Source organism: Patiria miniata, unplaced genomic scaffold (genome assembly GCF_015706575.1).
Source record: "Patiria miniata isolate m_02_andy unplaced genomic scaffold, ASM1570657v1 HiC_scaffold_20, whole genome shotgun sequence".
In the NCBI taxonomy this organism is placed as follows: domain Eukaryota; kingdom Metazoa; phylum Echinodermata; class Asteroidea; order Valvatida; family Asterinidae; genus Patiria; species Patiria miniata.
Genome location: NW_024037059.1, coordinates 32,245,884 through 32,534,241, shown reverse-complemented (window position 1 = coordinate 32,534,241; position 288,358 = coordinate 32,245,884). Strand labels below are relative to the sequence as shown.

Genomic DNA, 288,358 nt, shown 5'->3' with positions numbered 1-288,358 from the left:
TCTTGCTCAACCCCGCTCCAAAATTCTACTGCCAGAGCCAGAGACACTTCACCTGACGTGTTGGCTATTGTCGAGCAGTCTCTCCGAACAGCAGGACTTTCGGCAAACGCTGCCACCATTGCTGCCCAAAGTCGTAGGGCCTCAACACGACAGTCATATAATAGCCGACTACGACATTATTATAAATGGTGCAGAGACAAGTCTATTGATCCATCCACAGCATCTGTAGGACAAATCAGTGATTTCCTCATGGAACGGTTTACACAAGGCCTCTCCGTTTCCACAGTTCGAGGCTACCGTTCCGCAATAGCGGCAGTTCATACAGGTTTTTCTGACGGATCAACAGTTTCAAACAGCATCCTCTTAAAACATCTACACCGGGGTATGTTTGTAAGTCGCCCACCGCAACAACGACTAGTCCCTTCTTGGGACTTGGGGTCAGTTCTGTCGGCATTGACAAAGCCGCCATATGAGCCCCTTGCTAATGCCTCTCTGCTAAACTTGACATTAAAAACAATTTTCCTGATAGCAGCGGCTACAGCCAGGAGACGCAGTGAGTTGCATGCCCTTACCATAGAACAGGGTCATGTACGATGGGAACCACATGGAGTTCGACTGATTCCTCATAAAATGTTCCTGGCCAAGAATCAGTCATCAACTTTCCAACCATCGGATATTTTTATTCCGGAGATAAAAACTATCTCTTCAGTCAGAGATGACAAACTCTGGTGTCCGGTTCGGGCCCTCAAGTGGTATTGCTCCCGAACCAAGCCCCTTAGGGGTGAGACCAACCAGTTGTTCATTACGACAACTCAGCCTTATTCAGGGGCATCACGGGACACGATCTCCCGATGGATAGTTAGGACAATCAACTCTTCTGTACCAGATTGGCCTACACGTTCAGAGAACACTGCCCATGCTCATGACACAAGAGCATTAACAACACCATGGGCATTTTTGAAAGGCGTTCCTCTGCCAAACATTCTACAGGCAGCTGCTTGGAAAACGCCATCAACTTTCGTCTCGTGCTACCTGAAGGACGTTCTATGTTCAGAAGGTCAAGCGGGACGAGTAGCCCTCTCGGCTGCCATGGCATCTCATCCCAACCGTCAGGACAGGTTGACTGCCTCCAACACCTAGTCGACTAGAACTCCGTATACCTGTAGTAGGTGAGTCCTTTTCCACATACTTTGGTAATGTCTACCTATCAATTTTGGTGAGAACACGAGGGGACATACCAATCTAATTCAGGTAGTGCTTAGAACAGTAGTACCTATGGCAGCCTCGCCCTAGCCCTCCTCCTATAGACGGTGCTAATCTATGCAAATGTAAGGTTTAACAGGTAAGAGAGTCCCAGAAGTGGACTCCCCCAAATCAAAGGTGATTTGTGAGTCCACGAGGGGACGATACTTACCTGTTAAACCTCCCACCCTCCTTCCCCACTTGGGGCTCAGCTGGCAGGGATTACTAAGTGCTCGCGATAGAGATAAAGAGGACGAGGGTACCAGACTGATACAGGTACTGAGGGCCTGGGCGCTGAGGGCGCTATTTACTGTGGTATAAAACGCTAGCGATTGGGAGCCTTAGGCTAGAGAAATATGCAAATGTAAGGTTTAACAGGTAAGTATCGTCCCCTCGTGGACTCACAAATCACCTTTGATTTGGGGGACTCGACGGTGCTGTATCAATGATCATGTCCCTGACATTTTTCCATCATTGCAGTGCTGGCCACAGTGCCAGGCCACTGAAAAACAGTAAAACTTGATCCTGTCTACGACGCTTGTGACCAGGGGAAGTACGAGCTCTTCAAGTTTAGATGGAATAACACCGTTTTTATTTCTCAGTGGCCGCATGGCAGCAAAGCGCAGCCAGCGCTGTTAATCTTTCTTTAAATCACAAGACTTTTACAACATGTGTGTGCTTTTTTGACAAGACTGAACTTAAAAGCTTATCTAGATCACAGGATGTTGGCCAGTGCCTCACATTCCTGGGCAGAACACATAGGGATTATGAATAAACATTCATTGCTAAAGAGGTTATAAAACAAAGTAACTAGTGTTGAAAAGCTAAAGTCTAATAAATAATAATGAGGTACATAGTCAGGCCTCCTGCCTGGAGGTAATTACTTTCCAGAAACTTGGAATGAGTGGCTGACCCAACCAGGGCCAAAGGACATTTTCTCACAGTGGTCCTTAAATGAACAAAAATATAACATGTACATAAAACAATGAAGATGATAATAATTTCAATACTTGGAAAATAGGTGAACATAAAAACAATCCAAAACTTGTGGAAAAGAATCCCACACATTTACTATTGGGATATAAAATATTAAGAAACTTTCTGTAGAAATAGGAAAAACCAAAGGTGCCAAAAAAGATAACATTGAAATATGTTTCAAATATTTCACCGGTTACATAGGAAAATGATGTTTTTCAAGAACAACGGGTATAAATAGAGTGCATAATCTCAAAGGTCATCAGGGGCCAGATAAAAAATACCTCCACATCTGAAAATGTTCTACATGGCATGAAGAACCAACATGCGTGGTTTCATGCTTTTTAGTTACAAGTGCTAAGTGCACAATATAATCTGATATACATAATTAACAACCCCACTCAAATTGTATCACAAGCTTCTCCGTATGGAGAAAACATATTTGTCTACATTCGTACGAACGGCGTTATTTTCCCTGCGTTAACTGTATATAAGGTTTTAAAAAAAAAATAATGCTGGGGGTAATAATTATGACGCTACCCGCATGCACCGGCCCACATTTTTGTTCTTTGTTAATTTGCTACGAGCTTTTAGTGAGGTACCTTAGTGACAAAATCGTGACACGGTGGACAAAAGCACCATTTTTTCACCAAAGCATCTCCATGGTGTACCTTTTCGAAAAAAAGACGGACTCAAATCTTTGGATGATGGGAAGGGCATGTATGACGTCATTATGACGTCATCAGCTAATTATTACATGAAATATATATAAATTGATAATATCTTCTGAACTACAAACATCACAACAACAAAAGTCGCATCAAATGAAAGGGAACAACAAGACCTTTCATTTGAGTGGTATGTCAGGGGCGTGGAATGTAGTAAAGGGTGGTTTTGGGGGCCAAAAAAAACCAACACTTTTTTGGTCAAAAAACCTGATTTTTGGCTAAAATCATGTATTTTATGTGTTATTGTGAGATTTTGTTTTTAAGTCAGAGAAAAAGATTCAAATTCTATGCCAAAAGAGTTTTTGCAATTGATTATTATTTTTTGTAATAGATTATTAGTATCTTAAATGCTTAAACTTGTTCCTTGGATAGGTGGAAAAACCGCTGTTACCGTAAGGAAAGTTATCACCATTTTAAGGTATGGGCCAAAATGGGACTTGTACTACCTTGATAAGGTCCAAAAAATAGTTCTGCTTCCCATTACATGGCATTTGAAAACAGGGTTGGTAGGTAGGGATTTTTTTGTTTGTGTACAATCATATATGGAGGCGTCTGCATGTAGTCAAGGGTGAAAGGGAGAAATTGATTGTTTTGGGTTCTTTTTTTTCTCATTTTCCCCATAAAACAAATTAGGGTATGGGCTGTCAGAATAGGGTAGGTAGGGAAACCGGAAGCAGAACAGTTTACTATCATTTTTTGTTGGCCTTATACATAGTTTAGTTACCAGCAAATAGATGGTATGTATTACTTTTATCAATGCATGTCCAGTTTTAGGAGACTTTTGAATAAAGACCTCCAACAAATCATACATAGGCCTACGTTCTTTTTAAATATCGAAAGTAAAAAAGCTTAAACTGTTGTGCAACAGCCCACAAATAAAAGCTTACCACTTTGTATTCATTATGTTCAAATTGACTATCTGATTGTTGAAAATTAGTAAATTAGCATTAGTAAAGAGACTCCTTTTTGCATCTCAAAGTGCCTGAAAATGTAAAGTTGTCGTGGAATCGCCCATAAACAATCAGAATAAGTCAGGAGTAAGCCCAATCCATTTGGGGTCAAATCGGTTAGGATGATCTGGGGTGAAATGGAGAAATGAGCAGCCCTATCTCCACTGAAGTACTCCATTGCATAGCACAGCGTCTCAACATTATCATCTTCCAATACAATTCTAAGGACCAGTTCTACGAGGAACTCAACACCACCATCAGAGGTATCCCTGTCGTAGAACAACTGTACCTCCTTGGCGAATTCAACGCCCGAGTGGGATCTGACCACAACTCCTGGCCCAGCTGCATCGCTCACGTTGGCGTTACCAAGCTAACTGAGAATGGGCAGAGGCTGCAGAGGCACCTCAGATCCCGTCACTGGCTTCAGCTTCATCTCGTCATCACAGGAAGACCCTCACGAAACTGCGTTCTCATCACACGCAGCGCTGACTGTAATACAGACCACTCCCAAATAAACAGATCCACCGCTCAAAGCAAAAAAAGACGCCCATACTTCAAACATTGCCAGGACGTCAATCCCAGATCTGTGCAACACGAGGAATTTCCCTTCTCGGTATCGTTAAGAAGGCCTTCGCCCTTGTAGTGCTGAACAGATCGCAGCTGCTAGCTGAGCGCACAAACCCTGGGAGGCAGTGCGGTTTCAGAGCTGAAAGATTAAAGATCGACATTATCTTCTCCATTGTCTTCGACTAACGGCAGCTCCAGGAGAAGTGCCGAGAGCAGCGACTACCGATGTACTGACCGCCGACCTAGCCGATGAAGCCCTTTGACCTTCGTCAGTAGAAAAGGCCTCTTCAGGCTACTGCAGAAGATTAGATGTCTCCAAGTCATCAAAACATTCAATTCCATTACTTTATCAGCATCGGACATATGATGTGCACAAAAGTTGAGCACCGCCGAACACTGGATGTGATCTGTCCGGATCATCTCTAGCAACATGTCTGCAACGAGGTTAACACAAACTCGAGTGCAAATACCTTACCAGTTCGTTGATGTGTCAAAAATACGGAGACAAGTGGAGAAACCAACTCTCCCAAATGAAGGCATATAACGTTTCCGGAATCATCTGCCATGGTTCGATACACCTTATGGGTATACCAGCAGAATGACTGGCAACGTGAGAAGTTCCAAGTGGTCAATGTGCCAGGACCAGCTATCAATGGGCTCCCTACTATACGAGCCGCACGTACCCTACGAGCCGCACCCTACACTTGGTCAAAATCTACACTGGCACACTGCCCCCAAAGCCTCAGGCCCCCACAGGAACCAAAGCGCTGACCACTACCACTCCGGTGAGAGACATACAAGACCTGAAGGACAGGCTCCCAACGCAGTTTGATACTTTTGACGACTTAGATACGCGCTCTCCTACACCTCAAGCCAGATACTCAGTCCCACATAAATCCGCCACAATAGGTGCAGCTTTCATATCAAACCGAAACCGCAGGCCGAGCTGAAAAAGACTGAGAAAGGCTGAGTCACATAATAGCAGCTAAACACATAATATTTTCTAAAGATCCCCACTCTTGAGGAGCTCAAGCCAGCATTGCACTGGAAAGGTTCTCCTCCAAGCTAGACGTCAAAAGCAGGGTATTGGTCTGCTCATCTAGGGCAGTCTGAAAAACTGACAACATACAATTTGGTTGTTAACAGCTTTTGTCGCCCATTCATCGGCTTATCAGTAAGCCAAGATAATAGTCCCCAAAAATATTGATGGCAAAATAAGCTAGATGCCTTGATGCGTTGGAACAATCAACGCGACGACATTGCAGTATTCGGTCTCCCTTGAAGAGCATTACGAGCGGCCGAATGTCTCATCGCCCTGATGGAAACTGCTGGTTCCTTAGCCATAGTCAACAATGTCTCACACCCAAAATTGCGCAGACAAAGTTGCTCCCTTCAGCGATCTTCTTCGAAAAGATGTACCATTTCTCTGGGAAGAGGACCATCAAGCTTCTTTTACAACCCTTAAACACTCCATCTCAACTCAGTCCTGGCTACGATTCTCCGACACACACTGTATAGAAACCATCCTCAAAGTAGATGCATCTGAAAGAGGATTGGGCAACACCCAGGAAGGTAAACACATCGCATTTTCCTCAAAGAGCCTATAGATCCTCTTCCCAGAGCATATTCTCGAATATCGAGAGGGAAGCTGTAGCACTGCTGCAACTTCATTCGGCTCCAACTTCATTGTTGTCACTGACCATTAAAACCATTGGTTACGATCTGGCGCAAAATCCTAGCCAGAGCACCACACCACCTGCAGCGTCTTATGCTATAAGGATACAACTTCGACGATATCTACAAACCTGGTGCTATGATGGTGATCGCAGATGCACCCGGCAGATTGCCCAACCCCTCCAAGCTCGACAACGAGACACGTGATGAATCTGTAACTTAGATACACTGGGATGGGCACCCGACTGTAACTTATGTGACATTTTTTTGTCCGCCTATCTTTGGAATAAGTTTAAACATTTAAGATACCAATAATCAATTACGAAAACTCTCTTGGCATAGTATTTGAACCATTCTCTCTGACTTAAGAACCAAAACTCACAATACCACTTACGGTTTGCATGTTAAAACAAGGTGCCAAAATGATTACCCCAAATCCATGATTTGAGCACCAAATTTTTCATTTTTTTTAACCAAAAAAGGGCTTTTTGGAAAAAAAATCCACCCTGTACTACATTCCATCCCACTGACATACCACTCAAATAAAAGATCTTGTTGTTCCCTTTAATTTGATACCACATTTGTTGTTGTGATGCTTGTTGTTCTGAACATATTATCAATTTATATGTTTTTCATGTAATAATTAGCTGATGACGTCATAATGACGTCATACATGCCCTTCCCATCATCCAATTTTTTGCGTCCGTCCTTTTTTCGAAAAGGTATACCATGGAGATGCTTTGGTGAAAAAATGGTGCTTTTGTCCACCGTGTCACGATCCTTGGCATTTTTGTCACTATTAGGTACCTCACTATTTGGGGGCGAGTTGGCTGCGCCTCGCCTCGCCTCGCCTCCCCTACATATTTTGTTGTAACAGTAACTCCCATTATGGTTACTCCCATCCTAAAAAAGGACCGAGACCCGGCTCTGGGTGCTCGGTGTATGTGTCTGTCAACGTGCCTCCGGTTTGTTTGGGCTCGCCTAGCTCATGGAGGAATAAGAACTATTCCTCCATGGCGAGCTCTAGGCCCACGAAGCTTGTACATTGTATCAGAATTAAAGTCGTATTCGTTCTGAAAACCTATCGTGTCGATCTCCCTTGATGTGGCCGCCATGCCGTGCCGCACCGCGCTGCACGCGCACAGTCGTAGCGTGCATGGTGGTGGAAGGTCCGGACCGACACCCAGCTACGCGACATGAGGACGTGACATAGCTTATGAGGACGCGACGTGACATACCGTTGTATAGCTTTAGGTATGTATTTGTATAATTATGTTGTTTTAGTACCCCCCCCCCCAGCGTTACTGTCATTTTATTCACCAATGTATTTCTGACATTAACCATGTGTCGTCTATTGTTATGTCATGAAATGATCAAATTGTCACAAAATACCTCACTGGATTGTTGTGCTGACATTTTCAAGAAAAAAAATGTATTTTTCCAACGCAAGTCGGCCAAATTGGTTTTTTTTTTAACTGCTCCTAATGTTTCATAATTAGTTATTCTGCGTTTTCTTTGCAATTGATTACTCACCTGTGAAGGGGTACAAGCCTGCTAGACTGATTCTCTGACCTCACAACTCCCCACAGTCTATAAATTGCTAAATTGCTCTATTGCTCGTTTTCATTTTAAGTGGGGTCAGGCTACAAGTTAAGACTACAAGAACAGGATTGGTTTTCTTGGTTTTTCCTGCATCTACAAGCTCAAAGCGGGAAACAAGTCATTTTAACAATATTTGCTATAACATACTAATCCTCCAAATCCATTTATTTCTGAAAATTGCAGCAAAAGCAAATGTTGTACATTCCCTTTAAAGATATCTATTTTGGTTCTGATTCTGAAGACCTTGATCTCATTTTTAATAAGCAGACTTGATATTATGCAAAACCACGAGATTTGGTCAGTGACAACAAAGTCCCGTTGTTAGGTTCATGTTTGTCAGGTCTGCTGCATTATTGTAATTGCCGATTTGCCAGATAACATAAAACAAACTATAAAAAAAAACTCTTAGAGCTTAGATCAGTTTTGGATTTCACAGACAATGCTTTTGTAGGTTTAGAAAGCGAGCAATATTGTTGGAGGCCGGCCTTAGTGCCTTTGTGATTTGAAAAGAGCCTGAAAACATGACGTATGGTCCAAGAGCTCAGTGAGGTTTAATTAGAAAATCACGCACAAAAGGTTTGATGGTAGCAGCGAGTAGGTGGGGGTGTCCAATCTTCAAAACCAGGGGCGGCGGAACCTGGGGGGGGGGGCATTTGCCCCCCAGATTTTCCCAAGTGCCCCTTTTGCGGCCATAAATGTGCCCCCTCGAACAGTAAAGTGCCCCCTCAAGATACAACAAATAAATGTGCCCCCTCAAACAGTAAAGTGCCCCCTAAAGATACAACAAAAATGCCCTTAAAGTATCTTACTATTTCTTAGTAGTAACCATATATCCCAATAATGGTATAGATATTTTTGATATAAACGAGGAATATGAAAACCAAAGTCCCAAAACCCATACAATTTGGCCTGAAAATGGGCACATAATGCATATTTAGCATATAATCATTGGTTTTATGTGTTTAATTAGAATGTTGAGCACAACGATCATTCCAACACCAAACGATAGTGTATGAGTCAGCGTTTGCAGAATTTCAACTTAATGTAAGACCAAAAGTTAGACTGACCCTGAACATACATCCCTGATACCACCCTCACAACAGGTGTTCCACATTACACCCAAGGTCTTCACGTCACTCTTTTCCAAGCAATACACCCACAGCATACCAAGACTGTGATTTAACCCTTGTACAGGGGAAAGTGACCTCATAAGGGTACTCCCCCAGACTGACCATTGCGTCAGTCCATGGTCAGTCTACCTTTACTCAGAAATGATGTCATATGAGTTATGTTTTCCTTATATGACATCATCTCCTATTTTCACTCCAAGTGGTCCCTCTGAAACTGTATAAAATGTCCACATTTTCCCACTTTCATTGAGTTCTTCTTCTTCTCCCTGGGAAACCAGAGGCATAGCCATAAGCTGATTCAGCCATATGCTCTGGCCAGTCTTCATCTACACAACTCTTCAGAACCTCTGTCTTCTGTCTCCAACTTCCGTATTCTAGTACCCAGCCATACCCATAAGCTGATGCAGCCGTATGGTCTGAGGTTATAGTTCTGTACATACACAATACCGGTAGAATATTGAGTTCTTGAAAATAAACCAGTTTTCTTAATACAAAATATCTTGCAAAATCTAAGAACGGCTTTATTTACCGTTAATTACGATTGTATGTTACTCGCTGCCACCATCAAACCTTTTGTGCGTGATATTCTAATTAAACCTCACTGGGCTCTCGGACTAGTATGCTTCAGCGTCTCTTCTGCCAATGATGCTCGTCTCGGCGAAATGTTAAAAAAAAAAAGTAACGACACCCAAAACCAGAACAAGTCCAACAACATTGAACAAAATTCTTTGGTCAATGAAATTTGTGATAAGCTTGACCAGCTCAAAAACCAAATAAATTGCCTTGAGAGTAAATTAAGTTTAGTCGAGTAACGAGCAATCACAAATTACTGGCAACGCCCAAACCGCACTTCGACAGCACCCAAACATTTTCAGTGGCGTTTGTAATCGTGCAAAATATTAAAATGGTCATAAAAAGGCCGTTACTCTAAAAATGAAATGAAACAAACAAACAAACAAACCATCAACCAGTATATTAAACTAGGGATCTGCGTAGATGGCTTTGAAATTTGAAAACTATAGGTGAGTGGATTAAGCCAAACATGTCACTCAGTGGTCGGGCGGTCTGTCGGGCCGTCTGTCTGTCTGTTCCCGAAAATTGACCAAAATATTTAACCAAAAATTGACCAAATGCCATGCCGTCGTCAGTAAATAATATACCGTTGGAAATGTATACAAAAATACAATTTTCTTGAAAAGGACTTGACACCAGGTGTCATAATTTTCTAGGATGCTTTAGGCTGGCATTTACCAACTTCCAAGTAAGGTATTTCATAAAAACTTAGTAGTTTTATTTTTCGATGTTTGCAAATGTTGTATATTCCCTTTAAAAAAATGCTTGATAAAACACCCTTCCACAATAGAAACAATTCAATTTTTCACATGTTTGGTTATTTATTTGAAGTCGTTTGACGCTAGAATGGTTTCTTTTGCAATTTGTTCTAGGTTTTCACTTAAATTGACCGGACTTTTCAAACTTGTCAGGAATTTCTTATTTTTTTCTTAATTTTTTGTTTTTTGCTGCGGGTAGCAAAATTCCAACCAATCATTAGCCTTTAGTGAAGGCGCGCGAGTGGCTACTACCCAAGACACGTGACGCGCGCGCCCCGGATGCTGGCACCATGGCACACACAAAACCGCGAGTTCTCCACGAGATCGTGATGGCGTATTGTTCTTTCGTTCTCTTATTTTATTTATAAAAGTATTTCCAGAAATAATTTGAGCGTATGAACTAATTTTTTTTTATTTGAACTTATTTTCTCTTACTTTCCATTACTCACCCTTCTTTCACAAATGGACGCAACTAGGGAAAATCCACGTTGTGATTTGTTAGCCTTTCAACACTCTACTTTATTTGCATAAAAAATATGAATAATTCAACAGAAACGCAAATTCAAGTTAGAAAAGACATTGTGGCTTTGCCACTCATGCGCGCTGAATTGGTCTTCGCTCCAGTCGCCAGTATCAGGTTCGTTAGTAAAACGTCATACATGCGCGTGCATTACTGATTACTAGGGCCCATTGGATAAACGCTCAAGCGGTGTTAGCTTCCGGTTCCAGTGCAACTTAATGGCCAGTGGGCGTGGTTACACTGAGCTGACGTCACACTAACAAACCGGACGGACCCTGCGTAACGAGGTCACAGATCAAAATTACCCAGAATCCCTGGGGATTTTATGTTCAAATGACGTTATCAAAATTACCACACTTGTGCAAATAATTGCGACCCAACACAACAAAATGAGGCATAAGTCGTCAGAGCTACTGTTGCGTTACAGTCTTCTAAACTAGTCCGCCTAACTAGGACTCTACGAATTGCCTTTTTAACATTTGGACATATGTTTTTTTAAAAAAGGCGATTCGTATAAAGTCCTAGTTACTCGGACTACTTCTAATTCTAAACAGGATCTCGCACAGTAAATACATGTAGGCCAATAAATAAAAACTGACATCCCTTTGCTCATAATCACGACTGCATTTTATTATAATATCAGGCCGGTTCATGCATGAAAATCAAAAGCTCAATTTACCATTTTTATATCACATAAGTGAAGAAAAGTACTTAAGACTATTTTTGTAGGATCAGGTCACATATACAATTCGTCCGTTATGTTTCCATATTCCTTTTGTCCTCGTGCTGTTTAGGCGGACAAAGAAAATGCAACAGCTTTGTTTGATACTGTAATAGGTCCAAATAAAAGCGCAAAAGAATCCTATACGAAACGTTTTAAGTGATGTCATTAAACCTCGTGCATTAACTATCAGGGGCGTTTATAATATGTTGCGTCGCATCTTTGATTGTTCCTGTAGGAACATACATGTACATTATGAGTACATCCATAGCATTTCAATAAGCCATTTGCGTGTTAAACTTGAATAAAATCTGGAACACTGACTTAATACAATGCTTTGCATGTTTTAACCAAGCATTCTCCCGACCAAAGAGACTGTTACTATATCACGTGATTCGGGGCAAGCCTTATGCTAGCACCCCCCAGCTCCGGCATGGTCTGGTGTCTTTGTGCCATTCTCACCCATTGTGAACGATGTATTGGTGCTGAGCGTCTCTTACGTAACTATGCAAGAGCTTGCCCCGAATCATGTGATTAGCAAAAGTGTCTTTGGTCTGGAGAATTCATAGTTAAAATGTGCCAAGCATTCTGAGCAAGTCATTGTACCAGACGTTTTTCAAATGTAAATCCCAAAGGGTAGGGGGGCCTATAGGTTACTCGCAAATGGCTTATTCAGTTGGAAAAGTTGTTGTATAAATTTATAATCTACACAGGTCCACGCCTGCCGTCTGTGCGTGAGCACTGGTGCACATGTAATGAGAAAAATTTACATTTTGGCATGCAGCCCTGTTCAGAAAATTTACATTTTGCGTGGACAGTATGTCTGATTTTGAGTCGAAATGACCGCAAAGCATTGGTGAAACGAAACAGCTCTGACAGACATGGTAGGATTTTTGTAATGCATTGATATACCCGAAAAATTTACAGGCGATTTTTTTTCCAAACGAGATCGGACATTATAAAAGAGGGCGCTCTTTCTGCGTTATGAATTATTCATGATGTCCAGGGCTTTAGAGAATAAGTTATATAACAAGGAATAACAGTGTTTCAATCACCGACGATTGGCAGCTCATTCGTGGACTGGTTGGAAGTAGTCCTGACTTCTTCTCGGGTGATCCGAGTTCGAATCTCAGTTGGCGTTTTTCACTTCTTCTCATTTTTACCTTTTAAAATAATAACTAAAGCGCACCGCTGTTCCAGAGGCTCACAGCGCGACATGAGATTTATGCGCATGCGGCAGTTTTTCCAGGCTGCGCTGTAAAATGAATATTCATGAGCTCGTTCATAAAAACAAGTCACTGAGAACGGCCGTAATACAAAAAAAATGCTCATAAATGCACGAAATATGTATTGAAGCCAACAGATTTGTCCCAAAGTAGGTAAACAACAGACTGTATAACCTCAGCATCTACATTGAATATTTTAAATGCAATGTAGTTATTTTCGCGAAATACACAAAAACGAAGGCCTCTTTCACTGAATGAAAGCCAGCAAGAAGCGGGAAAAAGTGTCCAAAAGAAAGCATTTTTTCTGCAATCAAGTAAGTTCAGCTAGCATTAAGCCTGCCATGAAAACATCAATTAGACTTTAAATTTTGTATTAACGTAGCCTTGGTCAAGGCGCTAGTTGCTATTCATCCGGCTGTAGCGCGGTAAACGATATCTTCGCTAGCGCTATGCATGCAGTCATATGTCTATATGCATGCAGTGCATCAAAAATACACTTTGTGTGTCTCTGCACACAGCACCAATGCACAAAAACTGTGGTTCCTGTCACGTCCGCAAAAGGCGGAATAGCTGCAAATAATTTGATGACGTCCGGATTTACCAAGGTGTGATTGGACACTCCACATATTAGCCCCGCCTACATTATCTGTATTCGCATACGAGGTCGTGCACTGGAATCTAGCGCAAAGTAAAGAAAAACATAAGATGTTGCCGACGATTGAACCAAGGCTCTCGATCGTCCCCAACTGATTTGCATAAAAAAAATAGTGGCCGCATGAGGTCGCTGTTCGCGCTGTATTTTTACATGCATGTGCATAGCGCGGGAGGATATATGCCGACGATTGACCGCATACGGGACGAATAACGACGAGAGCATTGACCAAGGCTAGTATTAACGGTGATTTCAAAAGAGCAAACCCCTAAACTCGCCTGCAAATGGGGGGATTCCCTGGTGGATTTACTGAACCTGGAGTGTGGTTTTCCCACTCAACTGCACAATATAACACGGAACTCGGGGTTTGCAATTCAAACAACCATGCCGACGCGTGATTGGCCCGTGCTATGGAGGTTCAAAAGTGGACATCTGCTTTTCTGCTAACAGAATAGCAGGAAAGCAGATGGAACGTTTTGTTCATATGCATTTTTCTATTTTTCTGCTTTTTTGCTACCAGAAAAGCAGATTGAACATATTGCTTCAACGCATTTTTCTACTTTGCGGCTTTTCTGCTACCAGAAAAGCAGATTGAACATTTTGTCACGGTGGTTCAAAAGTGGACATCTGCTTTTCTGTTATCAAAATAGTAGAAAAGCAGATCTGACGTTTTTGTAAAATGCATTTTTCTACTTTTCTGCTTTTCTGCTATCAGAAAAGCAGATCGAACGTTTTTGGACAAATCATCTGTTCTGCTTTTCAGCTTCCGAGAAAGCAGATCCAACATTTCTGTCACAGCAGTCTAAAAGTGGCTAACAGCGCTGCCCCAAGCTGCATATACCCGCCAAAAAATGGACTTTTCCGATTAACTCTGCCCTCAGTCGTGACGTAAACATCTGAGTGACGAATCCGGTCCCACTGCATGCTCTTAATAAAAGCCAAGTATCAGCTGCGTCCATGCAATAGGCTTTGAAGTGCCGTTATTACGCGCATGCGCTGCGCTGTTAGGCTTTGACACCGTGACCTATTGCATACATCCGTCTGGCTAGCTTACTTCGCGGGCCAGCAAAGGGCGATAAACTTTCCAGATTTAGGCTGATTTTCTCTAATCGCAGGTGGGGCTATGTGGGAATTTTGGTTTATCTGAAACTTGGGGCGGGAGCGCTGGCAACGATCTGGTGTTAAATTTCCTTTTCTGTTATTTAAATTAAAATATTTTCTTAAAGAGTTTTGACTTCTGAACAAAAAAAGAATAACTTAAAGGACGATTAGAACCTTGCAACTGATAGGTAGATTTCCCGGTTAATGAAGAAACGGAGTGATGCGGGATTCGGACCTGCAACCTTCAAAATACCTTATCATTTGTGTCAATTATTAAGGCTTTGTTAAAGAGTCCTTTTGCCTACAACTTAGCGTTTTGTCCAATTTTGCCCATGTTTGGACAAGCACGTTTTTAAGGGGCAGTGTTTTTGCAGCTTTCAATCAAAATTGTGCAATGGTTTTTCCGACAAAAACACTTTTCGTATTAAACCCAGAGATATCCACTAATTTCTTTCCAGTCCTTTGGGGCCCGACAATAATTCAGTTCTTGCAGGGCGTACGTGTACCTTTGTGCGTATTATAAGCCGCGCGAAAACAATCAAGAGTAAAACCCTTTGGCTTTTCACAGGGTTTCAGATGCCCAGTAATAACAAACGGTTTGGGGGTTGGGGGTTGGGTGGGTATCCCGAAAGAAAAAAATGAATTTCTTACTTGTTAGCATTTGATAAGTTGTGAGCAAGATCACATTGAACACTAGGAGGCAACCTCTCATGAAAATTATTTTTGCCCCCCCCCCCCAGAAAAGAAATCGAACTTTTTAACGAATATTTTAACATTATTTTAGTTCTGAAAATCTGCATTAAAACATCCATGGCACTCCCCCCCCCCCAACAGAACTTGGCTACGACACTGCATACACAGAAGGCAAGATCCCCTAGTGAAGCCCAAACCCCAAATTTGACGCTTATTGAACTATACAGACGAATATAAAAAGGGCACAAGCGTCAAAGCAGTGGCACTGACAAGTTGGCGGCACCTCAGGGTGCAGACCAGTAAATCGGTCCAAAATTGCCTACGCCGGCCAAATCATGATTTGCATGCCCTCAAAATCTTCAGTATTTGAGCATGCTGTGGGCCATGAACTTGAGGGTTTGTGGAAAATATGGGTGGAAGCCGTGCATAGGACTGGCGCTCTATTTTGCAATGGAGTGTAGGCATCGTTTTTCAAAATGGCGATGGGCTTCAGGACTATTTTCAGGGGTGATCATCTTCAAATGAAAATTTCTCCTAAAAGTCATCAGTTGACCCCCAAAAATTGAAAAGAAAATGAAAGATGATGAAATAAGCTTTAATTTGATGGGTGTCTCGAACACCTTGGAGAGTTGTGAGTATTTTTCCCGAATTTCTGAAGAGGGAGCATTTACCATTGGGGTCTATGGAGGTTTATTTACTGGTCTGCTACCCTCAAAACCTTTTGTGTCCACACGCCGTGGATTGGATGGCCGGATCCGCCACTTAGTCTGGTTCCCAGACCAAAAGATTCCGACTATTCCTGATGAATCTTGGGTCCGGTAGCCTCCGGTAATACAATGTATTACAATTTACGTCACGTGACTAAAACGGGAGGATTCCTCCTTTTTCTGAAAATTTCCGAAGTTTGTCGTTTCGTCGACAATCGGATAGCGTCTGAGTATTTCCGAGTATATAATATAGGTTTAATTAATTGCTAATTGCTTATTAATTTTATTATGCCCCGCGGCGAAGCCGAAGGGGCATACTGTTTCCGCCTTGTCCTTCCGGACAAATCTTGTCAGCGCGATAACTTGAGAAATACTTAACATATGAACTTCAAATTTGGTTTGTGGATTGTCCTTGGTAATCCTAAGAAGCCTTTTGCATTTGGGGCCGAAAGGTCAAGGGTCAAGGTCACAGTGGCTGAAACAATAGAAATTTTGTCAGCGCGATAACTTGAGAAATACTTAACATATGAACTTCAAATTTGGTTTGTGGATTGTCCTTGGTAATCCTTAGAAGCCTTTTGCATTTGGGGCCGAAAGGTCAAGGGTCAAGGTCACAGTGGCTGAAACAATAGAAATTTTGTCAGCGCGATAACTTGAGAAATACTTTACATATGAACTTCAAATTTGGTTTGTGGATTGTCCTTGGCAATTCTAAGAAGCCTTTTACATTACGGGCCAAAAGGTCAAGGGTCAAGGTCACAGTGACTAAAACAAAAGAAATTTTGTCAGCGCGATAACTTGAGAAATACTTTACATATGAACTTCAAATTTGGTTTGTGTATTGTTCTTGGTAATCCTAAGAAGCCTATTGCATTTGGGGCCGAAAGGTCAAGGGTCAAGGTCACAGTGGCTGAAACAATAGAAATTTTGTCAGCGCGATAACTTGAGATATACTTTACATATGAACTTCAAATTTGGTTTGTGGATTGTCCTTGGCAATCCTAAGAAGCCTTTTGCATTTGGGGCCAAAAGGTCAAGGGTCAAGGTCACAGTGGCAAAAACAAAAGAAATTTTGTCAGCGCGATAACTTGAGATATACTTCACATATGAACTTCAAATTTGGTTTGTGGATTGTCCTTGGCAATCCTAAGGAGCCTATCGCATTGGGGGTCGAAAGGTCAAGGGTCAAGGTCACAGTGGCTAAAACAATAGAAATCTTGTATTTATTCTGAGATCATAGGGATTAGGGATTAATTCATATAAAACCTACAGAAGACACTAATGCTGTCAATGAACGTTCCATTTGACCAAGGTACATGTAATTTGATGTTAGAGTGGTGTTATGTCATGGAAACAGTCACGGTTGCGGGGCATTTGTGTTTGTAAACACACCTGACTTGTTTTTAATGAGTTGATAATTAATATTCATTGTTTTCATGTAGAAAACTTGAAATTCAACGACGATTTTGTGCATCAAATATACTCGGACGGGGCGAACTTTTTGCTGCGTCATGTACAATTCTGAATTTGACGACCGTTACCGAGATTTTCCAAAACTCGGTCTTCATTTGGCTCCGCCTGCTAACAGTGCTATTTGGTTCCGTAATTTTGAAGATTCCAGATCAACATTACTCAATGTTATCTTACAAAAACATCAAACTGTATTATCATAACTGTATGATATTACGAAGCAAGTGATTTATTTAAAGATTTGATCAGAACATTAAAAGCTACAAGTGATAAAGCGAAATCGGAAACGAAGCCACGCTTTAAAAAAGGGCCATTAATGTCGTCATGTTTATTTTTAGCCACGGAGGCTGCCTGACCTACAATTTAAGATGTGAGCGTCGGGAATAATTGTCTGGTCTGGGAACCAGACTAATCCGCCACTCGGATGTTTACGTGACGATGGAGGGCGGTGTTACTTGGAACAGTCCACTTTTTGGCGGGTATATAAAGCTTGCGGCAGCGCGACCACTGTTAGACCACTGTCAGAGAAACATTCGATCTGCTTACTCGGAAGTAGAAAAGCAGAAAAGTGGATTTGTCAAAACGTTCATTCTGCTTTTCTGATAGCAAAAAAAGTAGAAAAATGCATTTTATAAAAACGTCTGATCTGCTCTTCTGCTATTTTGATAGCAGAAAAGCAGATGTCCACTTTTGAACCATCATGACAGCAGATGTCCTCTTTTGAACCGCCAGTGAAGGGCAAAAAGTAAAACTTGCTTTTCTGGTAGCAGAAAAGCCGAAAAGTAGAAAATGCGTTTTAGCAAAACGTTCAATCTGGGTTTTTTTGCTGGTAGCAGAAAAGCAGAAAAGTAGAAAAATGCATTTGAACAAAACATTCCATCTGCTTTTCTGCTATTTTGTTAGCAGAAAAGCAGATGTCCACTTTTAAACCTCCATACCGTGCCCCGCGTGTATACATTTCACAGGGTCGGGGCCATACGCGTAGTGCAGTGCCGCGACTGCATGCTATATGGATTTGTGCACCGTCATGGTGCCGTTTGTTTACATTAAGTGTAAGTATTTAATAGCTACGTACGTGGCTCCAACAGGGTTTGCTCTCAAAAGTCTTCCACATTGGTATTCTCCTTTATTTAGTCTTTTCAATGGTTATTTACTTGATTCGGAATGAACTTCCCGGGATGACGAAAAATACCATGAAAGGTGACCATTATTTTCGTTCCGATTGAGACATTTATAAACGTCGCAATCAAAGGTAATTTTCCCGGAGGTGTTTTCTCATCAAGTGTCTTGCCGAAAAGTTTACAATCATATCTGATAAAAAAAATGTATAGTCCTTTTTCTGTCGATTCATTGTTACATCTCTAATATCAAAAACTTACTTATAATACTAGAGGTTCGCGTTTGTTGTTACAAACGCAGAGTGGTCGGGTAGACAACCTTTTCATTAGACATTGTCCAATTAAGTTATGAATATGTTTATGTCAGAAAAAAAAGGACCAAGAACTTCAACATTTCCAGTACCAATTATTTTGTACAAAAAGAATGCGTCTTTTAAGGTGTGATAAATTTTAGTGAACAGTTGGGTACACATACAAGTTATTTCCGGTTTGATGGCGTCATCAGTCAAACAGGGAAGGGAGGACACTTGTTTATCATTAAGTAAAAATAACGCATGAAAATATGGAAATTAAGTGTATGTTATAATAACAGCTAACTTCCAGTTTGATGATGTCACAGTATTTGGAATCAAAAGGTCAATAATAAGTGTAACAGATGTCATTTTTGGGGGCAAAAAACAAAGTCATGAGACAGGGATCAAATGATGGATTTAAATTAAAAATGATAATAATGGTTATTGTTGAATTCTTCCTACAGTAACTTCTGGTCTGATGACGTCATGATTATGAAACCTTGCAAATTCATTTGTGGTTGCTCACGGGATATATAGGGGCAATATATCATAAACATTTTATTGAGGGATTTTACATTTTAAAAGATTAAACTGTTTTCTATGTGCCGCTGGAGGGCGCCCTTTCGTGGATGACGTCAAAATAATGTTTTTGTGATTGGCATTCCTCACTTGACACTTCCATAATGTATTTGTCTGTAGTAAAATGCTTCCGTTTTAGAGTTAGATTCAGTTTCTATTGCACTTCCGGTAACACCGGAAGTAAAGGTCGAGCAGTTTTGTGCCTGGGAATAAGAAATGTTGCTCAAGGCACCCTCACGAAAAAAACGAACACGATACTCTATTTAGTTCAAGAGAAATAGGTCAAAGTATTTTGTCAAATCGTGCAATCAAATCGCTTGTAATTTGATACCTGATGATGTCATGATGATGTAGCAGCAGTTATAACATCTTCGTAACATGGTACAAGTTCACACAAGGTTTTATGATCATACCGTAAACCGTTTGGAAGAAATTGTGCTTTGTTTTGATTTCAGGCTAATGTCTTCATTTTGAATTCACCTAACTTTGACCTTCCGGTAGACCCGGAAGTAAAGGTCAAGTGAGTTCACGTACGCGACAAATTTTTTTTTATCAATTTATGGTCTATCTGTTTACAAGATTGAAGCATAATTGATCATTTTGTTGAAGAGTTATAGATGAAAGAAGATTGTCATTTGACACCCGATGACGTCATTATGACGTCAGTGTAACATGCACCACTCCGAGTGAGGGTCAATATATGTTTAAAGTTACAAGTTCATATCATAAACCGTTTAGGAGAAAACCCGCGGAAACGTGCTATGCAGAAAAAAAAAAAAAAGAAAGAAAGAAAGAAAGATTAATTGCAACAAATCCAAAGAGTGGTCGAGTTGTGCCCGACCACTCAATAAAAGGTGATTAAAAAGACGTCCTCCGTTGAGCTGTTTTTATGCAAAACGAGACTGGATACATTCAGTCCCAAGAGGGCGTTTTATACGAGCTAAAGCACGGACATGTGCACAAACCTAATGTCGCCCTGAAAACAGCGTAGTCTGGTTCCCAGACCAAAAGATTCCGACTATTCCTGATCAATCTTAGGCCTCAAGTAATACAATGTATTACAATTTACGTCACGTGACTAAAATGGGAGGAATTCCTCCTTTTTCCGAAAATTTCCGAAGTTTGCCGAAGTTGTTTCGTCGACAATCGGATAGCGCCAGAGCATTATCCGGTATATAATATAAGTTTAATTAACTGCTAATTGCTTATTAATTTTATTTTAAATGAGTTGATAGTTAATATTCATTGTTTTCATTTAAAAACTTGAAATTCAACGACGATTTTGTGCATTAAATATACTCGGATCGTACGGGCGAACTTTTTGCTGCGTCATGTACAATTTTGAATTTGACGACCGTTACCGAGATTTTCCAAAACTCGGTCTTCATTCGGCTTCGCCTGCTAACAGTGCTATTTGGTTCCGTAATTTTGAAGGTTCCAGATCAACATTACTCAATGTTATCTTACAAAAACATCAAACTGTATTATCATAACTGTATGATATTACGAAGCAAGTGATTTATTTAAAGATTTGATCAGAACATTAAAAGCTACAAGTGATAAAGCGAAATCGGAAACGAAGCCACGCTTTGAAAAAGGGCCATTAATGTCGTCATGTTTATTTTTAGCCACGGAGGCTGCCTGACCTACAATTTAAGACCTGAGCGGCGGGAATAATTGTCAGGTCTGGGAACCAGACTAAAAGCAGCGGTGGCGAGGAAGGAACATTTCTGACCAGACGTAAAGCCAATCTTGGGTTCATGTTAATATGGAGAACAATGCATAGGCCTAGATATGCATGTAATGGACCAATGTCGTTTGGGGAAAAAAAGGTTCGCGGGCCGAACACCACTGGTTGTCGGGATGGGCTATTGCACGGGCTTCCGGTCCGTTCAGCGCTCGCTCAGCCCACGGGGCCTGAAGCGCTGTCGGCCGGGTGCATTATGAGCGATACGGAGCCGATCGCCCGGGGGGATCCCGGGCCGACGGCCCCCGTGCCATCTCGCTCAGAGGGACTACTCTCATCATCGGATTTTTTCCGTTGTTCAGGGGTCCCGGTGTCTCAGGTGTCTTCCGATTTTTCCTCAGACACACCTCGGGGCCGTTCTTCTAAGAAGAAGAATAAGAAGAAGAAGGCTGCACGTCGATCACGCCGTTCTTCTTCGGGTTCTGACGACTCCTCTGACCGGTCCCGCCGGGGCAAACGTTACCGGGGGGAGGACGCGGTTTCTAGAGCAGATTTCCTGCAGGCTTTCCAGTCGATTTCTGATACGCTATCAGCTATGTCGGGCGGGCCCTATTGGGGGGCCCCCTGCAGCAGTGGACTACGGCCCACAACCATCGGTCGTTGGGCCCGCATCGCAGTCTTCAGTCACCGGTCACGCTTGGGTGGCCTGGGAACAGAGGGACATACCGCACACAATTAGTCGTGCTCCAGCGTCCCCGCCTGCGGTGAGAGCTTCACAGTCGTCGTTCGTTGGCCACGGTTGGGTGGCCCAGGCACAACAGGATATACCACACGTGGTTGACCGTACACCGGAGGCCCGGCCTGCAGCGAGTGTCTCGCATGCATCGGCCGTGAGCCACGGTTGGGTGGATCAGAGGCCACGGGATCTACCGCGTACGCTGGGATCCCCGCCTGTATTGAGCATTTATCCATCCATGCCGTTTGACTCTGAGGAAGTTGTCCAGCCGCTAGCGCATGGCTCGGTACAACTCGCCCCTCCAGACGACGTTCGTTCACCGGAGTCAACTCGGCCCTCACAATCGGCTGAGTCATCCGATGACGACGAGGAACCAGACCGATTACAATGGCTGTCTATCTCTGAAACGGAGCTCCGTTTAGTACAGAGGGATATGATAAGAGTACTTAATCTACCCTCCGCTGATGAGCCCCCTCCGCCCGATCATAAATCTTTCAAGCGAAGGACGGGCTCCACATCTAGCAGCGATAACATATTCCCCATACTTCCTTTAGATCAAGTATGCGTGGAACATATCGACAACATCATGTCAACGGATAAATGGCGTCCGTTTCTCAGACGGGAACGAGATTATTTTCGTTTCCCGTCTGAAGATTTTGCGAAGTTTTTCACTCCGCCTACTCTCCCCGATGCAGCAAAAGATAAACTTGCGGCCGATGAGAGTGGTTCGTCTTCCAAGCGACCCTTTGTGGACAAATCGCGTTGTAAACTTGAGGACGTTTTGAAGAAGATAGACACAGCTTCACGTTTCGGTTTGCGATCAACGCCTTTCTTACTTCTTCTTACGGAATATTTGGCCGTGGGCTATGAAGAGGACTCGCCGATTCCAGCGGATATGCTGACTGCGGCCCTTCATTGCCTTGACCATGGTCTGCGTTCAGTGCTGGATCAATTCGCACGTGTGTCGGCCCTATCAACGTCCACCCGCCGGGGTAACGTGCTCGATGCACTTTTCCTCCCGTTGCAGGGTGCTCGCAAAAGACTTGAAGATCTCCCCTTGACGGGCACGGATCTATTTGACGGTAAATTCGAAGATCAGATGCGAGATGAGGCCAAACGTCTGAAGGCTACGGAGAAAATCAACTTCAAGAAGCCTCCAGCACCGGCGTCCAAACAACAGCGGGGTAAGGGCAAAACATTTGTCATTCCCCGCCGCAAACCTCTGAAATCTGGTCGCGGTGGTTTTCGTGGCCGCACGGACAATACTTCCGGTGCGCGCGCCACGCAGGCCCGCACGTTCTCTGGACAACAACGGCCCCAATCCGGTCGTGGTTTCCGGGCACTGGCCCCCCGCTATCCCGGGGGCTGGCGCAAGTTACTTAGTAGACTCGTGGCGGCCTCCCGCCATCGGACCCGTGGGAGGCCGTCTCCAAGACTTTGCGGGGTCCTGGGGTTCAGTTACGTCCGACCGGTGGGTGCTCGACACGATCGAGTGCGGCTACGCACTCGAGTTCTCCAGCACCCCCCCCCCCCGTCAGACATGATCGTTCGACCGACGGTAGTTCCGTCCGATCCTACCAAACGTCTTTCCCTCAAAGGGGAGATCAATTCCCTCCTCGGGAAACGGACAATTCGCCCGCTCCCTCCGGGGGAGACGCGGTCGGGCTTCATGTCGACCTTCTTCCTGGTACCCAAGAAGGAGGCAGGCATGTGGCGCCCGATTTTAAATCTAAAACCCCTCAACAAATTTATTCGGCCAAGACGTTTTCGCATGGATACGCTCAACATCATACTCCAATCGATTCATACACCTGCGTGGGGGGCCAGTCTAGATCTGAAAGATGCATATCTACACGTTCTTGTCAGACCAGACCACTGGAAGTTTCTTCGTTTTCAGTACGAGAACGTCCAGTACGAGTTCATGGTTCTTCCGTTTGGTCTAGCCACCTCACCCCGAGTCTTCACGCGTGTGGTGAAGACAATCGGGGCCGCATTAGAAAACAAGGTGTGATGATCTTCATGTATCTGGACGATTGGATCATTATTGCTCAATCTCAGACGGCCGCGTCGGCGGCACTCAATCTGACTTGGCGTCTAGCGGCGGATCTCGGGTTTATTATCAACGCCGAGAAATCCCATCCATATCCATCCCAATTCCCAATCTTTCTGGGAGCGTCTCTCGATCTCCAGAAGGGATTGGTTCGGCCTACGGAGGAACGAGTTGTAAATCTCCAACAGTGTGTTTCTCTGTTTCTCCCGACAACCATGGCCCCAGCACAAGCCTGGCTAAGGTTGCTCGGTCTCATGGCCAGTATGGTAGATGTGGTGAACTTTTGCAGACTAAGGATGCGTCCCATCCAATTACATCTGCTGTCCTTCTATCGGCCCAGTCGTCACCACATACGTCATCTGGTGCCGACCACACCTTGGCTGATACTGCACCTCCATTGGTGGCTCGACAATGCCAATCTCACGGAGGGGCGCGCGTTTCACAATCCCAAGCCGTCAGTGACCATCACGACAGATGCGTCACTTTTTGGCTGGGGGGCCACCCTCCACCCACGCCAAGTAGCGGGTCGGTGGGGGCCCAAAGATTGCTCAAAGCACATAAACGTGCTGGAGATGTTGGCAGTCATCAATGCTCTCCAACGTTTTCAAGCATCAGTGACGAACCAGGTAGTCAACATTCGATGCGACAATGCCACAGTAGTGGCCTACATCAATCGACAAGGAGGCACGCGATCCGCCCAACTATGCCCGCTCACGTGGAATCTCTTCCATTGGAGTAACACTCTTGGCAAGTCATCTTCCGGGCGAGGAGAACGTCACAGCCGACGCTCTCTCCAGGGGGTGGATCGTTCCGACGGAATGGACACTGCGTCCGCAGGTTGTCCAGTCACTTTTTCTTCTGATCGATCGGCCTCATGTCGACCTGTTTGCCTCTCGAAACAACCACCAGTTACCGGTATATTGCGCAAGACACAACGACCCTTGCGCATGGCAGACAGATGCACTGGCGATACGGTGGAACAGACTACTTGCGTACGCCTTTCCCCCGTTCTCCCTCATACCTCGAGTACTGACCAAAGTGGAACAGGAGGACTGCAAGATCCTCCTCATAGCTCCCTTTTGGCCACGCCAGCCTTGGTTCCCGAGACTCATCAAGCTCTTGGTTCACCGCCCGGTGATTCTTCCGAAGAGGGCAGACATACTGTTCCAGCCCAGCTCGGGTTTTCTTCACCCGGCCCCGGAGGATCTCCACCTGACGTGCTGGGTATTATCACGCAATCCTTCCGCACGGCGGGCCTTTCTGAACGAGCTGCGGCCATTGCAGCCTGCAGCCGGCAGGAATCTACCAGGAAAATTTATAGCAGTAGATTACACCATTTTTACAAATGGTGTAGAGCCAGGTCTCTGTGTCCCTCCGATACTTCTATAGGAGAGATTGCAGACTTCCTAGTAGGCCTCTTTGACAGTGATCTTGCTACAGCCACAGTTAAAAATTATCGTTCGGCTATAGCGGCTATTCATGGAGGCTTCTCTGACGGTTCCTCGGTGTCAGATAATCAGAATCTTAGCCAACTTATCAAGGGGATGTTTGTGTCACGCCCCCCGACACGTAGGCTATTACCATCGTGGGATCTCTTTGCCGTTTTATCAACCTTATCGAGACCCCCGTTTGAACCAATGGGCAGCTCAACCTTGTTGCAGCTGTCGGTTAAAGTGTCATTTCTATTAGCAGTGGCTACGTCTAGACGACGTAGCGAGCTGCATTCGCTTACGGTGGATACAGGTCATATCCGGTGGGAACCAGGGGGTGTACGCCTGGTTCCTAAAACAGGTTTTCTGACCAAAAATCAGTCGGAATCATTTTCACCTCCTGACATTTTTGTGCCGGACATCAAATCCTTTTCGTCCGTCTCTCGTGACAAACTTTGGTGTCCGGTCAGGGCCCTGAAGTGGTACGTTGATAGAACTAAAATGCTCCGAAGCGGCCACTCACAGCTGTTTATAACAACGACTCCACCATACCGACCGGCCTCGCGTGATACAATTTCCCGCTGGTTGGTTACGGCCATCAAATCAGCAATAGACTCACCAACAACAGATTCCGTTGGGTCAGTCCATGCACATGAGGTCAGGGCAACTTCTACTTCCTGGGCCTTTTTTAAGGGTGTTTCTGTTAAAGATATCACACAGGCAGCGTGTTGGAAAACCCCCAACACCTTCACAGAGTGCTATTTGAAGGATGTCCTCCAGACGGAAGGCAGAGCCGGGAGAGTGGTGCTGAAGGCGGCGAGCCGAGCATCATCGGGTCCACAGGATCCTCTCCTACCCGGGACTTCCCTAGAATAGGTGAGTCTCCTCATCCTGACTATTTACATTAATACATTACACTGTATTGAATATAAATGTATAGCTAAACACTCTTGTAGCAAGGTCATTGGTCTTGGACAAGTTACCTTTTTTGTATCAGTTTACCTTGTGCATGGGCTTGGTTTGAAGTGTTTTAGAACTTGCTTTAAGAAGTTTCGTGTACTAACAGTACTTTTCTTTGCAGGATTCAACTGTATTATATCATAATACTTTACATTATGAGGCGTCCCCCCTTACAAGGGCTGACGTCTCGGTTAACATGTGAGGGTAATTAATATCCTTTACATGTAGATTTATTGGTTTTTTCCCCTGTCCGCCTTTGGACGGAACAGTGGGAGCCATCTGGGGTTACATTTCCATGTTTCGTGCCCCTGTGAGTAAGCAATAGCATCTCGCATAGTGACCCACCTCCTTGACGGTGCTAGTCTATGCATAAGTAGTATTGCTCTACAGGTAAGTAGAGTGAAGTAGACTCCCCCCCCCCCCCCCCACAGAAGTGTGGTTGGTGTCTACGAACGAATACTTACCTGTAGAGCATCCCTCCCCCCTACCCCACTCTTCTCGATGCCTGGGTACTTTGTTGTATTCCGACTTAGCGCTCGAGAAAAGAGGACGCTCACGAGGCACGCATGCCGCGGGGTATTATGGGTAGGGCGCCAGAGGGCGCTATTGTATATAACTCTTAGCGAAAATACCTGCCGGTAGGGGGAATATGCAGTAGTATTGCTCTACAGGTAAGTATTCGTTCGTAGACCCCAACCACACTTCTGTGGGGGGGGGGGGGGGAATTTACTGGACTGCCTCCGTAAACATAGGCCACACATCCACATGTACAAAAAACGTGTCGACTTTGCCAAATTTTGATTTTCGCATTTAGGCTTAGTTTGTAGTTTATTTTTGCTTTAGAAGCATACTCACCCTCTTTATAGGCTAATCAGAAAGTGCTGCCTTTTTCAGATGTATAGTTTTTGTGAAATTTCCAGATTCATTTTTACACGTTTGCGTATCAAAATTTCAACATGAAATTTCACAAAAATTAGACATCTGAAAAAGGCAGCACTTTCTGACTAGCCTATAAAGAGGGTGAGTATGCTTCTAAAGCAAAAACATCCTACAAACTAAGCCTAAATGTGAAATCAAAATTTGGCAAAGTCGACACGTTTTTGTACATGTGGACGGAGGCAGTACAGTAAATAGGCCACATTTATGGGGCTAGCCTGCGTCTTGCAAGGGAAAGTAGCATCTTACAAAATAAATCCACTTACTACATGTAAAACACGGCGGCCGTATACCCTGTTTCGTGAGTAATGGAACCTTCACCCAACCTTGATATTTCAGCCCTAAATAATAAACTACTAACGCAGGGACATAAGTTATAACCTATGGTCATTTGTGATCAGGTGAGATTATAAAATTGTCATGCCTGTTATTAAGCTCAATAAAAAATAGAGTCACCCCAGGGACGTTGCTAGGTAGAACAATTAGAATTGGGGGTCACAAAGGGGTCACTCCGGCGGGGGGACAAAACATTGTGAAGGTTTGGTTGACCACTGAAAATACATGTAGGCCTAGGCCTATCTAGCTAAATTTCTGACCGTACAATATTAGTTATCTTGCGAGCGGGAGTGGAACACGTGCGTCTGTGTTCCACATGCCACGAGGCCGAAGGCCGAGTGATATGTGGGACACAGACGCACTACATTTCCCGTGTTCCACGAGCGCGAGCGTGATAACGAATTTATCTTCAAGCAAACTTGACGCACAGTCAAGTTGGAACACGCATGCTGTGTAACCTACGCGCAACTTTTGAATTCACAGTGAATTGTGCAGCACTAATCGGGTCACGTAGGCTTGGAATAGCGCAATACGCGCGTACGTGGAGTTGGGTATGGACCGTGGTCGTGCGGTATGGTTATATGTAGCAACTTGTTGCCATGGATCGACCAATCAGGATCGAGGTATCAAGTTTGCTTGAAGATAAATAGGTGTGTACGATTTAATCACAACCGTTTACGCATAGGTAATGCATAAAATATTATGCATTACCTATGCGTAAACGGTTGTGATATTAGAAGGCGAACCTACTGTGTACACATTTTCTTAATAAAGCGCACGTAATGTAAAATAGAAATAACGATCTTCCAAGTTCAAATGTGTCTCAGACAAACGTCCTTGTTGTTTATACTTGCCAACCTGTCGGACGTACATGACGCTACAAAAATGTACAGCCTTTATATCATCCTTTAAATGGTAGTGCGGACCCATACATTTTGTCCGATATCATATTATCGCCTTTTTCTGTGTCGCCTTAACGAAGTTTTGGTAGACAATCAACCAGTCCTAAATTCTGTACAACCGTATAACCGTACCCGTAAAAAAAGTTTTGGAAAAAAAGTATAACTTCTACATGCTTTCATGGCTTTTGACAATCTGAAGTATAAAATAAAGCTTTAGAACATGTTTATTCCCCTTTTAAAAGGCACAAAGACAAATGAATATGGAAATACAATGGACATACTGTATATAAAAATGACCAGATCCTACAAAATAAACCTTAAGTACTTTTTTAACTTATGGGGTTTCAAATTATTTTGTTTGTTATAAGGATGTTGGGAGTTGCATTTATTTGCACAAGTGCGGTCATTTTGATGACGTCACTTGAACATGGAGCCCTACAAGGATTCTGGGTATTTTTTATCTGTGACTTAGTCGGGGTCCATACTTTACAAAAATACCAACATTAGCTTGTAGTTTATTTGCTTGTTGGCACTTCCGTCATTTTAAAGAACTTTTTGGCCATAATTCGCTCGCCTATAAGGAAACACTGTCTTCAAACAGTCTAGTTGCATTTGACGGAGCCAAAATGTGACCACGTCACGACAGCTAAAATGGTAACTGAATGGCCTATATTTTGATTTCGTAATGTACATCTTGGGTTAAAAATTCATTGTTCCGTGTTATGTAGCAAGTGGATTGCACCCAGAAGGTTATAAAAGGTTCCGAATTTCTCACATCCCAGAAAGCTTCCATTGATTTTGGTTAAACCTAAGGTTCGCATTCATAAGAAAACGGCAACTATGAATTAATTCATAAGAAAAGCCAACTAAGAAGATTCATTTCACCTCTCTCTCAGTGTCAATTCAAATAGACTCCCTCCCTGATGGAATAATTGATCATTGTCACGGTGGACGCGACATACATATGGACATGCAAAGGATTGGTTTAGTTCTTGCAAATCTCACTCCGACCGCTTATCAAATCCAGGCACAGAGGTGACTGTTTATATTTCCTTGAATGACCATGTTGATGACGTAACTCAATGAGAGTGTAGAAAGTTGTGTCACAGGACCCACCATCATATTCACCCGACACTCATGAGGTTCTTGAAGGGGTGATATATTATACAAATAACGAATGTTTGTGAGTGCGATGGTAAGAATAATTTCATGAGGTGACAGATTGAATGTTCTATTCCACAAGGCGAAGCCAAGTGGAATAGAACATTCAATCTGTCACCGAATGAAATTATTCTTTCCATCGCACGAACGTAAAACATTCGTTATTTGTTTTATACAACACCTGAATAAATTCTCGTCATTTGATTGGTAAATTATAAAATACAATTTATTTTGATTTTAAAGATGTTGAACTACCCCTTCACGAAAATGTTTGAACCCAACGCTGTAGCCTGCTGGCTCTTTGGAACAATACGCGCTACGCTGAACGCGCACACCAGCATGCATTTTGCACGCAAATACCGCGTCATGGAACAAGCGCAAAGTGAAACGGTATAACGCATGGGTATAACGCATGGTCGCACCGTGCATTATACCGAATAATAATATGTCACTTGATCTACAATTCACCAATCAGATGATGGGGATTTATTCAGGTGTTGTATAATATCTAATAATTTATAACCTATGTGTCATACAACAGCAGTTGAAATCTCTCGTAATAACTTTGTTGACGTCTTGGAAACTCAACTGTTGATGTCTCGCAATGATTATGCTCTACAATTCTCTCGTACTTCCATACTTGAACTACAAGGGACCATTAGAAACGTAGCCTTGACCAAGGCTATCAGCTTGTTCCCATACGAGCTTGTTCGCGCTACCGCATACAGCACGCTCCGCGACACACTGATTGTACTATACCGTTAGCCTCAATGACTCTTGCGGGTGCTTTGTGTGCATGTACGTACGCCCCACACACACTTCCGCAAACAGCTGTACACTAAGTCGAGGCGGAGGATAGCCCTGACGCAACCGTGGCGAATTCCTTATGTGTTTCTTTATGTTTTGACCAAAATCGGCCGAGAATTTCTGATGCGCATATATTACACGATATCCAATCAAAGCCCGTAAACTTTGACCCGCGACATACATATTCATGAAGCCCGCAAATTACTTTATACACCACGAATGTTCACTCAAAAATAAATGTCCAGGTTTTCAATCACATTTTAAACTATTTCTCCAGTTTTATTACAAACAATGAAATATGCTGCTATATGAATGAACAGTTGTTCAAAATGATGATACATTTCCAATGTATTGCGAATTGGACAGTTCAAGACAGTCCGCCGACGTTTATTGTCAACAGCGTAAAATTCATATGTTGTACACACAAGATATTAAGTCGTACTTATATACAACCAAGTCGTATGCGACATATATCGTACCCTGTCAACTCGACATAAAAGATCGTATGCACGACATAAATGTTGTACCGGCACCTGTCGACATTATGTCATATGTTTGATATGTCATACCCTGTTGATATATTAGTCGTACTCTGTCGACATAAATATGTCGTACCCTGATGATATATTAGTCGTACATACGACATATAACTTATAAGTCGTTCATACAAGTTAAAATCAGTCTTACGGAATAAGTTAGCTGATAGCCATGTTATTCATCCGGCCGTAACGTGGTAAACGTATCTTCGCTAGCGCTATGCATGCAGTCATATGTCTATGCATGTAGTGCATAACAGCGACCTCACGCGTCCACTATTTTTATGCAAATCAGTTGGACGCAATCTAGCGCCTTGGTTCAATCGTCCATGTCAGGTTTTGGGGGTGGTGCTCATTATGTTAATAGCCTTAGCTGACCTTAAATGTCGTTTTCTTATTGGTCGAGCTGTTTTTTTTGTTTTTTTTACAACGAAATAAGAAATCCTTGCCAAGCAAATAAATGTCATATCATTATTTACTGACATATACATGGAACATTGTCAAGGCTGATATGTATCATTTGGTAAATATTTATTTATTTCATGTGCATTTTTTTTTCTTTTTTCGAGGGTGGCTTGTTTACTTCCTTTTTTTTTTTTGGCGTTTTAACTTGAAGACTGAGACAAGTTTGTAAATAAGGCCACATGAAATATGTAAGCTACACACACTGCTAATAGTTTCTTGTTCTTTTGGATTTTTTTTTTTTGCAAGCGAAAAGCAATAGTGCTGGAGAGTGTGATACTAACGTTTAAGTAAGGTTATGACAATTAGATAGATTGACTTTACATCTCGCGGGGGGTGGGGGGATCTGATCTACTATAGCTACTTAATGTTAAAACTTGGTATACACTGGAATACCGTGCAAGCCTTTTGTTACACAACTCCAGTATTTTGGTCCTTGTTTATTCAAGCAATAAAAAGTATGTAGGCCTACCTGAAAATAAGTATCGATAAGGGCATTATGGTTACTTATGTTAAGTTCAATAAAATTGACTGCATTTTCCCAATGAAAATGTTGCAGAGGTGGCCATAATATTACTTTTCTAAATTAGTGCATATAATTAGTATTTAATAATAAATAATTTAATATTAAATAATATTTATCAAATTTGAGTTAAATAATAAGTCACAATAAGCCAACCTTAAATACTGAATATGTAAATTTTCTATTGTTTAAAGAAACAAGTTGTGGCACAGTCCCAGCATACTGGAATGAAAATAAAATTAAAAAGTCAAACGTTCAAATAAAATACAATACATCATAACAATTAGCAAGACTGGCAGTATTGTTTTTATTGGATTTACAGATGAGTTCAGCTGTATATGCCAACCTAACCAACCTTACCTTCCTCCAATATTAGACAAATTACAATAAAATGCATTTGTTTACATTAGTATAATAAAGAGAATGACATTTAACTTTCATTTCCACTATAAAAATAGAATAAAATAGGCAATTTATTGTACAGTGTCATCCACCAAAAAGCAGCATAAATGAATGTTAGTACATGTTTAAGAAACTGATGAGCAGTCCATTTTGGGCAAACTACCTTAATAAAGGCAAGAAAAATATCATTTATGAAGTTATATTAAAGAAATAATCCTTTTACAGTCCTTGTTCTCTCAAATTTTAGTTATTAGTAAATCCAAAATAATTAATTGTAATATTGATAAGATCAACTAACAGCGAGACCAGCAGTATTGTCACTTCAACTCAATCTACTCTTGATTGCTGTAGGGTCTCTGATTCTTGAACATCTTCAGGGTAGCTCCAAACTGTAGCTTGTTGCTCAGCTACAAGAAGGTGTAAATAAAAGAAAATAATGTAAGTATTTTCCATGGAATGCAAGCCAACATGCAGCGGCGGCGATTTCCAAAAGGTTACCCCCAATTTTTTTTTCAGCCTGTAAAATAATTACAAAAGGTTAACCCACTCTTATTTCTTTCCATGAATTATTTTCATAAAGGTTACCCACAATTTTTGTGGCCCATTTATCACGCAGTTTTTTCACTGGTCAGGTGACCTGAATTCATAATAAATTTTGCTCGGTCCATAAATGTAATAACTCCGAGGGTGAACGTGCATTTTCAATTTCTGGAGGGATACAAAGTTCAGTATGCTGGGACTGTTCCATGTCTTGTTTGATAGTTGGGTGATGGCATTCATCAGAAAATCTAGGGAATGAGCTCCTTGAGAATTTTTTGTAGAGTTTCGGATGATCTAGGTGCCTTCTGATGCAATCTAGAACTAACAACATGCAAAGAAATGACCCTCATTATTAGGGGGGGGGGGCATTGCCATAGGGGTCCCCTCAAACAAAAATATTGGGGGAGGGAATCGCTGCCCATGCCCATGCCAACATGGGGACCCGGGCTCGTGAAAACGTACCTAGTTTCACTTGCGGTTTGATTCCAGAGTGAATAACATAGGGTCCAATCTTGAGGAATATACTCATGTTTACCTCCAAGCGGAATTAGATTTCAATGTCTTTAATGTATACTTGAGAGTTTTTAAAAAGTTTTGGAAGTTTGGCTTTACAATTAAATGAAAACTGACACAAAAATGTAAACATACCAGGAACAAATCCTTCAGACTCATCATCTCAGGTGCAGTTATGTTGCTCTTGACATCCTGTTCAATAAAAACAACAAACTAGATTTGCTAGAGTAAATGTTTTGCACATTTCAAGAATTTTGTTCAGGTGTCTTTGGCTGTTTCACAGTCTATTTTTAGATTTCATGCTTCTTTTGCAGTACATCATAAATTACAAATGTGTAGTATGATATCATTGTAGTGTGAAGCTTGACTGCACAACACTTCGGCTAACAAGTGTTTGTTTTTCTTTCTGGTTAGAACGCTGACATGCAGGTCAGACATGCAGGTATGAAAATGGTGGTTTAAATGTGGAATACATATTTGTATAACTTGTGGCTAATAAAATTCACAAGCATGACAACAAGTGATTGCAACTACAGCAATGAAATACATGTATCATTTTTGCATTATATATACATTTGTTCTTTTTTGGGTTTTTTTTTATTTACACTGACCCAACAAAGTAACATTACAGCTCAACCAGAAATAAACTTTAATTTACTTTTGGCAATTAGGCCTCGAGTTGCCAATTGAAGACCAGCTTCCCAGGACTTTTCCTTCTTCATAGACTGCTGGAGTTATCTTTGGCATTTTTTGGGAGTTCCTCTCTTGCTTACCGTAGATGATAATTTTTGCAGGAATTCATCAGTTCTGTTTTATTGAAGCTGGTTCCTGACCTGAAAGTAATTAAATCCACAGACTAGTTGAAGCTTTTGGTAAATGTATGGGTGCAAACGTAAGTGCCAAGGGTTGGCTTAGCCCTAGCTCCCTTCTGGTTCCAAGATACTTGGCACTTGAATGAGGCCTAGTTTAGCCAGAGTATAGGGCATGACTAATTGATTATAAACCTAGACTGGTGTTACTACTCAGGGAGTAGGGTAGGCTGCGTTAATTCTACATGTGTGAATATTTAGCACATGTACTTGTGCTATTTCGTCTAAAACAACAAAAGAAACACCAGTATAATTCATAAAGAGAATATATACAGCATTTGCTACACAGATAAAACAATGAGGAAATCATAGTCTAGCTTTGGCTTTGCATGTTTACTTTAGCCTAGGGCTAGGGCCACTCCCAACTGGCCCTAGACTGGGGCTAGTACTAGAAGAACAAACTCGCATTCATTAGAGGAAGCCATTTGTCAACATGAGCTTACACATTGTTATTTTATTGCTCATTATTGTTAACCCAAATTGTCCACGACGCGTCTACGAGGCTTATCAAAGTCTTTTCATTTTTCACGATAAAGGATGCAACTTGAAACAACACAAACTTTCGCTGCCTATGTTACTTTGTTAGCTCTAAAAACGGGTGAAGTGAAGGCTTAAAAAGTGCATAAATCTCCATCATTGTTTTAAGAGCAGTTTTTCCACATGACAATGACTAATAGGCTGTGCCATTTCTTGTCTATTTTTCTACTTTGTCTATTCATGCTGACCATTAATTTGCATGGAAAAGAGAGTAAGCTTTACAATTAGCTAGTGTTATGTGCCTGTGGTTTTTCAATGTTGTGCTATTTATGTATAAGCTTTGTGAATATCACCTTATTTACCAGATACATACAGTACATGTACCTATATGTCTCCCCCCCCATTAAAAAAAAAAAATACAATACAAAACAAAGCAGAACACCAACACGCAACACCAAAACAAAATTCTGCTCCCATACAGAAAGGTAATTTGGTTAGAATTTGACTCTTTGAAACACACACATTGCATGATCCAATCAAGTTGGCAAAAATAGGCCTACATCACTCAATCTGCTTCCAATACATGACGTACATGTAATGGAATCCACCACTGATGAAGTACTGGTGGACTTAGTACACATGGCTATATGACAACAGCAGTACAGGATACTAGGCAATATTCAAGCGGATTCCCCTAGCACTGCTTCAGGCCGTCAGGCCCAAGTCCATCATACTCCATCAACATTTAGTCAAACCAAGTCTGCAGGACCAAGTCCCCCAATATCCACTGAAATGGAAGGATGGATTTTGATGAAGTTGGGGAGTTTAGGGTTAACATTTTTTACTGCATGACAAAATTAGCATAATATTAAAGAGGCAGTAAGTCCTGAAATCCCCGAAAATTTCATGTTTTGGATTGTTTACTTACACTAATTACAAGGTCAAGTTGAAAGGACACTAACCTAATGGCTTACTGTTCCCAAGAAAAGATGGAAAAAAACTTGGTTGCTACATCAGACACGACTGAGTACGCATACGTTTTTCCTGTCATTTTCATCCAATGTACGACACAATTGTGTATGTCACATAAATTACACGTGGAACCATTGCACAAATGTGGCTTCTTATACATCCGCAAAAGGCAAACACTTTATGGCTGGAATGACAACTAGCCCTGAACAGTCTGATTTTGGGGGTCACAAAATTGGACCCCAAAATTCATTATCGCACAGAATAACACAAAAAAGGCCCAGTTTTTTAAGGATTGTTTTGAAGTTTTGGACCCTCAAGCCATATCTCACTAGCGCAATGTGCTAAATTCATAATTCCTTTCGTATTAGGTTTGTTCAGCAATCGGTATATGCACATAATTTGGAATAATTTGTGACGTCATGATGACGTCATCAAAAAGACGAATTTGTAAAGCACATATACATTAAGCAGGGATATGCTTTCTCCATTTTTTCCCCCTCAAATCCGTGTTTTTTTTTGGCTTCAAATGTCAACCAACGTGAATCATGTGAATCCGTTGAGAAAATAGGGGGGGTAGAATGTGCTAATTAATTATTCATGAGTTTTGCTTGCCGAAATATCCGACGGACATACTTCGTTGATCGATATGCATGTATCTTACGCACGCACATATTGAATACCAAATGTGAGAACGAAGTTGAAGACCATGCGTTGCCGTTAGTCATGTTAGTGCGATCATGTGATTTTTCGCTCGGGTCCGAAGTTGTGATTATTTAGGTGTAGTTCCTGTGTCGGTATTCGAGATGCATGTGTTGCGCTGGTCAGGTGTACAGACTATTATTACTCAGCGTGCACAATGGCATACAGTACAGTACAGTCGTGTGGATTATGCACGTTGTTTTACGTGCGTCGGCTCAGAGTGTTTGTGTACGTATGCTTCCAACATGGCTGCGCCCAACAAGTCGATCCTGTTGCAATGAGATTTATCAGTGCAAGAGCTTGATAAAGAAGTGAAAAATAAGTTCCGGTGGGAATGGTTTCGGGACTCTGTTATTATTGACGGGCATCAGCATGAATTTCAAGAGTGTTTCAATAAAATAGCAACCACTGGCAAGGTTTTTGGCAATGCCTTTTTGCAAATGACATTATAAACTATGCATCGAGTGGAAAAAAATCGCTCGTTTCCCATGTGAAACACCCAAAGCACATCAAAGCATGGCAAATACAGCGAAGTAACATGAAAATGCATGGTTCTCAACTTTGAGTTCTGAAGAAACTTTATAAGAACAAGAGCACATTTTAACAAATGAAGCAAACTTCTTCTCAAAATTAAAACAAATTCTGCTCCAAAATTTCAGAGGAAAGTGCCCAGTAATTGCCTCAGATTGCACCACAGAGCATCTAAAATCAAAATGTTTTCTTATTCCCGGCACAAAATCGGTGTTACCAGAAGTGCAATAAAAATTGAATCTAACTCAAAAACAGAAGCATTTTACTACATGTATATACTAATAAATTAAGTGGAACTGCTTAGTGAGGAATGCCAGATACAAAAAAAACCCAGCATGATGATGTCATCATCTGAAAGAGCGCCCTCTAATAGAACTTGTTTTTTTTTAATTTGAAAATCATCTGTCCATATTTTACTAAATCGCCCCTTGAAATTTTTTGATTAACCACAGATAACTTTGCAAGGTTTCAAAATCATGATGTCATCAGACTGGAAGTCACTTAAGGGAAAATTTGAAAAAGATAATTTGTTTATTTAATTCTATCATTTGATCCCTGTTTTATAACTATTCATAGCCAAAATTATGATATCTGTTACCATGTTGATGTTTGGATCCCTAGAGCTGTGTTGTCATCAAACCGGAAGTTAGCTGTCATTGATACATACACTCATATTTTCCATATTTTCATACGTTATTTAACTTCATAATGAACATGTATCCTCTCCGAACTAAATCAGTATTCAATACCCCCTTTTTTTTGGGCTGATACTGAAATTCATCATACCTAATGGATGCATTTTTTTTTGTAAACAAAATAATTGGTTGCACTGGAAAGGTTAAATTTTGTGATCCTCTGTTTTGACATTAAAATATTCATAATTTAACCGTGCATTTTTTTTAATGAAATAATTGTCTGCCCGACCACTCTGCATTTGTAACTCAACAAACACGAACCTCTAGTTATGAACCTTTACGTCCCGACTTCTATTCTTTTTTGTTTCTATTGAAGCCTTCAACTATGTAGCATATTATTTAGGGTACAGAGATTTCCTTGTGGAGTTGTATTGTTGTTCTTTGTTCATTGTACCCCCATAACCCACCGCTGTTTTCAGGGCGACATTAGGTTTGTGTGCATGTCCATGCTTTAGTTCGTATGAAATGCCCTCTTATGACTGAATTTCTCCAGTCTTGTTTTGCGTAAAAACAGCTCACCGGAGGACGTCTTTTCAATCGCTTTTTTATATTACAAATAAATTTTTGATATTCGAGATATTACAATAAATCGACAGAAAAAGGACAATTATTTTTTATCAGATAGACTGTGATTTTTTCGGCAAGACATTTGATTAGAAAACTCCTTCGAAAAATTACCTTTGATTTTTATCGATGTTCATAAATGTCTCAATTGGAAGGAAAATAGCATTCAGGTTTCGTGTGATTTTTCGTCATCTGGGTAAGTTCATTCCGAATCAAGTAAATTACCATTGGAAAGACTAATTAAAGGAGAATATTACTGTTGAAGACTGAAGATGGAGCCACGTACGTAGCTATTTAATACATACACTGAATGTAAACAAACGGCGCCATTTGTGCATAAATCCAATAGCAGGCACTAGCGTACATCCCCGTCGCTGGAAATGTATACACGCGGGGCACCGGCCAATCACGCGTTGGCGTGGTAGGCCTACTTGTTTGAATCGCAAACCCCGCTTACTGTGCTGTTGAATCGCGAAAAACCACAGTCAGTGTTCAGTAAACCCACCAGGGAATCCCCTCATTTGCAGGCGAGTTTGGGGGTTTTCTCTTTTGAAATCACCATTAATACAAAAAATAAAGTCTCATTGATGTTTTCGTGGCAGTCTTAATTCAAACTTATTTACTTGATTACAGAAAAAAAGCTTTATTTTGGACACTTTTTTTGCTGGTTGCTGGCTTTCGTTCAGCAAACGGAGGTTTTTTTTCGTGAAAATAACGACATGGCATTTAAAATCTTAGATGGAGATGCTCAAGTTATTCATTTTTTAACCTATATTCGGACAAATCTTATGGCTTCAATAACCATTTCGTGCATTATGAGCAGTTTTTTGGAAGGCCGTTCTCAGCGATCTGTTTTTACGAACGTGCTCATGAATATTAATTTTACAAAACAACCCAGAAAAACTGGCACATGCGCATAAACCTAATGTCGCGCTGTGAGCCTCTGGAACAGCGGTGAACCCCTGATATATCTAATTAAACAGGTTTGATCATATCATATGGTTAGACACAGGTTGGTTTGATTGTGTTCATCATATAACTTCCCCTTTGGACAGCCTTTTTTTTCCTCTTCAATTTTTGTTTTTATTTACACACATTACATGTACAGTACAGACACACAGTTGTACATTACCATTACATGTATATACATAGGCATGGGCGTTGCGAGGGGGGGGCAAGGGGGGCACTTGCCCCCCCCCCCCCCCCCTGGAAAAGCAACAAAAAAAAAAAAAAAAAAGGAAGAAAAAAAGAAAAGAAAAAGAAAAAGAAAAAGAGGCGCGAAGACAAAGTGGTGTAAATTTAATGAGTTGGGGGGGGGGGACAGAATGTCCCTGCCCCCCTCTAAAACTGATAAATCGAGAATGTGTTGAGAAATACAAGCATTTTTTGGCAAAAAAATGGTTTGCCCCCCTCTAGAAAAAATCCTGGCGACGCCCATGTACATAAGAAGAGGAGGCATTTTATTTCTTTTTGTTCATATAACACTCTCCTAAAAGCACACAATCCACGAGGAACATTCTCAACAAAAGAATACCTTTTTAAGGAAAACAAGAGATCTTTTGTTCCCTCTGTCTTGCTTTCTTTCAGACAGTATATTATACATGTACATACATGTTTGTCTGAAGAGGAGATATGCAAACACAGACAGACTTCATCCAGTGTGTGGGTTCAGCACAAAATATTAAACAGTCCCTTTCATGTGCACTAAACAACTAATTATGAACTAATGCTTTAGTGTTTGTGAAACAATGTTTGTGAGATAAACAAACCTGATTTATAGATAAATACATTTTCTTTTAAAGGTTGGGAGAAAAGAGGTTCTGTAGTGAGTAGCAGCAGTACAAGCACAGAAGAAGGCGCAATCAGAGGTAAGAAATGACACCATTCAAGACTTACACAATACCTCAGGTTTTGGGGAAGATAATCCAATCTGTCTTCAAAAGTAGTTTTTACTAAATTAGTTTCATCCATCTTTTGAATTCGTACGGTGCTTTCAATTATATCTCAGTGCAACATAATGGTTAACATTTGAAGGCAATATATCACTTGTTAAAGAGGAATTTTGTTTACCAGAAATAAATGTGTGTTGGGAAAAACTAAAGAGGTAAGGCTTAGTGATGGTCACAGGAATTGGGATAACCAGGTATGGCACTAGATTAAACCTTCTGTGGTCAAAACAAAGTTTTTTCCTGCAGTGCCAAGGCAAAGAACCTGGGCACTTTTTCAAAATTCCCCCCCCCCCAAAAAAGTCTCCGGTCTGCGCACGCATCGGCAAAAAAAATAAAAAATTTTTTACATGTTTTTAGATGGGGTTACGATCGAGTATAAGCTTTATGTGGCCTCTCTGGACTCGTATATTTTTCACTAAATTTAGTCGGGCACCATTTGCAGACGGTGTTGTAATTTTCAGTGTTGTAGTCGAGGCCACAACCTCCGAGGCCGAGGCCAAGGCCGAGGCCACAACCTCCGAGGCCAAGGCCGAGGCCGAGGCCACAACCGCGAGGCCAAGGCCAAGGCCGAGGCCACCACCTCCGAGGCCAAGGCCGAGGCCGAGGCCAGCTATCAAAACACGTAATAAAATATAAATCACTAAAACAAGGCTAAGATTATGTTGGAGTTTTAACATCTTTTCAGTTGAATTCACTGAGTTTTGGAGTGCCTGGCTTAAAAAATTTACAGCTTGCAATGGGTTTCCTCTTGTAGGGAGTCCGGCGAATTTCATTTTTTAAAGAAAGAAATCTCAAGTTTTGTATCACTGAAAGCAAATTACATAACAAATCAATGGCGTTTGAATCAGTCTCATAGGTGTTTGCCCTTTGGAGATACAACAATTTAAATGGCCAACTTTTGAGTTTCTATTCTGTAAGATTTACATCGTTTACTTTTAGCATGTCTTATAAATATTATTTTAAAAACCTATCAAAATGCTTAATATCATAGGAATCCCTATTAAATAAACAACAACTTGATTTTTGAGTCAGGTTTTTACCACTCATAACCAAAAAGTTACGACCCCCCCCCCGACTTTCGCACTGTCCAGGCGCGCGCCCGAGCAAACACCGCGATGCGACCAGACAATGCCAGATGGCCCGCCGTTACGCAAGGGCAAAGCATAGTTCCAATCCCGCTCGTACAACGGAATGTCCACGCATTATCACCGTTAATACCACGGTACCAGACAAAGTCTGGCAATGGCTAATCCCGCTCCAAGTAACACGGAACGTGCGTGCATGATATCACTCACTCAGTTCATCAAAATGACCATGAATTCTCGGATCATCCGATTTGAATCCAATGGCTTCGAAGTATTTTAAGATCATGGCAAGAGGTAGGGATTCCAGAGGTTTTGGCCGTATATCTGTAACCACGCAAAATTAGTCAACTTCAAACCGTGCTTATACATGTAATAAGTATCAACATGGCTCTAAAAATACAAAAAAGTATCCTGGTACCACGAGGAATACTGACTCCTATTATTAAAACATTCATTCAGAACTTTGCATTCATTTGGATGGAAAAAACGAATTCTGAAATCGCGCTTTCCATATTGACCATTTGCGCCAAACATTACCGTGTGAGCCGGAACTTTCATTGAAATTGCCGTGTAAAAATAAAATCTACTTGATAAATCGTAATTGTTTTTATCATATCTTTATGGGGGAAAAATGGTACAGACTTCTACACACGATCGTACCCAGAAAGTTCAGACTTTTACTGAAACACTGGCCTATAAAAAGAAATGATTAAGCTTGCCGCACCTTGCCGCAAATTATTTTTAAAGGTCGGGGTACAGAGGCGAAACGAGAAAATTTTGTACAACACTGCGACGAGACTAGTCTACTACCACATGTTATTGTACGCAAATGGGAAGGGTGCCAGACTTATGTAGTCTGGCAGCGGTAACAGTTATAATGCTTGCACGCACTTGGAAAGCTGAAGCGCAGGCTAGGCGAAGATGCTACGTACGTGAGTACGTTCAATGCAACCATTTCCAGTTCATTCGTGCGTATACATTGTATGCGTTCGTTTCACGGAACCCACTGCGGCAGAATCTCGAGGGTTTGATACGGTAAACAAATAAAATTAATTAGAATAGAAAACACATCAAAATAGGCGGCCTCGAGCCGGCCTCGACCGATTCGCCGAGGCCGGCAGGCTCCGAGGCCGAGGCCAAGGCCAAGGCATTGCACCTCCGAGGCCAAGGCCGAGGCCGAGGCTATGAAAATCGGCCTCGAGGCCGGCCTCGAGACCTCCAACACTGGTAATTTTGTAATGGTGCATCTGGAAGCCAGACTGAGGGAGCAATGGTCGTGTATCTGGAACCTGTAAACACTTTTTAATTAGGGCAATATGTAAGGGAGCAGACTAATGACCAGCCTGGCAGCTCATGCACAATGTCGATGTCGCTGTATGGTCTAATGTTACTACCGTTTTCTCTGATTGTTGTCTTGACTATCCACATTTCGAGATCGTAAAAGAGTGCAGAATTCTCGAGCCTTATGACCTTACTATGGTCACCTCAAACTCCACTCTGAAGGATCAAAGCATCATCTGCAACATCAGCCGACATTTGAAGAAGAAAAAAAGTAGTGAAGAAGAAAAAGTAGGGAAGAAGAAAAAAGTAGGGGAAAAAACAAACGCGTCGCCGCACCACTTTTGGGGCAAGCTCCATACCAGAAACCGGAGACTTTTTTTTTGCTTAAACAAAAGATACGTACCTGCCTGGGGGATTGCTATACATCTTGCATAGGGGTATGATGGGTGAGAGTGGGAGGCTAAAGCAAAAGTAGAAAGCGGGAAAGTAGTCAAACCTAAGGTGTGTTATTGTTTTGTGTTAAATTACCCACCATTCAGCATATCAGATTTTATTGCTCTTTGTATCACTTGTGCAGTATAAGTACCGTTAGTTTGAAAACAAAAGTACTAATCATGTAGGCCTCAAGTGTTATAAACCAGAAATTTGCCCTAAATTATACCAAAATCACATATGGTTTTGACTGGGTTTATAATAGGTTTGGCTTGGCCATGTATACTCACAAATCATGGAAATCGTCCTGATTGGTCTTAATGCCAATTCTTGTACACTTACTGCATCCACAGTGAATTCTCCTCTGGTGGAAGATAATCGTAATGACAGTGCCTATGAATTAATTGACATGTCTGAAGTGAGTGTGGGTGGAAGCACAGGTGCCGGGGTGCATGGAGCTGTTGGTATAGCGGCAGGAGTTGCTGTAACAGGTAACATTTTGCATTCTATAGTCAACCCTTGTCGAGTGTTAATACTGCTAGATTCTGTCACTGGGCTGTTCAGGTATGATGGAAGTTTTTTTTGCATGTTAGATGTAGTGTTTGTTAATATTGCTAGGTTGTGAGTGATGCTTAATTCTTGCATTGGGATTTTGCTCTACATACACCGAACAGTGTTTACTTTTGTCATTAAGCTGTTAATGTACGATGGAGGGTTTACATTTTTGAGAATACGAGCTCCAGAGCAAAATGGTCGTCTGTACAAATCTGGATTGCCCAATGTAGGCTGTAAAGTCTGTAGAGTTGTCTGGCAGGTCCCAAATGTGCCTCCAACCTGCTGAACAGCTAAAAATGACCACACCTCAACCACAAGCAGCAGACTTTTATACTTGGTCTCTACCCTGCTTGAAAGTAATGGGACATATGCACAAACAAAGAAAACTATTTCTGCCCTAGTAGTGGCCTGCCAGAGCCTGCATGACCTGCACCCAATTTCATGAAGCACTGCGACACGTCGCAACCGGAGTTACGACGTGTAAAATGTCGCGGCTGCAGTCTCCTAGTCGGCCCCTTCAGCCACTGCCGGCTGTCGGAGCTGACGGACCCGTTGACCAAGCGGGGGGCCGTACAACCCCACCGTCTTCGGTCAATATTCACGGGTCCGCCCAACTGAAGGGGAAACGCACCGGCAAGACAAGGAAATTGTCTGACGCCGGGGCAGTACCCAAAAAGGGACGTACGGCAAAAGGTGGCCCCGCTACGGGGCGCACCGTGCCTGTCCCTGGCCCGTCTACGGGGCACACGCAGCCGGAGGAAGTACTCCTCCATCGCTCAGTGCACCCAGGCCCACCCAGCCCCGTGATTACCACGATGCCTGGGGATGGGCTGTTATATGGCCGGCTAATCGACCGTACAGCACCCGCCTATGTTACCGGCGTGGGGGCGCTGTCGGCCGCCCGGGCTATTGATAGCATAGAGCCGAATCCCTGGGATTCCCCCAGAGCGTTAACGCTACGCTCGGAGGGCCATGCCGCTACATCGGCTTTTATTCATTCTTCGGGCATCCCCGTGTCCCCGCAATCCTCGGCAACTACTCGGAGTCGTTCTTCAAAGAAGAAAAAATCGAAAAAGAACCGCCGTTCTCGCCGTTCTTCGACGAGTTCTAGTGAGTCATCTGGTCGATCACACCGTGGGAAACGCCACAAGGGTGGCGACCCGATTTCACGCGATGATTTTTTGGAAGCTTTTCACTCCCTCGCGGCCTCATTGTCGGGCCGACAGGGAGATTACGGTCACAGTTGGCCGACTCCGGGCCAAAAGGACATACCGCACACGGTTAGCCGTGCGCTGGAGTCCCCTCCAGAATTACAGCCCCCACACGCCAGTCATCACGGCCGTGGTGGGGTGACTACAGACCAGCGGACAATGCCGTGCACGGAGGGCCGTGCACCGGCGTCCCCACCCGGTATTAGTTTACACCCATCGGTGTCACTAGAGTCCGAGCGGGGCTCAATACCGGGACACCGTGACGGCGCTGCTTCGCCCCCGGGGCCTGGTTCCCATTCCCCGGTGACAACTCGCCCCCCGGACTCTGACAATTCGGTGGACGAGAGCGAACTGTCCCGCACCATGCAACGCCTATCGGTGGCTGAGACCGAACTCCGCTTGATCCAATGGGATATGATCAGAGTTCTGCATCTTCCTGCTGGTACCGAACCTCCTCCTCCTGAGCGTCAGTCGTTCAAGAAGAGATCGGGACCGACGGCAGAACCGGTCCGGGCTTTTCCCACAATGCCCCTGGACCGCGTGTGCGTTGACCACATCGACGGGATAATGCACGCAAAGACATGGAGTGCCTACGCTAAACGCGTAGACTCATATTATCATTTCCCCCCAGGGGATTTTGAGAAATATTTCTCAACTCCAGTCCTGCCGGACTCGGCCATTGACAAACTTGCCGCTGACCGAAGGACAGCTTCATCCAAGGTTCCTTTTACGGACAAGACCCGTGGAAAGCTGGAGGATGTCACCCGTAGAATGGACTCGGCGGCACGCATGGGTATGCGTGCGACGTCCTTTCTTCTTCTCCTATCCGAGTACCTGGCCCTGGGATATGAAGAAGATTCGGTGATACTAGCCGACATGATGATGGCTGCTCTCCATTGCCTCGATCGCGGCCTATGCTCCACTCTCGACCAGTTTGCTAGAGTGTCGACCTTAGCAACATCATCACGCCGCACCAATGTGCTAGATGCGCTTTTCCTCCCTTCACCGGGAGCACGAAAGCATCTCGACGATCTCCCGCTCTCAGGCCCGGACTTATTTTCTGGTAAGTTCCAGGAGGCCATGGACGCTGAGGCAAAGCGCCTCAAGGCCACAGAGAAAATAAATCTCAAGAAACCGGCCGAGCCGAAAACCGAGGACAAGACAAAGAAACAGCCATCTTTTGTCATTCCCCGGCGCCGCCCCCCGGTCAGAGCGGCCCGTGGTGGATTTCGTGGGCGCGCCGATAAGACGGTCGGCCCGCGCTATTCACAACCACATACCGGACAACAGCGTCCCCAGTCGGGACGCGGTTTCCGTGCGCCCACTCCCCGGTATACCGGGGCGTGGCGCAAGTGACTTATGCGCCTCCGGGCGGCCTCCCGCCGGTGGACCCATGGGAGGACGCCTTCAGGAGTACGTGGGGTCCTGGGTGCAGGTGACTTCCGACCGGTGGATCCTCGAAACGATCAGCAGCGGTTACGCGCTCGAGTTTACGAGGACCCCCCCGTCGGACATGCTTATTCGGACAACGCCCGTACCGCCCGACACAGCAAAACGCCGCTCCCTCGAGGGGGAGATCAACGCCCTCCTTCTAAAGAGAGCAGTTCGTGTTGTCCCCCAAGGGGGGACCCGGGCAGGTTTCATGTCAACCTTCTTCTTGGCCCCCAAGAAGGAGACCGGCGTGTGGCGTCCAATACTGAACTTAAAACCCCTCAACAAGTTCATACGTCCGAAACGTTTCCGCATGGAAACGTTACGGACCATTCTTGCATCGATCATAACGCCAGCGTGGGCGGCCAGTATAGACTTGAAAGACGCGTACTTTCACATACCGATCAGGCCGGAACACCGCAAATTCCTACGTTTCCAATACAAAAATATACTGTACGAATTTGTGGTGCTCCCGTTCGGGCTATCCACTTCTCCGCGGGTGTTCACCCGGATCGTGAAGACGATCGGGGCGGCACTGCGGCGACGAGGGGTCATGATATTCATGTACCTCGACAATAGGCTAGTAGTGGGTCATTCGCGGGGGGAGATGGAAGCGGCGCTCCAACTAACGTGGCACCTTGCTTCCGACCTGGGATTTCTCATCAACACCAAGAAATCCCATCCAGTCCCCTCCCAGGTTCCCACCTTTCTAGGTGCATCCCTCGATCTTTGCAGGGGACTGGCCCGTCCATCGGAGGACCGCCTGCTGAACCTTCGGCAGTGCGTGTCCCTCTTCCTCCCGACGGTAGTGGCTCCGGCCCGAGCCTGGCTCAGGCTGTTGGGCCTTATGGCCAGTCTGGTGGACTAAGTGGATTTTTGCAGGCTGAGGATGAGGCCAATTCAACTTCACCTGCTGTCTTTCTACAGACCCCGCTGGCACCCGATCAACCATCCGGTGCCCACTACGTCTTGGCTAGTCCCCCACCTTCGTTGGTGGCTAGTCGAGGCCAATATAACGCAGGGCCGCGTTTTCCGCCCGCCCCGCCCGTCGGTACTTATCACAACCGACGCGTCAGGGTACGGCTGGGGGGCTACCCTCCACTCGCGACAGGTTGCGGGTGTATGGGGCCCCGCACATCAATCATCCCACATCAACGTCCTGGAAATGCTGGCAGTCACCAACGCACTAAAACATTTCCAGTCGGACGTCAGAGGGCAAGCAGTCCTGGTACGATGCGACAACGCCACAGTGGTGGCATACATCAATCACCAGGGTGGCACTCGGTCAGGCCATCTGTGTGCACTAACGTGGGATCTCACCCTCTGGTGCATACATCACGGGACAGCACTGTCGGCAGTCCACATCCCGGGGGAAGAGAACGTCACAGCCGACGCTCTCTCCAGAGGCTGGATCGCCCCGACAGAGTGGTCACTGCTCCCACAGGTGGCTCAGTCGATCTTCCGACTAATCAACCGACCGCATGTGGACCTATTCGCGTCGCGAATGAACAATCAGCTACCGATCTACTGCGCGAGGGGCCCAGATCCCAACGCGTGGCAGACCGATGCACTGTCGGTGCGGTGGGACGGCCTACTGGCCTCCGCCTTCCCACCCATCTCCCTCGTTTCTCGAGTGCTGACCAAGATCGAGCAGGAGGATTGCCGAATTCTCCTCATAGCCCCGTTCTGGCCCCGCCAGCCGTGGTTTCCCCGGCTCGTCCGACTCTTGGTTCACCGCCCGGTAATTCTACCGAGGAGGGCCGATCTCCTTTATCAGCCCAGCTCGGGAATCAGTCACCAGGCTCCGGGGGATCTTCACCTGACCTGCTGGGTATTGTCACGCGATCCCTCTTCTCAGCAGGCCTTTCGCGACGAGCTGCAACAATTGCAGCCCAGTCCCGTAGAGCCTCAACCAGAAAGGTGTACGATAGCCGACTACGCCATTTCTTTAAATGGTGTAGACGACAATCCATTCATCCCCCCAATACTTTTGTAGGGGAAGTGGGGGATTTCCTCCTATACCTTTTTAACAGTAGGCTCACGACGGCCACAGTCAAAAATTATCGATCGGCCGTTGCCGCGATCCATCAGGGATTTTCGAACGGTTCCTCCGTTTCCAGCAACCCTGCAATTAGCCAACTGATCAAGGGGATGTTTAATACTCGTCCCCCAGTACGCACATTAATCCCATCTTGGGACCTCTTCAGTGTATTATCTACACTGGCGAAGGCTCCCTTTGAACCAATGAATTGCTCAACTTTGTTACAACTCTCCATCAAAGTAGCTTTTCTATTGGCTGTCGCTACGTCCCGACGACGTAGCGAGCTACACTCGTTATCGATGCAGACAGGACACATCCGGTGGGAACCGGGGGGTGTCCGCCTGATCCCTACGGCCGGTTTTCTCACAAAGAACCAGTTGGAGACCTTTACGCCCCCGGACATCTTTGTCCCGGACATCAAGTCTTTTTCGAACGAGACAAACGACAAACTTTGGTGCCCAGTTCGAGCACTCAAGTGGTATGTCAACCGTACGAAGTCACTTCGTACGGGACACGACAAATTGTTCATCACGACAACCCCGCCCCATGGGCCGGCGTCCCGCGATACAATCACTCCCTGGATCGTGACAGCTATCCGTTCCGTACCGGGCGGCTGGCCAGCGACCCAGGGACCCATTCGAGCGCATGAGGTCAGGGGAGTGTCCACCTCGTGGGCCTTTTTTAAGGGTGTCCCCCTAGGTGACATCGTCAAGGCAGCCTGCTGGAAGAACCCTAACACGTTCTCCGAATGCTACCTGAAGGATGTCCTCCAGGCAGATGGCAAGGCTGGAAGAGAAGTGCTGCTAGCGGCCAGTCGAGCCTCACGGAAGCACTAACGGGTGAGCATATAAATATACATGTACATATACATATACATACTTTGGACACGCCTCATGTCCTACACCCCTGTAGACATACGGTAATTCGCGTATACCCACCGCCTTACTCGGTGCGAGTCTATGCATATGTAGTATTCGCTCTACAGGTAAGTAGAGTGATGTAGACTCCCCCCCCCCCCCCCCCACAGTAGTGTGGTTGGGGTCTACGAGCGAATACTTACCTGTAGAGCACCCCTCCCTCCTTCCCCACTATACTCGATTCCTTGAGTGCTTACGCAAGTAACGCTTGAGAAAAAGAGGACGCTAACGTAGTGCGCATGTCACAGGGCGTCGTGGGTAGGACACGTGAGGGCGCTATTGTGTAAAACTCTTAGCAAATTGCCTGCCGGCATAGGGGAACAATGCATATGTAGTATTCGCTCTACAGGTCAGTATTCGCTCGTAGACCCCAACCACACTACTGTGGGGGGGGGGGGGGGAATTCAGCAGATTGAGGGTTTATGAGGTTTGGGATCGTTTTTGAGTTCTCATACTTATCCATGGTCTCTCCACCTTTATTCATTTAACTCATTTGTAATTCTTTGGGAGTCATTGTGGACCTGTACTTTATCTGTTAATGGCAACAAACACACCCTCCTAAGTCTCAATTCCATATTCACAACATTAAAAATCCCACTTTTTCCTCACTTTCTATCACTTTTTATTACTTTCCTATGCTTATTACTGTTTTTCTTATCTTGGTTTTAGTGTCGTGAGTTGTACTTCTGCATCAAGGAAAGCATGGAAAAAGCTGCTACTCGTCAAAAAAACGGCATCTCTGGAGGTAAGTCATCAAAGAGGACATGTGATCTCTTGATTGTTTTGTTTTGTATCAAATCAAAAACCTTTAAAAAAATAGAATTTGTTTCAATCAAAGGAATCAAAACTGCCAAAAATACGCACAAAATTCTATGCAGTTGATACCGACCCAGCAGCATGATATTCGCTACTTCCGCCAATCCCTCGTGCCACACGATGGTGTCTTCGTCTTCAAAACAAATGTCGTTATTTACCCGGCGATACCCTGTTATTTAACTGGCAGTTTTCGTTGTCTCACAGCAGTGTTGCTGTACTGAATGAGTGAGACTTTACACAGGGTGAGTGTCGCACGAGTTGCAAGCCAGTCACCCTTTACCTACGCTACCAGTTTCCGTCCAGTCAGCGTGATATTTCGCTATTCGCAAATCCCTCACGCTGCACTGAATGCTCAATTCTTTTGCCTTCAACATAAATGCCACTATACATGTATAACCGTGCGATTTGCTATTATTTAACTGGCAGCTTTCGTTGTCTCACAGCTGTGTTGCTGTGCCGAACAACTGAGACATTGCATGGGGCGCACGTCGCACTAGTTGCAAGCCACTCACCCCTTACCTACACTACTAAGTTACCGACCCATCAGCATGATATTTCGCTACTTAGCAAATCACCTTCAAAACAAACTCCGTTAGTTTTCCAGAAGTTTTGTTTCCTCATAGTGGTATATTTGTCAATACGTGAGGCTTCCCATTGACGGAACGTTGTTAACTGCTACACCACAACTTACTGACCATTCTGCGTGATATTTCGATTTTATATTAGCAAATCCCTCATGCTGCACCGATTCTTTGGTGCTTTTGCCTTAAAAACGAACACCGTTATTTTTTACCGGCAGTTTCGTTATCTCACAGCGGTGTATTGACCAACGTCCAAGACTTCACATATTTGACCGCAAGTTGTTAACTCTGACGACACAACTTACATGTACTTACTGTCAGTGTGATATTTCGCTGTTAGCAAATACCTTATGCTCCACCAGTTATTCTATACTTTCACCTTCAACAGTTTAATAGGGTGATATTTTGCTGCTAGCAAATCCCAAAGTAGTCTTCTGGCCGCTCCAAGATTGTACCAGCCGCCACACTATCGTTCCGGATGTCCCGACTACTCCAGTTGCCGTCCGGTTTTTACCCATCATTTGATACGGGTTTTTCCCCATGCTGAAATTGTCATCCACTGCTTTACCAGCGAGACCTCTTTGCCGGCCTTTTTAGACTTCTACGGAGAAGATTACTTTTACCACGGTTTGTCCAAAACTGTCTTCCCCGTTGTCCACAGCCGTCAAGCAGTGGTTTTCATTCCACCGCTCGACACCCTGCAAATCCACGGGCCACCTTCTGTCCTTCAGCCTCTACCGCCACTTTTCGGCCACGGGTCCGCTGGCGGAAGTGAATATGCCTGCAGACATCGCCCCCCCCCCCCAACGGGACCGGGGCAGGGGTGGATCCAGGAATTTGTGCAGGGCGGGGGTTCATCTGCAAATCAATGCTAAAATGTAGACAGTTTTTTTCCAGACACTTGGCTCCGCAAAATCAATGGGGCCCTTCTACCATACTTTTAAGGGGGGCGATGTTCCAATCCGACGATTATTAACACTATATTACAGAATAGTGTATCAAAACCCCCTAACCAAGCTGGCTCTGTACGTATTCCATATTTTGTACACAGGCAGACATTATTACCAGTAGAATTGTTTTGGGTGTCAGAGTGGGGGGGGGGGGGGTGTTTCACATTATTAGCTTTTTCGCAAATTTGCGAAAAAGCCTTTGTTGTTCTGATTTTTTTCTTTATTGTTCTTCTTCTTCTTCTTTTTCTTCTTCTTCCACACAAAATCCCCATAGACTTTGTGTACAATTTTCTGTCCGGCACTTTTGCCATTTATCTTTGTCACACATTCAAAGTTACCACAGGCATTGTCCCTATATAGCAAAGTTGTGTCCCGAAGAGTGACGTCATGGTGATGTCATCATGGGTCACGTGACGTCATCTGAAATGTGCATATTTTAATGTCCTGTATCTACAGAACTGTAAGTCCGATTTGGTTGAAACTCGGTATGTAGGTAGACCGGGATGTGTTATAGGTACAAATTGAAATGACGTCATGATGACGTCATCGTGTGATTTGATTTGATTTTTTGAATTTTTGGACCTTTAAGCCATATCTCTTGAACACAGCTTGCAAAATTCAAAATTCTTTTTGCTTTGTGTTTGTTAGGTAATAGGTATATGCACACAATTTTGAAAAATGTGTGACGTCATCATGACGTCATCAAAAATGCGATTTTCAAAAATACATATAAGGGAAAGCCCGATTGTCATGAAACTTGTTGAATAGCTAATCGTACTGGTATGTAGTCCGAAACGACGTCACCATGACGTCATTGGTTAATTTTTTATGATTTTTGTAATATTTAAAATTGCATTCCGCTGTAGCATGAATTTAGGTTTTATGAAATACAAACTCATTGGTGGTATTGCGCATGCTCAGCATAGATAATTAGGAGAGGGACCGGTAACGTGAGAGGGTTCAACCAATAATAGGGAAAAAGAGTCCGATTGTCATACGAGTCCGATTTTCATATGACACCGCTTCCAAAATTTAACACTTCCTTTTATTGGATTGACTTCAAGCTTAGTACAAACCACAATGCAAAAATATGCATTAACAAGTGTTATCAAGATGACGTCATCGCAGGGCACGTGACGTCATCATATGCAAAATCCGAGGTAAAGTCAACATGACGCCATCAAGTAATTTTTTTTTATTGTAAATCTGTTGGCTATACTAGCTCAATATAACTTTTTATGAACTTTGAACAAACAATATATTTTACATGACTTCACATTGCCAAAAAAGCATAAAGTCATACAAAAATAATAATGTTCTGTTTTCAAACAGACACAGACCTCTAGTTTTTAATGAAATTCCCACCCGGATCCGCGCCTGATGTGAGAACCCGTTTGACCCATTTCGAACGGGTACTGGGACCAAATCACTTCAGCCCGGTGGGTACTCAACATCGTCGCACTCGGCTACTGCCTGGAGTTCACGAGCGCCCCCTACACAGTGGTTTAAGACCCAGACATTTCAAAAACAAAATTCTCCTAATATTATGCTCTAACCTTGTTTATCTAATGACTTAATTTATAGTAGATAAAAATATTTTTTCCAACATATTTACCGGATATGTCACTCAAGTACATAACTACACAAAACTAAGAGGGTTAGACTTATTACAGTAGGCACATTAGTGCAACAATAAAAACCTGTTTTTCTATACCGAAATTATATCTTCAGATAGAAAACTGTGCATCATCTTGTAGCTTGTTTAGTACCCTTTCAGCTAATATAACATTTGTTATGAAAAGTATTTCATAAAGTGCAGAAATTTGCGGGGACTACTTATGGTAAATTATGTAGAAGTATCCCAAAACAGCAAAAGACACTCAGATTATGTTCGCTAATGCATATATATTTTCGCGCAATGCATCGTTGTGCTAAAAAAACCAACTTTGTAAGCAGTCCTCAGCTGGGAATTAATTTAAAATGCTGTCGCTGGCGACCAAGTGAACAGCGCCCTCTATTGTTGAGATTTGTTGAGCGTACTGTACACGTACATGTACAATGTACATGTATGTGATCGATGTGTTGGGCTCGGTGTCGTCGCTTATAGACTTCGGAAATAAACGGCAACATTTCCTGCTGTTTGTGCTTGTAATAAAATGTCTTAGGCCTTGCAAGGCCAGGAAAAACATTAAACACCATTTCAGCCAACCAGACATGCCAGAGAAGCCAGAGAAGCCAGATACTTTCAAGGACTGATTTGTTGATATGTCCAGCAACAACTCCGTACCGGACCAGAGCTGTCATTGTGATGTAAATTAGACATCTTATGGCTTAAATGTAAACACTGAGATGATATCGTGTTCACAGAATACCTGGCCACATCCCAGTGGCGAATCCAATCCAATCCAACAACTAACTCAGTGAGGGTCTTTCCGATCACGACAGATACGTCTCTGGTGGGTTGGGGTGCGGAGATGGAATCTCACCAAATGGCGGGGCTCTGCACTTTAGCAAAGGCCACCCTCCACATCAACTTTATCAAAATGACAGCAGTCTTATCACCCTTCACCGCTTTTACAGCATGGTGCAGAGTCAATCTGTTGTCTCCTGCGGTGACTGTTGTCTAACACAATGTGGCATTTACGGCATCGGTGTCGCCAGCATGCCATCTGTCTCAGAGAGATCCATCTGGCAGGCACGGAAAACAGCGCAGCCGATGCACTCTCCCGGGACTGGATTCGCCCCATGGAGTGAGCCCTCCGAACCTTGGTCATGCAGACAATCTTATCACAATTTAACCGTCCGCATATCGACCTGTTCGCAATATTACTCAACTGCCAGCTCTTTGTGTACTATTCCAGATCCCCAGACCAAAGGGCGTGGACCAACTTATTTGCCTACGCTTGTTCCTCGATCTCCCTACTAACCTGAGTACTTGGGAAGATCGAGCAGGATCCCTGCAGGGTCCTCCTGATTACCTCATTTTGGCTCCGACAGCCTTGGTTTCCACGCCTTGTCTACCATTCCTTACATTCCTTCTCAAGAAGCTGCCGCCATCGCAGCCCATCGCCTCCCTCAAAACAGATTTTCTCTTGACGGCAGCCACCGCGCGCTGCATGAGTGAACTCCACGTCCTAACCATAGGTCAAGGACATTTGACATTGGGAGCCTGGCAGGGTCCGCCTGACCCCCCCATCGTTCTTTCCTCACCAAGAACCAGTCAGTGACATTCTTCCTGACTGACTTCTTCGATACCGACTTAAAGTTGTTCTCCGTCCGAGAGGACAAGCTCTGGTGTCCTATCTGGACCCTCAAGTGGTACTATGTACCTACATCGGACTGCACCAATCCGTGGCCATACGACTCCCATCATCAGACTGGCCTATCCTGACAGAGTACAAGCTCACAAAATTTGCAGCGTGGCAACGTCTTGGGCCCTTTATCAAAGGAGTGCTACTTGCAGATATCATGCAAGCGGCATGTTGGAAATCCTCCAACACCTTCACCTCCTGTTATGTTAGGGATGTGCTGCAAGCTGATGGCAGAATCGTGTGCAGTCCTCCTTACTGCCCCGCAACTGGATCATTTTCCTCCTTTGCTGGCACCCCACAGTACTGACCAGTGATGGCTTACCTGATTATAGTAATAGCCGATTCCTCTGGTTTACTTTAGTGGGTTTAATCTTGTTGGCTTTGTGCTCACGCTTCCATGCGGCCCACCTTCCACATTCGTACACTGTTGTGTCGTCCGCGAACCCACCTACCTAAAACGGTGCTACTCTGCATATATATGTAATAATACTCTACGGGTAAGTAGAGCGCAGTGGAATACCCCCCCCCCCCTGCCAAGTTGTGGGCCGATTCTACTAGCAAATACTTACCCTAGAGTGCCCACCCCCTCCCCACTCTCATGTACGCGTTCACTTATGCACCTTACGCTCGAGAAAAGAGGAAGTATGGCAGACGGGCCGCAAGGTACTGTGGGTAATAAATCTTAGCAAATGGCTAGTGCCCATTATGTAGTAATCCTCTACGGGTAAGTTTCGCTTTCACCGGTAGAATCAGCCCACACCCTGGTGACTTTTGGTTGGGATTTTTTTGATTTCGAGTTTTTTCTTCTTCAATATTTCGCTTTAGAACATAGTACCCAACCTTTTTGACATGCTCCTCTAAGCAAAACATCATTAATTTCTGAATTACATTAATGATGCAAGGGGTAGGCATCTCAATTAGTGCATTTTGCGTTTTCACAAAGAGACACGAACATAACTGCCCTTGAATGCGTACAAAACATATTAAACAGAAAGGTGTAAAAGTAGGTCAATTGAGAATTTCATTTTCACAAAGGGCCACACATCTTTATTACATTCTCAGCTGCATGCACGTAACATTCCCTATTGAAAAAACGTTGAACAGAAAGGGCCTAAATGTAGGAAACTTGGATTTCCGTTTTCACGAAGGGATACACATCTTTACTAATTAATGTTGGCTAATTGATAACTCTGCTCATTCTAATTACTGGGTTTACATAAAAGTTTACCTTTCAAAGAATCATGTGAATGTTTTCCTATACTGCATAAAGGTGTTGCGAAGTAGTCATTTTTGAAGTTTAAAAATAAGAGGAACTTCTCTTGCGATTATCTCGAAAATGTTTTTCTTCAAAAATCTACATCTGTGGCTCTTCGTGAACAGTGACAGTCATTTTGTGAACAAGTGACAGTCAATCAGATCTAGTCAATCAGTCAGTCAGTCAGTCAGTTAGTTAGGTACAAAGAGAACTCTAGCCTGGCCCTTTAGGACCAGCAAAACCATTGCCATGTATATTGATATTTTCGTGATTTAACACGACATTATCATGTACTAAAAGTTGTAACCCCTGTAGTAGTGGAATATATTAGCAGTGATGTAGTGCCTTGATGCTGGGCCTTGGCCTTAAGGCTGCCTTAAGGCTGGATTTTAGGGCCTTGGCCTCGAGGCTTGAGGGCAAAAGCCTTGGCCTTGGCCTTGGCCTTGAGGGTTCAGGGCCTTGCAATTTTGAGTCAAGGCTCTTCAAGGCCCATAGATTTTTGCATTTTCCAGATAAATCTGTTCGAAATTTTGCTGTTACCATTTTAATCCTATTACCATGGAGGAGGGAAGCACCCTATAGATTTGTGTGTTGGGCACACTTCCACTTTTGTAGCATCAAATTTTGTTACCATTGTAGTAGATTTGCTGCAAAAATATTCCGTACACTTGTGGGGCTAATGAGATGATCACTTTAATTGCATACAATTATGGAATAGATCTGATTGGTTGTATATGTCTCCCTGATAAGTGCTAAAGATTTGCATGTATCTGTTTTAGATAATGCTGATATTTCTGACCATGTTGGGCCAGCAAATAAAAATTTCCTAATTTCCTAAATCAGTTTCTTGGATCCCCCTTTTGTTACACTTGGGAGAATTGTGTGTCAATATAGAAGTAAATCATTATTTTGTTTAGTTAAACCATATTAAAGACCTGAACTTATACTTTAATAGATACAGTGCAGTCATAAAATGGTGTAGGCCTATGCGAGCATGTTGATTGCAATTAAAGAAATGTTGTTCTTCGTAACGAGCAATTCGTGATGATAAGGGCGGATCCAGGGGGGCCAAAAGGGGCCATACCCCCCCCCAAAAAAAAAAACGAAACCATTTTTTTTTATGTGACGTCGTAAAGAAGGCAGGCAATGAGTACACCACCATCTTTTCCTCAAAAAAACATCAGTTAAAATGGTCAGAAATTGCCTCAAATCGCACCACAGAGCATCTCGAATCCAAAATTTTTTTCGGGGCCCTTAAGCGGGCCCGAAGCCCAAGCCATAATTTTTTGACCCACTTTTTTGGGGGGACCAACATTTCTTTGCCCCCCCAAAAAATTGTGTTCTGGATCCGCCCTTGTGTGATGATGTGTCACTCATGTGACTATAATTAGTTCTATATCAGTGGTCATTTCATATAACAGGGCCTTGGCCTTGGCCTTGAGGGTTAAGCCTTGGCCTCGAGGCTTGAGGGTCAAAGCCTTGGCCTTGGCCTTGGCCTTAAGGGTCAAAGCCTTGGCCTTGGCCTTGAGGGTCAAAGCCTTTGCTCCAACACTGTATATTAGTGCCTTTTTGTTATAGTAAGATACGTATCGTCATGGGCATCAATCAGTTCGGCCCCCTCCCCTCTTGTTAAAGTTAAAATAAAGTTTCATGCATGACCTACTTGTGCCGAGGCTAGGCAGGCTGCTGGCGGGGTGGGGCCCGTACTCCAGTCACTCAGCGCAGAAAAAAAATGCAACATTGGCCATGTTCAGACACCGTGTTAGCTAAAATGGTAAAAGTTAAAACGGTCGCTCACCACGGGGGGCCCGTCGTAAAAATAAAACTACCGAGCGTCCAGACATCGTTTTAAGTACAGCAAGTTCAACTTGAAGCAGTTTATCTCAGTTTCTAAGGTCACGTAAAACATCCGCCTTGGCAAAAAACGCGCGCTAAAAAGAGCCTTCACTCTTCCATTTTAACAGTTCGCTACACATGGTCTGAGCCCCTCACCGTGTGATGTGTGTTGCCATGCCGTGTTTGACATCGCAGCCTTGGCCGGTCATGTAGCGTGGCACGCGATAAACAGGACGACAGTCACTTGTCCACCGCGGCAATTTCCCCATTTTTGGGAAGTATCGTACATCGGCTTACATATACACCATTTGTGTTTACATTTTGGGGGCTATTTTCTGTTCCTTTCGTGGTGCAAAAAGACAAAAAATGTTCTGAAAAGTTGTTTGAAAACCAGTGTTCGAAACAAGATGTCATTGAACAGATTTCACTCAAGGTTTAATACATCAACTTGCCTGCACAACATCACGTGAAAATACACGTGATATTAATGTTGCAATATTGACCAATCAACGCCAAGGTTTTCCTGGTAGTCAGTGTTTCCCCTGCCCATTCAAACATGAGGTGGCCCACCTCGCTACTTTCAGTGACCACCTCGCTCAATTTTTGCCAATATCACCACCTCGCTGTGAAGATGGGCAAAAAAGGAAATATCAATTGAAAATTTTCATTTTGTGTAATATATGAGCATTTTCCTTTAACTCCATGTATCAAGAACTCACAATTTCGATGTGTTTTTGGAATCATCGCGCATTTTTGTGAGCGCTGCATTCTTTTCAGTTTGCAGACTGCGTAAATTTCGTTTTAATCATCAACTTGAATTGTTACCACCTCGCTCAGTTCATTAGCCAGGGGAAAAACTGCTGGTAGTTGAATATATTAGTGTATTATGATAATTATGCTCCGGTTAGCGGTTGTTGTGTTGGCATCTACATGTTTGTCATCGCATCGTGTGTGCGAGTGAGCACGATGTGAAACTCAGACCATGTGGTCAGAAAACTTGCGGAAATTGGACTTGAAATTGGATTTTTTTAACTGTAGGAGAATTAGGACATTGTTTGCTTAATAGAAAAGCGCGCCACGGAGAAGGCGTTACGTAACTCCAGGTCACTGCGCTGGTTAAAACGGGAAGCGTTTTAGCTAAAACTGTTCAGACATCGTACTAGAAGATAAACTCGTTCTGGTTTTTCTCTAAACCCTCCCTCCGAGGGGGTTTAAGTTGCCGTTTTATTTTCGAGTTCAACTCGATTCGGTCTAAATAAAAAAGCGTTCAGACATCGTTTTAACAAGAAAGTTACACTGAATCGAGTTCAACCGATAGGGAATTTAAAACGTTGTCTGAACGACCCCATTGTCATCAATTGATCGTTACCTTTGGAAACTGTTTCAGGCCTGACGTTATCAAAATGATTGATATAATCTTGTACATTTGGGGTTGCTGGAAATCCTTTAAAGTTTTGTTTAAAAATATGGAACCCCTCATAAATAATCTTAGCCTTCATTCATTCAAACTCCGCAGTGGTGTTTTACATCATCGCCATTACCAAAAAAAACATATTTGACAATTCAACTAAATATTTGTGAAATTCTTTCTTGTTACTTTTTGTTTATAATTTCATGGGAATTGCTTTATTTAAATAAGAAAGAGATCGAAATGTTGCCACTTTTTGCTGCTGTGCGATAAACACAGCAGGATTTATCGCGTGGCGCCTGCAGGCCTGTAGCTAGCGCTGTACCACCAGCAACGGCTGGTCAACGTGACCTTTTTCCAAAACCACACTCACATTACATGGTTGTTGAGCACCCTCTATGATACTTTTATGATGGTACACAGGTATATATTTCCATGAATATTCAGGATTTGTCGAGCAGTTTGATAGCTCAGCTGATAGGGTCTTGATTTTGTACCGCAAGGGATTCTCGCGTTATGGGTTCAAATCACCAGTTTTACCAGAGTTTTTTTCTTTCTAATCTGAGACTTTGGAGGATTTTTATTAAGGGCAATAAAGTCTGAATTTCATTACATTCAAATTCATTTCTTTTTTCTAATTGTTATATTTTTTCTCATGTTTTTAAGAGAAGTAAAGTCCAAAACGTCATGCAGCATACACCCCATTCAGATGTCGTTTGGGGAACAAAAATCGCAGGCGGGCTAGGCCGGAAATCTGCATAAGACACAGTAAAATTAGTGTAACTAGCTGGCGACCATTGTGTAGTCTATGTGATAGACCCTGGTTCTGGCGAAGCCGACCATGGTCTATGATATGTAAATAGATTAGGCTATTAATTATGCAACTAGACTGCGTATGACCTCAAGAAACTGACCAATCAGCATACGCCTTGTATACGTGCATAATGCAAGCTCCCTGCGTGCGTAAACATCACGCCTGCAATGAGTAGCATTTTTGTTCAGCTTGTTGTATTCCAAAAACGTGGCATCGAAATTGACCAATCATAATCTTAGTCCTGATTTCGGAATGAAATGACAGGCGTTCTACCGGAGATGGGCTGCGTGGAGAATGGATGATTCTCAGACTAGCCATTGTTCATGTGGGCCACGGACCGAGTTAATCACGGATCGAGTTGGTCACGAACCGAGTTGGTCATGGACCGAGTTGGTCACGGACCGAGTTGGTCACAGACCGAGTTGGTCATGGACTGAGTTGGTCACGAACTTACTCGTGTGTGTCGTCACAACATAGAGACAAGACAGGCAGCATTTCTGCATGCCATATTTCTGCCCTCTGATGGAGCTCGCAAGCGTCTCGAGTCCCTTCCCTTCCAATGGCGAGACCTCATCAGACGGCGGGTTCCTGGACTTCAGCACAGACCGCGCACCACATCAATTTTCTCGAACTGACAGCGGTCCTCAATGGCCTTCACTGCTTTCACTGCATAGTGCAGGGTCAATCTGTTCTCATCCGCTGGGACAACAGGACTGTGGTGTCCTACATCAACCAGCAAGGCGGGACACACTCCCCAAGCCTACCCGCATGCCTACTCACATGGCAACTACTGCACTGGTGTCGCCAGCATGCCATCTCTCTCAAAGTGGTCCACTAACCAAACGCGTTCATTTTTGCACCTTAACCCCCCCCCCCTCCCCCCATCGTGTGGGCTGATTCTACTAGCGACTACTCTTGTAGAGTGCCCACCCGCCTCTCCACTCTCACGTACGCGTTCACTTACGCATCTTATGCTCGAGAAAAGAGGAAGTATGGCAAGGTACTGTGGGTAATAAATCTTAGCATATGGCTAGCACCCTTCAGGGAATAAGCCATATGTAGTGATATTCTACAGGTAAGTATTCGCTAGTAGAATCGGCCCACACTTTGATGGGGGGAGTTTTTTTGTTTCTTTAAAATTCAAATCCGTCATTTGATCTGTGTCTAATGACTATCTTTTACCACAAAATAATGATACCCAGTACCTTGTTGACCTTGCACTTCAAAATGCTGCGATGTCATCCTACCCGACTAAAGGTGCATGATAAATTCTATATTTTCAGAAGTTCTTTTCACCTCATGATGAACATGTATCCTCTCTGATCTAAATCAGAATTCAGTTCGCACATTTTAACTGCTGACTGGAAAGGCTGAATTTCATGATCCTTTTTCCGTTCTGACATAAACATATTCACAATTGGGCAATGTCCTATGACATAGTTTTGGCCCGATCACCAAGTGTTGGTAACTCAACAAATGCGAGCCTTTAGTCAAGTGGTGCATATTACTCTGACTCATGATGACATCATCGGGTGTTAAATTACAAGCTAGTAAAGATTTCTAGATTTAATCTTTGAAAATCAATATAAATCAACCTTGTGAGACCTGAACTTGACTTTTGCGGGAGTTGATAGAATAATTTAGGATCTTCATTTTATCTTGTGTGCGCCTAATCACGTGACCCTTCCTTCCGGTCCAATCCGGAAGTGCCTTATAATTTGAAAGTGGAAAAGGTGTGAACTTGCTTTAAACAACTATAGTCTCTTGCTATGTTGTACTTAAGAAAAGAAATAACGGTAATGTCGTCTAGCTGCAGGTTGAAAAAAAATGTTTAAAATGAATTTTCAGTTGATTATTGTGGCAAAGTTTATGACATATGAAAAAGATGTGAGCTCTGTCTCTAGTTAGTATTGGATCTGTGTTAGGCTTCTAGTTTCAGTATTTTAGTGTGTCCTTCTTTCCTCTGAAGCAGGTACACATGTAAGATACTTTTTTTAGACATGCACCCATTGGATGTATTTGGGTCTGCCTCTCTTTACAAAAGTAATAAGGATCATCTGGTATTTTGCGACCTGGTCATGCTCAGCTCGTTACCACTCTTCATGTTTCTAACTTGAGTTAAGGCCTTTTTATCATATGAAGGAATAGTTCTTTTCTACCATCAAGACCGTCTTGTGTGGTTGCCAACTCCATTGCTGCAACCGCTTTCACACTTTCTTGAAGGAGACCTTTTTTGCAGCCCAACAATTCTATCTGAAATAAAAATCATCTGAATTGAAATGTCTGTTTTCTGTGTGCCATTTTTAATCAACAACACACTATTGTTAATGGTTAAAAGTGTTATGGATTTGTTTTAATTTTACATCATGGTGATTGATTATAACCTTTGTGTACTATATATTGATTTGTTATATATTGTAGAGCCAGAGTTAGGGGGAGAATTTCCTATTCAAGATGTTAAGAGTGGTCAAGGTGGCCTTCTGCAAGTTACCATGGAAGGTGTTGGGCTAAAGTTTTCTCAGTCAAAGGTATGTAAACGTTGAAGGCAAACCATCCATGCCATTTTTAGTACATTTGCCCCTAAATATAATATACCACACTATGAAGTATTAAACCCAAGTAAAGAAAAATGTTAAATACTTCATCATGTCTTTAGAAAGTGAAGGTTCTAGAAATATGAGTGTACCAACAAAATTAAAGTGAAATCCTTGCCTCAAAATGTTTGAAGGTGCAATGAAACTAACCAAGGGTGGGCAAGAGGGTAGATGAGTCAGGGTACGGGGCTAATTGTTGGGTCTATAATCACATAAAAGGGATTCATTGCATAGACTGTTGAAAAACATAAAAGAGGAACTAGCTTAGCTCTATTAATATAAATTTGTACCAATAAGCATTTCACCATAGCAAACTTTATCAAGGAGACATACTCATATTTTGATCATGGCAATGTCTTTCATCTTACATTTATAACTATTTATGCATTGATTTAAGTACTTAGTTTCCCGGTGTCACCTCAGCCACACATGTAGGCTCTGTGCATATACCAAATAGTGAAAGTGGTAGCCCTGCAATAATGGCAAGTTGTTGAACACTACCATTTCATCCAGTATCATTTTGAATGGGTTTCGACTAGATTTAGTGTGAAAAAGACTAGTGTATGTCCCTGCAGTATTTTCTAAGATTCAAAGGGAGAGGGGGAACAACTCTAGAAGTGAGAGCACTTAATTGAATGGATATGCCCAGTTATCACATATTGAGTTGACAAAAATCATTCCATTCCAGGGCTGTGTCCATGCATTGACAATGATGTTTATAATACCATGGTTGGGTTAAAAGTGTATGGATCCTATTGGTTGGATTCAGGAGTATTAATGTAACCCGTATTATTATCATAAAACTCAGTAAGTAAAGGGTCATTTCAAAAAGAAAACTGGGATTGGGCTTGGACCAAAGAACCAAAGATCAAGGTAACTTGCATAGGAAATAGATGCTATGGTTTCAAGCAGGCAACAGCAACTTCCGTTCAGGTTAAATTTCGTAAGAGGGTTCCCTATAAACCTTAAATAGCCATTTTTCTCGTTTCACAGCCTGAGAGAATGGTTCCCCCCCCCAATCTCAAACATGCAATGCTTCATTTTCTTCAAATTTGGTATGCAAGTAGAAACATCCATTCTTATAACCTCCGCCAGTGAGGTTATGTTTTCACGGGTGTCGGTTTGTTTGTTTGTTGGTTGGTTGGTAGGTTGGTTTGTCTGTGGACAGGATAACTCGAAGAGTTGTGGACGGATTTCCATGAAAATTTGTGTAGGGGCAGTCCTTGGTACAAGTGCGAATCTATTAGATGGGATCTGGGTGAGGATCCAGGATTTTTGTAAGGATTCTTCACCACATTTTGTGTAGAAAAGATTGCCTGTGTCTATATACATGTACGTACCTGTGTGGGTAACGCAGTGTGCAGTGTACATGAGCGTTTGGGGCACACACCGTGTGGACTGGGAGTGGGGAATGTGTGCAAACACAACCGGTCAAGTACAACGGTGTTTTCACGAAGTGACAAAACCCTCAATACCATGCAAAAAGGTCATTCCGAGATAATCACATTTGGAGTTAATCCTTTTTTCAAAACACCTTTTCGACTAGTTGTTAGTTATGGATTTAGGAAATTCTTGCATTGGCAAGTAACGTATGCTTTGTTCTTCAAAGTTGTTTATTAGAAGTCTCTCTTAATTAAACTGTAATTCATTAATAAAGATCAATGAAGATAATCTTCACCCCGTGAAAACAGCAAAACCTAGAGGCCTCACTTTTTTTGTCCCATTAAGTTGTACACACTCTTCGTCACTTCGTGAAAATAATAAAACGTTCTAAGAAATTATTACATCTGCACGTCTTACGCACTGCAGCGCGCGCGTGTCTGTTCTTTATCAACATCGTTCACGGCGCGCACGTCCACTCCCATCCTAACGCGTGTGTAGAGAATATGCATTACTCCTCTGGCCCTGCTAACGAGGTAAGTTTTTGTCACTTTGTGAAAACAGAAAAACACGGATTTCAGGCATTTTGTCAAATGTTTGCTTACGATAATTACAAAAGTAAACAATATTTCGCTTTGAAACTCAGCCAAATTCTTCTTTTTGTCAAGTGCAATAAATTGGCCAGCAAAACTCAAAATCAAAAAATTATTGATTTTTTTCACTTCGTGAAAACATTGTCGATATGCTTGACCCGTTGACCTTGGCAGTGGGTTGCACATAGTTAAAGTTAAATGGGCAGTCGCTACAGTGTAAAAGAATTAATAAAAAAAAATGATTTAATTTTTCAGTTACGGTTTACAAAGTATGGAAGTCTAGTGGATATGTGAGTATTTCTTTTGGGTGTACTGACAATATGGCGGGGAATTGTTGAGCCTTGGCAGAGGTTTGCGCTCTCTGAGTGCTTTCTAGTTCATATTGTAAGAGATGGCTTTGCCCCGTCACCCACTTCCACATCTCGCCCGATTAACTTTCGAATACCTAACTGCTTTGATCAAGCTTTTGTTTGCATTTTTAATTCACCTATAATTAACCTCCCTGTAATCCTGTGGAAGCAATGGTCCAGTGACTGTCGCAACAAAACAAATGTGTCTCGATGTATGATCTATCAGATTAGGAAATTTGTATGGTTCACGATATTTTTGTTGACTTTTGTTTTCAATAAAGTCTCAAACCTGTGGGGTACTGAGATTTTGATATCATGGACAGGCTCATATTTGTTTGAAGAAACCCCAGTGGTTTTGTACATGATTTCTAACTATAGACCTTCACCATGTCGTGGACCCTATTATGCTCTATTTTCAAGGTCCACTATTGACTACATTTGGATACACAGCAAAGCTTGTGTATAATGCAGCCCTTACAGCCATATGGTTGCGAAGGGCGATTTCTAAAGGTCACGTAACACTTTATTTTGAATGAAACTACATGTACACAGACATGTTCACGTTGGCGGGTGAAATCTTTGAAAATTAATTTCTCCCGTTTGGAAGACGGTATCTTCATGCAACTTTCAGGATTTATTTCCCCTATATTGATCCAAGTGTCTGGTAAAAGTCATTGTGATATGTTTATTACTTTTAGTTGAAATTGGAAAAATAGGCCTTGCTACGTTCAATTTTGAAAATTGTAACACTGGTGTGCGCAATATCTATCAATCTTTTCCAGCCTCACCAATATACCGGTACTTTGTCATTTTTCGTAAGACATTAGTCTGAAGACACTCTTAAGGCTCAGCATGAAAGGTTGGATGCCATTGGTTTTAGAGTCAAGGTGATTATTATTGAAAATGAATTTAATCCTCTGAACTCCTTACTTAAATGCTCCCATTAGTCAAGTGTTTGAAGCACTCCAGAAAGTGATGACACAAAAACTACACATGGCACGATTTCCATGATCATTTCCAAAACCAGTTTAGGTAGAGTGCTGTGGTCCTATGGTTATGGTGTTCAACTCATGTGCCATGGTACATGAGTTCGAACCCTGACAGGAAACATGGTGCTTGTGTTCTTGGGCAAGACACTTTACTACAGTTGCCTCTCTCCACCCAGGAGTATAAAGGGGTACCTGTATATGTAAGGACCAGATTGCGCTGATCTTGAGTTGTGGCAAATAAAAAACTGGTCTGATGGCCAGATAAACAGGGTAATAATTGTGTAGTGCTTTGAGACCTACAGTGGTATAAAATGCTTTTTATGCCCCGCGGCAAAGCCAAAGGGGCATACTGTTTCCGCCTTGTCCTTCCGTGGTTGGGTGGTGGGTGGGTGGGTGTGTGTGTGCGTGGGTGCGTGTACAAACACTGCCTTGTGGGGTACCGGAACAATGGGAGGTACCCCACAAGGAATGGGAGGTACCCCACAAGGAATGCCCTCCGACTTGGGGCTACCGTTTTGGTACCCCACAAGTTTTTCACGAAATAGATATATGGATTTTAAGAAGCCTATTGCATTGGGGGTTGAAAGGTCAAGGGTCAAGGTCACAGTGGCTAAAACAAAAGAATTTTGTCAGCGCGATAACTTGAGAAATACTGTACATGTGAACTTCAAATTTGGTTTGTGGATTGTTCTTGGCAATCCTAAGAAGCCTACTGCATTGGGGGCCGAAAGGTCGAGGGTCAAGGTCACAGTGGCTATAACAAAAGAAATTTTGTCAGCGCGATAACTTGAGAAATACTTTACATGTGAACTTCAAATTTGGTTTGTGGATTGTTCTTGGCAATCCTACGAAGCCTATTGCATTGGGGGTTGAAAGGTCAAGGGTCAAGGTCACAGCGGCTAAAACAAAAGAATTTTGTCAGCGCGATAACTTGAGAAATACTGTACATGTGAACTTCAAATTTGGTTTGTGGATTGTTCTTGGTAATCCTAAGAAGCCTATTGCATTTTGGGCCAAAATATCAAGGGTCAAGGTCACAGTAGCTAAAACAATAAAAATCTTGTATTTATTCTGAGAACATAGGGATTAATTCATATAAAACCTACTGAAAACACTAATGCTGTCAATGAACGTTCCATGTGACCCAAGTACATGTACATGTAAGTTGATGTTAAAAGAGTGGTGTTAGGTCATGGGAACAGTCACGGTTGCGGGGCATTTGTGTTTGTAAACACACCTGACTTGTTTATAGTGTGTGCTTGGATTCTGTAATTTCATTGGTCTAGAATGGCCATGTGTCCAGTCTGAGAAACTGTTTAAGATTAATAGATTTAATCTTTAAAAATCAATATAAAATCAACCCTGAGAGACCTGAACTTGATTTTTACGAGAATTTATAGAATAATGCAGGGTCTTAGTTTTTGATATTATGTGCAAAATCACGTGACCCTTCCTTCCGGTTAAAACCGGAAGTGCCTGGTAATTTAAAATTGGTGAAGGATGTGAACTTGCTTTCAACGATGTATGCTCTGACTAAGTTGTTCTTTACAAACAAAATTAATGGTGATGTCATAAAATGTTACAGCGCCCTATAACAGCAGGTTCAAAAATATTTAAAATAAATAATCAGTTGACATGGTTGAAGAGTGTGGCGAAGTTGCCAACAATGTAAATACCTTTAAACCTCAAAAAAATTGCTGAAAAATCAACCGCGAGAGATTTAATCCAGATGTTTGCTTCATAGCGCTCAAGCTTTCTGGTAATGACATCAGGATAATGTCATCCTGTATTAGATTACAACAACTAAAGATTTCTAGCTTTAATCTTTGAAAATCAATATAAAATCAACTGTGAGAGATCTGATTTTGCTTTTCACAGGAGTTGATAGAATAATCCAGGATCTTCATTTTTATCCCCCTGGTTGTAAGCCGGAGGGGGATATTGCGATAGCGTATTCCTTCTGTGTGTATGTACCAGTTATGTATGTCTGAACAAGCATTACATTCACTGTGTGGACTTTCAAACAAAAAGGTGCACATAAACCAGGTAGCAGCGATGTTGTGTGGACTTGCCCACGTCCACACAATGTTTTCCCCTCTCTGGAAAACAGGTTTAGAGACATTTTTGGGTTAGGTTTATCCATTGCAAAATGAAGAGAAACACTCAAGGGAATCATAGAAAAAAAATGTGGGTTGAAAGAGTTTTCACAGTGTGATTAAAATGAGTTTTCTTCACAGGTTTTTGTTTTCTACATGAAAACAAAGGAATGTCCCCACTAGGTATGTAACGTAAATGTGTGTGTCTGTCTGAGACATTCCTGCCCAAACCCTGATGCTTGGTCCTCCCCATCTGTATGCTCCACAACTGTAACATCCCAGTATCGTTTGCCTGGTCTCCTGTACGCCATGACACTTCCATCAGAATTGGAGAGTCAAAAATGTGATTCATCAATAATGAGGTCCTGGTTCCGCATTCTTTGTGTCCAGTCGCAATATTGGGAGGCCCATTGAAGACGTCGTTGCCCTGTCTCGCTTGTGAGGTGTAAGGCCTGTGCCATCTGAACTCGGCACTCCGAAGTCTGTTTCTGACTGTCTGGTCACTGATCCCGTTGTTATGGGTACCAGGTGTCTCTCTGGCCGTCTGTCTGTTGATCCAGACAGTATTATCCGATGCAGGACAATATGGCGTTCCTGGCATGGAGATGTCACTCGAGGTTGCCCACGTCTTGGAAGGTCACTAACGCTGGCTGTGTTGCGAACATCAAGTCTGGAAATCATGCTTGGATGCACCTGTAAGTGTCCTGCAACTTCTGCAGCTTGCAAGCCTGCATCCAGCATACCCAGTGCACAACCTCTGTGGACCTCTTTCAGTCGAGGCATGTTTCAGTGTTAAAAAAAGAATTGGTTTTCTGAATGACCAATGTCTACTCTGTCTTGTACATATACCAAGAGGTTGAATGCCATAATGAATGCAGGATTACAGGAGACCCTGTTTTATTTTTTTCAGCAGCATGGCTTCCTATTGGGAGTCAATGAGGCGTGACAACATGGATCATCTGGTTTGTGTGAGCATTCATGAATATAATTTGCACACGATACTCGTCAATTGGAGACAGTGAAATTGGTTCACGGATCCGCAGAGTCTGCATGTGGCACCTTCCTAAAATTTCTCCACAACGTACCCACAGGAACCCCCAGCTGCCGGGCTCTGATGGGCAGCCATATTTTCCTCGGTCTATGCAATTCTACGGAACTAATACGAGGACGTGAATACTGAACACTTTTCGGGCTAGAGGGCAATCCATGCAAAGGTGGACATGACACCTGAATTTTCAAAATTGTTATTTCTTGATTAATTTGGGATCAAAATAAAGCTGAAAGTCTGAAATTTTGAGAAACAACCATAATTTTGAAAAATCCACAAGATTACACCTTTGATTTTGCATTTTGAATAAGGGAATAACAGTGTGAGGAGCTGGTCATCACTGCGTGATCATGACCGGGTGTGGGGGTGACCGCTGTAGGTCCATTAACAGCGGTCATTATCACGCAGTGAAGACTGGATCCTCACACTGTTATTCCCATTAATAAATACCTTTTTAACGAAATAAACAGTTAAAATGCTCCAATTTTGTGACTTTCTTTCGGTGATATTTCCAGACTTTTTTGTGTTCATGTTCATGGGCAATATTTTAGCTTAACAGCTATAACGGCGTAAACTCAACAGAAACTGCTGCCGTAGCGAAACAAATTACAACAATGTTTTCATATCTTTACCTGATGGAGGAAGCTGAAATCTCGTTTACACATTCCTTGTGACCGGAATTACAAAGATGCTTGGTTTAGGAAAGGTAAATATGTCAGTGGGTGAAGTGTTCAAAGAAAATAAATCGTAGATCTACGCTTTCGTCGTAAACATCCTCGGTTAGTATATATACTGCACTGCATGTACAATCTGACGATGTCGTTTCAAAACTTCATTACGCGCGCGCACGCACGCAAACCTAGCAACTGTGTTGCGTACGCGCGCGTCAGTCTCACGCGATGGGGGTTGAGTGCATGTGCAGTGCTCTATTGTTACAAGCTACCGCAGGACTGTTACTATATTTTGACCAATCATTGGCTTGCATGGGGCTGAACGGGGCTGGATCAATGTTGGTTCAGGGGCCATTTATTTGCTTGATCTTTGAAGCCGGTCCATTATCACCGTTAATGCCCGGCCACGTGATCGAGTCTCGACCAATCAGAAACCATCAACTCTCCAAGGTATTTATTAATTAGCATTAATGAAATCCTAATAATTTCACAAATTGTGTGGATTATTTATGCTGCTCACTGACACACAAAAAAATAGACTTATGTTTGTGGACAAACACAGGGCTGTTTCAGCAACTTTATTGTGACATGTGACATGTAAAGTTTCAAGTATAAGTTCCATCCAGGAAGGTTGTAGAGTTCTGTTTATAATAAATGGTGGCATATAAATATGTGATTACATTTTCATAGGGCTTTGAATTATGACGTCGCATGTCACGTGATGATGTCATGATGGCGTCACATCAATTTTCATCTATAATCATCTATAACAACCTGCCGCTAGAAGGCGCTCTAACATTTGATGACGTCACCGTTATTTTTTTTTTGTAATGAAGAACTTTGCCAGAACATACGTCATTGAAAGCAAGTTCACATTTTTTACCAATTTAAATTACAAAAAAAACTTCTGGTTTCAACTAGAAGGAAGGGTCACGCGATGTTGGACGTAATATCAGTAATGAAGACCCTGGATTATTCTTTTAATTGCCGCAAAAGTCATGTTCAGATCTCTCACGGTTGATTTTATATTGATTTTCAAAGATTATATCTATTAATCTTTAACGTCATCGTGACGTCACTTAATTTTTCATCTATAACACATCCTGGTCTAGGTACATGCCAACTTTCAACCCAATCGGACCTGTAGTTCTGTAGATATAGGCCTTCATAATATGCACCTTTAATGTGACGTCACATGACACGCGATGACATCAATGGTCAACACATATCTGCAGGTCCTGGTCTAAGTGTGTGCAAGTATAAAGGCAATCGGATTGATTTTAATGCCCAAAGTTCCGGGAACAAATAAACGTGTACAAATTCTATGGGCAAAATGACTGGGGAAAAAAAAGTAATCTTAACGAAAACAAAGGCTGTTTCGGCATGTTTGCCGAAACAGCCAATTATAGTTTTTTAAAAGTTACATGAAGTTTCATACTTATTCTTAATAGCTTATATGAAAACAACAATTTGCATATTAACTTTTGCTTCAGTGACCACCTAATTAATATTTCCCAGAAACGTCTTACTGTTAATGAAAAAGAGCTCATTTTTAATATTTCTTTAAATTTTATAAGAAGGAATTAAATAATACTCACAATGCAAATCATACTTCCACAGGCACATAACATGCATGCACCAAAGTAAATATATTACGTATTGTTAATTAATTATTTCAATTAAAAAGAGGTCACGCTGTTACTTTTTTTGGTAACAGCGTGACAACTGCCATTGAATTACACAGTGAGATAACTTTCTACGAGTAACTTCATTCAGGTGAGTGCATACTACCGGTAGTAATGAAGTGCATACTAGTAATGCAGGTAGGATGTGACTCGGCCTTGGGGCAAAAACAAAAACAATTCGCTCAAGGTCCACTTAATACTCTTTTGAGAAAATGGAATAAGCCATTCTGCACACAGCTTTGGTAAGTTGTGGAATAATATATTACAGCATCAATGTTGGAATAATCCATTCATTATGGGTCTACAAGCATTTTTAAGAAAAAAAACATGCTGATTGTTGGCTGATTACCTAGTCTAGGGGCTAGATGTTTTTATGGTTCTATATATACGCGATAATTAACCCGCCGCGATAAACTGCCACCACAAGAGGGCATTATCACAACCAACCAATATCACCTGCAGCCGAATTCACGAAAAAGTGCGCAGCTTGCGACATGTATATAAGACTTATGCAACAAATTTGTTGTGCAGCTGCGCAATAAACTTACGATCGATTTCACGAAACTTGGCATAGCTGTGCAACGTTTTAAATAATTTAAACATCTTGGACAAGTATAAAATCAACATTTACGACAGCTATTTGTGTGTGAATTTGTTCGTTTGCAAAACAGTCGTTGCATCACCTCAGCCCGCCATTTTGAAAACTCTCTTGTTCAACTTTCTTCGAAATCGTTCGGCAACTCTAAAAATTATGTAACGAGTAAAATACAACTTCATTTACTTCAAACCTAAAGTTGTGAGTGTTTTGTATCAACCTTGATAAGTTGTGCAATAACGGGCTCCACGACAGTCCCGATTTTCTGGTAAAATAGGTCATTTTCAGTCGCTACGCCACAACTTACGCCACCTGAAATTATTGCACAAGTTATGCCATCATTTATTGCGCTAGTCGCGGACTTTCGTGAGATGTGTCATAAGTGAAATTTTGCGGAGCATGAAATGTTGTGCAGCTTACGCAATAAATTGTGGCGCAAGCAAAGTTGCGCCATTGCGTAAGGTTTCGTGAAATCGGCTGCTGGGAACCTGTCAAGAACAACGTCTGGGGAAATTTGTTAAATCTGTGCCTACATGTGTGGTCAATACTATGAACTCGGACTTCCAAATATTCTTAAAATAGCTGAAGTGCATAATTAGGCAATTAAGTTGATTAATTAAGAAAAATAGGAAAACCTTGGGGTTGTGGTAATGTAATGTTTAAGTTGAGTTTAAGTCTACAACACTTAATGTAAATTTTGGAGATACTTTAATCTTCTTTCATAAATGCCTAAGACAGTTTACCCATTCCCATTGGTGGAGAGCCCGTCACCTGGCTGATCTTAAACACTTTTCCAGTGTCACATGAAATGTGGACTCCTATGAAATCTAGTGTCTTTACCCTTTCATTTGTTGAACGTTCACAATCCTCATGTAGGCATGCGCAATACTACCAGTAAGTCTGTATTTAATAGTCCTAAATTCACAACGCACTCGCCACAGCTGCATCTGCACAACATCGTGCAGTACGCGTGACACGCGTGCCAATCTCTATAAAAGGAGTTGTTTACATGTCTTACTCGCAAGCTGGACATTCCATTATTTATAAGCAGATAAATGAAAGAAACACGCAGTCCAAATGTGTGTGTGACTACACGCCTCAGCCAACAGTTTATTCAAAACATTTCTTCAAACTGTTACTCCGGCTACCGTTTTTCATTTGGGCCACCGGGTATTATTTCAATTGTGTAGCACCAAATAATTTGTCAATATCCATATCAATATCAGAGTTGGGCACCAGAAGCCCCTGAGCACCACAAGCCCAGAACCATTAATCATTACAGCCAATGGGCACCAGAAGCCCAGAACCATCAATCAACGTAAATGCATTTAGTGTGGCTATTAACGAGTGCCACATAAGGCCGAGTGGACACCCGGTCGGGAGACCAGATCAACCTAGGTCATGGCATGTAATGATGAATAACACTTAACAATACACACTCCAAATGCCATAAACAATAAACTATAAATTCCCAGGCACCGTTCGATTCCTTGGTTTGTACTCACAGAAGGAAGAACGGTGCTCCTCCCCTGTTGAATTGACTCAAGGGAGAAGCTGCTACCTGTTACAACTACGATTATAATTAATAACCTTAATGCAATAAACAATAACATATACATTGTGGTTATACTTCCTTTAATTAATGTAGATAGTAAGCCACTATAATAACCCAAAATGGGGAAAATCGTGGGCTGTTTTATTTCATAAGCACAAAAAACGCCACACGCGCCTAGCGCGGCCCAAGGAAAGAAAACAACCCACCTTCTGCAAGCACTTGTCCAGAAGAAAAAAGCTCTACAAACCGTACAAAAAGTGCCGAATGGCCGATCGCAAATTATCCCTGAAAAGGGTATTCCCGGCGGGTGAAAGGTGCACCCCATCTCTTCGGTATAGGTGAAAATGGGTTCGAATGAATTGGGGGTGTTTCAAACTTATTGCTCCCATTCTGCCACAGCGGGACCGCGACCAGCGGTTAACTGCTCGCCGTTGCCTGTCCATGCTTTCTTGGGGATTGGCCCCATAATAAAATGCCCTGGGGAGAATTTCAGACCAGAGCAAAAGTGCACCAGGATAGGTGTCCCTACACAACTGCATAAAAAGCACCACACGTTGCCGAATGGAGAAAAAATCAACGTTGCCCAAGTCATTCGAACCCAAATGTACAATTATAATAGAGGGAGGGGGACCTTGCATATTACTCAGTAAGTCAGGAAGATCACCTATCCTGCCGCCACTCTTGCCATTCCACAAGACAGTGATATCGAGGTCCAAAGGCTGCGCTACCCAGCGAATAAGAGACCCCTACCCGGTGCGACTGTCTGCTGCCCGGCGGCATCCTCTGGCACGTTCTTGGTAGTGCTTTGGGCCCCATCCATCGGCATGGCTCCCGCTGGTGGTTCGAGGGCTCACGCTGGCCGTTTCGGCGGCGGGAGGACCCCATCGCCGTCTCGCAATCTTGCTGGCGGCTGCGCTCGACGCTTTGGGCGTGGCATTCTCCTTCTCCGCGATCGTCTTTGGAATCACGATGCTATGAAAGGCCACTCCTGGTCGGGTTCCTCTTCGGGGATGCTCCACTGAGCCTACAGACGAGCTATTAATATAGATGGTTTTGGCCCACAACCGCTCCGGTCGAACAGCCGAGGCTCAATTTTTCCAGGAGGAATTTCAATCGTTGTTGAGACAACCAAGGGTTCAGAAAACAAAGTTATATCGAACCTAAAGCTGATGCGTCCTTTATAGGATATATCATGAGCACCAAACGAAATATGACTTTCCAGTAGCGGCAACAAACAAAATTTTGGAGACGCATTCAATTAATCCAGTGTTTGTCCGTTGGAGGCTGAGACAAAAGTGACTGCATGCTCAAACTTTTCTTGCTTGCGCATTGGCTAGAAATCCTGTGCTCTAATTGGTTTATTCTAGCCGTTAGGTATCATGTATCCCAGCCGTATGTGTATGGGCTTGTTGCACAAATATGCCATGCAGAGGGACTGCTCGACTATCAGACATCAAAACAGACCCAGTTGAATCGATATTCCTGCTTATAAACAATTTGATCATTTAAGTGATAAAATTTAATAGCTAGAAGAGTGTTTGAAAATTATGAAGTGGAATTGTTGAACGTAATCGTTGGAAATTTAAATTTTGACTTGTTTTGTCTTTTGGACAGTAATTATCACCATCCAGACTCCAAGCAGTCTTAAACATAGTGTTTAACACCTCCCAAGCACAATTTATTCCCTTAGTACATGTATATAGGCTCATTTTCAATTGGACTTTATGCGTAATTAGCCAGAGGTCATGCTGTTACTGTCGCGCTGTTACCATATGCAGACTCATTTATGGTAACGTATTTCTTGCTACATGAGAATGATTTAATTTTTTCAGGGTGATGTTTTGTAGCTGGATACCTAATGTATACTTACTACATTTAAAAATTGTATTTGGTTCTGTAGATTCACAGGGTTTTAGCAATTCTGAAATGAGTATTAAAACCCTATGTCCTTTTGGTGTCACGCTGTTACACACTTAGGCCAAACAAAAAAAATTGTGTGTTTATGGTAACGGCCTGAAAAAAATCCAGGTACATGTAGGTAGGTAGGGAAATAATTTTATTTTGTAATTTTTTTTTTCATTTCAGTTCTGCATGCGCATGCGTGTTCTTTCGCAAAAAATTGTATAAAACCACTATTCAAGCATTGAAGATATTCAGTCGATACATTTCAATCCAAATTAATTTGTATCGTCGGCCAGGGTTCTCCCCAGGATTTTTTCAAACATGTGGTGGAAGATTTGCTGTGATTCAACAACCCGAAAATGTTTGAACTTTGGAAGCTCTCTGGTGCATTTTAGAGCAAATCTGGGGGTCTTTATCTTAAGATTTGTCCTTGAAATTCAGAGGAGATCTTGTAGGTCACTAATATTTTTGTAATTAAAGAAAAAAAATCAAAATTGTTAACTTATAAAAAATTAACATTTCACAACCTGTGTTTCATTGCTTCCTAACTAGAAAAGTATGAATTACATTTACATGTAAATTTCAAATTAAGAAATTAAGGTGGACAAAAAAACAACTTTTGCTTCCGATTACATGCCTTTCAAAATAGCGTCAGTAGGTCGGAAAATTATTTCGCCAATTTTTTGGGGGTGCTGATTAATGGAGCATCATTCGTACTAATCATAGAGCAAGGAATCATGTTTATTTTGTGCCTGGATTATTTTCATTTGCGCCACGAAAATTTTCAAGACTGGCTATCAAAAGTGATTAAAACTTGCCTCACCTAATTAAAAATATATTTGAGGTCGGTGATTCCACTTTATGCTTAACATACATCACGGCCGCTGGCACCGCCAACATTCCACCTGGCTGGCCGAACATCGCGCCATGCTCACGGCCCACGTGGCCGAAAATCTTGCACTACTGCAGAAACACGCTACGATGTTTCGCCACAAGTTCGAGCTTTGCAATCTCGTCATTTTAATGGAAAACACATACACAGAAAGTAAAGATCACGTTCTGTGAATTAATTCGCAGAAATTCTCTTTCTCCAGCGATGTAAAGATCACGTTCTGTGAATTAATTCGCAGAAATTCTCTTTCTCCAGCGATGTTTGTTTGGTAATATTTTTACGATCCAACTTCGGCCCACTACATCATCATGCTACGAAGTATGGACCGGTGAGAGAGGCAGTAGTCACTGGTTCCGGTCCTTCATCATAGCATTGATTCCGTTAGCTGGCGAAGGGAACCAGTGTACCATGCTGTATGTTAGCTGGGTGCTGCTGGTGGTCGACGACAGAACACATCATCGTGTGCATTTTGATCACACATGCATCAGAAAAACAGGATTTTGGTCAAGATTTTGCATGTCAAGATGAAATAATGGCGTATGTAACGATCAAATTGTGCATTTTAATGGCGTGTATGATAATTATATTGTGCGTATCAGGGGCTAAAAAATGTGATCGGCATTTTTTTGTCAGCGTATCGGGCCGGCCGCAATTCCAGCGTATCGGGCCTATAGCTATACGCACGTTTGTACGTGGGAAGAACCATGCCGTCCGTCGGGCAGCCAGGCGTACCCAGATACGTTTGTGCACAAATAATCGTACTTCGTAGTTTGAGAATTCAAGTTTTGAGATCATCGCGATTTTCGCACGTTTAACACAAGTATGTTTGTGTCAAATCATGGTCAGATTCAAGTGTGGAAAATGGTTTTTGTTCATGGCAAATAATTAAAAGTACTTGAAATGTTTGAAATTTGTCAATTATCAACCTTCAAAATGGCAATAAAAAGTTTGAGGTCGGCAATTTGGCCGAAAAAATTCCAGGTCGGTCGGGTTACCGTAAACACACCATTTTTTTTGTTTGGCCTTAGTAATATTTATATAATAAAAATTAGAAGGACCTCAATTAGTAGTGGTAGACCTGTAAGAACAATTTGTTCAAAATCATGTGTGTATGTTATATGCACTTGAAATGTGAAATTCTCTTCTGAAGTGTCAAGCTTTTACTGTCAAATTGCCCTAGAGTATGGGACAGCTATACACATGCTCGATACCGGTGTGTCCACCGCCTCACCATATTATGACATGGACCATACCGCACTCAAGCTTCTTCTGGGCATTCTTCATGCCACCTTTCCCGAATTAGGCAACATTCCGGGTCTCAGTCGCAAAGCTGTTCCAGCTTCCCACGCCAAGGATGCCATTACCCAGCCTGTCCTCATAAACCCTATAATTTAGTCCCATCTGGAATGGTGGCTTTCACATCAGAACTTTATATGCAATATACCCTTGCTCAACAGTAGCGTCTTACATGAAGTTCCGGGGGGGGGGGGGGGGGCACTCATTGTCCTTCCTTGTGCATACTACTAACATGGAAGCTTCCCAGATGGAGCATCGCTAGCCAGGTTTTACTACAACTAGTGCAAACAAGCCACCTGTCTGGCAAAGACAACATGATTGCAGAGATGCTATCACGGGGCTGTGCGATTTCCACAGAATGCTCTCTACATTGTCCAATGGCCCAACATGTCTTCGATGTATTGGACACTTCACACAATCCCGGTACATACCGTTATTTCGTTTTACCGTTTTGGATTTCCTCACAAACAAAAACAGTAAACAAACCATTGACTGTTTTGTCGTTTTACAGTTTTGTAAAACGGTCGAATGGTATTCAGATAAATAGGTTATTCAGTTTTATCAGTTAATAAAATTCATTACAGCATAACGATCAATGATTTTTGTTTTACAGTTTTACACAAATAACTTTGAAAAACAGCAAAACGGTCAGTATTGAATACAGACTGTTCAGTGTAACAGTTAACCGTCCGTAGTGCATTTTGTGGCGGTGGGCAAGGGGGTGGAGGGGGATCATGCCGTGCACGAATTAATGCGTGGTGTGATTCCTGGCGTGACCCTGAGCCCATCCACTGCGATTCAGTTGGTGGGGCTTAAACAGTTACAAGCAAAAATGGCACTGGGAAATTTCAAGGAGGAAATTCACAAGGGATACGGGATGATATTAATGTATGAAGACGTTGCAGATTATGTTGAAGGAAATTGGAGTTCGGCGCGGCTCTTCAAAGTTCAATAGCCAATATTCGCAATTCTGTCGTGCGAACAACATAAATGTAAGGAGGGCAATTTGCCAGGCAGTGACTCAATCCCAAGGTGCATTGCTTAATTGCCAAACCTTAATAGTCGACAAGACTATTGACCATTTTGTCATTGTCATGTTTTTGTAAAACAACACTCGAAAAGTAAAGCAACTAACCGTTTATCGCTTTTTACAATAAAAGAGGTAGGCCTAATTGTTTTTTTGTGTGTGACTTTATACCGTTTGACCATTTTACAAAACTGTAAAACGAGAAAACAGTCAATGGTTTGTTTACTGTTTTTGTTTTTGAGGAAATCCAAAACGGTAAAACGAAATAACGGTATGTCCCGGGATTCCAAACCCACATCCCTTTCATCCCTTCTATACAGCCAGTTATTTGGACGACTTGTTTAGGCTCATACCTATGAGAGTTTGATACTGGGGTAGCAACTTCACTTCCTTGTGGCACTCATTGTTAGTATTTAACCTTTCTGGCCTTCCCTGGGATCCAAAGAGCACATTATAAAGAACTAATCCTCATTGACAGTGGCTTACATGTATTTGATAGTGAGTTTGGTGACGTTTAGGCTGAAAGAAGCCAAATACCTGGAGACAGAGGAAAGAATAGAAGAATCAACCCTCAGGTAAATCATCTGTTTTGCGTGCACAGACAACTGGAAAAGGAGCAATCAAGTGGGTTTTTGTCACTCTTACACTACCCAGTCTGTCAGGGCAAGCCACCCTTTCAACTGGGCTACAGCCAAGCCTGACTTCCGGCATCATGACGCTCACATCTACTTAAACAGTGTCCTACAGATAAACATGTTCCTTCAAATCACAACGATTGCGTGGACCCAAGGGACAGTGATTACACAGGACATCAAATTTATGTTCCATTAGCGGAATTGCCTGGAGTAGGAAATTATACCTCTAAAGACAAGAAAACCATGGTTCCTCTTCAAAACACAGTCATGGTTTTCTCTTCGATTTTCATCCTGACTTCAAAGAAGTCGGGCATTTAACCACCAATCATCAACCTTTGGTCCCTTAATAGTGCTTTCATTCAACCAAATCACTTCCGAATAGAAACATTGGCTACTGTCTGGCAAACTCTCCCTCTGGGTTAGTGGGCCACATTCCTGGGCCTGATGGAAGCCTATTTGTGTACCCTGGCCTTTGCGCTGCACCCCCATATCGTTACCAGTATCACCAAGGGGTTAGTTGCAGTCCTGTGTCTTCAGCATACCATATATGTGCCGTTACATCTACATGTAACTGGGTGATTGACTTATTGTGAGTCCCTCTAATGCTTTTTCTTGCCTCCTGGTTCTCATTATCCACCCACCACTTGTCTTTCCAAATATCCAGACCTTCTGGTACAACCAATCCCCAAGACACTTCATCCAGATCCAGACAGTCCTTATCTGTTTGCTTAGATGCTATCAAATTGTCCTTCCAAGCAGCAGACTTTTCAGATGTCGCTGCAGTACTGGCTGCAAAGAGTACATGGGCTTCAAGTGGTGTTCCAAGAAAACTATCAGTGCCAGTTCTGCATCTTTAACCCTAACAATCCCCATCCAGTCAAACTCCAACACCAGGGTTTGTTGGAATCTGTTGGTGTGAGTACTGCACTAGTAACCTGGTTATGTTAACTCTATAGAACAATCTCCACTGCTGAAGATAATGCCATACTACAACAAGATCTCAACAGTTGAAAGTCATGGGCTGACAAGTGGCACATGCAGTTTAACGTCGAGAAATGCCACAGCATGACCATATCCCTTCTTCGTAACAACATCGAGTCCACCTACAAACAGCTGTTTCAGAACACTCCTATCTGGGCCTCTACTTCTCACAAAAACTTTCATGGACCAAACATATTTATAAAATTACAAGTAACGCCAACAGGATTTTAGGTCTTGTCCGTCGCAACTAAAACCACTGCTCCAAGGAGCTCAAGGAACGTGCATATACTGCCTTAGTTCCTCCACGGCTAGAATACTGCAGTGTTATATGGGATCCATATACAAAAATTAACATCAACAAGATAAGCCACTTAACAAAGACGAACTGCGAGGTATGTCATACCATCCCATGGAAAGCATGTCTTCTATGATATAGGAATTGAATTGGCAATCACTGGGAACGGCTTAGTCCACATAACTTCAACACAACCTGCATTATGTGGACATCTTTTGTTCACATTTCCACATAGTGACTGTAAGACAAACTCGCACATACAAGCGCATTCACATCGTCGATCGTGGACGTCCTATTGTCCCTTTAATGTTTGTACTCTAACTTTTTAGGAAGACTCCCATAGGTTTTGTACACGACCCCAATCGCGGACGTATGCTGGGAATCGTAGACGATATTGTTCTCTTTTGTTCTCTGGAATTTTTCGTCCACGGTTTGAATACATGTAGATGAACACGCCCAGACATAAGCACGCACATACACACAGAAGAAATACGCTATCGCAATATCCCCCTCCGGCTTACAGCCAGGGGGATAAAAATAGGTTGCCCGGCAAAATACTTGATTTCCTTGATAACATCAAAGTGGTATTTGATTTTCAGCACGTTAATACTTTAAGTTATGAGCTGTAAGCTATTTACAGACTTAAGAACACTCTATCTTCATTATGCACAGTTAACTGTCCTACTTGGCGTTTTACATGTAACAGTTCAATTTCTAGCTTCAGTATTTCTTCGCAAAAGTCGTGGATTTTTTGTTGTGCCATAATTTGCTCTTTAGGTAGTTTTCCCGCTCTGGTTGCCTTCTTGACAGGCATTCTCTTGACTCAGATTTTAATTTGGATAATAAAGATAATTGTAAATCATCCTATGATCTTTCAACCTGTGGAAATCTTGCACACTGTTGGCTTAGAGTGGCTGCCCATGCATCTTTCTTTTTCTTGGTAGTGTTTGCATCCTTATGCTTGGCATCAATGATATCTTTTAATTCCTCATACTTGTCTGCCATAAAGAGATTCTCTTCTTGAGAATAATTTGCCTTCCTGCCCTTTTTGTAGCCACGTTAGATAACCTAGCTTATGCAATTGCTAGAGAATTTGATATTGATTGACTTACATGCAGTACACTATACCACATATAGGCCTTGGTGTTCTTTCGAACACAAACACCATTTTAAAGTTCTGTCCACGGATCACAAAAAAATGGTAAGTGTTCTTTCAGAAAAACCAAAACAATTCAGATAGGGATGTATGTGAATTGTTTCCTTTTTGCTGAAGGAACACAGGCCTTTTTTTGGTGATCCTTGGACAGAAGTTTAAAACTGTGCTTGTGTGCAAACTTACGTAACTTTAAAAGTACATGAGTGATATGAATGATTCTTGTACTAAAAGAAAGCTTATTATTTGGGCTTTCGTATCTTAGATTTTGAAAGTGCTATATGCAGAACTTCATTAAACAAAAGTGGTCCTGACATTTAGGGTTTCCTTCTTTCTTTCTTTTTTACTCACCCTGTGTATGCTATATTTCAAGAGAGAATCACAGTATCACCCATGTGTGTAAATGTAATTGATTGCCAAAAGGAGTATGTGTAGGTTCAAAATGTTTTGAAAAATTCTGCTGAATTTGGGGTATGGATTCTGCCTAGATTGTGGGAACTGTTTGTAATCTGTCAATATGTTGAGGGGACCAACTTTATTTGGTCTTGTTTGCATGACCTACCAGACACAGGGAAAGAAAGATGATTTTATTGTTAAAACTTGCTAAATAATCGGGGTTCGATACTAAACAAGTGTAAAGATAACAAACTTATATTCCAGCTTATTATGTTTGGTTTATGAAGGTTGAGTTCAGAATAATTTGCAAGGGTTGCTCTGAGTGCTCTTGTTACCAATACCCAAGGTGAAAATTAACCCATTTCTATTGTGTTTTGCTTTTTGTTGCTTGCCTGGTCACCAGGAGCCAGAGGTACTTCATATTTATCTCATTTAATGTGTCTCCTACCAACTGCCTCTGTTTACTGACACACCACTCAGTTGTAACAAGAATACATTACAGCCATTGCAATTCTGCAAGCAGCTTATTTACTCAAATATTGGTACTAATGGAGGAAATCCATCAACTGGCTAGAAAGAACAGTCAGTGGAAAACAATCAACGGAATATATGAATGTGTTGTGTTGGTTTGATTGCAGCAGGCAGTTGGTATTGTTCAATAATCATGTGATGTTACCTGACAATGTTCCCTGGTTTTCAAGAAGAGCGTTTCAATTCATACTGCTCATAAGTGTGACTCTATGTTTTGAGTGGATTCATTTTGAGGAAATTCTCATCAAACAGATTTAAAAATCGAAAAGGTCACTCAAAATAGTATTAAATTTACAGTCTTTTTTGCTTGTCAGTAAAGCATGCTTTAGTTGATAACAAAAATGTGCTAATTAATAGTTAAAGGCAATATACCACATTTGCAGACATCAAAAATCAAAACTACCAAATTATTATGAAATACCCCACTGGACTGTTAGTGGGTGACAGTATACAAATATAACATGGTTTGAGGGTGGACAGTCGATATTCACTCCCCGAGGTATTGGAAATTGACAAACTAGTTCCTGAGGCGAAGCCGAGGGAACTAGTTTGTCAACTTCCAATACCGAGGGGAGCTAATATCGACTGTCCACCCGAAATAAACCATGTTATATTTGTTTTACTATACTTCATACATATTCAGTTGCCGATTTTGTTTTGTATATGCACCTAAAACAAAATTCTTGGAAACTTGTCTTGTACAGCTCACCACAAGAATATTGTTGCTCAACTTCAATTACTAGTTCGGTTCGTTTGCAATATAATACAGTTACTAATGTTGTAAATACAGTTGTTTGTGTACAACTTTCTCTGGTCAGGAGACATCTTTACACGGTCCATAAATTTTCTCCAGTACGGCATCATTGAGCTCTGGAAATTAACATTTACGCGAACCGTGCAACCATGCATATCTCCTGGGCGATGTTCGTGCGTGCGTACTGCACCAGGGCGACAGTTCCTTGATTGCTCTGTAAAGCGGGTAACCCATGCGGCAGTCTACTACGCATGCGTATTTACCCTGTGCGTGAATCCTCGCTCGGGCGTTTGGTGAACAGCAAGAATAACATCTGGCATGTGATGGTGAATTGACAAGTGAGAGTTTGGCTCTCGATCATGAATATGTATGAGGTATAGTAATCTAAAACATCCTGTGAAATCATGGCACTAGGGCTGTGCATCGGAACCGGGTACCTGAGTACCCGACCGTTAATGTTTAGGAACCAGTTCTAGATTATGGGATTGGGTACCCGTAACCAACTTTACAAATTACTTAGTGACTTCTCAGACACTGAAAAAGAAAGGTTTTGCGGTCATTTGTGGGGAATTTTTAAAATGTAAACCAGGCCACGTGGGAAAACCAAACATATTTCACATTTATGACGATCGTGAAAGCTGCAGTTTACACCGTGAAGCTCTAAAGCTCACTGTACTTGTATCTTGCTGTATTGATGCGCCGATGCAGTAGTACTATGGTGAGAACCTTTGTAAACAATCTCAACAGCAACTTCCGAGATTTGAATGTTGGCATGTTTGGCGTTGGTTTATTTAACGGGTACCAGGGTACCTGTATTTTTTTTTTCAATCGGGTACCCAGTTTCTGTACTACCCATAAGTGCCCACCCCTACCAGTACATGGCACCTGGTTTGCCGTCATTTAAAAAAAAAGTGGTATTTTTGTATCAATTTCCAACACTGGTCGGACGAACACGGTTGGGAAAAAAAATGTTTTTTTTTTAAATACCGGTACTGCCCCCAATTCACCATATTTAGTTTGTCAGCATTTTGATTGCAATTTGAATACACTCCTATGAATGGGTACAAGCCAGCTAGACTGGTTCCTAGACCTCATAATTCCTTGATGTCTATAAATTGGTCTGTTTCATCTTAAATGTGGTCGGTAACCAGATACAAGAACATGATTGTCTTTCTTGGTTTTTCCAGCATCTCCAAACACAAAACTTCAAACAAGTCAGTGTAACAATATTTGCTATAAAATACTAACCCGCGAAATCCATCCATTTCTGAAAATCACAGTAAAAGCAAATGTTGTATATTCTCTTTAATTCAAAATTAGTCATCATCAATTTAGGGAAATGGCTTTGTGAACCCTGGGAGTTTCTTTTCAAGGTTGAAGTAAGATGCATATTCCTTTGGTACTCAAAGGTAGCTTGTAGCAGTTCTTTAGTTATAGCAACATACTATATAGCACAAGGATATAACAGCTTTTCTGGATTGATGATCATTTCTCTTTTAAATGACTGATTGCTAATCTGATATGGTACATGATGGGGTTATATGGCATGTCAAGAGAAAGATGGAAATGTATGGTTGGCATTTATCTCTAAGCATAACCCACATCATACTTTCCAGCATTTGGTAATCTGTTCGTCAATTTTGTTAATTGTTTTGTTGTATCAATTATCATTCTAACATTCTTGAAACTCAAGCAGGATGGAACAGATGTGCTAAGATGTCTAGTATAACAAGCACTGTCATACCCCCACCTATCCCCATTTAACTCTGTTATAGTTGTCCATCATAATTTGCATGGCCTTCCTGCCATCACCCCTCACACACATTATCAGTTTTGTAGATCCCATACTGTGTTCACACGTTACTGGAAGTATTAATTCATGCGCTTATTCCCACTCTTACCAAAAAACTAACTCACTGCAGTGAGAAGACAGAATCATATTTTCTTGCATCAATACTTTGGAACGATCAAAGTTCCCCTGTTGGATTACTGGAAAAAAGGCAACAAGCCAATATGAAGCGATTATGTATCAAATGATGTACAAACTACAATAATGCATAATCAATGAATTATGAACTAGACCAGGTGGATTGAAATGGAGGGGGAGGGGGGTCATATAACGAGACCTGCTTTGTGTTCCGAAAATAAATTTTAAAAAATAGTGAAAAGCAGCATTTTGACAAAACGGTTTCCAAAATTTGACCCATTTCAAGAGTTCAGTCAGTGAGCCATGTTTTAAGATTTGCTCCGAACACATTCTCTGTATCAGGCCATGATCATATTGCAGACTTGTATGACTCGTGACTCGGACTTCAGTACAATTCGAGTCCCATTTTGTGTGACTCGGACTCGAACTCGAGACATGATGACATATGACTCGGACTCGGACTCGACCCTGTGGACTTGGACTCGGACGCGACCGGCGTGCAGTATTGGAGTACTCGTACTCAAGTACAACTGGAGTACACGCAAGTACTCTGCCCGTACTCGACGATCAGTACTCGACAATTATTTGGACTTGGCCCATACTTGATTCTTTGTACTCAAATTTTGCATGAACTTGATTGTTTGGTACTCCGCACTCAATTCCAGTACTCGAGAGTATAAATCAATTCCATAGCTCAACCTGGAATGCAACGCTAGCACGGTGGCACGGTTGCAGTCTGTAATACGGCCTTATACCGTGTGCTGGGTACAAGGAATGTTTTTCCTAGTCTAGTTCCCACCTCCCCAATGGTACTAACATTCAAAGTTGAAGCTCTGAGGATTCGTGAATTGGGAGTAGCCCAAGCGCATGCTTTTTATGTCCACTCGCCACTTCATAGTTACCAGTAAGGCCATTTCAGGATTTTTAAATATTATGGTATTGTACTCGGACTCGGACACAGACTTGGGTACTCGGACTTGGCCCAGTACTCAGCCTTTAATGTACTCGTACTCGGTGCTTTGGACTCTGACTCTTCACAGTATACTTGGACTCGGCCCTGGACTCGCCCCTAAAGTACTTGGAGTACCCTGTACTTGGATTTGAGGACTCGACTCCAACACTGCCTGTGTGACTCGAGACTTGACCAAAATTTTTGTCAACAATTTAATTATGAATTATTTTGAAGACAGTCCTCTCCTGAGCAAGCGTACAGTCTGTGCCTAGCAGAAGAAATGCATCTAAGTACTGAACATACACATTGCATGCAGCTGGCTTGTTTCCGATATTGATTTGGGAAATCAATGTATCGAAAAATGTACCCCATCGTCAACTTGATATTGCGTAAATGCAAGTTTGATAGTGTTTGGTCCCAGAGTATCCTTTCCAGACACTGGTGCCGTGCTTTTTTGACCTGTAATAAATGAGAGAAAAGCTGTGAACAATTTAATCATTTACATTGTTAGGTTTCACCTGTACCTACAAATTTATTTCCCGTAAATATTAAAGGTGACTTGTGACTCAGACTCGACCTTTGTGACTCATGATTCGGACTTCACCTAGATGACTCGGGACTCGGAAGAGGTGACTCAAGCTCGGACTTGATGTTTGGTGACTTGAATACGAGTCCGTCGTATAGGCTACAGATTTGTGTAAATGGAAATCCTGTCTTATAGTACCCTGTTATAGTGTAACAATTGATCTATCGCTGTTTGCGAGTTGGCCACGAATGGAATTTTGTACGTTCAGTTTGTTTGTCTCAGATTTTGCGCGTTCCGCATCCATTGGTATATCATGTAATTGGACAATATTTCACAAGCTGCATTGACGCAATTCCAACATGATAATAATAATAGAGAACATTTATATAGCGCCAAAATCCGTCTAAAAAAGACGCTTAAGGCGCTTTACAAGTTTAAAAAAAATAAACTAATACTATAGCATGATATATAAAAAAAAAAGAGTAACTGTAACGTTAAAATGTTTGAAAAAGTCGATACAAGGAATAAAAATGTCAAAGATAAAAATAGTAAAATAGAAAAACTTAATAAACGCACAATCCAAAAAATATAAAAGTATCCAAAAAATACACACATTATATACACATACAAATATTATACACAAACAAATTACCAACCCATAGAGACATTGACCGAAAGAATTGAAAATATATCAGGACAAGCAAAATGCTAGTGATGAAACCAAATACATATGACAGATATTACTTAGGAAAAACTATATATGCACCCCCTTTAAAAACAAAGAAAAACTGCAATTTTTACAGTAAGGAATCATATGGGAAGAAACAAATCATATACATCTAAAGCATCTAAAAAAAAATATAAAAAAAATAAAAAATACATACACATATATAAGCATTATACAAACACACATAAAATTGATATATTGTATAAAATATACAATTTGCCAATAAAAACAACTGGACACATCGAACGAATAAAATGATCATAACAGACAAGCAGATTTAGTCTGATCCCAAAATCAATGACAATTCTAATGTGACAAGTATTACTTAGCAAATAAATGAGTCTTAAGTGCTCTCTTGAACTGGTTAGTTGAGTCTGCTGAACTTATGTGTGAAGGAAGATTGTTCCAAAGGGATGCTGCAGAGTGTTGGAATGCACGAGTACCCCATGAACGATAGGTGCGAGGGACAACAAGTTTGATCAATTCCGAAGAGCGCAGGTTCCGTGCGGGTAAGTATCTCGGTAAGGCATCAATGAGGTACTCTGGTGCCAGTCCACTAAGTGTATTGGAAGCCAGCAGCAAAATCTTGAATGATATCCGATCACATACGGGCAACCATTGAAGAGACCTCAGCACTGGGCTAATATGTCCGGAGCGCTTGGTCAGCGTAACTAATCTAGCTGCAGCGTTCTGAAGTCGCTGGAGCCTGTTTAGTTGATATTGCGGAATGTTGTAGAGGAGTGAATTGCAGAAATCCAGACGAGATGAAATCAATGCATGTACAAGTTGTTCAGTCGCTGTACGGTTCAAATATCGGCGAATAAATCCAAGATTGCGCAGATGAAATCTGACTGATTTGGATATGCTGGAGATATGGTCGTTGAATGTCAGCTGGGAATCAAAAATTACTCCAAGGTTGCGGCATGTGAGCGAAGGGGTGATGTCAGCAGAACCGATCCGTATTGATGAGATGTTGATTTTATTGAGATTATGCTTGGAGCCAAATAAGATGAAGTCTGATTTTGCATCATTCAGCTTCAGAGTATTGGCAGTTGTCCATGTTCTTATCTCATCAATACATGCTTCAAGGTTGGCGATGGCAGATGATGCACTGGATTGTACCGGATCAAAGGACATGTAGAGTTGTCATCTGCATAACAATGATACTGGATGCCATGTCTCTGGATTATTTTGCCGATTGGACTGGTGTAGATAGAGAACAGCAAAGGACCACCGACAGACCCCTGCGGGACACCACAAGCAAGAAGAGTCGGAGAAGATTTTGTGTTGTTGATGCACACTGATTGATGACGATTAGTGAGATACGATTGGAACCATTGTAGAGCTGTGCCTGTGACACCGAGAGCAGATAATCGATTTATTAGAATGTTATGATCTACTGTGTCAAAGGCAGATGACAAATCTAACAGCACGGTGGCAGTAACTCTGCCCCTGTCAAACTGCTGAAGAATGTGGTGGACAAGTGAGCAAGAAGTGTCTCAACGCTGTGATGCTGGCGATAAGCAGACTGGCGGTTATCCAGAAGGTTGTTCGTACAGAGAAACACTGAAAGTCTGGAGAAAGCAACACGTTCAAGCAGTTTGGAGATGTACATAAGATTGGACACAGGGCGATAGTTGCTCAGATTGTCCACGTCCAGATTCAGCTTCTTTAGGAGCGGTCGTACAAGAGCACATTTCATTGATGAAGGTACAACACCACATTGCAGACTTTGATTAACAATGTTTGCAATGGCAGGTATGATGGCTTCATCACATTGCTTTAGAAGTGACGTGGGTATGGGATCTAACTCGCATGATTTTGTTGGTGCTTTTGCGAGGAGTGCTCTAATTTCCTCAGGAGAGGTTGACTTAAGAAGTGGCAATGTCAACGATGGAGGTGGTTGCAGTAAAACAGTCCGAGGAGACACTGGAGTGAGCATCAGACTGTTCCGAATCGTTAACACCTTTGATGTGAAAAACTGGCTGAGTCGATTTGCAAGGGATAATTCACAGTCATGTGACGGCAATGATGAAACCGTATTCTTGTTGATTTACCACACTGAAGAGCTGCTTCTGATCACCAGAGCACTTCTCAACAATTCTGCAGTAGTGCTTATGTTTAGCTGAACGAATCAGAGATATGGTATGTTGTTGTTGTTGACAGTAAATTTGTCAATCAATTTCAAGTCTTGAATTTTGCCACTTACGTTCCAGAAGTCTTCGCTTGCAAATTGCCTCATAAACTACGTTGCTACACCAGCTGGTGTTGGGACGAAGTTTAACAGTTCTTGTTGTAGCGGGTGCATGCTTATTCAAGATGTTACGCAGAGTGGTGTTGTACAATTCGACTCCAGTATTCACATCTACCTCAGAGCATGATTCGGCAAGCCGATGAGCATGGATATCGTTGGAGAAAACATTCACATCGATTGAACAAAGTTTCCTAGAGACAACAGTTTTCGTGGGCATAGTTGGCTTTTGGAAGGGTAGACTAAAAAACATTGCAAAGTGGTCTGAGATTCCGTCCTCAATATGAATGTTAGAGAGTAGATTATCATCATCAGAACGTGTGATCAGAAGATCCAGAATGTGGCCACGTTGATGAGTGGCTGTAGTAATGTGATAGGTTAATTATTACCAAGCACATGGAATGTTTTATCTATCACGCAAGCTATTTAGCTGCTAGTCTTTACATGCAGAAAATGCAGATGTTGCCTTGTTGCATATAGGTTCTGCAGTAACAAAATAGCATAGATGGACAGTCACACTTTGTTGTAGATTGTTCGTAGAAGTTGAACATCAAAAGATAGCATAAAGTATGATCATGCAATTTCAGAGGAGAAGTGCATTTTCCCCTCGTATTTCTCTCTTGCTTGCTGCTTTTTAGTTTAAAATAGTGCTTGCAAATTGGGTAATGTGTCTATTCCAGATGTATGGTCTTGCTGTCAAATATTGCTTTGATCATGACATTCAAGAAGTGAGAATAGTTCAAGTTCTTTCACTTTATTTTTTTTCCCCAGCCAAAACAAATGATCATATTAATTGAATCAAGTGATTTTCTATCATAAATAATATGCTTTTATAATTAAAATGACCCACACTTCTGATTACACCAGGGATGCCGGATGTAGGTTTGGACTTTGGTCAGGAAAGAGGAATTTTGCAACTTTCAGTTGTGGTTCAATGACATCACTGTTTATACGTTTTTAAGTGTATCAAAAGCTACATATATGATAGCTTCTCAGTTCCACCTATTTTAACCACTGAGCCGGGATTATTTTGACATGCACCGGACCCAGGCATAGGATTGTTTCCAGGAACCTCGATGCCAGACGGGTTCAGGCCGCCATCTGTGGGTAGCACACCCTGATATTTCCAGCCTTGCTCGCTGAGAGCCTCACTCATTGCGTGTTTATCTGTTGTTCGTTCCCAATACCGCAAAACCTTTGCATGCATACAAGTCATCCGACGTAAACTGGTTAAAGATGGCAGAAAAGAAAGGACAAATTGAAAGTGATTAGGTGTTTAGAATCATCCCAATTAACAAAGTTGTTTTGTACATTAGTAATGTACACATTGACACATTCCTTCACAGATTTGAGCACATGTCACAATCATATGAAACCCCCCTCCCCTCCTAGCACGCAGACACAATTTAAGCACATCATGTAAAAAGTATGTGACCTCAGTGGCTGATTAACTGCTACAGGTTGAGTCAAAAAAAGCGGAACACAAACCCTCAAAAATAAATTTCATATTTAAAAAGTATGTAGCACCAAAAATAATAATGAATGAAAAACCAATTTCATACGCTACTTTTAGATGAAAAAATTACTGAAATTGCTTAATCCATTCAAATAATATCACCATTTAGACACACTGACCCTAAAACCTCTTTCGTCCAATAATGCGATTTCAAGAATCATCGTCACAATTGTCTTCAAACATCACCAGCGATAAAACCTCAGTTTAAAAATATTCATCAAAGTCCTTTTGAAGGCCTGTCTGTAAAAAAAAAAATCATATTGTTTGCCTGACCAGACTTGTTAATAAAGATATTCCGCCCCCCCCCCAAGATCTCGGCCATCGAGTGACGGAAAATTTTGAAACTGGGTACGTGCATAGGGCAACTCATCATGAACGTACCCAAGAAATTCCGTGACTATTGGTCAAAGGGTTTTGGAATTACGGCTAATTAATTATTCATCTGTACAAATGGTAATTCTGCTCTGTGTACACGACGTATACGGGAAAATTCAGTTTTCACGGCACGTAGTGCCAGAAAAATTTTCGCTGCGCGGCAACCCGTGGTCCGATTTTTAGGTTTTTGGTATCAAAAGATGCACAAGGCTCGAGGCTAAAAAGTCATAACGGCTCGGGTCGCGGGAAAAAAATTTGTTCAAAGCTATTGCGGAAAAAGTTGGTTTTTTTTTTTTTTTGGCTTCAAATTTCGGCTGATGACTGCAAATGGTGCCCGACTAAACTTAGTGCAAATATATGGGAGTCCAGAGAGGCCACATAAAGCTTATTCTCGATCATAACCCCATCTAAAAACACGTTAAAATTGTGCAGCAGCAGGATTCCAGTCAGACCAGTGAGTTTGGCGGTTTTGAGACATCATCTTGTATTGAAAAAAAAACTTTTTCATTTTGCCGACGCGCAGGGCTACGGCGACGCGCGCGCATACCAGAAACCGGAGACTTTTTTTTTTGGCCAAAGGGCATTAAACTTGAGTTTCCACACAGCTACAAAGGCTTTCAAGCTCAGTATGCTGCTTCCAAAAAGTACAAATTGCAAATGGAATGTTATGGTGAAAATTCTTGGCATTTGCATGTAATACCGAGTCCAGTGAAGTGGATTGATTGTGATGTGTGGAATTCCAAAGTCTGCCATCATTTCATGTGAACAAGTATATTCATCACCCCCAACAAGTTGGGCAATGCATATTCTCAAGGAAAAGGCAGCAAGAATTTGGAATCGACAGTTGAATCACATGCCCTTAAATTATCTAGAAACATTTGAAATACTGATTGCACGTGTTTCTAGAACTATTTATTGTCACTGTCGTTGGCAGTATAAGTACAGTGGCCTCTCTTAGTCAGTTTGGGGGACAGCACAGGAACTGTCAGACATCTCAACTGCTTTACTTGGTGGCAAATGTCTTGGTGAATGAGTACCAATGTTGCCCCCCCCCCCCTCCCAAACAAAACAGATTGTGGCACAAATCTATTTGACTGGACTCCAGTTAGGTAGCATATCAACGGCCATTACACAGCAGAGTGTTGATTGAATGGTATTGGAAGATTCAGGATTGAGGCTTGCAGACAAGGATCTGTCATGTAAAGTGACAGGGTGGGTTCCTGATCAGTGAGGTAACACTCTGCAGGGGTTGGGGGTGCATGATTCATATGACTGGGGATTTGAAGACAAGCACTCAGTGCCATGTTGAAGATGAGTTAACAGGTGCATTTTTCTGTTACGGTATTTAGGAACTTAAGAAGCCATCTGATACCGGTTCAATACAGTTCTTTAACATACACCCATAAACTTTGTGGTTTTTTTAAAATCATTTTCATCTACTACTTCTACTACTCTATTGTCTTAATCTCCAGTGCAGTAAGGCCAGCTCGCTAGGATTAATCAGTTGCATTGCCGCTCTTGACAACTCGTACAAAGGAGGTTGCCTGTCCTCATTACACAGCGGCTCTTTTGTTAAAGTTAACAGGAACAATTTGTTTAAAACATTAATTTAATTAGACGGACATGTAAACCCTGAGGAGAAACAATTAAAATGTCCACCGGTCATATGACACTGCCCCATCGGCAAACTGTCTATTCTTAGAGGCAGATTCAGTCTTTTATGATGGCTGCCTTGACATCCTTTATCAAGTGTTCACAGGAAGGCGCAATCCCACGGACCCTGTGGAACTTTATGGACTCATCATTTCTTTTCAGTAACCTTAGAAATTTTTATCTTTTCTAGCCCCCCCCCCCTCCCGCTATTCCCTGTGTAATGTGTGTTTGCTAAAATTGTCCCATTAATAGCAAAGGTTCAAAACAACATCACTTGTTATGATTTCATCCAATACATGGTTCTGGGTATGTGGATGAGCGTTACTCCATAAACCGCAGCTTTCAAATGTACACAACACAAATAAATTAGTTGTCAACACTGTAAGACATGTTCTATAGTGCTTGAGGGAGACTGGTTCTGTGTGTCTACTTTTTTGTAGTTGTTTATTTTTTCCAACATTGCTACTGTTATTTCATGTCCAAAATAAATTTTAAAAAATTCTAATGAAACTACAAAAATCCACTCAAAGACACCCAAATGCTATTAAAAAAAGAGTGTCGGATTTCAAAAGATGAACACCAAAATATGTTGCATAATTATGCTGATCTGGGTTCACATGACTATGGTTTTTACTGGACAAAATATAGAAAATTATATATCAGAACAATTGTCATGTTACAGAATTAGAAATTTCTGAAACTACTAATTGTGAACTGCGACCCACATCTAGGTGTCAAAGGTAACTTAATCTTGCTCTGGTGTAAACTGCCCAGACACAGTTGAAGGGAACAGGTGTTACAGAATCAAGTTGAACTATGTTTTTGAGAGGTTTTAAATGGCCGTCTATCTTGGTCTATGATGGTGCCAAGATTTCTTCAGTGGGATGGATTCATATGTCCAATGGAAAGTGGCTTAATTAATGTATTGAGATAAGGTGTTAATTTGCACCTTATCGGTAACCCCCTTCCATGGTCTCAAATCCTCAAAGCAAGAATTGTACCATAATTAAGTCAAGAACCATATCAATCCACCTTGTGATTTTCTGAACGAGACTGTATTCATACTCAAGGTCAAAACCTCAAACTCGAGAATTCATGATTATCACCTGATTGACCAGTGATAATCAACACACTTTGTTCTGTTGTTGCTGTTGAAGGTTTATACATGGGTTTGTATTCAAACTGCATTCGGTGAGGTCATAATGGTTTGTTAAAAGGCATGAATGAAGGGATAGTACACCGCTGTTTTCGGAGCGACATTAGGTTTGTGCGCATGTCCATGCTTAGCTCGTATAACACGCCCTCTTGTGGCCGAATTGTATCAAGTCTTGTTTTGCATAAAAACAGCTCACCAGAGGATGTCTTTTCAATCACTTTTTCCCACAGCGGTGTGAAACACGCCGTGGGCTTGAGCTGCTTATGTTGGTTGGTTGGTTGGTTGGTTGGTGAGTTGGTGGGTTGGTTGATGAGTTGGTGGGTTGGTTGGTTGGTTGGTTGGTTGGTTGGTGGACACTTTACTGGGCCATATATTGTATTCAAACAACTCTGTATTACAACCTTGCATTCGAAAACCGGTTTTGTATTACAGCTTTGCATTCGAAGACTAGTTTTGCAAACACTGTTGTGCATGCGTCTACTTTGCATGCTTTTTTGCATATCAGATCACACCCCATTTCTTTTCGTTTTCTGTACTCTCTAGGTACCGGTATGGCCGCGAATGTTCTTTATCCAAACTACATCCATTTACGTGGTTTTTGAGCGTCCTCTACAATACTTTTATGATACGTGCGTAGTATTATTACCATTACCATGAATGTCCAGAATTTGTCAAACAGTACGATAGCTCAGTTGGTAGGGTCGTGATTTTGTACGGTGAGGGATCCTCGCGGTGTTGTGGGTTCAAGTCGCTGTTTTGTACCCGAATTTTTTTCTTTTCTAATCTGACGCTTTGGACTGTTGGAGGATTTTTTTTTAAAGGGAAATAAAGTCCGAATTTCGTTTCTTTTTTTCTAATTTTATATTTTTTTTCTCATGTTTATAAGAGAAGTAAAGTCCTAAACGCCATAGCGTACATCCTCATGCGGATGTCGTTTGGTGGAAAAATTGCAGTATGGCCCGGGTGCACGGACAGTGCCGTATAGCCGTCTACACACGTTGCCCGGCCGCCGTGGGTTGCACCACTTGGTACTTGTTTATTACAAATAAGTTTTTGATATTGGAGATATAACATTAAATCGACAGAAAAAGGACTATAATTTTTTATCAGATAGGACTGTGAACATTTCGGAAAGACACTTGATGAGAAAACACCTCCGAAAAATTACCTTTGGCTGTGACGTTTATCGGTGTCTCAATATGAACTAAATTAACATTCACGTTTCTTGGGATTTTTCGTCATATTGGAAAGTTTACTCCGAATCAAGTGAAGTACCGGTACATGTACCATTGGAAAGACTAATTAAAGGAGAATACCACTGTGGAAGACTTTAGAGAGAAAACCCCGATGGATCCACGTACGTAGCTATTTAATACATACACTGAATTTAATACATACACTGAATGTAAACAAACGGCACCATTTGTGCACAAATCCAAATAGCAGGCACACTACGCGTATGCCCGTCCCTGTGAAATGTATACATGCAGGGCACTGGCCAATCACGCGTCGGCGTGGTAGGCCTACTTGTTTGAATTGCGATCCCCATGTAATGTATTTTATTGTGCAGTTGAATCGCATAAACCACACTCCATGTTCAGTAAACCAAATCGGGAATCCCTCTATTTGCAGGCGAGTTTAGGGGTTTTCTCTTTTGAAATCACCACAAAATGTAAAGTTTGATTTGATTTGATATGAAATGGTTTATTTTATTTAAACCATGGCAGCCATAAGCTGAATTGCGTTTAAATTACATTAAAAACCATTCAGAGAGTTACTCATACTATAAACAAAATGATGAATAAAAATAGAAAGGACATAATGATATTGAAGAACAAACATTGATCATTAAATTAAAGTAAATCTTGTGAAGATTAAAAAGTGTTACTGCACCAGGCAGATTTAAACTTTTAAACCGTTAAACTCTTGTGGATATAATTTTTCCTACTAGCCTTACGATTAAGATATTGAATTACTATAAAAAAAATATTTAATTTAAAGATTGCAATGAAGTCGTCATCTATCACAATCCACAGTGCTCAATACATCTCTGCAGAGCTATAATTCTATATATATTATGACTCAACGATTACATAAAAGTGTCATTGGAATAAAAACAGATAATCCTCATGCTCTTTCAAATTGGGAGTTGTCCATTTAGAAGACGGGACAGGGACAGGGTTGCACTGTTACTGAAGCGCACAGTTCCCCATCGGATGTTCTCAAACAAGACAGTGTTTGTGCCTCGTATTGTACACTCTGGATGATCTTGGTGGAAGCACATGATGGAGTTTAGATGCAGGTTTTAGCATGGATTGGGCGAATGTGAGACACAGATTTCTCCGTCTAGCAGAGAGGGTAATGAGATGAAGGCGATCTCTGGCATCTGTGTATCCTGTATACTCCTTCCCCAGGATGATTTGGCAAGCTCACTTTTGGATGCGCTCAATAGACTCTTCCTGTTTCTTTGTGATCCCTTCTTGCCCATACAGGGTGCACATACTCCATGAGAGGTCGGACAATGCTTAGGTAGACTGTCAGGAGGTCGGTATGATGCAAACCGTGATGTTTCAGGCATAGTAGAATATACAAAGTCTCATTGATGTTATCATGGCAGTCTTAATATTAACTATACTTACCTGATTGCAGAAAGAAAGCTTTATTTAGGACCCTTTTTTTACCCTGGTTGTTGCTTTCGTTCAGTAAAAGAGGCCTTCTTTTTTTTTCTTCTTATTTCGTGAAAATAGCGACGTCGCATTTAGAATCTTTGATGAAGATGCTAAATTTATTCATTTTTTAACCTACTTTGGGACAAATCTTATGGCTTCAATAACCATTTCGTGCATTATGAGCAGTTTTTTGGAAGGCCGTTCTCAGCGATTTGTTATTACGAAAGAGCTCATGAATATTCATTTTACATCACAGCCCGGAAAAACTGGCGCAAGCGCATAAACCTAATGTCGCGCTGTGAGCCTCTGGAACAGCGGTGAGTAGAGGGTAGATGTATAATAACAACCTCTGTACTTGATCACCCTGTCCTTAACCAGGTTATTTTTCATGAAAACTAATCTGTTATGAGACCCTTGTGGTTGCTTTCAGATTAGGTCATGTATACATCATACTGCATTCGACTTCCATAATTAAAAACCAAGAAAATGGATAAAGAAATATCCATACTGCTGTCAATTTATAAAATAAAACCTCACGTTTCAGTGGCAACAGTATTTGTTTATTGTTCAACCTATTAATCAAAGACATTTCATTGACAATAAGGTTATTGCAGAACAAAAATGGTTAAGAGATCAAAATACAAAACGAATGGCAAAATGTAGCTATAGGACATTTCAAATTTAACACAGCGTATTAGATTAATGAAAATATCATGCAAGGAATTATGTGCACTGTCTTGCCTCCATGGAACCAACAGTCCCTGTCTATTATAACACAGTGTAGCGCAAGTCAGACAGAGCAATGGATTGAAATGACTTTCTAAGACATGCGCCTTCTGTACAACACTTTCTGTAGCTTTATAGAATAATGCGCTTGCTAATGGTACAAAGTTATCTGATATTGTTCATTTTGTGCTTATGTGTTATTTTGTGCTAATGTGTTATTTTGTGCTGATGTGTTTATTTTTCACTATTTCTTTTATTGTATTTCCAATACTTGTGTGTGTTTTTTTTTTAGCGTGTGTATTATTTCAGGGTGATATTACATATATGCTCAGTATCCCACCAACAACTTCAATGTGATTACATTCGGAAATCATACCATGATGTTTATGTATATTGTAAGCCCAGCCAATGTTTCCCTGTGAAATGTACATTAGAATTTTTGTTAACCTGAAATTTCTCCCCCAATATGTCATTAGTTGTACTTATTATATCCAATTATTTTCAAAGACATAATTTCTCTCTACATGTCATGCATATTTTATGTGTGGGGTCAAATGAAAGTCAACTTGATTTCAGTGGAAATTCACAGGCGCATTGCATACCGCGGGAACGAGATTTTGACGCCGGTAAAAGTTTTGGAATTTAAAATAATTCGTTGTTGATACGTGTACGGATAGCGAACGCATCAGACAAGGTTAAGCCAAGGCAAACCTATGCCCATTAATTGTGTCAGTGGCCGGCTGTAATCACACCACTTTTTTTTGTAATAATATTTCAATTTTCCCGTCCCGGCGCCATTTATTAATTTGTCTGAAACACAAAATCAGATTTTACTTTTATCCAAATGGATGGATAGAGTGCTGATACAGGCACTTGTACATTTTGTACGGCAAGAATTTTTTGTACTGTCTTCTTTGCTCAAGAGAGAATTTGGAATTGCTACACGACTGTACAGAAAAACAATGGGTGGTGCTGACTGACGCCCATCGCGACAGTATAAGCGACCGTGTGATGAGCCATATTCTCCGGCCAGCCCCGGCCGCCCCAGCTCGGCCTCCCCCACCCGGCCCCATCCACGGAACGGGGCGCAGACGCGACGGAACCACACACCATTTTTTCAAAGTGTATGTAGGAGAGCTACATGTATGTTTCGTACAGCTTCCAAGTTCAGTTATTTCTTTGTACAATGCCATTAGAATTTTTTTAATCAGACAAGAAATAACAGAGATATGATTTGTTAATGATTTATAGGGAAAACTGTTTTGGACCACTTGTCGATGGCCAATCTTGGAGAAACCGTAGACCCGTTTAATTTCTACAGTTTGCTTATTTTATTTTTAAAAAGTGGGGTCCGTAATACGGCATTCTTTCTTTGTTCCTGTTATTTTGTTTTGTGGTAGGGCTCCATTTTTCCCTCAAATTTCTTTTGATCGAATGACAATTCTATACCACTGGGTAGGTGCTGAATATAATTGTAGTGCTCGATAAGTTTTGGGACTATATAGTAGTGGAAGGTTTTCAACTGGGATTTGAACATGTCGTAAGAACGGAGCGTGACTATGTATGTAGCCCATAGATATAGAATAAAAAGACTAGATCGGCAGCGCCGTGCATACGCACGGCCTTGCCTGGAGGGTCACGTGCTGGAGGAAAGATACAAATTGCACGCTAGACGTAATCAAAATTGGTTGTCTTAAAACAGGTTTACTTTGCAGAAAATAAACTGATTATCCTGTAGCCAAAACGACAAGCAGCACGCCAACATGATAGCGTGCGTAAGCGCAGCGCGTAAATAGTCGGTGCGCATTTCTAGCTTTGGGCGCGTTGAGCTAGGTCACGTGCTGGAGGAAAGATACATTTAGCTCCATTACTTTAGACAACCAAAATGGCGGAGATTTATCGCACTGTGAATGGGCGCGTGTAGACGCGCTGCCAATCTAGTCTTTTTATTCTATATCTATGATGTAGCCACATTTGGGTGTTTACATAAATGTGGAGGCCAGTATGTGACATTAGGGTCAAATTTTCAAAATAACCAAATTAAATTCAGCTTCACATGGTTTTGTAGTCTAGGGTCTATATTTTGTCAAAAACAAAACCATTTTTCTGTAACATGACCCTTTTTAGAGTAGCAACATGATAAACTAGCATATGGGACACAAATTTCACCTGTAACAGTGACACCAAATTGTTAATTTCTTTTAGAGCTCTCACCAGGTTATTGTTCAGGTATGGTAAAGACATGTTGCTTTTTAAGCAATTATTTGCAACACATAAGTTAAAAAAAAAATTAACACTATCCTTGTTCAACATTTGTTGAAAATCAAATATCAAGTTTTAGGAAATTTGACATATTATGAGGATTACAAAAATGTAGCTCTCACTTGACATAAAATTATATTATTTTAAGACAAACACTCACTTGTTCTCTAAAAGCAAGTTTGACAGCCAAAACTGCAACTATGAAGAGCAATGAAGATTTACAAACGCTGACACCAAATAGTCACTGTTACTGAGTGACAATCCTACAACTAACTAATAATAATAGTAATAAATGGTATCAAACCATTTAAACCTTTCTATTTAGTGATAAGCTTGATGGTTTCTACATCAGATACTTGTTTCTGAGACTGGAAGTTTAGTTTGTTATAATAATCATTTCACCTGTAACGCTGACACCAACACCAAAAACACTTTTATCACTTTTCTTCACTGTAGTTCTACTTTAACCTGTCCTTTGCCAAAGTTTTCATTGTATTAAAAAACTTAGTCATTATTTTAGCTAAAAACTCAATCATCAATCAAACAGGTGCTTTTGCTTCATTGTTTCAGCTGAAAAGAGGTATTTCACCTGTAACGGAGTCAGTTGTTGACACCAAACCTTTATTGCCTCTTATTTCAAATTCTAAGAGAAGGATTCAAAATGTAATGACATCTATATTCCAAGCCAATCTCCAGGATATATTTTTAGTTAAACTTGTTGACAAATACAGTTTGACAAATTCAGAGTGCAACTGCAAAGTATCACACTGTAACGTTTTTTGATGACACCAAATTGATCTGCCAATATTTAAAATTGGTATATTTCTTGTACTTCTTTGAATTTCACTTTTGGTCTTCTTTAGTCTCTTTATTTAATAAAAGACTTCAATAATCACTTAAAATTTAGAATAGTTGACAGTTTCTACAAATATTATAATCAATGGTAAAGTTCACTCTGTAACAGGATTTGCTGACACCAAATGTTACAGAGTGATGGTATTTTTAGCGGGCATGTCAAAATGATACAAAGTTGCCGATGCACGAACATTGTGTTTAATATTAAGTTTTGGGTTACCATCAATCATTTAGAATTAAAAAGGACCAAATTTATCAATTGAAAGAATGAAAACTGTGCATCATTGGACAAGCTGTAAAAATGTCACGCAATTTTACCTAAAAATGTCATAATTCTGGCTAATTTTTGATCAAAATTATACAAATGCATTGTGGTGATTTAATTTTTTTTTATTTCAGTGGGTACATAGTGATATGGGCAATAAAGTAAAAAACACAAATATTAGCAAGCTGGTTATTTTAACATGGAAATGCCCCATGAAAGGAAAGAACATGTACATTATACCACTGGCCTCCACATTTATGTAAACACCCACTTACGGGTCAAGGTGAAACTTTGTGTGGTCTCATGGCCTTGTTTACATTTTGTTTGCAAACAATAAAGTAAACAATTTCAAAATTTTCGAGTAACTTCATAATATTTAATATAATTATTGAATCACGATGTATAAAACAACTGGTTACAAAAGGGAAAAGGACTATTGTTTGTGTGGCGAACGTATACATAAAAAGCACCAGGCAACGCGAGGGACTTGACCGGGGCCTGCGACGTTGCTAACCGTACAACATTAGTCTGTGACACGGTCGACCACATCCACTGCCGTGGTGCATCCGTACGCATATTTTGAAAACAGCCTGACGATATGTCATCTCTTTGGACTGAATATTTACCAAAATAACATGGGAATTGCCTGTAAATCATGAAGAAAATTATGGTAGGACTTTTGATGCTCATCAAAAATTTGATATTGATAATAATACTTTGAGTCCTTGGATAAAACGTTTTGTTTGTTTTTTACGGAAAAACGTCGTAGACCTACCACTGACATCGGTGCAGTGTTGTCCAACATTTTCAGCTGGACCAGTTGCAGTATTCGTGTAGACAACATTGCGTCAGAAACTTTTTAAAAAAAACCCCAAAAAACCCAAAGGTTTTTTTTTGGTGTATAACCTCTAAAAATATTATACGAAATTGTATGACACACATAAACATGTGTGTCATACAATTTCGTTTTGCTTGTTACATAAATGTTTAAAGTGAGTTTTATATTAAGAGCAGTACACGTTTGTAACTTACCTCAATAGTCTACTTTTGACGGGAATGTGTCTGTCTCAAGTCATACGAAAGTCTGTTTCAAGTCATACAGGGCATGCACTAGTACGGATAGAGTGGACTATTTTCCGCCTAAAGTGCGCAATAAGTCCACAGACGAGACACGATTATTTGCAAAAAGGGATGTCTAAAAAACATGTTTGATCATACACAGATGGAAAACGGTTGGTCAGTGCATGCATGAACCATTTTCAAAGTAAAGCGAAAAAATCTTTATTTAAAGATTATTGATTTGGGCTAGTTGGATTTGGTTAAGAGCATTCAGGAAGTACTGGGTTCAGGTTGTGATGCTTACAGTACATTTGTTAGTACATGAAAATATGAAACAAAACATCTCAAAACACTTTGGTCACAATTAGAACAAAGAATTCTATGAGGTTGATGAGAAACAGATGTAATTCTGTACATGAGCTTTGCATGTACGTACATCACACATTTTTTTCATTCAGTACATTTTGTAATTTAAACAGCTAAATTGTGAAGACCCTGATCGAGGTATGACAATTGATTGAGACATCTGCTTGTACTGTTAAGAGTGGAATGCACTACTCCAGAAAAGCATACTTGAGTCCCGACGAAATGATTCTTTGGATGGAAAAGACCTCGCGTTGTTATTACTTTTAAAAATGATATCAATGGTATGGTCCACAACACCCCCCCCCCTCCCGGCCTAAGGCTTTGATCTGGGGCACGTATAATATTTTTAGAGGTTATACACTTGTCACACTGCCTAATTTCTTTTCTCTAAAGCCCAGAAATCAGCTAAAGATTTAATCCAGTTAATTTGTGTTCATTAATTTTTAATTTATAGGTTATTTCTAAGTTATGCCAGTGACCTAATTCATCACAAAACGAACACACAAATCTGGGATTTCGGATGTTTTCCCTAATATTTAAATTTCGACTCCAGCCTATTGGCGTAGACACTTAAATTTTAAATTTAAATTGATCTCTTTGTGTATATCATTTCCCGGCCTCATTTCAAGTAGACCTGTTTATGCAAAGATTTTCCATGAAATAAATGGTTTATTGAGCAAAAAGTGGTTTATTTTAACCAACAGATAATTCGGGCAGAATTTTTTTTTCATTTTCTTGATTTTTTCCAAGTAATTATCCTATAGTATTTGGCGACAGTGTAAAGTATAAATTGTAATAATAGGTGGACATAGAAAAGTCATCTGCTGTGATCAGTCGTATCTCGCAAAGTCTCATACGTGATGTGAAAGGATTTTCTGACGGGTAACGGACGCGAAAGAAAACATGACACCCTCCATACGATGGATGATGACAAATTAGTAGCGAAAAAATGAATAAAAGCACTTTTCCACTCCTTTGATGAAATTAGATTTTCAGTACATTAAATATTGATATTTCCATAGCGTGATAGCATTAAAATAAATTCTATTGCAATTTGTTCTAGGTCAGGCCCCCAGGGCATCTGGTTATTGGGCGGGTTTGTAAATAACAATGTGCACTTTCAACAATTACCAATCCGTTCTGAATTGAAGAGAGCAGTCGTCTTTTGCTCCCCAATATCCAACAAGCCTAAATTTTCGGTGTCGTACTGGAGATGAAAGGCTGATAGATGATAAAATAAATACTGGAACTGGTCATGATTTACTGGTACCATGGGAGAATCTGCTGGGTTAATCATTAAAGAGTGGAAGATTTCACTCAACCAAAAATCGATGCTTCACAGTAATATTTGCTTATAGAAGCCCCTCATTGCTTGCTGAAGTGAAGGGGCGATATCTGGACCAATGTCCTTGCATGTCACAGGCAAGCAGTTAGGTCCAAGATGTCTGTAAATAAAAGAATACACACAAGAGAGAAAACAACTATAACGAAAAGTGAGGGAAATGAAACTGGACGAAGTAAGTTTATACTCTGCATGCGTGCAAGAACCTGAATTGACTCGCCTAGCCAGAAGAAATGGTTAAATAACCACTTGCGTCTAAAATAGAGCGTGTTTGAGATTTTTGGAAAGTTAAATCTTGCCTCGGTAACTTTAAAGGGTTGGTTTTAACTTCATATTTGTAGCCTTAAACATGTCAATAATAAATTTAGAGGGGTTACCATTTCCGTGAAAGTTTGTATACTGCGTTAGCAAAATGTCTCATCAAGGTTGTTCTTCTCCCTTTGTTTTGTTTTTTTCTTCTTCTTTCCAGTGGTTCATAGAGCTGAAAGATATCAAAGAGTACAAAACCAAGAAGGATATTTTTATGCTTGCGGAGTATGGTAAGTACTGGAGCTGATTACTTATCTCATTTTGGTTCTTTATCCATATTCACACATGTGGTTTGTGCAATCTTTTAGAAAGCACTTCTGAATTAAAAACAAAAATAAACTGGAAATTGAAGCATAGCACAGCTGCTACTTTGGCTTCCACTATTTTGTCTTTGTGGATTGTTGTGATAATGGATTAGTATTGTGCTGTTTTTTTTTATATATGCCCCTGTGAAACAGCTTGCACTGCCCTTCCAAGAAAATGGTATTGTCCACCATCGTTAAAATGCAAATGAATGTCCACTAAACTGTGTTTTATTGCGGAGGAACCATTTCAGTGGGTCAGCTCCCGAGTTCACATAGGGAGAGCAGCATGATTCGTTCCTCCAGTAATATAGTAGAAATCGAAATATATTTAGGTAAGTTCTTTACATAATTTTGTATTATCAGGCTTATTTAGTGTATACTTAAAGGCTTGCCAGCTTGTGCCAAACTTTGCTGAATTTGAAGTTGGGTGCCTTGCAGAGACCTCTCTTTTAAACGTATCCTCCAAAGCCCATTTGGCTGGTACTGCAGAATGACTGGTGCTGCTGCTGACGTCATGATGTCACCTGTGTGGAGTTGTGCAATGAAACATCTGTGACTGTGCCAGGGCAAGTCATCACATACATCAGCCAGTGCACAACTGTAGACGTCACAATTGGGAGATAAGGTTTGAATTTAAGATAAAACCACTTCTGTTTCTTGCTGTTTCTGTGCCTTAAAGAGGTTCTGGCTTTGATTGACATCCCTATGGAGTTGCTGAAGAAATTAGACGAAGATGCTGCAAAAATTGTGTAACAATTCGGCACTTTTAACCATTGCCAAAGGACTGGAAAAAAAGCGGTTTCAGCTCTTTGCCAAACAAAGGAAATATAACCAAATGTAAGACCAGCAGGACCATTGCCTTAATGCCCCATGTAAGTAAGATGTAAATGCACATCATCAGTGACAGGCTGAGATCACATTTTCCTACGGAACAAGCTGGATTTCCGAAGAGGCCATGGAACACATTGCAAGTTTTTGTCACATCATGGAGTAATGCCATGAATATAGAAGGAACCTTTGGTTGTGTTTCATTGACCACAGCAAAGCTTTTAACTTTGTGCAGCTCAATTACTTTGTGGACTTGCCCTGAAAGAAATGGAAATCCCTTGTCATTAAATCCAGCTAATCAGATTATCTTTACGGTGGACATCAGTCAGGGTGTGAGGCAAGGTTGTATCTATCTACATCTGTCTTAAACCTTTATCCTGACTACATTATGATACGAGCACCGGACAATTGGACTGATGGTCTGTCGATATGAAAGCTCAGCAGACTGCTCGTGCTACTGCACTTTATTTGCCTCATCCGTGCTCAACATGAGAGAACATACGGATAGAGTAAAAAGAAAGTAAAATGGAGCCCTGCACCTGTGTTTCAGTGTTCCCAAAAGTAAGCTGGTGATTGGCTAGACGGAAGCTGAAGATCCACTCCTCGTTGATATGGCCAAGTACATCAACTAACTTCCTTGGTGGCATGGTATCTGCTGAAGGTGGCTGTAGAAAAAGATTGTAAATGCTGATTGTCTGGCTGCTAAACTACATTGATTAGTGGCTGTTACTGGATTGATTGTTGGTTGGTTTAATCATCCGCTGCGTTATTTGTTTGAACACTTGAGGGCTTGAGCTGCCATTCGATATGGTCTTTTGAAATTTCTGATCAAGGCGCCGTAAGTAATTTTGAACTACAAGATGCATAACTCCGGACACCAGGTTTCACTCTTGTTGCTTTGCAAATGCCTTGGAGTTGTTGAGCTGAACATTTGAATCTGAAAGTGAAACAATAAAATAAGAGTTCATGGGAGTACTAAATTGTAGACATTTATTTTTACTAGGATGAATGTAGTAAAAGAAAACACCCTGAAGAACTTTCAAGATCAACATGTTTTGAGGTTGACACCACCGATCATGGTGGGCAGTCCATGTACAAGTAGTGCTGACAAGAGAAAAAGAGTCCAATACCAAAAAAATGACAAGAGAAAAAGAGTCCAATACCAATAACCCCCACCATCAGCTATAAAGATGGCTAACAGTTCCTGTGATCATTGTGGACAGTCTATTAGTAGCAGTAGAGACAAGAGAATAGAAACCAGTACAAGTCCATACCACACCCTCTTGGATGTAATGCAGATATTGGCAGTGAAACATTAGAAACATTTGGCAAGGAAAGGTTCAAGGAATTCCTCTTTTGCGAAGCTGCTGAGTACATGGTTGCTAAATTTCCCTAAATGGTCAGACCAAATTTTGATCAATGCCCAAATTAGTTGATATATCTAAGAGAGAGAACTTCAACTTTACCAAGAAATGTACCTGTCTTAATATGAACACTTCTGTTAAACTGGAAAATACAGGATGATTTCTGCAGTACCAAGTTGATGAATTTTCCAATGAAATTTACCAGCTTTACAAGGGTGGTCAGAGCAGTAAACATCTAAAGGGCAGCTCAAGGATGGAAATCAGAATCTCGAGTTTCCTCTACTTGGCGAAAAAGCTGTTCTTGTTTTGATCCACAAAAATGCTGACTGTGAACGAATCTTCAGCTTGTGTCTTGTAACACAGGGCCAGCATGTCTTTGAAGTGACTTGATTGTGAAGAGCAGTTCATGTAAGCCATGGAGAGCAGGTGCTTTGAGCAGGAACATTCTACTCAGTTGCTCAAAAATACAAAATTGCAACCTACTCGGATTTGCAAATGAAGGAAGACTATGCCAAAACTTGAATACTGTTGATTGCTGGTGCTTTGTGACCATGGTTAGTACAAGAATAAAATATTTTCATATGAGAGTCAAACCCTTTTATAAAAAAAATATCATGGGGGCTTAAGTGAGACTGGAACATACAATGGTAAAGCATTAATTAAAAGCCTAGAATGAAATAGGTTTTACTCTGTGGGGATTAAAACTGTTCTGTCAGGATTTGGTGACAGTCCCCATCTTCTCTGTGCATGACTATTGGCTTGATGAAAAGCACCACATGTATAAATTAATTTTTAATATTAAGAGCTCTGGAATTATCCAAAATCAAGATAAGATTCCAGGTTAAGCATAAATCTGAGAAAGGTGACCACAGTCAACAAAATCACGGACGAATGGACGCAGGGTGGTGGATATATGTACGATATATAACAGTTCATTTGCATTTTGGCAGTGCGGGACATTATCATGGAGATGGATACAAGGGGTAATATTTACACCAAATTGCCAATACTGCCTTTGCCTTGTCCTTCCATGTATATGCGTGCAAACAATCAGTTTTTCCACCGTAACTTAGGAAGGACTTGAAATATCAACTTATTACTTGGTGTATAGGTCTGTAGTGGTGTCTCAGAAATATTATGATTTTGGACCTCGTAAGGTCAAAGGTCAATATGATAACCCTAAAAAAAATAGACAGAAAGAGTTTCCTACAATAACTTGAGAAGGATCGTCGTGGTGTCCTTTATTACTGTAAATATTAAGAGTGCTTGCAATTAGCCGACAAGCGTAACGGATTCAAAATGCTTTGCAAGTAAAGTAAATAATATCAGTCTTGAAGCTGCCATGTATCAAATTAGGCAGGACGCACTGCAAAATCTGCTGGTCAGATTCGAATGCACATTCAGATGAAAATACATTAAACATATCACAGCTTAGGGGTTCAAACCTGGGCGTGCAATGCAGTGCGTTCCACATTATGGAGCTCTCGTGAATAATCACAAAATGTGTGTGAGTTTGTTTCTGCATTCAATAGCGGACGTTGAACAATAGAGGGTCCCCGGTTGTAGGCAAATGCACACTTGTGTGTACGTGTTTAAGTAATTAATTGAGATTCGAAAGTGGAAAAACTGTTCCTTTTGCCTATTCCGTATCAAATTCTGTATCAAATTAGGGCAGGACTTAAACCCCCCCCCCATCCAAAATCCAAAACAGAACAAAGAAAACAAAACCCATCCCTTTTTTGCCTGTGACATCATTTTTTTTCCTATTGTGTACATTGTTGTCTCATTTGTCTGCAAGCATTTATGTTGGCCAACTGTTATTGCATATTAGTTGGGGAGGACTGTAGGGTTCCCCTGGATATATTTTCTAAACCTACTTTTTTATAATCCAAAAGGTATCCTGAAATAGATTTTTTATGTTCCACAGATCAAATATTGTTTCATGGGGTTCATTTGGCGGCCATCTTGGATTTTGACGAAAATCGATTATTGACATGAGTTTTGTAACAGGGATCTAAGAATAACAAAATTTAATGACAAATTAACACGTTTTCCGGAGTAATTTGGGTGTCGGGAATCGATTGAAAATCAGGAATGGAGCCACTCAGACTGCCTCGTAGCCGGCAAAGCGAAGCTCGTACCAAAAAAGCTCCACCACAGCAAGACTGTATCCACACCTTCTGTTACAACAACCCAGAGAGGACTCGGCACTTTGTCGACAGTCTTGATGTGGCTCTGGCAGAGCCTACAGGCGGTGATGACACTTAACGGGAATCTGAGTGGTCCCACCTGGTCGATGGTCTAAACCTCGCCCACTTCTGCAAGCAGGAAGAGAAGGACGTAAGGACGCCGAGTCAAACTTGGAAGAAATAGAATCAGTGACAAAAAGCCAAGAGAAGCCATCAAAGACCTGCCAGTCATGGGAGAGGCTTAGACATCCACACTGCCATCACAACTGGAAGAGTTCAGAAAAGCCACAGGCTGCCTTGCTTGTTGACGGTATCCTACCCTGACGGTATCCTTCCCTGAAGTCCTAATAACCAGTGCTGCTGCGTCGCCTTCATAACTCCTCTGCCTCTGCTGGGAAAAGGGCAACGTTCCACAGGGATATGCGTGATGCAAACAACGTCACTTTGCACAGAAAGAAGGGCAACAGCTGCGATTGTAATACCTATCGCAGAATCTCTTAGCTCAGCTTAGTCGGTAAGGTCTTCTCACGCATTATCTTCAAGCAAACTTGAATCCTCGATCCTGATTGGTCGATCCATGGCAACAAGCCGTGCTACATATAACCATACCGCACGGCCACGGTCCATACCGCACTCCGCGTATTTCGCCATTCTAAGCCTACGTGACGCGATTACTGCTGCACAATTCACTGGGAATTCAAAAGTTGCGCGTAGGTACTTACACAGCATGCGTGTTCCAACTTTACTGTGCGTCAAGTTTGCTTGAAGATAAATTCGTTATCGCGCTCGCGCTCGTGGAACACGGAAAATGTAGTGCGTCTGTGTCCCACATACCACTCGGCCTTCGTGGTATGTGGGACACAGACGCACTACATTATTCCGTGTTCCACGAGCGCTCGCAAGATAACTAATATTGTCCTGACCCGTCTACAGAGCCTCACGTCACGTGTCTACCAGGAGTAGCAGTGTGGCATTAGAGCGGGCAGACCCACTGTGGATATATTCTCACTTTGCCAGCTGCAGGAGAAGTTTCAGGAGCAGCAAATGCCACTCTATACTGCTTGCATAGACCTGACAAAAGGTTTAGGAACTTGTCAGCAGAAGTGGGCTCTTCAAACTGCTGCAGGGATCGGCTGCCACCCTAGCGATGGGCATGATACCATCCTTCCACGAGGGCGTGAACTTCAACGGTGTAACATCAGATACCTTCCCATTGAGAAGTAAAGTAAAATAGGGCTGCGTACGTGTTGGCTCCCACTCTCTTTGGTATGCTCTTCTTATAATGTTCCTAGTACCTACGTTTTTGGAGGCTGCACCAGTTAAGGGTGTAGACCTGCATACCCAAGTCGATGATGCATTGTTGGCGTCCCACATTAAAGCCCCACTCCAGTGGCTCATCGATTGTCCCGCGCCTGCAATCAATTTTGGGCCGACCATCAACATGATTAAAGACCAATGTCATGACCCAGAACATTGTAGACTGCCATCGCCACCAACGGACACGTTCTTTAGGGGGTGGATACCTTGACCTACCTCGTTTCAGCCATCTCCAGCACACTGTCTCTTGACACAGAGCTCAACAGCAGAATAGCCAAGCATCACGTGACTGTGCACCCTATGCCGGTCAGGGAGAAGAGACTAAACAGCTTCCACTTCCGATGCCTCAGACGCATCCTCTGCATAAGCTGGCAGGATTGAGTGACCAACACGGAGGTTTTAGAGCATGCACGTTTGCTAACCTAGGCATGAGACGTCTTTAATAGCTTGGGCTATGTCAAGAGGATAGTCGGCGCCTAAAATGATCTCCTCTATGGAGAATTTGCTGAAGGTTCAAGACCTGTAGGGCGACGCTGTTTCCGCTTTAAGGACATCTGCAAGATTGGAATAGGCCGCGTGCAGGAAGGTGTCGAGGTTGGCCGACGATGCTGGAAATCTTCCTGACTGACAAAGTGAGCCACACAAAAGGCGGGTATGTTCATCTCAGGCGCCCTCATCCTTGACCTGCACTCGCTGTGATAGAGACTGCCACTGAAGAGTTGGGTCTTTACAATTCATACTAGAATGTGCGTGATAGCTAATACTTCTTTGGTTGTGCTACAACCATCGTCTGCCATGACGTAAGTGATGCCACAGAAGTAGTACTATTCCAGTGGAAAGGAATAGTGGAAGAGCATCAGTAGATTGATTATGATGAGTATTAGACTTGTCTTGTTGAGCGACATGACAAGCTTAGAGAAGTGGTCATCAATGACATTTCATCGCCATACTGAACGTCTTAGGCGTCATCTTAAAAATTAAAAAAAAAAAAAACACGTCATATCCCCTTGATGCTCTTCCACTTTTCATCCTCCGTCTCCTCAACAGTTTTCTGGTGCAAAGTCAGTGAGTGAAAGGGAAGGGATGGCCGCACCATACTGGCATGATTATTCACATCCGCACTCGGCATTTCCAGCTACAAGATTAAGCCTACACCTTAATTGGGCTTCGTATAATGCCTAGTTCAAAATAACAGATTTTCGTCGAAGCCCAAGATGGCCGCCAAATAAAACCCAATGGGATGAGATTTGATCTTGCTAACATCAAAATTCATTTACTATACTCCTTAAGGATCACAAAATCGTAGGTTGGAAAAATGTATCCAGGGGTGCATGGGAACCCTATCTTCCTGCTAGACTTTTTTTTTTAGTGTAATAAAGAACTGCACTCAACCTTCCATTACTTTTTGATTCACTCAAAAAGTTCTGAGCACCTCTCGCTCAAATAGCGACTTTTCGGTACAGAATGTCCTTAGCAATCTAGCCAATACCCTTTATTTGAGCCAAAACAGTGGCAATTCATGACAAATGATACCGAAAACAGTTGCACTTTCTAATACGTGCAAAAGCTGGGGTTCAACACTCACCCTGCACGTATACAAAAAAGTGTAACTTTTTTTCAGTACCATTTGTCATAAATTGCATAGTTTTGTACACATTAGTTTTTGGGTCTAACAAGGGGTATGGCTGCATTGCTATGGAATTGCTGTACTGATCAGTCGTTAGTCGCAAGATGTGCCCAGTAGTTTTTGAGTGAGACGAACAGTATTAAGAATTTTTTTTTTCTTCTTTGGTTGAGTGTAGTTCACAATGGTTTGCAGTACACGTACAGCATGTACGATAATCAAGAACGTGTGCCAACAATTTTGTTTCACAGACCCGAAACTCAAGGAAACAGTTCGTCATAAGTTTCAGTCTAATATGGCACATGACATTGGATATGCCATGTTGTGTGTGTTTTCCTACATCGCCGCAGCTAGAAGTGCAGACAGTCATACACGAAAGGAATTGGAAGAAAGGAATTGGAAGCAAGGATGGCAGGACGTCGACGCCAATTTCTTCACTCTCCCTGAGCAGTGTTGTGGTTTCGTATCACATTCTGTTTGTTTCTTTGTTGATTGTTACTAGGGTTATTCAATCATGACAATGTAATGTAAATTAAAAGGGTGTTTGTAGAAAAAGTATACTTGTATGTCAGTTAAAATGTCTTCCCGAACCTCCAAAAGCTCTCTTTTTTCGGGGTTGAATAATGAACTTTATGCGTGTTCATAAAGTTATTGTAACATTTGGTGATAAGTGCAATTACATGTAAAGGCACGGTGAGTTTTCGACCCTACCAAGTCTACTTGCACTCATAGAGCTATATTAAATACTAGAGCGCTGACACATGTACAAAGTGATGCCTGCTCTGGGCGCCTCAGTGTTTGTGCACAAACCTATAGAAAACTCGAATTTTGTACAGCTGTTTACATAACTGCGTTTGCAATATATACAGGTTACCGAAGCCGATATACCCAAATCCGAAACTCACGATCAGCAAACGAGCGTTTCATTTTGCTCTGAGCAAACGGTGCAACGCGTGTGCGTATCCGCTGGAGATGCTTTTTGCCGTGACTTTTTTTAACCGTCATGACGCAATAACTCAGTTACTTGCACTCTACTTGCCCGTAGAACAACTACCAATGCATATTTATCTGGAGATTCGCGTGGAGTTCTCACACACAGTCTAACCCACTATGCATGCTCTGCGGTGTACTCACATGTAATTCCTCAAACGTTACGTTAAGCTACATACTTACCCTCCGATGCCTCTAATCAGTGAGGCCCAGCTTCTTCCCAAAGGACTTTATCCAGATTGCGAACATGACGGGGAAATTCTCCGACGAAAAAGCAGGATCCACCCCTAAGTCGAGTCGGACGTTGGCATCAACGAGCTTGGGCGGCGAGTTAGGGTGTTCAAGCCCCTCTTGGCCTCAAGGGCCAACGGGACGTTATCATCACAGACTCCGATGCCTCTGAACAAAGCTGAAGTGTACCTTAAGCCCAACAATTTGCTGTCTGTTACGAATACAGACGACGTTGGAAGGGGAATTTTCTTACTTTAATCCCCGCGGGTTGACGGCGTGTTAATTTTTGTCGGTTTATCGATGATTTGCAATATTCTTCGTCAGAATTATTTCGGTATTTCGGAATGCCCCGGCCCTCATCCGAGTCCCTTTGGAACCTGTCGCCAAAGCAAGCAAGGAACGCTACTCTAAATGAAAAAGAATACGCCGAAACGAACGAGCTAAGTTTATTTCCGCTGCCGACTTCATTGTAAGCTTGTAGGGTACAACATTACGAACCCCACCACCGAGTCATGTCTCCACTAACTCGGGCACTCTTTCCAATATTGCACCAAGCAAGGGGCGACTTGCCCAGTTCCCTCGGACGCCCCATACAGACTTGACCGTGGAAGGGCTGATAAATGATAAGCCACTCCTCGGAACACTTTCACTCAATTTTGCAGAACCACCAAAATCAATCTTGGTTTTTGCCTCTATTTTTTTTTCAGACAAGAAAGTTTACTCCAGGTTTTAGATGACGAAAATTACGTTTTCCCATTACGGCCGTGGGGCCGTCTTCAAAACTTAATGTGGACCTGGGGATTGTCGCCGATCGCAGGTGTTCCAAACACAATAATGTTGGAAGCAAGGATTCAATCCTACCTAGCGCATTGATGTACTTACAGATCAGGTCTGAGAAGAATCAACATGTTTTTCAATCGACTTTCTGTCTCACATCAAAGAAGGTGGAACATGGCGGAACAATCTTAAATTTGAATATTTTAATCAGATCTCTCAGTAGTCGGTCGGATAAGCACTAAGTGCTACTATGACTTGGAAGGGTGTGAATTGATATGTTATTTGCATCACTTTAGTCACCGATGACTGAGCATCATTGATTTGATAAAGCAGCATTTCAGAAAGAAAATTTCACAGGAAATGTGTCATTGGTACTATCTTTAAAGCGAGAGCTATATGACTTTAAAACACTTATTTTGTCATCTTCTTTTGGATAGATATCTGATTATTTAGTTCTTTTTTTGCACGGAAGACAGGTGTATTGATAGGTTTTTTTTAAAGTTATATTGTCGATGTAGGTTTTTTTTCCTGAACGGTAGAAGCAACATTCCATTGAAATGTACATGTACACAAAGAATTAACCGTAGTTGTAAAATGTCAAAAGTAACTTGGAATTTAATGTTACAATGTATAACATAGTTATTAAATGTATATTGTACTCTTAATAATAATGGCCTTGTTTTTGGACATGTATCAAAATGTATTACAGGGATCGTATGTCGGTCACGTGTAAGACAGGGTGCATTATTTTAAAATAAGATAATACAAGCAAACCTTTTCAATAATTTAATTTTTAACAAGTTTCACTGATTTAATAGCATCAGTGCTGACAAATGCACATCCTTCTGGAATGTCTGTTGGGGCCTCCGTTTTAAAACGTAGTGCACAGTTGCGATGCGTTTTTTGGACAGTGCAATGTTGTTCCCTCCGAACTTCGAAAAATAACAAAATTAAAAATTTGAGTCAAAAAAAGCGGAACTAAAACCCCCAAAATTTAAATTTCATATTTAAAAAATATGTAGCACTGGAGAGCCAATTTCATAAGCTACTTTTAGATGAATAAAATACTGAAATTGCTCAATCCGTTCAAAAAATGCGATTTCAAGAACCGTCGCCACAATTGCCTTAAGGTAAAACCGATAAAACCTTAGTTTAAAAGTTTGGAGTAAATCCGTTTGGAGGCCCGTCTTTAAAAAGATAGTGTGTTCTACAGTTGTTGAAACAAGTATTCTGTCTTTTCTTTGTTCCAAACAGTCAAAACACGCAATAAATTGGTGTTTTGGTTTTTTACGAGACAGGTTTACAACCTGCGTTTAAATGGTGATATTCTTTGAACGATTTTTTTTTTTCATCTTAAACTATCTTATTTTTATTTTTGGTTCTGCATATTTTTTCTTAAATATGGATTGTTTTGGGGGGGGTTTGGGTTCCGCTTTTTGATTCACCCTGTACAAACCGGTAATTATTTGGATTTTTTTTTTATCACACCCTCGAAGCGATACACATTTTCTTTCAAGTAATGTATCTTGTTAATTTTGTGCTCAACGTATAGCTTCATTTCGTGGTACGTTTAGCTTTCATTTCAAGTAGTTTATTAATATTTTGTATCATTTAAGCACATGTATTTTCCATACCGCCCATTGTTGTAGATATTTACTTCCTTGCTAGCTGTTCCTCCTGTATTGTAAGATGTTTTCAGTTGCATTTCCCTACAATTAGGTTGTATGAAAAGGACATGTAAAAACAGCCTGCACCCTTAAAATCATGAATGATTTCAACTTTTGTATAACCTCACTGTTTGAAAATCGTTGCCGCTCTGTCATCCATTAAAAGTACAAGTAGGGTATCAAAATGGAAAGTAGTACATTTCTGAATTACCTTCTTTGGTACGACCAACTTGTTGTTTTACCTTCGTTCCCTTTGACAACGTGTGAAGCCATGAAACGCAAAACCCGTACCACGTGTGAATTAAAATTAATAATTTTCGTATGAAGTAATAATTACCTTCAATTCAAAACAATTCAAAATGTACTTTTTGTTGTGACATATTGATCAGTGTTATATTCATATGTATTGAGCATGACTCCTGTATGATACCATTTAGCTGATGAAGTAGTTATGAAATTAATTTGTATGAATTTATGTTACATGCAATAACGTAACTTAAAAGATGTGTTGTTGCAAAATTATATTACATGACATAGAATACATTTCCAGTGTGCATTGTTCGTGATATTTTTCTAGCGCTCTGAGGGATTGGCTCAGTTACTCTATTACCATACATAGAACTTGTGAAATGTAAACGACCATAAATAATGGCTTTTAACTAAATTAAAAGAAAAATTCAGTGAATCCTAAATCTGTGCTCATGGTTGTGTTTAAATTTTGTCCCGGTCATGTCAAAGCCGTGTATTTTTTGGAATAATTTTTGCCTGAATTTCAAAATTCTGTCGATTTTTTCCAAGTTCATTAACCATCAAGTTCAAATGTATCTTTATTTGATTAACTTTGATTTCTGAAGATTTTTTTTAACAATATTCTTTCCGATTCGTAAAAATACGAATTTATACACAAAGTTGACCCGATGACCCGTGAATGTTTTTAAAAACTTTAATGTGAAATTCTGAAGAGTTTTGTTTAAACATTACGAATTTTTCAGATTTTGTCAAGTTCAAGTTCGTGACCAGGTCCTAACAGCTTATTTCTTTTATAACTTTTGGATTCCAGAAGAGGTTTTTTTTACGAAATTCTGCCGGATGTTAAATTTTTTTTAAGTTCAAGTTCAAAAAAAAATTTTGTCTCAAAAATCGTAAGAAAATGCGAAATTTTACCGGATTTTTTTTTGTAATCGCTATAGCTGTTTCAAGCAACGATCCATTTCAGCCTCAATCGTCTCGAATTCGGTCAGACTTGTTAAGAATTTTCAAGTTCAAGTTCAAATTTTTTTTTCTAAATTTCTGAAGAAAATTCGAAATTTCAGCGGATTTTTTTTTGTAATCGCTATAGCTGTTTCAAGCAACGATCCATTTCAGCCTCAAATCGTCTTGAATTCGGTCAGATTTGTTAAGAATGTTCAAGTTCAAGTTCAAATTTTTTTTTCTAAATTTCTGAAGAAAATTCGAAATTTCAGCGGATTTTTTTTGTAATCGCTATAGCTGTTTCAAGCAACGATCCATTTCAGCCTCAATCGTCTCGAATTCGGTCAGATTTGTTAAGAATTTTCAAGTTCAAGTTCACATTTTTTTTTTCTAATTTCTGAAGAAAATTCGAAATTTCAGCGGATTTTTTTTCCTGTAATTCCTATAGCTGCGATTAGTTTTACATGTCTAGTTTTACACTGCTTAGTTTTACACTGTTTTCGATGTTTATGAGGCGTAAGGTATCACATCCTAACCATTGTTATCATAGCACAATCTCATAACTTGCTCCTCGCACAGGAGAAGCAACCATCCTTTTCTGCCTCAATCGTCTCTAATTCGTTCAGATTTGTTAAAATTGTTCAAGTTCAAGTTCAAACAATCATTGTCTAAAATTTCTTAAGAAAATTCGAAATTTTAGCGGATTCTTTTTTTTATGTTATCGCCTATAGCTGCAGTTGGTTTTACCTGGACTACGGGGTTCGAGTAATCGGTGGAACGAGCGTCATTAATGCTTAAATGCTGGGCTCTGGCTACATTTCTGCACGAATTTCACATCCGAAGCACGGTGAAACAGAGCTGCGACAACACGGAAAGCGTATCAGCAGAAATGGATCGTTGCTTGGATGTTTCTTGTGCGAGGTTCAGGCAATGAGATTGCGCTATGATAACGATAGTTAGGATGTGATACCCTACGCCTCATACACCTCGAAAACAGTAGTCTATCTAAAACCAACCGTACCTATAGGGGATAACACACAAAAAATCCGCTAAAATTTCGAATTTTCTTCAGAAATTTAGAGAATATTTTCTGAACTTGAACTTGAAGAATGTAACCAAATCTGACAGAATTCGAGACGATTGAGACAGAAATGGGTAAGTTGCTTGGATGTTTCTTGTGCGAGGAACAAGTTATGAGAATGCGCTGTGATAACGATGGTTAGGACACATCCTAACCAAATCACCTCGAAAATACACCTCGAAACAGTAGTCTATCTACACTCAAGGAAAAAAGAAACGCACCACTGATTTTTTTTTTTCAGTTTGAGCCATTTACAGTTCAATAATTAATATGACCTCCATTCGCATCAAGAACAGCTGTTATTCGTCGCCTCATGGATCGACAGTAATGTCGCAATTGGTCCTGTGGAATAGCAGCCCACTCTTCCTACAGTGCCGCCCTCAGCAGCTGTTTTGTCTCTGGGGGATGATCTCGTTGTCGGATGTGACAACTGAGCAAGTCCCACACATTCTCGATGGGGTTTAAATCCGGACTGAGAGCTGGCCATGGCAACACCTCGACATCATTCTCCTCCAGGAAGTCGGCGCACACACGAGCCACATGGGGACGGGCGTTGTCCGACCCCCAACTCGCTCCAGTAAGGGCAGAACAATTGGGTCCAGCATCTCGTCGCGGTAGCGGGCAGCATTGAGGTTTCCTTCGTTGAAAACCAAGTCAGTGCGTTGATTGGCCGATATGCCAGCCAAAACCATCACGCTTGGGCCACCCCAGCAGTTGACTTCGCGAACACAAGTGTCAGCGTACCGCTCACTGCGTCTCCTGTACACCCGCTCCCTGCCATCGGCCCTGAAGCACTGGAACCTCTTCTCGTCACTGAAGACTACCTGCGACCATCTCTGCAATGTCCAGCGTCGGTGTGATGTCGGCGTGTCAGCACAGAGCCCGGTCGATATGGTCTGATCCAATCAGCCCGGAGACGATTCATGATGGTTCTTGCACTCACTTGCCTGTGGTGTGTCTTCATGGACCCCGTTCCCACTTGATCCACCAATTGGGGGATCTGATCCACCTTTTGCCAAATTGCCGGATCAGATCCCCCAATTGGTGGATCAGATCCGGCAATTGTGTGTAGTGGGAACGCTAACCGTTATAAGGTGGATCAGGATCAGATCCACCTTTTCTGATCCACCTCTGGACCAGGATACACATCCCCCAATTGGTGGATCAGATCCGGCAATTGCCGGATCACGATCAGATGGGAACGCAAAAGGTGGATCTGATCCGGCAATTTGACCTGTTAACATCCGCCCGGTGCACGAGTGGCGCGAAAATGTTGCGGTCTCATGAACGAAGAAACACGTTTTCAGGCGTGTAGCTCATGTGAACATTTCCAGCGTTTACAACATGCACAATAAACAACCACTGAACTACGGGCTAGCACCGCGCATGCAAAAGCGCACGTGGTATCCTAAAACTACACTATAGGCCTTATTTTTGTTGCGTGTTCGTCCATTACTAAACCTTTTTCATTCCTGAAATATTACTTATTTTTCCATCCATAAATGACTCTGAGTCCGCACTCACGAAAAGACTTCACTTTGGCACAGAATCATTGAAAAGCTTACGAGTATGCGATGAGAATAGTGCATAACGCGGTACGCACGGAGGTTACAAATCTGAAGTATTGATTATAGAAAATTGGAAAATGATGTCGTAGTGCATCATGTGACCGTTTCTAACCAATGAGAAGCTTCAGAACCAGGGAATCCCTTATCGATGCATTGGTTTCTGCCGTGATGTCACACGTGAGCGGCTCTGTCGGATTTCACCTTTTAATTTATGCACGCAGGATTGTCTGTGAATTCTGATAGTGCTGTTTGAAAACTGACCCATCCTGGCCTAGCATGCAACCATGCAACAATGGCACTCCCACAGAGCGCGCGTAATTCCGAACTCAGTGACCTCTCGGACCCAACATTTCCGTACGAAAAGGTGGATCAAGCATAAGTGGGAACGCGACTTGCGGTTTCGTTGCGGTAAGATAACGATCACACCAAAATGCCGGATCTTGATCCACCTTTTTCCAAATCAAGTGGGAGCGCGGTGATGGTCTCAGCAGCAGTGCGTGTAGTGCGTGTAGAGTGCCGGAACCTGTCACGGAGACGGGACAGCCGGTTGGCACGGTCTAGTGCAGCGGTCGTGACCCGCGGCCTGCCAGCTCGGGGACGATCTGCGGAGGTGCCGGTAGTGTAGCGCTGTTCAAGACGCACAATCGTTGAGTGGTGGACTCCGAACAGCCTGGACCCCGAACAGCCCGTCGGTTCCTTCCGGTTTGGAGGATGCCAATGGCTCGGTCTCTTTCAGGTTGTGACAGTCGTGGCATCATGGATACAAGTGTTTTTGGTGTCATTTTGGTGTCTTTTTATAGGCAAGGGTTGTGTTCAGGACATTAATGGTCAAACGCATATCTGGGAGTCACTCACGTGTAGCCATTAGCATAAAAACACAGTTTTTGGCACTCACCCAAATCACTCAACACATTGACGTTTATCTCTAAAATGCTCAAAATCTAGAACATGCACCATTTATATAGGTTTTATGAAATACGGACTCATTGGTGGTATTGCGCATGCTCATGCATAGATAATTAGGAGGGGACCGATCACGTGAGAGCGTTTAAACAATTAAAGGGAAAAAGAGTCCGATTTTCATATGACACCGGTCCTACTTCCTAAAAATATGAGAATTTTTATGTGGTGCGTTTCTTGTTTCCTTGAGTGTAAAATCAACCGTAGCTGTAGGGGATAACACAAAAAAATCTGCTAAAATTTCGAATTTTCTTCAGAAATTTTAGAGAATATTTTCTGAACTTGAACTTGAAGAATGTAACCAAATCTGACAGAATTCGAGACGATTGAGGCAGAAATGGGCAAGTTGCTTGGATGTTTCTTGTGTGAGGAGCAGGTTATGAGAATCCGCTGTGATAACGATGGTTAGGATGTGATACCCTACGCCTCATACACCTCGAAAACAGTAGTGTACCTGAAATCAACCGTAGCTATGGGGGGGGGGATAACACAAAAAAATCTGCTAAAATTTCGAATTTTCTTCAGAAATTTTAGAGAATATTTTCTGAACTTGAACTTGAAGAATGTAACCAAATCTGACAGAATTCGAGACGATTGAGGCAGAAATGGGCAAGTTGCTTGGATATTTCTTGTGTGAGGAGCAGGTTATGAGAATGCGCTGTGATAACGATGGTTAGGATGTGATACCCTACGCCTCATACACCTCGAAAACAGTAGTGTACCTGAAATCAACCGTAGCTATGGGGGGATAACACAAAAAAATCTGCTAAAATTTCGAATTTTCTTCAGAAATTTTAGAGAATATTTTCTGGACTTGAAGAATGTAGCTAAATCTGACAGAATTCGAGACGATTGAGGCAGAAATGGGTAAGTTGCTTGGATATTTCTTGTGTGAGGAGCAGGTAATGAGAATGCGCTGTGATAACGAATGTATTAGGATGTGATACCCTACGCCTCATACACCTCGAAAACAGTAGTGTATCTGAAATCAACCGTAGCTATGGGGGGATAACACAAAAAAATCTGCTAAAATTTCGAATTTTCTTCAGAAATTTTAGAGAATATTTTCTGGACTTGAAGAATGTAGCTAAATCTGACAGAATTCGAGACGATTGAGGCAGAAATGGGTAAGTTGCTTGGATATTTCTTGTGTGAGGAGCAGGTAATGAGAATGCGCTGTGATAACGAATGTATTAGGATGTGATACCCTACGCCTCATACACCTCGAAAACAGTAGTGTATCTGAAATCAACCGTAGCTATGGGGGGATAACACAAAAAAATCTGCTAAAATTTCGAATTTTCTTCAGAAATTTAGAGAATATTTTCTGGACTTGAAGAATGTAACTAAATCTGACAGAATTCGAGACGATTGAGGCAGAAATGGATCGTTGCGTGGATGTTTCTTGTGCGAGGTTCAGGCAATGAGATTGCGCTATAATAACGACGGTTAGGATGTGATACCTTAACGCCTCATAAACCTCGAAAACAGGAGTCTATGTTAAAACCAACCGCAGCTATAGGGGATTACACACAAAAAATCCGCTAAAATTTCCAATTTTCTTCAGAAATTCAAAAAAAAAAAAATAGGAAAAAAATTCGTGATGAAAAAATATTCAAATTTTAAAAAAAAATCACCGTTAAGACTTGGTGAACTTGAACTTGAAAAAAAAACTAATCGGAGAAAAATTCGTGATGAAAAAATATTCAAAAAATGCACATACAATTTAAATTTAAAAAAACACCGATAAAACTTGATGATGAACTTGAACTTGAAAAAAAAACTAATCGGAGAAAAATTTAAAAAATGCACATACAATTTAAATTAAAAAAAAACACCGATAAAACTTGATGATGAACTTGAACTTGAAAAAAAAACTAATCGGAGAAAAATTTGTGATGAAAAAATATTCAAAAAATGCACATACAATTTAAATTTAAAAAAAACACCGATAAAACTTGATGATGAACTTGAATTAATTTAAACGAATCGTCAAGAATTTCGTGATGTGTATCCAAAAAAAAAATCACTGTTAAGACTTGGTGATGAACTTGAACTTGAAAAAATGCTGAATTTCGTTAAACTGTATTACAAAAATTCTTCAGATATTTCATTTTATACTTTTTTTTTTAATTATTCAAACAATTGAAAAAAAAACGGGACTACCAAACAACAAAAAATTATTGGGAAAGATTTTTATTTCATTTATTTTTCTTTTTATTTAGATTAAAGCCGTCATTTACGGTCGCTTATGATCTGAAAACCACTTTTTGTTTGTTTGAAGTTTCAAAGATATTTCAGGCTTTAATGAACAGTTTCACTTATATACACTTCGAATCCAACAAGCACGGAAGTCAAAAAATGTACATTGCAAAATTGGCTGAACGTTGAATAAAAAACGAGAATGCATTTGCACAGTTTTTGAACAATACGGAGTCTTCTACATTTCAATAATATTCTAAACATAATCACTGTACTTAGTTTTACAGATATGTAACATTTGACGTAAAATTACGTGTAAAAGTATCTCCGTTTTCAACACTGCAAAAACTACTACTTTGCAACAACTTTATCAATAACGAAACCTTGACATAATTCTTTGATAGGTCAACTTTAATTGAAACCCAGTAATTTTAATTGACACAGTGGTTTATTAGCCAAAATAAATTAGTAAAGATGCCCGTCACCTAGTAGAAACGAAAATCTCAGTTGACCTAATTTTACGCCTTTCCGTGCAAAACTTTTGTACATTTTTAAGGGGCAGGCGTGTTTGCATCTCTTCGTGAAGATGCAATTATCGGGATGCCTTTTTTTGGCGTCATTAATGTTATTCCGGAATTAATTATCCTTTGCTTACGGAAACTTGTCAGAACGCTGACAAAAAATATGTTTTTAAGCACAATAGGCAAAAAATACTCAAATTGTCAATTTTGATATGCCCATTCCTTCGTGAAAATTGTGACGAAATTACAAAACAATAGTCATTGCACTCTAAAAAAATCCTCCGTGTTAACAATCGTCGGATGAACGCGTTCTTCCATCAATATGGCAACAGTACAGTGTTGAATAAAATCGTCTGTAAGATGCAGCTCAATGACAATCCTGTAATAAGAAATAATAAACAACAGAATTGCTTGTTTCAAATAATTGGCGACAAAAAAACAGTCGTGTGAAAAATGTACATTCCTATTTGGCTTGATGGCGCAATCATCCCATATGAGTTGACACAATTAGCCAATACATGTCTCGCCAGCGTCCTGCCCGGTAAATGTCTTTGCTGGGTCTAGCTCTGTGATAAATGGTAGGGCGTTTTTCGAGCTCCAGGAATGTTTGGGTTCTCCGTGGACAATTGTTGCACCGTTGCTTCGTTCATGAGGAATCTTGAACAAATCAAAATGCTTTGCCTCACTACCTGGATCGTCGTATATAGTTAAGCCGGAAATCAATTTCTAATCAACGTCTCTAGGTTAAAAAAAAATGCGTAGAAAACGATTTGCTATGTTTAAATTTTTTAAAAGTGTCGCACATATTGTCTTTATGGAAATTAGTGCCTTTAATTGTTAATGTTTGTTCGTGTCTGAGTACTTACATCATAATATAGGTTTTCCCAGTTATTTTTACACTTGTATCACACGAATTCCCTATATCGATACTTCAATTTCGTCCCCGAACATCGCCAAGCTCAATTCTCAATTTGAATTTCAAAAAGCCGCCACTAGATTTCATTTAAGGTTCAGTATAATTCAAATTGTTAGCATTCCGATTCGTCCAAAATCTTTGAAATTCGTCTCGTGAAGAAATCGGCGTTGAATTGAACAAAGCAAATTCGTTTTTTGTCATTCGTTTTCATGTTGTTGTCATTACACTTCGTCCCTGGTGACTTAAATCGTATACGATTAGAAAATGCGCCCAATCTTTAGACTTATTTGAAGAATTATGCGTATCAAAATGCGTATTTCCTTATATGTACCCCTAAAAAACAAAAGTAGTTAGCTGTAAGGTATGAATTTTTAGTTTCACAATTAACATTAGAGTCAGGAATTGACATTTCACAATATGCACTTATGACATGGACACTAAGCATTAAGTTCAAAGACCTTCTTAATGTTGTTCTTTGATAGACGTCATACCTTATTTCTGTTATTTTGTACATAAACATATATCAAAGAGCAACATTACGAAGGTGTTTGATCTTGATGCTTAATTTCCATATGCTATAAAGCAAAGAGCATATTGTGAAAGTTCGATTTCTAATTTCAATGTTAATTGTCAAAGAAAACTCAAAACTTACAGCTATACTTTCATTTATAAGGAAATATTTGTTAAAAATTGAAATTTAATTAATGCGCAAACAAGTCCAAAGATTGGGCACATTTTAAATCGTAACGTTTTAAGTCACCACAGACGAAATGTAACGACAAGAATATTAAAACGAATGACAAAAAACGAATTTGCTTTTTCAATTCAACGCCGATTGCTTCACGAGACGATTTTCAAAGATTTTGGACGAATCGGAATGCTAACAATTTGAATTATACTGAACCTTAAATGAAATCTAGTGGTGGCTTTTTGAAATTCAAATTGAGAATTGAGCTTGGGGATGTTCGCGGACGAAATTAAAGTATCGACATAGGGAATTCGTGTGATAAAAGTGTTAAAATAGCTGGGAAAACCTATATTATGTTGACGTACTCAAATGATTAATACCAAAGAAATTTAAATTGATGATGCACACAGGCTGACATGAGGCTTTCACTATAACGTCAGATAACGATTGATAGCCGAATTATGGCCACGCTAACAAAAGGAACCACATACATATTTTTATTGGGGGGGTCACTTTTTTTTAAATGACCTAATGATGATAAAAAAAAGTCAGCAGTTTCATTGTATCTGTGGGCTGTGGGCACGTGCATACACATGTGAGGATAAAACCAAGCATTCCGATACAAATATCAAACATGCCCCTCCAGGCAAGACTAAACTTTCCCAAACAACATACCACAACGAGTTGTGATTGACATTTGAGTTTCCTTAATTGTGAATGAATAATACATGTTATACATACCTATTGTCAAAAATATGCCGGCAACATTTGCTGACATCTCTCTGTCTTTATCTGGAAACCGTCTATCCGTCCTTATCATGTAGAACACATTCACATACACTGCTCCTCTCAGACAACCAGCTACTACCATTAACGCTGGCAATAGTGCAACTGGGAGAAATTTGAACTGGGGAAACCAAAACAAGTACCAAATGGTTAAGTACATCTATTGAATTAATATTAATCAATAGAGCTATTACCATACCATGTAAGTATGGACAGAATTTATGCATTCATGCAACACCGCTGCCCTAATCCCTACAAGCTAGGTGATTTCTGTCCAAAGAGGGTCATTCATAGATTGTCAAGGACAACTGTATGTTTTTTATTAATGAATTCAATTATGTCTGGGCTATTTGAATATTTAATTGATATTTTCCCCCACAGAAGTGTGGTGGGAGTCTATGAGCGATACTTACCTGTAGAGCCACTACATTTGCATATTCCCCTTACCGGCAGGTTCCATTCGCTAAGAGTTTATACAACAGACCGTTTCCCCGTTTATTGTGCGTCACTCCTTCAGTCTGGGGACGAACGACGGTAGCGGCTTGGGATTTGCCTTTGGTCTTACCACCCTTGCCGCCCCGTGTTCCCTTTTTATGTTCAGTTCCCACTGCTGATCAGCATCAGTCGGGGTAGGCAAATCTTTAACGTGCTCTGGTGGGACGGCGAGACGTCATTGTCTGCCGAGCCTCGCACAGAAGACGAATTCGGGGCAACGCCCTTTCGAAGCGACTTTCTCTTCCTTATTTATTAACTTTCACTTCACGAAGAATTGTTACACAAAACACAACAAGGTGTTCTTTGTCTTACTTATCTTTTATTATTACAACTCTTGACGAAAATAGGAATACAGATAGACGAAGTACTCAATTATCGGAGGTACTGTAAAACATGTCTTATCTGTCCCGCCGCTAAGAGAAAAGAGGAAGCCAACATGGCGCTCGTGGCGCAGGGCAATGTGGGTAGCATTATAGAGGGCGCTGTTGTATAAACTCTAAGCGAATGGAACCTGCCGGTAAGGGGAATATGCAAATGCAAGTGAGTGAAGTTAGACTTCCCTTGATTTGAAAAAGTAATCCAGTTTTGAATGAGACACTGAATGAAAAAAAAAATCGTTATTATTTGCAGCCCAAGTTATTTCTCACAGGGTACACTGATTTTGTGCCCCATTACCACTGGACTAGGAACCAATCTACTGCTACGCAGATTCATTTTGTGTGTAAAATACAGCTTTTTTTGAGAGAACGTTGCAGGTGCCCATAAAGAAATAAGTAAAATAATAACACATACAAATTGAAATGTCTTAAGAAAACCCCCAAAAATCTGATTGATTGAAGAGCATGGACAGTTCATTCTTGAGAATTGAAATAAAACCACTGAAAAAAATCAAGATACTTAGAATCATTTGCTTTCCAATAGAAACAACAATTGCGCAAGATTTAAATGTAGGGAGCACCGTGGAGCGTATTGCTACCAAAATAACAGATGTTCTTTCGGGACCACCATAGCCACGCATTGCATCCGTCTCAAATCAGTTGATGAACTGGTGAAATTTACAAGCTTTGATAGGTTTGCTGTTTTTTCATGCTTGGGCGCATCCTGAGTTGAGGTAGCAAAGGCCTGACTCAAACTAGGCGGTTCTTGAACCGCGAGTGTGTGTGACCTTAGACATCATTATAATGTGAAAGTTGCCACGTTGCATCTATGACCCAAGTTTGGTTCCAACTGGACTTCAACCTTTCAAATGCCACAAATTTTACGAAACCAAAATACCACACACATACTACATACACCAACATACATACATACATAGTGATTGCCAAATCTCTTTCCTGAATAAAGTCCAGAAGAGACAAAAATAACGACAAAATATGGGATGGAAAATTTGATACGTAACTAGACTAATGTTAGTGAACTAACACAGGGCTGTCTCTGCAATTGATTTTGGTGATATCTGGCACGTACAGTTACAAGTACAAGTTTCATCCATTGCATTAGATATTGGGATGTGTACAATTGAGGGTGGTGTCATACAATAATACATGATGCCATTTTCATAGGGCTTCAAATTATACATCTTCAACGTGACATCACATGACACACGATGACTTCCCTTAAATTTTCATATACAATGAATATAACACATCCCGATTTAGGTACATACCAAGTTTCAACCCAATGGCTCACCTAGTGGGTTTGTGGTGTGTGTGCCCTTAGGCACGACACTTTGTCACTCATTGTTTCTTCTCCACCCAGGAGTAAATGGGTACCTGTGAAGGCAGAGATGGTTAGTGTAATAAGCAGGGTAATAACGATGTAGCAGCTTGAGCACCAATAATGGTGGATACGCGTGTGCTTTATAAAAACATTTTTCGTTCGAATTCACCGATTCTTATATTCAATTCGTCCAGCAACATCGATTTAGTACACTTTCTGTTTAATTTCGTCTTTTGTCAAACAATTTCAAATTTAGTCCAAACACATTCAAACAATGAGCATACTTTTTGACCAGGAGTATTAAATTTCGTCTCGTCTACGCCAAATCATGTTATTTAGAGCTAAAACTTGTACGGGTGTAACAATGGATAACACTCTCGAAAATAAACGTAAAGTATATTTACCAACAGTTAGAACAATTTCAACTCCAAATTTAGTTTCGTACAGATGATACAGCTTCTCGATTTCTTTACTGTCAAGAGCTTCGATATGTTTAACGGTATATTCCTTTCCCAAGTATTTTCTAGAGTTTCCGGCTGCTACGACACCGCAAACACGATCTTTATGTTCTTGTTCGTTCGTTAATGCAAGTTTTAGGTCCTCCATCTAATTAGAAAGGAGTTTAATTTTAGTGTCGCTGAAGCAACAAAGTTGTAGATGCGGAGATACTCGTAGGCGTAAAACGATAAAGTAATCAAGATAATTATAATAGCCAGAAATTGTAAATACTCGAATATTGCTATCATTTTCTTACAGCAAAATGTATTTTGTTAACGAGCTAGGTCATATTTGTTGACGAGCTAGGTCATATTTGTTGATGAGCTAGGTTATGTTTGTTTAAAAACCTAAGGTGCTAAAAAAAATGTGTTTTTTTAAATTATCATATAATAAATAGAAACAATGAAAATATTAAACGTTTGTGTTCAATGTCATAAAACATGCAAGCTTGATCAACTTGGTATGAAATCAAATGGTGAAAGTTATAAGACTTGTATCGCGTGTAGGGATTAAAATAAAACAAAAATATTATTCGCAATCAAAACGTTTGTAAGTTTTGTAAAAGTGACATCTAAGCATCAAACCAAACGGTGAAAAATACAAAATCTGCGCTGAGTGTAGAAGTAAAGATTGCGGTGGTTCTAGTATCTGTACACACGGTCGTCAACATATCAGATGTAAAGATTGCGGCGGTTCTAGTGTATGTTGGCACAATCGCATCCAAGGGCAATGTCGAGAAATTAAGAGTGATGATGGTAAGGCTGTAGACTTTACTATTTCGAGATGGATCAGGAGTTGCCGCCGCTACGATAAAAATCAAAATTTATTTAATCCAGACCTCTTAATCGATACTAACTTTTTAAGAAGTCTTACTGAAGACTACAAACATTGTTATTACGATGATTGCCGAGTCGTTTTACAATACGATCGTTATGGTGGTGATATGGCAACGATTGAGCGTTTAAATAACTCGATCGGGCACGTTAAAAGTAATTGCGTGTTAGCCTGCAAAACTTGTAACGATAAAAGAAAATAAAACAAGCAATAAACAAAAGTTTTAATCTCAAAGCAAAAAGATCTTATAACGATTTAACGTTATTAGAGCATTTTTTGCCTCAATTTTTTTAAACACCTAACTCCAGTAGCTTGTAACTTACTGGAGGTTCCGTGTAAAAGACTAACTTACTGTACCTGACGTCTCACAAGCGTCGCTTTATATAATCGCGTTTTTCAATCGGTACGACGTCATTTTCATCTAACGCTTGATCAAACGATGTTTTATCTTCGCACTAAAATAACGCTAACAAAGCCGTATTTTCTCTAAAATCTTTTAAAACGCTGTTGTACTTTTGGGTCAGTAACCAACAGCTGTGATTGACGTGTCTCTTTTAAAACGCTGTTGTACTTTTGGGTCAGTAACCAACAGCTGTGATTGACGTGTCTTCCGCTAAACGCCATCTTGCTTAGCGCACACGTCTTTTTACGATATTTAATCTGTTGATCCGAAGAGTAACGGTAAACAGCGTAGCAACACCTTCGAGTTCTTTCCTGTAAATATCGATCGCTTCGTTGAGCGTCATCTTGTACAATTCTGGATCGCAGAGGTATACCTCGGGATCTGCGTGAACCCACTTACTTTCGATGTACGTTTTATTTTTAAAAACAGTAGGGCTACCGGATCCGTGAGCGGAATTGTCGTCGTTACTTCTAAAATCGAGCCAAAGACCGTACTTGTCTTTTAGGTAGTCTCCGAGGTCACAACCCGTCAAATTTAAGTCTTTAGCTACTCCGCGCCCGCTTTCGGTATCGCTGTCTCCAAAGAACTTGCTAATTTCATTCCAGTGTTGTTACTGAAACATGCCTTGACTGTAGAGTTGATTTGGTTTACCTTCTAAGGTCACCGATGTTTTGGTTAATTTTTGGATTGTCAAATCGCTGTGGATTTTTGACCGCGGGATCTTTAAACAAAAACAAAATACCCTTGAGACTCCTGATTGGTTGATTGACACTGACATTCCAAAGCGTGTCCGATTTGTTGACGGATCTTACTTCCAGCGAGTGGATTTTAAACAGGTATTGCGTTAAACCCCGGTGTTTATTTCTGACGGTGATAGCTAGGTCTCTCTTGGTCACCACTTCGTATTCGAGAGTCAAATCTGAGATAAAATACATCGCCGACGTATCTGTACTGTTGACGACTTTTTCGTGATCGTTAAACTTTATCTCGTACGTCAGAGGTTAGTTTAAACCGCTGGAGTAAAAAGGGTGATGTGAAGTCAGTATGTCAATGTCCAGGGGAATACAATATCTGTTACCATAGGCATCCGCGAAAGCTTCATCTTTACCGTTGTTGGCACCCGCGTCAGCATCCCCATCCCCCGTTCTTAGTTTAGACACATTTTCTTTTTCTATGCCCGAGTACGCCATGTTTGGAGTCGTCGAGCTGTTGAGCCAATTGTCTTTAAAGTTGTGATACACGTCGGCGTGACGATAACTCACGATTTTGTTACCTTGAAGTCTGACGCTGATTTCGCCGACTAAATTTCTGGCCAAATTACCAAAAATGGTTCTGTTGTCGTCGCTTCCACCTTCGAGTTCTAAAGAGAAAGCTAGTTTACAAGTGCCTGGTACGATCACATCGTCTACACCCAATCGAGGAAACTTGACCCTCTGCGTTTGCCCAGCCGATATACTACTAGAATTGTGGGTGATGACCACCTCTCTTCTCTCGCCTTAGATAGTAGATATGGGTATTTTTAAAAGCCTGCGGGGGTTGAGTTTTTTTCCGTACGCATTCATTTTATTTATAAAGAGTTTTAAATTTAAAGGTATCTGTCAGCCAAGAAGCCCACCAATAGCGTTCCTCCCGCTATAAACGCGAGTTCTATTGCTATTTGGTTGGTCGCTAGGCTCGTAGCTAGGCTCGTAAAAATCTTCGAGTTTGGGTTCGCGTTGCAGTCCTACTGGTAGATTCTCCGATCACTTTGTTGTAGTAACGTTGCAACGCTCGGTCTACGTCGGAAAATGTTTCTTTAGAGGCATTTTGTTTTACGATACATTTTTGTTTTCTAGATATTTCGTTCGTTCTCGTTAGCACCGATCTGTGGCGGCCGAGAGTTGTTCTATCACTAAATCGTGTCTCTTACGCTCCTTGTCGACTTGACTCTGTTTCATATTTGAAATTAAAAAGTTTGAACCCGTAAAAGCTAAGGCGTTGACGATCGCGCTTCTTAATCATCATAGCAACGCTAGCCATGTTATTATAAACGTCTTTTATATTAAATAATATGAAAACATTATCTAAACTGTATCATAGCCAAAGCGGTAATTGGACAGGTGAAAGCGCCGTCGATCATTTACACGATAAAACTAAAATCGATAAAAAAGTAATCAGAGATTGGCTTAAAAAACAAGCAATCTGGCAAATTTATCTACCGGGTCCTGCGTATGTACCCAGGCCTACGAGTACTTCGCGAGAGTTTGAAACACCAAACGACTTTCACCAAATGGATGTGCTATACCTACCCTGGGATACAGTAAAACGCAAGACTTATCAATACGCTTTGACGGTTGTTGACGTTGCGAGTCGATACCACGAAGCAGAACCTTTGGTTTCGAAAACGGCTGATTCCACCAGAGATGCTCTCGTCAAGATTTACGCGAGATCTCCTTTGCGTTACCCTAAAACGTTGAGGGTAGACGCCGGTACCGAATTTAAAGGCGCTTTTAAACAATTGATGACCTCAAAAAACGTCGAGATTATCGTAGGCGAACCCGGAAACCACCGATCGTAGAAAGATTTAATCGAACGCTAGCCGAGAGACTGTTTGGTCATCAGTACGCTCAAGAAATGTTAAATCCCGAGAGTAGAAACACGCAATGGGTCGAGCGATTACCCGGCGTGATCCAGGCAATAAACGACGAAACGACAAGATTACTAGCTAAAGCACCGTCACAGGCGGTTAAACTAGAACAGTTCCGACAATTGCCGGCTAACCCAGTTAAAATAACAGAGCAGAATTTTACCGCAAGACGCTATGGTTAGATATTTATATTACCCAGGCGAACAACAGGGGTAGGGGGGGTACTTCGAGAAGAGCCACGGATCCAATTTGGAGTGTAGACATCTTCAACGTTGAAAAAAGAACGAATCAATTTAAAATGGTTAACGGAAAAAAGTGATGACGGGCCCCACGCTGTATTACCTGCAAGACGGCCCAAAAAGGAGTTTTGTTAGACACGAGCTTCAAGTCGTACCCGAGGACACGCAATTACCGCCGTAGTGACCAAACGCCAGCGTGTTTACACCGTCCGGTAAAATGTACCTCTTTGTGTCCAACGGACTCAACGATAGTTTATTTTGAAATACGGTGTAAAGGATGTGATTTTCCGATCTAATGTGAGTCATGGTTTCGTAATGAGATTTCTTGTTAAAGATGCAGTCGTAGTAGTGTCGGTGTTTTAATTTCTTAGAGGTGACCGATTTTTTTAGGTCTTATTACAAACGACTTCTTGGATTATTTTACCTCCAAACTCGTTTTAAATTTACCGATCACTTTCTTATTGGTTGGGTCGTACAAAGGATGATCGTTGGATAATTTGAAAGGTCGTATTGTTAACCGTTTTCCTGCATATCTTTGAATACGTCGTCCGTGTGCACTACTAGTACCAAACTACTAGTATCAACCTGATTTTGTCTTTATACTTGTCTTCTAAATGGTTGTAATAAAAATCGTTCATCAATGGCTTAGATAGATCCAATATACTCACTCCGCATAGATCGGTTTGTTTAACACGGTTTTAGTCTTGTACATTTCGAGAAATGACAGATCGCATTCTGGAAATGACGTCGTCGTTTTGTAGCTCGGTTTCTGGATAATTTGTTCGTATTTAGATTGATCGTCTTTGTTATTGTCTCTGAGTAGGTAACCGTCAATCCGGTTTCTGACGTTTTCCATCGTCTTACCAAACACGCTGTTGTTCATCAGTTTAAAAAAGTCTTTCTCAAAATCAGAGGTCGCTTTTGTTCTGAGTTGCTTGTTTTTGTCGATGTAAGATGTCATTCCAAGGCATTTGCTTAAATTGTAGCGCTCGATGCACCTTTTTAGTTTCAAACCGAGTTTCAGATACAACTGCAACGTAACGTAGTGCAAAACATATTTTTGTTTAGGATTAAGGGTACACGTTAATTTTTTGCACGTTGCTACTAGGTTCGGTATCCAATAACCGTATAGATTGTTTGCGTCAATGTAGGTAATGTAACTCGACGGCTCGTTTGGATTATGGTCGGGTAGGTATTTGTTGTTGGCTTTGTGGTATCTCGAGAATACCACCCACGCTCGATATCCCACCGCGTTTCGCTTTCTCAAAAAATAAATGTTTGTCTACGTCTTGTAAATAGTTCGAGTTTAACTTCCGAGTGTTTTAACAAGGCGTCCCACGACAATCCTGGTGCTGTGTAGTAATTAGCTGGATCTAATGCATAGTTTGTAATACACGTATATACAAGTTTTCAAATACGCAAGCCAGTAATAACGTGTCCTAAGTGATGTACAAATCGTGATATTCCCCCAAGTTTTTGACGTTTAACTCATTCCACGTCAGTTTAGCTCTGTCGTAGTCCTCTCGCGATATATTTTTGTCTTTTAGGCTGCTGTAAAATTGTTCGATGGGGGGTAGGCTGGTCTCTTGAAATCTGTCAAACGAGTCCATGTATTCGTACGGATAAACTCCTTTTTGTAACAACGAGTCGATGTTTTGAGGATTAAAATGTTCTCTGAGTAGTTGAAACGACTCTCTTGGACAAGCTTTAGATAATCTATCCAACGAAGACGCCATAAAATTAGATTGCAGTAGGCGTGCGCGGCACCTCTATATCTACCAGTGACGTGAAAGTGATTTCTCAGCTTTCTAAATTTGTTGATTCTCTTTTTACAGTCGAAACATTTAGACTCGATAAATCCATTTTTGTTTTCGTACTGATATTCTTTGATTTGTTTTTCTGGGTTTTTTTGGGGGGGGGGGGGGTTCTGGCACTGTGCTCGCGTAATAGGGATAAATTGGTGTTTCGTAAATCCAACACGCGTTTGTTTTATCATGATATTCTTTAGCTCGCTCGTTAAATTTCATGGGTTGGGGTTTTTTAAATATGCAATTTATGTCGCTTTGTATTTTTAACATTTTATTTACAAACTTTGATGAAGGCATCTTTACCTCTATAAGTCACTTGATACGCATTAGTGCCGTCGCATCTAACTACTTCCAACGAGTAACCGCTAGCTTTGTGAATGTTTGTCTTTTTGCGTGTTGTCCTTTTTTATCGTCCGAGTTTTTTTCTAATATCGATTCAAAGTCGGCGTAAACTACAAATGGTGCTTTTTTGTTTAAACCTGTAGTTTTTAAATTCTAATATTGGCACATCGTTTTCGTCGACTATCCACTCTCTATTTACGTATTTTCGCTTAGCGGTAGGAAATACAATCTTTGACAGATGTGAATCTATGCCATTACAATCGCGGTCATGTGTCTATCTCATTTTACTTGCATTCTATAATGGCACAGGCACCTTCGACAAAAATGTTTCTTACTTTTATGTTTTGTAACGTTGTAAACCAATCTCGAAAAATTATTTATCCAGCAGTAGTGATGCTTGTCGCCCTCAGAAAACAAAAAGCAGATCGATAGGTCGTGACTCTGCTTTGTAGTTTTTAGACACGTATAATGAAGGGATTAAATGAGAACTTACCTGTTTGAAATTTAATCCTGATTTTATGAGAAAGGGTGAGTGAGACATTACGTGAGATCCCGCCACGCGCATGCGCAGTCATTATTAAATGCGTCAGGATATGAGACCAGATAAAAAACCAAATCCCATGGTAATGCTGAAGGGTATAAATATAGAGAACTGATCCTGTTTATTGAAAAAGGGTGGGAGTGGAGGGCACGTAATCTCTCACTCGCCCTTTCTCATAAAATCAGGATTAAATTTCAAACAGGTAAGTTCTCATTTAATCCCTTCATTTTATTTCGAAATCTCGCGAGAGATTCCGTGAGACTTTAAAGCATCTGGTCAAATATCCTGCCCACATAAATGGTAAACAAAGGGTGTTTACATGAATGGTCTTTAAGTGTACACATAAATGTAATAAACAAAACTGCAATGAAACCAAAGCTGTGTTATAGTGCTGTTTTACTTCTTTAATTTCACTGCACTCAAACCTTCACGTTCAGGGAAACACTATGTTGGTACACATTCATCAATTATTTATTGCCTATCCTGGGCAAGAGGCAAGACAAATTGATATATACACTGTATGTGTCTTATGTTAATAAACTTGGCAAATACCTGAAAACTCCATATTATCTGAAAATGTGAGCACAACAGCTCACCATTGGGTGCTCCCTTTTGTAATTTTTTAGGGAAACAACAAATTTGTTCAAAAACAACTGTTAATAAAACTCATGACTGTATTCAATCCAGCACGAATGCATGACTTTCCTCTTAAATTGGATCGTAACTGGAAAGCAGGCTGTGTGCCATTTCTGGAGTGGCCTGCACAGGTTTGTTATAGTACTTTTGAAAGGTGGTTTCTGTCGCCCACCCTGCAGTTTTCAAAATGTCTGAAATTGGCACTCCCAATTTATGAGCAGCTGACGTTGCCGCTGCTCGTGTCGAGTGTGCCTTGAATTGTGATGTATCGACTCCTGCTTGGAGCAGCAACTGTGTTCAACCATCGAGCAACGGTGTCCTTGCCAACAGCAGCATGGGGGAGTTTGAAACTGATGAAAAGCTGTTGCTCTGTGGTATGTTCCTAGAATCCTTGCGTCGTAGGTGTTCAGTCCGAGCAAGATACTGTTTTAGGTAGGTGTGAACACACAAACGCCTGTCTGGTGGATATGCTTTCAAGGTGACCACCAGTCCAGTATTGCCAGGGCGACTTTGCTTTAACAGATCGGCAATGGTGAAATAACCACGTCGTGTTTAAGCTGCACCATGTCCAGACGTAGTTTGTGCAGAGTCTTTCTTCTCTGTGCTGTAACCAATCAGCATTGCCAACTTGAGGGTCAGGTCTTTGAGGGACAGTGTGCCGGCTGGAGACAGTCGGTGCAGATAGTCAAATACAACTTGAACATCCCAAATTGAACTGTATCTTGGTGCAGGGGGCCTTTGTGTGTATGCACCTTTAAGAAAACGGCTGATCAAGGGGTGATTTCCAACAGCAGAATCACCCTCTAAAACAACGAACGATGAAAGAGCACTACGTGCAACATTTAACGAGTTGTAACTAAGCCCAACATTAAAAAGTTCAGTTAAATATGTAACAATGTGGACGGCATTGGTGTGCATAGGATTTGTCGCCCTCTTACTGCAAAAGTCAATCCAGCGTTCGATGAATCCACTGTACTGTTTCTGGGTGGATTGTCGCCAGGATGACATGATGATGTTGGTAGCTGCCTCTGGAATTCCTCTGCCTTCGAAGGATCGCCGGACAGTCTGCAACAAAGGAGGTGGAGTTTATGGTTAATTGGGTTGCAAACACCTGTCACTGGCTGTATGAGGAGATTGTGTGACTTTGGTATATTATAGCACTGGCGGCTCAATCAGCATATTTAGCACTTGCGAAAACCAGGGCTGGGTAGGCCATTTGGGAACTATCATGAACCCTTCCGCGTTATCCGCAGCAATTTTGTTAAGGCATCTGCCTATTAGACAAGAAAGGAGGGAACGCATAGAACTTTAGGGACTCCCAGCTTACAGAAAATGCATCAACTGCCTCTGCTTCTGGGTCTGGTTTCCATGATACAAATCTCGAAAGCTGTGAATTTAGGCGGGAAGCCAAGAGATCAATCTCTGGTCTTTCCCGTTCCCACAACTGATTAAAAATCTCCCCATTTAGCATCCATTCTTTTTCATCCTGGAACTCTCGAGATTTTCTATCTGCTATAGTGTTCTGTACCCCAGGTAAATGGGCAGCAGATACCCAAATACCCCTGTCTACACACCAGTTCCATAACTGTATTGCCAGTAAATTGCAACTGTCAGACTTGGAGCCGCCCATGTGTGCTATGTAGGCAACAGCTATTGTGTTATCAATGTTCAACTTCACATGCAAGTTTTGCTTTTTCCCACAGAAAGATTTCAGAGCAAAAAATGCTGCAAGAAGTTCAAGATAGTTAATGTGAACGTCCTCTGATTTCAGACTTTCACTGGCCTTCCAACGTCCCCCAGTATGGGTAGACCCATCAGTTGCCCCCCATCCCTGACCTGATGCATCAGATGCTAACTCTAAATCAGGTTTACCTCTGGAAATGGTGGAAAATGAACTGTCAACATTCTGAAGCCACCAATGCAACTCCTCATGAGCCGTGCCTGACAAACACATCTGTCTATCAAAATGGCCAAAATTCTCTCTGAGGGCTGTGTTTTTTCCCTTTCCAAAGTGCGGTAATGTAACGGCCCATATTGTACCCCGGGAAAAGAGGCAACCACCTTGCCTACAAGTGTGGCCACATGCCGAATGGTAAGCCTTTTGGCCTGTAAGAGCAGACAGGCATGAGCCTTGATATCTTGTTTCTTTGAGTCAGGGAGGCGTACCTGTCATTTCTTTGGAATTAATAATAAATCCCAAATATTCAATCTCCTGACAGGGCGTGAAAATTGATTTGACCGGATGAATAATAAAACCCAAGTTTTGCAGGGTTTGGGCAGTAAGTTGCACATATCGCTCAGCCTCACTCACCGAGGGTGCAACAATTAAAGTATCATCAAATGTAACCGGTAATAGTATGTCCCATGCCCCGCAGTGTAGCAAATGGGGGTTTCATGATTTTGGTGAACAAACGTGGCCCAGAACTCAATCCATTTGGCAGAACCCTATATTGATAGAGCTTATTGTCCCACATGAACTTCAGATATTTCCTGCATTCTACAGAAATGGGTATTGAATAGTACGCATCTTTGAGATCCAATGAGGCCATATAGCAGTTTCTTGTTATGAGGTTCTTTGCTGTATCAAATGTATCCATTTTGAAGTGTCTATACACAATAGTCTTGTTGAGGTTTGAGAGATCCAGTATGATTCTCACTCCGCCATCTTTTTTCTTGCGGGTATAAATATTGGACATAAACTGTCCATCTTCATAGCAAGTGGGTTCAATGACACCCTTCTTGATAAGCTTGCTAATTTCCTCATTAACACTGAATTGTTCTTCCAATGTTAGTTTGTACGGAGGTGGAGTGTAAAGTTGTTGAGGAAAAGAATCAATTCCCCAAAACTCCAAATGATACCCTTTAATTGCTTGCAGGATAACTTTGTCTGAAGCAAGTTTTTCCCATTCACTGCTATATAGCCTCAAACGGCCCCCAATCCATTCATAATTTTGGCCTGTATACGTACCTACCTCCATTGCAGTAGGTCTTGTGTCACTTAGGACGTCTTCTTTACATGTTTGAGGTTCGGACTGACTGGGTCCTTCGCTGATTGTGAGCCGCAGGTCCGAATGGACGACGGTGGTGTTGAAAGTTTTGTCGCATTTTCATGGCATTGACGTTTCCCCCTAAAAAAAGGGCACTGGCACTGCCACTGGTTTTCCAGCCTGCAGCCTGAAAGCGTCTGTTTTCAGGGGCTGTAGGGATGGTAGGGTTGAAACCCCCTTCGTTGTTGTCCTGTGAAGCGCATCACGCCAAGTGTGGCTTTCTGCTCCTCTTGGAGTTCTTTAACCTGTTTCCCCAAGTCGTCACCAAATAGCAATTGGGTCACTTTTGTGGACGGCTTGCATAAGTGAGCATATTTTTGGTTCATGTCAGGTCGGATGAGCTCTTTTCGCAAACTTTTAAGTTCAACATTGGCTGATGCCAGCAATGCGTAGCCATCCTCCTGTTCGGCAGTCAGTGTGCCAGTACAAGATTGAGCCAGGGCTGTAATCCCTTTGATGAGTGGCTTCTGCACTCTCTGCAGTTTCAAATCCCTGGAGCGGGTTTTAGCTGATATGTAGTATCGGTCCCAACTATAGTTGGGACTGTCCCAACTATAGTTAGGACGGTCCCAACTGTAGTTGGGCTGGCCCAACTATAGTTGGGACGGCCCAACTATAGTTGGGGCTCATCAAGGGGCCCATCTATAGTTGGGCCACTCCAATCTTTTTATTTTGAGGTGTCCCAACTATAGTTTACATTGATGTACAACTATAAAACGTTCCTTACAGCTCTGATACACGTCTGACTTTACTGGGGACCACTGAAATTAGCTATTGATGGGACCCATCTATAGTTGGGTCACCCCAATCTTTTTATTTTGCGGTCCCAACTATAGTGTACGTTGTTGTACGATTATAAAACATTCCCTACAACTCTGATACACATCTGACTTTACTTGGGACCAATGAAATTATCTATGGGTGGGGACCATCTATAGTTGGGCCACTGCAATATTTTTATTTTGGGGGCCCAAGTATAATTTACATTGATGTACGACTATAAAACATTCCCTACAGCTCTGTTACATGTTCGACTTTACTTGGGACCATTGACATTAGCTATGGGTGGGGCCCATCTATAGTTGACCGGCCACGCCAATCTTTGAATTTTGCAAAATGTTGCTGGACTATAAAACCCAGCTGGACAACTCATCCAACTAAGCAGTACCACGTGGCAGGCCGGCCCTGCAACACGCATGCACGACATTAACATTAACACCCTCTATCAAGCATCCGGCGCAACTCCAGTCCTAACTATAGTTGGGCCGGCCCAACTGCTGCACTATAGTTGGGACCGATGCGATAGTTGGGTGTAACATTGTCCCATATTTGAGGATTAACCTTTGGTACAGTAAGAGCGTCGCATTTACTAGGACACTGATATTTTTCAGCTGTGTCTGTGAGGCTTTTCTCCTCGAGCTTTTCCCTCATAAGGAAGTTCAGACTATTCGCTACATCCTCTTTGATGGGGTTACCCACTACAGAAGGAGCAGTAAATTTCGCTGCAAAACCTTTGGCTTTTGTAGTACTGTCACTAGTGCTCATACCCGTTTCTGCACTGCTGGTGGTAGCAGTAGCACTACTCGGCCTAACATTATGCTCCGAGTCTGTGTCCACCATGTCCACAGGGGAAACCATATTTTGGCCAGTTGGTGATGTGGTCATGTCCTCAGACTGTTTCAAAAAATCGACATTTGAGTCAATATTCACGGCCACAAAGGCTGAATAAGTACTTGCATGATCATCGTCACCGCCGCACTGACATGTCGGAGTAAGCGCCGGCCGCAATGTTGGAATTCGCCATGACACCCATGATCATCGCCTGGAAATTGTGACTCTCGGTGGCTTGTTTTGCCAGTAATTCCTGAAGGCGTGTGAGTCTGGTTGACATACCAGTATCATCCTTGGTCTTCCGAGGATGTTGTGAGCCCTTTGGCTGAGAAGAGTCCGAGTTACTCGCACTGTCTACTAAAGCGCATCAACAAGCGTCAACAAGCGTCAACGGTCGTCAACAAGCGTCAACAAATTTTGTATAGGCTTTTGAACATTAAAAACAGCTTTATATGGTAGAAAAAGCAATAAAGAACATCTTCTGCATATCAATTAATGTTAAAATTATTTTAAAACTTGGTTTTTTGAACGCGAAATGTACGACGAATTTGTCGATAAAAGTTGACCGCCATCTTGTTTGGATGGCGCTGTAGACTTCGTGGATGCATAGTATGGCTCTGTACACTTCACGCAGCGTAGTACGGCTAGCTACACATAAACAAGATGGCGGCCAACTGTTATCGACAAATCCGTCGTACATTTCGCGTTCCAGAAACCAAGTTTTTAAATAATTTCAACATTTAATTGATATGCAGAAGATGTTCTTTATTGCTTTTCTACCATATAAAGCTACTTTTAATGTTCAAAAGCCTAAACAAAATTTGTTGACGCTCGTTGACAACCGTTGAGGCTTGTTGATGCTTGTTGACGCTTGTTGACACGCTTTAGTAGGACCCGGTGCAGTTGTACATGCAGGCGTGCTTGTTGCACTAGTACTCGTGGTCATGCCCGTACTGCACGGTGTCGTTGCACAAGCAGCAGTCGGTGAGCACACCGCTGCCTTGTTCGGCGTCTTTTTGCCGTCAGTTTTTTCCTTATTTTTGTCCATGGTTACCATGGATCACAATTCTTCCGTCGAAGATTAAGAAAGGACAAAAACGAAGTGAAGTATTTGATACAAATAATTATTTCACTCCGTGAAGAAAATGACAGCGGTTCCCACTATCGCGCACTGTGGCGTAATGGTGGCGGGATCTCACGGAATCTCTCGCGAGATTTCGAAATAAAATGGATATATTTCTCCCTCATAACCGTCATGACCGTATACGTTTATCGTTAAATTATTTTGTGTTTCTATCTTTGGTATCTGGTCGATCGGTGTTGGAAAGTCTACGCCTTTAAATTTGAGTCCGTCGTCTTTGGTGTATACAACCGGTTCTTCTTTATGAATTTTATATTTAGGATCGTTTTTTATTTTATTTTTTACTTTATCCGTGTACAAGCCAAGAGCCGCTCTCAAAACACCATCTCAAACACTCGTCGTCTTTGTTTTTAATGTTTATCATCACCGTTTTCTGTTTGATACATTTAGGTAGGTCTATGTAAGAACTACCCCTCACGGGGTTAAACCTGTTGATGTTGATATACAACGCCATTATCTTTTTTAAAACCCAACCCGATCCTTGATTCGTATACCTTTCATCCTTTCTAAATAGCTGGTCGATGTCTTCTTTTAAAACCTGTTTTATTTGACTTTGATTTAAAACGACTCTCTGATCGCTAAAATGAATAGCTTCAATCGTTTCGATCGTACCATCCGGTTTGGTTTTTTCGTATCTTATTTTGATCACAAGTTCTACATTTAAACCTCTTAACTCTCTCAATTCCGACAAATTTTATTTACAATTTGATCTTTGTGCGTATCAAAAAATCTGACTAAATCGTTGTTAAAAGTCTAGGAATCAGTTCCCAGTTTCTAAAGTTGTTTCTGAATCTCCTCGTCGCTCTAAACTCAGCCTCTTGAAAATATTCAGGTTGCCTAGAATTTTGAATCGCTGAGAGTAAATCTTTTTTCAAAAATCGACCATTATAACCCGTCAGTGTAAATTCTAGATCGTAATCGTCTACAATCTGTTTGAGCTCATGTAGTGTCTTTTTCCTAAAGTGCTTTAAATTGAGCTTTGTAGTTTTTTATCCCGTCGATGTAGACTTTTCGAGAAAGATAAGCATATCGATTGTACGATATTTTATATTGCTGGATGTAATCATGCAGCGTGGCTTTATTCCATCTAGAAAACCCTTTAACGATTGGCTTGAACGTATTCATCATTTATATCAATATTTAAAAAAAAAAAATTTTTTTTAAGAGGTCAGACTTTTGGATTTATAAGCAATTAGACACATCGGCCAGTGAGAGAGATCTTCAATACGAGAGATATTTGGGGATTGGCGCCGTACCCCTCTCCTGAGGGTTTTGTCTGGTGGGAGAGTGATGTTTTGGCCTAGTGTCCTCCACCATTGCGGGTCAAAAAAAGGGTCTATATTTTAAAATATTTGTCTTGTACCACTACCCAGACCTATGGTAAAGTCTGGTACCCTCCCCTTACACCTACTGGTAGCAAGTCTCTTTTGTGAGTATGTGTGGTTATGAAAAGAACCAGAAGATACGCTAGGGCAACCACATGATTCGTGGCATGTCTTTAGATGGTGGTTTACCAGTATGCCAAGTTAGAGGTACATCGGATTTTAAAAAGTGCCAAAGTCGGGGGCCAGAAAAACAAAGGCTTTTCCAACAACTATGCTGAAACAGCCAATAAGGGAATAAGGAAAAACAGAGGTAATCCTCACTTTTTCTACTTGCATGTACATATTAAAACAACAACTTTTCCAAGTTGGTCCATTACCAAGACTAAGCCCATATGGCAATTTGCTAGTCACTTCATTGCATTTCTTATGACACAAATCTGTAACGGCTATTGACTTACCCCTTCATTTATGAGCCATAGTAGCATGTTAATTGTTAGCACAGCGGTCAGCAGACCTACTCGTCTGATCTTCAAAATAGGAAGTGAAGATTGTGAAGCAAAGACACCAGCCTGTGATAAACAAAAGTCGTATTCAGTAATAACTTCAAGTGTATAATTTCAAAAACATTACTTAAATAACAAAAAATGGCGTTTTAAATTCTTGTTGTGTGGCATTCAAGTTAGGTGGGGTAAAGGCATACAGGATCATTTGTTCAATATTTTGTAAAGGAAAATCAATACAGATCATTCTCAATTTCTAACTCATAAAATTCTTGTAATTACCATGAACATTAGTTGGTATTGCAGTATTAATGTAACAAGAAAAGTCTACCATTTTTTTTCTTGAACGTGTTCGAGGAAAAACTGTTGGGTCATAGTACTAATGAATTTGCCTTTAAAGTGCTTACTGATTCCATAAAGTCAAAAATAAAACCCAGTCTGATGATATCACTGATCATATTTGACCAACTCCACAAAAAAAGGATATTATGTCACAAAAGGTTGTCTACAACAGGGGAGCGCAAGGGTCCCATGGGACTGAGCATTTGAGTCAAGTAAGTCAAAGTGCCACCAAAAAAAAGTGAATTTGAGTTACATTACATGGTGGTAAAGCCAACAACGTAAGCTTATAATAGCGCTCCATAGCCCCTCCCATTATATTAATTACTTCCTTGGAGTTCAAATTACACAACTGAAAAAAACCCAAACAAACAGGCTTTGGATTTGGGCCCGATGCACTCGAAATTGTAATTTTAAAGATGTCAATCATGAAAAAAAAAGTTAAAATCACATATTCACCCAATCAACGTTGAGCGGGCCATTATGCGATTATGCAGAGTGCGACTAAATATATTGATTGTTACTTGTGTGTCAAGTATGGAAGGACCTCAGTTAACATCTTACACGGTCCTGAGTAACCTCCCTCAACTCGCTGAGCATCATGGCCCATTTAGCATTTGGCTTAGAAGTTTCCAGTTACTCAATGGAGCATATTTGAATAATTTATTGGCCAATGGATTACGCAAACTTCTTGCCACTCACAGGTGGACGGTACATGTAACGTGCAAAGAGGCAGATTCGTGGTGAACTACGCACAACGTCTGCTTCCCTGACGTGAAAATTCTAGGCCTCTGTTTTTGTCTGTGGGCCTGACTGTTTCAGCAGTAATATCAGTAGTGATAGGTACTGCTTGTGGCCATCGAGTAATTTGATCTACACATGTAAGCATGTAGGTAAATCCATGAGATGGTGGTAATGGACAAACTATATTAATGTGGACATGGTTAAAGAGAGCATCAAAGCTGCTGCTGATAATTATGCCCTCAAAGAACTCCGGTCACCTTCTGAAGTACTAGCTGGCTGTAACCTTCCCAGAATAACCACGGGCGTACAAGCCACATGCTACACAAGTGGCATATGAAGCGAAGGCCTGAGTGTGACTGGGGGGGGGGGGGGGGGCTACTGATCAGAGCGCAAGGCACATTGTCAACGAGTGCCCAATCAGAAAACTGGACGGTTGCATCTATCGTTCGTCTGGCCAGCTGTGACCTGATCACGACACAGTGGACCTTGACAATTGATTCAGTGTTGCATACAAGAGATAGAGAGGTGTCACAGAGTGACGCTGTACCTTAACATGTTGACACTTTATGCACTTTCTGGTTGATGATCAAATATCTTTGTTAATTGGATGGCCATATGAATATTTGTGTGATTGAACGTTGAGTAGCTCTTATTCCTGGGTGAGATGTACCATGAATAGAATTAAAGACATTATGCCAAAATTCAGGAGGTATATATGGATGTGACTGACCAGTGGATATGGTCACATGTAATACTACCGTGGGTGGTGAAAAGTGGCATTTCTTGAAATTGAAGATTCAACGATGTATGTAGCTTTACTAGGTTTTCATCGGTCTTCTGTTTACAAGCAATTGCGTCAAAATCCACTGTAGTAACTGATGTGATTGCGGGAGCCATAATATCAATATGGAGTCTGGAAAGTGCATCTGCTGCAGCATTTTCACTGCCTTTCGCATAGCGTAGATGTATATCTGTGCTGAACTGTGACATAGAATCTAAGTGACGGATCTCCCCAGGTGAATAACGATCAGGCTTCGCTGTAAAAGCATATGTGAGGGGTTAATGATCGGTTAAGATGCAAACATCTTGAAATTCTAACATATGTCTACAATGACGAACAGACAAATATAACGCTAACAACTCGGGACCAAATCTACCGTATTTAGTTTCTGCCGGCTGTAAACGTTTTAAAAGGAGGCAATGGGCATCAAAACCTTATGAACACACTGGTGGAATGCTCCTCCAATTACAACACTGGACGCATCAGTCATGATGCAAAGTGAGCTTTCCGCATTTGGGTGTACTAACAAAGTAGCTTCAGCTGGACAGGTTTTGGCTGTCTGAAATGCTTTCAAGGCAGTATTGGAAAGTTCGGTTGCTTTTTTTTTGGGGGGGGGGGGGTAGGCCTACCTATGTGGGGTGCTGTGGTCCAATATGGTTACAGTGTTCGATTCGTGTGCTGTGGTATATGGGTTCGAATCCTGACCGTTGGAACATGCATGCTTGTGCTCTTGAACAAGGCACTTTACCATTATTGATTCGTCCTTCGGATGGGACGTAAAGCCTTAGGTCCCGTGTGTTGTGTAAAGAACCCAGTAACACATTGCTTAGAGAAGGGTTTGCCCCGGTGTTTCTGGCAGTGGCTGCAATATATGCGCCGCAGCACCTTGAAATATGCATTGTCCTTTTGGCAAAAAATTGTGTCCCGAAGAGTGACGTCATGATTACGTCATCAATGGTCACGTGACGTCATCACAAACGTGCATATTTTGAAGTCCTATATTTACAGAACAGTAAGTGCAATTTTGGTTGAAACTTGGTATGTGGGTAGACCGGGATGTGTTAAAGATAAAAAATGAGGTGACGTCATGATGATGTCATCATTCGATTTGATAAGAATATTGAAATTTTGGGACCTTTTAGCCATATCTCACGAACACAACATGCAAAATTCTTTTTGTATTTGGTTTGTTAGGTAATAGGTATTTGCATAAAATTTGGAAAAATGTGTGACATCATCATGACGTCATCAAAAATGCGATTTTTCAAAACACATCTAAGGAAAGGTCCGATCGTTATGAAACTTGGTGGGTAGGTAGATAATGGTACTAGTATGCAAAGTCCGAAGTGTCATCACGATGACGTCATTGTTTGATTTTTTTTAATGATTTTTAAAATATTTATAATTTTATTCTGCTTCCAAAATTGCACACTTCCTTTCATCGGATTGACTGTAAACTTGGTTCAAACCAAGACCACTGTGATGTAAGTACATATTAACCTGTAGGTTGATAACCCATAGCAAGGCCACTTTGGCCAGTGTTGGGATTCTAGGAAGAATAAGGTGGGTGGTAGAAGACATATGTTGTGGTCAATAAATATCCAAGTTAAGGTTGTGGTTTTACCCTCAAGAAGGGTTGGAAAACATCTTCAAGGAGAAGATGTGGTCACACCTCCACTGAGGGTGGGGCTGACATCTAACAATGGTTTAGGGACATGTAAAAAGTAAGGAAGGAATTGAAATGGTTAATCTTGATTGAGGCACCAGAGAGTGCACAACATTTTGTATAGCTCCAGAATATGAGAATGTAGCAATAAATAGTATAGCAAGAAGTTGTCCAGTGTGAGTTCCTGATGTAGAGAACTTTAAGTATAATCGATGTTCACCGAGGTGGACAACGTAACATGGTGGCAGCGGTAAGCAGCGGTGACGAGAACCAGCGTACCACAAGAAAAGAGAACAGTATCCCCATCCTTTGATGTGGAGGATGATTCCAACTCCAACTGGAACTTTTGCTGCCGACGACGTGTAACACTGTCAGTTACGGGGCAGTAGCTACCGGTACAGCTCCAAACCAGTCCTACCAGAGGATGAAGACCACCTGCGAGATGGCATCATTGCAGTAGAGGACCGGTTCATGGTGAGAGGAGGCTGACAGGGAGCTAGGACGGGACGTGTGGAGTGCCAGTGACGATCCAGACGGAGTGCAGCGTGCCGTGACGATGACGTTGTGGTGCTAGAGGACGGATGACGCAAGGGATGCACCGATGTGGACCACTGCAAGGGTGTGGTAAGTACATTGTGTAGGGTATATATAAGAACTCGTGTCCACTGAATTGGAGATGTATACATGTACCGGTATTGTGTGTAAATGTACTGAGTATATTGGTAAAGTAGTAGTAATCTTTTCAGTTGGTTATTCTCATATTATTGTGTAAATCACATAAGTACAGTAAATTGCAGTTGATGGTCTTTAGCATGCCCCAGCTTCGTTCATCCTCAAAGTCTTCTACAATCATGCCAATGGATACCGATCACAGTAATGAAACCCCCAGTGACCAACAACACACTGGAGCCAGTTCAAGTATGAGTGAAGGTCAAGTTAACACAAGTCCAGTGTTGCCCAGCGGTAAAACACCAGAAGGTGTTCCGGAGGGTCTGCCACAAGAAATGTGGATTGAATATCTCAGAATACAATCTAATGAAAGGATACAAATGAAACAAATGGAATTGCCACATGTACAAATGCAATCTCCCAATCCCGCACCAGTGTTCCAGGGACAATGTGGGTCAGACAAAATTAGAGTCCCAAAATTGAGAGAGTCAGATGACATAGATGTTTATCTCAAAGCATTTGAAAATCTTGCAGAAATGAATGGCTGGCCTGAGGGTCAATGGTCAGCCAGGTTAGTGCCTGAGTTGACAGGCAAAGCCAGGGAGGCATATGCGTCACTCCCGGTAGATGAGGCTAAGATTAATACAATTCTTAAGAGAGCCATTCTAGATCGCTATGAGATTAGGGCTGAAACATACCGAACAACATTTCGCCAACGTGTGCGTAAAGGTACAGAATCGGTTCGAGATTGGATTCATGAATTATCCCATCAGTTTGACAATTGGCTAAAATTTGCTGACATTGATCATTGTACCCCATCAGAGATTTGCGATCTCATGATAATGGAACAGGCCATGAATAAATTGCCGTATGACCTCAAAATACATCTAAAGGACAAAAATCCCCGTACTTGTAAGGAACTTGCCGATATGGCAGATGCATATGTGGAAAATAGAGGGGGGTCTGACTACTGGCGTAAAGTAGATTTGCAGAAAGGGAACTGGAAATCTAGAACTAGTAACAAACCTAATTTCTTAGGTAGTAAGAGTAACAGCCACTCTGAAAACCTTCCAGTAGATAGTAGCAAGGCTCGTCATGAACAGGAGGGACAGGGTGATAGTAGTAGTGTGTTCGTAGGCACTAGGAATAAGGTGCAAGACAGTAATGACCGTGGTACTGGTAGGTCCAAACTGTACATACCGGCAGTGGCGTCACCAGACTTTTCAGTCTGGGGGGGCACAGGGGGGGCACCAGCATTTGATGGGGGGCACTTAGGTGGATACGGATCGCCGTCCTGGGGGAGGGGTCTAAGGGGAGGGGGTACCCCCCTCCCCTTTGGAAAATTTTCGCATACGGAGGATGGGCTAGATGCAAAATGGTGCCACATTTGATGCTAAATTTGATCTGAAGATATCTCCAGAAATTGCTATTTTTGAGGTAATGATTTTAACAACGCGCAGAATTTTGCAGAGGATAGGGGGGCACCAGCATTTGATGGGGGGGGGGGGCACTCGGGGGGGGCACTAGGTTTTCCAGGGGGGGCACGTGCCCCCCCTGGCCCCCCCCCCCCCCCTTGGCGATGCCACTGCATACCGGTGAGTGAAAGGCAGTGTTATCACTGTCACGAGTATGGACATATCAGTCCATTATGCCCTTTAAAGTCACAAGTTGGCCAAGGCAGTAGTAGTAAAAGTACCAGTAGTAATCAGGCACTTGCGGAGGCAGTGCCTAAGGCAGACAAGGGTATGTCTAGTCAAAGTAAGTCACACAACAAGGGTCCCAATCCCAAATCTGTTAACAGGTGTGAAGTAAGTGTAGAACAAGAGTTACACGCAGTACAAATTGACCCTGCGGAAACACTGTTAGAAAAGTGTATGATTGCAGGGACAGTAGAACGTAAACAAGTACGAATCTTAAGAGACTCGGCTTGCACACAAACCGCAGTGAATGCAAAATTAGTTCCCCCTGAGTGTTATCTGCCAGGTAGGCACGTCACTCTCCGTGGAGTAGGGGGCCATGTGACTGTACTGTTGGCATTAGTTAAACTGCATTGTGCAGTAGTTTCAGGACAAGTTGTAGTGGCAGCTCTAGAAGGACTAGACAGGGACGTCTTATTAGGGCACGATCTTGATAAAACATGTGGAGAAATTCTTGCCAAAGAAATGTGTATTTTAACACGAACACAGGCAAAGACAGAATTAGATGATTATGTTCAAGGAGAATGTGACTTGCTATCAGAGGAAAACGTAGCAGTGCAGTTACAGTCCTCAGAAAAGGAGAGTAAAGTACGTGAAAATAGTGCCAGGCCAGCTGTACACCAACAGCATAATGATAAATCAAACAGTGAAATGGGTAGCAGTGCTAGTGAGGTGAAGGTTGACTCAGTTATAGTGCGTAGGGTCATGGATAAACCCACACCAGGTAGTAGTAGTAGTACCAATGACGTATCCCAGGAAGAGGTCACTAACCTCAGGATGGAAAAGGGAAAGTGGATCATTTGCGAACGGGTTTGCAGATCGACAGAAAAACATTGGTGAACTTGCAGCAATGTGATGAGAGTTTGAATGGAATAAGGGATAGGTTAGTTCCCAAAGATCACATTGACGCCCACAGGGTGTGTTTTTATGACAATGATGGCCTCATTATGCGTAAATGGGAAAGAAAGAATGCTACTAGTAATGATCCAGTGAACGCGTTGATGCAGAATGATGCCATACATCAGATCGTACTTCCTCAGCATTGCAGGTTAGGAGTACTCAAGTTAGCACATGACGCACTGCTTGCAGGCCATTTGGGTGTATCCAAAACCAAAGACAGAGTGCTTGCACATTTTTACTGGCCAGGGATATTCAAGCAGGTTGCAGATTATTGCCGTACTTGCGATGTCTGCCAATTTCTAGACAAGGGTAAAAGTCCCCATAAACATCCATTGTGCCCTCTGCCTATAATTCAGACACCATTCAAAAGGATAGGGATTGATATTGTAGGTCCCTTCAACAGATCAGTCAGGAGAAATAAGTACTTGCTGACTATATGTGACTATGCTACGCGATATCCCGAGGCTATCCCGTTGCCAAATATCAGAGCAGATACAGTGGCGCATGCGTTGATCGAAGTATTTACGAGAGTGGGGTTGCCAAAAGAAATTGTGCATGACCAAGGGACAAACTTTATGTCCAATATTATGGCATCTCTGTGTAAAACCCTTGGCATACAACAAATTCCCACTACACCCTATCACCCACAAACAAATGGGTTGACTGAGCATTTCTATGGAACACTTAAAAATATGATGAAATCGTTGGGAGAAAAACAGATGAAGAAGTGGGATGAGTACATTTCACCATTTCTTTTTGCATACAGAGAAGTGCCAAGCCAAGCTACTGGCTATTCCCCCTTTGAGTTATTGTATGGGAGAAAAGTAAGAGGCCCGTTAACATTGATCAGTGAGCAGTGGATTAATGACGATAAGATATCAGACATAAGATGGACACTCTGATGAGTGAGGCTGCTGAAAATATGGCCAAAACCCAAAGCAAAATGAAGGAGTATTATGATCGAAACTCTGCTCCTCGTACATTTGATCCAGGTGACAAAGTACTGCTCTTCCTACCTTTGGGTAACTCAAAACTTGATAGTAAATGGCAGGGCCCCTACGTTATTACACGTAGGATCAACTCTGTTAATTACGAAGTAACCTTGCCAAACAAGAGAAAGTCCAAACGGATAATCCATGTAAACATGATGAAGCTGTGGTATGATAAGGATCATGAGCAACGCATGGCAGAATGCCATTATGTTATTGCAGATGTAGACTCATTTTCCGTTAATGATAACAATGATGATATGGTCACTCCTGTAGAAAACATGGATGCAAACATAGATATAGGGTTGAATTATCATCAAACTCAGACTTGGGAAGATGTAGCAGTGTCCGATTCATTGACAAATGCCCAAAGTCAAGAGATGAGTAACTTGCTGTATTCATTCAGTGCGGTGTTTTCCGATGTGCCAGGGAGAACCCATTTAGTGAAGCATGAAATTAAGACGGAGGGAAAACAACCCATACGGCATAGGGCGTACCGTACTCCTCATGCTTTAAGACAGAAAGTTCAAGATGAACTACAGAGTATGCTAGACATGGGTATCATTGAACCTATTACAAGTTCATATGCATCGCCAATTATTGCTCTGCGCAAGTCTCATGACCAAATCAGAGTAGTTACTGATTTCAGAACTCTGAACAAAATTACGGAATTTGATCCGTATGTCATGCCTAGGATTGATGACATATTAGATGAGGTAGCAAAAGCCAAGTACATTTCTACCCTTGATCTGACTAAAGGATTCTATCAGGTCCCTCTAGATCCACAGACCAAAGAAAAGTCAGCGTTCATTATGCCCTTTGGTCAATACTGCTACAATGTACTGCCCTTTGGCATGCAAAACAGCAGTAGTACATTTCAGAGATTAATGGATGAAGTCCTAAATGGTTGTCATGGTTATGCTCAAGCATACATTGACGACATATGTATCTACAGTGAAACGTGGGCAGAGCACATGGTTCATGTGAAAGATGTATTGAGCAGACTAGCACAGGCAGGTTTAACAGCCAAGCCAATTAAGTGTAAAGTAGCTCATTCTCAGGTCTCATTCTTGGGTCATACTATTGGTGAAGGTGTGATACAACCAATGACAGATAAGCTGGAGGCAGTGGCAGACTTTCCGAGGCCCTTGACAAAAAAACAAGTCAGGGCATTTCTGGGCCAGTCTGGGTATTACAGAAAATTTGTACCCCATTATGCCACAATAGCAGCCCCATTGGTGGAGCTCACAAAGAAGAGTGCTGCCAACACAGTTGTATGGAATGAGATGTGTGAAAGAGCATTTTGTGCCTTGAAAGAAAAACTGACTAGCCCACCACTCCTGCGTGCACCAGACTTTTCCAAGCAATTTGTACTCCAAACAGATGCTTCTAATTATGGTTTGGGTGCGGTACTCACTCAGTGCGATGACACGGATATTGAGTATCCCATTGCATATCTCAGTAGAAAAATGCTTTCAAGAGAGCAGAATTATTCTGTGCCAGAGAAGGAGTGTTTGGCTATTGTTTGGGCCATTGCCAAGTTGAAGTACTACCTGTATGGCCAGCAGTTTACAGTGCTCACTGATCACAGAGCCCTGAAATGGCTAGACAGTTTCAGAACCAGTAACAACAGGTTACTTCGATGCTGTCGATGGTCGATGCTGTTACAGGAATACACATTCACTGTGCAGTACAGAAAAGGCATTGCTAATGCCAATGCAGATGGTCTCAGTCGTGCATAAATTCAGATTAATTTGCAGAGAATAAGTAACCTTGAGTATCATTCATAGTCCACACGTTTGTTTCTAGAAATCACCGTAGAAAATATGTTTCTACAACTCAGTATATTTAATGTTTAACTTTAGATTTAGTAAGTGCATGAGTGGAACTTTAATTTAGTTTAACTGTTTACCTGGAATTTCACTGTGCAGTACAGAAAAGGCATTGCTAATGCCAATGCAGATGGTCTCAGTCGTGCATAAATTCAGATTAATTTGCAGAGAATAAGTAACCTTGAGTATCATTCATAGTCCACACGTTTGTTTCTAGAAATCACCGTAGAAAATATGTTTCTACAACTCAGTATATTTAATGTTTAACTTTAGATTTAGTAAGTGCATGAGTGGAACTTTAATTTAGTTTAACTGTTTACCTGGAATTTTCAGTGTAAGTGGAAATTCTATTTATTATCAATATATACGTGTACGTGTATCTCACAAATCCTTGTTGGACGTTGTTTTATTTGTGCTTGAATAATAAGCATTTGGATGTGTTCTCATGTATTCCTTGCAACAATAACTTACTGCACCCAATCCAGCTCAGTGTACTACAGGATGGAGGACTACCCTACTGACGTTGCATTGGATGTTGCTGAATGGACACTTTTGAATTATAATCAGTCTTCTTCAAATTGCTTTTGACCACTCATAATTTTACTATTGATAACAAGTTTTTAATTGATGTATGTTTAGTTTCTGTATTTTTCAACAGGGTAATTTTGCTTGTTTGCAAGACTGACACAGTCTTCTCTAGGGGAGGGGGCATGTGATGTAAGTACATATTAACCTGTAGGTCGATAACCCATAGCAAGGCCACTTTGGCCAGTGTTGGGATTCTAGGAAGAATAAGGTGGGTGGTAGAGGACATATGTTGTGGTCAATAAATATCCAAGTTAAGGTTGTGGTTTTACCCTCAAGAAGGGTTGGAAAACTTCTTCAAAGAGAAGATGTGGTCACACCTCCACTGAGGTCGGGGCTGACATCTAACAATGGTTTAGGGACATATAAAAAGTAAGGAAGGAATTGAAATGGTTAATCTTGATTGAGGCACCAGAGAGTGCACAACATTTTGTATAGCTCCAGAATATGAGAATGTAGCAATAAATAGTATAGCAAGAAGTTGTCCAGTGTGAGTTCCTGATGTAGAGAACTTTAAGTATAATCGATGTTCACCGAGGTGGACAACGTAACAACCACAATGACAAAATGTGCATTGAGAAGGGTTTTCAAGATGACGTCATCGCAGGGCATGTGACGTCATGTGATAAAGCTTTATTTTTGGAATTATTCTATTAAAGCTGTTGTGAACAACCTTTAACTGTATTAAACACTCTTAAAAGTGACTGCAAAGGACAAACATAGCATAAACATTTATAAAATGCGAAAAAGCCCTGTGTCCTGTTTTCAAACACATATAGCTCAAGTTTCTTTTCTTTTTGTTCTAACCCAAATCCCTTTGACTTTGTACATGTTTTTTAGTACCGGGCACTTTTGACCCAAAACACAGTCCTATTCCAATAAAACTTAACTCAGGTAGAGAGACCCCATAGTGAACTTGTGTCCCGAAGAGTGACGTCGTGATGACGTGACCATGGGTCACATGAGGTCATCTTAAACGTGCATATTTTGAAGTCGTATATCTAGAGAATTGTAAGTCCAATTGGGTTGAAACTTGGTATGTAGATAGACAGGGATGTAGATAGACAGGGATGTATTATACATGTTGGTAAAAATTGAGGCGACGTCATCATGAGGACGTCATCATGTGATTTTATTTGGATTTTTGAAATTTTAAAGTTTATTGCCATATCTCACAAAGGCAACATGCTCAATTCAAAATTGGTTTATTGTAATGGATAAGTTAGGTCGTGCATATTTGCACAAAACTGTGACAAATGTGTGACGTCATGATGACGTCATCAAAATTGTGAGTTTTAAAACACACATAAGGGAATGTCCGATCGTCTTGAAACTTGGTGGGTAGGTATATAGTGCAAAAATCCAAGGTGATGTCATGATGAAGTCATCATCTGATCTTATATTAATTTTTAAACATTTTACATTTTTGGTGCTAGCTCAATATAACATGAAATGCAGTCAGATTGACTTTCAACTAGGCACAGACAAAGACCCTAAGGTTAAGGTGGTCCCAGACAAGTGACATCATGACGACGTCATCATAGGTCATGGACGTCATCTTAAAGGTGTATAATTTAAGATTATATCTAAAGAAATGTAGGTCTGATTGGGTTGGAACTTGGTATGGACATGTAGACAGGGACGTGTTGCAGGGGGAAAAAATGGGGTGGCGTCATTATGACGGCATTATGGGGCATGAGACATCATCTTAAAGGTGCATATTTTAAAGCCCTATATGTGGAGAACTTATAGCCATGGAACTATGTTCTTGCATATAATTTACCTGACTGCATAAGGACAAAACAAAACATCAACTCATAAAAACATAATGCGGAAAAACCCTATATTCTGTTCATTGAACAGACATAGTTCTAGTTAGGTGTTGGGCCTTGAGCCCAATACCTATTGGTTTTGTAAGATTTTACACTGTTTGTATTCTTCTCAGCATATTCTCAGGAATTCATTTCCGGAACTGTTTGGAGAAATGGAAACATATATGAACTTCATTTGTCAATACATGAATGCCCAATCAACCGCAGATGGTCTTTTTTGTAATTACGTCATCATGACGTCATCATGGGTTACGTGACGTCACTCGAAAGTTTAATAAATTTAATCTTTGAAATTCCATATAAAATCAACCGTGAGAGACCGGAACCTGAAATTTGCGGGAATCGACATGGTAATACATGATCTTCATTTTATCCTGTGCGCGTAAAATCACATGACCCGTCCTTCCGGTCGAAACCGGAAGTGCCTAATAATTTAAAAGTGGAAAAAGATATGAACTTGCTTTTAACGATTTAAGTGTCTGCCTGAATTGACCTTTCAAAAAAAATAATGGGTGACTCCATGAAGTGTTGGAGCGCCCTCTAGCGGCAGGTTAAAAAATGTCAAAAACGCATTTTCACTTGATGTCTGTGGCGAAGTTTGCGGTTATCGCTTCAAAATTAATGTTCATGATGACCATAATGCAGACAACACCTGTGCGCGAAAAAAATTGATTATGTCATCAGACTGCGGTCGACCGGAAGTTACAATAAAAACACCTTTAAACCTTAAAAAATTGCTAGAAAATATACCGTGATAGATATAATCGAGATTTGGCTGTATACAGCACAGTAAATATAGCTCTTGAGGTTTCTGGGATTGACGTCACAATGACGTCATCAAGTATCATATTACAAGCAATCACAGATTTCTAGATTTAATCTTTGAAAAGCAATGTAAAATCAACTGCTACAGATTTGATTTTGTTCTTTATGGCAATCGATACAATATTGCAGGGTCTTCAGTTTTGGTATTTAGTGCAAAATCACGTGAACCTTCCTTCCGGTCGAAACCGGAAATGCCTTATTATTTGAAATTGGCAGAAGATGCGAACTTGCTTTCAACGATGTGAGTGTCTGCCTAGGCAGTACTGTACAAACATGTTACAGTTGACGTCATCAAATGTTAGAGCGCCCTCTAGCGGCAATTTTAAAAATGTCAAAAACGCATTATCACTTGATGTATGTGACGAAATTTGCGGTGATCGCTTCAAACCTAACATACATGATGAACTTAATGCAGAAAAGACCTGTGCGCGAAAAAAAATGGATGACGTCATCAGACCGGAAGTTATAAAGAAAAGACTTAACTTGAAACCTTAAACAATTGCTAAAAAAATCAACCTTGAGAGATATAATCAAGATGTGGCTATATATAGCAGAGTAAATATAGCTCTGGAGGTTTCTGGCGATGATGTCACAATGACGTCATCAAGTGTCATATTACAAGCAAATAAATATTTCCATATTTAATCTTTGAAAATCAATATGAAATCAACTGCTACAGATTTGATTTTGTTTTTTATGGCAATCGATAAAATGTTGCAGGGTCTTCATTTTTGGTTTTAAGTGCAAAATCACGTGACCCTTCCTTCCGGTCAAAACCGGAAGTGCCTTATTAATTGAAATAGGCAGAAGATGCGAACTTGCTTTCAACGATTCGAGTGTCTGCCTTAGGCAGTACTGTACAACAATTTTACAGGTGACGTCATCAAATGTTAGAGCGCCCTCTGGCGGCATGTTGAAAAGTCAAACATGGATTTAAACATGCATATTTTGAGTTGATGTGTGTGGCAAAGTTTGCGGTAATCCATGGCCCAACACCGTGTGGTTGTTCCTACAACCTCTAAATATCTTTGTCTTTGTGCTTTTCTCATCCCCTGTAAGTAATATATTGATGTTGCACATCTTTTAACATGAAAAGCATGCATCGCCCAAATCTGACCAGCTTCATCCTAAAATAGGGTAAGATAACATGATACAAAGACAACACAATAAAGCCCAATTGTAGACAGGATCTTGTAGTACAAAGGTATTTTGTTATATTGAGTTCCTATTTAAATCTTACCTGAAAGCAGAGTTGTAATGATGCATACAGCTCTGGACATGAGGCGGTATCATGTTTTGGCCTTGCCTTGGCAGCTGCCACTCTTATTGTGTAACTGCTAAATTGTACAACAGCCAACTGTAAAACAAGCAGCAAAGAAACAAAAACTAAATATTTCCAGAGTCACACATATACAGGGTGTCTCACACACACAAAAACAAGCCCTCAACTTTAATTTAAAAAAAATACACAGCAAATTATCTATACATATTTAGAGAGTATAATCCATTAGTTTTCCAACAACGTAAACGTCTTTCCAATCAGGTAAATATTGATTGAGTTGTGGCCAATTGTAAGCAAGTACCGTTTTTTCATTTTTTCCACGGCGACTGATATTTTGACAGCTGCAATAAGAACACGGGCCGAAACTTGCATTTGAGAAGAAAGACTACCAAGTAGAGGGCAGAGACAACCACAAAAAGCAGCAAACTAAACATCTAAGAAGTTAATCAAACAGATCTTTTCGGGACTATACCATTACTTCCAAAAGGACAAATAACTATTGTTGCAAAAATAAAATAATAAAATGAACAAAATAAAGAAAGAAAGATTAAAACATTAGACAAAAAAAAACTTCCCTCACCCTAAATCCATTACATTCCTAACAAATGACAATTGAGGTGGGATCAGATTGAAAAATCAGCACTTATTTTGAATTGGACATAACTCAATGAAACTTAACCCAATCGAAAAAAATTTCATTGTCGTAAAGCTAATGGACTATACTCTCTAAATATGTATAGATATTAAAGGGAAAATACAACATTTGCAAACATCAAAAAATAAAACTACCAAATCATTTTGAAATACCTTGCTGGACTGTTAGTGAATGACAGTGTAAAGCATCCTGTAAAATCATGGCACCTGGTATACTGTCATTTTCAAGAAAAGTGGTATTTTTGTATCAATTTCCAACGCTGGTCGGCCGACCAGCGTTGGGAAAAAACTGGCTTTTTTTCAAATACTGGCCCCAATTGACCATCGCACTTGTTTGCAATCGATTACACACCTATGAACGGGTACAAGCCAGCTAGACTGGTTCCCTGACCTTACAATTCCCCAATGTATGTAAACTGCTCTGTTTCTTCTTATATGGAGTCAGGGAACCAGATTGTTTTTCTTGGTTTTATAGCATTTTCGAACCCAAAACCTCAAAAAAGGTCAGTGTAACTATATTGCTATATATTTCCAACCCCCCAATTCCATCCATTTCTGACAATTACAGCAAAAGCAAATGATGTATATTCCCTTTAAGGATGAATTGTTTTTAAAACTGTGAAAAAGAGGACACTTTGAGGGTTATTTTTTTTTAACACCCTGTACATATATATCGAATAGGAGGGGGCAGTGAGTTCTTGAATTTGGGCTTTAATAACACCCTCCTAGTAAAAGTAAGAACCTACTAATAATGAGAATCTATGTCTCAAAGAATTTGGGCTATCTATTCTCTAATGGACTCCAGGCATGCACTGGTTTGTTCGTATATGGTGCACAGTAAATTGGCGAATTTTCCTGTAAGTCGAATTCGAACCTGGAGCCCCTGGAATAACGACACCTGTCTGAGGCGAACGCACCCGGTTACCCAAGTCCAAATGGTACCTTAGACCCTAGAAAGTACTCGAGCAATCTAAAGGCCCTAGGGAATGAGCTTGTTTTGGGAAAATATACTGCCGACTGGTTACTGATAGTCTGTGCTCTGCATTGCTCTGAAATAAACTCTCAGGGACCGAAAAATCTTCTTTGATTCTGAAAGATTATGGATGGTTTATTTACAAATCTGCCACAACTGAAAGCCTGTATGTGTAAGCTATTGATTAAAGAACCTCTATAAACAAAAATAATGAATGATAACTCGGCAGCCTAACACTAGCCGCTATGTCCACACGATGTTTACCTTGAAAACAATGAATTAACATAAGCCCCTAACGTACATTGTGGGCCACCTGTTATTTTATGATAAATATAAGACAAAACAATTACGTCTTGTGCAGACCATGTGCAGACCTGTCAATCAATGACCAGACTTGTTCCCAGTCGTTAACCCTGTCTCGTCACAGTATGTAAGGCTCATTCTATTCTGAATGTGCATATTAAATTAGTCCGAGTTTTAAACTTGGACCCAACTTATCGCCTTTTTTAACATTTGGACATGGTCTGGCGATAGTAAGGTCCAAGCTAAAAACCGCGAGCTGGACAACACCGTCCCAAAAACCAACATTTTCCAACAAAAAAACATCAGATTTCACCTTCAAAACGGCCTCCAAATTACTAGATATGCCACCTGAGGTACAAGTAGACATCGATGATTAAGATGGTTGTACTGAAGTTTACTTACGATCCGGAAAAAGTGAAATTTTCCGTTCATTTCGGAGAGCTCCCCTCGCGATCTTGAACACGTTAAATTTCCGATCGTGTTTAACGTTTGAACGACGCGATTTTTTTCTTCATGCCCAGCGTACATTCGATGGTCCCCGTATCCCGAGTGCGATTCCGTTACCGAGCGCGCGCGATGCATCGATTATGATAATGATCACGTTTGTAAACACATACATGTACATGTGCATTTCGAACTGTCAAAGGGAATCGGGAACCAGCTTGAACTGGTATCCGCCATAAAAGCTGCGCTAGTTCCCGACTCCCTATTATCGTTTGAAATGCACATGTGTTTACAAACGTGATCCAGTCTACTCATTATCATAATCGATGCATCGCGCGCGCTCGGTAACGGAATCGCACTCGGGATACGGGGACCATCGAATGTACGCTGGGCATGAAGAAGAAATCGCGTCGTTCAAACATTAAACACGATCGGAAATTTAACGTGTTCAAGATCGCGAGGGGAGCCCTCCGAAATGAACGGAAAATTTCACTTGTTTCCGGATCGTAAGTAAACTTCAGTACAACCATCTTAATCATCGATGTCTACTTGTACCTCAGGTGGCATATTTAGTAATTTGGAGGCCGTTTTGAAGGTGAAATCTGATGTTTTTTGTTGGAAAATATTGGTTTTTGGGACGTTGTTGTCCAGCTCGCGGTATTAGCTTGGACCTTACTAGACCCGTGAACGTGGCTTGTATACAACGCCACGTTCACGGGTCTAGGACCTTACTATCGCCAGACCATGTCCAAATGTTAAAAAAGGCGATAAGTTGGGTCCAAGTTACTCGGACTAATATTAAATGCAGTATAGCGTCTTCCTGTGAGCATCAGACATCTTCGAAAATGCATGACAAGAACCCAATTGCCTCTTTGTAATAGGGTACTTGCCTAGCCCCATAAATGTGGCCTATTTACTGGACTGCCTCCGTAAACATAGGCCACACATCCACATGTACAAAAACGTGTCGACTTTGCCAAATTGTGATTTTCACATTTAGGCTTACTTTGTAGGGTTTTTTTTGCTTTAGAAGCATTCTCACCCTCTATATAGGCTAATCAGAAAGTGCTGCCTTTTTCAGATGTCTAAATTTTGTGAAATTTCATGTTGAAATTTTGTGTGCAAATGTATCTGGAAAATTCACGAAAAATGGACATCTGAAACAGGCAGCACTTTCTGATTAGCCTATATAGAGGGTGAGAATGCTTCTAAAGCAAAAAAAACCAACAAAGTAAGCCTAAATGTGAAAATCAAAATTTGGCAAAGTCGACACGTTTTTGTACATGTGGATGTGTGGCCTATGTTTACGGAGGCAGTCCAGTAAAATAGGCCACATTTATGGGGCTAAATCTTGCCATTCCGCTGTAATCATAACAAGAGTAGCTCACACACTGCACACAGCAGATATATAGCAATTTTTAAAAATATATTTTAAAAAAGTCCAAAATCCTCCTGGCTGTTTTGGAAGATTTTGGAGGATTGAGAATGTGTGCCACATACAGTGTCAATTGATTTTGGAGGATTGAGGATGAATGACCTCCCTATGACAATTAAACACACTTTGCCAGTTTTAAGTGCCTCTACAAGAGGTGTTGCCGCAAACCGAAACGATACCGATACCCCACCATGCAAAGCCTCAAATCTTATATATCTTTGTAATGTTTTATTGCTTTTTTTCTATTTTTATAATATCGTATGTTTGTTGTAACTGCTGGGCACCTTTGAAAAACAGTGTTCCACTGAAAGGTCTCCCCAGGATAAACAAGAAATAAATAAATAAATAAATAAATAAATAATAAGTGGTGTTTGGAAAAGAGGATTTTGGAGGACCGAGGCTGAATGCAGTTGAGAGGCAGGGCTAATGGAGAATTTTGAAGGATTGCGGCAGTGGGTATCCTTCATTTAAACATACATGTAAGTGGAATATCTTGGAGCATTTGGGTGGATTGAGGATGGTTCCTAACAAAAAGGGCTGGGGGGGGGTAGGGTTAAAGTGTTAATCTACTCTGCCGCAGCACAGACTGCAGGATCAATTTCTCCATGCACACAGAGAATTCAGATTGACAATATGTAAAAGGAACACTGATCTTGCTGCACGAAAATGTGAGCCAAGTTTCCACCATTAGCGTTCTAACTACTCTCTTTGATGTGAAAGAAATTTTCGCCTACATATGATCTGTTATCTCATAATGTCAACTAAACTGCCCTTGGATATCAGCACATTTATTGGTAGTTGACGAGACAAACACAGAAAAGTCTCTATATAACTTGGCAAAGCATACACACTATTATATGAGCTGGCAACCATTCTTAACCAATCATAGGATAACCAAATGTAGGCGGATGCCACCCTCAATATTGAATTTCAAGGTCATGTAGATTTGCCCTCCATGCATGTTTTACTCAGTTTCTCCCAAATCTACAAAGATTTTCTATTCTAATAAGAAAATGTTAACCTCTGATACCTTTACACATATCCAATGCACATGCGCAAGCAATTCCGCTGACTATAACAAAAGAACATTGTGTCACCACGCAGGCTCACACACTGCACATCCCAGAAGCCCATTGATAAACCCCGCCCCCCCCCCTTTTCTTGTAGGATGGTATTGGAGGTGAGTATTTTCTTATTAGAACAGAAAAGCCCTGTAGATTCGGAAAATTCTATTGCAGAAAATACCTCACCTCCGATACCTACAAATGCAGAGTAGCATCAGATGCCCTTATGCAAAGGTGGGGACATGCAGACTAGAGTCCAGAAGTTAAGTGTCTTAAGCCCAGCTGGAAGGAATACTAGTGAACCAAACTGTTAAGACATACCCGAAAGCTGAAAGCATAATGCTTCCAGGAGGATGGGTCAGTAGCTTTACAAGATCTTTGGGCTGCAGTCCGAGCACTTGCTTGTAGCACCTGTCTGCCCATCCAGCCTTCTGCCTGGAGAACATCTCGCAGGCAGTTTTTCCAACATGCTGCCTGCATAATCCCCGATATGGCCACACCTTGGAAGATAGCCCATGATGTTGTCTTGCCTCAGGTTTGGTGGGCTTGAGGTGGGACCTGTCGTAATCCAGCCTGCGAAGATGCAAGATTCCTCTGTGGCGGCTGGTTTTGAGCATGGGTTGCGAGGCGCACCATACGTGGCTCTCCAGGTGCCTGCGGTGCTTGTAGAACCGGTTGTGGTTCAGCCTGGGAAGATTTAAAGATTTAAAGGAAAGCATAACCCAGGATTCCCATCCAGCTGATGCTGAGTGCATATGGTACAATGTACTGGGCTACAATGAAAAGCATATAGGCCGTTCCCCTGTTCGAACAAACACGTGTGCAACGCGCACGTCTGACAGAAATAGGCACAACAATTTCCACATGCTATACAACAGAAGTTGACGGATGGAATCTTATTTTTGTTGTGTAAACAAAATACCGTTAACAACTTACCTCCTATTGCAGTTGCATGTGAACGCTGTGGTAAGCTTTACATTGGCAAAAACAAGCGCCGTCTGGCCGATGTTTAGAGACAGGTGTGTTCCAAGTTCAGTGACGTAAACGCGTACTAACTTCAATGAAGTAACGCGTGTAACGCGAGCGCACGCTTGATTCGAAATAAGGTAAGACTTGTATTCTATATTGCTACTTGTATTCTATATTTTGTCATTCTGCTGATGAATGCCTTATGGTACGAAACAGTAAGTCAAGAAGAGAAATGTATGCCAAAGTTTGATTAATTCTGAATTTATTGCATAATCATATCTCTACAGAGATGTATCGGGCACTGTGAATTGTGATAGAAAACGATTTCATTGAATATCCAATGAAATCTTCTATCACAATTCACACTGCCCGATACATCTCTGTAGAGCTATAATCATGCAATAAATTCAGAATATGAGTTAATCGATTTTTGGCATATCTCTGCAAAAAGCGGGCAAAAGTGCCCGCTTTTTGCAGAGCCTCTCGGTAGGCCGGGGCAGCTTTCTCGAATGCCTCCTTGGACGACAGGAGAGACGCTTGTTGATTCCATCTGGTATCTGTTTGGTGACAGCGGGTGGATGGTTTGACTGGACATGTACATAAAGAGGTACATTACCTTCATGTATGGCTTGTACCCTCCCGTTCGCAGGTCTAATGTGACGTCAAGGAAGTTTACTGTTGCCTTGTTGGCTTCGATCGTTACCTTTAAGTCATTTTCCCGGAATACTTGGCAAATTTCCTTCTTGATGTTTTCTATTTTCTGGGGGGTCTCTTTGAATACTGCCAGACCGTCGTCCCTGTATAGTCCCACTCTATTTCCGTACCTTTGGTTTCAGGATCGACAGCATATTATGCTACATACAGCTCGCATGACTCCGCGCCGTTCGACGTTCGTCATGACATTGAATTTACTGTCTGCATTACGCTTTCTCCAAGGCACCTGGTCGTTGAATACCACTGTCTGTTTTGCGTGGATGATGATATCTTTCTCCTTGTTGTATGTTCTCGTAGTTTTCCCGCTAATCCTAGGGCCTTCAGGAGAAGCTTTTCCGTTATCGAGGGGTAGAACGTATGATTTCCTCGGTCAAACAAAACAACAAATAGTGACACAGGACCAAGTACTAAAAGATATGTACAACAATATCAACAAATATAAAAGAGAAAGCAGTTATGCGCTTTAACTCAAAAAGCCCCAAATGGCCCGAGCTAGAAAGGAATATTACCAGTTATGACTTGTGAATCACTCTTGACGGGTTTAGTACTAGGAATGACTTGTGTATCACTTCTGATGAGTTTATTACCAAGTTATGACCTATGAATCTCTCCTGATGGGTATAATGTCATTTATGAATTATGAATTACTTCTGATGAGTTTAGTACTAGGAATGACCTAGAAATCACTCATGGCGGGTATATGACCAGTTATAACCTGTGAATAATTCCTGATGAGTATAAACTTATCTAAACTAAACCTGTCACTCCTGGCAGGTTTATCACAATGTTATGACTTGTGAATTACTGCTGGCGGGTATATTACCAGTCACGACTTGAGAACCACTTTTTTACGGGTTTATTGCCAGTTATGACTTGAGAATCACTCCTGACGGTTTATAACGAGGTTATGACCTGTGAATCACTCCACAGGCTCAGTACCAGTTATGTAATGTCAGTCATTCCTTGTGAGTTTATTGCCAGTTATGATCAGTGAATCACTCCTGCAGTTGTGTCGCAACGGTGATTTGACAAATGTGACTTGTGCTTCCTGCTTATGTCAAGACAAGGTTAAATAGTATATCAAGTGATGTGAGGACGAGGGACGATGATGCATTGTCTAGTTGTTGAGAAGTTCATCGGGGGAGCTGTTCCCGTTTGCCATTACCCTATTTCGTCTGTAGGTTTCGAGTATATTAACGTACAAGCTGATTTACCCGATCATAGATCGGGTAGGGCGTATTTGTGTTGGGGTTGAAAATGTGGGGAGTTAAATGTAAATGGGGATTTAGTTTAGAAGACATGCAGTTATAGAAAAGCAATTTCTGCGGCGCTATCTTAGGCAATTTCTGACCACGATACTAACACTACTGTATTGTTTGAACAACTTAAAGATCATCTTTTAAACATCATTTGAGTTTGGAGTCATTGAATCAGCTATTCTGAGCAAAAGAATATTATAGTAGGCTACAATTTTTATTCGGGAAGAAAAAGTTGGGGGGGGGGGACAAAACGATATTCCCCGCTTTAAAATGTTGGGGTGGGCAATTGACGCCCATGATAATTATGTACCATGGCATGCATGACTGCTTGTAAATTTTCTCGTTGGTCTGTTAAATTGGCATTTTGTGAGGCAGTCGCATTATTTTGTGGGAAAACTGAGATGAAAGACTTACCGTAGGCGAAAGCTGATTGTACAGCTTTGACAATAAATCATAATGCAATAAAACGTGAAGGTGGCATTTGCAATGAAAATGTTGAGTGTGTAACCATAACATTACAAAGTCTGAATCATGGAGGAAGGTCATTATGAAGATACAGTATTGGACTCATCAACAAACGTAAACTTCTTACAATTCTTACAATTTGCAAGACCTGCGAGGAAAACGTTGATTTAACTGTTTTATTCAAGTTGGTTCAACCCTTATTAATAAAGCAAGTCCAAACAGCCAACAACCGCCAATGGATTTATTATGCACTCTTCGTTATTCCAACCCAACGTAGTTCAAAGATTGCGATATTTGAAGCAATGCATCGATCCTTCGTTGATCCCAAACAGGCCCCCGAAATTATAACGCGACACTGAATTATACGTGGCGGGCAGCGGACTCAAAACACTCTTCCATGCATGGTAAAAGCAACAGCACTTTATCACACGTCACACGCTTGTACAAGCGTGTGACGTGATGATAAAGTTGCATAGCGAGCACTGTAGACCCAACCTCGTTTCCAGGGTGTCGAGCAGGCTGCAGTACGCGTTGCCGCGACAGTTTTTTTGCATAGCCGGGAAGTAGTACGCAGTGTAGACTTTCGTTTGGTCAGACCGCGCAAGGTATACTAATGTGTAGTCATCCTAAGTATTCATTGCACTCGGCGCAGGGGCGGCAAGCAAAGCATAGGAAACAATAGGGACACTTGGTGGCCACGCACCATGGAGAAAAAATATTTTGCCAAGGTCACCCAAGGCTACCTTTTGGTGAACGCTGTTGTAGAACGGCCGAGTAGAACACGTAAACGGAACCCCTACGTTGAAGTCGCTGACCTTGCACTGTCTTGACTCGCAGAAAAGTCAACACAGAGGGCAGCCAGGCAGTCAACGTGAAAGCGCACACGACGGCAAATTCATGTGCAAAAGGCAATCCCTAAAAATCGACGAAACGATCGCCGGTCCGTACGGAAAAATTAGGACGACCCAAAGTGTCAAACCCGGCGGAAGACACCCTCCACATTTTCCACGGACGTAGAGCGATTGTGGGGCCACGGGAGACCGCGGTCTTGGATCCTTTCAGGAGCAAACATTTCTCGGAGGCCGAGTAAAACTTGCTCTTATATATATAGATGATATGAGCTTTTTTCAAATGAGTGTCACAGCGAAGGCATGCCACCGCGGTGGGGTAAAATGCATTTGTGAGGGTCAGTGGCAATGACAATGAGGCTTTTGATCTGGGCACATTGTGGAAACCACCCCTTGCGTTAATGGAGATTTAAACTGGACCTATGTTAAAACTGCCTCGAAGGGGCCAACAGCACTATTTTGACTACCATGTCAAAATCGTCCTAATCAGGGGTGATTCTCAAGTCAAAACTGGGTAATAAATCATTAGAAGTGATTCACTGGTCATAACTGTGAAATAAACTTATCAAGAGCGATTCAAAAGTCATAACTGGGAGACCAAACTCTTCAGGATTGATTCACAAGTACTAGATAAAAAAAAAATATAAAAAAAACAGTCAGGAGTGATTCTCAAGTCGTAACTGCCTTATACACGCCAGGAGTGATTCACAATTCATAACTGGTAATTAACCCCTTCAGGAGTGATTCACTTGTCATAACGGGCAATATACCTACCAGCAGTAAATCACAGGTCAGAACTGGGTAACAACTCATCAGGAGTGATTCACTGGTGATAACTTCGTAATAAACCCGTCAGGAGTGATTCATAAGTCATAACTGGCTAACTCGTCAGGAGTGATTCAATAGTCATAACTGGCAATATACCCGCCAGGAGTGATTGCCAAGTCAAAACTCATCAGGAGTGATCCACTGGTCATAACTTCGTAATAAACTCATCAGGAGTGATTGCCAGGTCAAAACTGGGTAACAAACTCATCAGGAGTGATTCACTGGTCATAACTTCGTTAAAAAAAAAGTCAGGTGTGATTCATCAGTCATAACTGGCGATAAAAGCGTAGGGAGAGATTCTCAAGTGATTCACTGGCAATAACGCGTCGGGAGTGACTCGCTAGTCATAACGGGCACTATACCCGTCAGCAGTAAATCACAGGTCAAAACTGGGTAACAACTCATCAGGAGTGATTCACCGGTCATAACTTCGTAATGAACCCGTCAGGTGTGATTCATTAGTCATAACTGGCAATAAACGCGTCGGGAGTGATTCAATAGTCATATTTGGTAATATACCTGCCAGAAGTGATTCTTAAGTCAAAACTTAGCAATAAACTCATCAGGAGAGATTCGCAAGTCGTTACTGGCAATAACCCCGTCAGGAGTGATTCCCAAGTCAAAACTTAGCAATGAACTAATCAGAATTGATTCACAGGTCAAAACTTCATAATAAACCCGTCAGAGTGATTCTCAATTCATAACTGGTAATATACCTCTTTAGAAGAGATTCTCTAGTCATAACTGGCAATAAACCCGTCAGGAGTGATTCCCAAGTCAAATCTTAACAATAAAACTAATCAGGAGTGATTCACAGGTCATTGCTTCATAATAAACTCATCAGGAGTGTTCCTTAAGTCATAACTCGGTAATAAACCCATCAGGAGTGATTCTCAAGTCATAACTGGCAATAAATCCATCAGGAGTGATTCACAAGTCAGTGCTGACAATAAAACGCAACAGGAGTGATTCACTAGTCATAACTTTATAATGCACCCGCCAGCAGTGATTCTGAACTAAAAATTACTTTGAGCGGTAACATTAGGGAAATTTGATCCACTGCCGAGTAAACACGTCTTGTACTCGTCGTCAATGGTCACTTTAGTAGCAAGCCGCAGAGGTGATACGATTTGAACCAAATGACCGGCCAAAAAATTGATCAATCATGCACATTTTGGCGCTGACATTTCAGCTGATCACTGAGATCAGCATTTTCGTCATTGTCTTTGTCCGATAAATCCCGCAAAATATCAAAATTATTCATTATCCTCTCAATAAAAAAAATGGAAGTGGGATATTCCACAATTTGGAGCGAAAACTTGACAGATTTAAGAAAGAATATTCATCGTAATTCGTATTTAACCATATCGTTGCAGTGCCTCAGTTGATGTTTAATACGTTGACCTAAATTTGCATGTTGGCCCCAAGTGGGCGTGGTATAGATTCAATCGACAAACAGATTTGCGACCTTGTTTTATCCTCAACGTTATGTTTGCGTAATAGCAATATTGTTTTGAGTGAGATGGCAAAACAAAATCAAAATCTGGGATTTCGAAGGTGCTGCACCATTTCATATATACCATGCATATATATATCAGAAATCTCGTGCAGCGCTAGCGTACACAGGATAAATTTTACATCAGACAATCATGTGTGACCTCACACTTCCGGTTGTGACTGCCACTTTAGGATCGGACGGTTGGGGCCATGAATAATTCAGGAGGTTGTGCCAAGTCATGAATAATTCAGTAGTTTCGATCGGGCCAGTATGTTTATTCACGAGAACAGAACAACGATATCAAGAGCGTTGTTGTTAGTCTATCAGTTACATTAAAACATTTTAAAGTACGGTTGTCGTCGAGCTACCACAGTAGCCTAGTGAATAGCGAGATGAGCTATGGATACAAAGATCCCTGGACAAGAGCTATGTATGTACATCCTGACGGTGAATAAACAAGTAATACTAGTAAATGACATGAATTTGACAAGTTTATAATGATAGCAATAATTGACGTAAACAGGGAGACATTCGAGCTGCAAAATTGTGTCATTGGCAAGTTTTCAGACGACGGAACTGTGAACTCTCTGATCTAATTATTATGATTACATCAATTCATAAATTTCCAAGTAAATTTGTGGGTCCAAATAAGTGAAGAACCCACAAGAAAGTTTAAAATTCGCACCATATCCGTATCTATCTCGCGTATGACGTCATCACTTTGCGAGTTCTTCTCATACATAATGCGGGAAAGCGCCACGGAAACTACGTATGGAAGCTGCCCGTACGTATGAATAACTTTTGCCATTTTACACCAAACGTGGCAAAATGATGCTTTTGAAGTGGGAGGTGCAATGAAAGTCACTTTTTGCGGGAAATATATAGTGACTTTTAAAACATTTGGTGACATTAAAATTGTGACTGATTCATGCACATCGTAAAGTATATTTTTCACAATATTAGCAACCAAACAGTTTGAGCAAGATGGAAGCTGCGAGTTGTTAGTTTCTCTCTTTAATGGTTGGGAGAAACATCCCTGTAAGAAGAAAACAACATTAAAGAGATAACAGGCTGTCACTGCATGGCAGGATCGTAGTGGTATTTTTTGGCATTCTACTGCAACTATAGAACAACGTTAGTTACGGGTGTTCACATATTAGTGTATAAATCTACTCCTTCCTCTTTTCCCCAGAAGTTTGATTCTAATAAGAAATGGATTACTTGACAAAACTACAAGAAGTCCACAGTTGCCTTGTTTGATACTTGCAGAAGAATGCACAAGTGGAAAGTGGGCAACATCTTACTTTAAAAAAAAATACCAATGTAATCAATCTGTCTTGCAGTGAAAAAAATAGTTGGCCTATTTTTCAATGTTGTTTTACACTTCAACGTCTGCCAACAATTTAAGAGAAAACTTAACAGCACGCAGCCTTTATCTTGCTTCAGATCTCGGAAGTCTGAAGTCCCTCTTTTCTAAAGTCCCGCTTTTTTTGCCAATATAATACATTCAGGACAACCTAGGGATAACGTTATAATTATATCCTCGTAGTAGTCCTTGACCAGCATTTTTTTACAGGCAGGTTTTATGGACCTATTTGGTGCTTTTAGTTGCATATTAACTATAGGAAAACATTAAAAAGGGAACTGATTCCATTCTAACTCATTTCCCAGCGTAGTCAAACAATGACTTTTAGTTAAAGCACTCTTCATGGCCATGAAAACCCGCCTGGGAAAAATGACCGTGAAAGCTCGGTGGTCAAGTAGTAAGACGTCTGCACTCGACTTGCACCAGAATGATTGGTTTTTCTCTCACTATCACTCGGGACAGTGAATATTTTACAGTGTTTATAAAATACGTCGCTGGAGGGCAAAACCCAATATTGAAAAAAAAAATCCAGAACAAAACTGGTCTTGGACATAGTTTTTGTTAATTTTCCCATCACATATGCGTACCGGTATATTATGCACGTGTGATGTCATATGGATTCAATGCCAAACTTCTTAGAAGACGTCAATTCAATTTGAAGTGATTCTTCTTCTAAAAACCACTTTCAACGTAACTTCCCTTTCAATTAAATAGATAATTAAATGTTACCTGATAATGTAAACCTGCACCAAAAAGTATCCAAAGTATATTACATGTATGAAATATGTATAAAGAACATAAAAAAATAACAACTAAAAAAATAAATACCCTTTTTTTATGTACAAAGCTCTCGAAGACATTAATTTGAATTGAAACAACTGGTGAACTCAGAAGGCAAGTTTCATAAAGCTTTAAATGTCATTTTTAACTTCATGCTAATTAGTGGGGCTGTTAATTTCAAATATATGAAACAATTGTGCACTTTGTGACTAAAGAATGAAACTTCGCATGTTGGTTCTTCAATGCCATGAAGTTAATTTTAAGATGTGGAGGCATTTCAACTTTGCATATACATGACCTTTACATATAACAATTGTTCTTCAGAGTGCACTTTCCTATGACCCAAAGTGCACGTCATTATGTCTTTATACAATCAAAATAACGATCTGATATGGGAACAATTCATATCTGACATCCGGTGATCTTACACAGGTCAGTGACATTTGTAAACCTTATTTATAGCAAATTAGAAGATCAAATCTTTAAACCCCAATCTTTTTAAGACCCAAGTCTAAATAATTAATATATTAGGTGATCATGCTATGAAAATGGTTTTTGTATGTAGGGACGCTTCATATTTAATCTCTGGTAACCTTCGAGAGGTCATGACCTTTGTAAACCCTATCTATAGATATTTATAAGATTTGCCCTTGTAAGTGTCACTTTTTCAAGACCCAAGTCTAACATTCGGTTCTTCGTGCCATGAAAAGAATTTTCAGATGTTGGGACATAATTATCTGACCATCAATATCATATTAATTCGTCAAAACGCCATTTTTTCGTGACCGAAGCCTCAATAGTGCAAACGAAAGGTATTGCGCCTTATTCTACAGTCATGTTATGAATTCAGACACCACAAACAATTTTTGTTGGCAGACACAACATGATGTGACTGGAATAGACGGCGGTGGGACCTTTTTGTAATGGAATATGTACAAATGCCTAGCAGTATTCACACTTGTGTACCGGTACCTATTACACTCCTTGTACACAGATGGACTTGGGAAACGACATTTAAAAACCTTTTTTTTTCAAAGTCCACTGGTCACTGTTAGAGAGTGATGCTTGTCCAGATGTACTTCTTATATTCTGTTGTGCCTGCGTCTGCCCTTTAAGTGGCATTTGGAGGATTAAATATGATAAATAGAAGCAAATAGCGTAAACAACGTTCACTGACCGCTCAAAGGTCACCAGAGCTCAAAAATGAAATGTTCACATATCTAAAATTCATATTATGGCAAGAAGACCAACATGTTATATACGGGTAATGAACAAGTTGGAGTTTAAAGAGTAAATCTTATAAATAACTTTAAATACGGTATACAAAGGTCAATGACCACTCTAAGGTCTCCAGAGGTCAAATATAATTGTTCTTCACATCTGATCATTATTTTCATGGCATGAAGACGTAGACTATGGTCATATGAAAGTAGTTTTTCAAGAACAATTGGTTATAAATATAGTTATGTAAATGTCACTGACCTCTCAAAGGTCACTTGGTAAGATATGAAATGCCTCCACATCTGAACATTTTCTTTACTGCATGAAGCCCTTTACATGCGAAGTTTCATGCTTCAGTTACAAAGTGCACAATTCTGTCACTTATCAGCCTCACTAAATGTGTTTAAAACAAATTATTGCGTTTAACAGGAATCCATACACAATAAATGCATAGCCCAACACACTGGTTAGTTAAACAAAGATTAAAATGAATAATAAATATCGAACTAAACTCATTCAAAAACATAATTATTTCAGGTGAAGCAGCTGAAGTTAGTTATGTAAACATATACATTTTTTTTTACTGTACATTAAATACTGTTAAAAGATGGTATCAAGGAAATGAGGTAAAAATGTTGGCAAAAAAAGCATCTTCCATTTGTCAAATAACAACTCGTTATATAAGAATACATTATCCATCAGTCATGAGGTAAACAGGAATGACTCATACTAAACTACATTTAACACAGTTTCAATACCTTTTTTTAAATAGATGTTTTATGTTTGTATGTACATTGTATGAGTACAGGCATACACACAATAATGTAAGCACATCTTTATCACACCAGACAGTATGCATAGAAACGGAATTAGAGTGCAAATGGTTTTGTACCACGAGGGTCGCAATAGTTATATGAAAATGCACAAAAGGTATAAACTTTTTGTGCATTCAGTTTTGTTAAATTCAAATAACTAAGTCCACGCTCAGAGATGAGTCCGAAACACATGACACGGTTTGCCAAAAATTGCCAAGTGATTTGGCAGATTACATTTTTAAATTACCACAGATTTTGTTTTAGATTAAACACATAGATACAATGCATATTATGTCCTACTCTTCACCAATTTGATTTATTTTCTGACATTTTTTTTCTCACGATCCCCTATCATTAAAAAAGAAAAACTAAGACACCTCTTATTTGGATGTCTACAACCCCCCGAAAAACTTTAAATTTGTGTTTTTGTGCCCTAGCCGGCATCAAGTTTTACGGACGTTTTTTCATTATTAGGGACATTTGGTATTGTTGTGGGGACTTTCTGCTGTTCCCATAGTGTCTTCGGACTCCATAATAACTATCACCCAACAGACGTGTAGTCCCCACAATTTTGGAACAGGTGTATGTGCATGTTTCTAGTGTGAATCGACACACATTATGAAGCATCATCGATTAATTGAGGACAGGAGTCAAATCAAAGACGACCTGAGTAGAAAACATGTACAAAACCAATAGGAGCTACTGCAAACAAATTCGAGCGATGAGGAACAATAAAATAAATACTCGATTTACACCACAAACAAACCTGTGTGGGTGTGTATACGTGCAGGAGAAGATGGGGGGGGGGGGGCGATTGTCCCCAAGGCAGGGACGCCAATGGTGATGTCCCCAGTTAAAGGTCAAAGTTAGGTAAATTTTACCATACAGACAAGAAGCCTTCAAAATGAAAACGAACCAAATTTCTTCCAAACGGGTCCATGGGGTTGATAAAACCTGGTATGAAATTGAACCCAGTTCAAACATGTGAAACTTCTGTGACGTCATCATGACGTCATCGGGTATCAAATTACAAGCGATTTAGGTTCACAATTTGAATTATTACTTTGAACTGTAAATTTTCAAATGAATGGAGTACCATTCGAGTTGTTTGTGATCACTTATATATTGCATTGAGCAATACTTTGGATTCCCGAGGACAGAGCCGTTTGACCTTTACTTCCGGTGTTACCGAAAGTTCAAGGAAAAGTGAAAATAACTTGAAACCAGAATCATTTTACTGCAGTCGACTGCACTTCCATAATTTGTTTGTCTGCAGTCAACAAATTATGGAAGTGATTTGCCTGGAATGCTATACACATAAATGAGCACAATGACGTCTTTATCCCGAAGGGGCTAAAGTGGCACATCAACGACAGTTGAACTTTTTAAAATTAAAAACAATTTGTCAATATTTTACCAAAGTGCCCATAGATATTCTTTGGAAAACCGCAAATGACTTTGCAAGGCTTCAGACCGGAAGTTGTTGTAGGGAGATGTTGAAAATGATTGCATTTTTTCTTTTGTTTAAAGTGAATATACATCATTTGCTTTTGCTGTAATTTTCAGAAATGAATGGATTTCGGGGGTTACGTTTTGGGTTCGTAGATGCTATGAAAACCAAGAAAAACAATCATTTTCCTGTTGTCTGGTTCCCTGACTCCATTTAAATTGTAAGGTCAGGGAACTAAACTAGCTGGCTTGTACCCATTCATAGGTGTGTAATCTATTGCAAAACAAAAATGGTCAATTGGGTCCAGTATTTGAAAAAAGCCAGTCGGCCGACCAGCGTTGGAAATTGATTTACCACTTTTCTTGAGAATGACAGCATACCAGGTGCCATGATATTACTGTACTGGATACTTTAGACTGTCATTCACTAACGGTCCAGCAAGGTACTTCAAAATAATTTAGTAGTTTTACTTTTTGATGTTTGCAAATGTTGTATTTTCCCTTTAAATTCAACCCATTCGATCCGTGTCTCATGACTATGTTCGTACCACAAAATAATAATACCCAAGTACAATGTTGGCCTTTGGCTTCAAAATGGTGTGTCGTCACCAAACCGGAAGCTAGGTATACTTAATGCATACAATTCAACTCATTATAATTTCCATGTTTTCAGAAGTTCTTTTCGTCTTTTGATGATCATGCATCCTCGCTGAACTTCAGTAATTCAGTTTGCATATTTGAACTGCTGACGTTATCAAACCAGAAATAATGTGTGTAGGCTACATACAATGTACTACAACCCAAATAATGCATGTTTCAAATTAAAACGAATGGTTTAACTTATAAGGCTGTAAATGATTATTTTCCTTGTACTGAAAAAAATATTCATAACCGGGAATGTCCAATGAAAATGTTTTGGGCCCGATCACCCTGCGTTTATAACTCAACAAACGCAAATCTCTAAGTTTTACTCTGAAATCAAACAATTTGATAATTGTGTGCTTGTGTGTAATTTACGCTTTCTGCATCGACATGGCATGCACTGGGATACATTACTCATTTGCACAGGAAAGGTATGAAGCGTACATAAGGTGTTATTATATAAATTTCCATTGTTTGAAACATTTTCTTGATCCATGTGAGATGGTACATCACTCTCCTTGAGTACACCCTTGTGATGCAAGGAAAGTTATATTAATGTACCCTTGGGTTAGGCGTCACTGATTCAGTTGAGATCAACTGAGTACGTGCAACTCCATTACGGTCAAATAAAGACAACTGAAGTCAGCTTAACATTGCTTAGCTGAGCTGACCTGGATTCAACTGGAATCGACTGAGCTCTTTGGAAATCCTTTGAGGTTAACTTAACTCAGCTGGGTTCAATTGTACTCAATTAATTAAACTCAGATGAGATCAAACGGAATCACAATAATTACATGTAAAATCAGAAAACATCCTGTCTATAAAACTAAATCAATCATTCAATTTTGCATATTTTGAACCGATACCATAAAACTGGAAGTAACATTTAAATAAAATGAAAGCTATCAAACCCAAAACGTAGATTTTTAAAATTATACCGAAAAAGACTGAATTTTATTAAATTTTGGTTTGATCCAAAATATCCATAAATGAACGAGGCGATGACCAATGAATAGTTGCCTGCCTGATAACGTCATGTTTGTAACTCAACAAATACGACATCTTGTTTTGTTTTCCCCAGAGGGTTGCAGAGGCCAAAAATAGAAAAATGCATGGGGTTGTCAAAAATAAAATAACCCAAGGTCGAAATCACATGAATCCAATGCATAATTGGTCTCTACTTGTCACGGTTAGAATCTAGGTTTTGATTGATATCTTCCACATTGAGTGTTTCAAATTAGCTTAAAATGACAGATATGTAAATTAAGATTAGGTCAGAAACTGGAACAGACTGAAACAATTCAAGAAAACATGTCAGTACAAAGACATTTATACCCCTTGTACTTTGATGGTCTGCAACAGAGTAAAAATTAAAGCAATGGTATGGTATATCAGTTGATTACGTCATCATTACATAACCTCATGCAAATATTTTGCATACTAGTAACACACTCAAGTCTATTTATCTAAACACATTTTCACGACGATCGGACGTTGTCTTATACGACGTTATAATTAACAATGAACATTAAAACACGTCATGCACTTTGGAAATAAACGACCAAGTACACAATATAAATACAATGTACTTGCAACTGCGGTGTTTATATCAAGATAACAAGAATCCGGAAGATACTGAAAGTTTCCCACCCAGGGGTTACTTTAGGAAACCAGGTTGCAAATAAATGCGAGCCATAGGGACGAGAATGTGCTATACCTTTAATATCAGTAACACCCATTCATTTATATTGACAAAGGCAAATGTTATAATGAATAATGGTATAAACTTATCCCACATTGTCTTTGCTACTCAATGACACTTGTGTCCATTGAATTGATGTGAATACTTGAGAGATGAGACTACTTGTTTTGGGAGATGAAAGTAATTTATCTTTAAGATGCATACAAGGAAACAGGAAGGTGTCCCCCGAAACTCGTAAGGCGACACTAAAAAACAGTTTGAACTAGATCACACTTATGGAAATGGGATTTGGAAATTGCACTTTTAAGATGACATCACCTGACCCATGTTCATACAATCATGGTTAAAACCACTGTTGATATATTTTTCATTACATACATAGGTTTATGAGTGATAAATATTTATGACTGCACGCTTGACATGCGTGCATGCTTTGGATAGGGGGTTTGTGCACTGGGGTGGTGTAAAAAGAAGGAAATCCACTTTTGACAGCAATTGTATGTATTTGTGGAGCATATTTCAAAATTCAATTTAATGGCATTACAATATTGACCTTTAATTAATCAAAAGTGACGAAAAAATTATTGCAAATGAATATTTTGTCTCCGAGACAGGGTAGTTTTGTAAATTTCATGTGCCAAACCTGTTTGTCCACGGACGGCTTTATTCCATCCGCTTGACTTGAGCTTGAAGACACAAAAAAAAACACCACATTTTGGTGACTAGTATTGAATTTAGCATAATAACACTATTCTTGCGATAATTTCAAAGATTTTTTTCACCACGTATGGTTTAAGAGCTGTACTTCACTACATCACAAAAAAAAAGTTAAAAAAGTTTAGTAGGTTAATAAATTCCTGTCAACAGTGGTTTTCCTTCTCTTTGCACCATCATGTATAACTTGACATAAAATGCTTGCATTCAGAACTGACCTAAATGCTTTTCAATCATTTATGTCCCTCCAATAAATGACTGGATCATACGCCCGTGTAAAGTTGAAATGAACATTATTGTATTACACTATCCAAGGGGTAAAATGTTGCCAACCTCAGATAAACAGCAACATCCAAATTACTGAATGTCTTGCTATGTAACATGCATAATGACACTCACTCAATCTGTTAACAACTAACCTTAAAACTTTCCTTTTTTTTTTACAGGAAAGCATTGGTTTGACATGAAGATTAGGAATGGTGGCCCTGGTGTGTCATGTACATTGTAGTCTTAACAGCCTTTTTTGTTAACATTTTTGCTTGTTTAGAATTCTGTCCACAGCATTAGTTCACGTTTTATTTCTGACAGGCACTTCGGTCACCTAGATTAATCCGATTGGCTTTATATTTGGCACACACATGGACCATCACCTGCAGACACACCACAAACATTGACGTCTTGATGACGTCGGCATGTGTCACGTGACATCACATTAACGGTTCATTTTTAACATGCTGCAATCTACAGTACAGTACATGTCCAATTTGGTTGAATTTTACTTTTTACCTTGAACACGCGTCACGTGATGACAAATTAAAGTTGATTTATCTAAGGTCTATATCTTTAGAACTATAGGTTCAATTTGGTTGTAAGTTGTAAGTTGGTATGTACCCACATGTAAACCGGGATGTGTTATTTGCGAAAATTTGTAACTATTTTCATTTTGAAATGCCCAAATCTTGCAAGTGCTCCTTTAAGCTTGAAATTAAAAAATTGTAGAATAATTAATTTGTTTATTGGTTTATTTTAATGTAATGTGTTTTTGACAAGGCCGAGTGCAATATCTGTTTAAAGCCCGGTTCATACTCGGCGCGAAAGCGAACGCGAATTTGTGACGTCATGGCAAGTATTTGTGCTGCGAATTCGTAAAAGTTGAACATATTTCAACTCGGGCGAATTCCGCTGCGAATGTTTCATGACGTCAAATTCGCTTCGCATTCGCTTTCGCATTAAGTATGAACAGGGCTTCACTTGATCTATGTCTGTTCGATGAACAGAACACAGGGCTTTTCGGCATTATTGATATTGCATGAGTCTATGTGCAGTCAGGTGAAAGCTAAACATTTCATATAGGAACAAAGTTCCATCGACTTGTTAACATTGTATGCATGTAGTCAGGGATGCGTTAGGTAAACATTGGAGTGATGTGATTGATGACGTCATCATTTGATTTTATATATGGATCTATTGTGTGTGTGTTTTTTTTTTTTAAAGATAATCGCCATATCTCACAAACACAACACACTAAATTCAATTTAAAAAAAAATAGGTTTGTTGCCTTGTTGGGTAACAGCTAGACATCATAAAGAATTGAGATTATTCAACACAGATAGAATGGAAGTTAGATAACAAAGTCCCTTTATATTTCTATGATCTCACCTTTTTGCCTAAGAAGAGAGGTCGGTAAAAAAATACTAATTAAAATCTGGAAAAAAATTGGTAGATTCATGGATAAGTAACTAAATTAAAAGTACAAACAAGCGTATTGTCTCTAGTTTTGATTAATGCAATGAGTGCATCATTATCTGCATCAAAGTAAAAAGTAAGTAGAGTCTGTCACAGCCCATGTGGACCATCAAGGCCAGCGTTTATTTCCGGTTTTAATAGCTTGAAATGACTGAGAATGTTTCTATTCCCCCTGGATGGGATGCTAGTTCATCACAGGTTACTCCCCAGCTAATGCCGGTACCCATTTATACTCCTGGGTGGAGTGAAGCAAGTGTGGATGAAGTGGCTTGCCTAAGGACACAACATATGGCCAGCAGCTGGATTCAAACCCCTGACCCTCTGATCTTGAGTACGGACCCTAACCACTAGGCCACACCCCTTACACATCTGCACCAAGCAGCTCACTAGCGCTTTGGCTGTAGTGGCTTCAGACAATTGACACCAAATACAATGAGAGAGAATATCTCTCGTCTTCAGAGATCCCACTGGTTGCTGTGCGCCGTATTGCGCATAGAAATATGGTTTTTATAGCTTTTCAAATAACACAGAGCCTGATTGCCTGAATTTTATTTTTCCCCATATGTTAATTGAAATAACTTGGTATGTACATAGTCAGGTGTTTATTACAGGTTCTGGGTTTTTTGTCTTGGGTCAAGAGCCCAAAACAGAATTCAGGTTCGAACCAAAGAAATAAAAAGGGATGCTCTAATGTTATTAATATGTAAAATCCGAAGTGACTTTACAATAACATTATGGTTGATTTTTAACAAATGTTACATTTTTACCACTGTCTTACAAAAGTTACATTGTCTTTGATCAGATCAACTTAAATCTTGGCACAGATCAAAGACCACATTGTAAGTAAGTGTATCGTAAAGTGACATTATGATAACATTATAATGGGTTATGTGACATCATCTTAAAGGTGTATATTTCTCAAGTCCTATATCTAAAGTACTGCAACTCTTGATAGGTTGAATCTTGGTATATAGACAGAGATGTGTTACAGGTGAAAATTGAAGTGACATCATGATGACATCATTATGTGATATATGTATGGATTTTTTTTTTAATTTTTCAATATTCTAAAGTATTTTTCAACAATCTACCAAACAAAACATGCTAAAATTGGAAGAGCAGGTCATGCTAATGAGCACAGAATTATGAACAAATATGACTCATTATGATGCCATAAAAATGTCATTCATAAAAATTAAGTCATCATGTTATCAGTGAACTTTGTTCATGCATGAAATTGATCGTTTACATGATAATGTACATGTAAAAAGCATGAATATACAGAAACAAAATTTAAATGCGGAAAAGCCTTATATGATCTGTTCATTAAACAGACATACATGTACACATCTAGATTTTCTTTCTTGTTTTTGTTCCATACTCTATCCCATATGCGCAGCAATTTGGGCAAATAAGACAAATCAGCAAAATAGACCATTAAAGACGACACAGCCAATTAATTGAAAATTTTGCACACATATAGACAATTCACAATTTTTACTTTGTCCTCTGCATTTGGTACTTGCCAAAAAGATTTGACACTTCATGTAGATAAAGCATGTAATGCGTGTTATATACACACCTGTTCAGATTGTCGGTCAGCCATGGACAACGTGGAAACCATAGCACATGTACAACACTTTTGACATGAAACAGTCATATTGAAACTAACATACACAAATACTATAATATCAAAGATGTGCCGTGAAGATGGATGTCATCATGTGTCATGTGATGTCAGCTTAAAGGTGCATTTATAAGTACAAGTCTGATTGGGTTAAAACTTTGTAAAAAGGGATGTCATGATGATGGCATCGTGTGTTCTTTTTATGGAATTTTCATTTTTCTGTCTTTTACCCATATTTCAGGAACAAAACATGCTCCATTCATAATTCATGTTGTAACACAGGTTTGTTTAGTCACAGATATGCATGGAATTTTTAAAAATGTGTGATGTCATCATGACACCCATCAAAAAGTACTAGTTTGTAGAATACATGCAAGGGAAGGTTAGTTCTCTTCGTATAGAATTCTGAAAATGTACCTATAAACTGATGTCATGAGACGTAATGATTTCATCATATCTCTTGTCAATGCAGGACTATATTATGGGGTCTATATCCTTTCCAAGTTTCATTAAAGGCACACTGCATCCTGGAATGAGCACAATTGGGCTACAAAACAATGTAAACATCTACACAACTATCCTTAAAAAACGGGCGTTTTTGTTTTATTCTTGTGTTATGTGTGCGAGAACGAGTTTAGGGGTCTATTTTTTGCGACCCCCAAAAGTCTGGCTGTTCATGCTAGTTATGAATCCGGCCATGAAGTGTTCGCCTTTTGCAGACGTGTAAGAAACCACATCTGTGCATTGGTGCTGTGTGTAATTTTATGTGACAAACACAACTTGTATTATACATTGACTGAAACAACAGGAAAAACGTATGCGTAATCCGTAGTGTCTGATGTAAATCATTTTTTTTAGGGGGGGGGGGGTCTTTTCTCGGGAACGGTAAGACATTAGGTTGGTTTCTCAGTAAATAATCCAAAACATGAAAATTTTGTGGATTTCAGGATACAGTACCCCTTTAAATTGAGAACATGTACAAAGTCTATCGAGATTTGGAGAGACGTAAATGAGGAAAATATAAACATATGATTTAAAACCGTGTATCTGTATCCATCTCCAATATACATGGTTTAATACTGGGCTTTAACTGACTGTGAATTAAAACCTAGATGGGATGGAATTTAAGTATTCCAGTTTTAAATAAATACCTATAAAATTGAAGTTACTCAAAAGCCAAGTAACATATTCCTTTACTCTGAAATCACTGGACATTTGAGAATGAAAAGTTCCTTGTATCGTGTGACATTGTTCACAAAATCTGTTTGTTGGCTGTAATATCATAGATACATGTAGATACAAGTATATTACTGGAATCCTTTGCAATGATAACATATTTTGTTTTTTTAGTTAAAGAGACTTGTTTGTTTTCAGTTCTCACTCAAAACTATGCATTTAAATAGTGATTAAGAAATGTACGAAGAGAACACTATTTGGGAAACTGGTGCTGCGACGCGTCGCAACCGAGTTATGACATGTAACAGGTCGTAACTCGCGCCGCAACGTATGATCCATTTCATGAAACTTGCGATGGTTGAACCCTTTGTATGGTCCTTAACAACGGCTTAAAACATGACGTGTCTAGTGATCATCGCAAAGTTAGAAGCGTTCTTTTTTTTTTATGCAATTTTTTATGCCATAAAAATACATAAACGAGACTTTAATACCGATACAATGTGTGTTAAGTTGTAAAAAGAAAATGCATTCAATAATTATTAATTAGCCTAAAATATTGCAGTTGAAATTTCAAAGTAGCTATACATTCCACTGAGAGCTTGTTTTCCTTCGAAATTGCTTTACAAGTTATCCATGTTTTTTATGTTTTAAAACTTGTGAGAGGAGATCCAATGGCTCATTGTTGAATATCAGGCATCTATTAACTGTACACTGAATAAATACGTAAAACAGTCACCGCGTTGTGTTATAAATTCACCTATGACACGTCGCACTTAGGACGTGTTTTGTGAAATGGATCGCAGGATGCGTCGCAGCTACTACGCACCGTAGGGATACGACACGTCGCAGCACTGTGATGCATCGTAAGTTACGATGACTTTCATTATATCGGGTGCTGGACTAATTCGCAATAGGTTTTATTAATAAGATTGAAGTGGTGTCAGTAAATAGATATCTCATTTTTATAACTACTGAAAAGCTTGATGGAATTGAGGGAGTGCAGAGCGCATATCTAAAAATGGCACCTGTAATACTTTTGAACAAGTTTGACTGATGCTAGAAGTTTGGGTTGAAGAGAGAGGAGGATGTACATCATGTATCATTTGCAACTGTTGTTGGGGATGATGCTGCCTTTGAAGTTTTGTCTGTTGCTGAAAATGGGACTGTGGAGATTGATGAAGTTGGTGCTGATGTAGCTTACATGTTATCTCTTGGTGGTGTTCTGGTGGTGTTTTGGGAGATTGTGTGACATTGGCAGGGCACATTGCATAGGGTGTACCAGACTGTGTTTGATGCTGGATGGGCAAAAAACCCACACCTTGTCCTAAGTCAATCGATTCTGAGCAAAGAGACTCACCTGAAATATTCTTCACATTCAAACTTTCTGTTTCCACTGCTGGCTCTATCCTCATTCTCTCCCTTGCATTTACTCTCACTGTTTGTTTTGCTGGAGAAGGGAACCCACGTGATATCTTGTTGGAGAATGTAGGTGGCGGCACTGGGGGGACTTTTAATAGATCTGTCAATCGGTGAGAGGAGGGTGTAAAGTGTCCCACAGAGCAATGCACAGGAATCTCTTCAGTAAAAGGAATGTGGAGTTGTCCTTGAAACTGGTCTATTTCTAGTGCTTGTTGAACTTTTGCTGTGGCTAATTCCTGTTCATCCAATTTAACCCGTATATTGTTACTTCTGTCATGGCTCTTTCTTGTGTGTCTTACAAGGTGATCTTTGCGTCCAAATCTCTGCCCACAAGCCTGGCAAAGAAAATCCTTTCTACCCGTGTGTACAACCATGTGGCGTCTAACATCTTTTCTTGTGTAAAACTGTCTATCACAGTGTTCACATTGATGCTTCTTCTCTTTAGTTCCACTGGACTTTCCCGAATGAAATTTGATGTGCTCAAGTAGATTGTGTGTATTTTCAAAGTCTTTGTTACAGATTTTACAAGTTAACTCACCAGATGCAGCAGCATGTAATGCCATGTGCTTCTTGAATCCTGGTTTGGTGTTGTACATCTTACCACAATAAGTACACCTAAATGATATTTTATTGGGGTCATGAGTTTGCAAGTGATTTTTGAGGTGATCCTTTCGATGAAATTTCTTGTCGCAGTATGAACATATATGAATTTTCATTGGAGAATGAGTGGTCATATGCCGCAATAGTTTATACTTTGAAATGAAGGCCTTCGTACACTGACTATTGGTGCACAGGAATGGACGTTCTCCTGTGTGTATATAGCTATGTGTTTTCAGTTTGTCATGGTTTAAAAAAACCTTTGGACAAAGATGACAAGCAAAAGTCATAGGTTCTTTCCTGACATGTAGCTTTGAAGGGCCAGGATTTTCCTCCTTTTTCACTTGTGTATAAACATGCAAGTCTTTATTCCCAAGCTCTAGCTGTTGTGTCTTCTCACAAACTTTTGACTGCCTTGCACTTAACCTGTTTTGTGATGTCCTGACGTTTTGCTGTTGGCATGGTTTGGCTCTCTTAATCTTGGATTCACATGAATGCACTTCAAGCAGAGAAAATGTTCCAAACACCTTACTACAATTGGAACATTTCCATGGTTCACAAGAACTAGCACACGCTGAATTATTGTTCTTGTCCTGAATAAATAAAGAAAAAGACAAAATAAAATCATAATCACCAAAGCAGCCTCTGGAAAGACAACTGCATCCCCCAAAATAATAATAATAATAATAATAATAATAACGGAAAAATATACCGCGCCATTATCCGCCATAAATGACGCTCATGGCGCAAACAAAAATTATATCAAATCAGAAATAACAAAACAATTAAATTTAACTAAACAAGAATATTCTGAGTGGTCTGAAACAAATAGGTCTTTTGGGCAACTTTAAATTCAGAAAGCGATGAGATATTGCGAATGCCGAGGGGTAGTTTGTTCCAAAGATGAGGACCTGCATAAGAAAATGATCGATCACCCCCAAGATTTGTGAGTGCGAGGGACAATCAGCAAAGAAGCATCAGAAGATCTCAATCGCCTGGATGGATTATATGGAGTTAATAGGTCTATGTTGTATTCAGGAGCTGAATCATGAAGGCAATGAAAAACAAGCAGTAACAGTTTGTACTAAATCCGGTCAGCAAAAGGGAGCCAATGCAGAGACTGCAAAATCGGGGGATATGGGTTCTAGAGGGTGTCAGGGTCACAATTCGAGCGGCAGAATTTTGGAGTCTTTGTAGGCGAGCAAGTTGGTTACGGGGTAGCTGATACAACAGGGAATTACAAAAATCCAACCGAGATGAAATGAGGGCGTGAACAAGTTTCTCTGTTGCTGAGCGGGTTAGATACTTCCGAATTAAACCCAAGTAGGAGGGGAGGAAATTTTGTGTGGTGTCATTATTTGAAATGAAGAAAATGTTAATTATTTGCAACGCTTTGCCGCAAAGGTGAAACCACTTTACCTGTGTTAATTTCCATAATAACCCATTATTTTGAGATGACCTTTTTGATACCTACCTTTTCATGTAGTTCTTGTAGTGTCTCTTTAACATCAAATTGATTTTGTTCATCAGTGGACTGTATCAGACTTGTCTCTGTCTTTGCAGAACCATCTGCAGATGGGCAAAAACATTGAATCCTGCCATCAATATGAAGGGTAATGTAGGGCAAATCATTTGTCATTTGTGCACTTTGTTCGTTTGAAGCAGCAAAGTGCTAAGATCTAAAGACAGGTGCTTAGCAACTAACCTGATGAAGTTTAAGCTATGTGAAATCTGTATATTTCAAGAAACAATTTTCTAAGATCTAGTTTACATTTCAAAGGTTGCCGTTTAAAGACAATTGTAGCGACAATTCTTGAAATAACATTTTTGAACGAAACAGATTTTAGGGTTATTTCGTTTAATTGGTAATATAATGGTGATTGAGGAAGCCATTTTTTTCATCTGAAAGTTCTTAGTTTATTAATTTGGCTTACCAGTCATAATTATATTTGGTGCTACATATGTTTTTAAAATATGAAATATATATATACAGGGTGTTTAAATAAAAAGGAAACCCAACTTTGAAGAGCCAGTATGGACAGACTAAATGTTTACTGGCTATAAAACTGGTATCATCTGAAAGCGTAATCTCTATACTTTTCAATGATACCTTGTTTACATTTCCAGGGTCATGCATCACTGAGTGCCATTGTCATGAGATTTTGATGCAAAATTGCAGTTGGTTTACTTTTTATGTTAAACACAATAGGCATGGTGTGCATGAGAATAAGTATTCAAGAAGAAGACATGAGTGCATAAAAAAGAAACCAAAAAACTAAATCGGGTTGGTTTCAAAACTGGATTTTATTGTTTGTCATAAATTTCTTTCAAGGTCAGCAGCAAGAAGCTTGTGTTGAATGTGGATGCGATAGAGGAATCCCACAACGACGAGTTTAGCGTCGATCTGCGCACTTCCGGGTTTGAAAACGAGGCTGGCTGTGTCAGGAGAAACTACGAGTTTACCTGGCCTACGCTGTTCTGAAAGAAATCCTTGAACCTCGCACCCATTTTTTTTAGTTGAACCGTATTAATTGATTCATATTCAATTGAAGAATTGGATCGGAAGGAGTTGCATACCTGTGCACAAACCCTATGAGACTGGTCTGAAAAATACCAATCAAACTGTTTACTCAGTAGGCCCATGCTTCAATATTTTCCCTGCTGCAAATTTGACTCTTTAGGACGTTTCCACTTTCTGATGGGTGATAGGTCACTGCAGGGAAAACTCAGTGATGTCCATGTACGGGATTCTTCCCGAAGTTTTTCATAGACAAGTCTAGTTCTTGAGTAGTATGCACAAAAATGTACATGTCTAGTAATAAACAGCATTTTGGTGTACAATCGTAGGTGTCTGCGTTTAGATATAAAAAGGTACGTGTAATAATTGATGGTTTTCAGGTTTTTTCCCTCATTCCCCCCCCCCCCAAAACCCAAACAATTAGAGTAGGGGCATTCAAAATAGGGTTGGTGGGGCATATCAGAAGCAGATTTTTTTTTGCCTAATGTATAAACTCTACACTCCAAGAAAGAACAAATACTCTCACTGACATTAATTTAAATACATACATCACTTGTTCACTTTATTTCAAATACATGTATCCAGCACTTTCTTGACTTTTATTGAAGTGAGAAAAAATTAATGTTTTGGAGCATATTCTTTAAGGGGTCGATTTGTTTATGCTTGGTTTACATTCAGTTACTGTCATATGTAATGCCTGTGAAATAAATATGACATAAAACATAAATTTTAATGTGCTTGGCTTCTTGACTAATTTTTGTAACTGTGTATTTTTATGTAAGCCCTTAAATCAAGCATGCAAAACTTGCCAATATAAGGATGTACACCTTAAGTTTCATAAATGCATACTACTGAGTTATACAAGTTCAACACATTTTGTTTCTAATATTTTGATAGGGGTCTACACTGACACTATTTTGACGAATGTTTGATACCCAAACCAGTGTGCGATACCAGTTGATCACTTATGCCTAATGTCTAATGACTACAAACTTAATGTATCAACATGAATGCCTCTTTAAAACTATGAATCATAATTATTCACAATTCAAAATATAAAAAAAAAGAACCATCTCAGCCAATGCTGTGGGTGCTGAAAAGTCTTGATCGAGTTATAACACTGTCAAGGGAAAATGATTACATGCAAAAAAAAAGTTTTTAACTTTGCGAGACAATAGATTAGAATTGTTCAATAGCCACTTTGATGTAAAAGCCAAAATAAACTTCTGCATTTTTTTTTTGTAAAGGATATTCCAAAATGTTAATTCAAAAGGTGTTCGTTGAATGATTAAACCTTTGTGTGTGTAAACAACAAAGTCACACTATTCTGCTCCAGTTAATGCCAGCTGACCCTGCACTAGAGACTCTCCCAATGCTCATCTGGAGTGGGATCAACGATTGTAGACTCATTTCCATGTCTAAGGACAAGCTGTTGGATCCTAAAATGGAAAATAACAAGAAATGGGAAAAATCAACAATTTGTATTGTCAGAATAATGTAACATGGTTTACGGGTTTTAGCCCTCACATATATTGGTGATTGTAAGTTGGCATGTACTGTGTGAGTTATTGCATTGATTCACATGTAGTCATTTTTATTGAATGTAAACAACAATTGCTCTCATCATCTTCATATTCCATCTGATAATTTCTCTCATAAACAAAAAACATGCCCTCTCTGCAGCCAGGTATGTGAGTGCTATTGCATAAAAGTGGGTTTTCATTGTCTTATAAGAACATAGAAATGGAGTACTACATGTCAATTCCACAATCACTGCAATAATTGCAAAAGTACTGTCAGCAATGGTGGATCCAAGGAGGTGTGGAGGCCCCCCCCCAACATTTTCCCAAACATGGCTATTTTTTTACTTGTGAATACCATTCTGTCCCTGCCCCCTCCCCTCCCAGGACAACCTCACCCTCCTCCTCAGTGGTAACCTCTCTGTCCACCCTTGGTCTGTGACTGTATACAAAATGTACTAGGAACACCCCCCCCCCCCCCAGGCCCTCCCAGCCATGCCCACATGCTTGCCCACAACATAGGCAGCACCAGACACTAATTTAATTAGCCTTAAACGGTGTACAAATGAGGCCAAAATAAAAATAGTTCTGCTTCTGGTTACCCTACCTACCATCTTTTGACAGCTCCTACCCTATTTTGTTTGGGGGGGAGGGAGGGGGAAATGAAAAAAAAAAACAACGAAAATCGTCAATTACTTTTTGTACACTTGACTACATACCGACACCTCCATATGATTGTAAACAAAATAACATGGTCAAAAAAAATAATAAACCCTGCCTACCTACCCTATTTCCAAATCCCATGTATAAATCGGAAGCAGAACTTTTTTTGTGGCCGAACATTTTTCTGCATACATACCTCTATCATCTGCGCCTTGGCCTTGCAAGAATCTCCACGGCATTTAAGTCAAAACTTCGGTCTTCGGTCTTCACATTTTACTTTTTGAAGAGCAGGCACAGAAACATCCCGTTTTGCTCCTGGAATGTCATCTTCTCTGTGAGATTAGCCATTGTCTAATGAATACAAAAGTATCAATTTATGTAATTATTAAAAACTGTTTTAAAATGACAATGATGTCTAGCAAAGTTTCGTACATGGATTTTTCTAAATCAATTCACCGCTCAGGCAGTCTGGCTATATTCTACAATCGTTAAAAATAGCCGTTTTATTTGTAAACATGAAATGCAATTTTGACGAGAGCCTCCATTTATTCACATCTGCAACCCTGTAATTAATTGAAGATGGCACTGCTGTCTTTCCAATATTCTACTAGTCTATACAAAACAACTGAGAAACCTAAGCTCATAACAAAACTACGAAACAATAATAATATTTCAGTGTATAATCTTCTTGATTGAGGAACCTCGAAAATCGGTCTAGTTTCTGAACTTCGGCCTACAGTAACCACGCTTAATCGTCGGGTTCCTTGAATCTACCGACATGGCCGATATACATACACAAAACAGTGACCAAAAAAATGTCAACAATATTGGCATATCCTATAATAGTATGGCAGTGACATACTTGTATATTTATGCTATATTAACGTGGGATTTATTACATGCCACCGCCACTAAAAAAATCGCAAGATTTACAAAAAAGGAAAACGTCTTTAACGAGAGGGCCGACCTACCTGCCTGCAATGTGAGGAACAGAACGTGCAGAATGCGTGCCACAGAGACCCTCGGTTTCAATGTGGAAATGCGGAGACGGTGGTAATTCGAAATTCCTCTATACGGATGAAGATGAAGGTCAAGTCGTGTTTATCCGATTGAAAGAGGCTGGGCTGAGCCCAACTCCATTCCGTCTTGCACTTTTGTCATGTTGATGGTCGATCAACTGCTGACGAACTGCAGCGATTGTCCTCTGATCTTGCTGTCCTTGGTCTTCCCAATCTAGTCCATGAGTCCATGAACACTTGCTTGATGTCCTCTACAGCATCCCAGCATTAAATTCTTTCAAAAGGTTACAATTATTTCACCTGTATTTGGCTAAACACTGTATTGAGGCCACCTGCCTAATGTGGCCAACATGTCATTGCATGTCATAAGCTCATAAAAGGGAATGTACAACATAGCTTTTCCTGTAATTTTCAGAAAAGGCTGTGGGGGGGGGGGGGGGGGTGGGTTAAGTATTTTAAAGCAAACTCACACGGACTTGTATGAAGTTTTGTGTTCATAGATGCTGGAAAACCCAAGAAACAATCATTTTCTTGTAGTCTGGTTCCCCGACCCCTCTTTAAATTCAACACTGCAATTTATAGACGCCAGGGAATTGTATGGTCAGGGAAACAGGGAAACTTGCGTGAACCCATTCAAAGATGTGCTAACGATTGCAAACAAAATGTCGACTAACTTAATATTGTAAATTGGGGGCAGTATTTGGGGGAAAACAGTTTTCTTCCAACCAGCGTTGGAAATTGATACAAAAATACCACTTTTCTTGAGAATGACAGCAAATCAGGTGCCATGAGTTTTACAGGGTATGCTTTCGACTGTACTTCACTAACAGTCAAGTACAGTATTTCATAGAAATTTGGTAGTTATATTTTTGGATGTTTGCAAATCTTGTATATATATTCCCTTTAAACTGCTCACTCTCCTTTTGAAACTGCACTCGAAGACTACTGACCCATGCGTGTTGTTATTTTAACGAAGCACACTGCAGGCCACCAGGGCAGATATAAGCAGAGGCAGTTTTTCTTTGGGGGGGGGGGGGGAGAGAGGCTGGTGTAGAAGGTTCATTTCAAATTAGCTTTTGAGTTTTCAATGGCTACATTCTACAGGTTGATGGTTGAGGTTAAAATGTATTAAAATTGGTATAGAAGTCGAATGTGTAATCTTAGAAGAGCATGTCCATTTTGGCGGGCTGTATTTTCTGAAGGTCATGGTTGTTTCCTTGTACTATAATAATTGGCATGTTTTATTTTCATGAAACTGTAACTATTAGATCATAATTATGACAGATACCCCTACAAATGGCTTGCAAATCTGATATAAAAACAAGTCAGGTGTGTTTACAAACACAAATGCCCCGCCAACCATGACTGTTCCCATGACCTAACACCACTCTTTTAACATCAACTAACATGTACATGTACTTGGGTCACATGGAACGTTCATTGACAGCATTAGTGTTTTCTGTAGGTTTTATATGAATTAATCCCTATGATCTCAGAATAAATACAAGATTTCTATTGTTTTAGCCACTGTGACCTTGACCCTTGACCTTTCGGCCCAAAATGCAATAGGCTTCTTAGGATTACCAAGAACAATCCACAAACCAAATTTGAAGTTCACATGTAAGTATTTCTCAAGTTATCTCGCTGACAAAATTTCTTTTGTTTTAGCCACTGTGACCTTGACCCTGGACCTTTTGACCCCCAATGCAATAGGCTTCTTAGGATTGCCAAGAATAATCCACAAACCAAATTTGAAGTTCACATGTAAAGTATTTCTCAAGTCATCGCGCTGACAAAATTTCTTTTGTTTTAGCCACTGTGACCTTGACCCTGGACCTTTCGGCTCCCAATGCAATAGGCTTCTTAGGATTACCAATAACAATCCACAAACCAAAATTTGAAGTTCACATGTAAAGTATTTCTCAAGTTATCGTGCTGACAAAATGTCTTTTGTTTTAGCCACTGTGACCTTGAAAAACCCTGGACTTTTCGACCCCCAATGCAATAGGCTTTTTAGAATTGCCAAGAACAATCCACAAACCAAATTTGAAGTTCACATGTAAAGCATTTCTCAAGTTATCACGCTGACAAAATTTCTTTTGCTTTAGCCACTGAGACCTTGACCCTTGACCTTTCGGCCCCCAATGCAATAGGCTTCTTAGGATTGCCAAGAACAATCCACAAACCAAATTTGAAGTTCACATGTAAAGTATTTCTCAAGTTATCACGCTGACAAGATTTGTCCGGACACACACACCCACCCACCCACATACCCACCTACGGAAGGACAAGGGGAAAATAGTATGTCCCTTCGGCTTCGCCGCGGGGGAACAATAAGTGCACATGTATTTCCATAAACTTGCTGCACAGAAAATGTGAGTTTTCATGGGGAAAAAATTAAGCAATTTTTGGTCTTCTTGACAATTAAATATGATTTTGTTGCGACTGCTGGTATTTTCATACATTCATAAATGTAATAAATATTGTGTATTTTGCAACCAGATGGAACTTTAGTTCTTTCTACATACTGCAATAGGGCTTATCTGATTTAATGAACCACCAAACCCTCCCAAATGAGCTTAATAATTATGAACATTTATTCATAAATACCTCAGACAGTTTAGCTATTCCTATTGGTCGAGAGCCTGTCACGTGACCGGTCTTAAACGGATGATAAAGACATGGCTAGCTGGTCTTAAACACTTTTCCAGTGTCACAATAAAATGTGGACTCCTAAAAATCCAGTGCCTCTTACCGTTTCATTGGTTGAACGTTCACAATCCTCACGTAGGCATGCGCAACACTACAAGCGAGTCAGAATTTTATAGTTCTAAATTCAAAACGCAACGCCCCAGGTGCGTTCTGCGTGACATCGCGCAGAACATGTTACGCGCGCGTCAATCTCCATAAAAGGGTTGTTTACATCTTACTCGCCAGCTGAACACTCCATTATTTTGCTAGAGGGATGTTTCAAAAAGCATGAAGTGAACTTGTTGAACAAAATCGGGATTTTTTGAACGAATTATTTGATATTTTTTTACGGATAAGGTATTTATGAATGGGAATAAATATGTGCTTGGTCGGCCTCCGGCTCGGGTAATTATCAGCACCCAGACTCTAAGCGGTATTAAACGAGTGATAAAAACCTCCGGAGCACACATTTATTCCCTTATTAACTTTATTCCCTTATATCACTTTTGATTCTGATGAAACTCCCTGACTATCATTCAAATTTACTCGAATTTAGAGTCAGAGTCTGTATTTGAGTTGTCATCAAGACAGGCTTGATCATCAACCTCATGATCGTCTTTGCTGATTTAATTGTCACAATGTAAGTTGTTCCCTTGTTGACCTCCTCTGTTCTGTACTACAACCTTTTCCGTGTGAATGCACTACTACAATTCCTTTGATAATATACAGTGTATGTCAGGGAAAGATGTAACTGATGATGAAACCTGCAGAATTGGATCAAACGCGCAGGTTTTTGTAGCATTAAGCAGTGAGACCCAAGAAGACAAATCTTTAGGATTTCTTTACAACTTCTGCATTGTTGTCTCCTGCTGATCATAAAATACAAGTCTGTGTTTTGGTCACACCTCTGGATTGGGAACATGTCATGCGAGGTTTCTTTGAGGGTGGATAACTCCAGGAATATATTCTTCCTCATCACTTTCCACATTCTGTGCAAAGAAATGCTAGCCAGCTGATGAGTAACCCAAAGAAATTGTGGGAAAAAAGTGAAATATTCCTACTTTATATGCAACGGCAGTCACATCACACTTCTTATATGGAATAGACAGGTATAATAAATATGTGCAAAAAGTGTCACCTTGAACACAACCAGTGTTGCCGAACAAAAATTTCAAGAAATTTTGTGACCCATCTTGAAAACTTGAAAATAAATCTGAACAAGCCAAAAATCTTGAAAAAAAAATCCAAAGTGCAAAAAAAATAAATTGAAGTAGGGGCCTACAATTTTTTTTTTTTAAAGGGAATATACATCATTTGCTTTTGCTGTAATTTTCAGAAATGGATGGAATTGGGGGGTTGGAAATATATAGCAAATATAGTTACACTGACTTTTTTGAGGTTTTGGGTTCGAAAAAGCTATAAAAAACAAGAAAAACGATCATTTTCCTGTAGTCTGGTTCCCTGACTCCATATAAGAAGAAACAGAGCAGTTTACATACATTGGGGAATTGTAAGTTCAGGGAACCAGTCTAGCTGGCTCGTACCCGTTCATAGGTTTGTAATCGATTGCAAACAAGTGCGATGGTCAATTGGGGCCAGTATTTGAAAAAAAAGCCAGTTGTTTCCAACGCTGATCGGCCGATCAGCGTTGGAAATTGATACAAAAATACCACTTTTCTTGAAAATGGCAGTATACCAGGTGCCATGATTTTACAGGATGCTTTACACTGTCATTCACTAACAGTCCAGCAAGGTATTTCAAAATGATTTGGTAGTTTTATTTTTTGATGTTTGCAAATGATGTATTTTCCCTTTAACGGTTGTGTGATTTGTATTTTGAATTTATTATTTTTGATTAGCAGCTCGCTACAGTCAGTATCCAGTAAAAAAACAAAGACTATGTTTTTTACCAGAAAAAAAGTAAAAAGAAAATCAATTCCGGCATCATTGTTTACCCAAAAATCCTACTCTGAAAAATATGTGAATGTATTTTATTTAGTTTACACAAGGTTGTGTAATAGTCCAGCGGATATGTGACAAAATATCGATGAATTGTGCACTTTTGCATAAAAGCGTGAAACTTGGCACAGATGTTTATATTCATGCGAGAAAATGTTTAAGATGTGGAGCCATCGCAAATTTACCCTTTTGGGGGCGTGGCATCCATTTAAAAAAAGGGGGGGGGGCGGTTCTTGTCGTGCCCGCAGTGAAAATGTTTTTTTCCCACTTGTTACAAAAGCAGGAAACTTCACAAAGACATAATCATATAGATTATTAGTGTTTTCCAGATTCGGAGCCACCACAAAAGTACCTTTTTGGGGGCGTGGCAGCCATTAAAAGAAAAAGGGGGGGTAATTATTATGCCCACTTTGGAAAACATTGTGCCCATATTTCATGAACGAATAAAACGTCCCACAGACGTTTATATTCATGAGAAAAAAAATTCCAGATGTGGAGCCATCTCGAACACACCCTTTTAGGGGCGTGGCAACCATATAAGAAAAAAAAAGGGGGCGGGGTTTTCATTATGCCCACCCTGGAAATATTGTTCCCACACTCATAGAGAAATGGAACTTTCCAGAAACATTGACATTCATAAGAAAAAAAATCCAGATGTGGAGCCATCTTTAACACACCCTTTTAGGGGCGTGGCAACCATATAAGAAAAAAAAGGGGCGGGGTTTTCATTATGCCCACCCTGGAAATATTGTTCCCACATTCATAGAGAAATGGAACTTTCCACAGACATTGACATTCATGAGAAAAACAATTCCAGATGTGGAGCCATCGCGAACAAACCCTTTTAGGGGCGTGGCAGCCATATTGAAAAAAAAGGGGGCGGGGTTCTCATTATGCCCAACATGGAAAAAAATGTGCCCACATCTCATAAACGAATGAAGCTAATTCCCACAGACATTAATATTCACAAGAAAAAAAAAGTCACACGTGAAGCCATCGTAAACACACCGTTTTAGGGGCGTAGCAGCCATAGTAAAATGGGGGGAGGGGGTTAGTCATGATGCCCCTATAAAGGAAAGTCATGCCTTCCTTTCATTAATGGATTAAACTCCACACGGACAATATATTCATGAAAATCTTTCCTTTTTTTGTAATTTGAAGCCATCACAAACTTATCCTTTAAGATGCATGGCATCTATTTAAAAAAAAAAGGGGGGGGATGCTACTAATCATTTGCCCACCATCGAACTTTCATAAATGACTAAACTTCACACAAACTTGGTGCAAGATAATAAATTCATATGTAGAGCCACAGCAAACTCATCCTTTTAGAGGTGTGAGGGGCCTACTCAGTGTGCCCACAATTGCATTTTTATATTTTGTTGTTGATTTCTTATAATGTTGATTGGCCCATAACCTATATTATTTGGTAATACAACGACTTACACCAAAGAGCATGGGTAAGTACCGGTAGGCTAACCCGTGTTATAGGGTTCAATGTGTGTACTTGCACCTATATTATCATGCACATCTAAATTCCAGAGTGATTTCATAATTACAAATACACAGCACACAATGTTAGCCCTAAACTCTAACATTTAACATTTAAGGGCCATGGAAATCCTTTTTTTAGGGGGGGAGTGTAAAATCCCCCTACCCCCTACCCGTTGCGCCGCATTGACAGCAGATTGGGTAACAACACGATGTACTCGCCTCACAAAGTGGTGGACACGTCCACTATGACTTCACATTCAATGAATCTGTGTACCCCCACCACACAACCCCTTTTGGTCTGTCAGAAAAAAAGGCAGGGGAAACAATGTATTTGGAGAAGTTACACTAGTCTCTCCAGGACTAACTGAGGTACCCCAGTTTATACCCCAATTCAGATATTGCTGCAGTTAAAAGGTTAACAATAATTCTACAGACGACAGAACCAGTAACTGGGTTAATATAGATGAGGCAAGAATGCATAGTGAAAGAAAACAAAGGGTTTGCCAACAGTAACTTCCAACTATAAAGGCGGCCCTACTCCAACACATTAAACAGCTATATGGGGTGGATTCTATTATATGAAACGCGGTCAAAATTGTCCACGTTGTGCATATTGAGTACCCCCCCCCATTTTAAAAATGGACGTCGCGCCTCTAAAAGGGTAGGTTTGTGATGGCTTCACATTAAAAAAATTTTTTTATGAATATATTGTCCGAGTGGAATTTAATCCATTTATGAAAGGTAGGCACAACTTTCTTTTATAGGGGCATCATGACTACCCCCCCCCCCCATTTTATTATGGCTGCCACGCCCCTAAAAGGGTGTGTTTACGATGGCTCCACGTGTGATTTTTTTCTCGTGAGTATTAATGTCTGTGGGAATAGCTTCATTCGTTTATGAGATGTGGGCACATTTTTCCCATGTTGGGCATAATGAGAACCCCGCCCCCCTTTTTTCAATATGGCTGCCACGCCCCTAAAAGGGTGTGTTCGCGATGGCTCCACATCTGGAATTTTTTTTCTCATGAATGTCAATGTTTATGGAAAGTTCCATTTCTCTATGAGTGTGGGAACAATATTTCCAGGGTGGGCATAATGAAAACCCCGCCCCCCTTTTTCTGATATGGTTGCCACGCCCCTAAAAGGGTGTGTTCCAAATGGCTCCACATCTGGAATTTTTTTTCTCATGAATGTCAATGTTTGTGGAAAGTTCCATTTCTCTATGAGTGTGGGAACAATATTTCAAGGGTGGGCATAATGAAAACCCCGCCCCCTTTTTTTCTTATATGGTTGTCACGCCCCTAAAAGGGTGTGTTCGAGATGGCTCCACATCTGGAATTTTTTTTCTCATGAATATAAACGTCTGTGGGATGTTTTATTCGTTCATGAAATATGGGCACAATGTTTTCCAAAGTGGGCATAATAATTACCCCCCCCCTTGTCTTTTAATGGATGCCACGCCCCCAAAAAGGTACTATTGTGGGGGCTCCGAATCTGGAAAACACTAATAATCTATATAATTATGTCTTTGTGAAGTTTCCTGCTTTTGTAACAAGTGGGAAAAACCATTTTCACTGCGGGCACGACAAGTCCCGCCCCCCTTTTTTTAAATGGATGCCACGCCCCTAAAAGGGTAAATTTGCGATGGCTCCACATCTAAAACATTTTCTCGCATGAATATAAACATCTGTGCCAAGTTTCACGCTTTTATGCAAAAGTGCACAATTTTTTCACATATCCGCTGGACTATAATGATTTGCATAGGCTTAAAAAATCTTTAAAATGTCCGGATGCTGATCTTGAAAAAAAAAAATATGGAGTCGTCACACTGAACAGAACTTTACTAATCTAAGATTCTATGAGTATGAACTACAACTGTCGTGTCACAAAATATGACACTAGGCAAGCAGGGGTACATTTGGTTCTGGACTAATTAAGACATGTGAGAAGTGCAGGAGACATGAAGTGCAGGAGACATGTAGGATTCATTAAAAATGTATAGTGGGTCTACAGATTTATGGAGAAAGCAACCGATTGTTGCTGACCACACGTAAGCAATTCATCAGCAGTCCAGACCATTCACACAGCACGATACAGATGAGGGAATCATGGGGCCATGCATCTCCGAAGAAATGGATGGGGCTTAGCAAGGCCGAATCTGGACTATACAGGCAGACACAATAAAATCCTGAGTGAGAATAATCAGTCTCCGAAGTACAAGGTAGTGCTGCAGCCGTACCGCCGAACCGAACTAAAAATAGCCAAACTTGGCTTTCCGAACCGAACAGAACCCAAATGTCGGTTCGGAAAGTTCGGAAAGTATTTGTTGATAGCGCTAGGAATGCTAAAGCTTGCAATGAAAGGGCAAAAATAAAACGTGTGGATGATTGAACAAGTCACCGCATTCACCTTCATTATTTGCAGTGTTCTAGCAAGGCATACATTAGGATATCGGGCCAATACACTTTGAAAAAAATCGTACGCGCCTTGCAATTTTCTCAAAGAAAAGCGTGCTCTTTGCATTCATCCAGCGTGGTCAGTATCTCTGCAACCTCGTTCCCCATGGGTACGATCTTGCTGCGCCATGTTGTTTCCCATCATGCCTTGCGCGATCTTAACCCCTGGAATTGTGTAATTTAAATGTGTCAAAATATGGCACATTATAATTAAGCTGCAGTTTATCCGTTTTACATGCCGACGCCATCTTTAAAATGTTAAAAGTTGTGATTTTGAAGAGTCAATCCTTTCAAACATAACGTTTGGACATTACGTTATTTAGCAAAGATTTGTATTTAAAGGGAATATACATCATTTGCTTTTGCTGTAATTTTCAGAAATGGATGGAATTGGGGGGTTGGAAATATATAGCAAATATAGTTACACTGACTTTTTTTAGGTTTTGGGTTCGAAAATGCTATAAAAACCAAGAAAAACAATCATTTTCCTGTAGTCTGGTTCCCTGACTTCATTTAAGAAGAAACAGAGCAGTTTACATATATTGGGGAATTGTAAGGTCAGGGAACCAGTCTAGCTGGCTTGTACCCGTTCATAGGTGTGTAATCGATTGCAAACAAGTGCGATGGTCAACTGGGGCCAGTATTTGAAAAAAAAGCCAGTTTTTTCCAACGCTGATCGGCCGATCAGCGTTGGAAATTGATACAAAAATACCACTTTTCTTGAAAATGACAGTATACCAGGTGCCATGATTTTACAGGATGCTTTACACTGTCATTCACTAACAGTCCAGCAAGGTATTTCAAAATGATTTGGTAGTTTTATTTTTTGATGTTTGCAAATGTTGTATTTTCCCTTTAATGTACGTACCCCTTTCGTCACTTTACAACCGAAGATACAGGTTTTTTTAAGCGAAAAAACGAGGCTGCCATAATCCATATCGTACAGGCATCGCGACTTTTGAATAACAATTTTTTTTCGTACGTGACGTTACGTGCAAAGCTAAGCACGCGAGCGCGAGCGCATTATGGGCGCGCCTGGCGTGCAATCTTCGAAATGCGCACGCAGTACACTGTGAATAGCCAATGAGCGTCGTTTAGGTCATAATCATGGCCAGGGGTTAGTGTAAGGAACGCGCACGCGCCCATGGAGTCGAGGCTGGTATCTCTGGCCCTGCTGCGCCGTGTTCCAGCGTGACGTAGTACGTTTGGACCAAACCAATTGCGGTGAAGGGTGTGCTATCCTCGGCAAAATTCACCAGCATTTTCAGTTTTTTTCACCGTATCAGAATTTAAAAAAATACTTTTTCAGGAGTCTTGAAACCTTTCCATGTTCAGAATAAGTTCGTAATTTTTGCAATATATTTTTTTTTCGTAGAAAATGAATACGAAAAATGATGTAATCTTCCAAAAGAGGATAAAACACCCCTTTACAAAATTAATGGATCCCTCCACAATATGAATATTCATGGCAGTCGCGAATCAAAAAGTTATTATTTTTTTACGGTAGCTACTTGTCAGCTTGTTGCTAAAATTAATTATAATAAAAGTTTGGCACAGTAAAAGGACCTGTCTGTTCTTAGAACAAAACTATTCAGCAATAATTGCCACGAGACAAGTTTTTAGTGCTCATCAGGGCATGCTCGGGTGTGACGGAACTCGTCGGGAAAACCCGTCAGTACGTGTGGGAAAATTTTATGGCGATGGTGTAGCGTAGGGCCCCTGTTTTGTTTTGATCAAATTAGAGTCAAAATGTTTTTTTATTGCTAAAAAAATCACCTTTATAATCAAAAGCAGACTTCTCAATTCTAATGACACCCATTTTGCAATTTCGAACAGTTTCTTGAGGTAGAAATCACGATTTTCCTGCGCGGTTTGTACCTTGAGATTCAGCGCGCCGTGCTTACTCACGGTACATCACGCGGCCGCGGTGATCGGCATCTTTATTTTCGGATTGTGTGTTGTGTCGCCGCACTTGTCATCGTCATTTTACCCCCTAAATTTCCTTTAACAAAATCAAAACCCTGCCCTCTATCTATGACATACCTGTTTATTGAGAACCAACTAGTTCGGTCTGTCTAATAATTTTAAAGTGGAATTTGTTTCCTTAAGTTAGGAACCGGGCCCTACACTACACGATCACCAATTTTAAATCAGCCCTTGACGTTTGTTCGCTGAGACCACCAGTCCAGATGGGGGCGAATCAAGTTTGGGATTGGCACTGGCCGTTGGATTTGGTGAATGCACGGTCGGTAGTGGGCAAGTAGATGTAATTGTAGTGGGCGCATCCACCATGCTTGCCATTAGGCCCAATAGCCGAAGTTAGGCTATTCATGACCACGCACAATCGCTGGTCGGTCGTGGATTGGTAGGATGATTCATCCGAATCCACCGAGGAATCACCCTCCCCCCTTGGGGGCTGTTTCTGGCGATCACGTTTTTGTCTCGAGGGAAAAGTTTCCTCATTCCCCGAGGGTTGTTCGGTACTGGGGACCGCTACCGCTGCCGAAACCCGGCGTGGGTCCCTATCTGACGTGGGTCCATGTTCGTCGGCATGAAGTAACAGCATATGATGCCTTTGAACACATCGACTTGTCCATTAATTCACCTTCCAATAAACCTCTCCGACTCATAGTTGTATACAGACCTCAAAGATTGCTCAACAAAAAGCCCACAGCTACACTCTTTATGCAAGAATTTTCTTCATTGCTGGAACATATCGTTTATGATGCCAATCATATAATGATAGCAGGAGAGTTCAACTTTCAAGAAGAAAATGACAAGAAGAACATGGAACGAAATTCTTTGGCGTCACACCACGCTTACTTTGACGTGTGTCCGCCATTACTAACGTGAAAATAAACTGTAGATTCACAAAACAACCCCAAAGAAAACCTGACACAACCCATGTATTTCTTTTATTAATAAACAGATAACCAGCGTACTCTGTACGTATTATTTTATTCTGAACGTATTATACAAAACCAACGCAAGCACACCATGCGGTATATAAAACAAGAAGAAAACGACACACCTCGTGTTTGACTTCTTTATTAACAAAATCAACAGCAAATGTACTCCGTACACAAACCTGTAAACGTAACAAAAACAAAACCTGGCACTCTACCAGAAGCACCGAATCTTGTAGTATAACTCACAAAAGAAATAACTCACAAATTTCTTTCAAAATGTACACAAAAAACACTCTAGCAGAGGATACGTCCGTAGGAGATTCGAAAACACGTTCGTCTTCCATGAACGCTAGAGAAAAGAGGACGAGTTGGCCGTAGGCGGGAGCGGGGGCGGGTGATGGAGGGCACCCTTGTGTGGTTTTAAAATCTAGCGTGGAACCTAAGGCTTAGAGAAATATGCATATTGCAGGTTTAACAGGTAAGGGAGTCCCTGAAGTGGACTTTCAAATGTCCTCAAATCTCTGTACACCAACACCACCGCAATAGTAGCTGGTGCGAATGAGTGTTCAGAGTTTAAAGTTACGTTGAGTTGTCGACAAGGAGTTCTAGAATCATGCGTTTTGTTCAATTTCTACTTTGATTCTGTGATCAAAGTCATCATCTCCGATAACGAGAAGCTACACCCCGAGGGAATTGGTATTGACATCAAGTTCGCCATACCAAACGAGTGTACAAACCGAACAAATCGACGAGACCACCCCGCCGCTGGAAGAAAAAGGCAGCAATTTCTACTCTACGCTGACGACATGGTTGTTTTCACTGACTCAGCTGTTAAACTGCAAGATTTCCTCACTACCTTCCATGCGACTGCTTTCCGTTTTGGTCTCAATTTCTCTTTCACTAAAATGGAAACGATGTCTTTCAACACCCCTCCTGAAACAATGAAATCGGAGTCGCTTTTCAACGTTCAAAATCACATAATCAAAAATGTAACACAGTTCAGGTATCTTGGCCAGATGGTAAGCAACCAAGCTGATGTCTACCTCGATGCTCGCATCACCGCAGCCCAAGCTAAATGGTCTGAACTAAAACACGTCTTTACCAACAAAAACCTTAAACTCTCCCTCCGCGTCAAATACCTCTAGGCGCACGTCCGTAGTCGACTATTCTACGGTGTCCAATCGTGGGACCTTACCTAAGGTGAAAAAAAAACTCCAGGCAATTTACACCTTTCCTTCGCGGTATGATCCACAACAGTTTTCAGCTTTTTCAGCCTGGCGGCCATGGTGGCAAAATCCCGCCAAGAAAATCCAAGTCAATGGAAAAACCTGTCCAAACCAGTCGAGAGAACCTCCTTCAGAATACGACTTCTCGTGTAAATACTCCAACCTTGATCTACACCGCATTTGCAAAACCTCAACCTCAGACCAATACTGTGAGGTACAAATGCTGCAATATGTCAAACGTCACACGAATGAGCAACGATCAGTGGATAAAAATACTGCTCTTCACCCAAAACAAATCTACTGGAATAGACACTATGCAACTTAGACATACAATGCAAGACAAAACGGAGTTAACCAGATTTTGATCAGATAGATACCCATGGTATTTCAAGAAGAAACTGGCCATGAAGAATTACAACAATTCACAACATGGAGAATATAAGTAAGTAAGTCTTTGGGTTTGGGTTCCGCTTTTTCGACTCACCCTGTACAAATTGAAATTTCCACAAATGCATGAGGATTCAGGATGGTGTGCCAAGTTGAAGGGGTCTGTTTCATTAAATGCCAACACAAAAAGTAAACAAATGTCCTTACACGTGTATACATGTACCACATCACCACACTTCCCCCATCCCCATCCTTACCCCACCCCTACCTTGGATCCCCCACCCACCCCTACTCCAACCAACAACCCCTACTCCAACTCCCCACCCCAACCCCTCCCCCACCCACCACAACCCTCCCCCTACCCATTTTCACCCAACCCCTACTCCCATCCCACCCCACCCTATAAAACGAGAAGCACATACACATACACTAGCACGTTTGTTTATGGTGTAAATCAAGGATTTTTTATTGTTCCTCTTCCCTTTTCCTTTGTTTATACTGTAAGTTTTTTGCAACAGCTCTCATTGGTTTTGTACACGATTTCTAATCGAGGTCGTCCTCGATTCGGTTCCTGTCCTCGATTCATCGATGATGTCAGGAGAAGAAAAATCCTCCGACTGATTCTTTGTCAAAAACCCTGCTTTAGGGATCAAGCGCACACCCCCCGGTTCCCACCGGATGTGACCTGTCTCTACGGTACGTGAATGCAGTTTGCTACGGCGTCTAGACGTAGTCACTTCTAACAGAAAGGCAACCCTAATGGACAGTTGCAACAATCGGTTCAAATGGGGGTCTCGTTAAGTTTGATAAAACACTGAAGAGATCCCATGTTGGTAATAACCTACGCATCAGGGGGCGTGAAACAAACATTCCCCTGAGGACTTGGCTGAGAGCTTGGTTATTTGATACTGAAGAACCATCCGTAAAGCCACCATGAATAGCTGCTATGGCTGAACGATAATTCTTAATCGTGGCAGTAGTAAGGCTACCTTCAAAAAGGTATACCAGGAAGTCTGCAACCTCCCCTACAGAAGTATCAGAGGGATGCAGAGATCGGCTTCTACACCATCTGTAAAAATGGCGTAGTCTACTGTCATAAATTTTCCTGGTCGATGCTCGTCTGCTGCCGGCTGCAATGGCTGCAGCTCGTTGAGAAAGGCCTGCCAGGGATACACATTTCTGAAGGTTTACAATCCGTTCCTCTGTAGGACGAGCCAATCTTTTCTTGAGGTCGAGTGATGCTCCAAGAAAGAATGGGAACTGGGACGGAAGTTGGTGGGACTTCTCGGTGTTGATGATAAACCCGAGATCCGACGCAAGACGCCATGTCCGGTTGAGTGCCGCTGACGTGGCCGTCTGAGATGGACCCACGATGATCCAGTTGTCGAGGTACATGAAAATCATCACCCCTTGTTTCCGTAGTGCGGCCCCGACTGTCTTCACTAACCGCGTGAAGACTCGGGGTGAGGTTGAGAGGTGGGGGGGGGGGGTGCTCAAGACGCCCGGAAGCCGCAGCCGGATTGCGGCCATTGCTGTCCGGAGAACATGTGAGTCTGCGTGGCACGCACACCGGAATTGTTATCGGTGCGGCCACGAAAACCACCACGACTAGATTTCAGTGGTTTGCATCGAGGGATAACAAACAACGTTTTGGCTTTATTCTGTTGTCCTTTGGTCGCTGGGGCTGGAGGCTTCTTGAAGTTGATCTTTTCAGTAGCCTTCAGATGCTTGGCTTCATCTCTCATATGTTCCTCGAATTTCCCAGCAAAGAGATCTTTACCCGACAAAGGGAGGGTTTCAAGTCTCTTGCGAGCACCCCGCGATGGGAGGAAAAGTGCGTCAAGCACGTTACCCCGGCGGGCGGAGGTTGCCAAGGCCGACACGCATGCGAACTGGTCAAGCACGGTGCGAAGGCCATGGTTAAGGCAATGAAGGGCCGCAGTCAGCATGTCCGCTGGAATCGGCGATTCGTCCTCATAGCCTAAGGCTAAATACTCCATGAGGAGAAGCAAGAATGAAGTTGAACGCAAGCCAAAACGGGAAGCTGAGTCTATCTTCTTCAAAGTGTCTTCAAGCTTGCCCCTCGTCTTGTCCACAAAGGGCCGGCTGGAAGACGAATTCCCCTCATCGGCCGCCAGCTTATCTTTTGCTGCGTCGGGGAGGGAAGGCGTGGTGAAAAATTTGGCAAAATCTTCCTGCGGGAAACAATAGTAATCCTGTTCCCGTCTAAGGAATGGACGCCATTTGTTGACATAATGTTGTCGATGTGTTTCACACATACTTGATCCAACGGAAGATTGGGGAACACTTTGTCACTGTTAGATGTGGAGCCCGTCCGACGCTTGAATGATTTATGATCGGTCGGAGCGGGCTCATCGGCAAAGGGTAATTTAAGTACCCGTATCATGTCTCTCTGTACTAAACGAAGTTCCGTTTCAGTGATGGACAGCCGGTGTAATTGGTCTGGTTCTTCGTCATCATCGGATGAATCAGCCGATTGTGAGGGCCGAGTAGACTCTGGTGAACGAGAGCCGTTTGGAGGGGTAAATTGTACAGAACCACGCAGTGGTGGCTGTGCAACTCCCTCAGAGACAACAGACATCGATGGGTGAATACTCAACACAGGCGGGGATCCCGGCGCAAGGCTAACTGTGTGCGGTAGGTCCCGTTGTCCCTGGTCCATCCAACCGCGGCCCACGGCCGACGCACATGAGGCATTCGCTGCGGGCCGACCTCCGATGTACAATCAACCACGCGTGGTATATCTCGTTGTGCTTGGGCCACCCAACCGTGACCAATGAACAATGACTGTGAAGCATTCACTGCAGGCGGGGACTCCGGAGCAAGGCTAACCGTGTGCGGTATGTCCCGTTGTTCACGGGCCACCCAACCGTGACCGGTGACTGAAGATTGTGAGGCGAGACCAACAACCGATGGTTGTGGGGCGTAGCTCGCCGCTTCAGGGGGGCCACCAATAGGCCCGCCTGGCGGCCTGCAGACATAGCCGATAGCGTAGCTGAAATAGACTGAAATGCCTGCAGGAAATTAGACCTCGAAATCGAGTCCTCACGTCGGGAGCGTTTGCCCCGGTGGGACCGGTCAGAGGAGCCGTCAGAATCCGAAGAAGAACAGCGTGATCGGCGATCAGCTTTCTTCTTCTTGCTCTTCTTCTTTGAAGAACGCCCTGGAGTGTCTGACGACAAGTCAGAAGACACCTTGGGCACCGGGACCCCCGAACAATGGAAAAAGTCCGATGACGAGAATGGTCCCTCAGAGCAAGATAGACCGGGGGCCGTCGGGCCGGGATATCCCCGGGCGACCGGCTCCACGTCGCTTATAACCTGCCCGGCCGACAGCGCTTCAGGCCCCGTGGGCTGAGTGAGCGCTGGTCGGTTTGATAGCCCGTGCAACAGCCCGTCCTGGCAACCAGTGGTACTCGGCACTGTGTCAGGAGGGCACGGGTGACTAGAGCCCACTGGAGCATGGCGGCTAGTCCCCTCGGGCTGCCCAGCGTTCGGGGAAGAGCCGGGGGCTATAGCGGCGCTCGTACCCGAGCCACGCTTGCCCTGTCGGCCCTTTTTAGGCTTCACTTCGGTACAGGAAGTATGTTTTGGAGGAACCTTGCCGGAGTGTGCCTTCTGTTTGGGTGTCCTGCCTGAATTGACCGGAGAAGGAGACCGAGGTCCTGGTCAGCGGAACTGCCAATGCCCCAAGCCAGCAGTGGCTGAGGGTGCTGGACGAGGGACTTCGGCTGTGGTAACGACGGAGCGATACCAGCAGAGAACTCGGTCCGTCCCGTGGGACGGTTCTCCCCAAACGCTTCATAATAATGAACTTATCACTCAATAAGACGAAACTATACTCTATATAGAGGGCACGTGTTGTGGGTTCGAGCCCCACTGTGGCCATGCGTGTTGTGCTTTTGAGTAAGGCACTTTACCTCAAGTACTCCTCTCAACCCAGGTGTTAAATGGGTACCGGCATTATTCAATGCTGGGAAGGTAACAGACTCGGTGTGGAGGTGGTGTGGCGATCCCCCCACAGCAGCATACGAGTCTGGCCCAATCGCTAACGAAAGAGAGATGGGCACTCTGTTCCTGTGAACACAGGTTCATCCCCTTTACCTTTACCTTTACTATACTCTACTACACTTTCTCTAATCAAATACTTCTCTTAAAAAGCACAAAATGGTATCAAAATACAATGAAAATACGGAGCGTATTTTTATACGTCATACCCCACCTGCCGCTAAGAGAAAAGAGGACGCTCAAGAGGCACGCTTGCCGCGGGGTATTATGGGTAGGGCGCCAGAGGGCGCTATTGTATATAACTCTTAGCGTAAAATACCTGCCGGTAGGGGGAATATGCATAAGTAGTATTGCTCTACAGGTAAGTAGAGTGAAGTGGACCAAGGATTTTGTGTTCCTCTTCCCTTTTCCTTTGTTTGTACATTTAACTTTTTCACAACAGCTCTCATTGGTTTTGTACACGTTTTCTAATCAAGGTCGTCCTCGATTTGGTTCTTGTCCTCGATACACCGATGATGTTGCACGTGTGTCCTCGATTTACACCATAAACAAACGCTTACATACCTATTGTGGAAATTCCGTTGTTTTCGTGTAGAAAAACCCGGCGAAAATAACGGAGAAAAACATTGTTTTACTCACACTGTTAACACTCAAACCAAATCTTTTTTTATCATGATTTCCTTGAGTGTTCACCTTCATTATGCGACAGATAACCCTAACCCCAAAATTCTCTCTAAACCTGTTTCCAGAGAGGGGGAAGCCTTGCGTGGACGTGGGCAAGTCCACATAAACAGCAAAAAATATTTTGTCTGTCCTTTGCCGTCCAGGTCATAGTGCTTGTCACAGTATTGATTTTGGCCTCTTTCATAGAGGCAATGTTTCCTTGTAGTTGCCTCTTTATGAAATATTCAGTACATTTTGATACAATTTATACTTACAATTTATGAGACAGCAAGCTAAGTGTAAAGTACTATTTGGATCAAAAGAGAAACTTGGCAACAGTTGTGTCATATTAAACCAATACATCATTTGTCCATGGGGAAAACTTGGTGAAAGAAATAGTAACAGACCTTTTGCACATCAGCCATCTAAGAGGACAAATGCCTTTGTTTTGCTGTTATGCATGAATTAACCTTTTATGCATTCATTGTACTGAAATAAATAACAAAAGATGTCCTCCAAGATGGCTGTTCCGCATACGATCTATACATAGAAACATCATCTTACCTGGTTTATTTGCACACAGTAATGTCACATTCATGGTATGAGCATAGTCTGAAGCATACCACACTCTGAGTTCTGCATGGGGTGCCACAGGCTGTAAAAGTCACATATAAAACAATTTGTTTACAACCTAGCGGGGGCATTTTGGGTTTACCTTGTATTTCGTACTATACTGAACATCAACTACTTTCAACTTTAACATTTACTTTGTACACAGAGGTAGCACATGCTTTTGAATGGTAGTAAGTCCTTTTCAAGTGTCTTTAAAAAGTCACTTTTTTAAAGAAATATTGTTCAACAATCATGTAGTTCTTTTTCACATACATGAATCATTACCCTTCAACCCAAAGCAATACCAAAACTTTCTTAAATTAAAGGCATATAGGATCATTTGTACAGGATAAGGATGCACTTTGTTTGCTTCAAATACCACTGAAATCTCCAATCTCCACCTTGTATGAAAGCCCATCAATAAATCAAACAAACATTCAAGCATTTTGCATCTAAGTTTCACAAGGATCAGTGCTGATGTTTTGAAATTAGAAGTGCCTTTTTAATGAAATATACATGACCAGGCAGAACTGTTTGGAAATTTCTGAATACTCAATTGAGTTTTGTGGATGATGGACATTATACAGCCGTGTGGTTGCAAAGCGCTGTGATTTAGTTTACTAAAAAGAGCGTTCTTAAATGCCGATTATTATTATTATTATTATTAAAGGGCAATTTCTAAAAAAATTGAATGAAACCACATGTTCACGTCGGTGGGCGAAATCTTTGAAAATTAATTTCTCCCGTTTGGAAGACCGTATCTTCATGCAACTTTCAGGGTTAATTTCCCTTATAATGATCCAAGTAAGTGCTCAAAATCGTTGTGATATGTTCATTACTTTTCGTTGAAATTGGAAAAAAAGGCCTGGCTACGTGTATTTTTAAAAGTTGTAACACTGGTGTTTGCAATATCTGTCAATCTTATGGTGTGCAGTAAAAATTTGCAGAAAGCCTTCTTCACAAGTTATTAATTAATAAATATCACCCTTTTTGCCGGTTTCCATTGGACAATACTGAGACCCACGCCAAGTCACGCCGAGTGACGCTAATGAATATGCTAATATGTGATCGTCCATTGTGTTGCCAGGCCGAAATCGGTCAACTATAGCGCCTACAGTGCTATAGAATCTTTGCTGAAAACCATGCGCGTGGTGTGGTCGGCAAAAAATCCTCATCGAAATTTTCCATGGAGATAGTTCAAGGTGTAACACTAGCATTAACAACAACAGATTAAGCTGAAATTCGGAATATACTAAGATGATAGAAGTGTTCAACTGCTCTTGAAATAACAACTTTATGAAATTCCTAGGAATTGAAATAAATACATAGATTTGGGGACATTTTCAAACAATTTCTTCCCAACTTAAAGGTCAGCTTTACCAGTAACCAGTATTCAGGTTTCGGCATCGATGACAGTGATTTTTTCACTGACATGAAGTTTAGAATTTCTTCTTCCGTTATAATTTAACATTTCAATCATACTGAGCATATTTTCTGAGAAACAAAACGTTTAAAAGGCCATGTTTTGGGGGTTCAAGAATTTCACTGCTCTGTTATAGCGTCTAAGTACGTAATCGGATTAACTTTGCTTATCAAGGGGCCACGCTTCGCCTTCGCAACCATATGGCTGTATAGGAACCTGAAAACTCCTCATGATGGGTATAAAAGTGTGTGGGAAAATGTCCATTAATGATGCTGATAATGATGCTGAAATTAAGTGGAATGCTTGTAGAAATTAGGCTTGTGGAATAACTTCTCGGTGATTTATTATTGGACAAATTTTTTATTTATAACCTGGACAAATCCTCGTCAGACTCTGATGAAGAAAAACGGTGTCTACTGGTAGATCATCATGATTTCTTTGACTTTTTAGCCGAGTGGGCTCGAGATCTATTTGGTTTAGGATATATATAGTATTGGAAGATCCGTCCCCAGGAAATAATGCCGTACGTGGGATACAGTGGAATTATAGCGGGCCAGGAAACCGTCCTTGATAGGTGCTGAAACTAGCTCCGTGGATATATCGGATGATAATTTACTGGCTGCTTCAAACTTTGCCTGTGACATATAAAAGTTCATTTCGACACTCCAAATGAATATGAAGATTGCATGTATGAGTATAAAGGTAAAAAGTTACCCTTTTTGTCAAGTAAAAATAACAGCTAATAAAATCAAAAATTTAAATGTTGTATTTTTAGCATGATAATGTCAGATACATTAAGCTTTATTGTTTAATTTGCTATCTGATGAAGTTTATTCAGAAATCGTGTTTGCACTAAGACTGTTCTATTTCGAAGCTCTCTGTGTCGTCACTTTGCAATTGTCAAAGCTACCCTGTGCCTTTTACGGCTTTGTAAGACTTAAGTGGATTTACAGGAATATGACCTTATGCTTCCGTCTAATTGTTTGACCCAAAAACTACTTTTCTGATTTTGTTTTCTTCTAATTCTGGCTTTACAGACTGTGGATAGTGTTACGAAGAAGGTCCAAACTAGCGGGCAGTCTCCAGTCGGACTACTTCGTAACCAACGCAACTCGAGACTATAACTACTCATCATTGGACAAGGAAGGACGAGCTAAAACCACTCAAAATTGCAAGATTAAGATTTTGGTTAATTTTTTAAGCAAAACGGCTACAAGTCTTCCGGGTTTACATTGCACGAACTTGTGATTTTTCTTCAAATGTTCTTGGACACCATGGAAAAGACCTACACATTTTTTCAGGATGATGAGTTCTTGCCGATCAAGAATTTCTAGGACTGCATGCTAGCATTGAAACCCAGGAACAAGATCGAGATATAAACTGTACTGCGAACCTTGTCAAAACATTGTTGCATGTAACATTACTATATACAAACATTCTGTAAAAGAAAAAAAAATGGTACGCGACTTTCGCCTTAACACTGTAAGGAATTGTATAAGAAAATGCATAAAATTCTATTTGAGAAACGGTGTAGCATGCTATATAAGAAACATAAATGGTTCTAAATTTCACGTAATCGTACGAATAATGCATAAAATTCCACTTGAGAAACGGTGTAGGACTTATGAGAAAATTCTGTGCGAAAAAAAAATGGTTCTTGACTTACGTATTAAGCATTGTACGAAATATATAAGAAATATCATTGACAAAAGGTGTAGTAAAGTTGCAACTGTGCAAAACTATAATTGTGTAATTTTTGGTGTTTCTTTATTTCCTGCTCCATTATTTTGTAGGAATGGAGTGATGGAGGCATTATTACCCTCCAAAAGAATGGAGAGGTATCGCCTCCAACGCTCCATTCGTGCAAAATAATGGAGCGCTAGGACAATAGGGTGACATCACGGGTGGAGTTTAATTCGCCCGGGCGGATTACTTATTCGCCCGGGCGAATTACTATGTCGCCCGGGCGGATTACTATTTCGCCCGGACGGATTACTAATTTGCCCGGGCGAATTAGTAGTCTGCCCGGCCGGGAGAATTAGTAATCTGCCCTGGCGAATTAGTAGTCTGCCCGGGTGAATTAGTAATCCGCCCGGGCGGAATAGTAATCAGCCCGGTCAGCCCGGGCGGAATAGTAATCCGCCCGGGCGAAATAGTAATCCGCCCGGGTGAAGTAGTGGGCCTAAAAAATATTTTCGGTCATGTCCTAAATACGCTTCCGTACTAATATGTTATAGATTGGAGCATAGCGTTCTTTCACCTTACAGAAAACACCATATTGATAAGAAGAAAAGAAAAGGGCAAACAGATCCTCGAAACATACGCTTACGAAACTACTGAATGGAAAAAACTAACAATTTCAAATGTCCGGTGCTGCGAATTTGTCGACCATCTCCAACAATGCACAGGGAAAAATGAACTCTCTGTGGCAAACTCTTGGTGGCGCACTGCATTGTGAATCGCCCGTATCCTACCACAAGGTTTTTACCACTAAAACTGATAATTCGAATTTTGCGTCTTCCATGCGGTTTAAACAACACAATCCAGATTCCGGAAGGTCAATTTATCATCAGACTTGCGTGCAAAATGTGCCGCTAGTGCACTCCCACGAAAAACTAAAAACAATACATTCACTCTTACCTATTAAGGGGCAGAACAAACAGGGGGTACTAGCGAACAGAACCAACGTAGGTGTATAGGATTTTACGTCTTTCAGGCGGTACAAACAACACATTCAGGAAGCTGGTCTTTTGAAGCTTAACCAGATAGCTATGAATTTCGCCCCACTGGCCACGTTGTAGACCATTACACCAAGCGAGAACATAATCAGTTGCGTCTTAATGACTTTGTCTTTTGATTGGCTACGGGTGCATTCGTTTAGCTTACAGTAAGTAAAACTTTCAGGAGCCTGTTCGATTATCCATCATGCGATCCTCGTGTTTGCTCCGGTGTCACGGTACACCACTTCCCCAGTTCGCAAGCAGGTCTCTGGTTGCTGCCCGGGTGTGTTTGACGTAAGCAGACGGTTTCGTTGATAGGAAGACTAAATGAGATTTGAAGTTGTTGCAGTAGCACCATGTGGCAAAATCTCTTCTGTGAGTATGTGTGGTTCTGAAAAGAACCGGAGGGTACTCAACGTTTTGGACAATATATTCTGCCTGTCGTCAGGAGTCTGAGGGATTCCAACAGTGAAGTGGGGTTATATGGTGCCTTGAAGCGATGAAGCATGATAGAAAGACTAAAGATGGCAAAAACTTGAATGCAAAGTGAGTATAGTGGAGAGATTTATGACACAAATATTGCCAGTTATTAATGGTGCTGCATTGGATTCAGTAATAATGAATAATTCAGAGCATGTACTCCGATGTCAGCGATTATTGATCTCGTTACAGTGATAAAACTAAATATGTGCAAGTGAAGCAGACTTTAAAGTTGCGCCCCCAAAAAACTTTGACCTTAACTTTCAAGAGTGCCTAAGCAAATACACCACAGTGTCAATAGCCTCATCTCGTGGCTTCCCGGGTGTAACCCCGGTGTATACACAGGAAGCTAAGCGAACGCACCATAGCCTCTAATAATTTGATATCTTTCCATTTGTCGGGGGGGGGGGGGGGGGGGGGTCGTCCCACTAGCCGAAGGGAAATAATGTCTCCGACATTTCACAAAGAAACTACTGTGCCTGTTTTACAAAGATCAAAAGCACTATACAAATTATATACAAGGAAAAAGCACACTAGGCAGGCTAGGCATAGGCCTATTATTTAGATTTACCACATTTTTTTATTGACAATTTACAGTAAATGAATGTTTGTTCAGAATTGACAAGAAGTACATTACATTCATAACCATTTCACACCTCGCTTTAATCTGTAAGAGAATGCCAAGATAGAGCTTTCACATGCTCTTTTAATAGCAAACACTTTTGCTTGCTGAAAGGTTGTTGTCACATGCATGGTGTCAGCCAACTTGGCTACGGCTTCACTCGTGCCCATCGCCCTCTTCCCATACACCCGTTTGTTATTTCAGCCACTAGCCAAGTCATTCAGACCCAGGGCCTTATTTGTCTCTACAATTAGCGGGTACCAGGTTGTCTTCTTCCTGTAAGATGAATTTAATTAATACAATGTAACTTTCTTTTCTTTCCATGAAGTTGGGGAACATTTTGTGACATTTGGACATAATGCATTATTAAAAGGGTTTGCTTCAGAGTAACCAGAATGCTATTATTATCAATATTTATTTTAAGTCCTCAGAATGTTTCTGAGCAGTAGGATGGTATTTACCATTATATTTATAATTTATAAATACGTAAGACAGTTTACCCATTCCTATTGGTCGAGAGCCTGTCATGTGGCCAGTCTTAAACGGATGATAAAGACATGGCTAGCTGGTCTTAAACACTTTTAAAGTGTCACATGAAATTTGGACTCCTAAAAATCCAGTGCCTCTTACCATTTTATTGGTTGAACGTTCACAATCCTCACGTAGGCATGCGCAATACTACCGGTGAGTCAGAATTTTATAGTCCTAAATTCACAACGCAACGTCCCAGGTGCATTGTGTGCGACATCGCGCAGTACGCGCAAGCCAATCTTCATAAAGGGAGTTGTTTTATCTTCATAAAGGGAGTTGTTTTACAGCTTACTCGCTAGCTGGACACTCCATTATTTAGCTAGAGGGGTGTTTCAAAACACATGAAGTAAACTTGTTGAACAATATCGTAGTTATTTGACCGAAAAGTTTTGATTTTTTTGACCGAAAAGGTATTTATGAATGGGAATAAATATGTGCTTGGTCGACTCGGTATTAATCACTCTGTTTAAGACCTCTTGGAGTCTGGGTGCTGATAATTACCCTCGCCTTTGGCTCGGGCAGAGATGAAACTGGCATAAGGCGAAAAAAATCGGAAAATAGGCCAAACAAAAATACGTGACCGAAATCTGGGCCACGCTACAGTTACATGCACGTGCATGTACCATACACTTCATACCCAATTTCTGGACACCGACTCCTTCTTTATTTTGATTCCAACAAAATTTTACCCGGGAGGGGAGGGGTGGGGGAAACAATTGATAGGCACATTATGGTCTTTCTCTTCCAACAAATGCCAGTGAAATGTTTCGCTAATGCTCTCTTCGCTATTCTCGAGATAATCATCACGATTTTTAACCCTAACAGTCCTGAATCCTCCAATTTTAATACGATTTTGCATACCCCCTAGGTTAAAGCATTGCATTTTGTACAACTAAATCTGAAACCTCCGAAAATCGCACAACATAATGATTTTATCCACTGGATCATTCACAAGGCTACCCGTTCCCGACCGGCCATGTGCTAGCGGATGGTACGGTGCGGTAGGTACGCTGGTACCATTGCATATCATCTTCACACGCACGTGCGACACAGTTATTTTTCCATGTCACCTGTCAATGTTTAACCTTTTGTCCAGCCGGAGAAGGCTCCGATCAGTGTTATGGCCTGTGTTTCTACTGATGAAACACTCCAATAACGACTGGTGAAAGAGATTAAAACTACGTTTGCGATGATTTTAACGTGCCATTTCCATCAACTTTTCATTGACTTTTCTTCGAAATTATGATTGAAATAAAATGACATTTTGTGAAAAAAATCGTTACAAAATCAAATTTTGTGGGACACATTGTAAGAAAATCAAAAATTTCGTTGGAAAATTCATAAAAAGTCGGATTCCGATGAAAATCAGAAAAGTTTCATCTCTGCACTCTAAACTTGCAGTTTAGGCATATTAATTCAAGTCTTAGTGCTATTTTAAGAAATCCGCTAGCTGATGGAAAGTGTCAAACTTTTTAAAATGTTACATTAAACTTCCGAAATTTAGAATGGTCTGTACTGTTCTCAACTAATTACTTGGGGTAATGGGGGGGGGGATTTGAGCCAAAAATGTTAAAATATTTACCAAACTATTTACCAAACATGGTGGTGTTCATGTAGCAATGTTAACCTGTTTTTCTTAAGACATCATGCCGAATAACATCTAAATGCTCTGAAACTTTCTTTAATCCCTAACAGAACTAAACCCATCAAACCCCAACGGCATGTTTTGTCGGAATCTGTTAGGATGGGTACAGTACCCCTAAACTGACAGTCTTTTACATTGGGTTGGCACACCTCCAGAATCAAAATCAGAAATATGTGCGTGCAGTTTCCCATATGGTGTTGGAATTTGCCAGGATGGGTATGGTTCCTGGTAAATCATGCTAGGGAGTTAGGGTTAAAACCGTTACTATCAAAATCAACAATAAACAAGTACACTAAGTGACCCTGTATACCTTATCTTAAACTGTGTTAAAATCTTACAAGCATATCCCAACTTCACGGAAAGACCCAAATATTAACAACAGATCCAAGAAAGTAAAAATAATAAAAATAATAATAATAAATAAATAAAAAAAGTAATATTCTAAAAATTGGAAATTTGATTTTGCTTCACTATATTCACTTACTTTACAAGTAGCGAAGTAGATGTCCTCGTTAAACTGATAGGCAACCAAGTTCTGTTCATCAAATGTAGTTGCTAACCGTACAAACATCATCCAGCTACATGCATTTTCATTGCTGAGATCTAATGTTGACACTTCTATACCATTTCTGAACACCTGAATAATGACAAAGAAAAAATATCCCCTTTTAGATTTGTAATGTTTCTTTTCTGAAGGAAAAAACACACAGCAATTTGTTTTGTATAATTTACAAAAAGGCATGTATGGTACATCAGTCAATCTTTTTCTAATTACCTGTGCCTGGGAGGTTATACCTTGGTCTGTTGGTTGGTTTGTCTGTTAACACGACAACTTAAAAAGTTATGTACGTAATTGTATGAGAATTGTTTTAGGGGTGGTCCTTGGTACAAGTGCAAATCAATCAGATTTTGGAAGTGATCTTGATCTGGGTCTGGATCTACTTCTGGCACCCCGTGTGCTAGACCTGTGAACGTGGCTATATACATACATGTAGCCACGGATCGCTTCCAATGTGTTTGACACCTTCCACTTACATTCCTGAATGTAACGAGCACTAATGTGTTCAGTACTTGCATCAAATTTTATATCTCGAACTTCCAGTGACACAGGATGTCATTCCAAAGAAATTGTCAGGGTCTCGACTCGAGACCAGCAATATGCAGCATTTATTGCTCATAGTATCAATTACATCGCGTTTGTTGTTTTCATTCAGTATCGTTGGTTATCATAACCAACCTTATTTACTTTTTCGTCTCGTTATGTAGTTACATGCATGAGAATGGGTGCTGATAAAAAAAACCAAGGAAAATATTTTGTAACCAAATAAAGCGTGGTGCGAATGGAGCGTCCAATGGCCGGGGGTCAACCCCTGAAGCTCCTGGGTTTTAGCATATTTGAAACCTGTGGAGAAGAGTTTGTGAGATCAATTTCATGCAATTTCAATGAATACTACAGTAAAAGCAGCTACATGTACCAGATTAAGAAATCAAAGTAATCATCTGAATAATTTCATACATTTCATTTTTTTCTCAAACAACATTGCAAAAACAAAGCAAACCTGACCTGTCTTCTTGTATCAGCTCTCGGGTTTTTAGTTCACATTATTTCATCTGAACTACAACCAAAGAGTTACATGCTATTAACAGTTCGAAATTTAATGAGCTTTGGATGGGAATACAACACTACTCACACCATGCTTCTGCAGGAGTATAAAGCTAATGAAAGCAGTCGGCCGACCATGTGTCCATCTTCTGATTTCGTTAGTAAAGTTTTGTCGCACTATGACCAATTCCACTTGTTTTTTTTATTGATTTGTCGATCCACTTTGGATTGGCAGTTCCGCACTCAACGAACTGATGGAATTTGATATAATATAGAGTATTTACTTGACTTTATTCATAACTTAGATGTTTACATCTTACATATTGGTTGTGGCAGATCATCCAACTGTTGGCACAACATTCTCCAGTGATGGAACAGTGGCTTGAAGAGAAACGTCTGCGACCTTACCACACAACATACATTGAGTCCAACCTCCAAGAATGAATTCATTGATCTTTTGGGCATAGATGTCCACTCCCAGATTAGTGAGGATGTGAGTGCGGCCGTACTTTTCTCTCTTTTTTTGGAACCCCTGATACTTCCAATGGCAGTTGCTGTTCGCTTTGTTGACGCCAAAGGAAATGTGAAATAAAGTCTCTTGAAAGTCAGAGAAACCAAGGGAAAGACTGGTGAGGGTCAGGCAAAAGATATCCATTAGAAGGGAATGGTCTGGATACCGAGAAGTTGGCTTTCCAGTCATATGATTTTGCATCCAATATTGTCAAGTTGCAGAAATGGTGTCCAAGCCATAAACAAAGATAGGCATGTTCCATATGTACCTTGCCAGGCACACAGGACCAACACTGATGTTGAGCATGCTTGCAACAGCAGTCTCATTATGCAGGAGATGTTTAATGTGATCCAGGAGTTGTAGGTGTTCTTCTCGGGTAGCACAAAGTGGAATGCTGTACTTAGCAAATATCTAGAAGAAGTCAAAAATGCCCTGAAGCTCCGAAATCTTTCCTAGACATGGTGGACAGCAAGAGCGGAGTATATCACACGTCTTCTATGTCACAAGGTTAAAAAAGAATTGGGTTGGTCGGTCGGTCGGCACGACATTTTATTTAAAAAAAAAAAAATTCTGGAGCCAATACATGTGAAGCAAGATACACAACGGTAAATTTCATTTTTTTTTTATGAATCTTATACAATTATTGTGTCACTGTAAAGAGGAGTACACAACAAAATCAATGGTGTTTGCATTCCAAGTTGATCAAAATGGCCAACTTAGGAGTTTCAATTCTGTAAGACTGACATTATCATTTTCACATAATTTATAAATCTCAATATTCAATACTAACAGAATAATTGATATCAAAGGAATCCCCATTTAATAAACAATAACTTGATTTTTGAGTCAGGTCTATACCACTCATAACAACAAAGTTGCGATTTTTTTCCCCTGACCTTCATTCTGTCCAGACGCGCGAAGAAAACACCGCGATGCGGCAAGACAATGCCACACAGCCCACCGTTCATTACTTGTTTGGCATGGTTAAAGTATAGTTCTGATCCCTCTCCACATCTGCACAACGCAGCAACAGGGATAATGTGTGCGCACATTACCACGTGTCAAGCAAGTCTGGCAACGGCCGATCCCGCTCCACACAACGCAACAACACGCAACATGCGTGCACACGTTATAACTGTTACTGCGTGCCAGACTTCATGTAAGTCTGGCAATGGACCAATGCCATCCGCGTACAATAATACATGCGGTAGTAGACTATCAGTCAGGTTGCAACTCTCGCGACCGTTGTCACAATAAGCGAGTGACCTAGATGCCCTTTGGGATTTAAATTTGAAAAACGTCTGGTACACTGACTTGCTCAGAATGCTTGGCACATTTTTACTTTGCTATGCTACCTTGTGTGAAGTACACATGGTTGAATTGAGATGACGACACACTAACTTACTGGATACGCAAACTGACGTTAAACCACCATGTTTTCTTTCGGATAAAACCAGAAAAAAATCACTTGCTGAAAAGGCTTATACATTTTTGGGCAATCGGCGATGTTGCATTTGACCAATTTGATTAGAAGTCGTTATCGTAATATTTTTTTCCCCATCCAAACCAATACCATTTTGTTGAGTCGCATTTTTTCGCTTAAAAAAAAGGGTCCGTCGCGTGGGTGACTCGAACCAAAGGTATTTTTTATATCATGACAATGGTTTTAAATCCTCTTGTTGTTTAGTCTTTGGTAAGAGAATTCGTGAATGCTAGTGAAAAATTGATGAATAAAGGCCGGTCTCACTAGTGCGAAAGCCAACGCCAATTTTTGGCGCATATTAAAAGTTGATCACTTTAACAATGGTGAATTTAGTTTGCAGCAAATGTCAAGACGTAATTTTGACTTCGCTTCGCGTGAAGGTTGAACCTGTATACATTACTGCGCAATTAAAATACTAGTCACATCACATTCCTTCATGTGCTGGTGAGATGAGTCTCTCTGGCACTGAGCCTGGCCCAGCGGGTCTGCAGAAGATCGGACATATTCATACCTTTTGTTATTTAAATGAAGCGTTCTGGCCCGTGCTGGGACGGATTGTCAAGGGCTCTTTTGTTAAAAAAGGATCCTTCAGAAAGAACGGGTGCTGACGCCCATTCAATTTCAAGACGCAGCCTTAGGGCAAAATTGTTGAAAAAAATTTAACTTCTAAAAAATTTGGAAAAAAAATTATGAGCCCCCCCCCTCCCCAAGCCAAATCCTGGTTGTACCACTGAGTCTTACATGTAGAATGCGTAATCAACATAGATAATATAGGTATGGCTTGAAAGAAATATATGCCTTTTCATTTGAAAATGGAACATCAAACGTCCAAATCTGATAATTTTGGACAGAGTAAACAGTAATTTTCCAAGAGATGTTAAATTGACCATGGGACCAAGTTTTCAATTTTAGGCATTGGGACAAAGGTAGCCTAATTGCTTCTGTGTGGATAATTGCCTGGCCTACAAACATGTGTTTAGCGAGAAAATACAATTCTAAACACTTTCTTGCTATCAGTTTGTAAACATGTTTACATGCTAAACATTTTTAGCAGGAGGACGGATAGTGTTTAGCCATTGAAAATTGATGTTTAGGAATTGGACATGTGCATTTAGCTGGTAAAAATGTTTACAAACTGATAGCAAGAAAAGTGTTTACTTGCTAAACAGTTTTCCAGATGTGCTTAATTAACTTGTGTAATTGTGAACTGTCAACTATTATTCGTCAGACATTGATCATGGTCGGTGTTCAGCTAACTAACGAGCAGAGAGTTTTTTGTGTCATGGAGTACATCCGTACTGGAAGAGTAAATGGTGTTATCGATGCATTTATGCAGCGATTCCCAGATCGAGATCCAGCTGCAGCTAGCACTATCTGGAGAAACCTGCGAAAGAACCGGAGGGAGGGTACCAGCCTCAATCTTAATCGAGGGTGTTCCTGGCGACATTTGACAGCGAGGTCGGCGGAAAAAATAACACTGGTGGAGGCGTAGCTGGATGCCAACCCGCATGTCAGTGTGAGATGGAATGGACTGGGCCTACCACATGCCACATTCAATCGCATCACTCAGCTGGACCTGGGCATGCACCCCTACCAAATGCGCTTGTGACATCGGCTGCTACTGTCGGATTTGCCAAGACGGATGAATTTTTGTCAGTGGGTCATCAACCAGGTGCAAGCAGATGTGGGATTTGTCATCGATGATGAAGCTGGATTTTCTCTCGACAGAAAAGTCAACGCACACAATGTTCAAGAGTACAAACATGTATATCCCCACACAACATCCACCTCCTTCAATTACGAGCGCAACTTTCAACATGAGAAAGTGAGTATCTGGGTTGGCCTTTGTGGCAGTGGCCGCATCGTCGGACTGGTGTTTTTTTCATGGCAACCTCAACGGCCAGCATTACCTTGATGATGTAATCCCCGTGATGATGTAATCCCCATTCTTGAAGAAAATTTCGAGGTTCAGGAGCGAGGTGTGTTTAGGCAAAAGATGGCGCTCTGGCTCATCGTCCACTGGCTGTCAGCGACTGCCTTCAAGAAGTGTTTGGAGACGGTGTCATAGCGCTAGCGTTGAGTCATTTACATGAATGGCCACCGAGATCTCCAGACCTCACCCCATGTGATTTCTACCTCCGGGAATACTTGAAATCCAAGGTGTACATGACTCCCCCTCCGGACCTGCAGACACTCCTTGACAGAATAACAGCCGAGATTGATGTCCTACGGCAGACTCCAGCAGCTGTTTCTGACTCCAGCTGTTGATAGGAGAGCAATGGGATACATGGAGAGACGATGTCATCTGTGTATTGAGCGAGAAGGAGGGCATGTTGAGGAGGAGGGAAGTAATCATCCACAGTTCATCCACATTGCAACACTTGCACATCCAAACAAAATCGATTATCACTGCATTTAAAAACTTGGTCCCATGGTCAATTTGACGTGTCTTGGATAATGTATCATAACTCTGTCAAAAATGATCAGATTTGGATGTTTGATGTCTCATTTTAAAGTGGAAAGGCATATCTTTCAAACCCCATACCTGTATTATCTACATGTATGTTAGTTACACATTCTACGTCGAGCATTCCGTTTTATTTTATTTGCATTTTTTTTTAGACACTATGTATAAAATGTCAAATAAGGCACGTGTAAACCCTATGCAATAGTATGTCCAACAGATTAGAAGGAACAAAGTGGACATCCCAAGCTATGGTGCTTGGTTGTCAACAAGGAAACTTTTGGTCCTCCTCAACCACCTTCTCCTTCGTGGGCTCTTTTTTTGCGTGATCAGGGAAAACTTGTGATGTCACCATGACATCATCAACTTCTGAACTGAATGGGATACCACGTGTTCATTTTCCCTGATGTGGTAGATATCTCCCTGAGCAACAATTTTGATTTGCAGACACAAAGTCGCTTCACCTTTACTTTCAAGATTACCGCATGTGCAGTGATAAGTGAATATGACTTGAAAACGGAAACAAATTGGTCAAATGTTTAGTGAAGAATGTCAAACAGAAACTAGAAATGCGTTTGTGGACAAACACAAGCTGTTTCGAATATTTCATTTATTTTGCAGCTATTTACAATGTATATAGCTAATAATCCAGAAAGAATTGAAAAGGACCCTGACATTTTAGGTAACAGGCAAATTTTGGTGGCAATGTGTTTATTTGGATCCTAGCTACCTCCCATAAAAATTCAAACAAAATCGACCTTGGTGAAATATGTTAAGTAATTAAAAAACAAAAGGGATGCACAATATATATTAAAATGCATGTATTTTCGACACCTAAGCGAAATCCAACCCTTTGAATAATTGAGAAAGGATCCCTGCATTGTTTCAACTTGAACTGATATAAAACAGCAAAGATGCTAACTTAATGAACACTGTGACCAAAATTATTACGAAAACAGCATTTTAAAAACATCATTGTCATCATCATCAAAACACAAAATTGCTACTGCCCCCAAAATTGTTCACAATTTCCAGAGATGGCCCTTATACTGTAATAGACACACACAAAAACAATTCCAGTTTTTCCCTGCCTAATACCATTAGAGTGCAGCAAACAGGGGAGGTACCGGTATTGGGTCACGGTCATCCCCATTGACGCCTTATTCCCCCCCCCCCCCACCTCCGATGCGATCTGAAAGGCTCTGTGGTGGTGAAAGCACATGCGTCGTATCAATGCAGCAATGTAGACTGGTTCCTGCCACACAATAAAATGGCAGAAGTTAAGACATTTTTTTAAAAAGAAATGATCAAATGCTTTATTCTCAGAATTTCTAAGAAATTGCCACAGGCTCACACTTGTCACACATCAAATTAATTGACTGAGCGTATACAGTTCACAATAAGACATAAGCTGTGATACATACAATCTACTTACAAGCTTTTGCTATTTAAGTCTCATTGTAGAATTCCACTTTATGGAGACACACTGTACATGCATGCCTATATGTTTCATGTGTAAAGATTTATTGCACAAAATGCCATTAGGCAATTCCACGGTTTGATGGACATGGCTAAGAAAAATAGTTTTATTTTTTAACCCAGTTTCACATTTTTATTACAGATTATACATTCAAGTATGAGAAATTAACAAAGAAAACCCAATTTTATCAAACATTTTTTGAGAAATCGTGTTGTAAAGTGAAAATTATTTTTGTACTACAAAGAACTCAAAAGATTTAGTAAAGTTTAAACCTTGATTGCTATTAATGCAATAAGAGATATTTCAATCATTACATTAATTCTAGCATGTATGATAGTCTTAATCTCTGAAAAATATGTCAATTCACAGCCGTCATCCATTTTTAGATGTCAAAAACTAGCATTTTATACCTTTTTTGGTCAATGTAACGTGAGTAACCGAAAAGATATATACAAGATTTTTCTCACCAACATTTCTAATGGTATTTGGGATTATCATTCTTTGCATGAACATAGATATAATAATAATAATAATAATAATAATAATAGTGGCATCTTATTAAGCGCAAACAGGTCCATCACTCGGTGACGCTCATGGCGCTATACAATGAGTAAGTACAAACTACAAATTTATAAATGACAACAATTATAAATGACAAACTACAAATTATAAATGCTAGGTCCAAGACATATGAATTGCAAGGTACAAGCCGAAGAGGAGATTAGAGTGTGAACAGGTAGGTTTTGAGTTCTTGTTTGAAGGAGATCGAAAAGGGAGCTTGACGGATAGAGAGGGGTAGACTGTTCCAGAGAGTGGGGCCTGCGTGAGAGAAGCTGTGGTCACCTCAAGAGTGTCGGGATCTAGGAACTTGAAGAAGGGAGGAGTCTGATGATCGAAGCCTGCGTGGGGGGTGGTATGCCTGTATTGAGTTTTGTAGACTGGTGAGGAGCCATGGACTGCGTGGTAGACCAACATTAGAACTTTGAAGGTGATGCGTTTGTCAACGGGCAGCCAGTGAAGAGACTGAAGGACAGGTGTTATGTGACATGCTTTCTTGGTGAGGGTGACTAGTCTGGCTACGGAATTTTGGAGGCGTTGCAGTTTATTTAGCTGTTGTTGAGGGAGACTTACAAATATGGAGTTGCAGAAATCAAGAAGTAAAGAAATGAGGGCGTGGACTAGTTGTTCAGTTGCATTCCGACTCAGGTACTTGCGAACAAAACCAAGGTTGCGAAGTTGGTATCTGATTGACCTAGACACATGGGAAACGTGGTCATGGAAGGACATATTGGTGTCGAAGATGACACCAAGATTGCGAGTTTTGGCAGATGAGTAGATACTGCTAGTGCCCACTTGGGCATGAAAACCCTTCGTATACACTTTGCCAAGCATTTGCTTTGAGCCCAGAAGAATGAGTTCAGACTTCAAGTGGTTGAGTTTTAGACCGCTAGAGTCCATCCACGTGTTGATGTCTTTGATGCATGCCTCCAGTTGTTTTACTGCGGACGACATTGCAATGGCAGATGGTGGGAAAGAAACATACAGATGTATGTCATCGGCATAACAATGGTATTTGATGTTGTGCGCATCAGTTTGAAGATATATCGAAAACAAGAGAGGACCACCAACTGATCCCTGGGGGACACCATAAGCAAGATGGCTAGCTTCAGACTTTGCATTACCGATGCCTACACCCTGAGAGCGATTTGACAGATAGGACATGAACCACTGCAAAGCTGTTCCTCTGACTCCCAACGAGCATAACTGATCGATCAGAATACGATGGTCTACCGTGTCAAATGCTGAGGACATGTCAAGCAGAACAAGGGCTGTGATGTTTCCATTATCCATTTGTTGAAGTACGTTGTCCGTTAAATTTGTGAGAAGTGTTTCTACGCTATGATTCGAACGGTATGCTGATTGATTGCTGTCAAGAAGCGAATGTTCCTGCAAATGATCTGAGAGACGAGAGAATGCCACACGTTCCAAGACTTTGGAGAGATATGGTAGGTTGGATATTGGACGGTAACTCTGCAAGGAATTTGTGTCCATACCAGGTTTCTTTAATGTTGGTCGAACAATCGCTCTCTTTAGGACTTCAGGAACGACTCCAGTATCCAAGCTCACATTGATGATCTCAGTGATGACTGGAGTAATGGCAGACATACATTTTTTTAGAAAAGAGGTAGGGATCGGGTCTAACTCACATGACTTTGCCGGTGACCTTGCCATGATGTTGCGAACTTCATCTGCAGATGCAGGAGCAAGAGTGTCTAAGACTGCACAAGTTTTACGAGACGAAGATGTTTGATCGATGACTGGCAGACTGGCACGAATAGATTCTATCTTACTGGTGAAGGAGTTGCTGAAACGAGTAGCTAGATCTTCAGTGAAAACATGTGTTGGAAGAGGGGAAGGCTGCTTTCTGTTCAAAAGATCACTTGCAACTCTGAACAGTCTTTTCGTGTCACCTGAGCAGTTGTCAAATCGTTTCAAGTTGTACACTGTTTTTGCAGCACGAACTAACGATTGGACTCGCTGACATTGCTGGCGATACAACTGTCGATGTATTTCAAGCTTGGAAGATCGCCATTTCCTTTCAAGCTGCCTACGAAGAAGTTTTCCATCTGCTATTTTCTGGGTGTACCATTGAGTATTTGGTCGAATTGTCACTGAATGGAGTTGTAGCTGCCGACAGCCAGATCTGCGTTGCTCACAGTGCATTTCTCGGTGAATGACACTTCATTCAAATCCTCGATGAAGCAAGCAGGTTGTATAGACTGAATGTTTCGTGACACAACAGACTTCCGGGCAGTTCGCAGACTTGGAGTATGCAGGTTGCAACTACATAAAAATGTTTATTTGGAACAAAAGCTAAATTACATTACATGTAGGCACCCCACACTAAGCTATAAATATAAGTGTTTTGTTGACACTAATACACACATTTAAGAATAAAAGGCAACTAAATTTGGTAACGTGAGGAACTTTTGTAACGTGAGTAACCAAAAATGTAACGTGAGTAACCAAGGTTTTTTTTATCCCAAGTCACCCAAACTATACCCAAACTGACTTTTGCTTGATAACGTTGATTTGATTGATAACTGTTTACCTTAAACCAAAGAACCTCAAGCATTACAGATACTTTTAAGCATATTTTATCCTGTTTATAGTGCAAAATGGTCTTCGAGGCAGCATATTTTATTTTAATTGAATCCAAGTAAAGTATTTTATCAAGTTTTATGTTGCTGAATGGAATAAGGAAGACATCTGTACGTCCCTACATTGAAATAAAAATGTTTATTTGGAACAAAAGCTAAATTACATTACATGTAGGCACTTCACACTAAGCTACCAGTACAGTGGTATGCCCTGGAACCCTCTCTCCACATCATGGTCTCTGATAGTGTGGCATTCCCATGGACCCTATATTCTGTGCTATCGTGCCATACATTAAGTTTTAGCAGACTCTCAGAATATGAGAGGTTTGTTCTGATGGCTCAGCATTAGTTTAAAAGAAACTAAACTACATAAGGACTTAAGAAGAAACAACAAATTCCTGATAGGGGATCAGTATGCACTGTAATAGTATCAGAATAATGTCAGATGAAATCCTTTATCTTGGAGTACCGGTACTTGCCATTGGAGATCCAAAATGCAAATATAAGTCAGACTTTTTAGTAGTTCTGATGCCTATTGGGAAGAAACATACTAACTATTATTAGACCGTGGGCCAGAAATCCTATCTCGCCTAGAAAATGAAGTCCGTTAAAAAATTTTGGTGGCAAGAAAAAAATGCTTGTTCTTTGTCAATTCGAGGGTACTGAATTCAATTCTTCCTGTTGCCGAGCTGTTAAGTGGCACGTTTAGTCACAATCCCCGTCCAAAGTTTGATCCCCCCCAAAAATCTATTAGGGGCTCCTAGCGACCGATGGCGGTATCCATCCCCTTAAAGTTCTCAGAAACGTCTACTCCGATTCAAATGCAGATCGTCACCCACTTAGAATAATTAATGATTATTAACTTTATAGACTTGTAGGTTCATATACAAGGTGGTTTCTTAATTACATGTACTTTAATTAATATGCAAAAACAATGTTCATATGCTCATATATGTTTTATTGCAATTGGCACAGAAGGCATACATGTAACTGACTTTTCCATATAAGGCATGACTGACCTTTTCTGTAATTGTATACGACTGCATTATATAACTAACCTTAAACAGTTGTTATATTGATGCCAAGGAAAAATATCATATTAATGGTTTTATTGTTGTGATCATTCAATATGAAATTATGCACAAAATAACGCTTTGGCCATATTCAGTGTTTTTTATGCCAATAAATAGTTTGTTCAAGGTATCACTGAAATTTTGCATGTGAGGCTGAAAGTATTGAATTACATGTACATTTATGTCATTAATCCAAAATGAGCTGTCTCCAAATTTAACATAATTACATAATTATGGTAATTAATTGTGCAATTTTGCAACAAATTGGATTATAACAGCACTAAGTTTTAATCTTAAATGTTTATGGAAGGAAAAACTATTTGGAGAAGACTGACTTATTTCATTTACCTAAAATAAAGTCCTTGATGCAAGCAATAAATGGTAATTAATTCTCAAACTATCAAAAAGTAACACTAAGTTGACCACAGTCAACACTTTGTACCACCCAATTTTTTTTGTTTCAAGATATCACCGAGTTTTCCATACCATATGAAGTTCAAAGACTTATTTGCAGATTACCAAATTATGTCATTTACCTAAAATAGAGTATTTGGTTCCAACAATGACCTAATTGGAAAGGTTTTATTTTGTGGTAATTAATTAATAAATAAGCAACAAATAAATCTTTGGCAATACTTAATATGTTCTTCTTAAAAAAAATTCTTCAAGGTATCCCTGAATTTGCCATTAACACAAAAATTAACTGTCTAGACCTGGAACTTCCATAATTCCAAATACATATATGTCATAATTATTGTAATAAAGTATGCAATTATGCAAGAATGGATTGTCAAGGCATTACATATATTGAGTTTTTCACTTAAGTGTGGAGCTGTTGCGCTCGTCTCAAGCATCAACTTGGGTCGACAGAAGGTGGAGCTGGAAGAACTATTTGTAGATGAGGAATTGTCATAAGCCTAAAAATATACTGTTGGAAACTGGAAATTTGCTGTAAAAAACAAACCAAAGAAATATTCTTCCTGAAAGACATGATGGCAAATCACGTTTCTGCTGTCTACACCATGCCAAAAAAAAGCTATGCATATTTACAAGTACATGTAGAATGAGCAAACACATAAATATGGCTGATGATGAATACTGGTATGTAAACTTTTCCGTACTACGATAAGTCCCTGTGTCTATTCATCGTCTTCAATGTCACTTTCTTCGTCATCGCTGGACAGGCATTCGATGTCTTCAGTAGTGGTGTTCTCACAATCACTGCAACGACACAAGTCTGTACACGGCAAGTCGCCTGCCACACAAGAACAAATTCGTGACTTGCAATGTCCCTTCTTGCATTTACAAGAAATGTTTCGGAGGATAGTTGCATGCATATTAAGTTATCCAATTTACATGAATATAATGTGATGGCATGCCCATTTATTTATTATTTTTTTAAGTATCCTAGTATTTTCTACAATTAAAGGCACTATATCCTACAATTAAGGGCACTATTACTGTGATCTGACTTTAGTCACACACTTAATAATATTCCATAAAATAGGAAAATATTATCACCTTGCACATTGACTAGCTGCCATTTTCTAAATCAACAGAAAATAATCCAAACGTCTAGCCACTTTTTATGATAAAGAAGGTTCTGCATTGATTTTTTTTTTTTGGGGGGGGGAGTAACACAACATTGGTGATAGCTTCAATGTCTTACCTTGATGTAATTCTTGTGGCATGATCTGTGATACCGGACTTCGATTGCCACCATGTCTTGACCTTAAATATCAAGAAGGATGGATTCATCATTGAGTAGTTCAGCAGCCTTGAGAAGTTGTCCACCTGAAAAATATAGTGAAAACAAAATCTGGTTCAAAGTGGTTTCAACAATTATGTGGAAATGTCTTTCCATTTATATGACATTATGGTGGTGTCACACTTTATATACATGTACATGTAATTATGACTGTACCTTTTTCATATTCGCACTTTGTGAGTGGCTCTTTTTTCCGCGGTCCATATGGCGGCTGGATCCATTTGCTCTTCTTGCATATGATGCACTCCACTGGTAGAGCATGCCTGGTCCTTTGCTCTTTCTCTCCTGTGCGTCTTCTCTTGCGGGGGATTACCACATCTCCTGCGCCATCACCTCCTTCACTAGTTGAGCTCTTTTCCATCCTCAGTTTTGCTCGCTTTATTTTTGATACATTGCAGAATCTGTTGAAATGAGAACGAGACAGATGAAATATTTGGCAATGAAATGGCTGATTGGATTTAAATAATAGAGATCCGAAAGTTTCAGTTAAAAGTATGTTTGTAATCAAATCATACTTCTTGTAGAAGTAGAATTAATTATTTTCCCTTCGTAATCGATATCCCTCATGTCCGTGGCTCTTCAAAGAAAAATACAGAATGTCCGAAAACCAACCTGTCTATAGTCTGGCTCTTACAGCCATGGATCCCAACATTGAGTATTACAAGAACCAGACAATGCTATAAAGACTAACAACAGAGGTTGACAATTACGTTACAGCTGCTGTAACGATAGCCGGTGTGAAACAAATAAGTGAAAGATTCCCAGATCTGGCCATCACTAATTTTTCCCTTCAGTGACCTATCAGCCATCAGAAAGTAAAATCAGTCTTAAAACTTAGCAGGGAAAATATTGAAGTATTTACTGAGAACACAATTCCAAATTTTAAGACCAGTTTCATATGTTCTGACTGTAAAGGGTGACAAGTGATGGCCAAATATGGTTATCTTACCCCCAAAATACTCAATCATTGTCAGATTGTCATGTTTGTCCAATCCTATTTTATTTTCAATGTAGGCCCTACTAATAGCAAACACAACCTATTTATTTGCTTTAAAAAATGACTTCAGTTACGTATTAAAATAGTATAAATAGCCCTACCCCCCAACTACGATGATAACAATTAACATTCGACATGTTTGGAATTGGAAACTTACATCTGGCAGTGGTACTAGCAATGCCGGTACGGTCATGACGGTGGTAGCCTAGCCCGACTGCGTCTGGCCGTACAGTACTATCGCAAGCTCTGTAGTACGGCCAGACGCTGAATGCTTCCAAAAAGACTGAATTTTTTTGGCCGCTGATGTAGCGATTTTGCTACATCTTTCGATCGCGATTATCTTTTCATCCAAGGCATAAATTTCCAAAGTTAAGGTTCTTAGTCGTAGAGCAACTCATACCTTTTCGAAAAAACGTTCTTTGGTCTCAATATTTTCATCCATCTGGCCACAAGACGAATTTCAGTCATCAGATTCCACAAATATCGTCCCCCATGCGATCCCCCATGCGATTTCAAAATGGCGGCCGCGCTGTAATGTATACAATATGCAGGCGCGCCCGCGCAAACTCATGAATATGCATAAAAAGTTTGTGACGTATGACCTCGTGTTTTTGGACGTACGGCCCCGCTGCACGCACGTCCAAAAACACGAGGTCATACGTCACAGACTTTTTATGCATATTCATGAGTTTGCGCGGGCGTGCCTGCATAATGCATACATTACAGCGCGGCCGCCATTTTGAAATCGCATGGGGGTATCGCATGGGGGACGATATTTGTGGAATCTGATGACTGAAATTCGTCTTGTGGCCAGATGGATGAAAATATTGAGACCAAAGAACGTTTTTTCGAAAAGGTATGAGTTGCTCTACGACTACGAACCTTAACTGTGGAAATTTGTGTCCTGGATGAAAAGATAATCGCGATCGAAAGATGTAGCAAAATCGCTACATCAGCGGCCAAAAAAATTCAGTCTTTTTGGAAGCATTCAGCGTCTGGCCGTACTACAGAGCTTGCGATAGTACTGTACGGCCAGACGCAGTCGGGCTAGTGGTAGCCGTACTCGGCCTTTGGTCGTTCGTTTTTCGCTATATCTTTGCTTTTTTGGGCAACTTCCCTCTCCTTTCCATCCAATTCTTGCCATTGCTGACAACAAGTTACAAACGTCTTCCAGCACGTCTCTGAAAATGGTGAAATTTAACCGCTTTCTTCGCCAACGTTGCAAACGCACGTCCTGCCGACGGGCGCCGCCATGTTCCTCCTGACATCCTCATCCCCGGGAAAATTAACGCAATTTTCTAAATCGGTTACGAAGCGCTGATTCGAGGTTGCAACATACCGCCCTCAATCGGCGTTCAAAAAAACATCGCCGACGCGACGGGAAAGTGGCAATTTTCTACCTTGATTTTCACATTAGTTTGCAGGGTTTTCTGCCGGCAACATCAAAAATATTAATCAGTGTCACAAAAGGAGTCCATTAGGAAAGAAAAAAAGTTGCCACCAAAAACTCCAAACGATTCTGCACGCTACGATTTCTGGCCCACGGTCTATATAGTTTAGTCAAAAAAAATCATGCCATAAGATTATCAGATGGGTTGGACGAACTGTAAAGTGAGTAACCATAACGTGAGTAACCATGTTTTTTGTGGATTGCAAAAAAATGGAATGGAGGATTTGTTGAACTCTTATTATGTGTGCGCCATGGCATTGTCTTTTATCCATTTAAAAGAAATGTCCACAGGTTGCCTGTATGAGGACACTTTTTGATCAAAGCATGTTGGCTTTTTATGCATGTGGAGTACTGTGGCCTCGTGGTTAAGGGCACTGATTCGTGGTCTGCGGATAAAGCTGCAGGTTGTGGGTTCGAGTCCTGGCGGGGTCATTGTGCGTGTGCCCTTGGGCAAGGCAGTTTGTCACTCATTGCTTCTCTTCACCCAGGAGTAAATGGGTATCTGTGAGGGCAGAGATGGTTATTGTGATTGAATTAGCTTCCTTGCGCCTAACAGGCTGCATCGAGCTGTACACTCCCCAGGGAGCTGAGATGGTATTTGGAATGTTTCATGTGCCCAATGAGCAGGGGTAATAATGATGTAGTGCCTTGAGCACCAGTCCTGGTGGATACGTGCGCTTTATAAATATCCACTATTATTATTATTATTATTATTATGTCCGAAAATGTAACGTGAGTAACCGATTTTGTGCGTCTTGTTTCATATATACATGTAAGACATTTTTCTGGATGTCATCTTTGGTGCTTAGGCAGGTCTAGGTCTACTCTATCTAACATGGGGATAACAGTTATTAAACCTTTTCAGTATGGTAATTACGGCCCAAGGAAACTCAAAAGTATATCAAAAACGTAACGTGAGTAACCTTGGAATTGCCCCATTGCAAATTTTGTGTCAACACATGATCCTAAGCTGATCATGAGCAGCCAATCAATTGCTGAGTTGGCAAACTTTTTCATGAATATGCATTACCAGGTGGTAGGCTATGCGTGTGTAAACACTGGCAATCTTGGACCTAGGACAAAAGGGTCAAAGCACAAACAATATGTCCACAATTGACCGAACGTCCACGATTGAAAATCGTGTACAATACCAATGAGAGCTGTTGCTAAAAAGTTAGAGTACATACAAAGGAATGAGGATTAGAATAATGGGGGGTCCACAATTGCCGGTGTTTACACAGATGTGTGTACGTGTTCTACATAGCCCCCGAGGACTGACACACAAAGGGAGAACAACAGATCCTTTCAGTCCTCGGTCGTTAGGTCTTTTGTTCAAAACGGTCCTCTGTAGTACATGTAGGTTTGTGTGCTTAGTCCATGAGAGAGTGATCAAGAATTTTCTAGGTCACTAAGTGCAATGTCCTTTTGTGAATTGGAACTTCACCTGTAGCTTTACACACACGCACACAGACACGTTTGTTTATGGTGTAAATCAAGGATTTTCTTTTGTTCCTCTTCCCTTTTTCTTTGTTTGTACCCTAACTTTTACGCAACAGCTCTCATTGGTTTTGTACACATTTTCCAACCGAGGAGTCCTCGATTCGGTTTCTGTCCTCGATTCATCGATGATGTTGCATGTGTTTCCTCGATTAACACCATAATCATGTCTGTACATGTTCAGCTTTTTAAACCGTGGACGAAAAATACCAGAGAACGAAAGAGAACAATATCCTCCACGATTCTCAGCATACGTCCGCAATTGGGGTCGTGTACAAAACCTATGGGAGTTTTCCTAAAAAGTTAAGAGTACAAACAAAAGAGGGGCAATAGGACGTCCACGATCGACTATGAACACATGATTGTGTGTGTGTGTTTGTGGATGGGTAAAGGCTTTTCTTGGACAAATGGCATCACACAATTGGCTGCCAGCCATCTTGCTTTGCTCTGATTTCTTTAGAGTGTGAGTGACATCACATCGTCTAAACAGCTGTTAGTAATTCTACATTTTTATTGGTCAATATTCACAAAGGGTAATGCATTATGCATGAAAATTTCTCTAACAAATCGGTAGATAAATGTGAAGAAAAACATAAGCATTCTCCACGAAATGGTAAAGGACCTTGCGGGTTCGCTGCTTGTGCTAGTCTTTTTATGTGCCAGTATCAAGGGTGCGTCGCGTGTCCGGGTAAGAGCGTGGGACTTGACTAAAGGCTAGCCTACCTCCACCCCATCACCTCCATTTAAAGAACACTTTTTTTAGGACCAAAAAAGTTAAGCAGTACTCCTTTTTGCCAAAGGTATTAAAGTCTAGTGCCTTTAATTGCATTGGTTTCCTGGATATCTATCATGAGCCATTATTCCTCCTGTTGGTTTAGGACACAATTCAGTTGACCTGACAAATGCACAGTTGGAGTTGCACCGAAAATACCTCTTTTTATCTAATCGGCTGGATTGCATTATCATTTTGAGTATATATATCCTTTGCTGTATAAACGATATATCTCCAGTCTTTGAGGAGTGTTTACATGTAAGTTGAATAAAAATGGAAAGTATTGGCCCTAAAACTGAATTCTGCTAAGTCAGGGACCTCATTCCAGCTGTACTGGCGAGTCCCCACGTCATGAGCCTAAAACTGGATATTTCAAGCTATCGGTACTGCCGAATTCAGTTGTGACATATGCGGTTTGGAAAAAAACAACGCTTTTGCCGAAACCTGTGGGCAGGTTTACGAGATAATCTTTACCTTCCAACACTCCTTTGACTGCCCAGCATGTTGAGCTGAAAATTTTCCCGAAATTTGGCGAGATTTGCTCAGAATCTGAGCCTTTCTGGACAAAATCTTCATTGATACTATCGCCGCGGAAGTCACCATCTTGCCTTTGCTAATTGTCTTCGTGAGTACGTGTGATGTCACATCATCCAAACATTATGTGAGTAATTCCACATTTTCATTGGTCAATATTGACAACATGTAATGCACTATATAATTTTTCTACCAAATCGGTACATAAATGTACAGAAAAACATTAGCGTTTTCCACGAGATGGTAAAGGCCCCTGTGGCTTTGCCACTCACACTGTTTTTTTCTTCCCGTCCCAGTAATCCGGATTGCTACGCGTTCGGTAGCCACGAGCGCTGTAATGCTTCTTTGTAGCATTTAGGAAAGGACAGAGACTTGTCTTTGACCTAACACGAACTGAGATTATTCATATGCTGGCGGCCATCTTTTCTTGCTCACATGAATGAGTGTTGAAATTCTTAAGGGGGCTATTCACATTAGTGTGATGTGCATGTAACATTCCCTCCTCTTTAAAGATTAATACAACACACACAAATTTAAAGATGTTGATTACAGTTCAAACAATTCAATCAATGGTTATGAATTTAGATTAATTGTCCTTTCTCTTGAATTACTTGATTTCAAAATTAAGAGTCCAAATGTTTTTGGGTGTTTTTTTTCTAGAGTCCACTTTAAGTTGTTTTGATTCCTTTAATTGTGGTGTATTAATTTGGTTTGTTGGTTTGCTTTGATTTCACTTTCTATTTTACTTTTGGTTTATAAAATCAAGCCTTTGGTTGTGCGAAGACACAGGAGGGCTAGGTTTGGGTCGTCTCCTGATTCGCGACACTTGGACAGGATTCTCTTCACAGTCTGGATGTGTCGTTCAATGAAACAGTGGCCTCTTGGGTAGTGGGGTGACGATGTCTGGATCCGAAAACCATACTGCTGTGCGAAGTCTCGGAATTGCAAAGAGGTGAATTGGGTTCCATTGTTGCAAATGATGACATCTGGAACACCTTGTTCTACAAACAGAACTCGCAACACTCTGGGGACTTTGCTGGCTGTTAGGTTCTCTAGTTTGCGAATGAAGGGGAATTTGGAATAGTAAGCTGCAATGATTAAGTACCAGGTCTTGTCATGGAAGAAGAGGTCTGCTCCAAGGGTGTGCCAAGGACGCGGTGGTACTTCTATTACCATCATGGGCTCACGCTGTTATGATCGCTGGTACTTCTGGCATGGCTGGCAAGCTGTTACAATGTTCTCCATATCTTTGTAAATTCCTGGCCAGTAGACGCTACATATCGCGCATAGTTTGCACTTCTCCATGCCCTGGTGGCCACTGTGGATCTGTTGCAGGATGTTGTGTCGCAGTGTGCTGGGAATTACCATTCTACTTCCGACAAGAACTATGCCGTCTTCTACTGCTACGTCGTCTCTGACTGACCAGTATGCTCGGATGGAGCGATGAATTTTCTTGATGCTGTCAGGCCAGCCATCTGCAATCTGCTGCTTGAGTAGTTGAAGGGTCAGGTCTGTTGCTGTTTCCTTCTGCACTTGCTCCAAATTTGTTGGTGTTACTCACGATGTTGTGTATGCGAACTCACATCTCTGGGATTTCGTGCTTCTCCAAGGGGGAAAGACATGAGAGGGCATCAGCAACAACCATCTCCTTGCCTGGTTGTAGCGTATCTCAAGTATATGCTTGTAGACACAAGAGGATTCGCTGTAGTCTCGGTGGGGCCTGCATCATGTTTTTCTTGTGGATATGCTGGATCCGGCGATGATCGCGCTCCATGATGAATTTTCTCCCGTAGAGGTATGTATGGAACTTCTCGCATCCATACAGCACTGCTAGTAGCTCTCGCTCTATGTTGGCATAGCGGGTTTCTGCTGGTGCCAAAGCTTTCGATGCAAATGTTATTGGGCGGTCATTCTGAACCAGGGTGGCACCCAGTTGTCTGGTTGATGCGTCCACCTGTAGTGTAACCAGTTGCTTCTGATCGTAATATGCCAGTGTGGTTTCTGAAGCAATCAGGGTTTTGATGGAGCTGAACACTTTCGTGTGTGATGGAGACCATTGGTACTCTACATCATCTCGGAGTAGTTCCCGTAGGGGTGCTGTGTGTTCTGCCAGTTTGGGGATGAATGGAGCCATGTAGTTTAGGAGACCCAGGAATGTGCGAAGCTGCTTTCTGTTCCCAGGGGGCTGCATCTCCTCAACTGCCCTGACTTTTTCGATCCCCTGCTGGAAGACGTCTTGGCTCATTTGCAGACCAAATGGCATTCGTAGAAACCTATATCGGCCAAATGGGGTATTGAACGTGGTGAGGTATGAGGACTCCTCGTCTAACTTCAAGTTCAAGTAGCCGTTCCTGGCATCGAGCTTGCTAAACATCTTAGCACCGGCGAGTTTTGGTGTGATCTCTTCAAGTGTAGGTACAGGGTAGTGATCTTTCTTTATCGCTCGATTCAAGTCCTTTGGGTCCAGGCATAAGTGTAGTCTACATTGTCTTTTTCTCGGATAACCAGCGAATTTACCCAGTCTGTAGGTGTGGAAACTTTCGCAATGACGACCACGGTTTCCATCTCATCTAACTGCCCCTTGAGTTTATCTCTGATCTCTAGGGGGACCTTGCGTGGGGGGTGGATGACTGGCTTGGCTTCTGGGTCAAGGGTGATGTGATATTTGAAGTCCTTGAAACACCCGACTGTGCCGTTGAAGCAGTCTGGGTACATTTCTAACATTTCGGCTTTGTTGCTGATCTTTGGCCTTTTGTGTAGTGGTGTACTGTTGGAGATGTATTTTGGAGACCGGTTGGTTGGCGGGGTTTCAGTTGGCACCACCGGTGGATCTGCAAATTGGACTTGTCGTCCTTTGTCAGCTTGTGACGTTGTTTGCTGTTGTTGGTCTGGACTGCTGCTGAGCTCAGGTCTGTTGATCTCCACTATAGGTTTTGTCTCCACAGCGCAGTGCAATGTTATCAGGTTCAGAGCTTGACATGCCTTTAGGCCAAGGATCGCTGGACCAACTGCACCAGTGACGTAGAAAATGCAGTTGTGCTTCGCATCATATTAAGTGCAGGGAATCTTCACTGTGCCTAGCTGATTAATCTTGGGTCCACCATATGCAGTGAGGGCCATATTGCTATTGCCGAGAGAACCGGGCATTGGGTTCCCATCATTGTCCAGTTTGTCAGGGTAAATGATGCGGAAGAGGTGCACTGGTAAGATGTTGCTCTGTGCTCCGGTGTCGACTTTACATCGCAGCATAATCGGTCACCTGCCTTTCTCACTGATGTGGAGCTTTGCGTAGACTTCATCTCTGGTGTCATCAGAGGAGCCAATACTGCTGACCTCAATGGTGCCTATGGTGAGGTATTCATCCTCAGAATCATCTTCCTTGAGATAGTGCACTCGTCTACGGGGAGACTTGGAACGGGGTCTGGATTTGGGGGACAGCCAGACTTGCACACTGATTTCCAGTGGTTGGCTTTTCCACACTTATGGCATGTGGAACCATAGGCAGGGCAGTTGCTCCGTGGCAGTAGATCATGTTTATTGCCACAGTTGTAGCAAGATCGTTGTTAGTGTTTCTTGCCAGTTTGTCTCGATTTGTATGCGTTGATAGTCTTTTCTGTTGTGGCACTGGCTGTGTGGGGGGTCTGGGTTGAGTCTGAGAGTGACTGCAGTTGATGTGTAGTTGCTTCATGGCTGCGTGCAACATCAATGGCATCATTGAGTGATCTCTCCCTATCAGCACCTTTTGCACATCCTTGTGGGCTGATACCCAGATTACATGTAGTTGATCAACCAGGTGGTCTTCCATCTCTTTGTCGTCACAGTATCTGCCTTTTGCTGCTATGGCTTTCATCTTAGAGACAAAATCATCTGTAGTTTCATTGGGACTCTGTCTCATGTCCTGTAGTTTGTATCGGTAGATGCGGTGGTTTGACCTGGGCTCCAAGTGCTGCTGGAAGCAGGACAGAAGCACGTCTGGTTTCTTTCTGTCCTCCTCATTGTCAAAGTTCCAACTATTGTATTTGTCCAGGCCTTGTTCGCCTACCCACAGCAACAGGTAACTTGCTCTTTCTTCCTCAGTAGCAGTTTTTAGTACACTTGAGAATGGAAGTTCGCAATTCTGTTTGAATCTTGCAAAGGTTGTGACAATATCTGTCGCCTCCCAGTCCATTTGGGGAGCTGAAACTGCTGAACTAAATGCCATTGTGCGTGTATATTACCGTGTATAGTAATAAATGAGCAACAGTTCAGTACAACTAATGTAGAGTGTTTGAATGACGACAACAACATGATGAGAAACTGGCACGAAAATGGCGCTATTATTCACTTTCTGAGTTGCTTTGGTACTCACAAAAGTCTTCAGTTTACCGCTGCCACCATGTAATGCTTCTTTGTAGCATTTAGGAAAGGACAGAGACTTGTCTTTGACTTAACACAAACTGAGTTTATTCAGATGCTGGCTGTCACAGTTGATGCCAAATTCCATCTTTTTCCCCTTATTTTCAAGTAATTCCTTTTCTTACTTTTACTTTCCTTTCCTTTTCTGTCGCGCAAGGTCAGGTAAGTATGGCTATTCGTTGATTTTTCTTGTGTTTTCACTTTCAGTGTTTGTGTATAATGGCGTACGTAGAGAACAATACCTACGTGCGCATACAATTGTATATAGCCTGTACGCTGAAAGATTCAGCGAACCATGTATATGAATATTTATAAGTTGATGAATAAAGCCGTAGAAACTTTTGGTTTTTTGCGTGTGTGTCTTAGTAAGTATTTGTAATGTAAATAAGTGCCGTAGTCATGTGAGGAAAGAGAAAGAGGAATCCCCGCAAAAGAAAATAACCCGAGAGGTTGGTCCGCAATTGCGATGCAATTTTGAGCGACATTTTCGCTGATTTGAGACCGGGATCGGTCGTGAGGGGCCAGAAGTCCAAGGGACCAAGACCCTATCTGACTTGTAAGTATGGTTGATTTCATTATTTTGGTGTATTTGGATTTTTATGACGAATTTTGCATTTATTTTGAAATGTATTGTCGGAAACCTGGCTTGAACAAAAGAATAGTCTGGTGACTAAGTTGCTTTGTGCTCATCACAATAAGATATTCGTTTTGCTAGAGATTAGCAGTGTAATTGTAATGTGTTTGCTCCTTAATTCTTAAAATGACGATAAGGAGAAGATGTGATTTATTCTGAGGCACTTTGTGATGCTAGATTCATTTTATGAGGATTTGCTCCACGAATGAGAGTGATAGCTTTCAATAAGTGTTTGTCTTTTGATACACATGTTTATGATAATTGGAGATACATTGTTATTATTTGCATTGTGTAACATTTATTTATTTGTAGACGGCACTTTAGCCGGAGCTAATGTGAGGCCAGCAACTACCGGTAGTATAGCTTATGAGACAAGACAGGTCCATAAAGCCCACATAGTCTGGTGCCGAGTGCACCACACAGCAGTCCAGGCTGTCTGATGGACACTCATCAGCCGTGAAGTACGCCGGACGTGGCCTCTGCTCATCTGTAACCGTCTACCAAGCTTGTGACGAGTAAGCGAGAGAGCCGACGCAAGGGGATCGCCGGACTCTAGACGAACGCCATAGAAGGCACAGACTAGTCTGGTGCAACAAAACCGCGGTGGGCCCATTTTAGTTAAAGTGCACATAATTATTCCGGAATATTTTATTGTTTATTTATTTATTGTTTAGTTAGTTAATGATATATGCACTTGAATTAAGCTAGCAATAGACTCTTAAGTTGTAGGTTTAATTCATTCATTACTGGTCGATTGAGTGATTTCCTAAGCACAATTTGTGGCTAAATCTGACGTTTATTTTATATACGCATTTATTTTGCATTTCCGTTTAATTCTTGATCATTCCTTTACCGAGTACATTTCATTGATTGGTTAATTTGTTTGAACCTTTGGCCTATAAGCTTTTAACAGAGGCCTGCAAGTAAATTCGCCAGGTTGACTAGATTTACAATATATAATTGTAAATATAATTGAATTAATTATTATTTTCTATTAATAAATTTTGTTCATATTTTTCTTGAAATTTATATCATTATTGTGATTGAATTCTTTCTGTCTTTTACAAGTGGTTTGGGGTCTCCAAACGGGACTCACTTAAATTGCTTTAGCCAGACGGGAGTGACACTGGCGGCCATCTTTTCTTGCTCACATGAATGAGTGTTGAAATTCTTGAGGGCAATATTCACATTAGTGTGGTGTGCATGTAACAAGCGCCTTACGGTAAAAGACACTGAATTTCATAGGACTCCAAAATTCATGCGACATTTGAAAAGAGTAAGTCAGTACACTTTGGATTAGGGCCCGATAGAACAAGACCAAAATTGTCTTCTCTACATGAAGATTATTCAGGGTTCTCAAAAAGTACAATCTTTGATTCCTTTTTTTGCGAAGAGCTTCTGTGTTTTTTGCCCAATCAAGTGTGTTAGTAACTGTGCTTCCCAGATATTTGTATTCTCTCAGCTGTTCAACCTCTTTGTCATGCAGAACGAGCGGTTCAGGTCGTTCTGCTTTCCTTCGAAAGTCGAATATCAGTTCTTTTGTTTTGGATACATTCAACTGAAGGTGATGAGCATCACACCACTCAGTGAATCTCCTCACAGCTGTGATGTAGTCATTTGTTTTCTCCGTTGTTAGGAAACCAGCAACTACCGTATTGTCTGCATATTTGATGATAGTGCATGTTTCATTTTCACCAACGCATTCACTTGTGTACAGGGAAAACAATGCGGGGGATAGAACGCACCCCTGTGGTGCACCTGTGCTAAGTACTTTGGTGCCAGACTTAATGGCTCCCATTCTTACTACCTGAGGTCTATCTAGCAGAAAGTTATGAATCCATAACACAATTTGGGGGTGAGCTTGCATTTCTATGAATTTGTTTGCAAGCAGGTGTGGTATTATGGTGTTGAATGCACTTGAAAAGTCTACAAACAGTGCCCTGACAAGGTTCTTACTTACATCCAAATGTTTATAAGTTCCGTGGAGAAAAGTTAACACTTCATCATCTACACCTCTGTTATTGCGGTAGGCAAATTGCAGTGGGTCAAGATGGTTCCCGACCTGACTCATGACCTGTTTCAGCACTAATTTTTCTAGGCACTTCATAACATTGCACGTTAAGGATATTGGCCTAAAGTCTTTGTACTCAACACATTTGCAACTTTTTGGTACAGGAATTACTGTTGAAGTTTTCCACGAAGTTGGTACAATGCCTTGATCAAGCGAATTCTGAAATAATTGTGTGTAAGCACATGCAAGCTGTTGTCTGCAAACTCTCAATACTCTGTTACATAATCTGTCCGGACCTGCAGCTTTATTCAGTGCAAGACTAGCAAATACTCTTCGTACATCATGCTCTGTTACACAAGGTTTAGTCTCATTGTTCTCTCATGCTTTAGTCTGTAGTGTAATCTTCATTCTCATGTCTGAAATCTTTATCATCAAATTGGCAGTAAAAATCATTTAATCACTCAACAAAGTCTTTCGTTGTCCCAATTGTTATGGTTTTCATTGGTCTTTTATATACTGTTAAGTCTTGCATTGTTTTCCAAGCTGACCTACTGTCATTAGCTCGAAAACCCTTTTCAATTCTGTTTTTCTGAACCTTCTTACATTGTACAATTTGTTTCTTTATCTTCTTTTGCAGATCCCTCCTTAATACATCGTTTCTTTGAGACACAGCATTTCTTTTTTTGCTTAATTAAATTCCTTAATTCAGTTGTAACCCATGTTTTGTTGTTAGGGAATACCTTGTTGAAGTCAAATAAATAATTACAATAATAACATGTGTGCATATATTTTGAGATGCATGCTATCGATGTTGAGTTTCGAGTTACACACAATGATCAATGCAATAGAAATATTTTGCCAACATACCTTGCAAACGCATGCTGATTTATCTTTTCTGGACATTGTGATAAACTCAACCAATAGATTACCAATTCTTCCAACCATACTCTTATTAAATTCCATGATTAAAATCTCGCACCGATGGGTCTCATCCCGGCAATAAGCGACCAATTGTGCTCTCGATCGTCACTGAAAAGTAGTCACAGTACACACAACCACACATCCACAAGGTGCACATGCACAAATGACACACCATTGAAAAATATTTTTTTCTGGTCCTCAAGTACTCCACTGCGCACATCGCATTGATGTCTATCAGATGCTTGACCGCATTGTTTATTAGACTTGTCACCAGTCCATCCACTATCGTAACATTTTGCCACAAGTTTTGGGCAAAAACGATACTTTACAAGTATTTTTTTTTTCGTTAGGTAGAAAATGGGAAATTCTTAATTTTTTAGTGGCAATTCCTATTTTCGTAATTTAACAAACAATTTGTAATAATTACAAAAAATTTGTAATAGTTGGCAGCTACGGAACATGGTTCAACCACTGTCGTGTTGACTTGCTCTACGCTTCTCCGTGGTTCGTCAGGTTGGCCTCTTGCGGCAATATCAATTGAAAAATCGTCATCAACTTCCCCATGGTTTTTCACAAAGAATTTTGTGAATGTCATTCTGAGATTTCATTGGAAGAAATCTCCTTTTTGTTTTTGGAAAATGTTCGCATTCTCCGATGTCTAAAGCAAATGGCAGTCTTGCGTGCACGCACGTGCACGAGAGCCGAATGAAAGCCACAAAAGACGTGCGGCCGTCCGATCCAATGTGGTCTGCAGTGCACTTGGCCATTGGTGGAATAACAAATAACAAATGTTCCTATTGGCTAACGCGATGTCAACAAAGACTTGCTTTCAGCAACCTAAAAGCATTTAATTAAAAAAACAAATTGTTAGGACACTTTGCTTCCATGATATCTCAATTTCAAACAAAAGTTTCATCAAAAATCGGTTTCTATGGCGTCCCTAGTCTGTGCGGCTGTGTAACTCGCGGTCAGCCAACAGAATTGCTTGTTGGACACAGACATTGCCGTGGGAATTTCCCCTGGCACGCAATACCGCGCTGCTTGCATACACGTGTGGGCTACGTACGGAGGAACATGAGATGTATGGACCAGACTTTCTGGACAGCGTTGCAATGACGATTAGTGACGAAGGACCCAAACGGTCTTTGTACAACGTACGTATTTATTTAAGTACTGGTACACGCAAACTGATGTTAGACCACGATGTTTTCTTTTGGATAATGCCAGAAAGTAAATATCACTTGCTGATAATTGCCTGTAAATTGTTCGGCGGTCGGCGATTTTGACCAATTTTTGATCGGAAGTCGGGGTATCGTAATATTTTTTTCCCAATCCCAATAACCAATCAAATTGTGTGGGGTCACATTTTATCGCTTTCAAAAATAGGGTTGGTATTTTTTTGTTTGGCCTAACGTGTACATACGTCAAATCATTATCAAACACATTTCTATGCAAATCAAATTCAAGACATTACCTTGTAGATGGGTGCATTATCAAGACGTAATGTCTCCAGTTTTGGTACTCTAGGAGCAATGAATGGTCCAAACTGAGTTCGTTGTTGGATGAGCTTACGAGCAAACACACCAACAACTGTAACAAAGAATGACAAATATGTCAAGCAAGTGGCAAGTATGTCAAATCTATTTGTATATGGTGTAATACCTAACCCCCAGAAATATGACTGGATGATGCTCACTGATAGCCCCACCATTTTACCCTGAGCCCACAGGGCATCCAGATCGTAAGCTACATGTACAGGCACAAATAATTATACATAGTTGTCTTATATACAAGCCTAGATAGATTACCTCTGAACATGATTTAAATCAAGTAATCAAAAACTTGTGAATACTTGTCATTTTTCAAAGAGAAGGCTGAGAACTTCCAACTAAATTGTGAATGCAACTGATCTGCAGGAAAACCAAACTAAGGCACTCCCTTCGCTGACACCTTATTAGCTAGGCCCGTAAGTAAACATTCTTTTATTAGTAAATTGTTCCTTTTTATAATAATGTTGTGCTGTAAATAATATATAGCGCCTTATACCAAAGGTGTCAAAGCGCTTACAATATTTATTACCCCTGTTCATCAGACCATGATACTACTTTTGCAGCAGCTCAATATCAGGGCATATGGCCCGTACCTTCGCAGGTACCCACCTACAGCTACATGTAGATGGAGCAATGCGTGACAAAGTGCCTTGCCCAACGACACACGCACCATTACCCCAGGCTGGACTTGAACCCACAACCTGCAGCTTAACCTGCAGACCACAAATCCAATGCCCTTAACCATGAGGCCAGAGCACTTCACAAGTCAATTTATAACATTTTGGTAATGGTTTTGATTTATCGAATGGCTGTCATTTTTTTTGCAAATATGCTAGTTTCTGAATACCCTTGCCAAGCTGCCAGTACATAATTTTATTACAAGTGTGCTACCGGAAGTTTCCTCTCCTGGGGTGGAATGGGGGGAGGGGGAAAGTAATTTTGATGAAACATGCATTGTAAATGTCATCTCCAAATTACATGTATGACAGGAGCCATATTCATGAAACTTTACTAACTTAGCAGCCAACTTAGGCCTTAGGATACTAAAATGTCTAGTAGTCCACTATGGAGTTGACAACTAAATTGTAATTCATGAAACCTTACTAAGAACCTTGCTAACTACATGTAGTTACATACTAGGAAAATTGAGTTGCATACCTGAGTAACTGGAATTGGGTGCTTTGGATGAAGTGGGCATGTATGGAATGTGATGACAACAGATACAATAGTGTGACAGGTGTATTAGGCAAATCCATGTAAACACTAACAAACAAAAAGAAGGATGCATGGTCAGCTATTCTCAGCCAACACCGTGCAAGGTTTCCAAGGTTGAAAGATCATTGGATGATTTAAAAATTAGATTATCCAAATTAAAATCCGAGTCAAGAGAATGCCTGTCAAGTATGAGAAAGTTCAAGAAGGCAACCGGAGGGGAAAGCCACCTAAAGAGCCAAGTCTGGCACAACAAAAAATGATACATGTAGTTGCTAACCAGTGACTTAGAGTTGCCCTGGATCAACACTAACTTTACATATATGTATGTAACTAGTGTTAGCAATGTTTCATGAATACCAATTAGTTACCAACTAGGTGTAGTAAACAACTATATGCCTTTTTAGTAACCACCTAGGCTTAGCAAGGTGTCATGAATATGGCCCCCGAGGATAGAATGGACAGAGAGTTTGACAATTTGAGGACAGCATACAAAGTTTTGTCAAAGGCAAACCAAAATGTTCATAAAACTTTGTAAAAAATATGCAAGAGGCCAGCTCTCATAAAGTTATTCAATTCTTTCCCCAAAAGGAATGTTTCAGCCATGGTATTTACCAGGTTCATCAGCAACCTGTTCAGCCCTTTTCCTTGTGGTTTAGGTGCATACTTGTTCAACATTTTTGCTTTGTAAAGTGTTTGGGCTGGGTATGTTTTTAAAATGACACATTTATGTTCACGGTGTACAGGAAGTTATTAATTGAGTAATTGGACCTAAAATACAACCAAATACCGACACATAGAATAATGGAATAAATGGCTTGTACAGTAAACATGTATTTGTCTAGGCATTCAACCGATATTGCTCACGATATGATATTACAAAGACTTGAACTCTATTCTGCAGCTCACACAAAATATTCTGTCACTCACTTACCTTGTTCGTTTGCAGTGTGCAGTTCTAGATCCTTGAGCATGAGATAGTGTGGTAAAGTAAGTCGAGCTCTTGTAGGAATACTCTTATCCCGAACCTTTAATAAGGGTCCATGTATTGGGCAATCCCCAAGATGGCTTTGACCACAATCTTCACACCCTGCAAGGCATCACAAAATACAAATAGTAAATATCCTTTTTGTGAAATTATACAGTATTCAATAAGTGGATTAACCAAACTGTATCCCATACAAAGGAACACATAGTCTAGATATTGGTACATGAAGTAGCTAGTAAGTATATCACAAGGCAACTGTGCACAAATAGCCTCGTTCAGGGCTTTGTGTTCTAACACAGTACATGTACAATGGATCTGATCAGAGCATGCAAATGATTTGGTTTGGTCTAGCTTTAAAATGTCTCTAGCTGCCCAGCCTCCTTAGACATGTTTGTGTACAGTTTGAAATTAAAAGGAAACCAACCGACACCATCAGAAGTTTGCATTTTGTTCATCAATATGTATTTAAAAATCTCAGGTGCAAGGGAGTTTTTGTGTTAATCTTGATTTATCAAGATGCACTCAGTGTGAGATGGTGCACTTGCAACAAACTTTGCAGGATTACTGCAATTTAGATCATCACGCAGTTTATTCTTGATAACTCATGAACTTTCTCAACCAAAAGCAATCCATTCCTTGCGACTGGTGGTGGCTCGAAACTTCTTGAAAAACCTGTTCACTTGACCATAGAGCCTGAAAATGCACCCCTAGTTATGTTAGTGGCGCGCTTCTGGACCCCTTGAGTAGGAAATTTAACGTGCAAAAATTCTAAAATCTGCACTTATTTTTCGTAAATGGATTTCTTAAGAAAATCACTTTCGAAAAAGGTGCCACGAAAAGGTGGACACGGTTTTAAAATGGAAAATGTACACAATCTGCAGAATTTTAAGCATCACAACCGCAAATTTTGAATCAAAATTTAAAGGGGACAAAAGGTTCATATTCTATGCCAAAAGAGCTTTTGAAGGGGTTTTATTATTAGTATCTCAATACGTTTTCACTTCTACCAAAGATACATGTAGGTGGACAAACTGTTATGATAACTACTGTAAATGAATTATCGAAATATATCCTTCGAGCGAGAGATTTCGTGATTAGTTTTTAATAAATGTTATGGTAGCAGAAGACAAACACCCTAATAATGTAAGGGGACTAAAAAGATTTTTTCGAATAGTGTACGGAATGTAGAAACTTCTGAATGCAAGGTATACAAATTGTTGCCATGTCCTTCTTTTGTAATGTGAGTAACCATTTAAATAACTTTAATATTGCTACACGTACATGTATATACCAACAGAACATTATTTTGTTGGCCTCATTTTTGTAGTTTAGTCACCTACATGTAAACTCAAAGAATCTTTCGTGAGAAAAATCCAGACTAAATGCTTTGACACTATAGAATAACAGCACATAATTAAGCGACGGAAGACACAACCCCCCTTTAAACATACCATAACATGAGTTACCATGGAATTACCCTACTTCTTGCATCAATGAAGGCAAAACCCAATGTACTTTAGAAGCCAACCGACACTGCGTTGTTAGCAACAGGGAAGGATCCACAAACAACTTACTCTGGTCCATCGACAACTATTTTAACCTCGATACCAATGATCAATGCTCACCCTAAGATCAATAAGAATGTTAGCTCTCATTATTATACTAAGGATAATTTAGAAAACTTAACACATGATTTGAATTAAGCCGACTGGTCCCCTGTATTTAATACCCTAGATCCTAATATTGCTTTTTACAATTTTACAAAAATATTTAATGAACATCACAACAAAAATGTCCCACTTAGAAATAAAAAGAAAAACAAAGCCAATCCTAAATCTCCCTGGGTAACAATATCCCTCCTGAAATCAATACAACTTAAAAATAGACTTTATCATAAATTCCTTTCTAAACGTAATGAAATAAATCATGCGAACTATATTAAATACAAAAATATTCTAACCAGTGTTTTACGAACAGCTAAGAAGAAGTATTATTGCTCTCAATTTGAAAAAGAAAAAACAAATATTAAGAATACTTGGAAAATTATAAACCGGGTTATTAATAAAAAATTCTCCTTCTACGAAAATTCCTGACATCACTGTTAATGGAAATTTAACTGATGACCCCCAAATTATGGCCGAGAGTTTTAATAATTTTTTTGCAAACATAGGCCCCAATCTGGCTAAAAATATTCCTCAATGCAAAACAAAATTCTCTGATTATCTCGCTCATCCTAACTCACATTCTTTATTTTTTCAACCAGCCACTAAAAAAGAAATTGCTGATATTATCAAGAATTTGCCAAATAAAGCTAGCAGTGGTTTTGATTCAATCACTTCCTTTGTTCTAAAAAATACTGTTTCCGTAATTGTAGAACCTCTTACATACATTATTAACATTTCTTTATCAACTGGTATTGTGCCAGACAACCTGAAGATAGCAAAAGTTATTCCTATTTTAATACAAAGCTTCAGATATTGATCAAGTAAGCAACTGCAGGCCAATTTCAATATTACCGTGTTTTTTCAAATTTTGATAGAGTTGTTTATGAACGTACTCTTGATTTCTTACGTAAATATGATATCATATCAAACTTCCAGTTTGGGTTTCGTGCAAAACATTCAACCATTGTCAACTACTCATGCCGTTCTTCATCTCATTAATAAGGTTGTGACAGGTTTAGACAATTTAGAACACACCCTTGGTATTTTTCTTGATTTTTCAAAAGCTTTTGACACCTTAGATCATAATGTATTGTTATACAAGCTTAACCCTAACCGCCCTGAATCCTCCAAAATCCTTTTTGCAAATTGGAGGAATTTGCAGGATTGAGGTTACATGGCAAAAGTGCGTTGCTGATTTCGGAGTACGCACTGTGTCAAGGTCTTGGGCCGGACCTTGTGTTGTTTATGCTCAGCCGTGCATAAATTTAGTCCTTGATTATACTTGAAATCCTCCGCACTGCTCCAGGATGTCACTGCCTCTGCCTCAGCCTATTGACAGTCATAGCCGGAGGATTTTGCAGGATTCAGGCAGTAGTCACCCCTCCATGGACCATATTCAAGAAATAGCGGAGGAATTTGCAGGATTGAGGTTATATGCTATTTTTCCATGAGGCCAATTGGAGGATTTTGCAGGATTGAGGCTACATCCTAGCAAAAATGCCTAGGGAGTTAGGGTTAATTACTACGGCATCAGAGGAGTCCCTCTTGCTTGGTTTCAAAGTTATCTCTTTAACAGAAAGCAATATGTATTAGTTAGTGACACTCCTTCTAAATATACGTTCCTTGATATGTGGGGTTCCTCAAGGATCTATTCTTGGACCACTACTATTTCTTGTTTATATAAATGACTGAGTTAATGTCTCAAAACGTTTGTCGTGTATCTTATTCGCCGATGATTCAAATTTATTCTATAGTAACAAAAATATTAATGATTTGATTGACGTTGTTAATACTGACCTTGTTCTGATATCAGACTGGATAAAAGCAAACAAACTTTCCTTAAATGCCAAAAAGACTTAAGTGTATGTTGTTTAGTAATTCTTTACGTTCATTACCAAGGGATATTTTCATCGATAACAACAAGATTACTGTAACAGATTGCACTAAATTTCTTGGTTTATATATTGATAATATATTAACTTGGAACAACCACATCGATTATATATGTAAAACTATTTCTAGAAACATTGGTATTATCAACAGGCTCAAGTTTTATATATCTAAGTATATCTACTATTTTTTTTACTACATAACACACTCAAGGTAAATGACATATACCATTTCCAACTCGCTATCTTCATGTTTCAATTAACAAAAAATGATCTACCGAACTGCATTTGGCCCATGTTTAACAGAAATAGGGACCTTCATAGATATTTAACTCGACAGGCCACCAAATTTCATTTACCATTTGTACGGACAGCTCTAGCCAAAAACAGTGTTAAATTTGAAGGGCCCAAATTGTGGAACTCCCTAGACAATACAATAAAAAAATCGTTATCTATTTCTACTTTCAAAACCAACTTTAAACAGATTCTTCTCAACAAGTACTCGAATTCATGAACTCAGAATTTCGTTGCTTATCAAATTGTCTTTTCTTGTCAATTCTGTTCTGCAACATTCCTTCTAAACCCTTCGTACTACCTGTTTATCTTCATAGATCATGGTTTTGTGTTATTTTGAATTATCTTATATCTTGTTGGTGTGACTTTCTTGCATGCTCCTTTTGTATTACTTTTGCTTGTTTTGGAACTTTTATTTTATTTTATAAATTCATTCCTTTCCCTCTAAAATTCACCCGTTTGTTATTGTTTGTCATATTGTGACTTTCCCGTAGCTTATTATCATATTCATTTTCCTTTAAAATTCACCTCTAATTTAACTATTATGTTACGTTATTTTTGTGTATGTATGTTTTTTGTTTAGCTTTCATACTGTCTTTGTTTATAATCGTTCTTGTCATGCGTGGGGCGCTGTGGTCCAATGGTTACGGTGTTCGACTCGTGTGCCGTGGTACACAGGTTCGAATCCTGACCGTGGGAACATGGTGCTTGTGCTCTTGAGCAAGGCACTTTACCATTATTGCTTCGTCCTTCGGATGGGACGTAAAGCCGTAGGTCCCGTGTGTTGTATAATGCACGTTAAAGAACCCAGTAACACTTGTCGCTAAGAGGAGGGGTTTGCCCCGGTGTTTCTGGCAGTGGCAGCAATTATGCGCCGCAGCACCTAGCAAAAAGGTGCTTCATAATGGGTCTCATATGTTCATTTACTTCATTTACCTGGCTTTCTTCGCTTTGTATCCTCTGGCAAAAAGCGCTATATAAATACAGTTATTATTATTATTATTATTATTATTATTGTCATCCTGTATCTTCTTTGTTGTTCATGTTCAGGGGACTCGCACTCGACAAGCTTTGCTTTTTGTGGGTCCCCTGCATCTCTAGGTGGTGTTATTCAAATGTTATTATTCTTATCTTTATATTCTAACAAATGCATAAATCATAATAAATTCTAAGTACAAACTGTATTCTTTTATGCCTTGAGATGAAATAAAGTAAAGTAAATAATGATGTACAATGCCATGTCAACAAGTAAGTAATCACACAGAGGTGAACTGACAACAAAGTAGTATTCTCCCCGTCCCCCGCCATTCACAAAGAACCTTTTGAAGACATCAACTTTTCTCGCAGACTTCGACAGTTTCATCGAATGTCTAGATGACATATCCAGTAAACTGCTTGTTCTAGGCGATTTTAACATCCACTTTGATTCCCCACAAAAATCAGATGTGGACCATGTCCTCTCCACATTATCAGCTTTTGGACTGGAGCAATAATTTTATACTATTAAGTATATTATATCCTACAAATTCCATTCTAAACTACAGCTATTAAAACTTAAGTTATTAAAAGCATTTAGGATGAGGTAACTACACGAAAGCATAACAATGTGGTGCACAGAGATCACACCCCTTCCCCTGTATTTGGGAATATGCCATTTAAATACTAAAGTGACACTATGAATTCTCAAGTACAAGTTGCATTCTCCACACTACCTTAAAGCTAGCTAGCTCCAAAATTCCATCCCATCTGACCCTAACACGTAGTGGCTACATGTACATGAGCCCCCTCCCTCTAAACACCCCTGCCGGAATGTACATGTTCACTCAACTAGTTTGCTGTCTAAAATTGCATCCATGACAAATGCACTGGGCCCAGCCATTTTATTGTTTATTTTTATTATTTTATTTCTTTCTGGTAATGAAACCAAGGATTTCTCAAAAGTACCCTAGGCACTGCAGCTAAAAAGCCTGAAGAAACCCACAGAATTATGTGGGGACTAAAAACCCAAACCACATGTGGAGCAGGGCAGGAATCGAACCCGGGTTATAGCGGTAGAATGCAGGGAAAATAACCACTGCGCCAACCTGCTACATCATGTGCCCCCCACCAGGCATGTGTCCTACGCGCTAGGCATAAGCAGATAGCTTTCATTCAGCGCACATGGTAAGACTTTTTCCACGTGGGGCAGAAATGATCAAACACATACATGTAGGATATTTGCCACAGCTCCAGGAATGAACCAAATCTTTTGTAAAATAGACCACACACATAACAAATGCAGGAGCTATCTGCTTATGTATGCCATTAAAATAACTTTGGCGAAACAAAAAGCTCTTGTGTGCGCCAGGCTTTAGTACAACAGACCCCTATTTGAAGCAGCACAGTAAAAGAACAATGCATCTCAAAACAATTACAGGCAATCAGCATGCAAATCAATTATAAGTACTCACATAAGGGCTCTCTGCCCATGGCTAAGTGACAACTTTTGCCAGTGAAGACAAGTTCCTGCAACTGTAAAAGAAATTATCAATTACAATTTCAGAAAAACCTAGAGGTTCGCGTTTGTTACAAACTCAGAGTGGTCGGGTAGACAACTATTTCATTAAACATTGTCCAGTTAAGTTATGAATATGTCAGAAAAAGGACTTTAACATTTCCAGTACCAATTATTTTGTACAAAAAAGAATGCCTTTTTAGGGTATGATAAATTTCAGTAAACATATAGGTACAGGTACAAGTTATTTCCGGTTTGATGACGTCATCAGTCAACAAGTCAGGTGTGTTTACAAACACAAATGCCCCGCAACCGTGACTGTTTCCATGACATAACACCACTCTAACATCAACTTACATGTACCTTGGTCAAATGGAACGTTCATTGACAGCATTAGTGTCTTCTGTAGGTTTTATATGAATTAATCTCTAATCCCTATGATCTCAGAATAAATACAAGATTTCTATTGTTTTAGCCACTGTGACCTTGACCCTTGACCTTTCAACCCCCAATGCGATAGGCTCCTTAGGATTGCCAAGGACAATCCACAAACCAAATTTGAAGTTCATATGTAAAGTATATCTCAAGTTATCACGCTGACAAAATTTCTTGTTTTTGCCACTGTGACCTTGACCCTTGACCTTTTGGCCCCAAATGCAAAAGGCTTCTTAGGTTTGCCAAGGACAATCCACAAACCAAATTTGAAGTTCATATGTAAAGTATATCTCAAGTTATTGCGCTGACAAAATTTCTATTGTTTCAGCCACTGTGACCTTGACCCTTGACCTTTTGGCCCCAAATGCAAAAGGCTTCTTAGAATTGCCAAGGACAATCCACAAACCAAATTTGATGTTCATATGTAAAGTATTTCTCAAGTTATCGCGCTGACAAAATTTCTATTGTTTCAGCCACTGTGACCTTGACCCTTGACCTTTCGGCCCCAAATGCAAAAGGCTTCTTAGGATTACCAAGGACAATCCACAAACCAAATTTGAAGTTCATATGTTAAGTATTTCTCAAGTTATCGTGCTGACAAAATTTCTATTGTTTCAGCCACTGTGACCTTGACCCTTGACCTTTCGGCCCCAAATGCAAAAGGCTTCTTAGGATTACCAAGGACAATCCACAAACCAAATTTGAAGTTCATATGTTAAGTATTTCTCAAGTTATCGTGCTGACAAAATTTCTATTGTTTCAGCCACTGTGACCTTGACCCTTGACCTTTCGGCCCCAAATGCAAAAGGCTTCTTAGGATTACCAAGGACAATCCACAAACCAAATTTGAAGTTCATATGTTAAGTATTTCTCAAGTTATCGCGCTGACAAGATTTGTCAAGACACACACACCCAGACTTGTTTCACATACCTAGTGTGGACTTTCCTTTCTTTTCGTGTAGTTAAGGAACACCAGTGGAAAAACTCATTTTTCTCAAACTGTGAAAACTCTCACAACCCAATTTTTTTTCAATGATTCCCTTTAGTGTTTCTCTTCATTCTGCTACAGATAAACCTAACCCAAAAATGCCTCTAAACCTGTTTTCCAGAAATGGGGAAACACTGTGTGGACGTGGGCAAGTCCACACTTCGTCGGTGCTACCTACATTATGTGGACGTCTTTTGTTCGGAAGTCCACACTGCGTATGTAAGACAAGCTCACACCCACCCACCCACACACCCACCCACACACCCACGGAAGGACAAGGCGGAAACAGTATGCCCCTTCGGCTTCGCCGCGGGGCATAAAAAAGGAAGGGATGACACTTATTTATCATTAAGTAAAAATACAATGTAACACATATCAAACTTCCAGTTTGATGACGTCACTGTATTTGGAAGCAAAAGGTCAATATTAAGTGTAACACGTCATTTTTTGGGCAAAAAACAAAGTCATGATACAGGGATCATGTGATGGATTTAAATTAAAAATAAAATTGTTGAATTCTCCCTACAGTAACTGCCCGTCCGATGACGTCGTGAGTATGAAACCTTGCAAATTCATTTTTGGTTGCTCACAGGATATATTGAGGCAATTTCATAAAAATTGGATTGAGGGTTTTAACATATTGAAAGATTAATCTGTTTTGATGTGCTGCTAGAGGGCGCCCTTCCGTGGGATGACGTAAAAATTATGTTTTTGCGATTGGCATTCCTCACTTAAGCCTTCCATAATGTATTTGTCTGTAGTAAAATGCTTCCGTTTTAGAGTTAGATTAAACTTCTGTTGCACTTAAGTAAAGGTCAAGCAGTTTTGCGCCCGGGAATAAGAAATGCTGCTCAAGGCACCTTCTACAACTCACGAAAAAATGAACACGATACTCTATTTAGTTCAAGAGATATAGGTCAAACTATTTTGTCAAATCGTGCCATCAAATTGCTTGTAATTTGATACCTGATGACGTCATGATGACGTAACAACATTTATAACATCTTCGTAACATGGTACAATAGGTTTTATGATCATACCGTAAACAGTTCTGAAGAAATTGTGATTTTTGTTATCCTTAGCATTAGTGTCTTCTGTAGGTTTTATATGAATTAATCTCTAATCCCTATGATCTCAGAATAAATACAAGATTTCTATTGTTTTAGCCACTGTGACCTTGACCCTTGACCTCTTGGCCCCAAATGCAAAAGGCTTCTTAGGATTACCAAGAACAATACACAAACCAAATTTGAAGTTCATATGTAAAGTATTTCTCAAGTTATCGCGCTGACAAAATTTCTTTTGTTTTAGTCACTGTGACCTTGACCCTTGACCTCTTGACCCCAAATGCAATAGGCTTGTTAGAATTGCCAAGGACAATCCACAAACCAAATTTGAAGTTCATATGTAAAGTATTTCTTAAGTTATCGCGCTGACAAAATTTCTATTGTTTCAGCCACTGTGACCTTGACCCTTGACCTTTCGGCCCCTAATGCAAAAGGCTTCTTAGGATTACCAAGGACAATACACAAACCAAATTTGAAGTTGGGTCATTCCATGCCAACTCAACAAATGTTGCACACCATCACCTCTTGGATTTTTTTCTTTTTCGGTGTACTGAAAGATACTTAGGAGAAATGCAAATTCTGAAAATTTGGGGTCTCTACGACTTTTCGTTCTTGCGCAACAGCATTTTGAAATTTGAGGTGGGCGGGGCCAAAAGTGCGTCGCGTCACAAAATTCAATGTTTAAAGGGCCATATATTTAAAACTATACCCCCCAGACATTTCAAACTTGGTAATCTGGGCTATTTTTTGCTGTAGATTTCAAATATTTTAACAGAAAGAAGGTAGCTTGTTTCATTTTTAAGTTAAAGGGGCCCCAAAATGGCCCAAAACTCATCTGGACCAATGTTTGGGGGGGTGTAAGTCAAAAATTGAAAATATTTTTTTCACCAATTTTTTTGCCTGTAACAGCCCCCAAGTGAAACTACTTTCATGTAAAATCTTACACTTATATTAACTTCATTGAATGAGATATAGCCCTTGCAAAAAGCAAATTTCTTATTTTTACGATAACTTGACCCCCCCAAAAACCAACGTCAGACATTCCGCCCCAAATTTTGCTTCGCATATGTTTGAGGTTGGTCCTTAGTGAAGTCCTCTGAAAAGTTTCATGTTGGTGTCTAAATGTCTTCAGTGGATAGCTGGGCTTTATAAAGAGTCTATATCTTACGATGCTGGTTCCGTAACATACAAGTACACGTACATTGTACCAAGAATAACAGCAGTCGGTACATAAAGAATAAGTTGGGTATGAAACTTAGCTTACATTTGTACATGTAGACTTTTGATCAGTTGATATAATTGTTTACAGTTTCACAGGTGAAATTATGCATTCCTTGTGATGTAGTTTTGATGAAGTTGAATGAGTTGCATGATGGTTGGCTCACTAAGTTTGTATTGCCTTCCACTGCTATGTAGAAGTTCTGGTGTTGGTACGCAACACAACACATCAACAAATGGAATGTTACATTTATCCTCTCTTTGTGGCCAATAGAGAGTATTTGTTGATTCCGTCCTGTACATGAAGCGGACATACACATCCTCATGAAGTTGTGATACATCTTCTACAATAGCAATGTACCAAACATCATCATAGACCACACAAACATATTTTCCTGGGTTGAGGTCAGCTGCTACAATTGGTGCATGATGAGTTTCCTGCATGAACTAGGTTCCCCTTATCCATAATGAAAACTAAGATCAATCAGGTTAAAACCATAGACCCTTTACTCAAACTGAATCACTTCTCTTTGGTTCAGGTTAGTGCTATACTATGCTGTGCAAGTGAGAACTGGTTAATGTATACATGTACATGACATGCATGCTGTGTGATGAGCACATGGAAAGAATAAGACTCTCAAGTCATTTAACCTAATTTGCCTATAATGCACACATAGGTCTACAAGCAACTGTTTATTGAGCAGGAAATGGGTAGTCTTGACCCAAGTCTATCAACAGTCTATCAACAGGGATTTTGTTGTGCTGGTTCCGTAAAATACAAGTACATGTACTTGTATGTTACGGAACCTGCAGCATCGTAAGATATAGACTCTTTATAAAGCCCAGCTATCCACTGAAGACATTTAGACACCAACATGAAACTTTTCAGAGGACTTCACTAAGGACCAACCTCAAACATATGTGAAGCAAAATTTGGTGCGGAATGTCTGACGTTGGTTTTTGGGGGGGTCAAGTTATCGTAAAAATAAGAAATTTGCTTTTTGCAAGGGCTATATCTCATTCAATGAAGTTAATATAAGTGTAAGATTTTACATGAAAGTAGTTTCAATTGGGGGCTATTACAGGCAAAAAAATTGGTGAAAAAAATATTTTCAATTTTTGACTTACACCCCCCCAAACATTGGTCCAGATGGGTTTTGGGCCATTTTGGGGCCCCTCTAACTTAAAAATGAAACAAGCTACTTTCTTTCTGTTTAAATATTTGAAATCTACAGCAAAAAATAGCCCAGATTACCAAGTTTGAAATGTCTGGGGGGTATAGTTTTAAATATATGGCCCTTTAAACATTGAATTTCATGACGAGACGCACTTTTGGCCCCGCCCACCTCAAATTTCAAAATGCTGTTGCGCAAGAACAAAAAGTCGTAGAGACCCCAAATTTTCAGAATTTGCATTTCTCCTAAGTATCTTTCAGTACACCAAAAAAGAAAAAAATCCAAGAGGTGATGGTGTGCAACATTTGTTGAGTTGGCATGGAATGACCCAGTTCATATGTTAAGTATTTCTCAAGTTATCGCGCTGACAAGATTTGTCCGGACACACACACCCACCCACACAAGTTTACGTTACATACCAAGTGTGGACTTTCCATTGCTTTCGTGTAGTTAAGAAAAACCAGTGAAAAAACTCATTTTTCTCAAACTGTGAAAACTCTTTCAACCCAATTTTTTTTCTATGATTCCCTTTAGTGTTTCTCTTCATTCTGCTACAGATAAACCTAACCCAAAAATGCCTCTAAACCTGTTTTCCAGAAATGGGGAAACACTGTGTGGACATGCCCAAGTCCGCACAGTGTCTCCTCTACCTGGTTTATGTGGACATCTTTTGTTTGGAAGTCCACACAGTGAATGTACCGTAATTTTCTGAATATAAGCCGCGCGGCGTATAAGCCGCAGTACGCAAAAATCTGCAAATTAAGATTTGAAGTCGGCGTATAAGCCGCACCGGCGTATAAGCCGCACCGACCGCAGTGGTTTCAATTTTGTAGGGCCTCCAAATTCTAGTCAAAATGCTCTGAACCAGTTCCACTTACACTACGAAAGCTATAAAAAGGGCCACAAAAGTTATATCAAATCATTCACAGTTGATACTCTTACAATAATACAAACAAATATGGAAATTGATGATGAGAAATAAACACTGGGAATTACTGCCGGCTGCCCCGTCCGGTCCCAGGCCTTAAACGTTAGCGCATGGCCCAGCAGCTAGCGCCGGCAAATGATAACATTTTCCCCCAGCACTTGAGATATGTAACCCACCGTGTGTCGTCTGACTGGAGGCTACAAATGGGCGATTCTTTGGTAACGGAATTACGGAATTTTGTCACTTTGTCAAGCATTATTTTTTCCCAAGAAAATATGTTCTATGCTAGGCAACTAATCTAAACATGGAAAGGGAGCCAAGACCCAATAGAATTGATTGACCACTAAAAAAAAAAAAATCCCACAAGATTACCCTTTAAGGGGCGGAGCTTAATATCGGTAACGGAATTACGGACAAAGGACAAGCATATTTGAGTTCTCGCATAAATTAATAAAACTCTCTGAAGTTTTGAAATTTTAAAATTGGACACTACCTGTCATTTGTAGAGTTCAGGGTTGTTGTTAACTACAATGCAGAACAAAGTTGAAAAAATAATCACTCTTTTCATAATTTGCATTTTAATCACGGTAACGGAATTACGCCTGGGCGGTAACGGAATTACGCCATAGGTTTACATGTAATAGGTAAATGCAATACATTAACATTGAATTCAACATAAACTCATCACAATACAAATTTTAGAAGTTTATAAAATGCCACAAGGGGAAAGCTAAGTGAAAATTAGCAGATCAAAATGTAAATGTAGGCCTAAACATGTCTGGGCATCATTTTTTAGGTCAAAGGTCAAGGTCAAATGAAAGTAGTCTGGTGATGGCTGCATTGCCTGTTAGCAATGTTTATTTTTTTTTTACCGAAAATCGAATTTTACTATGAACAATTGTATTATCGTATTTCACTAGTTTATCGTGGAAAATACAATAAAACTGCACTGGTTGGCATCTCTGAGCAAGGGAAGATGTTAAGTTATGCCAAGTAGAAGTACAAGTACAGTCTGGTACTCAACTTTCATATACTTGTGGAATATATTTTCTGTGGGTACCAGACAACGGCTTTGGCAACACATATTTAAAGGGAATGTACATCATTGGCTTTTGCTGTAATTTTCAGAAATGAACTATCTAGGGGTTAGTATAATTAATAGATCAAATATTGTTACACTGACATGTTTGAAGTTTTGCGTTCGAAAATGCTGGAAAAACCAAGAAAAACAAAACTGTTCAAGTAGTCTGGTTCCTTGAGTCCACTAAAGGTAAAATGGATCAATTTATAGATGCCGGAAAAGTGGAGGGTAAGGGAACCAGACTTGCTGGCCTGAACCCGTTCATGAACATGTAACAAATAGCAAACAAAATTTGGACTGGAAAGAGTGTAAAGTTGGAGCAGCAGTTGAAAAATAGTTAGGTTTTTCCAACGGTGGTCGGCCGACCACCGTTGGAAATGTATACAAAACTATCATTTTCTTGAAAATTACTTCACACCAGGTGCCATAATTTTACAGGATGCTTTAGACTGTCATTTAACAACATCCTAGTAAGGTATTTCGTAAAATCTTGGTAGTTTTATTTTCTGATGTTTGCAAATGTTGTATATTCCCTTTAAGCATCCAAACAACTATTAGCATTTTTTAAATAGTAAAAAACAAAAAATAAAAGTAAAAAATATCAATGGAACACCTGATTATTTTTAATTGTATAATAGCAAATTAATTAAAGAGGGAAATGATTTAACAAGTAATTCAGTATTTAAAGTTATTGTCCAAGGTTACATGCAAATCTCCTATGTAATATGTCATGTACATAATCTGGAGGAAACGTGCATACTTTGTGCATGCGTAATTCCGTTACCGTAATTCCATTACCGTTTCGTAATTCCGTTACCACTTGGAAAAATGCCAAGAAATTACTATTTTAAAGTTTTTATTTTTCATTTATGTTTATAGTAGGGTCTTTTTTCAACATACATGATTTGAAGGGAAAAAACAAAAAAAATTGTGAAATAAGTAACTTTTGCCATTTTTTCGGTAACGGAATTACGTGCTAATTTTGACATTTTTAAATGAAGGCCTTCACTATATATATATATATATTTATATTTTTAGATTTTTTTTTAATGACCCTGAGTAATATTAGTAACTTGTAACATCATAAAATAAATCAAATCTTTTTCCTATAAGTCAGAAATCAATACATACACAAAATTTTATTTTTTTACCAAATCTGAACGTTTTTAATCATAAATTGCAAAAATCACTGTTTTTACCAGAAATATGTGGGTTTTTTTTCAATTTTGTTTTTTGAACTGAATTCCCCATTTAATTGAGGTCTGGAAAAAGTACAAAAAAGGTTTATTATGTAAATATTTATTTTTGACATTTTTTGCTCTCCCATGGAGAATTGCCCAAATGCTGCTTTGTGGCAACAGATGCTGATTTGTTTTGTCCTAAGAATAAACAGGTCCGATTTTACAACAAAACGTATCAAATTGTTGTGATTACTAACCTCAAAATTCAAGTTGCGATCGTAACTTTCTTCGAAAACAGTCAACACGATGCTGAAAATGTTATGGACGAATCCATTCATTTCGTAAGGGGTGCTTTTTAGCCCCTGCTTTGAGTTTTACATCGTTTCTTGAATACATTTCAAGAAAAAAATTATATTGTGACATTGAACAACTGATTATTGAATAGAGAAATATTTGGAACTCCATAAAAAGTATTAGTTATCTTTTTTTCTGTTTTTAAACAGCAAAAATATTGGTAATTATTGTTCCCAAGAAAGTACACGCCTTTATTACAACAAATGGTGTGGTCCATGGGAAAGGCATGCAGCATGCATGCAGCACTAGAATCACGTACGGCCGGTTGTCGATGTCGATGTCAAAGAGACAGCTTTCGCTAGCCGTACTTTTTATTGCTCGGTACCTTTTCGTTGGACGTGCTTTCGGTTTGTATTATGACTTTCTTAATTGATGGTTCATTTCAGCAACAGATCTTTCCTTATACCAGCACATTAAATATACATTTGAATATCATTTTTATTCTTCACGGCTCGGCGTATAAGCCGCCCTGTGTATAAGCCGCAGTAAACATTTTCATGGGCAAAATCAACGTATAAGCCGCGGCTTATATTCCGAAAATTACGGTAATGCCTGTACACCCACCCACCCACCCACTCACCCACCCACCCACCCACGGAAGGACAAGGCGGAAACAGTATGCCCCTTCGGCTTCGCCGCGGGGCATAAAAACTTGAGATTATTATAAAAAACACTTAATAGGGATAATAGGGAGTCCACCTCTGTTCGCACACTCCAAGCATGTCTATGTTCACAGGCATTGTACACGGAATATACCACACCACCGTCGGATTATTTTATATCAATTTGAAAAGGAAGAGTTATACTACACAAAAGACTGGACAAATCGGGAAGGTTAGTTGGCAATCTCTATTCCGAACGAGTGATAAGTGATAAGTACCGCGATAATACGGCAACCCATCCTACATGTATGTGGATAGTACCCGAAACTTTCGAAAAATCCCATGGACTAAACTTAAGCAAAGGCAAAACTCACAGCAAACGGAAATCAGAGGCTATATTTCCTGCATAAGCTACGTTCTTTTTGGGTCGATAGGGTCATTATGAGTCTGTTTTACACCTCGGTCATACAAAGTGTCATCATTCACGACTGTGTAGTTTGGTATAATGGAGCAATGAAAAAGGACAAAGACAAACTGAAAAGGGTTGTGAAACAAGCATAAAAGATTCTGGGAATGGGAATAAATTTGGATGAAGTCTGCAGGGAGAGGGTACTAACTAAGGCTCTAAGTGTGGTGGAAAATGGTGCGCATCCCCTCAACACATATTTCAAAATGCTTAGTATTGGTAGGAGATTTCAGTCAGTAAGGGCAAGAACAAACCGGTATCTCCATTTCATTTGTACCATTTTCCATACGTCTCCTCAATGATCAGCACTGATGCAACAAACATCTTTAACTACACGTATCTCATTATTCCCATCTCCAACGCAGTCAGGTTTTCATTTTCGTACTGTTTTTCCGGATCTGTCATTTTACTGATATGCTTAAAAATTTATTTTCATAGTAATCGTAAGTATTATTTTAGTAATTTGCTTATTTAAATTTTCTGGATTATATTAATGAATTATCTATTTATGTATTGCATGTGACAAAACAAATTTCCTGGAAGGACCAATAAATTGAAATTGAAATTGAAATTAAAATTGAAAAGTGTAAAATTGTGTGAGCATTGGTGAAATAAGTAGTTGGAAATTTTGCTTGTCAGACAAAATATTTTGGTTTTCCCGAGACGTTGGGCAGCTGATTTGGCGAGCACTGTTAGGCCTGGCATAGGCCAGATTTATTTCAATAATTGTCATCCATAGTTTAGTAATCCTGTCCATAATTATTAATAAACTGGGTGTTATGAATGAATAGGAGTATTTTTGTCATGCCCATAAATGGTGCCCACTGGACTAGGCCTACATGTATGTTTGTATCTTGGGCCCCTCTGTCACCTGTGGACAAATGTTTGGACAATGCTCCTTTTTGGGGGGGTGCTTTTGCTTTATTTTTGTTTACATTCATTTCATATTTTTTTTAATAACTGGCACACTGTTTTACAAGTTGATTTCTAGTTTGAAAGCAGTTTACACAATACACATGCACAGGCTTACTAGCAAGGGAAAATTAATCCTGGCATTCCTAGATATCTACTTCCCATATGAAGTTTTGACTTCGTCTGGAAATTACATGGAAAGTAGATGTCTAGAATTGCACTGGTTTTCTACAGCACTCACTTGAGAAAGGAAATAAAAAATCAAATCATTTTTACTCTAAATTAAAAAAAATATTTGTAACTATGGAAATTAATCCTGGCATTCCTAGATATCTATTTTCCATTTAATTTTCATGAACTCTTAATGGAATCCACTTTCTTGATGGAAAGTCAAAAGGAGTCACCCATATCCATCACTGCACATGGGATAATTATAACCCTCTTGTAAGTTTAATTCACATTTAAATGTTGTCACTGTATGTCAGATGATGATTTTGAGGATGATTTGGTGTTCAGAGACGAGGATTGAAATTTCCCTCAGTGTAGAACCATTCATTTGGTCGAAAAATAATACTAATGCAAGGCTTGTGTTGACAGTTGATTTATGTTTTCACAGATATTACTTAAGATATCTGAAAGTAAATTTTCCTGTATTGAACGATTCCACATGCATACTTATCTGCACACATAAATTGGCTGTAAATCCACATTTGTTAGCTTCCACAATTGTAAAGAGAAGGCCAGCTGCATGGCTGGAGGATTTCCCTTCTGAAGCAGTAGGCCTACAATTACATTAAACACTAATTATTTGCCTATTAGCTTTATTCACTGTTACTTCAAAATTGAGAATAGTCTTTTATTCTCTGGGAAAAGCGAATTCGACAAGCTTGTGTGATAATGTCATTATTTCAGATTTGTAACAATGCTTCACAACTCCTACCCATCCAGAGTGGAGATAATTTACATGTAGGCCTTCACTTATGCTTCAATAGTTTAAGTTTGGATATTCATAAATATTTGAAAATGAAAGGAATAGGCCTTAATTGTAATATTTATTATTAAAATTATTTGAAATAATTATTGAAATTATTAGTATTTCATGTAAAAAGATAAAAAGCAAAAATAAATGTGTGACATAATTCAATTGACTTTTGTGCACTATTTATAATACTTTAAGTGCTTGTCAAAGCTACTATGTGGGTGCAGAGGATAGGTTCCCAATTCAAGCATACATGTACAATATGTGCCTAATCGATATCACAAAATAAAATAAAAAACAAACGACTTCAAGAAAATCCTGTAACACTACATACATGTAGTCCCCAGCACCCTAAATTGGTGTGGGGGGGGGGGGGGGGGGCAAGGGCGGATCCAGGGGGGGGCCAAAGGGGGCCATGGCCCCCCCCAAAACGAAATCAATTTTTTTAATTTTTTTATGTGACATCGCAATAAAGGCAGGCAATGAGTACACCACCATCTTTTCCTCAAAAAAAACATTGGTTAAAGTGGTCAGAAATTGCCTCAGATCGCACCACAGAGCAACTAGAATCCAAAAAAAATTTCGGGGCCCTTAAGCGGGCCCCGAACCCCACGCCGTAAATTTTTTGACCCACTTTTTGACATCGCAATAAAGGCAGGCAATGAGTACACCACCATCTTTTCCTCAAAAAAAACATTGGTTAAAGTGGTCAGAAATCGCCTCAGATCACACCACAGAGCATCTACAAACCAAAATTTTTTTGACCCACCTTTTGGGGGGAACCAAAATTTTTTTTGGCCCCCCCCAAAATTATGTTCTGGACCCGCCCTTGGGGGGGGGGAAGAGAGATATTTTTGCAAACAAGGTGGTTCTCGAACCACACATCTCGCCTGCTTTCGTGATTAATTTTAACATAGGGTGACCTGAACCTTCCTCATCCTTGCAAATCCCAACACCATATGTGCATATCAACAGTTGGCCTCTGTTTACATGTATTTGTGGTATGCCTAATCCCACGTAAAGCACAGTCAGTATACTAGTGCAGTACTCATCCTAACAGATCCCAACAAACCCTGGTGTTGGAGTTTGGCTGGTTGGGGATCGTTAGGGTTACAGAGTGACCCTTCACTGTGGTGTGTGGTACAGTATGTGACCTTTGACAGCATCAGCATTATTTGTGACCCAAATTTGGTTCCAATTGGACCTCAACTTTTCAAATGAGACCAATTTTACATGTTCATCCTATTCTACAGCTTGACCTCAGATGACTTTTGACCTTGGTATGTGACCTTAGACCTCATGATCCTAATGAAGGTTCTATGTTGTATTTATGATTCAAGTTTGGTTGGAATTGGACTTCAACTTTTCAAACAAGACCAATTTTACATTTACATTTTACATCTGACAACTTGACCTCAGATAACCTTTGACCTTGGTATATGACCTTAGACATTTTGATCATATGTGACCCATCACAACGAGAACGCTTTATCTTTTATTTTTTAACAGAGGGCGCTATGTTCTTTTGGCTATCGATTAGAAAACAAGTAAGCTGCAGGGCACTTCCTACATTTTACCCAGAAGACTTTGTGAATCACACAAACATTTCTCGAGCATGGAGAAGGACAGGGATGTATTTCGAACTGCCATTAACTTGCCTTAAAATTGGACTTAAGCAGGCAACATGCTTGCAACTATAGCGTTTGCCGTCGACTGAGGGCGCTTTAATTCTCTTGACCAACTGCAGCGCGGCTTTCATTTTGAGAGTGTTTCTGTGCCTCGCGTGATGAAATGAAAGCCGCGCTGTAGTTGGTCAAGAGAATTAAATCGCCCTCAGTCGACGGCAAACGCTATACATGTAGTTGCAAGCATGTTGCCTGCTTAAGTCCAATTTTAAGGCAAGTTAATGGCAGTTCGAAATACATCCCTGTCCTTCTCCATGATGAGAGATGGCCAAGTGCGAGACTCCAATGATCCTGGTGAACGAAATTCTGGTAAATTTCACTTTTTTGTTTGACATTTGAGGAATTTCATTCCACCCTAGAGGTACAAATCCAGATCAAGATAATACTTGTGAAAATATTGAGGCCAAACATTTCGCAACAGGACAGTTTAGAGGTCAGAAAAAATTGAGAATTTTTGGCTACCGCAACTTCTATTGGTCTTTCTGTAAGGTTTGTAAAAAAAACTTACAGTTCTGGAAGTAGGTCAAAGGCTTCATTTTATTTCATTCACGCGAGTGAAATCGGTTGTTAATGTTTGGTATGGCCGGCCGCGCCACGCGCCCGACAACACAAGGCCATGAACTGTACAATGCATTCATAACCAAGCACGCCCGCATAATGCACTACAACCCATCCGACTTTTTGAAATCCCATGTAGACACATTTTCAGGACGATATTCGTGGGAGCTGATGACTGATCCTCGTTTTTTGGCCAGATGGATGAAGATTTCTCGATTATAAAGGAACGTATTTTTGAACAGGTATGAGTTCCTCTACGACTAGGTACCGTAACTTTGGAAATTTCAGTCCTGGATGAGAAGATAGTCTTGATCAAAATCGGTAGCAAAATCGCTACATCACCACATCACCTTTCAGTGTTTAGGGGAACAAGTGTGCGGCCAGAGGCAGTCGGGCTACGGGAATTCAACATAGCCTAGGCTTTGTCGAGTTCCCGATGAGCATATGAGCTGGACTTACTAAACTAGTAAAAAAAAAAAGGATGATTAGACCACTTACCAGCAATCAGCATGTCCGTATTATGGGTCATGTACGTCATTAAAATCAGAAGAGAAGCCTCCACCTTACAGTAGGCCTGACAGTCCAGTGACAGTACTCAGTAGTGCATGACATGTATGTTGCAGGTCATCATGTTCATGGCGATTGTGTAGTTAAGGACCTGTTCCTATAAGAGAACGAAAACCTTTTAGTTACTGAACTCACCTAAATTGCTGGCGACGTCATGTGGAAGGATTCATTTGGTGGTGAGAGTGTAGGGTTTTGATTTTGCAGCGAAATTACAACACAGGCGATATAAGCACAAACGTGACAATGTCATTGCAAAATAGAACTGTTTTGTGTAGTGATATGTGCCCCGCGCCGTATGACAGTCTTGTGGCGCTGGGCACATGTATCAATACACGAAACAGTCACTGATTAAGCGTGACCTGTTTTTCTTCGATAGTGACGTCACACATGCGCTCCATCGATCAGCAATGAAATGGATGGCACCAATCGACAGACATATTTCAATGTGAGCGGTTAGTTTATCAGAATGCTTTGTTCTTTTTTCAAAATTACCGGTTGTTTGGAACAATTTAAGGGGTGTGATCATGCTTGGAATGTCATGAATGTGTGAATCTATCCAGGGTAACTGTCTTTCTCATATGTATTCTCTTAAGGCCTACCAGATTTTTGGGGCATTTTGTCCTCGAGGGTATGCAAAAAAATGCATAGGCCTACCATGTGTCAGTGATATGATGGCGTCATCAAATTATGCCTATTCGGTGGAGTGCTAGTACGGAGGGTAACGAAGAAAGATTTCGATCACAAAGTTTCCCATCACTTGTCACCCTGTCATGCCTGTGCACAAACCCTATGGGACTGGTCTGAACATTTGTGTTTTCTCAGTAAATACTTCAATAGTTTCCCTGCTAAATTTGACTTTTTAGGACAAACCGAAGAAAGATTCCCATCAGAAAGATTCCCATCACTTGTCACCCTGTCATGCCTGTGCACAAACCCTATGAGACTGGTTTGAAAATTTGTGTTTTCTCAGTAAATACTTCAATATTTTCCCTGCTAAATTTGACTTTTTAGGAAATAGGGCCTGATGGCTGATACTACTTGCTGAAAGGAAAAATTAGTGATGGCCAGATATTAGCCTCATAAATGTGGCCAATTTACTGGACTACCTCCATAAATAAACGCCACACTTCCACCATGTACAAAAACATGTCAAACTTTTGTCAAATTTTGATTTTCACATTTAAGCTTTGTCAGGGTTCTAGCCAGGGTGAAATTATAGCATAGTGGTAATTTTGGTTCGACGACTAATGCAAGCGCGGAGCGCGAAGCCCTCACGGCGTGGGGTCTGGGGCCTGCATAAGGGCCCCGAAAAATTTTGAACTCTAGATGCTCTGTTGTGCAATCTGAGGCGATCCCCTGCCACTTTCCCCTGATTTTTTTTTTTTTCAGCAGAAGTGTTTAAAATTACAAGAAATTTTGTTTTATTTGTTTCAATGATACTCTTGCTCTTGTAAAGTTTCTTCTGTTTTCAAATTTTAGAACATGTTTACAATGTATAAATTGTTCCCAGATCGATGCTCTCTGATGTTTAATCATTTTTAGTAGTTCCTCAAAGTTTTATAAAAAGTTGAGATTTACTTTGTCAATAAGTGCGAGAACAAATCACATGAACATTTCATATTCATGTAACTATTCATTGAATTCAATTTTGAAGTCAGAGTAATTTAATCAATCTAAAACTAAAACAGGGAGTAATTAGGCATGCATGTACAAGGTTTTACATGGAGCAATAAGAACCATCTCATTCTCATGAGACAGTGACAGCCAAGTTTCAATTTCAAGAAGCTTTAAGTTGTAGAGTTGCCGTAGCAGTAGTTCCGATTTTAAATTCATCAATAAAACCATCGGCAGGAAGAGAAATTGTAAAACCATGGAGGTCTCAGACAGAAAAAGTCGTCAGCGATTGCAATTTCAACATGCTACAACACAATGTGGAGTAATATCATTTTTGTTATGTTAAAAAATATAATTGTAGATAATGACAATGAGAAATAATCACCGGGAATTGCTTCCTATCCCGGCCCCAACCGACCCGGCGTGCGGGCCAGCCCACGCCGGCGAACTACGCGACCAAATTTTCCCTCAGCATTTGAGAAAGCAACGCATTGTGGAGCACTAAAAAAACTTGCTTTGTTGCAATACTTGCTGATTGGTTTTGTCTTAAGAACAAACAGATCCCTTTTTACCAAACTTATCCAACTGTTATCAGCAACGAAAAAATCCAACTTTTCGACAGCGACATTCTTCGAAAAAAATTCCTCATGTGCAGCCATCTTTATGGACAGATCCATTGATATCGTAGGGGTGCTTTAACCTTTCTTTGGAGTTTTACATCGTTTCTCGAATAAATCCTTTACGAAAATTATGTTTCGGCATTGAAGAACTTATTTTCAAACAGTAAAATGTTTCGGACTTAATAAAAAATATTATTTGTAATTTTGAAACAGTTGAAATGCTTCTAAATATTGACCTTAGGAAAGCACACCCAATACCGAAAAATGGTGTGGTCCACAGAACGCTCTGTACGTCACATGTTGATGAAACGTACGTCCTTACGTAGCGTTGTATCTACGCAGCACAAAACAGCACGTGCTTATTGCTTTCATAGCGAATGCGTGTACGTATTATGTTCATATGAATGGCGCAGCATCACGGTAGGGTATCGTCCGGGGTACATGCGATTAGATCATTGTTTATTTTTCGCTGTGTCATACGGCCAGTGCGCAATGTTCAAAGTCGCTGCGCTTGTATATTTGAACAAACGGAATTGGAAGCAGATTTTTTTTAAGAGGGTGAGTATGCTTCTAGAGCAAAAATAAACTACAAACAAGGCCAAGGCCAAAAAAAAAAAATATTCGGTCTCTGGTCAGACCAAAGTTCCGGAATTGACGCGGCAACGCGGCTTTTTTTTTTCTCTCTTTTTTTTTCTTTTTTTTTCAAGCTTGGATTGTACAGACAAGGTGGGGTACTATTTTGCTTTTTTGGTGTCCTCATGTACATTGGTGTCCTCCATAATTTGCCTTGGTGCTCTCGATCATTTGCCTTGGTGCAATTTCCCATTCCTTGGTGCTCTTTGGTAAAAAGAAATGAGGTGCAGCAATAGAGGGCGCTGTTGGAGCTAAGAAAGATTGACACGCATGATTAAAATCAACGCGCGCGCCGACCAGAGACCGACTAATTATTTTTTTTGGCCTAAGCCCAAATGTGAAAATCAAAATTTGACAAAGTTCGACAAGTTTTCGTACATGGTGGAAGTGTGGCCTTTATTTACGGAGGTAGTCCAGTAAATTGGCCACATTTATGGGGCTAGCCAGCAGCCAGATATGGGAATCTTTCCATTTAAGAACTTAACAGAAAAGGGTGTCCTAAACTAGGCGATCATGAAGTCTAGGGCCCCTGTTTTGTTTTGATCAAATTAGAGTCAAAAATGTTTTTTATTGCTCAAAAATCACCATTACAATCAAAAGCAGACTTGTCTCAATTTTAATGCAATTTTGAACAGATTCTTGGGGTAGAAATCACAATTTTCCCGAGCGGTTTGTGCCTTGCGATTCAGCGCGCCGTGCGTACTCCTTCCTTCCTTCCTTCCTTCCATAGAGTGCGGTCCTCAAAAGACGAGTATAGTCGAACCGAATCGGTACATCATTTCCAGCCCAGCTAAGTACCGTCTATCAGCTAGGGAACGCCAATGAATATCTTTGATCATGTCAGTAGCACTGCTTGACCAGTCATAGTCGCCTGTCACAAATCTTGCTGAGCTACGCTGAACTTGTTCCAGTTTTTTAATGTTACGTTGAGTGTGGGGGTTCCATGATGTTGATGCATATTCTACTATTGGTCTGACAAACATGGTGTAGCTACTTTCCTTGATCTTTCAGCTGCAATGACTGAGGTTGCGGCTCAAGAAGGCACGGGTAGAATTTGCCTTCTTGGTGACTGTATCTACGTGTATGTTGAAGTTTAGCTTCCAGTCTATATGCACTCCTAGGTATTTGGCCGAGTCTACGAGTTCCAATTCGTGCCCGTGGATGGTGTAGGTCATTGTGATTGGAATTTGGAGTGCATTTGTTGGTGATACGTAGGACTTGGCACTTAGTAGCCCCATAAATGTGGCCTATTTACTGGACTGCCTCCGTAAACATAGGCCACACATCCACATGTACAAAAATCGTGTCGACTTTGCCAAATTTTGATTTTCACATTTAGGCTTAGTTTGTAGGTTTTTTTTGCTTTAGAAGCATACTCACCCTCTTTATAGGCTAATCAGAAAGTGCTGCCTTTTTCAGATGTATATTTTTCGTGAAATTTCCAGATTCATTTTTACACGTTTGTGTATCAAAATTTCAACATGAAATTTCACAAAAATTAGACATCTGAAAAAGGCAGCACTTTCTGACTAGCCTATAAAGAGGGTGAGTATGCTTCTAAAGCAAAAAAATCCTACAAACTAAGCCTAAATGTGAAAATCAAAATTTGGCAAAGTCGACACGATTTTTGTACATGTGGATGTGTGGCCTATGTTTACGGAGGCAGTCCAGTAAATAGGCCACATTTATGGGGCTAGGCACTTAGTTGCGTTGAATTCCATGAGCCACTCAGTCTCCCACTCTTGAAGTGCATTCAGATCTTCTTGAAGGTAGGCACTGTCTACAGTACAGGTGATGAAATTCTTCAGTAGAGTACACTGTCATCTGCGAAGAGTCTGGTTGTTGCTCACGAGTCACGGTACATCGCGCGGTGATCACCATCTTTATTTACGGGTCGCGTGTTGTCGCCGCGTTGTCATCGACATTTTTTTTAGAAGTTTTACCCCCGAATTTCCCCCAAAAAAATCAAAACCCAGCCCTCTAGGACATAGGCCTACCTGTTTATTGTGAATGTCACCAACTAGGGCCTAGTTTGGTAGTCCGAGTAACTTGGACCCAACTTATCGCCTTTTTAACATTTGGACATGGTCTGGCGATAGACCATGTCCAAATGTTAAAAAGGCGATAAGTTGGGTCCAAGTTACTCGGACTACTAGTTTGGTAGGTCCGTTAATTTTAAAGTGGATTTTGTTCCCTTAAAGGCTTAAAGTTATACTAGTACAAAAAATACTAGGAACCGGGCCCTACACTTCACGATCGCCCTAAAGTTAAACTACACAATTTTGTAGGCCTACATGTAGCTGGAGTTACCCAGCCCTGAGTTTTATCATTGGGTTGTGACAACCCAATGATAAAACTCAGGGCTGGGTAACTCCAGCTAGCCTACATGTAGGCTAGGCTAGGGCCATGGTCATGGCACAACTTACTTCATGCACTTCAGACATCTGCTGATAATATTAAAAAACACAGCATGTATCGATATGGTCATTGTACTTGTAGCATACGTCAATTTGCATGACCTTACATGTCGATGGTGGCCATAGTCGACTGGTGGTAGTACAGTACACGTCAAAATCGCCTATTTTAATTTGACACACGAAATAGGCGGCCTACATGTACGTAGCTGCTGTACGCGGTGTATGCGACGTTTTTCGCAGACTGCTGAATAGACTAGGCTTAGTTCCAGTCGTTAGTAGGTCAATGTTACACTGGCCCTACGCGCACGCGCAAGTATAGTACGCGCACCTGCCCGTAGAGGGGGCTTTGTAATTAAAGGGCTTTAATTAAATAAATCGTGTTTGTGTACCCCCCCCCCGCTCTAAATAAATCGTGTTTGCCCCCCCCCCCCCCCCCGCCCTGCAAACAGGACGCTGGGATACTCTGATGAATTTACGCTCTGATTGGTTGGATTTTGCGTGACCTGTGACCTGCGCGTCATCACGGTCATGACTCTGCAAGGTCTAAACGGCCGTTAAGACTGGTTCATTACTCTTTTATTCCAGTTTAGGCCCCCCCCCCAAAAAAAAGTCTCCGGTTTCTGGTATGGAGCTTGCCCAAAAAGTTGTGCGGCGACGCGGCTTTTTTTTTTTTACCTGATTTTTTTGCTTCAAATGTCGGCTGATGACTGCAAATGGTGCCCGACTAAACTTAGTGCAAATATATGGGAGTCCAGAGAGGCCACATAAAGCTTATTTCGATCATAACCCAATCTAAAAACACGTTAAAATTGTGCAGCACCAGGATTCCAGTCAAGGCAAGAAAGGGGTACGTACATTTAATACAAATCTTTGCTAATAACACAACGTCCAAACGTTGTGTTTGAAAAGGAGCCCTAATTATAATGTGCCGTATTTTGGCACATTTAAATTACACAATTCCAGGGGTACGATCGCGCAAGGCATGATGGGAAACAACATGGCGCTGCAAGATCGTACCCACGGGGCACGAGGTTGCAAATGATCCATTAGAAGGGTGAGAGAGCAGGTAGTGATGGGCGCGTACTGCTCGACACCCTGGGGACGAGGTTGATATAAAGCTGATCGAAGCGAAATCGGGACTGTGAACAATTATATTTTGCAACGGGCAGACAAAACCACGGCTACTCATAGGGAAACAAGATGGGAAAACCGTAGAATTGATTCTTTAAAAATCTAATTAACTCTTCAAGTTTATTTATACATTGTGCTCTATATCTACCCATGCTGTTTCACTATTGTGAGATTCTTGCGCCTTCTTGCAGATTTTGAGATGCTGGATACGCAGGAGAGCACATCGGGTGAAGGGGTCAAAGGGCATATGAGCGTTCTGACGCGTTCTGAATCCAATGTTCCCCCACACGTAATATAAATCGTACGAATTTGAAACTTGTCACACGTATGAATCATAAGTTTTGGAACAACTGGTAGTAATTTCTGACAAAAATGTTTACATTTCATTAAAATAGAGGCAGTTTGCTGCATATGCCCTTTTGCTGGGAACATTTTGGTCATTACGCGCTATTGCATAAGGGCATATCCACATATGCCCTTCTGCCTGGCACACATACAAAATGTATTTGTTCTATTTTTTTTGTATCATGTCCTTAGGAGGGACAATGGAAAACAAAATCAATGTTCCAGGTATTGTCCCTTAAAAAACTGCCGTGAAGTTAAAGACAAGGCAACGACTACCCCCCTAAAAAAAAGACATTAAAAATAATCATTGTATACGGAGATCAATGGTTTTATTATATGTCCACGATTCACACAGTAAACTTTGCATATTGACCAATTCGCCCCCAGTCAGCGCGCGTTGTATCAACAGTTGACGCGCATTTTGGTCACGTACACATATTATGATGTTGTAAAAAAAAAGACACATTTTCGTAGTGATTATTATTTCCAAAAACACCGAAAAAGTGAACTGCGGCATTAAAAAAAAGTAAACCACGACGCTAGAAAAATAGTCAACCTTGGTCAGTGGTGGTGGTCAAAATATAAGTTAAGTGAACACCGATGTACAAAATTAATCATGCTGTCTATAAAGACGGCAAGTTGTCCTTTGTAGATCACCAGCCGGTCTCACCAATATGGCGTCAAATTCATTCATTCGTTCCTTACACTAACCCCTGGCTGTGATGATGACGTAATGACACTGAATGGCTATTCACAGCGTACTACTGCGCGGGCATCATGATTGCACGCCGGGCGCGCCCATAATGCGCTCGCGTGCTTAGCTTTGCACGTAACGTCACGTACGAAAAAAATTAATATGATTCAAAAGTCGCGAAGCCTGTACGATATGGATTATGTCAGCCGCGTTTTTCGCAAAAAAAACCCTGTATCTGTGATTGTAAAGGCACGAAAGGGGTACGTACATTTAATACAAATCTTTGCTAATTAACACAACGTCCAAACGTTGTGTTTGAAAGGACTGATTCTTCAAAATCACAACTTTTAACATTTTAAAGATGGCGCCGGCACGTAAAACTACGGAGCCCCTAAAGGGACATCCAAAATTATTTATCTCGTGCGCACGACATATATCTCGTGCGAACGAGATAATTATCTCGTGCGCACGAGATAATTATAAGTATTAACGGTGCTTGCTGCACGTGCAGCGGACGAGTTTGTGTGTAACGAAAGCAGCGTGTCAGGCACTTTACGCTATACATTTCAAGTCATATCAGTTAAAAGGACGGGGATGTTTTTTTAATTTTAGGGGGCCGCCACCGGTGATTAATTTTGTCAAGTTTTGCCTTTTTCTGAGAGAGAAGTGTTTTATGCAAAAAAAGAGCCGGTACGTGCTGGCAAAAATCAGGGAATTGGTGGACAATAACAAGAAAATTGCCGACGTGAATTAAAATTGATTTAAAGGCGAAGGAAATGAGGATTTGTTATCAGCATCAGCAGTTTGAATGGATGCGAGTCAGACGGTCTTACTCTCCCTCCCATTTTAAACGAAGTCTCATTATAAAGAATGATTGGGAAGAAGCGAAGGATGGTCGACCTTTAAGGTTTCTAAGGGTGGGAATAAAGTTAAAGCCCCTGCCCAGAGCAATCAGTTCAATGATTGACAGCTTTTTTAGCCTTCAGCAGTGATTTTCTTTGCCTCATTTTTACGCTTTTTTACAAATTACGGGAATCATTTTAAGGGTGCAACCTTATATTAAAATTACCATAGACACCAGTGCTAAATGCCCATACTTCAAAATTCTTTTAAAAATACTCAGTATTTTTTCTTAATTGCATCTGAAGTATTTGGTGCTACGAAAGCTTATGCACAAATTTTTTCTTTAGTTAGTCATTAAAGTGCTACATTTGTTTTTGTTTACTTCTGCTAGTATGATTGAAATGTTAAATTATAACAGAAGAAATTCTAAACTTCATGTCGTTATTGATGCCGAAACGTCAATACTGGTCACTGGTAAAGCTGACCTAAAAGTCGTGGAAAAATCGTTCGAAAAGGTCTCCAAATCTTTTTACCAATTCTGAGCATTTTGGATGCAATTGGGCTCGAAAGTGGCGCTATTTTGCCATGTTGTGGAGGGATCGTTTTTCAAGATGGCTACTTTTCCGCTTTGGGGAAAATATTCGGGGACGTCTTCTTTGCGTGAGAATATCTCAAAAAGTCAATGTCAACCCACCAAAAAATGAACAGAAAATGAAAGAAGACATGTTCATCATCATTTTTCTGTGCAGCTTATATACATGTGAGAGTTCTGAGTATTTTTAAAAGAATTTTGAAGTATGGGCATTTAGCACTGGTGTCTATGGTAATTTTATACAAGGTTGCACCCTTAAAATGATTTCTAGCCCATTTTGACCCCACATCAGTGTTGGAGTCAAGACCTCAAAGTCCGAGACCGAGACCGAGACCTCATAGTCCGAGACCGAGACCAAGACCGAGACTTCCCCATTCAAGACCGAGACCGAGACCTCATTTAAAAAAAAAACTGCTGCTATGTGTACCAGGTGTAATAAAACTGGTGATGGTATGCTGCTGACTGTCTGCCTGAGTCTTGTTTTGTATGTATTCATTGTATCTGCAAATGAGTAAATTAGGAAAGTTATAGTTATTTGCAGTAAGGAAAATCATATTAACATGAAACATATTAAATAAATTGAAATAATTTTTGGGAGAAAAAATAAATCAAAATAAAAAAATTACTTGTTTTCAAAAAATGTCCCCATTATCCATTTAAATTAACCAGTCAATATGAAAACAATTTAAAGGGAATATACAACATTTGCAAACATCAACAAATAAAACTACCAAGTTTTTACGAAAAACCTTACTAGGATGTTGGTTAATGACAGTCTAAAGCATCCTGTAAAATTATGGCACCTGGTGTGAAGTCATTTTCAAGAAAATGGTATTTTTGTATAAATTTCCAACCGTGGTCGGCCGACCACCGTTGGAAAAACCCAACTATTTTTCAACTACTGCTCCAAATTTACCATTTGTTTCAGTTAAAATTTTGTTTGCTATTGGTCACATGTTCATGAACGGGTGCAGGCCAGCTAGACTGGTTCCCTTACCTTACAATTTTCCGGCATCTATAAATTGATCCATTTCATCTTTGGTGGAGTCAGGGAACCAGACTACTTGAACATTTTTGTTTTTCTTGGCTTTTCCAGCATTTCCGAACACAAAACTTCAAACATGTCAGTGTAACAATATTTGATCTATTTTACTATCCCCTCAAATAGTTCATTTTTGAAAATTACAGCAAAAGCCAATGATGTACATTCCCTTTAAGCAAACTTGGGTGGACAACTGGTGGACATAAACTATTTTTGAGAAAAAAAAAACATAAAAAGTAAATAAATGACGGGTTAGGGCGCACGCAATCCAAGATGGTGGCGCCCATGTTCCGTGAAAACTTTGAGGACAAAAAAAAAACCGTACTATCACTCAGCTTCAATCCTACTCAAGCCAAAGCTTGCTGATAATTTGATTACTTTTTATTATGAAAATAACTATTATTAGTTGCAGCAATTACAAAAAAATGTATACTCTTTTCATCAACTTCAACATATCTGAACTGGTAAATTGTCAAACAACACGTAAGAAAAAAGTTCAACATGGCGAGCTTGGCCCTCAGCCCACCAACACATGGTGCAACATACCTCATCCTGGCCCTACATCTGTAAGGTTTTCCCTTGTTTAACGTTAATTCAAATTGACGGAGATGTTGGTTCAATTATTTTGGGGCTAATATTATTGGGCCTAATAAATGGTTTAAAAAGGGCGATAGGTACTTTCTTTACTTTGTGGACACGGCTCACGTGCCTGATGAAGGCCGAACTCATCCCTCCGTGGTCGGTAAATCGCTTCTGACTGAAACAATATCTGCAAGGTAGCTGAGTGCTTTCTTTTTCCCGATGTTTTGTCCACAAACTCTTTATGCTCCTTAAAAGCAAATTTTATGATTAACCAGTTGCTTGACATAATTTTCAATTCGACAAGACAGCACTTTATATAAATGATTAACATCAACTCAAAATAATTTCTGAAATATTTAACGTTACACCGTTATACTACGAGCGAAAACCTTCCTGCATGGATGTTTGCATGCAGTGACTACACACATCCGCCATGCGTACGTGCAGTGTGCAATGTATTTTTCATACAGTCTAGTTGTCGCCATCAGTTGGTCAATGCTCTCGTCGTTATTCGTCCCGTACGCGGTCAATCGTCGGCATATATATCCTCACGCGCTATGCACATGCATGTAAAAATACAGCGCGAACAGCGACCTCACGCGGCCACTATTTTTATATGCAAATCAGTTGGGGACGATCGAGAGCCTTGGTTCAATCGTCCATGTGAGGTTTTGGGGGTGGTGCTCATTATGTTAATAGCCTTAGCTGACCTTAAAATGTCGTTTTCTTATTGGTCGATCGTTGCGTGGAAACTTGCATAATGAATCGTGGCACCGTACATAATCCATACACGTACATGTACACGTTGTGTGTCTCTGCACACGGCACCAATGCACAAAAACTGTGGTTCATGTCACGTCCGCAAAAGGCGAATAGCTGCAAATTATTTGATGACGTCCGGATTTACCAAGGTGTGATTGGACACTCCACATATTAGCTCCGCCTACACTTATCTGTATTCGCATACGAGGTCGTGCGCTAGAAATCCAGCGCAAAATAAAGAAAAACATAAGCTTTTGCCGACGATTGAACCAAGGCTCGAGATCGTCCCCAACTGATTTGCATAAAAAAAACTAGTGGCCGCATGAGGTCGCTGTTCGCGCTGTATTTTTACATGCATGTGCATAGCGCGTGAGGACTATGCCGACGATTGACCGCGTACGGGACGAATAACGACGAGAGCATTGACCAAGGCTATTAAAGTACGTGACGGACGTCACGACACGCGGTTTTGACAAACAGTCCATGCTACTAACTGAGCGGCGATATGCTAGCGATAAGCATGCCCTGCCTGCGGAAATTATTTTGACATGCACTATGCGTTATCATAGATTTGCCCTGGTGATTCAGTGTCGACTCCATAAGCGGTTAATCGAATAATTGTCTTCAAACACTCATTTAACGGGTCTCGTCAAGGTCTTGATCCGAGACCCTTGTCCGAGACCGAGACATTTGGAGTCGGGACCGAGACCACAACACTCCGAGACCTCAAAATCGTCGAGACCTTAAAAAATGGTCTCGAGACTAGTCTCGAGACCAAGACTTTGGTCGAGACCTCCAACACTGCCCCACATGCCAAATTCCATGCTTTTAAAACAAAGTACGCGAATTGGGCCAAAAAATGGACCTAAGCAGCTCCACTATAAACACACCCACCGGAGTCTGCTTGGGCATGGCGAGGAGAATCAACAAAAGCCAACCAAAAGCAGCCGGAGAAAGATCTGACCAGTCCCGTAATTTGCAAAAAAGCGTAAAAATGAGGCAAAGAAAAACACTGCTAGAGGCTAAAAAGCTGTCAATCATTGAACTGATTGTTCTGGGCAGGGGCTTTAACTTTATGTAAAAAGTGCTTTAAATTACCGTTGAATTAGTAAAGAAAATTGTGAAATGTTTCAATGGATGATTTTAGAGATCTGTGTTAAAACTACTATCCTTTTCGGGATGAGAACATTTTACTTGGATTGCATAGTACATGTGTGACTTTTAATGACAATAATATTGCCCCGGAAAACCGTTTTCAGAATGAAATAAAATTACACTCGCGTAATGTTCCGAACTTCTGAATAACCTAATTAACTCCTCAAGTATAATTATGTACATTGTTCTCTACGTTTAGTACCCATTTTGTTCAACATGGTGAGATTCTTGCGCCTTTTTGAAGATTTTCAGGTGCTGGATACGCCACAAGAGGTCCGGAGCAAAATAACGCAAATTTTCTTTGTTCTATTTTTTTTAAATTCAGTGAAGGGCTGGGGGAGGGGCGTGCATCCCCGGCACCAGTACCCAACAGTACAAAACTGCATCTGATATACGGCGTTTGTCATACCCTGAAGAGAGACAATGGAGAAAAAATGTTCTGGGTGTTGTCCCTTAAAAGCTGCCGTGAATTTAAATTAAAGGACAGCGCAACAACTACGGAAATAAGACGTTGAAAATTATCATTCTTCTGTTTGTTGATGAAGAAAATAGCACTCGAACAACTGGATACAAGGGTATTTTAAGCAACGCGCACCAGCATTTTAAAACGGGAAATAAATACGAGAAATATAATGGACCAAACTTCGAAATGAATATGCAGCTTGATAACCCATTTTGAATTTTGTTGGGCAAATAACTACTACAGGCCAAAAATATTACTTTTACGGACATAAAAATATATCTTTCCATACAAACCTACGGGAAAAAAGGTGCGCGTAACGCAACTTTTGCCCCACGCGCTAAAAATGGCGCCGCCTATGGCAGAACGCGCGTCTGTACGCACTGCCGATCTAGTCTTTTTGATTCTATATCTATGGTCACGCTAATCTTATAAAATTGTGTATAAAAATATTGTTTTAAACAATAAAACGGAAAATGTAGAATGTAAAAAACTGCTTTAAATTACCGTTGAATTATTTAAAATTAAAATTGTGAAATGTTCCAATGGAGGTTTTTAGAGATTTGTGTTAATACCCGCCACCAATAATTATTATCCTTTTCGGATGAGAACACATGGATTACATTTTTATATGTATGACTTTTAATGACAATAATATTGCCCCTGAAAACTTGAAGATGCGTTTTAAGAATGAATTAAATTACACTCACATAATGTTCCTTCTGAATGCATTGGCGGATTCGAACCTTTTGGGAGGATGGGTGGAGGGGTATCGATGATGGGTGTGTGTGTTGTGCATAATTATTTCGAAAAAGCATGGGGGATATTTGACCTAACCTTTACGCTAAGAGCGGTGGCGTGACCAGGCTGGGGACACTGGTAGATTGCAACATCATGGAGATCGGGAAAGCTGATAGAAGCGAAATCGGGACTGTGAACAATTATATTTTGCAACCACGGCTACTCATGGGGACACGAGATGGGAAAACCGTACGAACTTTTTTCAGTATTGCGCCTGAGTTTTAGATACTGGGTACGCCTCTAGAGGAGAGCACAATTATGCACATTTCTTTGTTCTATTTTGTGTGCGTGTTGAACAGCTGGGGGAGGGGCGTGCATCCCCCCAGTATCCAACTGTACAAAAGTGTATCTGATAACGGCACCATCATGTCCTTAGGAGGGATAATGGAAAACAAGTGTTCTGGGTGTTGTCCCTTCAGAACTGTCGCGAATTTATATTTAAGGACAACGCAACAACTACGAAAAATAGCAAATGGCACTTAAACAACTGGATGCAACTTTTTTTTGCAACGCGCACCAGTATTTTAAAACGGAAAAATAAATACGAAGAATAAAATGGACGAAACTTTAAAATGAAAATGCAGCTTGGTAACCCATTTTGAATTTTGTTGGGGAAATAACTACTACAGGTCAAAAATATTACTTTTAAGGACATAAAAATATACCTTTTCATACAAAACTACGGAAATAAAGGTGCGCGTAACGCAACTTTTGCCCCACGCGCTGAAAAATGGCGCCGCCCATGGCAGAACGCGCGTGTGTACGCACTGCCCATAGATATAGAATTTTTATTATATTCTATGGCACTGCCGATCTAGTCTTTTTTATTCTATATCTATGCGTGAAACTTAAATTCCACACGCACCTTGCTTTTGCCCAATAGAACAACGTGATAGAGTTTGAATTTATCTCTTCGTGGAAACTCAAAATAAGATTCAGGTGAAATTTTCCCTACATTGATTGTCATGATTTCGTTGACTTTAATTGATTTTGACCAAAAAAACTTCTCCAAAACGTTTGTTGATGTTCACTTAACCGAGTCAGCCGGAAAAAGTGTTTACAAAAAATATGGGTTTTTTCCCGGTCTCATCCGTCCCTTCGTGAAAACGGTTTTATTATTATGTCTATGGTCTGCACCGTTTATATTAAACATGGCGGCTTCCTTGATGATGCAGTTGATACAGTGAATCTTTTCTTGCGAGGGGCAGAATAATTTCGGGTCCTTTTTTTTGGGGGGGGGGGGGCAGGGGCTGGTGGGCAGTGGGAATTAGCTAGGGGGTTTCTCCCTCCCCCTGGTTACGCCACGGCGAAAAAACAGTGCAACCGAATGGAATTTGTCAATGCAATTTCAGTGCTGGAAAGGGAAAATAAGAGCGTTTCAAGACGTAGGCGTGTTCAACTCAGTTCAAATTTCAAGGGGGCTGCAGGGCATCTTCTAGTTAACGCATTGTAACGAAACCTTGGGAAGTTTTAGACCTATTATTAAAGTGCCATTTAAAGTACAAAACATGATTATATCTCTGACGGTTGTTTTTTAAAGCAATTTTCAAAGGAAAAGAGGTCTTTTCATTGTAACTTCCGGTCTGATGACGTAATCATTTTTTTTTTCGCGCACAGATCTTTTCCGCATTAAGGTCATCATGTATATTAATTTTGGAGCAATTACCGCAAGTTTCGCCAGACATCAACTGCAAATGCGTTTTGGACATTTTTTAATCTGCCGCTAGAGGGCGCTCCAACACTTCATGGCGTCACCCGTCTTTTTTTTTGAAAGGTCAATCCAGGCAGACACTAACATCGTTAATACAAAAAGCAAGTTCATATCTTTTCCCACTTTCAAATTATTAGGACTTGCGGTTTCGACCGGAAGGAAGGGTCACGTGATTTTATGCGCACAGGATAAAATGAAGAGCATATTATCATATGGATTCCCGCAAAATTCAAGTTCCGGTCTCACACGTTTGATTTTATATTGAATTTCAAAGATTTAATTTATTAATTTTTCAGCTGATACAGTGAATCTTTTCTTGCGATGGGCAAAATAATTTCGGGTCCTTTTTTGGGGGGCGGGGGCTGGTGGGCAGTGGGAATTAGCTAGGGGGTTTCTCCCTCCCCCTGGTTACGCCACGGCGAAAAAACATAGTGCAACCGAATGGAATTTGTCAATGCAATTTCCGTGCTGGAAAGGGAAAATAAGAGCGTTTCAAGACGTAGGCGTGTTCAACTCAGTTCAAATTTCAAGGGGGCTGCAGGGCATCTTCTAGTTAACGCATTGTAACGAAACCTTGGGAAGTTTTAGACCTATTATTAAAGTGCCATTTAAAGCACAAAACTTGATTATATCTCTGACGGTTGTTTTTTTTTTATAGCATTTTTCAAAGGAAAAGAGGTCTTTTCATTGTTACTTCCGGTCTGATGACGTAATCAATTTTTTTTTCGCGCACAGATCTTTTCCGCATTAAGGTCATCATGTATATTGATTTTGAAGCGATTACCGCAAGTTTCGCCAGACATCAACTGAAAATGCGTTTTGGACATTTTTTAATCTGCCGCTAGAGGGCACTCCAACACTTCATGGCGTCACCCATCTTTTCTTTTGGAAAGGTCAATCCAGGCAGACACTAACATCGTTAATACAAAAAGCAAGTTCATATCTTTTCCCACTTTCAAATTATTAGGACTTGCGGTTTCGACCGGAAGGAAGGGTCACGTGATTTTAATGCGCACAAGATAAAATGAAGAGCATATTATCATATGGATTCCCGCAAAATTCAAGTTCCGGTCGCTCACGTTTGATTTTATATTGAATTTCAAAGATTAAATTTATTAATTTTTCAAGTGACGTCACGTGACCCATGATGACCTCATAATGATGTAATTACAAAAAAGCACATCTTCAGTGGGTTGTGTATTCATGTATTGACAACTGAAGTTCACATATGTTTTCATTTTGACAAACAGTTCTGGAGAAGAATTTGCCGAGAACAATAATAACAACAATAGTAAATTCTTACAATAACAATAGGTGTTGGGCTCAGTCCCAACACCTAATAATCGGCATTTAAGAACGCTCTTATTAGTAAACTAAATCACAGCGCTTACAGTATTATTATTACTCCTGATCATTGGGCCAATTAAACATTCCAAATACCATCTCAGCTCCCTGGGGAGTATACAGCTCAATGCTGCCTGTTAGGCGCAAGCAAGCTTATTCAATCACAATAACCATCTCTGCCCTCACAGGTACCCATTTACTCCTGTGTGGAGAGAAGCAATGAGTGACAAAGTGCCTTGCTCAAGGGCACAGGCACTCGAACCCACAGCTTTACCCACAGACCACGAATCCAGTGCCCTTAACCATGAGGCCACAGCACCCCGGCTAACTTTGAAAGATTTTTTGTTAAAAAACGAGTTTGACAACAAAATTGACACATGGATTTTTTTGGGCAAGATTTCTGGCAGAATTCTGCAAAAATGAATATTTGACAGAAAAACATAGGAAATTTGAGAAAACTGGTGCATTTGTTTTTAAAAAGCTTCAATCTTTTCAACAAACCCTTCCATAATGGGACAGGTTAGCTGGTCTAGGTGCTGAGGTTCACTGGGAACCGGACTTTGTCGCGACACAACCCAGCGTTTTGCCTGAAATTTACGCAATTTTACAACATGTTTAACTTTATGTGCAGTGTTGTAGTACTCGTATTCGGTACTCGAGTACTACTCGAGTACTTTTTTTTCGAGTTCGAGTACTCAAAGGTCAAAGTACTCATACTCGAAATGACGATACTTATACTCAGGCAGCAAAGTACTCGTACTTGACATGTCGAAATTGTACTCGATCATCAAAGTACTTGTACTCGAATAGCAGTACTCGAATAGCAGTACTCGAAAAAAAAGAAAGGGTATTTAATACCACTTCCTTATTTTATCGGTACTTTCAGTTTGAAATGGTTGATTGGCTTGCGGAAAAAATGAAGTTTCCTGACTTTCTTCTGTGCACGTCCGGTCAAACACATTTAACAGCTGGCCTTGAGTGGGTCTGTATATCGGTCTGACTGGGCCTGGGCCAATTATGCACAATGAACCATTTGCCGTATGGCCGTATTCGGAAAGAGAAGTACTCGTAATACAAGTATTTGTATTCGTACTCAGAAGTACAAGTACTCATACTCGTACTATGACGTACAAGTACTCGTACTCTGAGACCTGTACTTGTACTCGGAAGTACTCATACTCGTTAACCGAAGTACTCGACAGTATTCGGTAAAAAAAGTACTTGACTACAACACTGTTTATGTGGCTACAGGTATTAAAATGTTATTTGAACCTTAAATAAGGCAATACTACATCTGCATGTGATTTTAAGTGTGTAGAATGTATTTCGAGTAATTCTGGGGAATTTGGCAGATTTTTGATGAATCTGACAGATTTTTGAATTGCATTTGGCAGAATTTGGCCACGACCTTACGGTCACCCTGGTCAAGGATGGGCGTTATTCTTCATTATGCCATAGCAGGTCACAAATAATTCGGACTTCTTCTTTAACATGGAGATCACTGGAGTGAATTTGGCACAAACGCGTCCCCAGTGCTTACTTCAGTTTCAACCTGTTTCCAATACAATGTAGTAATTTTTTTTGGGAAACCACAGTATAAAAGTGCAATTCAAACAAATCAATCTATCTTTGTTTTAATGTAACATAATAAACTGTTAAAGACACTGAATGAGTACCAACCCCAGTCGTTCAGCATTTTGTTCATCAAAAACAGTTCCTTTCAATTCTTGTTTTATCACAAATGTTATGCATGGATTACGTCCATAATCTTGACATGCATTCATACATATTGATAATGCAAAATCTTCACTGTTATTGGAGGGATCTACATGGATAAATGATCCCCATTTCTTGTTTCAATGTTGAATACACAAGCGTATATGCCAGCATATTTGCTGCTATCATAGAAATAATGATACTGATTGAGTGCGAGGGGAAAGGTTCTCACTTCTGACCAACCCTATTTTGAGCTGTGGACCAAGGAAATTTTTTTTTTTTTTTAAATTACCGCCGACCCTGTCTGGAACCCCTACTAACAAAGCAAACCAAGAAAAATTATGAAAAAAAAAAGAGTATCAAATTCAGGCAATCAATCTATGTTTATTTGAAAAGCTACGGAAAGAATTATATCCATTATACTTGAAGTATGGTGCATGCAGCAACCACTACAATCCAAGAAGATGTGAGAGTGTTGTCTCTTATCAACATTATCAAAGAACCATAGGGATGCCCCTATATAGTCAGAATAAACCCTCACTAGTCCAAAACAAAAGTGCACAATGAAATAAACATTTGTCGAAAGCACATTAGATGTGAAGGGGCTTACTGTAATCGTTCATTTTAGTATTATGCAGTCAAATAATTATTGTCAGCACATACATTTGTCAGCAAAGCTGTGGGTGGAGCTTGCAGTAAAAGCGGTAAACAAATACAACATTGTTGGAGAAAGGGTGCATCATTTCTGGTCGCGAATTGCTGGCAGATTGACTTCTTCATGATGTCAACTGGAGGGAAGCAGTGTAGCAATTTTATGATCGTAGCCCACAATTCATAATTGCAGATTCATATGGGAAACAAATCATCTACCTTTTATCCCAATTAATGCCATAAAACCATGAAGTGGGGATGCTTTCAAAATGATTTTCTTCAAACGGATGAAAAATATTGTCAAATTGGTGGACAACATTGCTAAAAATGACAGGTTTTGTACCAATTTTCTCCTCAAGTTTTAAGTTGCTGTACCCTTCCTCTTCATCTATTATATTTATATCTTACGACTTTTCCATTTGCATCTTTTAGTAAAATGGGGGGGGGGGGGGGGGGGGGGGAGAGAGACCCGGATCTTTTTTACACTCTGAAAGTATGCTTTTGGTTTCAATTGTTTTGTAATGTTTTTTATTTGTGGGTTGATTGTGCTTGAATGATTGTAGGGCCGCAAATAACCAAAATTTGAAAAATAAAATATTCCATGTATATAACTCAATACGGGTGTACATTTGTACTTTCATGTTTGACGTCTCATTCAAATGTGAATACCTTGTGAGTTGCAGTTTCAAAACAAACTGTATTTCTCGAAAACCTGAAAACATGGAGGGAATAGCAACTTCAAATTCATTGGTCTCTAGAATCACCAAAACTTCCCGAAACTACACCTAATCAAAGCAGGCACTGATATAATGTGGAAAGCAGTAACCCTCAAACAGGTCAAGATCGCACCTGAATTGTTTCCCATTAATTTTTTTATGAGATATATATATAGAATATTAATTCAAATCAGGGTGCATCAGCTCTGAATGTGTTGGGTTTTGGGATGATACAACTGGAGTGACTTTCGTCACTTTCCATATTCCCTGTTTTATTTAGGAAACAGATTATGAGATATAAAGGACTGGATGAGATGTACTGAATCTTATTTTTCTGGCATCGGTTCATCTTCTTGGGGAGGTTCTTCTAATCTTCGTGGTCCATATAAGAGTACATAAGCACAGGGCCAATCGCCTCCTCCAGATAACTTGAGAACATCTTCAGATGTGACTGGAGTAACATTGTCATCGTCAAATTTGATCCATTCCTCTAAAAACAAAAGGAAAATTGTAGATACAAGTAGTCACTGTCATTTAAATATGAAGGCATCACTTGTAGCATTAAATGTTATTGCCAATATGATAATTGGGATTGAAAGAATGACTCCTGTTTTCATAATGGTGCCTGGGTAAATGGGTAACTGAAATATTTCAGTTATAAATAGCTAGAACTAGTACAGTCGACTCTCGTTACTACGAGGTCCTTGGGACTTATGACATTACCTCGTATTATTCGACACCTCGTCTTAAGCGACGAGCATTTTTTGTGCACTCGCCGAAATGCACCATGGATCATTTATGTAGCTAATGCATGGGCCACATGCTCTTGTTGAAATTGCAATGAATTCAAAAAGTTATATGTTGTTCTCCATGAAATTATGATGTATAAAAAATAAAGTCACGACAGTAAAACTTGTATGGTATTTCAGAATAATAAAGAAAACAAAGTAAGATTTGAGGCTTTGCATGGTGGAGATACTAAATAATGAAAGGTTTGCGGAAACACCATGTGCGAATAATTTCTCAACTAAGAGAATGGTTCTGAAAAGAACCAGAGGTATAAACTCGACGTTCCGGTCAGTATGCTCTGACAAGAAAACAAAATAAACTGACTTTCAACCCAACAACCTGACAACGGGGCAAGCGGACCACCCGCGTACCGCACCGTATCGAATGATGCAATGTCACCTACCTCGAGCACGCACGTAAGTACATTAACATTTTTTGTTGGTGACCATTTTTTGATGTTGTGTTGGGTGGCAGAAACTGGAGCGTGTAGGATGTGAGGGTGGGCGGCACAGTTGTCTACGAAAAGCAAGACCTTGCGCCATTGACGAGTGAATTTTTTGTCCAAGCGGTGCACCCACTCGGAGAACAGATCCGACACCATCCAGGCCTTACGGTTGGCGCGATAGATGACGGGCAGGTAGGTGATGTTTTTGAAGCATCGGGGGTTCTGGAATTTGCCGATGACCAACGGCTTTAACTTTTCCGAACCGTCCATGTTGGCGCACAGCATGAGAGTGATACGGTCCTTGCTTTGCTTGCCACCGTGGCACTGCTCACCTTTAAACGCCATGGTTTTATCCGGCGTTAGACGGAAAAACAGTCCAGTCTCGTCGGCATTGAAGATGTTGCGCGGTTCAAAATCCCGCAAAAGACGGGGGAGCGTATCTCGGAGCCAGGAAGTGATGGTGCCCTGATCGACGCTGTTACTCTCGCCTCAAACTTGCTTGAATGCCAAGCAGTGACGATCCTTGAAGCGAGAGAGCCATCCAGAACTTGCTGCAAAAGTCTCGTGCCCCATCAC

The 288,358-nt window shown here is 40.6% G+C and overlaps 5 protein-coding genes and 4 long non-coding RNA genes across 23 annotated transcripts in view; 2 read left to right on the top strand and 7 right to left on the bottom strand.

The window, feature by feature from the left end:
* Positions 1-7,059: 7,059 nt before the first annotated feature.
* On the top strand, positions 7,060-62,495 carry LOC119728701. Its single transcript, XM_038201034.1, has 6 exons — positions 7,060-7,390; positions 25,892-26,058; positions 39,870-39,935; positions 43,168-43,305; positions 49,639-49,714; positions 62,362-62,495. Exons 1-5 carry the CDS (start codon positions 7,353-7,355, stop codon positions 49,644-49,646), a joined length of 417 nt encoding a protein of 138 aa, XP_038056962.1. The 5' UTR covers positions 7,060-7,352; the 3' UTR covers positions 49,647-49,714; positions 62,362-62,495.
* LOC119728702 lies at positions 32,311-35,656 on the bottom strand. Its single transcript, XR_005271127.1, has 4 exons — positions 35,569-35,656; positions 33,919-34,093; positions 33,396-33,452; positions 32,311-32,614 (listed from the first exon to the last, which is right to left on the bottom strand). It is a non-coding gene; the product is annotated as an uncharacterized LOC119728702 (long non-coding RNA).
* Positions 62,496-104,439: 41,944 nt separating the features above from the next.
* Positions 104,440-115,209, top strand: LOC119728696. Its single transcript, XR_005271124.1, has 2 exons — positions 104,440-104,524; positions 112,173-115,209. It is a non-coding gene; the product is annotated as an uncharacterized LOC119728696 (long non-coding RNA).
* Positions 105,121-109,535, bottom strand: LOC119728697. Of its 2 annotated transcripts, none has more exons than XR_005271126.1 (3): positions 109,463-109,535; positions 105,967-106,092; positions 105,121-105,197 (listed from the first exon to the last, which is right to left on the bottom strand). It is a non-coding gene; the product is annotated as an uncharacterized LOC119728697 (long non-coding RNA). The 2 variants fall into 2 exon arrangements; XR_005271125.1 differs by lacking the exon at positions 109,463-109,535 and adding an exon at positions 109,202-109,349.
* Positions 115,210-122,566: 7,357 nt separating the features above from the next.
* On the bottom strand, positions 122,567-272,300 carry LOC119728692 (zinc finger protein 271-like). Of its 12 annotated transcripts, XM_038201024.1 has the most exons (14): positions 272,013-272,300; positions 266,651-266,816; positions 246,129-246,284; positions 243,907-244,022; positions 216,163-216,315; positions 208,210-208,300; positions 185,588-185,682; positions 184,540-184,706; positions 183,455-183,616; positions 162,600-162,965; positions 157,364-157,480; positions 143,223-143,333; positions 125,455-125,620; positions 122,567-123,488 (listed from the first exon to the last, which is right to left on the bottom strand). In XM_038201024.1, exons 2-11 carry the CDS (start codon positions 266,688-266,690, stop codon positions 157,447-157,449), a joined length of 1,380 nt encoding a protein of 459 aa, XP_038056952.1. In that variant the 5' UTR covers positions 266,691-266,816; positions 272,013-272,300; the 3' UTR covers positions 122,567-123,488; positions 125,455-125,620; positions 143,223-143,333; positions 157,364-157,446. The 12 variants fall into 12 exon arrangements, with proteins under 12 accessions (XP_038056952.1, XP_038056953.1, XP_038056945.1 ...); XM_038201025.1 differs by lacking the exon at positions 162,600-162,965 and having other exon boundaries at positions 272,013-272,294; XM_038201017.1 differs by lacking the exon at positions 162,600-162,965 and having other exon boundaries at positions 183,455-184,706; positions 272,013-272,294.
* Positions 135,384-139,229, bottom strand: LOC119728693. The gene is made up of 2 exons (XM_038201027.1): positions 138,613-139,229; positions 135,384-136,705 (listed from the first exon to the last, which is right to left on the bottom strand). The coding sequence occupies exons 1-2, from the start codon at positions 138,616-138,618 to the stop codon at positions 136,193-136,195; spliced, it is 519 nt and encodes a 172-aa protein (XP_038056955.1). The 5' UTR covers positions 138,619-139,229; the 3' UTR covers positions 135,384-136,192.
* LOC119728695 lies at positions 187,167-190,218 on the bottom strand. 2 transcript variants are annotated; one of them, XR_005271123.1, is made up of 3 exons: positions 189,786-190,218; positions 189,011-189,165; positions 187,167-188,070 (listed from the first exon to the last, which is right to left on the bottom strand). It is a non-coding gene; the product is annotated as an uncharacterized LOC119728695 (long non-coding RNA). The 2 variants fall into 2 exon arrangements; XR_005271122.1 differs by having other exon boundaries at positions 189,011-190,218.
* LOC119728694 lies at positions 227,322-230,415 on the bottom strand. Of its 2 annotated transcripts, XM_038201028.1 has the most exons (4): positions 230,376-230,415; positions 229,378-229,622; positions 229,123-229,184; positions 227,322-228,708 (listed from the first exon to the last, which is right to left on the bottom strand). In XM_038201028.1, exons 2-4 carry the CDS (start codon positions 229,580-229,582, stop codon positions 228,574-228,576), a joined length of 402 nt encoding a protein of 133 aa, XP_038056956.1. In that variant the 5' UTR covers positions 229,583-229,622; positions 230,376-230,415; the 3' UTR covers positions 227,322-228,573. The 2 variants fall into 2 exon arrangements, 1 of the variants encoding a protein (XP_038056956.1); XR_005271121.1 differs by lacking the exon at positions 230,376-230,415 and having other exon boundaries at positions 229,123-229,247; positions 229,378-230,358.
* Positions 272,301-285,083: 12,783 nt separating the features above from the next.
* The window catches only part of LOC119728690 (ubiquitin carboxyl-terminal hydrolase 14-like), a 48,732-nt gene continuing 45,457 nt past the window's right edge, over positions 285,084-288,358 (bottom strand). The window contains exon 13 of the mRNA XM_038201013.1: positions 285,084-287,038. Coding sequence (XP_038056941.1) covers positions 286,875-287,038 — 164 coding nt within the window. The 3' untranslated portion in view covers positions 285,084-286,874. The remainder of the gene's footprint in view (positions 287,039-288,358) is intronic.

Coding starts and splice junctions, on each gene's coding strand:
- LOC119728701 (XM_038201034.1), top strand. CDS start 7,353: ATGAGGACGCGACGTGACATACCGTTGTATAGCTTTAG. Junction 26,059..39,869: donor CCGGGACTTCCCTAGAATAG/GTGAGTCTCCTC, acceptor TTTCTTTTAAAG/GTTGGGAGAAAAGAGGTTCT. Junction 39,936..43,167: donor AGAAGAAGGCGCAATCAGAG/GTAAGAAATGAC, acceptor CTGCATCCACAG/TGAATTCTCCTCTGGTGGAA.
- LOC119728694 (XM_038201028.1), bottom strand. CDS start 229,582: ATGGAAAAGAGCTCAACTAGTGAAGGAGGTGATGGCGCAGGAGATGTG. Junction 229,185..229,377: donor AAAGTGCGAATATGAAAAAG/GTACAGTCATAA, acceptor TTGATATTTAAG/GTCAAGACATGGTGGCAATC. Junction 228,709..229,122: donor GCCACAAGAATTACATCAAG/GTAAGACATTGA, acceptor CTTGTGTGGCAG/GCGACTTGCCGTGTACAGAC.
- LOC119728692 (XM_038201014.1), bottom strand. CDS start 266,690: ATGACGTACATGACCCATAATACGGACATGCTGATTGCTG. Junction 216,316..243,906: donor ATAATGCACCCATCTACAAG/GTAATGTCTTGA, acceptor GTCATTATTCAG/GTGTTCAGAAATGGTATAGA. Junction 185,683..208,209: donor ACTGTGTGCAAATAAACCAG/GTAAGATGATGT, acceptor GCCCATCTGCAG/ATGGTTCTGCAAAGACAGAG.